Source organism: Coturnix japonica, chromosome 5 (assembly GCF_054131305.1).
Source record: "Coturnix japonica strain WE chromosome 5, WE-NBRP24, whole genome shotgun sequence".
Classification (NCBI taxonomy): Eukaryota; Metazoa; Chordata; class Aves; order Galliformes; family Phasianidae; genus Coturnix; species Coturnix japonica.
The window spans coordinates 51,994,319-52,204,017 of record NC_140667.1 but is presented as its reverse complement, the minus strand read 5'-3'; the positions used below and the strand labels follow the sequence as shown (position 1 = coordinate 52,204,017).

General features: G+C 43.9%; 8 protein-coding genes and 2 long non-coding RNA genes across 23 annotated transcripts; 2 read left to right on the top strand and 8 right to left on the bottom strand.

The window, feature by feature from the left end:
• Nucleotides 1–5,087: 5,087 nt before the first annotated feature.
• Nucleotides 5,088–101,392, bottom strand: RTN1 (reticulon 1). 5 transcript variants are annotated; one of them, XM_085549622.1, is made up of 9 exons: nucleotides 101,356–101,392; nucleotides 41,756–42,499; nucleotides 39,494–40,276; nucleotides 8,405–8,612; nucleotides 7,594–7,732; nucleotides 6,943–7,012; nucleotides 6,516–6,562; nucleotides 6,374–6,432; nucleotides 5,088–5,895 (listed from the first exon to the last, which is right to left on the bottom strand). In XM_085549622.1, exons 1-9 carry the CDS (start codon nucleotides 101,375–101,377, stop codon nucleotides 5,853–5,855), a joined length of 2,115 nt encoding a protein of 704 aa, XP_085405748.1. In that variant the 5' UTR covers nucleotides 101,378–101,392; the 3' UTR covers nucleotides 5,088–5,852. The 5 variants fall into 5 exon arrangements, with proteins under 5 accessions (XP_085405748.1, XP_015721269.2, XP_085405749.1 ...); XM_015865783.3 differs by lacking the exon at nucleotides 101,356–101,392 and adding an exon at nucleotides 90,437–91,230; XM_085549623.1 differs by lacking the exon at nucleotides 101,356–101,392 and adding an exon at nucleotides 89,538–89,612.
• Nucleotides 101,393–101,498: 106 nt separating this feature from the next.
• Nucleotides 101,499–105,760, bottom strand: LOC146760829 (uncharacterized). Its single transcript, XR_014946835.1, has 3 exons — nucleotides 105,638–105,760; nucleotides 105,300–105,384; nucleotides 101,499–101,616 (listed from the first exon to the last, which is right to left on the bottom strand). It is a non-coding gene; the product is annotated as an uncharacterized LOC146760829 (long non-coding RNA).
• Nucleotides 105,761–107,807: 2,047 nt separating this feature from the next.
• On the top strand, nucleotides 107,808–138,837 carry LRRC9 (leucine rich repeat containing 9). 4 transcript variants are annotated; one of them, XM_032444737.2, is made up of 32 exons: nucleotides 107,808–108,397; nucleotides 108,612–108,695; nucleotides 109,896–110,114; nucleotides 110,675–110,815; nucleotides 111,392–111,455; nucleotides 112,009–112,079; nucleotides 112,533–112,715; nucleotides 113,203–113,358; nucleotides 114,235–114,431; nucleotides 115,514–115,645; nucleotides 116,695–116,871; nucleotides 119,213–119,330; nucleotides 120,482–120,617; nucleotides 121,363–121,509; nucleotides 122,266–122,387; nucleotides 123,020–123,226; nucleotides 123,962–124,081; nucleotides 125,138–125,329; nucleotides 126,816–126,941; nucleotides 127,881–128,015; nucleotides 129,646–129,823; nucleotides 130,237–130,457; nucleotides 131,171–131,293; nucleotides 131,795–131,925; nucleotides 132,404–132,512; nucleotides 132,845–132,984; nucleotides 133,387–133,520; nucleotides 133,707–133,924; nucleotides 134,132–134,200; nucleotides 135,794–135,886; nucleotides 137,994–138,168; nucleotides 138,662–138,837. In XM_032444737.2, exons 2-32 carry the CDS (start codon nucleotides 108,642–108,644, stop codon nucleotides 138,835–138,837), a joined length of 4,464 nt encoding a protein of 1,487 aa, XP_032300628.1. In that variant the 5' UTR covers nucleotides 107,808–108,397; nucleotides 108,612–108,641. The 4 variants fall into 4 exon arrangements, with proteins under 4 accessions (XP_032300628.1, XP_085405742.1, XP_085405741.1 ...); XM_085549616.1 differs by lacking the exons at nucleotides 107,808–108,397; nucleotides 108,612–108,695 and adding an exon at nucleotides 108,847–109,024 and having other exon boundaries at nucleotides 122,266–122,369; XM_085549615.1 differs by lacking the exons at nucleotides 107,808–108,397; nucleotides 108,612–108,695 and adding an exon at nucleotides 108,847–109,024 and having other exon boundaries at nucleotides 137,994–138,153.
• On the bottom strand, nucleotides 110,858–164,557 carry LOC107315413 (uncharacterized). 4 transcript variants are annotated; one of them, XR_004307303.2, is made up of 5 exons: nucleotides 164,209–164,557; nucleotides 153,485–153,626; nucleotides 133,591–133,837; nucleotides 130,262–130,341; nucleotides 110,874–111,619 (listed from the first exon to the last, which is right to left on the bottom strand). It is a non-coding gene; the product is annotated as an uncharacterized LOC107315413 (long non-coding RNA). The 4 variants fall into 4 exon arrangements; XR_014946832.1 differs by having other exon boundaries at nucleotides 110,858–111,619; nucleotides 130,262–133,837; XR_014946833.1 differs by lacking the exon at nucleotides 110,874–111,619 and having other exon boundaries at nucleotides 130,243–130,341.
• Nucleotides 164,558–164,569: 12 nt separating this feature from the next.
• On the top strand, nucleotides 164,570–178,103 carry PCNX4 (pecanex 4). 4 transcript variants are annotated; one of them, XM_085549617.1, is made up of 12 exons: nucleotides 164,570–164,697; nucleotides 166,001–166,139; nucleotides 166,468–167,194; nucleotides 168,075–168,254; nucleotides 168,346–168,860; nucleotides 169,637–169,737; nucleotides 169,881–170,003; nucleotides 170,267–170,630; nucleotides 173,303–173,406; nucleotides 173,823–174,859; nucleotides 175,475–175,661; nucleotides 176,081–178,103. In XM_085549617.1, exons 3-12 carry the CDS (start codon nucleotides 166,506–166,508, stop codon nucleotides 176,330–176,332), a joined length of 3,552 nt encoding a protein of 1,183 aa, XP_085405743.1. In that variant the 5' UTR covers nucleotides 164,570–164,697; nucleotides 166,001–166,139; nucleotides 166,468–166,505; the 3' UTR covers nucleotides 176,333–178,103. The 4 variants fall into 4 exon arrangements, with proteins under 4 accessions (XP_085405743.1, XP_015721250.1, XP_085405747.1 ...); XM_015865764.3 differs by lacking the exon at nucleotides 166,001–166,139; XM_085549621.1 differs by lacking the exon at nucleotides 168,346–168,860.
• Nucleotides 178,104–180,055: 1,952 nt separating this feature from the next.
• On the bottom strand, nucleotides 180,056–196,019 carry DHRS7 (dehydrogenase/reductase 7). Its single transcript, XM_015865768.3, has 7 exons — nucleotides 195,877–196,019; nucleotides 192,070–192,222; nucleotides 186,891–186,997; nucleotides 186,380–186,619; nucleotides 182,628–182,750; nucleotides 180,968–181,183; nucleotides 180,056–180,266 (listed from the first exon to the last, which is right to left on the bottom strand). Exons 1-7 carry the CDS (start codon nucleotides 196,010–196,012, stop codon nucleotides 180,231–180,233), a joined length of 1,011 nt encoding a protein of 336 aa, XP_015721254.1. The 5' UTR covers nucleotides 196,013–196,019; the 3' UTR covers nucleotides 180,056–180,230.
• Nucleotides 196,020–198,252: 2,233 nt separating this feature from the next.
• On the bottom strand, nucleotides 198,253–202,224 carry LOC146760828 (inositol 1,4,5-trisphosphate receptor-interacting protein-like 1). Its single transcript, XM_085547837.1, has one exon. The coding sequence runs from the start codon at nucleotides 202,222–202,224 to the stop codon at nucleotides 200,605–200,607; it is 1,620 nt and encodes a 539-aa protein (XP_085403963.1). The 3' UTR covers nucleotides 198,253–200,604.
• On the bottom strand, nucleotides 198,260–199,306 carry LOC107315389 (inositol 1,4,5-trisphosphate receptor-interacting protein-like 1). Its single transcript, XM_015865715.3, has one exon. The coding sequence runs from the start codon at nucleotides 199,304–199,306 to the stop codon at nucleotides 198,260–198,262; it is 1,047 nt and encodes a 348-aa protein (XP_015721201.3).
• Nucleotides 202,225–202,676: 452 nt separating the features above from the next.
• LOC146760827 (inositol 1,4,5-trisphosphate receptor-interacting protein-like 1) lies at nucleotides 202,677–205,013 on the bottom strand. The gene has a single exon (XM_085549613.1). It carries the CDS (start codon nucleotides 204,714–204,716, stop codon nucleotides 203,097–203,099), a length of 1,620 nt encoding a protein of 539 aa, XP_085405739.1. The 5' UTR covers nucleotides 204,717–205,013; the 3' UTR covers nucleotides 202,677–203,096.
• A 270-nt stretch (nucleotides 205,014–205,283) lies between these two features.
• On the bottom strand, nucleotides 205,284–207,450 carry LOC146760826 (inositol 1,4,5-trisphosphate receptor-interacting protein-like 1). Its single transcript, XM_085549614.1, has one exon. It carries the CDS (start codon nucleotides 207,297–207,299, stop codon nucleotides 205,680–205,682), a length of 1,620 nt encoding a protein of 539 aa, XP_085405740.1. The 5' UTR covers nucleotides 207,300–207,450; the 3' UTR covers nucleotides 205,284–205,679.
• Between the last annotated feature and the right edge of the window lie 2,249 nt (nucleotides 207,451–209,699).

The following is a 209,699-nucleotide window of genomic DNA, read 5'->3' as shown; positions in this document are numbered from 1 at the left end:
GTGTAGATTCCTTATTTGCATTTCTGAGCCTGCAGTTTACACCTGAGTTATATTTTGAAGCTTTCCCATGCAGCTGTGCCAGCGAACATCTATCTTTTAAATGCAATCACTTGTGTTGGCCTTATCACCTTAGAAATGGGGGCTCTAAGAACAAACACGTTTCTATTCAAAATTTATGATAAAGTTATGGTTGAATGTGGGAATATCAAGTAGAACTACTGATTCGTCCCTGGAGGTGCTCAAGAACTGAGATGTGGCACTGAAGGATGTGGTTCAGTGGGCAAAATTGGTGGTAGGTGGATGCTTCGATTAAATGATCTTAGAGATCTTTTACGTTATCAAAGATCCTGTGATTCTATTCTATGATTCTTTGATTCTTTCTAAACGATCTGAGCTCAAAGAAATAAATAATCAGCAGGACAACATCATTCTTTAATTACCTACAAAATACAACAGTATCTGGGTGAGCTTAGTGGCCCCTAGACTAGTAGAACTCCCATCTATAGACTTGGGCTTCTAGAGGACCTATGCTATCTGGCTTAATAAGAAGCCATCTGTGGTTTATGATTGCTAGTTGCAAGATAAGGCCTCATGAGAAAGAAAGGAAGGGCCTTCTTTGTCTGGAAATCATTTGTAGTCTTAGGGCAGGAATCAGGCTTCAATGAACCTACTGGTTCCAGAGAGTAGGCAGTTTGGTACATGGCCAGCAGTTGAAATTCAGGCAATTCTGGGCCAAGTACACACATTGATTACTTTAATGCCAAAGCCCTGGGGGCAAGTTTTCAATGTTCTTAGTGAATTTAGCCCATGAACTGGAAATTATACTTGAGGAAAAGCTAGAAATTAATTTCTTTTCAGGCAATTATGCACTTCTAGATATTATTTTAGCCATTGTTTCTGTTTGGTTGGTATTAGTCCAGTAAGACTTTATCTGCAGATGTTGCAGATAAACTCCTAATAAAGACTGGGGGGCTAAACATGGACATAAAAAGCAAAAGAGTGAGCAAAGGATAGGTCATAAGCTAGGATGGTTTTACAACTGCAGCTGGGTATTTAAACTACAAGATACTTTGATTTCTAGCCCTAGACTTCTAGGAACTTATTGCTGCCTGGTGTTGGAAATAAATTCAGCTCTTGTGTTGAATGGAGAAAGTCAAATCCATGAGCAGCTCTTTGGTAAGAGGAGCCAGACAATGCAGCACCAACTTGCAAAAGCTACCAGGTCTGAATAAGCAGAATAAGGGTAGTGCTGAAGAATTACTACTTCACCTATTCTCAACCAAGGCCGTGTCCTTGCACTTGTGATGCAAAGCACCACCCCATTTTTATTGGGCTTCAATGCTACTGAGGTCCATCCACATGGAATCCCATTTTTCTCCTCTGATACTTCACTACTTTTAATCTTTACCAATGCTCATTAGCAGCCTTTGCATCTAGGGTATTTTATTTGTTTTTCAGTCATTTCAGTTGAAACATTGCCCATATTTGGGAAACTTCACTGCTGATCTCTGTAAATCTGAGTTGCCATCAGCTCCAGAAAATCTTAAACTGTTCTATTAATCATCATTTAATTTAGTTTGCTCATAATCTCTTGCACGGCACCATATCAGAGACTCCTGGCACAAAGCTATAGTACACTCTCTGTTTATTTCTTTAACATAACGTGGGTTACAACAGCTGGGCTCAGAGTCCACAGCATTGCACTGTAGGGAAGGAAGATTTACTCAGGTCTCTTGTGACTGGGGAGCTGTGGGAGTACCTCTGGCTAAATGGCAGTAGGAACAATATTTTCTTCTCATTTGCACTATTGATACAGTATGTGAGTCATAGACTTGTGATTGCTGCTGCCAAGGTGGGCGAGGTAAAACACTTGAGACGACGGGAGAATCTTGGTTGTATCCTGATGTCAGTATGTAAATGAACATGGATCTGGAAGTGTCCAGAAGTGACCCTACTGCCATCATGAAAACCTGAAGTGCAATTCTTGATAGTTTTGATTTCCTCAGTTCATGGCAGATCTGTATTTCAACTGCAAAAGCTGACAGAGCTGTGGACGTGCCTTCCCCAACTGGCATCAGTGGAATTAGGAGGAATGAAAGTGGGCCTCACGTCTAACTTGGCAAGCAAAGGATATTTTGCATGAAGACATCTGCTGTTCAAGTCGCTCACTGCCTGCCATGTTCCTCTTCATTTTCCTCTTCCTATTTCTTCCCCTTTCCTCCTCACGTCTCCTTCCCCTTTATCAGTAAAAATCACATCTATAATACATAAGCATTTTTGGATTGTTATGGAGTACTTGACATCACTTTGGCTAAATTACAGGGCTGTAAAAAGAATAAAAACATAACTAATCTCCACTTTACATCTCCCTCATAAAGGAAAATATGTGCAGAATGGCCTTACAGTGAGCAGCGATTAGCTTCACTGGTCTGAATTATTTCGCAGCTTAAACAAAGAGAGCCGTGAGGCTGCATAAATTGCAGCCTTGAGGGTGAATCACTTTGATATTCAGTGAACACAAGAAATGAGTCTGAGCTGCTATTTCAGCTGCAGACAGGAGGGTAAAGCACTATAAGTATGTTAGAGAGGCTTCATCTTTTCGCGGCTGTGGACCTGCAGTTCTTTCCTGTCCTCTTATTTTCATGGTCTCCTACATCCCCAAGCATTTGGGCTGAGGCAGAGCAGGAATGAAAGGGACAGTGAACTGATGGGCACTGCAGAAATGAGCACATCTCCATCAGTGGGGGTTTGCCCGAGTGTTATCAGGTCTGCCTGCCCACAAAGCCTCAGTATTTTCCCCTGTCCTGGTGCAGGGCAGGGTTTTGCCCTCTCTCCTGTAAAGGTGCTGAGCAGCAAGAGAGCCCAGTAGAAAGAGGCTGCTCCCCTACTTTGTGAGGCATTGCAGCTATTGACTCTTACCAGCAAACATCTCTCCCTTACCCGAATGCCATATGTCCCACAGTAGCAGCCGGTCTCACCAGCTCCCTCCATGCCAGCAGCCTTGCTCCACTCATTCCCTCCTTCCCAGGAAGCTCATTTGCACAATTACTGATGAAGCAGCTTTTCATTCTCTGCCTGAGAAAAGACAGCATTAAGAAGAGACACAGAGCACTTGCTGTTTGCAAAGCTGCCCTGGGTAAATACAGGAGCTTGCCACACATTTCCCTGTGCCCGTATGGAGAAGGAAAAGCTTACAGGCTTAGAGCCGACCTGCTTGTAACCTGCTAGGATGGGGATGGGAGCCAGCTGCCATCTGAACGTGTGCAGGGAGATGGCAAAAGCTGTGGGGAAGAAGACAGCCTGGGTTTATCTGGATTAGCTGCTCACAAAATACTGTACCTTTCTTCTCTCCTCCAAATCGCAGGGCTTTCCTGGCACTAATGTGTTTAGGATCTTAGTCCAACTAGATTAATATTAAAGAGCACAGGAGGCATAAAAGAGATCAGCAGCAGCTCAGAGGTAAATACATAGCCTAGAGGAAGAGTAAAATACTGCTGGAGCACTGAGAAGCAGGGGTGGTGCTGCATGGAGCCTGGGGTTGGACTTGGTTATCTCTGTGGTCCCCTTCCAACTTGGGATATTCTGCAATTCCATGACTGTAAAGACAAGATCATTTCCATTCTGTGTGAAACCACCAACGGAGTATTCATTTCGAGGTACACAGACAGGCATTCAGGTGATGTAAAGCACCAAAAGAGCACTTCTGTAGCTATTAAACACCTCCTTCATAGGCAGGAACGTAGGAGAAAAAGCTGCTGGAAGATGCAGGTGAAAGCTTCACGAGCCTTCACTCCAAACCTGCAGCAGGGCCTCTGTCACTGCAAGCTGGACCGTGCAGCAGGGGGCTGCTAACAAGGATTATTGCAGCTCCAGGCACGCTGGCTTTTTGCATACTTAGAACTCCAAGTCCTGCTGCCATCCCAGCCAGGTGAGAGTGGCTGTGGGCAGCTCCAGCACGGAACACCTGAAATCCAGTGTCCTTTAAATTGTTCCTACCCACAGCATGAACCCTTCCCATGTTGCCCACATGCAGACTGATGGTGTCACATACATTGAAAGCTGAGGGGCTTCAAGGAAGCTTGTGTGCTGGTTTAGAAAGTCCCAGTGTGGGATGAGAGGAAAGTGAAGTGTGGGTGGGAGAGGTGGCTTGCAGGGGTACAGTTGGGTTGATAGGGACTGTAGATAAGGGCGATGCTGGACGGGACAAGAATGTGGGTCTTGGGCTTTCTTGGTTTGGGGTTTTAAGAATATTTGGTCTCTATTTATCTTATTTCCAAACTTACAGAAGCTGTAGCCTTTAAGTCCTGCTTAGAGTTCAGTGCTACAAGTTCAATGCCTTTAGGTGTAATTATGCTGTTGGTGCCTGGAGAGAACATGGTTGTTGGACCAGTGGGATGGGACAGTAAATGTGGTCATCATCAATGTTACTCTCCTGAGAAACACAAGACATGCACTGGCCATTTGAATGAGCTTGTAGGAAAGCCTGAGGGGCAGCTAAAGCTGGGTGCAAGTGTTGAATTGTAACAGCTGGCTGCAAAGCACACGTGCTGAAATAAACATATTCCACTGGACCAAAAAGCAGCACAAGTCACACGGAGGAGTTTGGTTTTGTCACTGAGAAAAGATGTTTGTGTCTCTATGCAGGTGACAATTAAAAATGCTCCGGTATTTTTAAATGAGAGCAGAGTAGAATATTTAAATAGAAACCTTAAAGGAAAATAACAGTAGCTGAGAGCCATCCCAAGAAATGAATGGCCCAGTTTCCTGCCATCTCCTCCCATAAGTTTGTGTTATACATTTGTACGCAGGCAGCCACCACTGCGGCCTGACCTAGGACAGACATCACCGTGTCCATGTGTAGGAGATGAAGATGAATTAAGTGAACAAATCAAAGGAGAGATTTCAATTCAAGAAGTTCAGAGAAGGGTTTAAGGACCCAGAGAGACTGCCGGGCAGGTTACATACTGCAGGTGGTTGTGTGGGACAGCACAAGTGAAGCACGTGTGGATCACAAGGGAAGGGGGAGGGGATGTATCTGTCCAGGTTGCAAACGTCACATTGATTCCAATGGCAATGAGAGGGAGGGCTTTGTACATTTAGTAACATTTATTTCTGCATTCGGTATCAAGTACATAAGTGCAAATATTCAGAGTCCATAATTAAGTCCATTAGGAACTACAGAGAATGTAATACAAATTGTAATAAATTGAACAAGCTGGAACTTTCCAGTTGCCATACATGTAAATCAGCCTGTCAATCCCTTATGACAAAAGTACTGGGTTTTGTTTTCGTGGGTTTCTTTTTGGAGTTATACAAAACTGATTACCATAAGTACCGATTACTGCTCATTTTACTTGTGCTGGAAAACACTAAAACATCAGTCTACAATTCTATATAGTTAATAAAGATGAATCCAACCAGCAACCCAGTGACGTAGAAGCAATTTTAACTATTGCATCAGTGCGCTAAGCAGGAAAGCCCCTAGCCACATGTAACATTGAAAGTTATAGAAGCAATGCCAATAGAAGAAGGAAAAACACTAAAAAAAAAAGATCAAATAAAAAAGTTCAATATTATTTAGGCGCTCACCATCATGCACTTTATAAGCAACACAAAAAACCACATCTAGTACACTTTTCTCTTTGCTATACTTTAGTGCTTGACACAAGTGATTGCAAGTATTCTAAGTGCAGAAGCAGCAGGGGAGAAGCACTGCTTCCGAGTTTCATGTTTCTAATATCATGGTGTTGAGAAAAAAAAGAAGGATAAATTTGCAGTGTAAGAACAGAGCTGTTTCACTCCAGATTCCCCCGTTATTCATTACTGTAGTCGATGGATTCTCGCTGTCTGCTTTACTCTGCCTTTCTCTTAGCACCTGGGATTTTAGCCTGAATCCTAGAAATAAAGAAAAAGAATTGCATGTTCAGGCAGTAGCTCCATTCCAGCAGATCCTCAGCTGGTGTCTTAGCAAGGGGTAATTGTGATCAGTGTGTTGTGGGGATGGGCGGACTACAGTCCAACAAGAAATAGAGGTGATTCCTGCCCGTGCTCTCCTACAGGCCCCACACTAAACGTCCTGGTTGTCTATGGTTATATAACCACAAGACATGCTCAGTGATATTCTCCTGCCCTTTGTTATCCTACCATGAGTTATTGTGTACTGGAAGTCAGGAATTAAGCTTAAACAAAAAAAATATTAAGTACAGACTTTTAGTGCTGTGTTTTCAGAACCACAGAACTACTGGCTGGAAATGTCTCTGTCATCTGGGTAGGGCATCACTGATGGGGGATGTTGTCCCTGGGAACACCCAGCTCTCAGCCACCCCAGAATACCACAACCGCACAGCAAGGTTAAGTGTGCTGCTGAACTCACTTTGCCACAACAGTGTTTATGTGGGTCCGCACAAGTCCCAAGTATTGATCAATCTGTGCCTGCAAAGACCAAGAGGAGACAAAGTCAGTGGGGCATCAACAAGGCAGAACCAGACAGGCATGGCAGAGCTGCACAGACTTACCTGATACTTGTCATATACAACAGGGAGAGTAAACATAGACACCACAGCTGAGGAGAGAAAGAGCACAGTGTTAAATTCCTGCTGATCAGATTCCTCCAGAGAAGAGACCTACTTCAAACAGCGACAAGCGTGTATCGTGCCACTCGGTCAGCTGATCCACCAAGCGATCTTTGCATGAAAAATGAACTTTGCTCAAATCTCCCAAATATGGGTTTGCCCAGAGCTCTGGGCATAGCTGCTGCAAAGCTGTAAAACACACGTTGGTTCTAGCAGTATGGATGATGGAATGGGAATAATGAACAAGACACCAAGAGATTGGTGCTTTAACTATGGAGAAGGCACAGTGAGGAGAGGCTGTTTTGCCTAAGTAGAAATCACCAGGGAATTGATATTAAAAATAGATTTGAAAAGAAATGATGATTTTTACCCATTATCAGAAGAGTCAGGCCATTGAAGAGGGCTCCCACGTAAGTCAGCAGCCACATTAGTACTGCAAACTAAATGAAAAACAGATCGTTACATCATCTCCAGTGTCAGCTAAGAAGAAACGAGTTCACTTAAGTAGCTAATATAATGGCACATTAGCCTTTTTTAATGTGTATTAGGACTTGTTAAGTAAGGCACATCAGGAACTAGGTACTTTTTCTGGGTCTATAAAACCATTTTCCTTTCTGCATTTTACTGCTCTCACACTCCTAGCTGAACTTTCATGCATATTTCGGGCTTAATTGCATTCATTTAGGACCCTGCGTTGAGCACGGTGCAGGTAGATTTCTGCATCCAGTTATTTTGTGGCAAGGACACAGAGAGCACAACAAGAGATGCTTCCAGACCTGCAGGAGCTAAGCTGGTCCTCATCTTTTCAAACTCCTGTATTGTGGATAAACAACTGCAACTGCAGATTGCCTAACTAAGCTACTGGAAGTAAGCAGATTGGAAATCAAATAGCAAAGCAACTTTGATATCTGGAGCTACACAAAACTCGGTTTTATAAGGACAGTGTCGACATGGGAAACAGCACTTTGAAATGTAAATTGGTCCTCTAGAGAGGGGTTAAAAATATTTGAAGCAATCCTACTTTTAAAGAATCCACAAGGTCCTGGACGAGAAAGAGTCTCCTCAGCTCTTTGACTGTGCTGTTGACGTATAGCTGGAGACAGTCTGTGTATTTCTGAATCTGGTCCTGTGAGAGATTCATTTCCATATCCAAGTAGGCTCTGCCAGAAACACAGGGCAGTTAGAAACCCAGCAAGGCTCACCACCGTGCACGCTCGTGCCTATCTCCCCATCACCCCCTCTTCCCCAGCCCTCGCTTATCTGTAGCAGGAGCTTTCACTGTGTGCTGGGAAGCCACATCAGTTCCCTATATTGGTTCATGGGCTTGTTGGCACAGCAGAGAATGAAGCATCCCTCATCAGCTGGAACAAACAGCCCAGGCCTTCAGTAGAGAGGGGAGAGCTTAAAAGCACCAGCCCCAGAGGTGATGCACTGCCCTGCCACAGCCCGGCAGTGTTGGAGAGAAGACACCAATATCCCCTCTACACCCAGCAGAGTGCGCCCAGAAGTGACACTCTTCCTGCATGTTGAAGCACTGTGCCATCATTATTTATGGTGAAACCCCTTTTCTGCATCTGCTTCTAAATTCCATGATCTCTAGACTTGCAGGAAAAAAATGTCCATGTCTCGGAGGACAATTGCTTTCACAAACTTTTATTTCCCCCCAGCCCCCTAGAATCTGAGCCAATATGAATCTTGAGACTCTGGACAATGGAAAGCCCTGTTATGAGCAAGAATTTTATAGAGCTGCAGCTGAAAGAAATGTGACTTTCCACTAGGAATGGATCTCCAACGAGACACCTGATCCCCGGCCATGACCGCAACACACTCACTTGAAGGGATGGCCCTCGTCAGTCTTCTGCACAGCCTGTAGGACTGATTTGTAGATTCTGAAGCTAATGGTGGCCGAGAGGCCGGCGAGGGCCAGGTAGGCCACAACACTGACGACGCTGAACTGGGTCAGGGAGAAGAGCAGCAACAGGAGGCTGCCAAACACGATCCCTGTCTGCTTGATGTCGCGCCAGTACAACAGGTTGATAGCTGGGGAGAGAAGAACAGCATGTTAATGGCAGGAGCTGGGAGGGCATCAAGACCAATGCCATGCTTGGGGCCTTCACTGGAGGATGATGGGCAAACGTCATCAGGAATTTCCTTGGCTGAAAGCAGCTCAGTGGCTTCAGATGTGGAGGAAAGGAGAACCAATGACCTAGCTGGAATACTTGCATTTTATGTGGCTTTGCAGAGAAAGGTTAGGGAAAAAAGATGATGAAAGTTCCTATTTTACATTGAAACTCTGGGTTATTATATTTTTGGTCATTAGTCCAAATGCTAATGATGTGTTTCCACTTCTGGATCAAAACGCCTTCAACTTTTGGCTGTTGAAAACAAATGAGAAAATCTGGGGTTAGCCACAATAAACCAATATTCTATTCAACTATGCAAAGTTTTGACAATATCCTTTTGTTACTTCTGAACTAACAAAACTCCTGGTTTTGCCACTGCTTAATGAGTACACGGGTAGGAAACCATTCACTTACATGGGTAGGAAACAAACAGAACCTGCAAATGCAGAGTAATTCCTCTTGCTATTACAAATCTGATCATCTCAGAACTATTAAAAAAAAAAACACAACAAAAACCTTTCTTTTTCTCTCCTTGCCTGACTCCCTTTCCAGCCAAAGGACAGGCTGATGGCAATCTAAACAAAGCAGCTCTGATTTCACACGCTGTCCTCATGAACAGCTTGAGCACAACACAAGCCAAGCAGATTTCTTAGATGCTGCTTGTCAAACAATTTGAACAAAGAGTAAATTCTGGGAAAATGCAATCTGTCCAAAGAAAATTCACAAACACAAAAAGAAACCATATTAATCCAACATAGTAGTTCTTATCATCTCATCTCAAAACACTGTGAGTCACCGCTGCATGTTTCCCTTGAGTCAATGAGCCATTACTCATTACTATTACACACATTAGCGTTGCTTTTCAAAGTAATGGGCTTGAGTGCAAAATTGCTATTGGATTATTGAATGCAACATTCCCATCCTACTATCATCTCCGTCAACATACACAGCATAATGACTCATATTTCTAAGTGCCAGCACTGAGCACCGGACCTGTGACTGGAAGTGTGTATGATGAGATCCAAGGACTGCATCAAGGGACCAGGGAACTCAGTGGCACATGCTGAGTGTGAGCATGTAAACTGGGAACCTGGCAGAGGCTCTCCAGTTGTACGGCCACGTCTTCTCCCTGCAGGAACCCCAGTGCATGGACTGATGGATACTCTAAAGATGTACTTACAGCATAGGACATGCACTCCCATCAGGGAGGCTGGTAGCAGACACAGCTGTGTCCACGCAGCTGGAACTCCACAGGCTGCTTGCAGTGTCTCAGAGGTGGAATGTGCATCTTGCAATGCATCCTTACAAAATGGCATCCAGAAGGTAAGTTTGAGGTGTTTACCGCTTTTCATTCTCTTTTTCAGTGAAGGCACTGCAAAATTCTGCAGCACAGCACAGGACCTGGTGTGCTTTTACCAGTGAGCATTTGGACAGGCTGCATTATTCACAGCTCCATCCTTTTTCTGCTTAAAAATGGGTCTGTCAATGGACACTTTTGGGAATTTATGTAAATCTCAGTTTCTGAGATACTTCAATTCTGTGTTATAAACTATCTTGATATTAAATGGATAGGTAAGCTGGCTAAGGGTGCTGTAAGCGGATTATCACCTGCAGATGAAACAAAAAGGCCACGTACCAGTGACAAATATTACCTAGGAGGTAGGCAGTAGACAGGCAAACAATTGAGAGCTGAGTAAAAAGCACAGCAGCCCATTTCTGTGGAGTTCCCTGGATTCATACTGATAGCTGATAAGATGCAAAAGCAGCAGCTCCTTCTTTCTATGACATCCTGCCTCAATTCCTGCAAGACAGAAGGTGGCTGCATAGATGTTGATTTGCCAAACTGCCTTCTGACTCCTCTCAACAAGGAAGATGCTGAATGGCTGGAGAGAGATTTGTTTTTGTGAGCATCTCCTGCAAACTTCCCCTCAGTGAGATGGCTGTGGTGTTTATTAAGGTGTATCAGGTAAGGGAAGCCTTGCCACAGCCATGAGATGGAGAGAGACCAAATGACACAGTTCTGGGGCTGTGTGCATGCGTGAGAAAGGAGATGAGAGGCAGCTGGCCTCTTTCACCAGCCAAATGAGACCTGGGAGGGAGGGATCCTGTGTCTTTTAGACTTGACACAAATACTCCATATGTGCACGGAGAAAATATGTGCCAGCTTTGAGGTGGAAAATCTGAGCAAGGCAGGTGGAGGTCCTTGCATGGTGCCCATGTTCAACAGCCATCACTCCGGTCTCTAAAGGAATACACAGGGAGTGCTGTACGGAGATGAACCTCATGGCTCGCTCCAGCACCTGCTGGCCCCATCACTTTACTGCTCTTCCTGCACACACCAGGCTCAGACCAGCATCCCCAGCACACATGAACACAGTGATCACAAGCTGAGGTAAAACTGTACACCTGACATCACCATTAGATGCTTTGGTCAGGTCTCAGTGTAAAATCACACCATAGGATCCTGGTGCAGACAAGAGTCCTGCAAGACCTGGGCTTGTTGTAGGCTGTGTGGGCACATGTGATACTGCCGAGACCCACGACAATGGCATGATTCTGAGCAACGCATGCTGAATATGCATGAAGCAGAAGGCTGGTGCCACGTGAGCCTGTTGCTATGTGATGTGCATGCAGCCGGACAGCAAGTCAATCTGTCTGGCTGAGGAACATATATTTGTGAGTGCTGAAATGTTAATTTCAGAGCATTGACGTTTTTCAGAGAGAATTTGCAAACACGGTTCTGGAGAACAGGCACTGAAATCTGCCTCAGTTTCATTCAAAACCTTCTGTGTTGAAAACCCCAACTCTTAAGTCCTGACCATGCCCATTAACATGCAGCAGCAGTTCAGCTGCAGCTTTTCATGATCTCCCTTCGGCCTCCTGGAAGGAGCAAGCAGAGTCCCTCCCTCAGTCACTTTGTGGCCTTTCCAGTACGGCGCAGCAGAGCTCTGGCTCAGCTGTGGAGTTATAAAAGGGCTCTGGGTGTTGCCAGAACACTCTCAGTCTCCAAAGACTTTCTATTTATTATGGGGGACTTGCCAGCAATCTCTAAGAAAGCAGCATTGCAGACTGCTGCAGGTCACTGTACTGTTTCTAAAGAGTTTTTTTTCTGCAGAAGCACATTTGATGAGCTATTTATCTGAAGGAGTTGCCTGTCTGTATTTTTTAACTCACAACAGGAACTTGTAAAATTCTACTCCAGTAGCATGAATTGGAAAGAAAAAGCTTCCAGCGGTGCCAAGCACTCGGCTACAAATCATAGTGTAATTTCATCTTATTAACTAGATATGAGTTCTTTGTTTGGGGCCATCCACCAGACTGATGATGTACAAAGGTACAGTCTCTGATTTAAGAATTACCTGTCAATACCAGCAGTCAGGAAGTACCAATATTTGCAAGGTAAATTAAAAGTAACCTCCCAAATATGAATAACAGCAACAGCATGCAATGACAGCAAGGAACTGCTCCTGAGCACAGAGCCTGGAAGCTCACTCAGCTCACACCTGGACTTTCAGCTGAAAATGTATCTGCTCCTTTGGCATCACAAAAGCCAGAAGGCAAACCTGGGGCTGGAAAGAGCAGCACAAGAGGGTGAAAAGCTCAAGATGGTTGAGGTGGACCAAGAAGTGATGCTCCTGGTTCCCTTTTCCTAAAGTCCAGGTGGAAATCATGAGAACTGAGCTCTGGTAGTTTCTCATAGAATCACAGAATCACAAGGTTGGAAAGGACCTACAAGACCAACCGTCCTCCCATTACCATAGTTGCAACAAACCACTAAACCATATCTCGTAGCATGACTGTATTTCCATTCCATGCCTTTAAGCAAGCATTTTAATATGAAAATTAATGAAGATCAGCTGTGCACAGTCTGATCCATTCACACCTTCCACAGGTTCTCTCCTGATAATTGCAAGGTTTCCCTCTGCTGCAACAACAGTATGAAAAATGAGCATCCATCAAGCAGAATTTAGTTAGCACAAAAAATGTGCACAGAAACCTTGTGTGCAGCCTTCAGATGAGAGCCATGGACCTTGAGGATCAAATAAAGGTTGTATGTTTTCAGCATACTAATAAACTCGTGGACGTGATCAAGCTGCCCTCCCAACAGTGGAGGTCCTATTGGGCCTCTTTAGGATGTGAAATCAATGGGTTGTAGAGCTTCATTCCTTGTGTAATATTAGTATTAATGAGAACTGAGAAAAAGTCTTTTATTTTGTATACAGCTCAATACAATAGAGACTTCATAATACATTTCCCAGGCCTAGTGGCAGTGAAAGGCTTAGGAAATCCAATTTAAGAAGGGAAGTCTTGTTTATAGCATTGCTGCAACAATATCTGTCAACAAATATGACTACTAGAGATGAGTCCTCAAAGAGAAGTAAATACTGCTTGTGCTCAAACAAATGCCACTTCTCAGTTTTAACCACAGGCTGTGGGGACATGATTTCCTCCTTCTCTCCAGGGGAGGATCCATAGCCTTTGCTCCCCTTCCCACAGCAGATCTGATTAAAACAGAATACAGATGGATGTAGCATTTAGTGAGCAGTTTGGTGCCTTTAGAAGACTGCTGTGATCAACAGCAGAGCCAAGGCAGAGCATTTGTGTTGTTTTAACAAGGCATCTCTCCTTGTTCTTCAGCTCCAGCCTTGAGGGTTCTCTCCATACTTATCCCTGCTGTACACATCTAGTCCATGACATTCCTGTCCTCAGTATAACTTCACGTCTTTATCATCTCTCTCAGCTCCAATGCTCAACCTGAACCCTGAACCCTAAAGAGAAGAAACCTGGAGCAGGAATAGAACCAGGGAAAAAGATTCGGAATGCTCCTCAGCCCACCTCCTCCATCTGCAACATCAGGACTTCATTATGTGAGCTCAATAAGGACTGATAGCTTTATGTAAGACACCAGTCTGGGCTTGGGTAGACAGAAGCACAACAGGGCTGACAATAAAGAAATTGGCCCTTCAGCCTCCTGTGGTTGTTGCTATTTTTTGTTGTTATTATTATTCTCACATGAGAGCTGAAACCAATATTTGATCTAAAGGTAAAAAAAAAAAAGCATCTTTCCACACATCCCCCTACTCATCAAACCTCATTGCTCTCTGCTTTTACCAGCTTCTATGAAGGTGCTGTTGTTCTTATCTTAAGAAAGCAGAGAACAAAGGGACCAAGCAAAGTCCCCAGGTGCAGTCCCTGTATACACACGAAGCTATGGAAATGTATAGACTGTTCTGAGATGCTCCTGGACCAAACTAACAGACCCAGACCCTTCCTAACTCTATCCAAACACCTGAAAGTCTGCAGACATTCAAAATTAAGGCTCAGATCTATTTTAGTTATGAGAATGTGACACGGAGAGGCTACCCCTTTGATATCAAAACAGCCCCTTCAAACTCAGTTAATTTTCTCAGAGATCTGATGAAAGTCCTCCATTGTTGCCTATTGCCACATCATCACCCTCTTGCTGGAGATTAAATTACACCATAAAGAATATCTTGATCTTAATTTGGGGGAATTTGTTCTTTGTTCTGTTAATATATATTTATATATATTGTTTATCTGTTCTCAAAAGTATAAAAGAAAGAGATTTACATTCAGATATGAAGCAGGAGATGTACAGAGCATGTTTTGGTAGAGCTATTGAAATCTCCCTTTTGATACCACCTGGATCACTATGTTTGTTGAGAAAGCTGGCAACCCAGCAGTATGAAGCTCATGCCTAAGACAGCTTGTCCTCTGATTTAAACTCTTGATCTTGCAGCCCTATTGCCATCAACAGGGATGTGCCTGAAGAAGGATTGATTGGATTTATGAAGCAGCAACAAGAAATGAAAGCAAATCTGGAAGTGGAAAAATATCTTGACAAATCTAATTTCACAGGAAATCAGCTGCAAAATCAGGATGCAAATTCTCCATCAATTAGTAGAGTTACTTGAAGATATTAGCTAAAGAAGTTACATCAGATGATGACTTTGTTCCAGGATTTTGGCTTTAACAAGGTCCAATGTTAAACCAGCATCTGGGGCAGATCTGTAGCTGTTGCAAAGGTGGAGAGCTCATCAGTAACTCCAGTTCCAGTGGAGTTGTGGCAGCTGGAAAGATTTGATGAAATCTGCACTCCAATTCCACTTTAGTTTATAGTGAACAGGCATTTTACTTATGTCCAGCTGGGAGCTTGCATGCAGAAGAAGCAGCGACATGGGGACCAGTGTGCTACCACCAAGGAGCCCAACAGGCTGAGGTGCCAAGACCTCTCTAACCCACAGAAACCTGTGCAGAGAGGTGTGAGGATGAGCCCCCAGCATGGACTCATGCTCCAGCCACCAGCATGCCCAGTTGGAGATCTTTCTCCACACACTCGTGCATTATGGATGGCTCAATCCCAGCCAATCCAACGCACCACCTACCCATGACAATACTTTGCAAGAAGCAGGTGCCTAGTGGGGTTGATGTGTTGATGTGATCTCTGAAGGCTCTATCAGGATCCACCATTGACACAAGCATGACCAGCAGGATGGGTGGGTAAAACTCATTGCAGTATTTCTAAATGTGATTAGCAGCAGTCCTCTAAAGGAAAGGAACAGTACGTAGATTCAGTGGGGCAAAGCCAAAGCGTCACCAAGCACCCCTGCAGCTCCTCCACAGCCTTGATAAATTTTACATTAATTTAAAGCTCTGTAAGGGCAAGCTAATGATAGAACTGATTGACATTTTATTAATTAAAACTAAAGTTATCCTCAGCATTTCATTTCCATAATTTCAGTAAAAATATGCTCAGAATTTACTGAGGTCTGTGACTGCATCTGTTCTGTTCGCAGCCATATTCCAGAGTTTTCAGGAGGAGCCATAATTCCGTGCAGAACGAACTTGGCAAAATTATACAACCCCAGATTTTCATGAAACTGATATTCTGGGTTGAGACGGAGGGGGGACGTGAATAATAGATACCAGGAGAATCGTCGAATCAATCTTTAGCCTTCATTCCTCTGAATTTTAAATTGCTTTTATTTTATCTGAGAGCGATCAAAGAATTTTGCTGGCAGAAATAATGCTCCATGCTTCATGTTTTCCTGCAGGATCCCTTCTAAAGCAGAGAGCACCAACCGAGAACAAGAAAGATGTGCAGATGATGTGGCAACCTAGGCAAGTGATTTATTTCAGCTGCGTCAATTTTGTTCCGACCCTTTTTGTCTCAGAGCAGCACGGGTCGTGTTGTGCCATTTCATTTTCTGCCCCTTGATTTCGAAAAGGAAAGCACAGAAACAGAGAAAGCCTGCAGTTGTTACCCATGATTAATTATTAATTGAACAACAGCAGCGTGCCTTTTGTTGTTACCCCCTTTTTTTTAACTTTATGAATAAATATTCTTTCTTTTTATTTTTTTTTTTCCTAATTAAAAAGGGTTAAAAATTCAGCTGCCTCTAAATACAGGTGGTTCAACAACCTGACTCAGCACATCAGCATTTTTAGGAATATCAGCAGAATCTGAGCACAAGGATGCTCGCACTTAAATCTCATATGGAAAGACTCAGGTTTAGGTGGGGCTCTCCCATAAGAGCCGAATGGATCAAACAATCCTATAGAAAAGCCTGGGTTAAGGAATGGAAAGCCCTAACTGCTGCAGGCTGGCACTGAACAGGTGCATCTGTTTACTTCCCAGATTCCTGCTGAAAAAAACCCCTCACACCACGATACAATTAGGTGCCGGATTAAGATTGCAGAAATAGCCCTGAAAACCAGCGTCTGTATGTCTGTCTGCCTCCTCCTGCCCTCCCCAAAAGCACTTCAGGATGGACTCCTGGCTCCTGTTACATGCAGCTCCCTTCACAGAGCTCTGTCTGCCAGCATCCCGGTCCCTTTAACAAGATGATGCTCTAATCTCTCTGCCAGGACCCCGCTGTGAGCACCATGTACGCTCTATTCAATGTAAACAAGCACCTAAAAATTAAAAACCACATTCAATCCGCATGTGCCCTCCCTGCCCGCAGGACTGCCACATGCTTTTCTCCCTATGTGCCCAGCTGGTAGCCTCACAGAGGCTTTGCCTTTAGCAAAACAAAGGCTGGATGCTGGCTGGGAAGGGTGAAACCAACAAAAAATGGCTGCAGAGCCGGCCGAGGCGCCCCAGAAGGTGCCAGCCCCACCCAGCGTAGGCACCAAACCCGCTCCATATCACTGAAAATCAGCCCCAAATGAAGATGCTATTGTTCCCCTACACATACCCCCACAATATTTTCCCCCAAATGGCTCAGCGGGGTGCTGGGAAGCTCAATAAAACACACAAAAACAGCAAGAAACACAAAAAACAAGAACTGCCGCCGGAGCTGCGTTTTCTTTGTGCCGACACTCAGCTCAGCCCTGGCCATGGGTGTGCCCAGGGCAGGATGCACCCAGCACACATCACCGCCACCTCCAGCCCCACTTTCTCTGGTCAGCACGGATTCCCCATCGCCCGGCTCTCCTACAGCCCCCATGGGGAAGAAATCATGCTGGGATGAGGATGATCTGCTAAGGGATGCTTGGGAATGGGCTGGGAGGCAGGATGAAGGTGCTGCATCCCGGGTGCTCACAGGGCGAGGCAGCTGGAGATGGGAGAAACGCATTCAAACAGCACAATGAAAGGTTCTTCCTTCCTTTCTTAACGTAACCCCCAAATAAAAGCTTTGCAGGAAGGGAGATAAAAAAGCATGCAAAGGCCCGCAGGTGAACAATGCGAAAATGGACGGATCCTGCCTTTACCATGCAGTCCTTCTAGCATGCAACACTCGAACAGACATAATACCCTGACATTTCCAGTTGCTCCAAAGACAGTCCATCTTGGTGGAGTCGGCACTGGCTTGCATCTCGGCGTGTGGAGGGGTGGCCGGTGCTGCGTTCGGAGGCGCTGCGTTAGCACTCAGGCATTCCCGAGCATGGGTGGGTTATGGGGTATCGCGCCCGTCTCCCTGCTCAGCTCCGGACTGATGCTGTAAGCAGCACGGGAGGAGGGGGGAGGGCATATTGTACGCGCTGCAGTCTCCACTGCAGCAAATCAGCAGTGTGATGTGGTTGCCCTAGGGAGCAGGCTCCTTTCAAAAGGGGATGCGGTCCCCTTTCAAATCAAAAGCTTTTGCGCTCGGCGGCTCCGAGCCACTGAAATGGTTAAAGCAACCTGATGGCAAAAGAAATAAAAGCAAATTTGGGGCGGGTGGAGACGGGGAGCACTGTTTCCTATGTGGCTGCATGGTTGTGACTACCCGTGTTCCAGAAATTTCTTGACAGTGATGAAATTGGGTGTCTTATTGGGGGTTTTGGGGCTGAGAGACAAATTTCCCTATCCACCCCCAGACGCTGATGCCTCCCTCCCCTCTGTGTGCCCAGGTGAGGTCTTGGAGCAGGCAGGGGAAAACCAAGGGCAGGATCTGGTCCCTTCACAGCAATCCCCTTCCCCCCCTCAGCCCCCATCAAAACTATTCTAGAAACAGCAAAAAACAGCAGAGCACCCACACCCCTCCCACCAACCCCTGCTGCTCCCTTGCTGGTGTGTGCAGGTCCAAGTGCTACCTCCTCACTGCCCATAATGCTGCACACACCGTGTAGGACAGCAGGTTTATGAGATAATTTGTGAAAAAGCTCCCAGCAGTAACTCAGTGCACCAATGGCTGGATTGCAACACCAGCCCAGGGACCAAGCTGCCTCAGTTTCCTCCCTGCAGTGATGTCATAGCAAGCCATGGCCACATGGTACATGGAAAATACTAAATGAAGTGCCTTGCCTTCACCCAGTCTTTTTCAGGTTTTATTATGCTTAAAAACCTTGCCCAAAATCCACCTCTCAGCTGTATCACCTTCCAGATCATGATTGCTTATTAAATATTTTTCCTTTAGCCATTTTATATTGAGTGCTCTTCTTCTTTTTTTCCTTTTTTCTTTTTTTTTTTTTAACATGAAAACAGACAGCAGCACATAGACAGCAGGTCATACACACATCAGCACAGGGAAATGAATCTGAACCTCTCTGCTTTTTTGGCTCCAAAAGCTCAAGTCTTTAACGCCCGAGTTAACAGATCTCCCCAGCTGGCAGTAGTAGGTCACTCATCCCTCCCTCAGGTAACTCATCTCACAGAAGAAAGCCAGAATTTACAGAGTGGTTCACCACAGTCAGATCTCAGCCTTTACCTAAAAAGCTCTGCTGGGGTTACATGGCCAGCAGCTATTGTTTGTGCTTTTAAATCATCACTGAAATCCACAAACAGACTTGTCCTCAGCTTACATCCAGTATCTGCAGTGCCCTAACAGAAATAATTAACCAATAGGTGTAGAACTGGCTTTAACTGCCATTGCATACAGTAATGTTCAATAATGTACAAGCCTTGATTTTGTGTACTTCCTGCCTTAGAAAAGAAGGAACAACTTGGCAAAGGATGGTATCTCACCATGGCCTGGTTGGTGTAGACCCCTTCCAAAAGCAGAAAATACCTCTCTGGTTGCTTTTAGCCCTGCACACTGAGTGCAGCTCTGCACCAACACGTTACATGAGCTATTTACAAGCAATTTACATAAAAGATCAGACATAGGAAATTCCCAAATCCTGCAGTCCCTGAAAACAGCCCAAGAGACCTCACATAGCACATCACATCAGCACCATCAGCAACACAGCAATGAGAAGACAGAATCTCACTGTACCCCACGGTTCTCCATTAGCTATAATAATTTGCCCTGGACAGCAGAGAGGTCCATGTGCACTTAACATTCTGTTCTCATGACAATCTCCACGGGCAGAGACTTTCCTCACCCCAAAATTCAGGTCCCCACCTCCTTGCCCAGGCCACCAAAATAAACCACATCCTCAGTTTTCCTGCTTCAATTTCTGCCTCCTTTTGGAAAAGCATCCCTTCAGAGCTGTTGTATGTAGCTGGACTGCTCCACATCATGAACACCAATGTTACACTGTACATGTGTCAACCCAGGCATGAACATCAAGCTTAACAAAATGGCAATGGCTAAAATAGCAATTGATTAAAAAAGCATTTCTACAATGAGAATTTAAATTATGTATCCAAGAATGTGAGCCAGCATTAGGACTAAGCAGCTGCCCATCAATAGCCTGAGGGTGAGGACTATTTTCTTGCAGCAGAATGAAACCAGGGCCACTGACTGTTTGTGGAGCAGAGCAGAGTGGAAGGCACAAATAACATGGCCCTGCCTGGATCTACAACAGGTGAGAGGTCCACATGCCAAGTGGGTTCAGCAGCATTTGCCTATTACGTAGCTCTGCTGGAGACAAGTTGATGATATGTCTAAGTCCATCATAGCTCAGAAGCACCTGCAATGTTCTTCCATGGGAAGGATCAGGTACAACCCCAAACTGCAGGGCTGTCCCTAAGCACCCTGCTGGACACACAGGGGTGGAAACCAGCATTGGTTTCAAAGAACAGTTCATGATGACACATTCAAAGATAGAGCTAAAATTATCACCGGTTCTGCTCTAAGTGCAGTGACTTTGAAGACACTTCGGACTGATTCTGTTCTGCAGAACAGAGCTCTGCATCACCCCACATCAACGCAGCGCAGGACACATTGAGGGCAGCCAGATCTGCAGCGTGGTGCTGTGAGATCCCAACACTTGGCACTTAGGGGAACAATAGCATTAAGGGAGATCACTGCCTGTTGGGCTTTTTTTTTTCCTTAGCTCATTTGTTCTTAGCATTAGCAACAAAAATAGAGGGGATGCTATTTTAAAAGTCGCATTAATATGTCTTGAAGCTCTCAAGAGCAATGGGGATTTTTTGCCGGAGTACTCCAAGCCAAGGGCAGCCAGCAATTACATTTTAGTGATGAGTCTGTCAATAGCATGGCATGGGCCAGATCCTGGCTCTGCTGTCTTGCATTCATTCTTGCTCAACACATTTCTGGGTTGCAGAATTGCTCAGAGGCAGCACAGAGGAAAAGGGCAGGAGCTGAGAGTTATATCTCGAGTTGGAAGGGACCCATAAGGATCACTGAGATGCTGACAGCTATTGAAGGTCCACTGCTATTCACAGTCTAGGAGCCTTAGACAGCTTTGTCCTTGCATCTCATGCCCAAGGCTCTGATGCTTTCTCTTAGGACATGTAATGCAGCAATTAATTTCCTTTTTTTTCTCAGTTCTCCATATCACAAAAGAAATCAGTACACAGGTAAAAAAGGCAACATGGAATCTGAGCTGCTGATCTACTGTCCCTCAGTGAGTAGATTCCATTCACTGACCATTCCAGGGATGCTCTGCAGGAGCTGGCTGACTGACGTGGGAGGCAGCACGTCTGACATGTATGAATCAGTTGCACTTTTCTCCTGGCTCATCAGAAGTGGATAATTTCTCTAGGTTATTTAATGATGTTTTTGAACCACAAGCATCATAAGAACGAAGGCTCTATTCCTGCCACTGACCTAGAAAAGTCTTCATTTCTTTCCAGAGGGGTTACATTTTTCAAGTGCTTGAAACTTGACAATGAAGCATTTCTCTCCTTTTGGGGAGGCAGTTTTATGCCTTCGCTTTAAGCCTTGACTATGAAGCTGATGAGCCCCTAGAACTACAGCTGACCTGTATTCCCCCATTGGAGCAGTTTCATCCACCACTCACAAACTACCCCTGCTCCCAAGCCTGCTGCCTGTAAGCCCGTGCTTCTAAATTTGTCTCCCTTACAGCACTGCTGGTGCTGCAGCTGGCATTATTAATTCCATGTCATTAATTGATTGTCTTAATGGACTGGAAGACAAAAGAAAAGACAGTTCTGAGACCACAGCGTTGGCTGGGCCTCAGGAGATCAGTGTTCAACCCCCATGTCTGCCACAGGCTTCCTGTGTGACCTCGGGAATCCTCTCTCTTGGGTCTCTGGGTCCATTTAAATTTGGGGCAGCATTTGCTTTTTAAGCTTTCTTTCTGCAACACCTGGCACAGCATCTGTTCTCTAGCAAAGGAACCGCATGCATTTTTGTAAACAAGTTGCAGACAAGTGTTACTGCTATTTTTTGGACCAACGGAGGTCAAGCATGGTTGTGAAGACTAGCTTGGATTGCACTGCTTGTGGAAATGGTGAAATCCTGCCTGGTGCTGGGTAGAGGTGAAAGGAGCAGAGAAGCCTTCAGCCAAGCATGCTCAGGAGACAAGGGGAGGACACACTTGTAGCAAATTCTTGAAGCAAGGTCTGACTGAGCTGCAGGTCCTTTACCCTATGGGTGCCATTCCAAAAGCTCCACTGGTACTTCCAAAGCTTAACTGTCTCCAAATTTCAAGTTACGTGCTCTCACACAGGGGACACAATTCCCTTCCCTTAGGCTCAACCTCTGCCCTGTCCTAAGGGTCTCTCCATCGCCATTTAAAGGTGAAATGGTGCTGTGTCAGGCTCAGGGCTGTATGGCATGGTCATACTCCCCACAGAGCTGGGGCTGGTGACAGAGGGGTGGCCATGGCACAGCTCATCCATTTGACTCTCCCCCAGGGAATCAGGCCTGGGATGCTCTATCCAAGTGCAAATACAACTACAGACTGTGCAAACACAACTACAAATAAAACCAACAACCTGAGGTCAGAGATTCAGCCTCTAAATCAGGCTGGCATCCTTGCAGGCACCCAGGGGTGCTGGTGAATGGGTTTGCAGAGTTTCTGTTGGCTCCTGTTGCCAATGTCCCTCCTGTGAACCTGACCCTGGTCAGTAGGTAAAGGTATAGACTGGCACATCTCAAATCCTCACATGTTCCCCTAAAAAAGCCATTTTCTTTGGGGAAAGGAATCATCCGGGCATTAGAGACAAAGGTGTGCAGCTGCTGTGGCCATGCAAGCACCAGCTCAACCAACACATCATTGTCATGGCAACCCCAGCTTTCCCTGGAAAACAGCAGCAGACCACGATACGCTGCTGGGTGCATTCTCATCACTGCAGCTTGTCCCCCAGCCCTGCTGCTGCCCACTCTGTGGATGTGACCACCTGTGTACCAGATGGCACCCTGCAGAGGAGAGGGAGGGATGGTGCTCACCCAGCTGCTGCTGCTGCTCAAAACCATCATCAGGATGGAGGGATAAAAGGAGGGGGGGGGGGGAGGTCAGCTGTTAATACAGAATAACACTTGGCTGAGGCTGCAGAGGATTAGGAGGTGGGTCACGGGGCCAAAGGCTGATGAATGACATATGCAGAAGTGTGCTAGGGAAAAAAAGAAAAAGAGAGCGAAGAGAGAGGATGCAAAATACAGAGAGGTATGACAGGAATTGTCAGTGTAAAGCTGTGGGATGAGACAAGCACTGAGAGAACATGGCGGGGCTCTGGTAAGAGTCAGTAGAGCAATGGCTGAAGAAATATTCTGCCAGTGAAGCAGCCCTCTGATTTTCAGATGCTGCTCCAGGCCTCCAGGGTAACCAGAAGAATTAGATCAGGAAATGATGTGCCAGAAGTGCTGTCTAGAAAGTGGTCAGATTTGTGTTTGCTGGGGAAAAGCACAGGGAAAATGGCTTTATGGGACAATTTAGGATATCATCTGGAAGAGCAGCTACAGAGGAAAGTATGGCTGAGTACTGGGGTGCTGGCCCTGCCCCATACATCCCCCATATGGGGCACAGGGTCAGCAGATCCCATAAGCAAGGTGAAATAAGCTTCTAGCAGCACATCAGCAAAACAGACAAAGAAAAATCACACCCTGGAACCAGCTCACGAGGGACTTAGCATCAGTCATCCCTAAAACCAGGTATTTTGTACACAGTGGTGTGAAATGAGGAAAAAGGGAAGGAAGAAATGCAGAGCCCAGCTAAATCCCTTGAACTTGTGGAAGTGGGCTCCTTTCAGAAAAACAGGCTCCATCTCTGAGTACTTGAATAACGCACATCCTCAGCCCCTCAGCACACAATGAGAAAGCCTTGATGTGGATGCTGACGCCGAGTATATGAAGAAAGACAATTTCATTTTCTATTCTCAAGGCCGAAAGATTAAAGATAGATCAGCAAAAACTATTTCATATTTAGAAAACGCAACTAAAAGGGTTTAGGAACAGAGATTAGCTTGATGATACTCTTTAACATCTTAAGCAATATTTTCCTGATTGCTTCTGCAGAGGAAAGATAACCCTCTGAGTGTGAATATGCAACAGGAACTATAGATTGAATCTGAATATATTTAAGAGCAAAATGGAATTATTTTCCCTTCTGTATCAATTAAAATGTAATAAGGAAAAAACTGAGGAATTCCAAAAGGAAGCAGCAACAAAGGACTGGGTGAGCATTGCATCTCCAGATGAGACAGTTAGCACCACATACTCCTTCCTCCTTGTCAATGAACATCTCATTCTGAACTAAAACATTTGGACCGAATTCACAATAAATTCAAGAAAACCACAAACTTTGTACATTCAAGGAAAGAAAAGCAAATCCCAAACTCAAGTGCTTGGTTTTGGATGAGCCTCGTCTATCACAGCAGGGTGGATATGGTCTGATGCTGCTGAGGCTTCACTTTGTAAGGAGCAGCTGTTTCCTTTTCCAAAAGACTTGCTTTTCAGTTGTTTTATTTTCCTTTCCCTCCCCCCCCCTCCAGGTAGTCTGACACTCAAAGTGATCAAAGATCCCTGCAAACCGCAGCTTCTGAGTTCCAGATAAATATAGACATGCTGTTCTGCATCTGCTTGTTTTTCCCAGGTTGCAAACCTGCAGTCGAGACCTACTTATTTGGGAGGGAGGCATGCAGAAAGCAAGGCAAGGCACAACACACAGGGACAGGTTGCTCACAGGGAGGCAGAGAGGACAATGGAAATGCCCACAACCAAACACTCATAACACCCCCAAGGCCACAGCAACACACAGAGGAACAACCCTGAGCCCTCCATGGGTAGGGCAGGAAGATCCCAACCCATCCCAAGACACGCATGCCCATATAACAGAATATATTTTGGCTTCCCAATTAGCTGGGAAGTAAAAGCAGCCATTATTTTGCACATCTGAAGTGCCAGAATCCTTCTGTCACATTTCTCTGATGCTAAATAATTCATGAAAGGCTCTGATTAGTGGGAATCTCGCAGAACCAGCCGGCAGCACATGGTGACGTTTATTTGTACCTCCTGACATCTGAGGGTGGGGTTTTGTTAACAGGCCAAGGATGGATGGGTTTCCTGCAGCTCAGAGGGGAGTTGTCCTGTGCCACTGCCTCAAGCACTGACTGTCTGCCATGCAGACTTGTGTAAGCCCCTGCCCTTTCCCCATTCCTCTCTTATTTTGCCCTCAAATTGCGAATAATCTGTTTTTCACTATGACTCACGGAGGGAAGAGGCTGCCCAGTACGTGAACAGAGGTATCAGGTGAGTCATTTGGGTCCCTCTGAGGTGCTTAAGTGCAGAGAACAGCATGATCTCCACCTCTTGAGGGGGGGAAAGGAAGGTAATGCAAAGGAATTACATCTTATAACCTTGCCCATAAGAACACCTGCTTCAAACCCACCCTCTCCACTCTCTTCCAAGCACCTGAGCAGAAAAGCAGCAAGTCCATATGCACAGGAAGATGGTTCTAACCCCGGCAATACCACCAGCCTAGCACCTCTGAAAGTTATCCCTCCAAAGGTGGCTTCTCCTTGCCTAGAGCTCGATACAAACAAGAGATCCGTTACTCCCTGCAAGGAAAAGCAAACAACTTGGAAATCATCTGCTTTAAGCCTGATTCTGTCTCATCCAACATGTGTTTCCATGGAAGCAGAGGATGGAGCGGGCAGCCTGTGGCTGCAAATCACTGTTATTTCGCTGCTCCCTGTCTGAAGAGACAAATGGATCATTAAAAATGAAAGCAAATCAAAATTCAAAAAAGCACTTTTGAGAGTAAATAGGTGATATTTAGTGCTACAATGGTGCTTTTGGGGTCTGGGGTTCAAGTGCATTCCAGCCAAACAAAGCTGAGCTTTGTCTTGTTCTCAGAGGGAAAGGAGTATGTGCTGAATAAAATGATTTTTGTTCTTTTGTTGATCACATCGGTGTAGTGATTGTGTGAGCCCAGAGAATGGCAGCACAGCACACAAAAGGAGTTATATAAATGGATTATAAAGATGTTTTCAACATGGTTTGGAGGAGTGTATTGCAGAGAGAGCCCAAAATGAGGATGCTTTAGGAAGGAACAGTTTATACCTGCTGATGCAGAGCTGCTTCAGAGCACAGGACTAAGTCTCCTGAAGCCGTCACTCTGTTAGTCTCATCAGCATGGTCACTGAGCAGAAACCATTGGCCACTGAGTATGTGACTACAGCCACAAACACAAAGTCTTCTGCTCTTAGCTAGCATCCCTAGGCATAACTGCATTCAGACGAAACACACAATTCCTAACAGCTGACAAGCACACTGCAAACATGTCTTCTTGCTTCTGAGCTAGGCACCTTTCACTGGGAGCAATTATCATGCATCCTCAAGTATGGAGCTGAACCTTGCCTATGAGCTGTCTGTTACCACAGTGTTGCAGATCTGACTACTTGCCTTCTACCAACTCCAGGGAGATTTTCCTCCACCCCACTCTGGGTAATGGGTTTGGAGCTGCTCTGTGTAGCTGCCTGAATACTGTGATCAATGCTGCACTGAATGCTGATACCTGTGGCCCAATGACAGCTTTATGTGGATCTGTTACCTAAGTATAATAGATGGCTTCTAGAACACACAGAACTGTTAAGAATGAGCTAAATCAGCTCAAGTCTGTTGGATTCTACCTCCAAACAGGGAAATATGTGAGATGAAGATAAATCTATCAGGGAAAATGAAGTGCTTTACCTTGGCCCAGACTAACCCTATTTCAAGAGCCCACAAAGGCTCCAGATAACTGTATAAGCAATTGCTGATGAGAAAATGGCAGTACCACTAGAGGTCTCATTTTTGCCTTTTCTAGCCTTGAAATTTATTGCTAGAAGCAGGTTTCAAGCCAGCAGAGCCAGCCAGGGCAGGACCCCACTAACTCTGCTCTACATGGGCTGGCACTAAGCACCCACATCCCATCTGCAGGAAGCAGTAGGGGCCATTTTTCACCTTTGATCAGTGCTTGCTTTCCGGCCACCAGAACTAGCTGGTGGTAGCATGCTGTGTCACCCTGGGGATCCAGAATTTATTAATATATTTAAATACAGATGTCTAATTATAGCACTGATTGATTTCTACACTGAGTAAGACACTGAGCATCCACTTGGCTCGATGGCCCAAAGGTAAAAGACTCCTGCATCTCATCCCCAAATATGTGTCCACAAAGATGAATCTCTTCCAGTTTTACACATAACTCAGCAAAGGAATTGCAGAGCACCTGAATTACTGGACCAAACAGGAACGAACTGAAAGGCAAGAGGGCAAAGTGCTGCAGATGAGCCTGGAAGATATCAGGAAAGCATTCCCCTCTAGGCAATGCAAGAGATTGATTCATAAAGTCACAGAGCAGCACAAGCCAGACAGGAGACAGCTGAAACACATTAGAAACTGGCTGAGGGAGAAAGCTGTCAATAAAATCAAACAGGGTGGCAAAGGGAGAAGGCAGGAGGATGGAGACTCACAGGGCAGTTACTGCTGGTGCTTTCCTCATGCTGCGTATCAATGACCTTGAGACTGATGCCATTATCTAACAATGCCAAATTGTAGGAGGCACAGAACAAATTAATTACAAATGGGAGATTAGGCTTACAGTCTGATAAGCAGCACATGGAGTTCAATGAAGAGAAGTTTTAATGAGATTAAGTGACAAAGCCATCACTTAGAAGGAAGCATTAAACAGACTAAAGACAAGGAGATGGAACTGAGGGTGAAGCCAGTAAACAGTTAAAATCATCTGTGTTATTAAAAAGCAGAGTAAAGAAGGCCTGTAGCTCTCAAACAGGAATGGGGATGACAGTGGGTGTGTAGGCACAGCCACAGCGACTCTTCCCCTGGATGTTTCACACACTCTGGCTGTTCTGGTCTTGGGGAGAAGCGATGGAGCAGAGCAAGGGAAGCCCAGCAGCCATTTGGGACCAGCACAAGGAGCAAAGTATTGGCTAGCTTGGTAGAACTGCAGCCAGTTACAGCCTAAGGGATGGCCCAGGTGGTTACAGGAGTCACTGCAGTTCCTGCAAGGATGGCAGCAGGTTGGGACTTGATGGACCAGACTGTAGGCCTGGCCTGCTTGCAGAGAAAGTGCAGAAGGATGTCAGGTGGTAGCAACCAAGGAAAGAAACAGGTCAGCAGACAATATTTCAGACCAAGAAGGGCATATCTTAAATAATAATAGCTACTGCAAATGATGAATAATTAAAACAGACCATTTGGTCCTCCAGCCCTTACGTACTTCCGCTCCTCTAACATACAGCAGAAGCAGCATTTTTAGCACACAGCAGGAGGAATCATCTGCTGACATGGGATGGCTGTGCTTCATCTCCAGCCAGAGCTATTGTGTCCTAAGTGAAAAGGAGAATGGGCAACATCAAAGGCAGGGCTGACCTCAGCCAGCACAAAATGGTGTAGTTTCCTGGTTTTGTGCCTTAAACAATCCTCCTTAGACCAAAATTTATTCTGTAGACTCTCCTAGGAGAGGATCATACTGCACATGTCCATCTTGGCCAACACAAGATCCTGATTGCGGCTCCAGACACTACAACTGGAATAAACAAAAATCAGCAGAGACCTTTCTCTCTCCTTATGAAGCTAGAACGAGATCTGTGTGTCTTAGGAAAGGTGTCTAGCACTATAGCCTTCCACAGTCACCTGCTATTCCTCTGACTTCACTTGCAACGCAGATTAACCAAATGTAGATCACTGTGTGCTCTCCAACACGCAATTCCAGCAAATATTTACATCCTCTCCCTTCCTATATTGGATTGACAAAATGATAGACAATGGATACCTCAGCATTTTAGAGACCTTTCAGTTTGGTCAGCAAAAGTGAAATCCTGCAGGATTTTCCACAGCTGAGAGCATGTTGTATCTACCCTTCCTGGAAAGGATCCAATTATCATAATTAAATCCTGCTTAAAAACAGCAACAAACAAACCACACACCCAAACCGTGGCAGATCCTTATGCAGTGATTCCATTTTTCCAGTCTCCTGATGGGGATCAACTACAATGAGCTAACAAAGATGCCTCTCCCAGTCTCTGGGGAGAAACAGCCATAAGAAGGGACACTGAAAACTGGGACTCTCCAGCTAACTAGAAGGGCACAGCACACATCAGATGCTCTGGAGGCTTCACAGAGACATAGATCTTACCTTGGGAGTCATATTTATCCTTGGAAAACACAAACCTTGGTATTTTAGAAAGAAGATGCTTTCTATGTGCTTCCTTGTTTTCAGCTCTAGGAGTTGGACTTTGTGATCCTTATGGGTCCCTTCCAACTTGGGATAATTTATGAGTCTATATTTTATACTTCTCTTTTTCCCAGCCAGTGCTGGTAGGGACAAACTGATAACTAACTCAGCCTGGGTCAGCCACAGAGACCTGCTGTCAACACTGATTTTCTGCATTTACTGGAAGTGGATGTGAGGGTCTTACCTGCAGAATTCTACAGATATCTAATACCTACATTTGCACGCATACATATGTATATGCATGTCTGATTTAGATCTGTTAACTGCAGATTTCAACTCCACTCGTGCCCACAGGGCAAAATAAAGCCTCCATCTGAATATCTCCTGACTTGCAGCAGAAAATCTCAGTTGCTGGAATTTCCAAATCAGAACAACAACAGGAGTGAAGCCAAGTGCACTGAATATTTTCTTCGGGAGTACCCAGGAGAGCTCAGCTATATGTAGCAGAACCATTTGCATGGTGATTCAAGGAAGATTTCTATGTCTTAGCAGCCAGAGAAACAGCAGGGAAAAATTCTGCTCTTCAAGCAGGGCTCAAGTTTCTGCATAGCCCCACTTCTGAGCTCACCATTAGCACACTGATCTTTTCTGCTTCCCCGTGGAAGCACCAGGTGTGGGTCAGATGGTTTTTGCTCACTCCAGACACTCCTGTTAGCTGCTATTGTGAGTTGTAGGGCAATAAATAAGAAGGATGGACACTAAGAAGGATGGACGCTAGGTTGGATGGGGCACTGGAACCTCATCTAGTGCTTGATCTAGTGGCTGGCAACCCTATCCACAGCACAGGGACTGGAAATGGAGGATCCTTAAGGTCCCTTCCAAGCCATTCTGCGACTCTAAGAGATTTCATCTGCAGAGGAAGCACAGAGAAAAGATGTTGAAAAAATTCATAGTTGATTTTTAACCAGGAGGACAGGAAGCGCTGAAAGCAACTCTTTCAAACAGGACAAAGGGAGATGGCACATTCTTTGGAGAGATGTGACTGACAGGATGCACAGTAAAAGAAGGCAATGACAGTACCTTCTACTGCAGTACAAGCACTATGAGCAATAGAAGATGATAAAAAAGAAAAATTAGCTCACCCCCTTCTGATGACCAGTGACAACTCAAGAGGAGGACAATCTCTACCTAAAGAAACACTCTCCCCTTGGCTGCTAACCCTTAAATGAGAGGGGGGGGGGGGGGGGCGGATCCAGAGTCCACCCCCTCTGATCACACAGCTGCACTGATTGCACCTGAGCTCCCTGGGTAAGCTGAATGTTCTCAGCTGGTACTTGACCATAAGTTCAGGTTGTGACCTGGCCATTCTGTTGCACAGGAATTAACTGTTCAGAATTTGTGGTTCTACATGCTGCATTGCAGATCAGTGCCTCTGGCCTTGGACAGCTGTGGTCCTGGATAGCTGCATGCTGACTATTCCCCATTCACTGCTACTCCCTTCAAAGGAAAAGATTCCCTGGAAGAAAAGGTCACAAATCAAGCTAACAAAGGCCCCCAGGCATCACCAAAGTCACACCAGAATTCATGGCCAACATGATCACTCTCCCTTATAAAGGGCAGGCAGCAACCCAGAACTTAGGAGTTGGGATCCCAGGCCAGATTCTCCATGCAACCTGTGACGCTCATGCATTTGGTTGACATGTCATCTGACATTTTCTCTTCGGCACCTTCATTTGCTTCCCTTTGCAGTGTTACTTTGGCCAGCCAGATTTATGAATAATTCAGCACCGCTAAGCACAAAGTTGCTCTTCAGCTTTTTTCTTCTTTTAAGCTTCATTCCAGCATAATCTCCCCTTCACTGCTTCTGGAGGAGTAAAATCTACAAGTAGAAAGCACATTGCCACAGCTACATGGACGTACATCTGTATACATGGGAAATTATCCATTTGATAGTAATGGTGTGCTACTCAAAACTCTTCCTACCTTGCTGCCCCTGCTCGTTGCCACTTGGAATGATGGGGACACCCACTAATTTCTTACCGGCATCTAGCAGATGTAAAGGTCATCAACCAGGCTATAGAGATGGTCTTGCAAACAAGGACTCAGAAATAAAGTGGGGCTGTTTCCCAGTTCTGTGGCATATACCTGGTGCTGCTGCACTGAAATCAATTCATCTCACTCAACAAATCCATTAATAACATAATAAATTAGTCAACCACAATCCCTTTTTCAATAGCTTTCCCAAGCAAAGGGGCTTTAAGATGAGTGTGCATGTATTTCAGCAGCTATCTGTAAAATGAGGATGTTATCATCTCCTTTCTTGCTTTGTCTAGAAATCTGTTTCACTGCCCCTCACTGCCAATCTGCAGCTCTAAGAAAAGCAATGTTCTAAATATGGCCCAAACCTGTAGGCATGCTGCTCCTAATAGTGCTATTGCTGGGACTGAACCATCTTTCCTTCCCAAAAATTGCAGCACTCAGACCCTTTCCCTGAGAGGAGCAAGGGCTGTTTCTCTGGAACACTAAACATTATTGCCCACGCAATTCTGACCTAATTTGTCTGAGCAATTACTGTGTCTGGGAGCACCAGGCAGCACAGTCAGCACATAACATCCAGCTGCAATAACTGCCTGTACAAATAAAGTGTACAGGTGACTGCTTGTTTCAGAAAGCACAATTACTACTATAGCTTTGATTAAATTTTATTCTTTACAGCTCCCTGGCTGGAGAAAACCTTGTTCTTTTGTGTGAGGTTACACACGGGTGTGCTCTTCCTGCAGCAGCAAAGCTCCAGTGCAGGCATCTGAAACAAGCAGTGAATGCATCCCTTTCTATTTGGAAGTGACTTGCATATCCTGGAAAAGCTTCTGCACTTAACCTAAGCAGTGAGCATAGCTGCTCTTGTTTCAATGGTACATTAGCTGACAAAGTAATCTTCAGAAATGGTGGCTATTAATCTCTGCTGGCTTTTCTATGAGCTCTCATGCCCCGCTCTCTTCCAGCTGCCCAGATGCAGGCTGTGTTCGGCGGATGCTATCAGCATTTCATCAGGACTTATGCAGTATCTCCCTCTGCATCTGTAAGGAGGGGTCTCTATCCCCCAGAATAACAGGAAACACTGTCTGTGCGATGCCTGCCTCTGATGACAGCGCTGCGCTGAGTGTGGCTGCTTAGAAATGAGCTGCTGTGAAAACAGTGCCTCTGGGACTGCCAGACTCTAGATTCTGATCTCACACTGCTGCGGATCCCAACTAACTCCACATGAGGCAGAGGTTTATAGCAGCCAGGCTGTGGGTACTATCAGACCTCGGAAACTTGCAGCTGTTCTTTTCCTTAAATTCTGCTTCCTCATTGCACCTGCTAGTCAGAAGATAAGAAGCCATTTCAAATGATTCCATATTGCTCTTTTATATGAAATGTGAAGCCCCAGCAGTGTCTACATCCAGCCAGATGATGCAGCAACACCAAGAGCTGTTTCCCTGACAAATTATTCTTTAGGATGCAGTTTGGAAGGGGACAGTCTTTACTGATATTCCTACTTTATCTGGTAATCTGGATGACCTAATGCAAAATCCATATTGCAGGTTAAATGTATTGTCTTGGAAGCCTTCTTCCTCTGAGACATGGCTTTTTGCAAAGGTAATACTGCTTATCTGTATCCCTTTTGTTCTTCTCAAGTTACCCAAGCTCTAAGGACTCCTGAGGTCACCTCTCAGCACTTTGCACTGACATGAACTGAGCTGTGGATTATGTCCATGTGACCCGTGAAACAGATTGCACTTCTTTTCCAGAGATTGTAGAGATATACAGGAAAGCATCACAGAATCACAGAACAGCTTCAGTTGGAAGGAACTTCAAGAGATCACTGATGCCATGTAAAATAACAAGGCACCAGATAGGAAATAAATGACAATCTTTGTTGTCATTTTCAGAGCTGATTTAAGCAACATTAGCATCGCCAAGTGTCCCCACCACAGGTAGGCCTGCCTCTGTCAGACCTGTGGTCAGTCAGCTTAATGCCATCCAAAGTGACCTGTTCTCATGTAGCACTATATTTTTCCATAATTATTTCTATTCCTCACACACAAATGAAGTGCTGTAAAAGCAAAACACCAAAATGATGTATCACTGCTACAGTTCCCATGTAACCACTGAGCCACTGAGAGATGGAGGGAAAAGAGAGGAAAGCTGGGATGTGTCTCTGCAAAAAAAGAGTGCATTCCTGGCCTGGTTAAAAGATGAGAGTTAGGAAAAAAATCACTGCAATAATAAACAAAATAATATAATAAACAAAACAAAGTGGTAATCAAGATCAGGTTAAGAGTCAACAGAAATGCCATATGCTGTTTCTCTGGGGGACAAATCAAACATTTTGAATCACTGGATCACTGAGTATCTCCTATGCAGTCCTAATTCATGTGACCACAACAGCTTCCCAAGAAAATAAAATCCCTGTTTCAGTTGATATTGTTATCACATCCCAATCAGAAATGTACTCTCAGAAGGATTAACAGCAGTAAAATCAATATCCAGCTACAGCTTCTATTCTCAGTGAAGGAGAGCTTCCATCACATGCACCCCTTCCAGAACTTCAGTACAGTCAAACACTTTAATTTTAACTTCATTCTAACTGCCAGCTGAATAACAACATCTGGGGAAATCCTTACTAGGCCTAATATCTGAAGAATTACAGGATTAAGCCTGAAACAAGCAAAACATTGCTGTACCAAGACATCTGGGGAACTGTCACTGTGATCAGATCCTCAGTGCTACAGTCACAACAAACAAGCAACTTGGCCTTAAAAACATCACATCACCTCATCTGAAAGCTGAATCATTGTTGATGCCAAGAGACACAGAAAGGGGCAACATGTCAAGATCTGAGCTTACAAAATTTGCTTCAGCTGTGGTCAACTCTGCACTTGAGCTTTGCTCATAGGAATGGAAAATCACCTGCGAGCAGGGTTATTGTCTCCTTGCAGCCTTTACCAGGAGCAGGACTGAGCCATCCTTGGGTGCTTGGCTTGGCATGGCGTGGACACAGACTTGGACAAGGATACAAGCAGAGCAAGCCATGAACTTGTGCCTGCAGACAAAGAAGTCTATGCTTGTTAAACATCTTTACCCTTTGGATCTGCTCTTGGTGGGTTCCTCTATGTATACAGACACCCAGCAACTCTCCGCTTTTGGCTTAGATATTGCCATCCATGTCTTTGATACCGAAATGCTTCATGCAACAATTAAGCACCTGTGCACAGACATACAGAATCACAGAATCACAAGTATAAGTAGCTCTTTTTCATATTTTTTTATTGCTCAGGAGGTAATCTTGTAATCTTGGCCTGGCAAGACACATTTCTAAACACAATCCTGTGCCGTAGCTACTGGAGAGCTCTGTTCGAGCACTTTGTCTTTCAGTGACTCTTTAGAGGCAGTCTTCAACAGAAGCTATATGGAAACAGAAGGATGAGGTCTACAAAGTTTTATAGCTCTCTATTTAGCTCACAGACGAATAGTGGAGTGGATGGCAGTCCCAGGAGAAGATGTATGATCCGCTTACATTAAACTGCATTTAATTTTAAAAGCACCTCTGAGCATCCAGCCACTGTGTTTAAGCTTTGACACTCATTATAAGATTGGCCTTACCCAATATACAGGGAGCACAGCCAAAAGTTGGGGAGAGAACAGATGCCAGAGATGCAATGGCTTAAAATGCTCAAGATATGGATGACAAAGGTTGAGACCTGAAGGATATGAGATTTACTGAGACGTTTCAAAGGTCAAGCTGCAGTGTACATGCATTGTGCTGAAAGTGAGAGGACACTGTTGCCCTTGGTGGTTACTGATCCCAGGTACTGCTCAAGCAAACCATCATTACAGGAGAGTAGAGAAACTCCTCTGTTCTTTGCTTGGCTCGGACTCTCCCCAGGGATCAGCCATCTCCTTTAACTGACTTTTGGCAAAAAAGGGCCAAGAGAACAACAAAATGGCTCCCAAGGCTCAAAGACATGACTGGAGAGATAAACCCTAAGAAGCTGGAATTGTTTAGCCTGAAGTAAAGAAGGATGAAGAAGGAATGACAGCTGTTTTCAGCAGATGCCTGGGAGCAGGTGGAGCATCTGCCAACAGAGCCCTCTCCAAATGCGCCGCAAGCATCTGCCAGGAGCTCCAATGCTGATCTGGGCTGAGGGCCAGACAGGCCTCAGTGAAGCCCCTGCATGAAGCTGTGTGCCATGGTATCTCCACTCTACCCCACACTGCATCATGCTGAGAGCTCCTGGAGCCCAGGCAGTGTCCCAGGACCAACCTAAATTCATAGATCTCATCTAATCCCAAATATCTGCCTTTGCCTGGAAGGGCTGATAGACAAGACCCTGAGCAACGTGACCAAGCTGCTTCAAGCAAGAGACCAGAGTAGAGACCTCACAGTGCCCTTCCCACCTAAATTATGTTATGTAGGAAGCAAGAGCAAACAGGTTCACCAATGTAACCCAAGATTTTGAGGCAAAGCCAGACCTGGATTCATGCCTTCACCTCTCCAGGTGGTTTTACATGTGAAAATGCTCTGGCTCAAAGGCAGGACACCCCTCTTTCCATACCTTTTCCAAGTGGGGACTTTGCAAAGGATGCAAAGCTATCAGAGTCCCATCTGAAGCAAACTCTAACAGGCAAAACAGATGGGCTGGAGTGTGGAGGCACTTACAGCAGATGGCACTACAATATTAAACTAACATTACCGTATGCTTAAACTGCGGCCTGGATTGCTGCTGATTGCAGAGCTAGCCTAGTGAAGCAGGCAGATGAGAAACAAGACTCATATTACTAAATCACCCTACCAAGCATCCCCTTCCCATAGGAAAATGCCTCACCAGCAACTCTCAACAGCAGAGATGTGCTAACACAATGCAGACTACATCCTGATGAAACAAAAACCATTCACAATAACTTGAGGACTCTCGCAGATCTCTGCTGGGAAACAATCTGTTAAGAAACTGCCAAACCAGCTCCTCTGCAGCAAGAAGCAGGGGTGGACACAGAGATTAAGGGGAAAAAAAACCATGTGGCTTTGTGTGTATCCACAGTGGGACAGCTCCAGACAACAGAGAGTCCACCCTTGCAGGTGACTAACCAGATGAACATTACAGTGGTCCTTCAAAAGGCAGAGAAATCAGGATGCGCAGGGTGGCACCAAATGCAGTGCAGAAGACAGCATTTTAGACACTGAATTTTATCAGACTGTTTCTTGGCTGAGGTCCTTGCATGGAGCCTGAGTCCTACCAGCTGTGCCATCTAGTGCGTGGGCCGCAGCATGACAGCAGCCCCAGGCTGGAGTCCCCCTTTTCCTGCAATAAATTGCCACAAAATGAGAAAGGAAAATAAATGAAGAGCATCCACACTCTTTGCTCTGGCTACTAGATAACACAAATACATCTATATAACCTTCCTTCTCTGTGTTTGAATATTTAAAATAAAAATGGAACTGAGCTGGCAACCTCCTCCCCCCAAAACTACACCCAGAAGAGCCCCAAATCCTGATGGAATGAGCTGTGTCCAGCAGTGCATCATTTCTGACTATGCAAAAAAGCAAGTGAGTCTGACTAGCAGCAAACAGCATTGGATAGCTTTGCTATTACAGCCTGAGATACTCAGCTCCAGTAAAAAGGAGGTAGGAAGTCACTGCCCATTTTTGTTATTGCCACTGGATGGCAACAGACGTTAAGCAGAGATGCTGAGTTACCACTGCGCAAACCTCACATCCATTTGCTGTTCTCTGCCTTGATGGAATTACAGTATCACAATGCAAAACTGTTCAAACTTAGACATGAACCTGGTGTCAGACTACTTCTAAATTTCACATAGCTGGCTGTGAGCTGGCCAAAGGCAACTGAAATACCTAAAATTGGGCATCAAAAGCACAGCTATGTGAGTCGAACAGCTTCACTTGATCCACCGATTTTCCATAAAGGTTCAGAAATGCTGAGCGTGCACTGACTTGAGCTCAGGTGGGACTTTGCGACGGCCACGGCAAGGTCAGTTCCCACATGGATTCCATGTACATTACGAAGATCATTCTGTCTTACTGATGGTGTGTGGTGGTGGACCAGCACTACCAAGGTGACATGTAACAAGGAGGTAACAAACTCTGCAAAGTTTTCTCTTCTGTTTAAACAGTCTATATGTTGGTATCCCCTTTATGATAGACACTTATAACTAAGATAATTCTCTTAATGATTTGGATGACATCATTTTGCTGAACTTCCATTGAGTGGCACTATGCCATACCCTTCTGTTCTTACCACTAGGCTGAATGTGGTCCATGCCAAACGCCTGGCATGTGAACCCAGGTTGGCATACAGCACATATTTAATGGCTCTGTTGAAAAGCTCTGCCGAGACCTCAAGTCAAGGGCAACCACTGTCCCCTTGGATGCGCTCTGCCTTGCCATTTTCTGCCAGCCAATCCCACCTCAAGATCATGCTGCCTGGGGAGAAACAAGGGGAATGCGCTGGTTGCACCAGGCCATTTAATGTGCCCCTTCAGTTCACATCTGAAAAACAGCTTAAGTGTTTCATGTGAATTCATGTCAGTCAGTGAGGGGGTAAATTCTTCTTTCCCAGGTCAGAAGAGTCCTATACTCTATATTCAACCCATAAATGTAACTGGTGCCCAGACATAGCAAATACCCATGATAGGAAGGCAGAGTAAACTGGACACCACTACTATTCACTTTTAACACCTTGAGCCCACCTCTCCCTACCCTGAAACCTGCTTTAAAAAATAACTCAAGATTTAGCAATAATCTTCTTGGCGCTACATTCTGTTTTTGTTCTCTTTGTCTCTGGCACTGGAGCATCTTAAGGGGGAAAAGCAGAAACTGAAATACAGTACTTGTGCATCACCAAGCAGTAATTAGCTGTCTCATACCTGACCTGGAGGAAACCTTCCTGCCACTGCAGACCTATGGGAATGTAGATAAGAAACATGAACATGCTGTGATACAGGTAGAAAGTCATGCACACAGGGATCTTCCATGACTGCCATGTGGGAATGAGCCCCTGCTATCATCAGCTTAAACAATAGCAGAAAGCAGAGGGAAAAGTTAGGCCAAAGGACTCCAGATAAGATCAAGAGAAACTAAATTTGTGCTGTATGTAGTTGCACTGAGTTTAGCAGAGCTACAGCCAGATGAAGTTTAGAATTTTGGATTTTGTGTTGGGTTATACTATGAGTTCAAAGACACTTGTATAGCCTGGAAGAAAATAATCTCTCTGAGGAAACAGACCTGCTCTAAAGATGGGTTGCAAGGAAGCGTGAGGGATTTTCCAGGAAAGCTAATCTGTTGACAACGGTGCATGTCCCTGCAAGTTGTATTGGGGCCTGAAAACTCAAAATCACAGTACAGTGAAATTAGCTGCCCTTCCAGTATTGCCCAGGTACTTCCCAAATCTAAGATCTTGAGTTGTCTGCCTAGTTGCAACTTCAGCATTTAATGTGGTTGCAGGAATCAGCAACCTTGCAGGAGCCAAACCCAACCTACATACTGCAGGAAGGCTGTGCAAGGGAAATTCAATCAGCTCTGCAGTTTTGAGAGCTTGGGCAGGGCCTGGGCAAGGCCTTGAAAAAGGGGAATTTGAGAATGGGGAGAGAAAAGACAGAGCTCACCCACCTGTATAAGAACTAAGAGAGACGTGGTGTGATGTTGTGTGCTCTGAGATCTGGCAGGAAAACATACTAAGGAGTAATAATGACGTTTGTTATTCAGCCTATTAATACTATTAACTCATTACCTCTAAGAATATCAGTATTAACATATCTAATTGCACTGCAGATCTTGCAGTAGGCTCCTCAGCACATTGCACATGTTCAGGCTGCTTCCTTACATATTTGCATGCTTGGGTTCACAGTGCTGGATAAATCAGATATTGCGTGCCACAAATGTACCTGACACATCTCCAGGCTATCATGTGGTCAGTGGTCTGCACAAAGATGGACAGACAAAAAAGATGCTCACTGAGCAGCAGAGGTGGGGATTGCCTGAACTCTATCCAGCTTTTTGTAGGGAAGCAGCAGCTCTCTGTATGCCAGCCTCTGCCAGGGGCACAGCAGGCTTGAGCAACCCAAATGTTCCTTTCTACTGCAAATTTGGGGACATCTGCTTTGTCATGGGCATACCCAGCTCTGAGCTGTGGTTACCCAGTGCTAGTAGCATCCCCTGGTCAACAATGCAAACATCTCCCCTGCAAGGAGCAGATGCTTCCCTCTCCTCCCCCTTCCCAGTTAAATAGTCATAGGACAAGAGGTAATGGCACTAAGCTGTGTCAGGGAAGGTTCAGGCTGGATATTAGGAAAAGTTTCTTCTCAGAAAGAGTGGTAATGTATTAGAAGGCTGCCTAGGGATGTGGTGGAGTCAATGTCCCTGAAGGTGTTCAAGAAAAGAGGAGATGTGGTACTGAGAGACATGGTCAGTGGGCGTGGTGGGAAAGGATAGGGGTTGGACTTGGTGATCTTAAAGGTCTCTTCCAACCTATAATTCTCAGTAGCATTGCAAAAATCAACAGAAACATATACAATTACCTTTCTGCTTATTTAAAAACGGCAGCAGAGGCAAAGCCAAGGGGCTTCTTTTCCCAGAGTCCTTGGAAGACACTTTACTTTGGTTAACAACAGTTTCTTCAATGGGTTTCTTCAGGATTATTCTTTCCTTCAGCTCCTCGGTACTGACAGCAGATGTTGGAGGCTCAGAGCTTACTTTTGGGGCAACAAAGGAGCATTTCAGGTAGAATGCAGAGTCCTCCAGGTTCTCCCTGTTCATCCTGCTCTCTGTTGTTTTACTAGCTTCATAGTCCAAGGCGCTGGCACGTGAGCTGTTCTCTTCCTTGATAATGTCCATCACCATAGGCTTCATGAGAGGGGAGTCCTGCTCCCTCTTCGGGCTCTCTTCAGAGGCCGACGAGGCATCACAGGATTCAATTATGAGCTCGCTATCAAGCTCAGCCTCTCGCTCCTCGCGCAGGATGCTGTACTGGATGGACGGGGAGGCAGGTGAGGGAGGGGGCCCTCCGATGTGGCTGAAGGTCATGTAGTTGGAGTGCAGCACCTCCTCGGCAGCCAATGGGTCCTCTGAGACCAGTTCAATCTCTGAGTCCCCAGACTCAGCGCTGCTGGCTTCATTATCCATGGGTGAGGGGACAGCCGGGTGCCCAGGTTTTATCTTCTGCTCTTGTTTCTCTGCAGAAACAGCTGCTGACTGCTGCACCTCAGAGGTCTCAAAGGAGAAACCTTTTGATTCCTTGATGGCACTGATGAGCTCATCCTCTGACAGGCTGCCTTTGCCCTGTGATTCTGAGCCTGACGGTTCTGTGCACAGAAAGAAAGGGAGAAAAAAAAAAAGAAAAAAAATTAATAAAAAGTGGTATTTTGTCTGCTTAGGCAACAAACAATATATTTGACACTAGCATAGAACCCTTCAGAAGAGTTGGTAACACAGGCAGAAAGTCATCTCATCTGGAGTGACTGACAGTAATCAAAGCTTGTCCTCATAGGTTATTTCCTATTTCATAAAAGGAGTATCACTATCATCAGTTAGCAAGGGAAAAGCTGAGGCACAAAGGTGATGGTGATCTGAGCTTGGTAAAGGGGAGTCCTCTGTAGCCACAAGCAGCTGGTACAAGGCTCAGCCAGTACAAGGCTCAGCCAGTACAAGGCTCAGCCACACACTGTTCACCTGCTGCAATGAGATTCGGTTACCCAGTGCCATTCAGTCCTTTCACAGCTGCCAAGGATGGCATAAATAATAATTAGTGCCTGAAGTTCTTAACTACCTCTTAGTGCAAAAAGTGTAAATCGATAAAAGCTGCTGCAGATGTAGTGTGTGATATCACTCAGTCAAACAAAAGAAGAAAAATGGGATGCTTTAAAGCTAATTTCTTTCCTAAAGCTTCTAACTAACGAAGGCTGTTAGAGTCAATGAGGGCTCCTTTTTCTTCTGTTTTGAAGGTGCACAAAAGCATGCACAGCTCTGGAAGAGTTTCACTCTGTGTCAGCAAGGGTGGAAGTCCCAAACTGCCATTTTATGGGAGTTCCTCTGGACTTTGACATGCTCCTAGGATTCATCTAAGGAATGAACGTTCTGGCACGAGGACTCTCATTTTCAATTAACAGGGTATCGATCCAGGATGCTGATATTTAATTTCAAGTTTCAAAGTTCTGTTTCCTGACAGAGGACCTCATTTCTTTTTAAATGCTACACTGCTTCCATGTTTTAACGGTGAACAGCAGTTGTATAATATAGGAAATGAGGAACAGACATCATACAGTGCTGCAGTAATCAGATGATAGGAAAACGTGAGGGATTTGGTGCCTGCCACCCCACAGTAGAAGCCAAGCAATCAGCAGCCTTTCTCAGAAATTGGCCCTTTGTCCCCCCGTAAATGAGATGACAGCATTTCCCTCATCAGCATTTTTCCAAGTGCAGCACTTTCACCTGAAAACAGTGCTCATTTTTAACTGTTCAACCCAATGCTCTGCGAGGGCAAAAAGGCATTAAAAAGCCATTAAAATCTAACAAAATAACCCAGCCCTTCACAGCACCCTGGTCCCGCATCCCTCTGGGCAGTGTGGTCAGCTGGGATCACCAAGAAACCCCAAAATCACTGACAATGCACCTGATGGCATCCTGCTGACCACCAGCAATGTGAAAAGCTACAAGAGCAGAGCAGAAACACCTCCACCATGAAGGCCTGTTACCATCAGTGATACCACAGTGATTCCACAAATGCAGAGCTAACAGTGCAACCTCTCTCTGAACAGCAAAAAAGGTGATGGTGACAGCATTACCTGTGCCAGAGGATGGGGGTGTGACAGAGCCTGGGCTGTCATCTTCTGGCTCTGACACTGTCACTGTGGGTACCACCTCAGGGTTCGGCTTCAGACCAGATGTGGGCTGTGTAGGACTTGCCTCTTTGCTGGGGGCCTCTCTGGCACCAGGGGTCTCGGTGAGTGTGATCTTGATGGGGTCTGTCACCACAGAGGTGTTGTGCTGGTCTCTAAACCTTTTGTCTTCAAGTGGGTCTTGCTCTTTGGGAGCTTTTATGGACTCTGAAGCCGTTGTCCTCTGAGGTTCAGCAGCATGGCCGGATCCGATGGGTGTTCCTCGGTACTCATCAATAAGGTCTGGGCTCTCATCTTCCGAATCTGGATTGTGTTTTTCTTGGTACTTTATTTCTTCTGGTCTACTTATGTCCATGTATTTATAACCTTCCACTTTCATGGGATCTGCTAAGGTTTTGTCAACCTCAGCAGACTCTGCAGGTGTCATCTCAATTCCCGAATCCAAGCTAAACAAGCCACGGGACTCAAACCCAGTCACATCTTGAACGGGATGCCCCAGTGCATTAAAGCCTTCCGTGCTGCCTGAGCAGGGAATGGGGCTGTTCTCCTGCTGGTAAATGCCTGTGAAGTAGGTGCTGTCCCGGGGAGTGGTGTAGTGGACATCCGAGATCAGAGAGGTGTAGAAGGAGCTGTCAGCTCCATTGGCTGAGCTGGAGCCATAGTCAAAGAGGTGTGATGAGGCCGTGACACCTACAGCAAATGCACAAAACAGCACTGTGAGAAGACAAGTACCAGCATGTGTCAGCCTTTGTGAAAGAAAAAACTTCTGGGAGTTGTAGTTCATTCTACTCTTCTGAGACCAAGAGACCAGAAATACTGACAATCCATAGAAATGCAGTCATAACTCTTTAACTCCCAGTAGACTACATGATGCTATGATAAGGAAAACTGATCAAAAATCATCAAACCACGACACATGGACAGAAAATCACACCACATTCATCACCTACATTGCACTGCAGCATAAAAGCAGTGAAACCTTTACACACATCCCTGCATCATTCCCATGTACTGCCTTTGATTTCCTTATCGTGCTTTAAGTTCCTGGGGATGTGGCTAAATGAATTATAAAAGGTAGCTACTCTGCAGCATCACAAGAGAGCATAGTTCAGCAACTGAACTGCAAGATTCCTTCAGTGGAAGCTGGAGGAGAGGAGAAAAGTGTTCATAGTGTCTGCTGGATCAGGACATGAAGGAATAAAGTTGATGCCTATAGGATCCGCTGCCTGTTAGTGTTAACTGCTTACATGCTGGTGCACACAGCACTGGAGAGGCCAGCTGGCTTTCTCCAACCTCTGTTCATTACTCTGCAAGAGATACACACTGCTCCACGTGTGCAGTGTCCTGGGCTACCGATCACAAGGCAAACTAAAGGGACATTGCTGCAGCTGCAATGTCAGAAGCTGTAAGGTATCCATGGAAATGCCCCTGAGCTGCTTGCAGTTACTTTCTGCTTTGCACATACACAACAATACCACCTTAAAGAACAGTCAGAATTACTCTTGACCAATTGCCATGAGGTATATGCAGCTTGTATAGCAAGCTGTGAACAATATATTTATCCACTCAGCACTCCTAAGCATCCAACCACAGGCTTTGTTTTACCACACAGCCTGGCTGGATTTCACACGCACAGCCCTGCACAAAGGCAGACCACCAGCTCCCTTGTGCATGTATTGCTCACTGCATGCAGCACACAATTTCTCTTCCCCAGACTGGAATGGGATGCTTGCTCCTTCACAAAGGGAAACCTGGTAGCAAAGAGAAAAAGCATCCTGAAAGTGCTCTGCCTGGTAAGTGAATTCACTAGCAAAAAATCCCACTATATCGAGTGGCCACGGATCAGCTCAGGATGGCGGTGCAGCCTTTGCTGCTTTGGGTGCTCACAAAAAATGCTGCAGCAGCAACAAGCAGAAACCACAAGAGCTGACTTAGAATGGACTCATTGATCACGAGCCTGCTCTTTTTTCTTTGCAGTGTTTTCGCAGATAATGGTGAAATGGTACATAAGTTTCTCCTTGGAGTCCAGGTGCACACGAGCAGGCAGTGTTTGCAGCAGCAGGACAGAGGGATCCTAACTCACAAGGCAACTGCAGAACCAAAAGCTCAAAGACAGCTGAAATTGCTTAATTACTGAGATTTAATGCAACTCTGTATTTCCACAAAGAATGAATGAAAGCCATTGCTAAAAGTGCCTCTTAGTGGACAAACATGAATGCGTTGATATTAGGCTGGCTATTAAAGACATGGAAACCTGTAGAAGCTGAGCCGATTTTTGCTGAAGAATGGCACATTCAGAGCCTGGTGATTAAGCAATGTCTTCCCTAATTTTAAGTTGGTTTAGTTCAATATCCGTGGGAAGGAGAAGCCTTGAATAGCTCTGGTAATGGATGGCAGGATCAGCTCTGAAGTTACCCTTCTTACAAAGGCTTTTTTAAAAACTGGATGTCTCTCAAATGTGCCCAAAAACCTGCCTGCCAGTTCAGGTAAAGCCAAGCCATTCAGTGCTGGGAGCTTGTAACACGAACCCTCGGGAAATCACTGCACTTCCTGCAACCACGGGAGAAGTAATGGGTCTGATTCCAGCATTCTGAGCACAGCTGAGGGCTCACTAAGTCAAATGCAATTTCATCAACTGTAAAGAATTTCCCTTTCTTTTTTTTTTTTTTGGAAAACGATTGCTTTGTTTCCTTAGAATAAGTAACTGAGCGTTCCAGAGATCCTTCCCTGCAGCGCTGGAGTTTAGCAACTGACACAGCACAGTAACTTAGAAACGATGGGTTCGTGCAGAATAACTCTTAGTTTAAGACAAGCAGCTGAAGACCAGCTTGGATCAATGAAAGCTGCAGTGCTCCAGCACATTGGAAGAGAAGCTGGGATTATATTAGTTGAGGAGTTGAAGTGAGGATAACAGACAAGAAAAAGAGCTTATTTAAATGAAAATGATGGTTTTTTTCCCCAAGTTTGAGTATGAGTATGCTCAATCTTCTTCAAATTGATCACTTCAGAATATGGTGTTCACTTAACTGGAGTCATGTGAATAAGTTACATGCTAACCTGCTTGTCTTAACCCTCACATACAGCTCTGGTGACCTTGCGAGGCACGGACAGATGGATGCAGAAGGACTGTAGAAGCTGCAAAGATTTCCAGACATCCTTGGCTGGTAATGCTCCCAGCAGGAGTGAAGGCAGCTTGCAGAAGGGGCAGACATCTCCCAGCCTCATGCCAAATCATCCAAAACCTTGAAACCAGCTGCGCATAATCACATAATTGTTTGAGTTGGAAGGGACCTTTAAAGGCCATCTGGTCCAACACCCCTGCAATGAACAAGGACATCTACAGCTATGCCAGATTGCTCAAAGTCCTGTCCAGCCTGATAATGAATGTCATGGGTACCCCAGGGATATCTGAATGCACTACTTGGGAGCCACACTCCCAATTTCACCAGGCCCTTCTCCCTGAACTTCTAACACAAGACTTCTAACCCAGTGTCCAGGCAAACCGCACAACTGCTTGAACACTCGAGTGAAAATTTAAATAGCGAGTGAAACCCAAACTTCTGAGAGCTCTATCTACCTGCCAGTGCAGCATTACCATGCTGTGCTGATTTAACTCCACTAAGTCAGATCTTAGACTCTCCTGGATCAGCCTCTCTCAGTAGCCAAAGCCAGCTGTCAGCCCTGAGCTATCCTAGCTCCAGATGTTGTAGGTCTGATGCACCGGGCTGTCCTGCATCCAGATGCTGCATATTTGATGCACAGAGCAGCAGGCTGTTTGCAACGCAGCTTCTCTGAGCCTGCAGCCCTCGCAGCCAGCTGCCAGCAGATGGTGCTCTTTCTGTTAGCTCAGGATATTCAAAGCCAGATCATAGGCTAGCAACTTCTCCTCCAACTCTTCCTAATGTTGTCTGCAGGAAGAATACAGCTCTGCAGGGCACAGCATTTGCAAACAGGAATGGCCAGCCTCTCAAAGTCATTCTGGGACTCATTTGCACAATAGATGCTAAAGAAACCCCTGTGTGTGCCAGAAGGATACTCACTCCTGTTCTATTTCCCTTGTTTCAATGTATGGGTCCTGAATGTGCTATGGAAACTCATAGGCAGCAAGAGGGCTGCTTGCACTGTCTCGAACAAATTAGTGATAAGCTTTGATGCATGTAAAACCCTTCCTATGAGTCAGTTTACAGAGGATTTGAGATCCTGCAGCCTCTAGCCCCAGTGCCATCATCCATCATCCCAGCCAACAGTTCCAAGCCTCCCCTCTGTGCTGGGACCCCAGTTCCCAGAAAGCTTTTGCTGCTGAGCATGAGCAACCTTTACTGACTCACCACCCACTAAGCACAGTGGCTGGGGATGATGGCAAGTTGCTTTCAGGATCCTACCCCTGGAGCCTCCAGCATTTTGAAGAGCATTGGTCTGGGGGATGCCCAGTTGAGATGTTCCCCTCCACTGCCACCATCAGGTCCCCACTGTATAGAAACATGGTCCTGCTGCACAGCTTCCCCAGATCCTGCCCTGGGGATCCTCTGGCTGCCCCAGCAGATCTCTGACTTCTGAAAAGAACAGGGGAGCGAGGATCAGGCCCTGGCTCAGCTGCTGAGTGCTACAGCCCTGTCTGTGGGAAGAACACGTAGGAAAAACATTGATGAGCTCTTAATAACATTAAACAGATCCTGGGGAATGCAGGACATGCTGTGCTGCAGCCCCATCATCCTGGCAGGCCATTAAGAGTATATTTTGTTGCTGTGGATTCTGCACTGCAGCAGCAAGCATCTCCCTGTCAGCACTGCTCCAAAAAAAAAACACAAGAGCTCATCTCTCACATGTTGGTGAATTGCTGCTGTAGGTGCCCCAGTGCACCCCAGACCAAGCCAAGCCCAACATTAGTGCTGAGGAGCAGGGCTTGGTTTGGTGATGCTGAATATCCTTAGTCCCCAAAAGCATCCCCAGAGCACACTGGGTCTGATGGGTGCCCGAAAACCAACAGGCAGGCATACACTGTGAACTCACAGTGAGTGAGTCAGCAGTTCCCATCCCCATCTGCTTCTCTGCTTCAGAGAGTTCCAATTTGACCGGGCAGCAAAACCCAGTGTCAGGTCCATGATAACCTTGCCCTGTAATCTGGGCAGCGTGAAATATCACAGACTCCAAAAGATGAACTTTCAGGGTAGCATAAAAACAATTAAAAACTTACATAAAGTTTCAAATGCTCCTGCAATGAGTACAGCTGCAGCAGATCTCCATCAGCAGCAGAAAAGAATACAAACATCACTTTTTAATTTTTAAGAAAAACCAGTTTCGGGGAAATAAAAAGTGAGTTGCTGTGGCGGTATCAGCAAGTGTAATGTGATGGTCAGTAGGGTTCAGTGATACTGAAGTACTACTTAAAACACTATCAAATGTGCTTTGCTAAGGTTCATTAAGCCCCATTTATGAAAATATCCATTCTCATTTCACCAGACTCACATTTCCCCTGGAAGGATCAAACTCTACTGAGTTCAACAGATAAATCTTCCAAGCCCTAAATGAGATAGCACCTAAATCACACTTTCCAAATGATGTGAAATGAAGCCCAACTCTGTTTCAAGCCCTTCCCACAGGAGTTGCTCAAAATCTGCATGTGTTTGGCTAAGTCCCTTTTCTCTTCAGATTCTCAGATATTTAAATTCCGCTTCAAACATGACTGAGAAACTCAAGCTGTTCAATGCTTGCATCCCCAACCTGCAACATCACAGTCATAGAATCATAGAATATCCTGAGTTGGAAGGGAACTGTATGGATCATCATATCCAACTCCTGGCTCCTCACAGGGCTACCCAAAAACCAGAGCAGTTGTTGGCTCCCCAAGCCTGGTCCAGGCTGTCCTTCAATATCCCTGCAGAATCCTCCTTGCCCTGGCCAGCTTCCTCTCTGCTTTGAGCCCCCCTGTACCCCACGCTCCACCTTGGCCAGCTCCTGGACACCCACAAACTCAGTTTCCCTTGCTTGCTGCAAAGCAATCTGCAGTGCTGTGGCTGCAGGTTGAGACTCAGCCTGGAAAAGGGAGAAATATCAACTCTGTCTGCTTTTGACACCCTGATAAAACTGGGACAGAAATTGTTGCCCTACAGCTCCAGGCTCTTTCATGTGTGGGAAGGGCTTGATGGCAAGGAGGTAAGATCTGCTGCTGGAGAAGGAATGGTGCTGAAATGTCAGTCCTGAAGGAAGAGGGATACACACATCTTGAGGACTGCTATAATTCAGCTATTAAAAATAAATAAAAAAGAAAAGGAAGAGAGGATTAGCTTGCACTTGAGCTTGGCTCGCTGTGCCCCAGGCCTGGAGCACCCCAGCAGTATGAATCCTACAGTGAGATAGGGAGACAACTGCAGCAACATTCAGCTGAAATCACTGAGGGCTCTCAAGGGGAAAATTAATTTAGTGACAAAGCAGAATACCTACAGTGATGAGTCAGGTGCAGAAATTCAGGGAGAAATCCAGCTGCCAGCCACTGAGGGCTGGGGCAGGGCAGGAACAACTCCACAAAGGCAGTACCTACATGAAGAAGCAATGGAAGGGCTGTGGACTCTGAATCAAAGGGCTGCTTAATAGGAAGCTTTCTTCAGCCTCCAGCTAAAGTGATTCCTGCACCCTTTGTTTGTGGAAGACCAAAGAAGATGGCAGCTGCTGGCGACAATGGACCTTCTATTTGCTATAACCAAGGTACATTCTGAGTGTATAATTGTATGGTTGGAGAATGTCATTCTTTTACAGGGCCCTAGGAACCAGCACATAGAATGATGGGATGGCTCATGTTGGAAGAGATTTCAAAGATCATCAAGCTCCAACCCCCTGGTGCCAATCACTATTACAGGCTGCCCAAGGCCCCATTCAACCTGGCCCTGAATACCTTCAGGGATGCGTCATCCACGCAGAGATAATGTGGTACTGGCCATGGTACAACTTATGATCAAGTCTAACGCCCAAGGAAAAGAAGGGAAATTCATGTCAGAAGACGTGAAAGCATGAGGTTGATGGAGGCAAAGAGCTGAAGCCCCAGAATCCCCATCTTTGGCTTTCCACCCAAAGTTTTCTGATTGCAACTTGACCTATGCCAATATGGGAGGACCAGTATGTTTTGGTGGATCCTGGTTTTGGCAATGACACAATGACAGAAGTGTTAGGAGAAAAGACACAGTATAGTTTCAAGTAGGACACAGAATATATAACATCAAGGAGTGAAGACATATGAGCAGCTTCAGATTGCAGAGGTTCTGCTGAGGCAGGTAAGGCAGCAGGATCTGATCCAAGCACTAATGTGGTTTCCTTGTACATTAAGTGATTCCCCTCTATTTCTAGAAGGTGAGGGCACTGAGAGTGCATCTCAAAGTCAATCAAAGAGTTTTCAAAGCATACTAAAAGTTAAAGCTCTCACAATAGCGCAGAATATGGGACAGAGCCACCGTAGTCATAAATCAGCATCAACCTGCTGGCTCCAGCTCTTGCTTAACGAGGATCGGGCCAGATGTGCTATAACTAATGCTATGAATGTCCTTGTCTTCAAGGTCTATTCTTTATTTACCTGCCACCACATCTCTTCTCCTACAAATGATGAGTTTATGCCAAGTAGAGGCAGGAGAACTGTTCCCCAGACATCTCAGTTCCCTGAAGGACATTTTCAGAGACTCATTCCACCCGCTGTTCTACTTCAGGAGCAGCAGATACAGCTACAAACCCCTCCATCTCTTAATTGTGGATACATGACACCTGGAGACATCAAAAATATTTGCTCACCCAGGAGAACAGCCAGGAAGCTTGAAGTTTGTACATAAGCAGAGGTGTTATTGGGAGCACTGTGAAATGGGACTGAACACATCCTTGAAGGCTGAGGTCAAGATCCTTCTCCTTCTTTATGTGACAGCTTCATCTCTTTTGCAAAGTCATGTCTGTGCTGTCTGCAAGGACAGCCAGCTCCCTGCAGTCAGGGTTAGCAGCTAAATCACAGACTTCTGCAGATTTAAAGAGTGGAGGCTGCACAAGTGAAAGCTCCTGACCTGGAGTAGTTTCCTGTGCAGAGAAGATTTCAGATCCTGTTGTATTTGAGGGGTTAAGAGAAGCTACACTAAAAAATCTTGGATACTACAAGTCTAGGTGTTCCTGCATGGGGACCAACTTCTTACATGGTTTGATAGTGATAGAATAAAGGGGAATGGCTTTAAACTAGAAGAGGGAAAACTGATGTTAGATGTTAGGAAGAAATTCTTTACTCAGAGAGTGATGAGGCCCTGGGCACAGGCTGCCCAGAGAGCTGTGGGTGAGCCAGTACAGATGAGTTCCTGGGCAGCCTAACCTGCTGGGGGGCAAACAGACCACAGCAGAGTGTTGACAGCAGAGTGTTGAAGCTCAATAAACTTTAAGGTCCATTTTAATCATAGAATGGTCTGGGTTGAAAAGGACCACAATGATCACCCAGTCCCAACCCCATGCTACGTGCAGGGTCACCAACCAGCAGCCCAGGCTGCCCAGAGACACATCCAGCCTGGCCTTGAATGCCTGCAGGGATGGGGCATCCACAGCCTCCTTGGGCAACCTGTTCCAGTGCGTCATCACCCTCTGTGTGGAAAACTTCCTCCTAACATCTAAACTAAACCTTCCCTGTCTCAGTTCCAACCTAAGCCATTCTGTGATTCTATGACACAGGATGGATATGTGAACCACAGTGGTTCTCCTGCTGTAGTAGCAGCTGCTTTTGGAAGACAATTACATGAGATGCACAGCTATCATAAAGAAGGGCCTTTTCACTCTAGTAGATACACCTGGTAAAACGATTCATCTGAGAAGAAAGCAGCTTTTATATCAAATGCTGGACAGGACAGCTCTGCAGATATTGCTGATTCATCTGCAGATTTGTGTCAAAGTTACAAGCAGTGATAAAGAGAAATAGCTGCTACAGTAAGAAGCTGCTGCTTCTTTTTTTCCCCTCCTCTTGCTGTGTTTTCAAAGAGATAGAAGGGGAAAGCCAGAAGACTTCAGGGCAAATGAAGCACTATGCATCTTCTGGGAAAAGCCCATTCTGAGAGTCTACCACAGCGAGTGAGCCAAAGGGCATCTGGAAGAGAAGCACATGATCACCAGCTAAGATTCTGCTGTAGGTGGTGCTAAAAGAATTTCTATTGACCTTGCCCACAAGCTTGGTGTTAAGAAGCAATGGAAAAGCAGTGATTGTGGGATAGTTCACTTTCCATTGCATTCTCTGCACTCATTCCTCTCAAGTCAACTCATAACACATATATGGAAAGCTGGTGTCAAATAGACGAAGTGTTAATGAGGGAATCGATGCACAGAGGAGGAAAGAGGCAGCCCAGGAACAGATGGCAAAATAAAATAAGAGCTGATGGACTAATGGGGCAACATAAAGGAGAGAAGGTCCCACACAGGGATTGGTGGGGCAAGAAGAGATTCCCATTCCTTGTCCATAGCTTGTCCTCTGGCACACAACATACAATCATTAAGGTTGGAAGACCACTAAGATCATCTAGTTCAACCACCAACCTATGAGTGACCACAGGCTGGGTTATTTTGTGGTTTTCTTCATTATGGGAAAGCACAGAGGATACTGAGAACCTGCAGGTAAGAAGAAAAAAAAAAAAGCTGGTGACATAAGAACTTGGGGGCAGGACCCTTGGGATCTATCTGGAGGAGGGAATAAAGGAGATATATGTACATTGTACAGAATGGGGGAAGGGATGGGTAGAGCAAGATTAAGCTATAAATACTCTCCAGGTACCAGCACGAAGTGAAGAGAGGGAATTAGTCACAGTCTTAGGGGATGGGAAAGAACCAATGGCTTGAACATGAGACATAAAAATCAAGCTATGTGTTAAGGTGTGTTTCTTGGCAGAGAGGAGCAGGGATGGATGGATGTCAGTGGGAGCACATACAGCTCTGCCCTGCCAGCAGGTCCCCAGCACTGCTGCTACCAAGGTCTGTCTCTTGCACAGCAGCACTTCAGTTGAAAGCTGACTAAATAAGAGACTTCAGTTTGGCAAGGGAGAAAATTACAGGGAAGTCATTCTGCTTGGAACCAAGCTGTAACAGAGTTGTTTTTGTTTGTTTGTTTTAATGATTTTTATATTTTTTTTCAGTGAAACAAGAAAACAAACCAATAAAAATCACCCTAGGTCAAATCAATGTAATCTGACCTGAAGCTACATGTCATAGATCCAGTTTACATCACACCCACTTTGAACACCAAACAGAAGAACTGTGGACTGGGGAACCTGATGAAAGCGCACGCAAAACAGTGCACACAGGGGGATGCTGTGGGGTGCTGACATCCTCCCCACCTACCACCAGCTAGACATTATAGGCTGCAGCTCTCCTCAGAGCCAGCAGAGAAGCAGCTCTTTGCTTTCCCTTTAGCTTCTTCCCAAGTCCAGCCATTTAGATGCACACCTCAAGCAACCCAAGTTCGCAGGCAGCCCTAAATCACGCTCAGAGCTCTTTTAGCTCCCAGCATTTTGGATTTGAGCCCATTCAATTATTCACCACCCCATATAGTTGCTATAGTAACACTGTATTGAGTATTATTAGAAATCACTGTCCCCGGATCCCATATATTAGAAGATGCACAGCAGGGGTGAGCCATCTTCTCTTGCTTTCCATTCCCCTGCTCCCAACACCAGCTGATCTAGGCAACTTCCTTCCCATCGCACTGAGCTGTGGGGTGCAAAAGGCAGCATGCACCCCACTTCTAGGTTACCCATATTAAATTGTTTACATATCTACAAATGAATGAAGGAAATGTGCTCCAATTTAAATACAGGCAATGGGTAATTTTATTAGCCCAAGCAAACAAGGAAAATCTGTGACTTTCCACTGTTGTCCACAAGAATTTGCAGTATGACCTTGCAGAAATTAAAGCTAAAATAGACCTTTTCTGAATGTTTCGCATGCAGTAACAAGAACCATCAACACTTCTGCCATTAAAGATCAGAACGGTGCACATTCCTTAGAGAACATGAAATTAATCATTATGGAGCTGAGGATGGACGAAGAGGACTGCAGTGAGGAAGAAGGCTGTACTTCACTCTGGGACACAAGTCACCATCACCACATTTTTCCATTAAACTCCAGAGTACAGAGACAAAATACAACACCACGACCTTTTATAAACATCTTTTTATCCAATTGCCATAAGCCTCAGGTGCATCTTCTCCTGCTCCAAGGCCAGCAGGACAGCCACACAGCCACCAGTGGGATGTAACATTAAAAGGGTTTCTGAGGGTTGCACAGCTCCCAGCTTGATCCGAAATAGTCCAAAGACAATGAATAGTGTTTTGTTCCTTTCCAAATTGGAAGGAGAATAGATGAGGCTAGTCTGGGACAAGAAACTGCATGGATAGTATTTCCAATTATCTACTTATACCACTGCTGGCTCAGCTTTTACTTACCCTGAGGGCTTTTCACACTGTTCGGCAGTGTGAAAGGGCCTTCAGGTGGATAAATATTCAGGTCTGTCACTAAGGCATTCACAGCATATGGGCAGACTCTTCATTTTCATGGTTTTTACCCACTTAAATATATCAGCTGGAGGCTTGAGGACTCAATGCCTACTTCAGATCAAGACAAGCATAAATAGAAATCACAATGAGATTTCTGGCTAGGCTGGCACCCCAGAACAGGCCCTCACCTTTGAGGGGATCAGACCCCAATCCCTTCCTGTCCATTTCTGGGCCTCCCCAGGTGAAGTCAACCAAGTTCTTCAAAGAGGAAAGCAGAAATGTCTTTTCCATTCTAACCATGGGACATTACCTGGATGTAACATTCTGCCCCCCAGCATAGTTTACTCAGTCTCTCCATCTTTCAGCTTGCTCTCATGTAGGTTTGGGTCATCCCTGCATCAGGCAGCTAAACTACAGCACAGCATCCCTGGTACAGACTATAGTTTGTGGTGAAACAGCCAAGAAGGGAAGCAGAAAGGAGCTGAGAGAAGAACACAGAGCTAAGAACTGAGGAGAGGAACCAGGACAGAGGGAAAAGGCAGAACCATGTGGGAGCAGGGTGGAAAGGGCAAAGATGTGGTGGGATAAGCAGAGCAGAATGAGAACTAAGAGTGATGCAAAGGAAGGAAAACAAAAAACAATGGGAACAAAGGATGAGAAAGGCAGAGAAAGAAGCATAGGTGGGGAAGGCAAGCTTTAAGAGTGCTCAGAGAGAGAAGCATACCCTGTCTGTATGTAGTCTGAATGTTACTACATTTAATCTGCATTTCCCTCATTCATATTTATCCATCATGCGCTTCTGGGTTACTATTCTTAAGCATCCATAAAACCACATGAAGAGCCTTCGGAGGAAGGGCCAGGCACTTCCCAGGCACAAAGAAAACCTCCTTTTAGATTAAATACAAAAAGGCTACCAGAGCAAACCCACTGAATAAATAACTCTGCTCCTGTGGAGGAAGTTACGGTGAGCAGCTATTCACAGATGTGTGCACAGACCCCAAAAGAGAGAATGTTTAAAAATTAACAAGGATGTGGTAGCCTCAAACCCTGCACAGCTGCAGGCACTTTACCTGGGATGGAGAGGAAGCTTTTCCAGTCCGGACCAGCAAAGAGCAGAAGGGGCAACACAGAAGCAAAAGGCAGAGGAACAACCTGGTCCACAGCCTCATGCCAGCATCATCTGAATATGTTTACCCACACCTCCGTCCCTCCCTTTGGCTGCCATGTTTTACTGATGGCATGTCATGTAGCCCTGTTTGTCTGAAAGCATATGAAGTATATCTTTATAAATTGGCACAGGGGGCTTCATTTTCCTGAGAGGTGAAGACTTCTATCCATCTGCAATCTGACCTCACCCAACTGGCTTTCACAGCAGCTGGACTGACAAGGATGCATCCTCCTAAGAGTCCTGACACAAAAAATGTCAGTCATGTGCACCGATGTCTGAGTGCCTGAATAGCTGATACTCATTAAAGTGACATAAGGCTCCCAAATCCCTTCACTGCTCTATCAGAAGAAGGAGATTCTTGCTTAAGAAAAGGTTTCTCAAGTCAGCCCTCTTCATTCCCAAAGCCTCCGGAATCAGAGCTCAGAGTCTGACTGCAGCAGAGATGCTTTAATGAAGTCACCAGGCTGGGCTGTGTGCCATTGCCAAAGAAGCGCACCAGAGGCTCACAGAGATTTCAGGAGTTAGAATGTCATCTAATTCAAGCTGAACTCCAATTCAGTAGCAAGGTCTCTGTTGCAGAAATTCAAACATTCTGCCTTGATACCACACCTGCAAGAGAAACCTGGGTATCTCAGACGAGGCTTGCTGTCAGCCCTGGGAATAGCTGAGGGTCTCTTGAAAATTAATCTATTTCCTGCCTTGGTTCAGCAGGAGACCAGAGTGCCCCACCTTGCTGGAAAGGAATAGCAGCCTGCTCAGTGGGGTCAATGAAAGCAGGGAAAAGGGTTTTCAGATGTGTAAGATGAGGTTTGCACTGAAAAAGGTGGCATGCCATAAGCTCTTGCTTTCTCTGGCCCCACTGTGACATACATCTCCATGGCCTAAGCTAAACCTTGCTTCTCAGCTTCACTTGGTGGGGTCACCAAATGCCAAATTTCCAGGAGCCTCCTACATTTCCAACCTACATTTATCTGTCACCTACCTGTATCTGTTAATTCTTCTGTCAGCATTGCTCTCTGACCTTTGAAAGCATTTATAGGAAGCAATCACTCCCTTGCAGCTCACATTTAGTGAGGCAGACAAATGACTGACTCCTCAGGAAAGCTCTCAGACAGCCTGGGATGCCTGGTGCCACACTCAGGGAAGCGTCTTCTCCTTTCTGATTTCTTCCTTCGAAACAGCATTACAGTGTTTAGAATACATGATGCCACACTCATGCACTTCAACGCAAGGCAGACTAATTGTATCATTATTTCATTTGGCAGGGAGTGTGTGAAAATACAATTACAGCAGTAGGTTAATTTTTGTGCCTGGAGTTAAATCTAGCTGGCAACCAGCTGCTAATGGTGATCCCCGGGGGTCAGCATTGGACCCATCTCCATTGAATATCTTCCTTGATGATCGGGATGAAGAAATTGAATGCATCCACCATAAGTTTTGGGTAGGAAGGCCCCATAAGAGGGATCTAGATAGGTCAGATCAACAAGCCCAGGCCAATTGTAAAGCCTTTAACGAGACCAAGCATTGGATCCTGCACTTTGGCGACAGCATTCTCTACAGATTCGGGACAGAATGGCTGAAAAGGTGTGTGGAAGAAAAGGACCTGAAGGTATTGGTCAATGTGCGGTTGAACATGAGACATGTCCAGGTGGCCAGCAAGGCCAATGTTACCCTGGCTTGTACTGGAAGAAGTGCAGCCAGCAGAAGCAGAGAGATCATAAACCCGCCACACTCAGCCCACCTGAGGCCATACCTCAAGTACTTAGTTCAGTTTCATGCCACATGGAAGAATCAAAACCCCAAAGCACATCTACATCTGTGTATGCACAGCCCTTTCTCTCCCAAGCTGGAGCAATGAACTCTCATCCTCTGAAGTTTCTGGAGCCTCATTTCTGGATGATGACCACCACACTCAGTGCCCTTGCCCAGACCTTGCCCTGCTGTACAGAAATGGGAAGCTTCATGCAAGCCAACATGCTCATACTGAATTTTAGCCAGAGCATCCAGAGCCATCTGTTAAAGATTAGAGACACAATGGAGCAGAGCATTAATAAATGATCTGCAGTTCCTACCCTCCTCCACTTTGCAACATCAGGGAAATTATTCCCAACAACAGAATGCACTTTTCAGCAACAAATAATGATAAAGATTTGGTTCAGAATTAAGCACACAACAAGAGTTTAATGCAGAATCTGAACACCATCCTATCTCACGGGACTACAGCATGAAAAATTATATAGCTTCATCTTTTTATTATATTAACTCAATTCTTCAGCTGTTTAGAGTGCTCCTGTATATCCTTTCTAAATTAAGTTTGGTTTTCTATACCTGCAGCTATAGTTACCCTGAGTGTTTTCCTGTGTATTCCATCATGAAGACTCTGATTAGGTTCATTTGTCATAAAAGAAAAAAACCACCACGCTGCCATGAATGATAAAGAAGCACAGTGTACTGCAGAGACTTGCAGTGGAGCTCACTTTTCTCAGTGCTCAGATGCTGCAGAGGGTTTCTGAGTTGCTCATGTTTGAGATTAGAAGCTTCCTAATAAAGAAATCTGCCTAATAAGTGATGTGGCAAAGCTGCGAGCCTAATTTTCAGGGAAAGGGTCCAACAACCCCAGCATCACAACCCCAAGTGTGCAGAGGAGCTCCCCTTTGTGTTGGCGTTTCCACCTTTCTAAACTTCATCTGCTCTGTACTGACTGCTTCTACAGAGCACTTAGGTCTTGCTCTTAAGGGCATATTAAACATTAAAGAAAGAAGGAGCCAGAACACAAGCCTGCACTTCATTAGAACATTAGTGTTGTGACCCACTAGATCTTTACTCTCTACAAATCATCCCTACCCAATCTTTTCTTTGTCTGTTCCTAGCCATCCTAAAGACCCTCTCATACTCAGATTATCTCAGCCTCTGACTGTTTCTTCACCCAGCAATCCTCAATAAAAGCGTTTCCCCCTGAGTTTTCACTTCCCTTTTGTTCCAGAGATCACTGAATTTTGTTCTCCATGGACCTCAACACTCCAAGGCATTTATGGGTCTGTGCTGACCTCCACCTCTGGCAAAAAGCTTGCAGAAACAGCCCATTACAGAGCTGATAGAAGCTGAGAAACCATCTATGCAACCACTACAAAGCTTGAGAAATCTGCCTCCAGATCCAAGGCAACCCTTCTTTTCTTTGAAGAGGAACAGAAAGATGTAGTGGATGTGGTGGTGAGAGGCTGACAGTTGGACTAGACGGCCTTAGTGATCTTTACCAATCTGAATGACTGCATAATTCTATAAGGCTGTGATAAGGATAACCTGAAAAGATTCAGAGTAAGCTCAGACCTGCTCCATAGCTTGCCAGAGCACTCCCTCCATTTGGCTGTAAGCTAATCCTGTGATGCTCACTTTGTTCACAAGCATCACCACCATATTTGCTTCATTCCTTCGTCTCTTCCGCTTTTTGTGTTTCACAGCAGCTCAAATTCAGCCTCTCCATTCCCAAAAGACTTTGGCTGATTCACTTCCTCATCCTTCCAAGATACCCAGTTGAGCTTTAGTTAGCAGCTGCTCAATACATTCCCAGTAATGCAATATTTTCTCCTCCAGCCATAATGACAGCAAGATGCAAACACATCCTGCTTCCCTTCCTAAAAGCATCACCTCCACTCTCTAGATCCCATCTGACACATCCTTTCCAGCATGCTGATTGACAAGGTTTTCCTCTCCCTCTCTCAGAGCCAATTGCTCTAATTACATGCTGTCTGCTGTGACTGAGCAGCTGTAAATAAAGTAGTCACAGCACTGTCTCATTCACACCACCCTCCAAAGCAACCTTTGCAGCCTTTGCTTGCAGTGGTCCACTGTTTAATTTTAGATAAATTTTAGCTAAAATGACTTTTAAGGAGATCACAGTTTTGCAAGGACTCACCTATTTGAGACCTAGCAGAAAAGTCACTGAATCCAGATGGAGAAGCTTCCATTTAACTAAAGCTTTCATCAGGTCACCTCCATCCCCTACAGGATCAAATCAGGGCAGAAATTAATAGGTTTCTACAGGAATGATCCTCAAAATGGATCAAAGACATCCTAGCTACAGGACCCTCTGGGATGATCTGTGCAGCCCACAGGCAGGCAGGCAGCCTGTGCTCGACATTGGGAAGTTTTCCCATGGACATTATTAAAGGAGGCACCACTTGTGAGCAACAGCAAGGCACTGTTCTTTCAATTCAGCTTGGGAAGATCTGCACTGGATCAGTGTTGCATCCCTGCTCAATGCAGGGCAGAAGCATCCTTATCAGCCAACAATGGGCTTTGTCTGAATAACAAAACTAGCAAATACATTTGCAGGTGTCATTAAGTCCCTGGTAACACCAGTGAGAAAGTTAGAGGGTACACTCGATCCCGCTGTCTAGCTCTACAAGGCAGTGGTGCAGGACTGAGTCCCCTTTTCCTAAGCTCACTTATATAGGGAGGACTTTCTGCAGCCACAGAGCAAGGACTGTAGGGGGGTTGCATCTATTCTAAGGCTTCAGAAAGGCAAGGTTTAATATTAAAAGAATTCTTATAGTGCTTTGCTCTTTTATTGAGACAAATCAACAAAGAGCAATTCTTTGAGCTTGGCCCACAAGTCATTAGAACAGTTTTTTCCTCCAGAAAGGAAAGCTCTGTCATATTAGCTTAAAAGTGGGAGTGAATGGGCTCATGCAGACATCCAAGGCAGCAGCCTTACTGCAGTACAGGCCACGTAACCCACTAACCTGATCTAGGACAATGGAATAATATCAGCTCTTACGCAGTCATTTACATCAGATCTAAGGAAACTTAAACAGTGTTTGTGTCTGTGTTCACAACCAGAGAGAACAGAAAGAAAGCAATTGCTGAAGGTAGCTTTGGAACAGCAGGTTTCGATCTGTAGCATTCTACAATGGGAAACACCATTCAAAAGCTGCTGGAATTCAACAGAGCCGTTACACAGACTTCAAGGGGCTTTGCAGCAGAATGCTTCTCACTGCCTAGCTTTTACTACAGTGGCTTTGCAACACAGACTGAGCCTTATGTGCTCCAATTGCTATATGCATCCTCATATATTTAAGAGGGTAAAATGACCCATTGCCGGCCATTCCTTATGGTGTCCCTGCAGCAATTCTCCAGTGCCATACATCCAGCTGTGAGTGGTGAGAAGGACCTTGCAAAAGGCCAATTTGCAAAGAGCCTCATGAAGGTTCAGGGTTCATCAGTACTGCATGCAGTGTATTGCTCAAACCATTCAAACAAGGCCATCTGCAAGGCTGGCAGGGGAGACTGAGCCACATCTACTGTGGGCAGAGCTTCCAGCAATGCTGGTGCAAGGTGACATGCAGAAAACCCAGCATGGGAGCAGTGGAAGCTCATCATGGTGCACTTCCTTGCTGATGACAGGGCCCTGGGCAGCCTGATCTAGTAAAGGTGTATGTTTGGTGGCCCTGCTAGGCAGGGGGGTTGGAACTACATGATCCTTGAGGTCCCTTCCAACCCGGGTAATTCTGTGATTCTGTGATTAGGACTATAGCAAAGCAAAACCTACGTCCTGGTGCTCATCACTTTAGCTAAACCATACTCTATGAAGGCTCAATTCTGATGTCACCGGAACAAGGACAGCATCCAACAGAGGAAGCTGCAACAGTAAAAAAGAAAGTGGGCAGGAAAGCCAGCAGAATCTGTAGCCAGCCAGTCAGACTGCACCCTTGGAAGTGGAGACACGGCTACACTGCCCGCTCCAAAAATCACTTCATACATCTTTAATGGCTTATAAATAAACCAGCATGAGAACAGAACTGAAATACGGCTCCAGTGCCTCACAGGCCTGTCTGAAGCACTGCTTTCACTCAACTTCACGCTTGTCATCTCAGTAGCAAATTCAGACCCATGGCTTCCAGTCAGTGAGTGCAAGACCTCCAGAGCTACCACCACAGCACTGACCCACCTGGAAATGCCACCTGCCCCCAAGAAGAGGGATGTGAGGAGCACAGCTTTGCTCCCCATTGCATTTCTATTAAGATATCTCATTTAAGGACATGAAGAGTAAACAGGACATGAATTAAGTGCTTTCACCAGACCGATGCCAAGAATAAATTAAAAAGTACAGTACTGTAAATGAGTAATACACAGCATTTCAACTGAAGCTAAGTCCATATTCTGATGAATAAAATAGTAAGCTAAAAATGTCTAATCCTTAAATCAATACAAAATTCACTCCCTGGTACTACTGCATAAACTACAACTCCTTGGCTGAATCTTAAATATTACATGAAAGCGAATGGGAAATTCAGTTTCACTGAGAACACTCTTCCCTTTATCAAGCTTCGCTTTCACAAGCGCTGGGATTGGGACCTAAGAACAGCTGAGTATGGCAAGGTGCAACTCAGAGCAAGGGGTTTGCCTGGTCACCCTCTAGAACAAGCTTGCTACAACCAGCATCATCCTTCCCCACCATTTCCGGGGCTTTGGCTTAAACCCAGGACAAGTTTGTGCATCACTTTGGACAAAGGAACCATTAGGTCACCAGGTGCATTTATACTGGCCTTCAAATCTGGCTCTGGAACAATCTCACAGCATGTTTTTTCAGCAGGTTTGAACCACTAAGCAGTCAACTCTTGGAAAGCCATGAACTTCTGACCAAGAGAAGCAATTTAGAGGAAAGTCATCCAAAACAAAGAGACCCTTCACAATTATGCCTGGTTTGTCAAGTAGCTGCCCATCTCCTGGGCAAAAAAAACTCTTATTTACATCCATCATTCCCTCTCATCACCCAGGACACAGCACTAAATAATACAAGGACAGATCCACTGCACGGAGCATACAGTCAGTAAAATGGAAATTGCACAGATGAAGTTTGAACTGAAGCAGCAGTGTTTGCTACCCATAAATATAAACATCCACCAACACACAGACAACACTGCTCTGTTGGCTTCTGCAGCATTATTGAAGAGCACCCAAAACACCTGGAGGGATAAATTCCAGTTCACTTTCATGGCTTTGCTGTGAACAGATTTTTTCTTGTAATTAATAAGTAGAAATGTCTCTTGGTCCCCAAACACCCAAATAAGGAAACAGAAGCAACAAGGAGAGAACAATATTCCTTGCACCTTAAAGGAGAAATTGAAGACACAGTAATTTGTTTTCTCCATTGTCTGTAAATAGACCTTCAATTACATTTAACTACTGAGCTCAGATGAGATGAGTATAACTTCTGACAGAACAGTAACCTGGGTTAGAAACATGTTTGCACGCACATCTCTCAGGTAGTCCACAGCTACAAGCTCCCATTAACAGCCAGCATTTCCTCTTACAACCGTGCCCATGAAAACAGTGCTTCTTCCAGGCACGTCCCCAGCTAGGAGCAACCACAGAGCAAAGCCTTAAAATAGACACAAATGTAGGACACATTCTATTTCCCAAGGCAAACCAGGCGCAAAATACCATGACCAATATTAAAATACATAGACACATAGTAAACTGAAAGGAAGAGAAGCAGGTTGAAGACACCAGAGGCAAAACAAGACCTGGTGCAGGCACTGCTCACCAGCACAAGGGCACACTCAGGACACAGAGGGACACACCATGCAAAGCTCCTCCCAAGTAAGGGAAAACTCTTCCCTGATCTCCTATAGTATCCCCAGAGGGAGCCAAGTGTGGTGCTCCCACTCTGGTGCTAATTAGATAAAGCTCAGCTAATTAGCAAAAGCTGATGCTCAAGTCAAAGGGGAGCCCAGAGGGCTGCAGAAGAGGAAATCCTGGTATCTCTGCAGACTGATGAGTGCTGCTGATTTGAGCAGTTACACTGTTTCTGTACCTGTTTAAATTACTTAGGTTAGCCTGATGGAGGAACTAGGAAGCAGCTAGGACATATGGTTACGACTGCTGCAGCATCACCTCATGTAGCTATGGAGGTACAGGACCATGCCTAGAAAGCCCTCAAGGCTGGACAGCAGTTGTACAAGTCCTTCTGTGTGCTTTGTCTCAAAATCATTCTGTTCAAGTGGTATAATGCCAGTCTGCATCAACGCTAGAATGTTAACATCTAGGGAAGCCAATCTGACTAAATACCATGCTGCTCTAATGAGCAATTTTTCTGTATTCACCAGCAGTAAGACTGTTGTTGAAATGCAGTTCTCCATAATTAGCACCCACTCATCATGCCACCGTGAGCTGGTGTCTGAAGGCAAAAATAAGAAGGGAAGCCTGAAAGTTGGAAGTGCTCTTTGGGTGATATCTGTATTAGGGATAAAGGTGCTCTATAGCTCCTTTTAGCATAGAGAAAGGAGAAGGGTGGGGGAAGAATTAAAGGTACCTTACAAAGGAGAGGGAGATCCTCAGTAGAGTACACACTAGGTTGAAAAAACTGCAGCTATCCCTTGAAAGATGTGTCTATAGACAGCTGTAATGTCTATGTACGTCCTCTGTTGTCAGCTGGGTTTCCCCTCTGAGCCAAGAGATCCCCCTGGCTGGATGGAAGAGGCTTTGCAGAGTGTGTTGCCTCCAGCCCTGCCCTGTCCTTGCTGACCCACATTAGCCTTTCATGCCCTCCCTGCCTTCTGTCACCAAATAAATGTACAGAAAATTGAAGCCTAAATCATCATCATTTATTTTTCCAGTATTTTAAGAGTTTTTCTTCTTTCTTTCTTGAGACTTTCAAAAACAGCAGCTACAACGTGATAGAACAATTTGTGGGCCAGGAAGCATATATTCAACAGTTTAGACATCCTTTCCCCCAAATCCCTGACTAATTAACTACTAAAAAGCTCAGGCTGAGAGAAACTATTATGAAACCAAATTACATGTTGCAAATTACTTAGGGAGAAAAAAATGGATCTAAGATGCTCTTTATGCTTTCCAAATTTTTAGCTTTGAAACTTCAGTGCACTATAAGTGGTGTGGGGAAATAACAAGCTTTGCAGTCAGACATTTACAGGTATCAAGGGAACAGCTCCTTCTCATAAGTGCAGAAGGCAGCACAACTTTGCAGGGCTTGGGCCAGCCCAGAGTCCTGTTTTTACTACCACAAGCCAGGTGGTAAAGGGACAAGGATGTTTGCTAAAGTATTTGGTTATCAGCACAAATCCACAGATGATGCACTGAAAACATCAGCTAGCTATTTTTGGTGGCTTTGGCACTTGTCCTATTAAATATCTTCATCCGATGCCATGCAATCTCAAAAGCAGCCCTCTCTGAAGCCTACCAAACCAGTGGTGGCTCAGATAGGCGCACACTGCCCAGCTCCCAGCATGTGCTTTGATAAGATGTGAGCTTACAGAAGCCATGAGTACCAACTGACAGATGATACGGCAGGACATGCTACATCCAATCTCCAATTAGGCCCTGATCTCCAACATGCCAACACCAGATGAGTCACCATCTGTACAGGAGGGAAAAGAGTGGCTTTGGGTAATGACATTAAATATTTTCCAAATAAAATCTTGCTGTGTTGCAGGCTAATCCCACTTTCCCTGATAAATTCCTGAGAAGATCTCAGTCCTCCTGGCCTTAAGCTGTGCCCAGGGTGGTTCATGCTGGGTATTAGGAAAAATTTCCTCTGCAAAAGAGCGGCCAAATAATAGAACAAGCTGCTTAGGGCAGTGGTGGAGTCACCATTCCTGGAGATGTTCAAGAACCACAGAGATGCGGCACTGACGGACATGGTTTAGTGGACGTGGTGGGGATGGGTTGATGGTTGCACCAGATGATCTGAAAGGTCTTTTCCAACCTTTATCATACTATGATTCTATGATTCTGCTCCTACTAGAAATCCTCTTCTGAAGGTCGACATTATAAAATAGACAGAGGGGTGAAAGACCACCAAAAATCAAATCACCTTCTTGCTTTCCTTCTCTACCCACATCCAAAAATACAAAAAACCAAGATCTAACATATGACTTCCTTCCTATGAGAAGTCATGGAGGGAGGTAGAGGAGAAGAAAGGTCTGGGCAAGGCACTGATGGCATGGCCAACCCTGCGGCCAGCACTGAGACATGTGTGATCACCTGCACCCAAAAGAAGCCATATAGGAAGGGTGAGACATTGCATGTTTCTGCCTCTCTCCCTTTCTGAAGTTGTCTTGTGTTTGAAACCAATGTCCTTGAGTGCCTCCACTGTGCAATCATGTTTTGGCCTGCTTTTCTCCTTACTCATGTCTCTCATTTAGCAGGCATTGTGCTAGTACATTCATAAGATGTATTTATAACTCTGTTAATGTATACATCAGACTATGCACAATGCCACCATTCAACTGGCATTTTTTATTTTTATTTTTTATAATGCTGTCTCTTAGTATTTTGCTGGATCTTCTGCTATGTTGCCACAATCCCTGACTTCCAAGAAAACATACCTGTGGGGCTATGGAAGATGCACACAACTCTCCTAGCAGGACTAAGAAAAGCCTAGGGACTGCCAAAATACTGTCCTTTCCTTTACTAAAGAAAAATAGGAGGAAAAGGCTTCTTGTGAGTCTGCTTCTAGTAGGCATTTGAACACAAGCAGGCTCCAGATTTGAGAAATCATGAAAAAGAATTACTTCCCAGGAATGCAACAGCACCTCTCAGTTGTAACATTCACTCTCTGCATTTGCTGAGCTGGAGGAGTTGGTCCTTTATTCTGGTCGGCAGGAACTTTGTGCCCTGAAGTTGCAAATCCTCATTCTGAATGCCCAAGATGCTGGAGTCAGGCCCCTGGCAAACAGAAGGAGACACGAGGAGGCATTTGTGCCTGGGAGCATGTCTGTTTTCCCTGTCAATATTAGCTGGTCGATTATAAGTTGTTATCTTTACTTACCAGTTCTGCCTCATGTGTCCTCAGGCCAGCACAGCTGTAATGCTGCTATGACTCTGGCAAATAGCTCTGACAGCCAAGTTTGTACACATGAGGTGTTAATAATGACATCAAGATTGTGCTGGAGGGGAAGGAAGAATAAAAGCATTTCCTCATCTGCGCATGATTTTTCAGCCCTCACTGAACTCGCTGTAAAACATCACAGGATGCTGTTCTGATTGTGTCAGCAGACCTTCACCAGTCTTTGGTCTGACTGAAACTCACACATCACTTACAGAATCATGGAATCATTAAGGTTGGGGCAGACCACTAAGATCATTTAGCCCATCAACCCCTCACCACCACGTTCACTAGCCATGTCCCCATCTCTTTCCCAACAAGGGGGTTTTCAGCCCATTTTTCTTCCACACTGTGTCTTCATTTGCTAAATAAAACTGATCAAAAAATCTTTCCTTTCCTTTCTTTCCTCCTTTCCTTTCCTTTCCTTTCCTTTCCTTTCCTTTCCTTTCCTTTCCTTTCCTTTCCTTTCCTTTCCTTTCCTTTCCTTTCCTTTCCTTTCCTTTCCTTTCCTTTCCTTTCCTTTCCTTTCCTTTCCTTTCCTTTCCTTTCCTTTCCTTTCCTTTCCTTTCCTTTTCTCTTCAAATTTTAGCTACTGAACAACTAAAATCCTTTTCTTATTCAGCTTCCAAATGCCAGCAAATCCCTACAACGTACCACGTGCAACCTAAGCTGATAGAGGCAGAGTTGGCCATATGGGAAAAGAGATCACGGCATAGACCTGCCCGTGGGGAACTCATGGAATCTGGAGAATAAAAACAAAACTTATTTTTTAGAAGACAAATATCCATCACTCCCCATCACTGTTCTCACACCATGATGCAATGTCTGTGATGAGGACCAGAAGCTGTATGCAGAAGCAAAGAACATCCAGTGTACCAAGCAAAGAGCACAGAAACCTAAAAATAAATGCACCATCCTGAGAACAAGAAATCTGGATCCTCTTAGGAGAGAGGCAAGAGCAGTGTTTACTGCAAAGCAATAGTGGTGATTGCAAATGAAAATGTAAGTGTGTGAATCTGAAAAAGCAACAGACTGCAGGAGCAACATGAGTGCGTGGGATGCAACACAGCATTAGCTATATCTGCTCCAGTTTTTTTTTAAGGATACGGAAAGAAGTGAGTTAGTAATGCCAAGGGAACTGAGCACTCTTAAGATTTGTCACTACAAGGAATGTTCCTGGCTTGAATGTTAGAAAGAAAGAAACAATCATAACATGAATTCATTTATCCTTCAAGTCAGTAGCTGCCATTCTCCATCAACTACTCTTGGTGAATGTCTTTTGATCAGCCTGGAAAGACTTGTCCATGTCCTAAAAAGCAAAGTGGCAACTCAATGGTGTCTTATACTCCTATATGCCGAATGCTGAGCAAACTATGGTCTTGACTCAAAGACAAGAGTCAGACACCAGAGGAGAAATGGGGAACTCAAAGAAGCCATGCCAGTGTAATTGGGACCCTTTGCTATTTCAGTTGTCTGCACCGTAGAGGAAGGATCAGGATCTTTCTTACTGTGTTTCTGTTGTAAGCTCAACTATGCCTTGACTTTGACTGATGTTATACTCTCGTTATGATAATAATAAGACAGAAATCTTCTGAACAAGCTCACCTGGCATCTGTGTCTTTCTGAGGTGCAGACAAAAGAATCAAGCATTGCCTTGATGGAAACCTGTTAGCAATTGATTAGCTTCTGAGGGGGCCACATCACCCATGCTGGATGGATTGCTTTTAACCAGATATTGAACAGCCACGGCCCCCACAGGGGATGTCCTCCCACTGTTTGCAATGGAACCTACAAAAGGCTTGAACTTTTGACAAGCAGGGAATTTCACAAGAGTTCCCAAACGGCACGTGTACATTTTTAATCCGGATCTCCTTTACTATCTTTCAGAATAAACTATCCAGACACGTGGGCCTATTTGTTGTCCCCCAGTTCTTCTTTCTATAAATAAGTGCATGCTGTCACTGAACACTTAATACTCTCTCCCCCATGGAGCTATGGCAAATTGTTAGTTGGGAATACGTACACTATTCATTAGCTGCTGTGGAACAGAACAATTAACTCACATGGTGTCATCTCCTTCAACTGATAATGAGAATAACCAGCAGCAGATTATGAATAACAAACATCTCTATTGCAGGGCCTGTCCCTGCATAAATGAAGAGAAGCTCTGCTCTCTTACTAGCAAACAAGGATGGTCCACCCAGCACTCAGCTGGAACTCAATGAAACAGATAAAAGAAACATAAAGGCTTCTATTGCCATTTCTCTCAAATATGCACATGCACAGAAACACACAAAGTCATTTCCAAGGTGACACCCACAGAGTGAGTTTGATGATGCAGAAGCACCTTAAGGTAAAATCTTTAAGCACAAGTTCTGCAGGATGCCATATGAGATAAGCTAATGTTTCTTCTGACATAAATCCATGAAGGAGCACTTCCTTCCACAACTAACTTTCCATCCACAAAATACACTTCTTCTTTAGCTCCATCTTCTTTTTTCCCAGCTACTGTGATATGGAAGAGGCCATAAGCATTTTATCTTTGCTGCATCCTCAGCCCCCACGGTCATGGGTAGAAACTCACTGTGTGTTTTCATCCATCCTGGACACTGTAACTCACCAGGAAGGTGATTCTGAGCCAAGGCAAAGTACATTAATGCATTAGGGCATCTCAGTAGTAGACCTGCCACAGCACATTGGTTATGGCCTTCTCAGTAATAGTCATAGAACCATTAAGGTTGGAAAACGCCACTAAGATCACCCAGCCCAACCCCAACCCACCCCCACCATGCCCAATGACCATGTCCCTCAGTGCCACATCTCCACAGTTCGTGAACACCTCCAGAGATGGTGACCACCATGTCACTGAGCTGCCTATTCCAATGCATTGCTGCTCTCTCCAAGAAAATTTTTTTCCTAATATCCAACCTAAGAGGTTGATTCAAATCTATTCGCTTTGTTCTTAAGAAAGAACACTGTTTTACTTTATCATAACATCAGCAGTCATCAAGACAACAGATGTCAGTATGTCATTGTCCACCTACAGCATAGAGTGAGCTGTCTGTTTTACAGCAGATCAGTCCCACTTATGACATCAGCCCAGCCCAAGAGCTGCAGGCATCACTGCTGCATCCTGATGCTCTGTGGCCCCAGCTCAGCCCCTGACTGACAGAGCAGTGAGAAGAGCGCCCGAAGGACACCTCAAAGTGTGCTGGGAAGCAGCAGGGTGCTGGTGACATCTGTGACTCATTCAGGCTGCACTCACAGCTCGTGGCAGCATTACCACGTACTAAAAGTGCATGACACGTCTCAGACATCAAAGGCTATTTTTCATGTTCACATTGAACTTTAGGGGAAGTTACAGATATTTAAAGGCTTATGCGGACTTGACTGTGTTCCTTTGACACCAAAAGGAGTGACAGGTCATTACCAAAAGCAGGATTTGGATGCCATGTTGCTGGGAGATGCTCTGAAGACACTGTACGAGAAAACACATATAGCAAAGGAGAGCGCTGCTCTGGGCAGGGCAGTCAGGCATGTTCTGATGACAAAAGTAATTCCACCAGGTACCCTCTCAAACTCCCTTTGTGGGCTTAACCTGGTCAAAAGTCCCACTTTAGACTCACAACCTTGGAGCCAAAAATATATATGTGGCATTGATGTGCCTTAGTGCAGTGTAAATCCTGACCTAACTTTTGAAAACTGTGTAGAGACACAACCAGACCAACAAAGCAATATGTGAGACAGCCCTGATCATCTTGTGCATGAGGAGCATAGAGGTATTTTAGATGAGGGAAGAAGTGTCTCAGGTGGCTCCCGGTGCAGGTCTACAGCTTGGCCTGTTTAGAGCTCTCCCACTGTTTGAAGGAATTGTGCTGTTTCTCTAATGCACAGTCATAGCTGAGTTGTATTGCTCCTCAGGCAGCCAGCACTGAACTCCACAGCAGTGGAACAGACAAACAGCCTTTTTGGTTATTCTGCTTGCTTTGGTATCAGTGGCAGTGAGTGTTTATCTGAACACACACTCCAGACAAATCTGACTCCCCCAGTGCCATGGCAGAGCTGTTGTCACAACCTGAAGGCTTATGTCTATCGAATCCCCTGGTTCCCTTCAGACCACATTTCCAGGTGAGAAAGGACACTCAGCTCAGCATTCAGATGAGCTCTACCCTCTGAGCCAGCTCTGCTACAGCAGCTCCCATCCCTGGGGATCTTGCCCTAATTCTGCCCTAACTGCTGAGAGCTGAATGGTGTCTGGGGTCAGGTGGAGAGAACAGCCGGGAGGTTTGGCTGGATTGCTCTGCCCTGTGTGGCAAAAGGCAAGGGAGCAAGGAACCCTGCTTTCTATTCCTGGCTGTATCCCCAAGGCAGGGATGTGCAGATGCTGCCTGCCTACTTCACCAGCAGGATCGCATGCAATTTCATTCCTTACTGCTTTGTAAACAAAGCACTTTGGTGGAAGGACCAACTTTAGCCAGGATTTGCCATTCTTTCTTGGGCATAAATCTTCCACTTCAAATAACAAGTGCATCTTTAAAAGAGCTCCAGTAGGAGGCTTTAAGATGACTCAATAATGTATTTTGAAAAGAACTCGTGAATCGCGTGTGCCTCGGAGCTATTTATACGCTACCTGCCAGGGAGATGCACAGACGAATGAGCCAGCACGGAACATCCTATTCAAGAGACAGTTTCTTAGGATTTCAAGTTAAGAAAAAAAAACCAAAACAACCCTCACATATTTGTGTAAGGGTTCTGGTTTGAGGGGCTCTGCTCACTGGACAGAAACTCAACCTCCTTTCTCTATGTGCTGCTGATGAGAAGCTCTTCCCTCTGCCCGAGGATGTCACTACCAACACAGTTTTGAATGCAAAACATTCCAACAATGTGTTATTGCAGCAATATTATCTGCATTATGGCAGTCGAGAGTAACTAGGCTGCAAAAACCAGGAAAATGCTATGCACGTAACTGGTTTGTGACCCATAGTTGCTCTTTCACTGGATGGACAGCAATAAACAGAAGTGAAAACCCAGCATGCTTCATTGCACTCCCCTTCAGGCAAAGGCACCATTTGGAGGGCCATGGTCTCTGGCAGTCACTTCGTTCATCACCAAATAAATTCAGGAGTTGCTCTGTGGATGGAGAGCTGGTTTTACAGAGTGCTAAGATCACCAAGTCCAAAAGCCAGTCCACCCCCACCGTGCCCACTAAGCCATGTCCCTCAGTGCCACATCTCCATGGTCAGTTCCTGAATACCTCCAAGGATGGTGAATCCATCTCCTTCCTGGGCAGACTGTGCCAATGTCTAATCACTCTTCCCGAGAAAAAAGAATTCCTAATATCCAACCTGACTCCTGTGCTAAGCTCAGGTAATTCCACTGCTTCTATCAGCACCAGCATTAACACAAGGCATACCTCCAGATCCCTTTCTGGGTGGCCCTGACAGCATGGATTCCCAATTAACAGTTTGGTCTCTGCCCAGTAAACAAATCAGGGGGTTCTTCCACACATGCACTGTTGGCACAGAGCAGGGATTAATTTCCTGCCGATGGCAATGCAGAAAGCAGCCTGGCACTAAGCATTAGCGTGTAACTGAGGTTTCTGTGCAGCATGGCAAAGGGGAAGGGAAAGGCACTTTGCATGGGCAACAAAGGACCTTATGGAGATGTGCTTTCCTCTGTTTTTAGGTGTTTCCTTTACACTGGCTGTTCAATAGTTTGTGCGGTTTAAGGTGCTGTTTGTCTCTCTTTGCCCAAGCAGGTTTTATCAATCAGCAGCACTGCTAACTTGCATGCTCCCAAACCAGCAATTATTTGTGTGAGAGCTCTTTGCAACCTACCTAACACGCACAGGGAAACGATGGTTAGTACTCACTCCATGGGCAGCTGCAGAGACCTCTGGTCTAGGGCTGAGCAAGCTGAGGAGCACTCATCCACCTACACAGAGCAAAAACCATTTCCTTGATGTCTAAGTGGCAGGAGCTGCTAACTACATATTTCAGCTATTTATGGAAACTCTCAGCCTGCACAGGGCCAGGCTCTGCCACCTGCAAAGGCTCAGGGTGCAGTGAAGAGTGCGGAGGAGAGCAGTGCCAGCACCACAAAGCTGCAATGAAAGTGCCATCACAACAGGAGTCGTGGTCAAAATGCACAGTGCACAACACAACACAACACAAGACATACTTCCACTGATGCCTTTTTTTAGTACAGCAGCCCAGTTTGTTGCAAGTGGCAGAGGATCTGGCAGAACTGCTGCTGGAAAATGTAATTCTTCCATTAAAAACAATGGGGAGGAAAATTCCTCCCCTTGTTTCATGATCAGCTCTTCTGATATGGACCTTCATGGGGTCCTATTCTCCTATAAATCCCCGCTCCGTGCAAACTATACAATGGGCATGTTTTAAAGCCATCAGGTTTATAAGCCCGTGGGGACACATCCCTTCCTATCTACACCCCATTACACTGAATGGCAGGAAACCAGCCCAAAGGACAATGAAAAACAGGAGCTCTAACATTGTTTCCCTTTAAAAAGGTATTCCAAAAATTTCCTTAAGAGCAGCTTCCCATTAACTTTACAGGAGCAGCTCACAGGGAATACATGTTAGCAGACAACAGCTTTTTTCCTTCTAAGCACAAAAAAAACGCAATCTGATGAAATGGAAATTGTCTTGGGAAGCCTGTCCCCCCTTCCTCCAGGGGTTTCTAGCCTCCCTTTTTCTTCTATGTCTCTGCATGTGATTTCAACAGCCTGAGATCAAACAATTTCCAATTTCTGAGCAAGAAATATCTGGAGATTTGAGCTTCTACGGGCAAACAACAAGAAAAATATTGTGGAAAATGTCAACACAAAGTTAGAACAAACACAGCGCGTCTTTCAAACCCTGCCAGGAGCTCTCCCACTATGGGCAGGGAACATACTCTATTGCTCTTTCTACCAGGATGTTTTTGATGCTTATAGCAACAGCTGGGCCAGTGACTCCATGCATGCTACGAGGTGTGGCCATGCACTGACCTGTACCTCTCCTTGGCTCTGTGTAAGAGCAGGAGCAGGGCAGAGGGTCAGGGACATCCCTCCCCAAGATGCAGTGGGCTTCTGCTCCCATATTAAGCACGATCCCCTGCACAATTCAGTATCTAGAATCATGGAATGATCACAGAATGGCTGAGGTTGCAAGGGATCTTAAGGATTATGTAGGTCTAACCTCCTGATGTGGGCTGCTCACCCCTCACCAGCTCAGGCTGCCCAGGGCACCATCCAGCCTGGCCTTGGGTACCTCCAGCAATAGGGCACCCACAGCTCCCTGGGCAGCCTGTCCCACACAAACCATGCCTCTGGTGCACAGCAATCCCAACATCCTGCACAACAGCATGTGCTATCAGTTGAATCCACTCCCACAGGAGAAACAGCATTGCATGGCATGATCTGGGTGGGATATCTTATCACTCAGGTAAGAAAGCATAGCACAATGTTCCTGAATTCCCAGGTTTCCTGCATGGAGCTTTACTTGTTTATAAGAACTGAGAATCAAGCCTGTGGACGGTGGCTACTTTTTCATCCTGGTACACACCCTCTCCACCACTGCCTGATCCACATCTCTTCAGGGTATCTTGTTCACTCTCTTTGTCCCATCTGCTTTATGGAAGGAGTTCTCCTCTGTATAACCCTGGCCTGTCATAGTGGGTAATGATGCTCCTTGTGCTATTCCCCAGGAGACAGACGGAAAGGAGTGAAGAGGGAGGCTTGTCAGACACGCTGCATGGTGTCAGAAGGGGCTGGGTGTGATGTGCTGGTGGAGGACAAGAGGGCTGTCTGGCACCTGAGCTCTGCCAGCTGCAGTTCATCATTGAGTGCACAGAGTGCTACAGGAGCAAATGAAGTGGTCTCCAGTTGATGCATAGGAAACAGTGAAAATCAAGCCTGATGAAGGGACAGACAGACCCTAGGCACAAAAACAGAACTGCAGGATTGCAAGTAAGACAAGCTTGGATGCTCAGAATGACTTGTGAGCATCACATCTCCTTGGAAATGGGCTGGATACAAAACTACATATTAACTCCTACAGTAACAGAGCACAGTGCTGGGGGCTTTATTTTCCTCATAAAGTTCTAAACAAAGAACATCCTGACTTTAAGCAAAGCACTTAGAACAGGGTGAACATTCCACAATGCATCCGCCTAATTTTACATATTCTTCCTCCCAGCTGGTGAGGATCTCAGCCAGAGCAGCTGATGGCCTTCACATTTTATCCTTGCTGGAATAATCCTGGTTTCATAACGAAGGGATATATCAGACAAGTTTCTCAATTTGCAGATTAGAGAAAGGTCAACCCCAGCTTAATCTGCTGCTGTGACAGGTCAGTAGACAAAGTAACTCATAAACAGTATGAAATTAATAACAGCATTCCACATGTTGTGCATGCAGGCTTCCCTGCCTGTATGCCAAAGGAAATAGAAAGGGGGGACTAAAAGCATTCAAAGCAATGCCGAATAAATTCCTGGAAAAATCAAAGTAGGAATGTAGGAGGGAAAAGCCAACAGATGTACCGATGTACCCTTCCCAAGGACAGGCTACAGAGCACAGAAGGTTTCTGGTGCCTCCTGAGGGGTAGTACATGGCCAACGTGAACTCCAAGAACCAGAGAAGAGACCTCAGGGAGCAACCTTGATAGGAAAGCTCAAATAAACAATATTAATGTCTCAATGGAGTGAGGGTCTGGGGCTGACACCCACATCACCCACATGCTGGGGTAGCAGAGACGTGACTCATTTCTTGGTCTTACTGAAGTTCCAGAAGAGAAACAACCAAAGATGTATCTATGCACAAACAGTGGTTCTAAATATCTGTGGTGACTATTTCTGCTTTATTTAAACCCTCTTTCAAAACATGTTTGGGGATTAACGATAGGCTTCATACTCTGCTCAGAATTCAAATATAGGTTTTGTTTCCACTCCACCCAAAGTTTCTGTCATTAGAAAATGCTCAATTTTATGCAGGCAAACGCCACAGCATATGATGCTTAGGGCAGACTGTGTTAGGTTACATAGGAAATTAAGGCTCAGGAGCACAGCTTGACTTCTGGACAACTGTACTCATGCTACAGAGCAGGACTGTATGTCTTGTAGTGTCTAATAAACCAGCAGCAAAGCATTGCAGTGGTTCCTGCCATGCTTTCATCCCCAGGTCCTATACTTTTATGCAGTTCCTATTATTGACCTACAGTCTCCCGTGCAGTCCTCCATAATGAGACCTACTAAGAAGTCTTCCCTTTTTCTCCAAGCCTTCTTCAGCCCAGCTGCTGTCACAAGCTGAAGGCTGGCTGCCTTCTCAGATGTCGTCATCCTTTGCAAAGTGGATGGTGGAAAATGTCCTGCTTGTCCTTGGGACACATCTGCATTGCCCAGGAACACACTGCATCATCATCGCAGGGAAAGACAGCCAGCACTGCGCCATTCCCACACTGCACATTTGGGGGCCCACACCCCTGTGAAGATCCCCCCACATAAGCAGCTTCCAGCTCAGATAAATAACGCTGCTTTTCATCTCGCTTCTGTCTTGCTAAAATGTTGTAACAACCCCACAGTGAGCAGAACTGCAGGAGAAGTGCGCAATGCCCATGGAAATTAAGCTGAAAAAAAGCAACAAGGCAACCCACAGCAGGAGAGACACGGCACCCCCGAGGACTTGGAGCAAACCACTGTACAACTGAAGGAACCCTTGGAGAAGGCAGATAAGCTGCCAGGCACCTTTTCCCCTGGAGAAATCAAGCTTTCCCAAGTGTTAATGGAGTTTTCCATCCATGAGCTGATGGCACAGCATGTGGGAAAACACTTTTCCCACTATTGCCTTTCTCCTGTTACCAACGCGCATCCATGCAGAATGGTGCTAGCAGAATGCCAACTAGATATCTTGACAAGCAGTTATACTGGAGGATAAAGAAAAGAGGGAAAAAGATGGGACAAATCCTAATTTTAGAGGTGCAGATAGCTCTCAACTCATTAGAACTCAGCACGGAGGACAGCTGCCCCACTGCAGGTTAATCTGCAAAAATACACATATTAAAAATCCATTAATTCAGCCTGTAGACCACTAAGAGAGGTGAGACCTTCCCAGCAGAGCTATAAGGCACCCAGCTGAGCCTGAGAAGCAACACAAGCCTTTCCTTAGTGCTGTACTGCCTGGAATGCCAGCAACTTACTTTTAAAATAGCCCTAATTATCTTATATTTATAACAGGAGAAGAGGTGGAAGTGGTCCGGAATAGTAGATAGTAGCAAAGCAGAGAAAAAAGTGAAATGAAATGAAAAATACCCATTGCTTAACATCAGTTCAATGGAACACCTATGAGTGTTTTTATAAGTTTAAAACTATTGATTTGTGAAAGAAAACTCAAACATCAGGCAGAAACCACCTAACATTGCTAACTGTACTTTTTCAAGGTTATATCAATGTGTATATCAATATGTCAATGGATATATTCTCTTACAAATGTGGAAAACAGTGTTACCCCAAAGCCACATAACAAAGACATAGGGAGCTGTTCAAGTAAATGAACTTCATCTTGGGCTTATCATAGTGGTTGATGAGGGAAAGTGAACATTTGCAGTCGCAACGATTTCATAATGACATGTTTGGCACAGACCAACATTCATCCTTTTCCTCTCCTTTGCTCACTTCTATTACTCTCAGCCTCTCCCCAGCCTGCAATATCAAACCAGGTCCCAACTATGTGGCAATCTTAGCAATTTCATCCTGTTATCAGCTCAGCAAGACTTTGCTACACCACAATTTTCACATCAAGGGTGCCTGGAGTTTGATCCTGTACAAAAAATCCTTTCTGGAGTAGAGCTGGAGCATTCTCAGATGCCACCAACTGGAGGAGGAGTTGGGCGTTCCCAGCACTTCAGCATCTCAGGCTATTTGGGTTGAGTCAGCAAAACGCCAAGCATCAGGCTTATTTTAAGCATTCACAGAGTGCTATTTGAGACCTTATTTTCCTCCTCACATCGAGACTGAGATCTGTAAATATTGGCAAACATGAAAATTGGGTCTTCATACTCTACCCCAAAAAAATACTAGTCCTATCAAAGAGCCAAAAGCCATCTGGCACTGCTCCTTCCAGATGTTCTCCTAAACACTCTCTTTTTTTTCCCCCATCAAATGTGTGCTATCTGCATGCTCAATAGGCTGCCACAATCCTTTTTCTCACATCAATGTTCAGCTTCAGATGAGCTTCCAGGCCCATTATTTCTTTCCTTTTTTTTTATGACTTAATAGGTCAGTGAGTGGATCTATTCAACACACAGCATTGTGTTTTCAGGAGTATTGTGTATCATGAAAGAATCTGCCTTTCATGATGCTTGTGGCTCAAGGGGTTGATGCTGGTTTGGCAAAAGCATTTGAAAGCTTGTTAATAATTTAAATAAACACAAAGGCTGCGGGATTCTGGAAATATCTGTGCCACCAAGATGAGTGTACAAAATGTATTTAAATTGGAAAATAATCACCAACAATTGGTGGAATCTCTGCCAGGACAGAAGATAAGTGTGCTATACCAGCGGAGTCACTACCCAAACAGACAAAGCAGATAAACTCTCACATTTGAACCACATTAGAAAAACTCTTCAACCACAGGGATGGAGTAGGTGGGGTACCTTGGATTGCTGCAGCTGTAGTGGCCTTTGTGGTGTGAAAAATGGGGATTAATTCTCAACCCGACTGCTTGCTGACTGTGTTTTACATCAGCAGCAACCTTCACTGCTGAACAAAAGGAAGATCACGTATGTCATGTTCTGTATTCATGAAGTGTAGCTTAAAATTAATTGAAAACATCTTTCAGAGGAGGCTCTTCTGAACTTTGTTGTAACCAAATTCTTTAATTAGATCTTCAGGAAAGAAAGGCTTTTTTTCCCCCAAATATGAAAAATGTTTCAGTGAGCAACTCATAACAAGCACTGTACCACAAACGGCAAAACTATCGGTGTCTTTACAAGCTGATGTTTGGTGGACCTTGCCATCTCACATTAAAGCTGCATACAGAAAAAGACCCAGAGTCTGGCAGAGGATGTGATGCTGGAGTGGCTGTATTACAGCCACAACACCCACTATTGCACTGAGAAAATTATGGCCACTCTTAACATCCAGGAGAAGCCTAAACATGGAAGGAACACAAACCCCCGACCTGTAGCCTATAACAGGCCTAGGAAAGTAACTGGTCTTTCCAGAAGCTGACTTCAATTAATAGCATCTCCACAACCGAACATGTACAAAGCAGCCACTCAGTTTTGACTCAGAAGTGAATTTTAGTCTTATCTTCCTAATTTTGGTACAGAGAGGATTATACAAGTATTAATCAGTGGATATTATCCACATTTAAATGACTTTATACTACTTAAATCCATTCCTCATTTTTCTTCTTTTTAGCAAAGAAAGGTCTGCCAAGGCCAATGAAAAACGTGTGTGTATCAGCACCAAGAGAAAATAAGGACCGAAATTGGCACAATCATGTATAAAAGATGTGTTTGCTCATTCTTCCAATCAAGAATCCTCATTAAATAATCATGTGGCTCATGTAAGAGGCTACAATTACACGGTACAGCTCACTTTTCAAATATTCATGATCAGGCCACGGAGCCCAAACATAAATGGAACCACACACTTCCAGATTTGGTGAGCAAGTCGCTCTGAGGAGATGCTGCTTCCTTACAGGTATTAACACCGTTGGGAAGAGGTGCCACATTTCTCACATCTGCTTTCACTGACTGTTTCCTCATCATTAGAAGGGGCTGGGTAACTTTCATTTAAGGAAGTGGCTGGGAAAAGTCATTTTCAGTATAACTGAACTTTGTTTCTGTTTTTGTCAAATTAAAATTCTTTCCAAGCAAATGTTGGGGTTTATTTTGGAAAACACTGAAAGTAACAGTCAAATATTTCACACTTTGGTATTTTTTTCTCTGTTGCCACTGTTCCCATATTCACCATTTCTTCAGAGGGCAGCGGTGGCTCCAGCACATGACAGCACAGCTCCTTTCATACTTGTAGAGCGTTGAGAGTGACTTTATATTGCCCACAACTGCCCAGTGCTGCCATCTCCTTCATCAGATGCTCCATCCGCCATTAGAGCATACTCTAATGGGCTTATCTGGCTTTTGTTGCCAGGCATTCTAAAAAGCAGTTCAATACGTCGGGTCCCAGGACTAACCAAGGAGCCCCACCAGCAGCTCTTGTGCTTCCTGTGCATTTTCCTTCCAATCAATCTCTCTGCTCTGTAGGTAACAACCAGTGTGCCATGACTGCACTGCCCAGCTCCACCTCAGCCAACAGATTCCTGCATAGCACAGGGTTCTGCATTTCACTGTAATCCCATCACAGAACAATGGGCATCTTATTGAACTAAGCCATCAGGCTTGACACACAGTCCGCATTTACAAATCAGTGATTCATCCTTCATATTTTCCATCTACCTTCATGTATTTGACAATACTAATCAGATCAAATTAATGTGCTGTATCTTTTCCCATTCTTGCTTCCTTGGATGCAGGCACTACGCTACTAATTTCCAACTATCGCTGCATGCCTCACTCTCTACAGCTTCTCCCCACCAAGCTTACGTTTATTAAAAATCTTTGTTACTACTATTTCAAGCCAAAAATTGCTCAGCTTATCCAACCTAAAACACTGATTGCTACATTTGTCTGCAGGAGTCGCTTCACTCCCCAAGGAAAGCAGGGCTAAAAACTACTTTTACAGCAAAAAAGAAAAGCATCAAAAGGCACCAAAATACAGAAATATCAGCAGGTCCCATTTTCTGAGACTCGTGGCTGGTGTGCACCTGAATGACACTACCAAGATCCACCATTGGCCCAGGCATCACTTCCTACAACACCTGTGACCCTCAGCACCCCCAGTCCTCATATCTGTGGTTTCCCATTCTGTGTTTATCCTACTGTGAAGGCCTGTGTGTCAACATGACATTGTGCCTGCTGAACTTCTTCATATTTAATCAGCCCCTTTATACAACTAGCAAAGACCACACCAAGTCTTTGTGGGCTTTTTGTAGTTTTCCAGTGCAAGCTGTAGCTGTGGGGAGAAGCCAGCCAGTTTCCAAGCATTTGGTGAGTGAGACCAGGTCCTGCTGCAACACAGCACTTGACTGGGTGGGACTGTACAAACTTCTCATCAAATCCCCATTAAATAATAGGGATTCAATGCCTTTCCAGTTGAGTAAAGGAAATAACAGGAAAAGTAAAATTAATTCAAAAGTTTTTGTTATTTTCTAAAGGAAATTATGCTAATAGGTCCAAGCAAACAATGGGGTGTGTATTAGGGTGGGGTGGCCAGGAAAGTCTCCAGAGCTCATGAATGAGGGAGAAGTAGAGCAGAAGGCAGAAGGCACCTGCTGAGTTTCTAAGCTTTACTCCTCACTGATGCAAGCATCACACTACCTAATTTCCTCCACAAACCTCAAGTCTGAAAGTAGTTTGGATTTCTTCCTCTTGACATTTCTTTTTCTCTCCGTTCTAATTTCCTCTCCCCTCCCCAATCCTCCTGTTCGATTTATACAATTCTGTCCTTACGCTCACACTGACTTCCAGCACTGCTCATTTCTTCTTGTTCACCCCAAGCACCAGGAGCAAATATCCCTTCCCCTTTTAACTTTCTGCTGGATGAAGTCATAAACCAACTCCTCTAAAACGTCTTCTCATGAACTGTGTGTAGTACAGCAGAGAGACCTCAAACCACTGATGGAAAATGGGGCTGGAATTGGTTGAAAAATTCTGCAGCAGTTGGTTGTGGCTTTGTTCTTGTGTGTTTGCTTTTCTTCCTAAAAACGCTCATTAAAACATAGAGCACAACAAAGATGAGGAAGCATTTGTCTTTGCAACACCACATGGTAGGTCGGGAATGGATCCTGATGGCACTGGCTTTCCTTCCATTGCTTGGCACCAGCATGCAAGTCACGCTTTTAAGCAAGTAAGGGAAGAAGCACTTTGAATCTGAGGACACTGGGCAGCTGCTGGGCTGGTGGATGCTGATGGCATCGTATCTTCTGCACCATATGGTGGCAAAGACATGTGGCATAAAGAGAGAAGAACCTGCATGGTGGTGGGGTCACCGTCCCTGGGGGTGTTGAAGAACTGTGAAGACATAGCACTGATGGACATGACTTAGTGGGAATGGAGAGGGTGATTTGGAGTTGGACTTGAAGATCTTAGAGGTCTTTTCTGACTGATTCTATGATTACATGATTACAGTTCAGCAGCCATTAGATGGGCTGGGCCAGAAGGCGACTTCTCTGTCACCAGCAAGAGACAACCAAAAGCACACTCCTGTTAAGAGCATTAAATAGGTCCTAATAAATCCCAGTTGGTGCAGCATTTGCTCTCAGATTTAACTGGCATTTTCAAGCTGAGAGTAAAGTGTGTCAGTGCTGCTGCTTTTCAGACAGTGATGGCGAAGAATAAGTCATAAATTCAAGGCTGAAATTAAACATACTGACTGTTCTTGTTTGTGTGTTTCCTGACATTAGCTGAAGTGGAGTTATTGAAAAACAAATTCTGTCCTGTGGGAAAATTTCATATTATTTTCAATTTTCTTTTCATCTCAAATGAAGGGGAAACAGCAAACCTTTCTGTGGGAAAGAAAGCTCCAGAGGAAAAATGTCTGGAACAGTTGAAACACGTTGCTTCAGCTAATTTAGCAGCATCGGTATAGGGAGCAAATAATGCATGGCACTTACAGGATTCCCTCTGTGCTGTTCAGCGGGAAGGATGAATGCCTTTGCAAAACATAAGAAACCTTAACATGAATTTAAAAGGCAGGAAAAAAAAAAAATACCTTCATGCAACTAAGTAAAAATAGCTGCCCTACATTTTTTAGGAGACAGGAATGACTTTTTGGAGCCTCAGCCTGAGTGGCCCCACAAACCGAGTCACTGACGGTGAAGCAGGACCCCTGTGGAACAACCTGGCACTGCCTGAGGCTCAGCACACCCACAGCTACTTCAGGTGGAGCTGATGGGATCTACCTGTAAGACTGTTCTCTCCACCATGCATCAGTTTTCCCATTTGCAAATCAGCAGTAAAGATATTCACCTCTTCACACCTCCCCAGGATGGGGAACACTAGCTCAGGCTTCCGCCTGTCTGTGCTTTCACCGTCTCCTGGAAAGCAAAGGATGATGTTGGCAGAGAGAAAGCAAACAGAAACACAGACATTCTGAAGCAGAGCTCCAAGTACTACAGTCCTGCTAAACTCTTAGTTTCAGTAAATACTACAGACCCAAGCGGGTTACAGTGAGGGTAAGCTGAAAACCAGCTCCTGAATAAGTATTGGAAGATGTATCATTTCCATTTCCAAAATGCTGCTGATATGCTGAAAAATCCCTTTGCAACCCATCCAGAACAGCTGGAACTCTGCTAGAATCACACCCTCCCTGTGAAATTTTTTTTGCCCATCAGCACACTCTGCGGCATGCTGCTTTTCCCTTCCCTTGGTGGTGATGGAAGCACTGTGAGCACCGCCCGGCTGTGCTGACGCCTCATGGGAACTGGTCATGGATGATCACAGAAAAGTTGGAAGAAATGCCTCAAATCCTCCTTGCTGAAGCTCAGGCTCTGACCAATAGAGCAGAGGGACTGCGGGCATTCAGTGCTGGCAACTGCAGGCAATTATCTGGAGGCTGAGATGGAAAGAAATGTAACGTATTTCATGCGGATGTCAGAATAATGGAACAAACAGTAGAGAAGGAGCGACTAAAGCCATATTTCTGGGATCAGCGCTGTGTAGAAACAGCTCGAGATTCATCCTGTGCAGACAGCATTAGAAATTATTCTGATGACAAAGGGAAAAGAAAGGAAGCTATTCTGTGCATTTTCCTGTTCTTCTGGGTGCAATCAGCACACATCTTCAGCGCTGCCATTAGCATTCCTCCACCAAAGACATTTCAGCAAAGCACAGCTCAGATTTTCAAAGACGATGTTGGAAAGATTCCCAGATTATATATTTTCCTCTTTAATTTATACCTCTGAGGATAACACTCATCAAGGAGGCAGTGAAAGTGGTGAGGCATCCTCAGACCCAGCTTGATTTATTACCAGTGGGTGCATTATTCTCACTTGGAAAACGATGCTAAGATCCCAAGCTTCCAGGAAAACACCCCTGTTTGCTGGTGGGTTATCAAATATGAGCTGACAATGTACTTGCACAGCAGAAATGCATAAGTGCCTTGCACACTATGATTCACCTGCACAAAATGCAGTATGCTATGAAGTAGGTTAGAAGAATGATGCAACAGGAAAAAGTCCAAACTCCAAAAGCTCCAACTGGGAAGTATTCTGCTTGCACGTGTAATTCAGCCCCTCCATCCTCAGGCCACTTTTGAATAGTATGGATGCACAGAAATGGACAACCATGTTACAGAGCATGTAACTAGTTGGATATTACAAATGCCATCTTCACGGCCTGGCAGATCTACTAAATATTACAGGGATTATGCATGGTCTGCTTAGCAAGCTGAAAGTAAAAAACAGATTGCACACACTTCACACAGCGTAAATCCCCACGCCTGTCTCCTTAGCTCTGACCTGAACTTCTGCAACACAGCAAATGAATTACAGAGGCCAATGTCGGAGAGACATCGAAGAACAAAAGATCCCAAAACAGCAACTGGCTCTGACACTGACAGCTAATCAGAACATCCTCTGTAATCCGTAGTGTTAATTTGTAAGGTAGGAAAAGAAAAAAGCGCCTAACGCAGCAATTCTGAAGTAGAGCAGAGAATTCTTCAAGGCAGAATTAGTCCATTTAAAATATAATATAGGTTTATTTGGAGTAACCACCCTGCTATAAAACCAAAGACAAGATACATTTCTGAGCCCTGCTGGTAGCTGTATCGTGTCAAACACAAACAGCTGTATGTACAAACAGTATGTACCCACACTGAATGCACATCAAACTTTTTAAATAGAGAATCAGCTGCCACCTCCTGAAGATCCACTCCACGCTGTTTATTGATATAAAAATCCTATCTCATCTGTTTTAGTGAGATGCAATTTGCCAGCCATTTTGATACAATGGCTTCTGATAAGTGAAAACGATAAACAGAGCTACTGCATGGAGGCTCCATATCCTGTTTCTTTCACAAACAACATGTTCAGAAGAGATTGACTCCTCTGGGACTTCTCCCAGCTCTCACACATCTCCTTGGAGCTTTTCCTGCAGGCAAAACAACCCTCCTGCAAATTAATCCCAGTCTGAGAATCATGGATTATTTGGGTCGGCATAACCTGGAAGAGCCGAGAAATCAACTATCAGAGGAAAAAATGATGAGCAAAATTGGGATCTCCATTTCTGTAACTTTTGTAAAAGAACTGGAGAGCACATGTTCCTTGTATTGCTGTAAGTCTGTGCTATGTCTGGTTACAGTGTGCATCCCACAGCTACACCTGCACAGAGAGGTACAGCCAATGTGCACGCTGCATTTCCAGCGCATTGTGCTAAACCTCATTGCTGAAGTCAACAGGAATGACGACACTGTGATACTCAAAGCTTTTCCTACATGAGCAGAAAGTGCATCTCTTTAGCCTCTGAATTAAGGACATGCAGGGAAAGGCGTAATTAAGGCTTATGGAAATTCAGTCCTCCCCTCACACATTAGTAGTGAGATAAGAGACAATATCCATAAGGCCTCACCAATCTCTCCCATGCCACACAAAGGGTGCTGCTAAGCAGAGAGGAGCTGATACGAGGTGCTGTGCTACATCTGCATGCCTTGGGTTTTCATTTCTTATCCCAGCTACGGTGCTGTTAACCCCTGTTGTAAAAAACACTTTCCTTATACCCAATCTAAATCTCCCCTCTTTTAGTTTGAAACCACTTACCCATGTCCTGTCACAGCAGACCCTCCTAAAGAGTCTGTCACCGAGACATCAACCCACATTTGCATGGAAAAAATTCCTATGGGTCAAGAGAAAGAAACACAAGACTCCCAGCAGCTGGCACTGGGAAGGCTCCCTGCCTGACAAGGCTGTCCCTTACATTTGTTTTTTACTGGCTGTGATTAACAAGCACTTCAAAGCTCCTGACAATAAATCAGATGCAGTTCATAAATTCAGCACTGCTGAAAAACCGAATGTAACTCATGTCCTGAGTGGCACAGCAAAGCCTGCAGCTGGCATAGCTCAGCAGACCTTCAGAGCCCCCTGGCACACAAAGCACCCCTCAATGTGCAGCCTCCTGGGCTCCATCCTAAGCAATACCCAGGGAAACTCCTTGCTGTGGCAACACATCCAGGCTGGGATTCATAGAATAGGATTGTAGAACCTTAAGAGTCACAGAGTCACCACTATAAGAAGGAGATGCTGGGAAAGCTGTAGCTGTCAGAGGCAGGAGTGTCAAAATAGTCTCTGAAGAACCAGTTACCTTGTCTTATAAGGGTTTTAAGTTCTTCCTTTAAACAAGGACTGAGATGTGCAATTATTACTATTTCAAGTTTGCTTTTGCAGGTGAATGCCAAACATTTTCTCAGTGCTGAAGATGTGCATTTTCTCAGAGCACTGACCATAAAGCAGACGTGACTTCAGAACCACGAATACTGAACGCAGATTCTGCTCCTTGGTGCTGAATCATGCACAGTCTACTGCAGCACATTACCCCCCTTAAACTGGAGAACTAATTATAAATAATGCTTCATTACTTGAAGCTACAGTTTGCTAAGACAGGCTAAAAACAAAGAAAGCCCAGAAATTTTCAGGCAGCCCTAATCTGACAGTAAGAACAGAATATGAGAAATAGAGAAGGAAATAAATGCCATATTAAGAAGGAAAAGGCTCTGTGTGTGCTTGGTCCATTCTGGAGGTATGACTGCTCAGAAGGGAAAGTGAGGCAAACTCTTATGATATCAATTTAAAAACTCTGTCCCCTGTTAATGATGTGAAACCACAACTCCTCAGCTATTTCAGCAACTTTGCGGTAAAACATGTGCACAAAGTCATTAGGTCTCAGGGCCTGATACAGAGCCACATGAGTCCTGAGCATCATGGGGTCAGTCCAGTCCACATCTTGGGCCAGTGTCCCTCCATGGGACACACTGTGAATAAAGGATGGGCAGATTTGTGGGATCTGCCTAACTCTTTGAAGAGTGCCGAGCCAAAGGCAGCATAACCCAAAGGGATGGCATGGAACTGCATCAGGGAAGGGTCAGGCCAGGTGTTAGGAAAAGGTTCTGCACCACAGGGTGATGACATGGAACATGCTCCCAAGGGCCCCAAGCTGCCAGAGTTCAAGGAACATTATGCCATTGAGACCCTGTGCCATGCAGCCCAGGGAAGGCACAACATGCAAAACGCAGCTGGAACATCCACAGCCTCCCCGTTGCTGCTCTTCTCCTCCCCAGCCTCTCCTCCTCTGTCCTTGCCTATAAATAAAACGTTTCATTACCCAGCGAAAAAGAATAAAAGAAAGCAGGTGAGTCACCCTCCCTGGTGTTACTTCTCTCTTTCATCTGCCTCATCCTCTTCCTCAACACATTTGCAGCTCTGAAGTCAAACAGGGATGGAGTCACCTACATCCCTGTAGGGATTTCAAGCCTGGAGATCTTATGCTCCTCCAATTGCACTTTTCAGACCCAGATGCAGAGCCCAAGAGGATCTCTCACTCCTGCTTCACCAAGGTGGTATTTCAATAAGAATTTCTTCTAGATGACTGACTGTGAGCTGTGACGAAATGGACACACTGTCAAACTTTATGAGAAGGGCAGGAAGAGTCCAAGAAGAGACCCACAGTGTTTCTGTCTCTCTGCAAGGTATTACTTCCACTCACGCAACACCAGGGGCCACTCAGAGACTTCCACCGAACGATCTCCATCACTCTCATTCCAGCATCATTTCAGTCCAGGGAGGAGAGTAAAAAAGAAATTCAATGATCTGAAACAGGAAGGACTAAAATTTCCAACATAAAATTGTCATGGATATATATCCTTCCACAGTGAGATTAAACCTGTCTTCAGCTGGCTAAATCACAGCAAGACTGCCTGGAAGTTGGGAACAGATTTGTGAACAACTCCTCAGGCTCCCCTGCAGCAAATGCTTAGGTCAGTGAATCCACCCTATGAAAACTCTGTCTACAGCAACTTTAAAAACAGAATCACAGAATCACAGAATTACCCGGGTTGGAAGGGACCTCAAGGATCATGTAGTTCCAACCCCCCTGCCTAGCAGGGCCACCAAACATACTTTACTAGATCAGGTTGCCCAGGGCCCCGTCCAAAAAACAACAGGTTCTCATGGATCTCAGCCTGTACAGTGCACACAGCCTTGTATGGTACATTCCCCTGGATGTCTGGCAGGGCAGATCTTGGAGGGCAATACTTGGGAGGCCAGGAAGGCAAAGAAGGTAGCAAAAGCAACCTGCTCAGCATTTGGTTGTGCTCTGACATACCCCAACAGCAACACTGCCTAACCACAAAATGCAGATCTCATGCTCACACCCCATCTGTGGCTTCTCCAAGCAGGAGGAATGGGACACGATGGCCAGGAAAGTCCTGACCACTGTGCCAGGCTGAAGGCAAAGAGCATCCCTGTGTGAGTAACAGCAAGCAGGGTCCACTGGCAGCTCCCAACCTCAGCTACACAGATGAAGCGACTGCCACCACAGCCTGGAAATCATCCCATGGATTAACTCATAGACTCACATAGTCATAGAATCATTAAGATTGGAAAAGACCTCTAAGATCACCAAAATCCAGCTGTCAACCCACCCTCACCATGCCCACTGCCCATGCCCCTCTGTGCCACATCTCCACAGTCCTTGGATATCTCAAGGGACAGAGAATCCCCCACTACCCTGCACCTGCACCATGGAGGCAGAGTCCCTTCTTACCTTTTGACATCTCTCCGAAGGAAACCACGTTAACTTATTTATTTATTCTGGGAAATGCCTGGCAGCCTGTGTCATATTTTTGGAAGTAATGCTTTTCAAGGAATTTTAATCACTGTTGATGTATAAAAATAAATAACAGAATCTGTGACCAGATGGTGTGTTGGGTGATATGGGGCTCTTCTTCATCAACACAAAACAGCTCCCAGGCCTTGCAAGAGCTGCCTGCAAGCTCCTCTCACCCTAAACCAAATTCATCTTCAGGAAGGAGCAATTTGAAAGAGTGGAATATTGTCAGCAAAATCTAGAGGCCAAGTGTAAAAGCAGGAGGAACTCTGCTTTGCCCATACCCAGAATATACTGGAGTCAATCTTTACTGCTGGAGGAGAAGCAGCTGTGAGATCTGCAGCTCCTTATCACCCCAGCTTTGCTTGAGAAATCTCTGAGCTTTCCACTCTTTGTGGGAAATATTCTTCAGTAATTCCAATCACTGCAGATTTTGGTTGATCCAGAGAACACGCAGTGAAACCCATTGCTTTTCATCGTTCAGAAACCACTCACAAGGTTTTGACACAAAGCCAGCTTGGCTCAAGGCTGGGCCTAAGGCCAGCTTGAAAATATTCCCGAACCTTTCAACAATCCCTGGCTGGTTTTCAAACTTAAAACAAAAGCCCAGGTCGGGGAAAGTTTGCAAATGTTTAGGTTGTGTAAGAAAATCTCTGAACATCTTGTGATAAATTCCCATCATCTGTTCTCATGCTGGGAGAATCTCCCAGTCTCCATATCCTTCTCTTGCTTCACAGAGCTTAACAGTGGTCTTTACAAAAAGGGTTTGTCTGAGAGCTGGAGAGAAAGATATAGGATGTGTTGGGAGTTGTTTGGAAAGCAAACAGGCCAGGTTGGCTCTTGTTTGGATGCCTTATTCCTTGCCTGAATTGTCCCCAGGTGCTCCATTATGTAGCAAGAGTTCTAACTTTATAGCACTTTATGGAGCCAGGTATCCTTAATAGGTTCATGGCTACATTTAGGAACATGCAGCAGTCCCCTCTAAGCAGCAGAATTACAGAGTTTTCTGAAATCCTTCCCAGCTTCCCTTTCAGACATCCCTTTCAGATGTTCAGCAATATGACAGAACTCTTACTCAGCAACTTGAGAACATTTAGTCACACAGAGAATCGTGAAATGCTGCACTTCTCCCTGTGTAGGTAATGTAGAACAGAAATGTAGGCACTGCAGCCACAAATAGAGACTGCAGGCACAGAGATCCACTGATTGGGCTGCTGCTGTGTCTGGCACACGTACACACTTACACACACGCACAAACACACATAGCAGATACCTATTAAACAGGGAAAACAAAAGGAAAGATACGTAAAACACATTCCTGCTCTCAAGATGTTGCTAATCACACTGACTGCCAGCAAACATCAGGAAAGGTCTGCATTGCTCACTTCATCTCTACCTTGCCACCATTTGACAAATGCTAACAAATAGATGCAAAGTCCCTTTGCAGATAATTACTAAAGCAGGCTTTTTTTTCCCCTCTTTTTCTTTTTTCCTTTTCCCTCATCTTTATCTTCCTTTTTCCTTTTTTTTCCTTTCTCTTCTTTTTCTTTTATCCTACCGTTCTTTCTATTCTGTACTCTCTAAGCCTGAATCTACAAATAAGACTAAGAAGCTTCCATTAAATGTTAACAGGTATTCAATCTACTGGGACTTACACTATTTCAGAGATCAGCCTTTTTTTGTTCTGTATGCTGAGATTCAGCATGGCCATATTTTTATCCATCAGTGAGCAACAAAAGCTCACGTGATCTCTTCCTCCTTCCTCGTGTCGTTGCACCATTGAGCAGCCCAACCTCAGGACCCCATGCACATGACTCGTGCCCCGAGCAACCTTATAATACCATCTGCCTCCCTTGCCAGCAAGAAGTCACGTTCCACGACCTCCGGCTCAGATCAGTGAACGAGCAGCACATCAGCAGATTTTCTGCCTGCCCAAAGCTACAAAACAGCTACAAAACAGCAAAACATTTCCCACAGCAGCCAATGGGAATTAGATCCCATTTTACTACTGAACTCGGTAGCATTAAGCAGACAGAAAAGCAGCAGGGAAACATCCATGTCGAGAGAGCACACATGCACAGATGCACAATCACATCCTGATAGAAACACACAGATGAGTACGAGCAGAATAATACAGCCACGCTGTCTCTTGATTATTCTGGCCAGCTACTCTTTGTGCTGATTAACTGAAGGGGATTAGGAAGGACTCTGCCCAAAAACGCAGTTCCTAATGCTCCTGCAGCTATTGCATAACGAGACCATTTCCCGTCCCAAGCCCTGACCCTCAACTTACTCGACACAAGTTTAACGCTGTCAGGTTGTATAATGGAAACACCTGCTTCCCAGTGAAGAGAAATCTAGATGGGATCCACCAGGTTCCCAAGGGCTGGGTTGTTATTTAAGTTCCCAGGTGGGCAGTAGAGGGAAAGTGGGCAAGTATCACCAAGAAGGAAATAGAGCCGCTTTCCCCAAAGCATTTATATCAGGACGTACTGGAAGCCAAAGCCCTCTGAGCCTCATTAATCCACGCACACTTGCTGTTGGCACACCCACTGGAGAAACGAACCCCAAACCAAGGGAAATCAAATACATCTCCAAAGTAAATTAAAAAATATATGAACCCACACAGCCTGGCTCAACTAAACGCACCTTAAGTTAGGTACACCCTAAAACAGCAATCCAAAAGTCTGTGGTTACAATGCTATCTCCAAAAGCATGCAGAAAAGATAACAGCACTTCAGAACAGTCACTCCATTAAAATCTGAGTGCTGAAATAACATCACGGGGCCATGCAGGAATTTCAGGTGCGTAAGGAATACGTGAAGTGACCCCTTTGCCATCTATCACTCTGGATGTGTACAGGTGTAAGACAAACGAGGACGGAGCCCCACCAAGTTGAACTGCAACCCAGTGCCTTCCTACATCCGACTGAGAACCGGACTGCCTTTGCCCAGCAAATCGTAAAAAGCTTTGGGGAACTTGGCTGGGTCCTGCGTCCCCCTCCCCCACCACAGCAGATAATAATTTGCAGAGGCCGCGATTGCTCGCTCTTTTCTATGCGCTCGCTAACTCGCTAGCGATGTTTTCAAGCAGCAGGGCTGGGCGAGGAGCAGGGGGAGGGACGGGGACAGAGGCAGGGGATGCTGCTGCCGCCAGGCCCCTTTGTTGAGCATCATACCCCTCGCCTCTTACCTGGGGATGCAGTCGCCATAGCGACGGGCGGGTGCTCCCTGGCGGAGCCGAACTCCGGCTGCTCCCGCTGCTGAGCCCCGTCTCCATCCCGCAGCGCAGCGCCGGCCGCGCACTGCTCCGCCCCGGCCGCAGCCCAGCGCTCCGCGGTGCCGGCCAGCAGCAGGTCCTGGGGGTCCGGCGGGGCTGACATGCTGCTGCCAGGCGGCCGCTGGCTCCGGCTCTCGGGCTGCGGCGGGAGCCACCGAAAGTGGCCGCCGAGGGCTGGGCTGCTGCGCGGCCGCGCTGGGTCTGGCCGGCTGCAGGACTCGGAGCCGCCGCTGCCGTCGCTCGTATCTCCACTAGCGCGTATTACGCAGGTGAAAATGGCTTGTTCAGTTGGAGCCTTCCAGCCCTTGCGTCACCCTGTGGCTGGCATATCACAGGGCAGGAATCTGCCAGCCTGGCTGCTGCTCTCCCCCACTTAACCGCTTCGGCAGGGGAGGCACGGACAGCGCGCCGGGGGAACACGGACCCTTCCAGGCAAGCGCATCCCCCGCCTCTAAATCTCTTCCCGCGACAGAGTCCCGCACAGCGCGCTACAACAGCGCAGCACCGTGGGGATGGCACTGGTTTCCCTTCCACCTCCAGGGCAAAGAGCCCCACGGCCACGCGCATCCCACGAGCTCCCAACTGCCCCCGATCTCCACCGGCAGAGCAGGAGGAGCCACAGTCCGCCGCTGAGCGCTCGGCTTTGTGCGGTTGGCTCCGCGCTGCAGGGAGACGATCACAGCTTCCTGCATGTAAATGACACTTGTCAGAATAAACTCCCAGCAGGTGTCTGCATGCCTTGCTTATTCTTTCTTTCTTTCTTTATTGTATTTTCATTCTTACTGATTCTAATAAGCAAGCTGTGCTAGCAGAGGTGGTGCAGGGAACCCCTGCAATTAAGGAGAGATTGGTAAGAAATGCAGAAGGGATCTGTGCCACTAGTCAGGTGCACTGGGAACCAGCACCATGCTGTCATTTTACAGAGCAAACAAAGTCCGGTCTATTGTGACAGGACACGGTGGGTGCTTTCAAACCAAAAGAGTGCAGACTGAGGTTGGATATAAGGAACAGGATTTTTGTGCTAAGGGCAGTGAGGCACAGGTTGCCCAGAGAGGCAGTGAGTGCATCATTGCTGGGACAGCCAGATTCAGACTGAAGGGGCTCTGAGCACCTGGCGGAGCTGTGGATGTCCCTGTTGATTGCGGGGGAGTGGGACCAGCTGGACTTTAATGGTCCCTTCCCACACAAACAATTCTGTAATTCAGCCAGGTGGTATCAGACCATTCCTGCACTGCACAGAGCTCTGGCACTGACAGGTCAAAAAATAGATGGAATTTTGTAAATGGGATTTCAGGATCTGACTCTTACAATGTGAAGAGTCAAGCTGTGAGGTGGGGAGCTGTTGCTCCAGCCATACAACTTCAATTAGACCAGCTCTTGCAGCAACAGACCTGTTGTGTTCATGTCCCAGCATCCCCAGCCACGCTTCAGATCCTCTCCAGCTTCAGGAAGCCACAATTGCACCTGGATTTGGAAACTTAAGTCACTTTTACTCTATCCGTGTGAAGGGGGAGGAAATTTAGGGTAAGCTCGTACTGCCAGATGAAGAGCCTTAGAAGCAGCCTCCATCTTCTTTATTACCTTCTCAAAGAATCTCAAGGAATCAGAATTGTGTTAGAATAAACCTTTATGGGCCATCTGGTCCAACCCCCCTGCAATGAACAAGGACACCTACAGCTTCCTCAGGCACTGAGAGCCCTGTCCAGCTTGACTTTGGATGTCCCCAGGAATGGGGCATCCACCACCTCTCTGGGCAACCTGTGCTGGTGTTTCACCAACCCTTATTATAAACAACTTTCTCCTTGTATCCAAACTAAACCTCCTGACTCCAGTCCAGGATCTATTTCTGGGAGCCGTCCTGCTGCTGCTTGAATCAGTGCTATTCGGTGCCAGCTCCCCTGTGCCCTCCACAGATGGGCTCCTCAGCCTTTGGGGAGGCTGGGAACCAAAGCACTGAGGTTCCAGCGTGAGCAACGTGCTGAGCATCAGCCATACCACACAAGCCAGGTGACTGCTGTGACTTCAGACAAACTCTGTGGTCTCAAGCTCTAAGTAGCAAGCATAGTTGTAAGTAATAAGGTGCTACTGTAGGCAGGGCTGCGTGGTATAGTTCTAGTGTGGAGCTACTGAAGACTAAGATCAGTTCAATTTGGCTTCAGAAAGGGAAATCACAATGTTACTGTGATATTGCCCTTAAAACAAAACACAACACAACCAACCAACCCCACCTCTGAAGCAGCCGTAAACTGAGTTTATTGTCTCTGAGCTGCCCTGATAGCACTGGTGGGACAGCTTGTCCCAGCACACCATTGCCAATTGCACCTGTTCACACAAGGTCTCTCCAGGCTCTGCCTGCCCTGGAAACTTATGGAATGGGTATTTCTCTCTCATTTTGAGCTCCCTAGTCCAATGAGTTACTGAAAAGTGACAACTTCAAACCTACTTGTCTTGGTCTGCTTTATGTGCTATTTCTAGATCAGCGATTATTATATAGGTCACTTTACTTTTCAGGGCAGCATATGTCTTACCACTACATGCAGCACCATCTGGGCTACAAGAAGAAAACTGCTCCAAACCCCTTGGCTGAAATATGGCTATCCAGAGGGTAAAGGCAATCAGCAAATTTCCTCCTGAGCCACTGCCTCATTAAAGCACTTACAGAAGGATGCAACATAGCATAGTCTGCCAAATTCAGTTTTACTTTGAGTTAGTTCCTGGTAATCACAGAATGCCATGGGTTGGAAAGGGCCTCAAAGATCCAATTCCCCCGCTATGGGCAGGGTTGCCCACCACAAAACCCATCCTCTAAAATCACCTGAGCTAGAAAATGCACCTTTGATGACAGTTTCAATTTTTTAATGCAACAGATGACAAGATAGACAAAGATTCACTGTTGCCTGTGTTCCTGCAGTACTCAGCAATACCTTTAGTGACTTCACCAGACTGATTTCCATGCAGCTTCCCAAACCCCTCATTAGGAGCACTGATTCACCTGGAACCCCCATGCACAGCATTTATCATTACCAACACCTTCATGGAACAGCAATGAAAAACATGCCCCACCACCGTGCTCAAGCTACCTCACATGCACAGGCTTATTGGAGTTTCTCTATTTGTTTGCATTAAGATAAGACTGTGTTTGCTGCTCTTTAGTAGCATGATTTTAGTCATCACGTTCTTACTGCCAAATTCCACAACTAAAGCTCACCACTTGAGCAACAGGGATACATTTAACTAATTCATTGGTTCTCCTTTGACATACACCCTATCGTGCCTGTTATATTGTCTGGTTATGATTCTGCCAAGATTCTGGTGATATTATTAATAATATTAATGATATGCAGCACGTATACAAAATTTCTTGTTGTGAAGCTTAATGTATGTTCTTGTTCAGACTCTCTGGTTTTCCTTTGTGTTCATCCCTTCCTGGGGTGCTTTGATGCTTTCTGTGGGAGTTGGCAGTGGACTGGAGAGCTCAGGAGAAGCACTGAGCCCTGACTGTGTTGCTGTGTGAGTGATCTGTGGCCATAAAGGTCTCCTGATAAGCCAGCATCACTAGAGCTGTGCACACACACTCAGAATGATTCATTGCTATGGACCAAAAAGGTTATCATGGTGTGCAGGCTGCCACCATGAACACAGTATTGCTATAGGAGGAGATACGGAGGGAAGAGTGTGGACACCATGCTCTGCTTATTGAAGAGAGGTGGGGACAAGTAGGAAAAAGCACATGAATAAATCAGAAAGTGGCTCCTGCTTCAGGGATCCCAACTGTAGTGCAACCCAGGACTTCATTTCACCAATTCACGTACAGCCCCACAGGTGACTTGCAACAGTCCTAAGCAATATGATCAGCTCTGCTCAACACCACATAACACTGGGTGGGAACCTACAAGTCCAATTTTAGATCCTGGATTTAAAAAACTCTGGGCTCCCACTGACTGTTCCACATGTGGTACATAAATTTCCAATGACAAAGTTCTGCTTTGCCAGGATAAATGAAAAAGAAACGAACAGGAACAACTGAACAGACATTCTGCAAGCTTGATTGATCCATTCTGCATGCCTGAACTCAGCCCAGCTCAGGATGCCTTGTGTAAGGTTAAGTCACTGCAGATTTCAAAGAGCTGTGTTTTTTAAGATCTCCCAGGAAGATCGATTGCGTGCTTAACACAAGTGTGAGTTAAGTAACACTCAGCACAAATGAACAAAGCCGATTCCTTTCTGTTTCCAATGAATTTACAAAAGCTCCTGGTCGTTTGTTTTGTACTGTGTTGAAAAATGACATGCACGGGGCTCATCTATGTCTGCTCACTGATACTGAATTCTCTTGCTCTTCCCTTTCAACATTATATCTCTCTTTGAATATATGAAGTCTGCAAACACATACACACAAATTGCTTTTCTTTCCATTACAGCCCTTTGTGTTATGGGACCAATGTATGTTGCTTGGCCAAAGTGACTTTAAACCTTGAGGGGATTTTCGGTCTCAGATGTAACATTACCACGATAGAGTATAGGACCTGGCAGGGTATATCAACTGATGCAGTAACAGGAAATATCATCTCCCCTTCCTTGAGGATTCTTCTTGAGGATTTAGAATAAATGAAACAAAAGAAGTTTCTGAAATGAATAAGAGGGGGAAAAAAGATAAATAAGACAATTTCCTTCTACTCCATATAAAAGATTCTGGCACTGCAGCACCTGACGTATGGTTTTAAATTCAACACATCTGCACTGCAGACTGCCCAGATTTCAGGCATGTTCTACACCCTGTCCTCCAAACAGACACAGCACTAGGAATATACAACAACGCTGTCCTGGCCAGCATGCATGGATTGCCCTCCCCAGCATACAGTCCTGTCCTACAAGAGACAGAGAGCTATTGGGACTACCAACATAAGGCTGGAAATCACAAGATGATGCTTTCAGGATGAGGACAGACTTCTGCTGGGCAAGCCAACCTACTGAAGACTGCCATTACAAAGAGGGAAATGTCCTGAAAGAAAAAGCTGAGCTGCAGCAATAGCATTCTCCATCACAAAGGTCACCTGTCAGGCTTCAGTGCACCAAGCAGCCCTTGCACAGTGCCCCGTGGATCTTTTGTCTTCACACCTTCTCCATCTCTGCAAGCTCTGGAAACAAGGCAGGACCAGGCAGCATCTTCAGGGATCTTTTCACATGCTCCTACCATTGCTACAAAGGCCAGTGATTCAGGCTCATTTGGAAACAGCAGCCTCCTAAGATCTTCAAATTATCACCCACATCACCACAGCACTCCTGAGACCAACCACACAGGCTCATATCTCTGCTTTGCTTTGTAACCTGGATTAAGCTCCTGCTTCAGCCAGTGGGTGTTAGATGTTAGATGTTAGATGCAGTTTGGCTCTTGAAAGCACAAACATCCCAGTGCCAGCAAGGCAGCAGCAAATCTGGTTAAGCCCAGGAAAGACAAATGCGCATACTGATATAACACTATCATCCTTTCTGAACAAAGTGCTGCACACAGTATGCTCCCACCTGTAATGGACAACTGCAGAGATGAGACAGGTACGTAGCCCAAATCTGCAGCTGGACAGAGCCATTTATTACCACATGCTGTGAAATGAGGAGATGGCTTCAGCTGGACTTCTAGTGAGTGCACTGTCAAAAATACCAGACTGAACAGCAGCATTTTTAGTGCACATTGTTCAAAGCTCTTGGTTTTCAGCAGACAGTTCATTCCTCTGATGTCTGCCTGGCTATAGCTGTACACAGCAGTATGTAAACGCCTGCCTGGCCCTTTAATTCCCACACCATGCAAGAGCTTTCAGCATTTCTAGCCCTCTGGCTGTAATGAAATGTGATTAAAGGTGGTGCCTTCCCCTGGTAAGCCTGACTGACTGCTCTGTCCTTCATCTCCACATCAAGAGCCACTGGGAGCAGTAAGAATTACCTCTGTTTCACCAAAAAGAGAATTGTACAGAGAAATCCATTGGCATGAGTTTAAACAGCAATGCTGCTGGCCATATAAGCAGGCACAAGTCATGTGCGCATAACAGAGAGGAGAAAACCCAGCAGAGGACTAACAAAGCCCATCTCCCCTTTCTTCCCACCTCCAACCTCTTTGCAGGGAAGGAGAGCTGAGCAGAGTAGACGGGTGAGTGGGAGGGGGAGCTCTGCATATGCAAGATACATTCAGTAGTGCCCTAGTTTCAGCATGGCTTGGTAGATGAGTTGCCATCCAAGGGCTGTCTGAAAGGCTCTGCTCTCACCTCTAGAACACACACGTAATGAAATGATTCCCTGTCCTGGAGGACACTGGACAAAGAGTCTGATTTGGAATCTGTGAACTTCAGTAGTGAGATTTTTTGGAAGTACATCCCAATGCAGCATCAGGATCTTTGCATGCTCTCGCAAGTTTTGTTCCCAAGCATCTTCACAGCATGTCTCTTTCTGCAGCGCTCATCCCACATCATGGGATCCCAGGCCAGTGTTCTTAAAAGAAGTAGCACTAGAATTTGTCCTGTAGATTTCCAGCTGCACGGAGCAGGGCTGCCTTAGCAGAGCACTTATTGCAGAAAAAACTGCCCAGGATAACACTGATGGGTCTGATGCTATTTCATGTCACTGTTAATGGCCCAGCTGAAAGGGGAGTGACAGACAAGATAACTTGCGAGTTCTGAACAGATTGTATGGTGGCCCAAACTTCATGTGCACAACGATTTTGGTATGAGACAGCAAAAGTAAAGCAAAAATAAAAACACCCGTGTATTTGCTTTTAGGAGAAGCTAAAGAAAGTGAAGCGAAGGTCTTTAGACCATTAGGTCTATCCAGGAACTGCACCCATCACAGAACATTTAGATTTGCACCAAAAAGGTTCAGCCAGTGATCGGGGAAGCAGGAACAGTTTTTTTCATGAATTCTCGTTCCCTTGCATTACATCAGAAGCTATTTGTGCAGAGTGCTCTGTGCATTTACACAGCTCTGCAGCAGGTCCATTAGAGGTTAGCGTTTGAGTCCTGATTTATGCTGATGCAGCGCATGCATTTATCTGACTGCATGTTGATAATGTACTGTCTGAAAGTCTCCGGAAACTCACAGGGGCTAAAGATAACACTTTGCATGCTGGAGGATACAGAAATGGCCAGATATGCTTTCACTTAGGATTTAGAACAGCATGGAGGGTATCACAGAGTCAACTGAAAGGATAAAAAAAAAACCTGAAACCACTTTTAAAACACCAGAGATTTCACGTTCAAGTGTATCTGACAGGCGCATCCATCATCCCTAAAACCCAGAACTACTGCAATATGCAGATATTGATGTAACTGCAGTGAAAGGGAACACATTCTTAATAGACAGAATGATTTGTGCCCAGAGATAACCTCCAAACAATTGTCATCAGTTAGTCAACAGTAAAACTTTATAATATTTGCAATGTCAATATCTAAGCCACCAGTTCACAGAGAAGTAAGATGCTAATAGATAGACCAAGGCTAATGTAAGAAGTCTGAGGACAGCTATGATCAAACAGAACACTGAAGTAACTGCCTCAGTGAAACACTGATGGCTGGGTCTTACATTCAAGAGCATCATTGTCTGGGCTTCCACTTTTTTATAGCACAGACCTAATTTTCTTGCTTTGTATACAAATGAGAACCATGAACATATTCACAGCAGCCACTGGGGCCAATGCATAAATCAGAATCATGCCCAGAACTCCTCATTACTCTTTTAAACATTTCTTATGAGGAGTTATCTGAGCCAAATGTTGTTACCCTGTTCACCCGTGGGCTCATTCCCTGAGCATGGCTGCCCTGACTGAAAACAGACAGCAAATGATGAACATGTTTATCTGCTCCTTTGAGCTGGTTCCACCTGCCTAAACGTTAGGTATTACATTACTGCAATTAGGCCTTAATCCTGAATTTAGCCCTCTGCTGGCTGCTGCCCACACACCTCACTGCTGATATGAGAGCTGCAGCACCCTGTGGCTCAGGGATAAATACAGTGTTGAGGTGTTTGGGCACTAGAGATCCAGACGGCTGAGTCAGGCAGAGACTGTATTCTCTGTATGAAGCCAATAGACAGCTATTCTGAGGCCTTTAATGTAATTTTTATTTAAGCATATGAAATTAAACTCCTGTTAGGAAAAGTGTTGTAGAGCCTGATTCTATTTTACATTTGTAATTAATCCCATCAACTTCAAATAAGCTGTTTTCCTATGATATTTGCAGGGCTGGGATTTGTTTTTGCATCTAATTGATATATCATTTAGCACTTGATATCAGTACTTCAAAGGGAACATTATTGCTTTACATTTCAAAATCACTTTGTAGTTCATTCTACATTCTGGATACCTCAGCACTGAAATTGGACACAACGACCTGCAAATTCTTACCAATCCTTCTCATTTGTGGCTTTGTTTTGAGAATGAAATGTTTGTAGTCAACACAAACCTACATTCCCATGTAATCCCAGGCAGGATTAATCCCCAATATAAGCGACCCCTTAAACCTTTAATTTTATTCTCAGCATTCTGCAATGGAGTGGGTAGAGAAGTCTTATGTGTTTTTACGAACTCGTAGCATGCAAAAATCAAGACCCAGACTGGAAGAGGGGCTCCAATGGCTTCCCATGAACAATCCAGTCCCACTGAATAACACCAATGTTCTGCCAAAACCCTGAAATCATGACCAGGGCCCTCTGCTGGATTAGGCAAAAACGCATCCTTCCCCAAAATGCTGAGATGAATCACGGAAGAGTCAGTAACACACATCAGCATACAAAAACACAACGGTGGCCAAAGCTGTAAAGAGAACTACAGGTTCCCACTCACCTCTGTGATTACAAAGTGCATTTCGCCACTCACAAGCAACATTACAAGGAGTTTCCCAGAATAGCTCATAAAGGATCTGCCCTCATTGTGCTCAAACAGAAAAAAAACCATGTCCCATTCATTGTAATTTCCTTATCTGAATTCTAATCAGCTCTTTACAGACAAACACAGTAAAGAAATAGATAAGAAAACAAAAACCTGTGTATGAGCCAGTGAAGGATGTTGGAAGAGGAAAAGAGCTTTTGCCCTTTGCACAGTTCAGGGAGTAAGGAAGAAAAATTCAGCCAAGTAAAACTAGCTGAATACTTTCTATGCTTTAGATTTGGAAGTGTTACCAACCCTTCCTAAGGATCACCAGCCCTTCTAGTGGTGGAAGGACTGCATGTTCCCCTCACCCTATCATCTATCACCAGCAGCAGGTGCTTTCTGAGTTCTGGGATCTCAATCAATACAGCAAATAGGAAATAAATTGCTCCACAGCACCACTCCCAACTAAATTAACCTGAAAGGCACAATTGATTCTTCTCTTTAAAATACACAGTTCTTGTGAAATTTCTAAAGAGTCTTCTGAAAAATGTCAGGGACTGAGGGGTGGGGGAAGTTGAGGGACGACTTTGGGGCCCTCCAGGCAGGAATGTAAAATGACATGAACACATAATAGATGACCATTCGCTTCAATACAGACCTCACAATTTAAAAGGTGAAGAGATCTCTTGAGGTTTGCCCTGTGGAAGCAGGGAGGACTCATTTGTGATTTCTTTTTCTCCAGCTTCTCAGAACTTTCTAAGCACCCTGTACCTGCAGCTATTCCCTACCTTAATTGCCTTTGTGCTCACTTACAAAACACTTCAGAAGAATCAATACAAGATTTTTCATCATCCTGAAACTCTGCTTTCAGGTGGAACATATTGCTGGCAGAGCTTCATCCAGCTCTGGTATTCTCAGTACTGAAAACAATATCAAGTCAGTTCACAAAAAGGGAATGTGAGAACTCATTTTTAACCTTCATTATTCAAACATCAGTCCTGAACAGAGCCCAGAATATCAATAGTTTTAGCAATTTGGTACTGGAGAATAACAGCTTGAAATCTGTTTTCTAAGTGCACACAGCAAGATCCTAAACATCCCCCACCGCCTGTTTGTTGTAAAAAGAAATGTCAATATCAAATGTGTAGATAAGAAGATCAGCAATGAAACGACAGTGACACACACAGGAATAATTCTTAAAAATGTAAGGATTCACAACTATGACTTGAAACCAGAAAACTCATTCAGAGGGCTTATATTCCCAAACATATGTGCCTTTACTACAGTTATTTTCCACTAGAAAATAAATTAAGTTAGAATTCACATCATCATCTTACAGTAAAGACCTATCCCATAACCTATTGGTATATTAATGACACTAAAACATGGATGTAGCCTGGTGCACGATACACTGCAAAGGATGCAGTCTGCTATTTCAAAGACACACTGAAGTTCAGCACCAGTGGTTGTTTTGTAAGAGGAAAATACTTTGACCCACTCTTCTATCATAGTGTATCTTCCATGTTTTCAGTGGTGAAAGTGGAGGATGGAACAGTGTTCCAGCAGCACTTAACAAAAAACCCCCACTATTCTTGCCATTTGCACAATAGGTTTCTCCATGTCCCTGAGAAAGAGGAAAGGATCATGGAGCATTTCTAACACCCAAAGTGAAACACAAGCTTAGATAACAGCTTAATATCTAATAGTCATCTTCAGAGAAAAAGAAGTAAGGTGATTAAAGACAATAGTAAAATTAGAAGAAAATGTTATAGTTTACACTGAACAATGCTTTTACCTAAAGTCTGAGCTTTTCAATACTGACTGGCATGATTTGCGCCTTAATTATATGAATTCTGTTGAAGCCAACTGGTTTTGTAATCTGAGGTTTTCGAGACATTTTGAACCATCTGACTGGAAACATCCACCCTGAAGCTCCTCCTGAAACTTTGCAGTATTTTGTCAAGAATGCAGATCTTACTCATACCTGCAATGTGGAAACCTGACATGACTTGCCTTCAAGGTGAGGAGGCAGGAGCTGCCACCACTTGCAGTCACTTGTTTCTCCCTTTTCAGCACCTGATGAAGAGAATTCATCTTCCTGGGCTTCATTTCTTCCTCACTGGACTCCAGGGTTTGAACATTCAGAGTCTTGTCACACCACTTCTGATGAAGACAGATCTGCTCCCGACACTTGTCACCATAAGGCACAGCATGAAAGTACCCAGGTTACTGATTCAGCTTTAACCTGGACAACCCAAATAATTAATCATCCATTAGTACTTTTGAGTAAATATCACATAACCATTTCTGGATGTTTCTCAAGGAAGCACTTTTTCTCCTTTTGCCCTTCAAATGTTTATGTTCTCAAACTAATTTTCATCTTATATTATAAAATTGCTTGAAATACAAAGATACAACTAACTCCTTGGCTTTCCAGGCACGGTTCTTTTCTGCTTCAGGCAACAATATCACATAAACTACACAATGTCACTTTAAAACACAGTGCTCTGTTCCTCTCACTTCTACTGGAAAACTGTTCCAAAACTTCACTCCTTTTAGGGCTAAACAAATTATTCTAACTTCAAACCTACATTTATTCATGGACAGTTTACATCCATTTGCTCTTGTGCCAACAGTGTACTTCAGCTTAAACAACTTCTCTCCCTCCCTGGTGTTTTCTTTGCTGAGATATTCATAGCTGCCCATAAGTCGCTCCCTGTTTTCATCTAGATGCAGCTCTGAAGATCATCCAGTTTGTTTTGCTCTTATTTACAGTTTCCTGAAACCAGCTGCCATATTCTAGACAAGCTTTTACTATGTTTCATGAATTAATGCCTCCGCATACACAGATCAAATCAACCATCCTGGGTTCCATTTCAATGCTATTTCATTTTCGTGTTGTACTTCACTTTATCCTCTTGTTTTCAATATACCCAATAACATTTTAGCTCCCACGGAACACGAATGTGGGGAGGAGGAGGGAGGTCCCAGCTGTATCAGCTTACAAAAGAGGAGCTCATTTTTTACACTAATTTCCAGATTTCATTCCCCAGTTGCTCATTTTGTCCCCAGTTGGTGTTTGAATCCTGTCCCAGAGCTGCATCATTTACACTTTATAGAGACGCCTTGAAGTGTCCTTTTGGATAATAGAAATTCATTCATGAAGAACAGCTCCAGCAGGGTTTATTTTTCAAATTTCCTCAACTCACTGATTATTGCCACTGCGTCCTACCACTGCCTTTCCAAGAGCACATCACCACTAAGCAGGACTGTAAGTCTGGTTTATTATGTCCCAGATCACTGCCCACGTTTGCCCAGCACTGCATGCAAAATATTTTCAAAACAGTGTCAGGGAAAACAAACTCTACATCTCAGGTACCCCCAGGAGATAATAAAGGTCTCCCCATTTCACCAGCATGGAGACACAAGAGGTGTGTGAACTGTCCAACACTCCCAAGATGCAGAAGGGATTGTGAAGGCTCTGATCAGCCTGGAGCCAAGTCACGTGTCTTACCTAATATGACTGTTCTGTTATCAAAACAAAGACAGATAAAGCGAAAGCGAAGGGAAAGGAAAAATAAAGTAACAATAATAAAAAGCCAGAGTAAAGTCACAGGATTGTTCAGGATCCTGCCTGAGCGCATCTAGCTGCAGAGTATGAAGGTACACACAGAGAAACCAGGAGCAAAAATCACCTCCTTCCATAGGGATTGGAAATGCCCTGCCTTCCTTCCACAGTATATCCCTGCAAACTGCCTGTAATCTGTTCTGAAAGACCTCCCTGGTCTGATATTGAAACTGCATCTTTCTAACAGCCTTTCCTGGAGGTATATCCATAAATTTGTCTAATCACATTTTTAATCCATTTATGTTTCCAGCATTCAAGACATTCTGTGGCAACAAGATCCACAATTTAATTATAGGCTGCTTGAAGAAATTCTTCCTTTTGTTTGTTCTGTACCTGCCTGATGATTTCATGATACACTTTAGAGCCTGTATAGCAAGGAATAATGGCTATTGCTCCCTATTACTAGTTGTCCAGAGAGGCTGAGGATGCTCCATCCCTGCAGGCATTCAAGGCCAGGCTGGATGCGGCTCTGGGCAGCCTGGTCTGCTGGTTGGCAGCCTTGCACATTAGCAGGGGGTTGGAACTGGATGGTTCCTTTTCAACCCAGGCCATTCTATGATCCCATTTACAACTTAATGCCACTTGTGATGTTCCACACCTCTGCAATTTAGTCATCTGTTTCCCAAGGTGAGCTCTTTATTCTCTACTTCTAGGAAAAGACCAAACTGCTTGTACGATGTAGGAACACAATCTGCTGTTGCAGTACAATATCCTGTCTAGAAACATTAGAAACCACAAGGTGGTTTGTCTTTTATTGTTCCCAAACATGAAACTGATCTTTTCATTGAATTATCCACAATGACTCCAAGGTATTTTCCCTGAGATGCGATAACTAATTCACTGCAATAGTCACGGCTATTTCTCCTCAACAGGATGCAGTTATCTTTAGAGATCAGTTCCCCAAACACTGTCAGATCTCCTGTGCAATTTACTGCAGTCAGCTTTTATTTTTACTAACCTAATCCTGCACCATTTGCAAACTCATTAATGCCATTCTTCACCCTCTTTTTTATTTATCTATGTTTTTAGTATGTCAAGTAGCACATATCCAGCATAGATGGAAGGGGAATACTGGAACATTCCTCCTCCTTTTGTGGTGGAACCTGAGCAGGAAGTAAAGGCAACAGGCTCTAAAAGTACACAATCATCCTTGGAATCCAACTGCAACCCCAGACTAAGAACTATGCTGTATAAACCCAAACACAAGAAGAAGCTGTTGCTTTGTTTTCTTTTAAACATAAGACTTTTTATTTGTTTCCCAAAAAACATTTTGTTTTCTTCCTTTGAAGTATGAACTGGACAAGAAGTAATTAAATCCTTGCTTTTTCTCATGCTTTTCTCCTGTTGCTGCAGACCTTCCCAGATTCCTACTATTCTGTTCTCCCTCCATTAACCATACCATACAACCACTGCTGTTCTCCACCACTCTGGTACAACGTTCTTGTCCAGGACTCTCACTAAACATGCTCTGTTATCCTCTCAGTCCCATACTGAAGTTTGTGTTTAAGCCAATTATCGATCCATTTAATAAGTTCTGTGCAAATGTTACATGTTGCTTGTATTTATGTATTATGAACTAGATTTTTTTTACCCTTCTTTAATTCTTTCTTGCCATGCCTATACAGTGACATTCCACAGTGAGAACCCAGCATGTCTGTTTAACCCCAGTACACAGCTAAGCACCACAAAGCTGCTCACTCAGTTTCCTCTACAGCAGGATGGGGTGAAGAGAATCAGAAGGGGAAAGCTTAGAAAATTTATGGTTTGAAATGAAGGTTGTTTAATAAGAAAGAGGGGTAAGCAATTCAAAACAGAGCTGGTCATCACCAGCCAACCAATGCCCAGCCCGTCCCCAGGCAGAGAGCGCCCACCCAGCTAACTGCCCCAGTTTGATTGTTCATACTGACAGAGCCAGCACGGCTTCACCAAGGGCAAGTCCTGCCTGAGCAACCTCGTGGCCTCCTGTGATGCTGTAACTGCAGCAGTGGACAAAGAGCCACCAATATAATGCATCTGAACTTCAGTAAGGCCATTGGCAGGGTCCCACGTAACACTCTTCTCTCTAAATCATAAATGTATGGGTTTGATGGGTGAAACATCCAATGGATGCAGAACTGGTTGCAAAATCATACCCAATGTCTTAAGGTCCAGGTGGAGCTCAGTGACAAGCAGTGCCCCTCAGGGGTCTGCACTGGGATCAATGCTGGGGCAGTGACCCCAACAAAAAGTCAGCATGTATCCACTACTGCACAGTGCTATTTTTGTTTGGATAAAGCAAGTGTGCCAGGACCATGACTCACCAGGCAGCAGCTATTTTGTAGATCAACCCTGAGCTCACTTCTTCGGTTAGCATAACATCCTATCCAGAGCTGGCTGCAGAAGTCACTGCAATAATAAAACATTCTGTAAACAATGTCTTACCTCCTGTTTGCTCCTGATGAAGTTTTACCGAGCTTTTATTTTTTCACTTCCCTGCAGGAGACTTTCAACAGCTATCCCCGACTCTAAGACATCAAAATAACTGCTTTCTTTCCTGTCCTTTACTGACCTAAGAAATAAGCTTGCCTTGTATGACAGGGAAACTTCATACAAATGCACAGCACCCATCAGAGCCCGCTCCTCAGTTTTCATGACCTACCTTAAAAAGCACTGAGAAAATGTGGTGGTGCAAAAACATGGTCATACTTGAGACAACGTGCTTTTATCCCATTTGCTCCTGCAGGTCAGACTGTGACTAGCCCGGGACGCACACTCCCCAGGTAACGCCTATTTCTGACAGTGCCAAAAGCAATTGCACTTCCCTCCTTGTCACATTCGTGCTCATGGTTCACAGCACTGATGCAAACACAGTGACTGCATCACAAGTGTCGTGTCAGAGCCTCAATGCCTTTTTCAGGCTTGTTACAACAACATTTTTCTGGCCCCAGCAGCAATCACAGCTCTGCACTGCGAGGTGGAGACATCAATGTCACTAGCTTCATGTTTCAAAGTAATGTCAGTGCATATCCTACTAACCTACCTGCCTCCCATTACAGCTGGAAGGGTGACACTGTATATCCCAATGGCTTAACTAGGATTCCATCATTTTTAACACTTTAAAGCACAAAGCCAAGTCTTATACCAGGATATTTAGATTGCTAAAATAATGGATCATATACAAAAAACCAACACCAAACTGTCTCATTTATCTGAGCTGATACTCACAGCTAATTAGAGTGTGTACAAGTCCTCAGAGATAAGGTACAGCTTATATTTTAGAAATAGGCTCTCTATTTTAAATGCCTATATGTAGTTTATCATCACTGCCTCTTGGCACTTAATATTTGATCTAAATATGTTTGCAGGGTACTGGAAGCACTTTGATTAATAAATGACAGACGGAAGTCAGAAATACACCATTAATACAAAGCAGAAGCAACCAAAAAGCTGCACGTAGATTGCAAACAGTATTTTGTAAGGACAGAGACCTTTCCACAAACAAATGTAAAAATCACTTTCAGCAGCTCCAGTGAATTCAAGTCACCACCACCCTACAAGAACACCAGATGAAGGCACGGGCAGAAACCTATATCCATATATCCAGTGTATATCCATAATATACACTGATCCATAAGAACACGATGAATATCAGCTCCAAAAGTTCCTGTGGCGGTCAGCAAAACTACAAGGATAATTCCCAAAGTAAATTTACAGCAGCAAGGCCCAATCAGCCATTAAACACTTGCTTTGATTATGCTGTGAAATGATATTGAAGGGCTTTAGCAGAATTGGAGCAGAATGTGCCACGGTGGAAGGTGAAGGCTAACACACTTGAAATGATTAATTCAGACCCTTCAGATTGGAAGAGGAATCTAACAACTGCTGCCAGACCATCTAAAGGACTCTATATGCAAATATGTGTTTTAATATCTTTATGCAATGAATGCAGCGTTATCTAGTTCTTAATGAGCTGAGTTCATGATTAATAATGGAACACTGCCCTGCATGTCTGCTGCAGTTGAAGAGATTAGGGATATCACTTACACACCTCCAGCTCCAGCAGGTCACCCTGAGGTGATTCGGTCACTTAGAAAGGACAAAAGATGCTGTACTAAAATGCTGATTCTCTGTCATTATTCTCTTCTGGTAAGAGAGGAGCATCTTCCAGTAAAGCAGAAATCTCTGCACCCAAATTAGATCACTTGGCTTTCCTCAATGCCAATAATGAGTCATTCACTTACACTCTCCAAAATGAAAGCCGCTGCCATTTGCTACTGATAATAGCAATGAATACCTGGATTTGGATGCAGTGCCCAGTTTTGCTGCTTCACCATTCGATCGCTATTTAAAAAACACTACAGAGATCACAAAATGGTAACAACTGGCCTGGATCCTCAGCTCAGTTACTGATGGCTGCCTCTGGGTGCTGTGCCAATGGGGAAGAACAGCAGCCATTTGGTTGGCATTGGAAGAACAGCACCACAGGGTCTGTCTGCAGGACCCAGTGTGAAGGGAATAGGACGCACTCCCTTAAGTAACACTGCAGTTTCTCTGGAGAAAGTGGATGACAGCGTTGTTTGTTTCTTTGGAACAGAAAAGTGTGTAGTTTTCACAGCGTTACCAGCCGCTTTTTCATGTAAAGCTGTTCCGTGACACTTGTTACAGCACGTTCATTTTGAAGAGCTTACTTAGGACACAGATTTGTCTCCTTACAGACTTCTGCTCGACGGGAACTGCATCCCCTGCAGGCAGGGAAGCCCCAAACCTTACAGCAGCATCCTTTATAATGCAGTAATAAAGGGAAAGTGTCCCATACGTGGCATTGGGGCGCCACCTGCCGGCAAGGAGAGGAAAAACATTGCGCCATTTTCTTCCCCTCTGCTAAATAAGGCGAGGAACACGAATTCAGCTGTGCCACAGCCCCTCCAACCCGCAGTAACTCGCCCCTTCGCTCCGTTTCACGACGGATCCCGTTTTCTGCTGGGAACTCCTACCACAGGGAAGCGCTCGGGCAGCTTCGTGTCGTGCTTTTAACACTTTGTTCTTACACTGATTGAACGAATGGCTCAATGAGCGCAGTTCTTTCAGTCAGAGGGGCACGTTCTGCATCACACCCACGTTTCTAATCCATTTTAACAAGTCATTTCCAGCCGGTCCGTACAACCGGTGTCTCTGGTGATACTGGCGCTGAGCATCGCACCCTGAGGCAACCAAGATGGCGGAGCGGAGCCCGCCTTCCTGTCGCTCCCCCGCCTCCCAATGGCTGCTGGGCAACGCGGTCTCCATGGCGTCGCGGTGATGGCGGGAAGCGCTGTGGGGTGTGTGGAGCCGGCGCTCCACAAGTGATGGCGGCAGCGCTGCGCCCTCAGCAGGCGGCTGGGAGAAACACTGCGCTTCATAAGGCTGCTCTGGGGCTGCTGTGAGTCCCTCTGCTGCTTAATTTGAGTTCTAATAATTCTAATGTATCTGGGGTGCGTTAGAAATACACATTCTGGCATGTAACCTTCTGGGAATTTAGATTAATTCATTATTAATGTTATTTTATAAACTTCTTGGAAATCCTGTGCCTCTATGAACTACGTGGGTATCCACACAGCTAATAATATTCCTATATTTTTTTATTTTTTCTTAAGCAATCACCATCACTGCAGGAAACTCAATTAATGATGCAGAGCGATAATGAAAACCAGAAACCTGAATGGATAATTAAAGAGTTGGTGAGATATTTCTTCCTTTTTGTTGTTTTGTTATTATATATTTCTTTTTCATTATTATTATTTTCCTCTCTACTTCTGTAATGATCGGTATTCTTGCTGGAACACACAGTTTTGCTTCTCTAGAGATGCTATTGTGGCATAGCCTCCATTCCGGAATGCCCCAATGGGGTACATTCTAGTAAGAGCTTGTGGTGATCTGAACATTTCGTAACTGTGGTAAAAACATGAATATTCAAGACACAAAAATAAGAACCTCACAGGATTGTAGGGGTTGGATGGGCCCAACCTCCTCTCTTAAGAAGGCTGTCTTCAAAGAACTTACTTTTCAGGTACATTTCCTTACTTCTTGAGAAGTGCTATATGCTATACAGGAATATTTTTATACAGAAAGAGAAATAATCTTGTTATATACACCTCATCAAAAAATCTGGTAGTTTTGACTTAAGTTATGCATCTTTGTAGATCATCATGAGCAGAGTCAGCCAATACATTAAGATATTAGGAACTTTATCCAACGTGAGCTGGTTAGAATCTTAAAATGAGGTCGCAGTCCACATTCACTTCAAGTGTCTAAAGGTCTACGTATGCTCATCACAGCCAGTGGAAATAAGGGTGGAATTCATCTGCATAGGTGCAGCCATTTAGTGTCATTTTATCTGCATTAAGTCTCCTGACTAACGTGAGAATAAGACTTTCACATGTAGACATCTACACACGCCTTAACCTCAAACCAAATCTCATCTGTAATGAAATTGCATATAAACTTCTTACTTTTTTGGCTAAAAACTTGTGTTATTACATTTACAACCACTTCAGAAGTGGAAAGCTACAAAACTGATAAAGGTACCACCCATTTACCTGTATGTGAGTGTATGAGGATATATGCTATCTTATGGATTTCTGGATTTTAATCTTCACTAAAATTAGCACACTTGAAAATTACTTTGTCTTAAAATGAAGGTGCGTATTGAGGTTAGATAAGAAGAACTCACAAAATACTTTGAAGACTTGTGAACAGAAGAAAGCTATTTAAACGTTTCATAATGAATGTGGTCCAACCTGCAAACACATTTTGATGTGTGGGAAGCTTTAGGAGAACTGATGCTAAGCAGTGCTGTAACATCAGTAAGACCTTGTGCTTCATAACTTATCTTTTGCTCTGTGGATATAAAGAGAATAATGGTTGCATTTCATTTCCAGTGCATATGTAATGGATTGTCTTATGAGAACATTGATGAAGAGGGACCGCAAACAACAGCGCTGGAGATGTTTTTCTCAGGTTACCCCAGAATTGTAGGCATGAGATACTTCCCCAATCTAACCACTCTCACTCTTGTTGGGCAATGCATTAAAAACATTACAGGCCTGAACCACTGCCTGTTGCTCAGGGAGCTGTGGATTGCTGAGTGTTGCTTAGTGGTAAGTTTACTATCCATCTTCTTTCTAGCCAACTTTAACCAATTTCCAGTCCTTTGCAATCACTGTAAGTTTGTTTCACTCCTGTTTGTTCAAGGCAGAGCAAACAAAACTCCTTTTAAAAGGGGTTTGGATCTGGCACTTTGAATTTAAGCATGAAAAAATCACATTTTAGGTGCAGATCAAATTACTTATTTTGAAATAATTGTTAATTATCTGTTAAATATTTCTATTTAGTTATATTTAATAACCTTCAGTTGGATTTATTCTTTTGGAATGATACCGTTTTAAACCATAGTAGCTACATTGTAACCTGTTCCATGTTACAATAAACATCTCCATGAAAATAATACTGTATGTAAAGTCACATAATTATCATGAGCCATTGTATCTGCTACTACTCTTTCTTTGTTGGGTTAATGGAAATCTTCCTAAATTAGTGTAATTGTTCTCAAAGGGTGTGGTTTCTAATAGTTCAGAACTACCTGGCAATGCTCTGTGATGTACTGACAGAAAGAGTGACGCTTTATTGGGTGCTGCAAATGCATCTTCTTCTGTTTTAGAGAATAAGTGGTCTACACAAATGTGTCCATTTAGAAAGGCTTTACCTTTACTGCAATGAAATTTCCAAGATTGAAAATCTGGAAGCCCTAACAAAGCTGCATGTACTTTGGTTGAATAATAACCAGATCAAAACTATAGAGGTGAGTCTGCTCTTTTTGTTGTAGTTTCTTGTCTCCTCATTTGTCCAATGCATGGCATATTAATAGTTTGAAATCTGTGTCTTCAAGTAAAGCTGACAGAGAACGTGTACAGGTAGACGTTATCATTTGTTAGTGAGTACACTACAAATATTAGTGGCACCTCTCTGCAAAGAACCACGGTGTCATCATGAAGACAAATGATTGACATCAATGATTCAGTTCCTTTAATGTCCCAAGGCCAAGACATGGGCTGCAGCCAAAAGCTAATGAGTACTCATGGCACGAGGCATGATCTGTTCAGCTTTTCATACACAGCTGTGAATCTAAGGCTGGAGGACCGCATTTATTTCCATTGCAGTATCATTTACAAAGGCTTTCCAAGCTCTTTCCCTCTGGGCAAAGTGCAACTCTCTTTCCATGTCAAAAGAAAGCTGTAGTTTACAACAGAGGCTAACATTGTTTAGACTCCAGTCAAATTTATTTTTACATTTGAATGATCTGCCTCTTAGCCTCCAGGCTCTTCAGCATTTGCAGTGCTATATTAGATTAAAACTGTATTGTTTAAAACATTCACAGGGCTTACATACTCTGCAGAATCTGCAAGAGGTCAACTTTGCTGGAAACTTAATAACAAAAATAGGTAAGTGTGGTTTGATCTTCCTCTCATTCTAATAGAGACATTCTTACCAACTTGCATGGTTTAGAGTTATATCCAACATTCAGTCCTGATCATCCTGAAGTCCGTGTTAAAAATCCCTATAGTTCATATTCATTTGAACTTAGGTCCCTTCTGTTGCTGCAACCCTATCAAAGAAGACAGAAAACAGGCATCAGTGTTGTTTATGTATTTTTCACGGCTTTTAGTATTAAAAAGGCGTCTAGTTTAAATCAAATCTGCTTGGTTGTAAATAGCAATGTAAGTCATTTCTGCATTTCTAAATATATATAGGAGAATGTATAAGTTTTTCTTCATTTATCTTTATCAGCATTAAACCAAATTCCAAATGCTTCTTCCTCTCTTTGGGTTGAAATGGAAAATAATGTAACAGGTGTATGTGATTTCTTTGTGTTAAACAAACCCACAAAAGTGCTTATTTCATTATGTAACTGAACTAGTCCCAGGGATGAAAATGTAGATATTCGATTAGACAACTAAATTTTCTTGATTGTGGTTTGTATTTCTTTAATTTTAGGAAGTTGCTTTGACTTCAATACAAAAATTGAAAAGATAAACCTGTCTGATAACAATTTATCTTCCTTCAAGGTATGTTCACACTTCATCATTTTGTTTGTTTTTAAACGATGGTTGGAGAGAGCTGACTTTTCTGTGTGATATTAAAGGCTCAATAACACAAGTGGGAATTGAGAATGTTATATTACCCATAATGACCTTTTCCTGGTCACTTTGTACTTCAGACGTATGGTTATAGATTTGTTTTTTCCCCAAATCCATGAAACCCCTAGAAAAAAACAATTCCCAACTGTATGTGAACCTTGAAAGCTCTGTAAAATTGCACGAGGCCTTCCTCATTAATACTGCTGTGTCTGTGCTCCTTTTCTTCTGCCGTCCCTTTTCCTAGTGCATTCTTAGTTGTATATACACACTCTTAGTCATTAATGCCCCACCTGATCTTTGTACTAAACTGTACTGAAACACCCATTTCTTAAATAAGGTCTAGTGCTATGTTGTCATTATAGCTTTTTCCTTGTTTCTCAGGAACTCACTAATTTGTCAAGACTACCTAATTTAAAAGATTTGGCCCTAAATGATCCTCTGTATGGACCCAACCCTGTTTGCCTGCTTTCTAATTATGCCGTCCATGTGCTGTATCACATACCACAGCTTCAAAGGTTGGACACAGATGATGTTTCCCAAAAGCAAACCAAGAGTCTGGCAGAGGTAATTCAGTCTTTGTGAATGGCTTTTTAACTGACATTTTTCTGTCATCTCTTGAGTTTCAGCTAAGGGGAGTGCTTTATCTTACTGCTCAGTACTGGATTATGTTGTCAAAATCTTGAGTTTTGGCTTAGTCTTAACATTTCTGGACTGATATTGTGTTAAAATAAGTTATTTTGTCTCATAGAAATTTGAATGTATGCAATTTGCTATGGGGAAAAAACGGCCATCTTGCAACTGAGGTACTTTCAAATGTCTTTCTATCCAAGTAGAGCATCTTTAAATCACAGAAAATAAGGTTCCATGCTTAAGAGTACACAAAAAACTGTGACCAGGTTCCACCCCTCAGTGAAGGAAGTGCTGTCATGTATTTGGGTGTGCAATACACTGTGTGAATATACATCCTTTTGCTTTGGTAAATGTTACTGGGGGAACAATGCTTGTAACACGAGAAGAAGAATGAATAACCTCCTTGTTTTAATTTTTAAAGACTACAGTTATGAAAAAAATAACGTACTATCGCATGCGTGTAAAAAGTGTTCAGAGGCAGCTCCATGACAAGCTCGAGGAGCTAAAAGACAAGAAAAGCAGACTGCAGAGTTTGCCAGAAAGTAAAATGAAGTTGTTCAGCTGCAACATTAAACAAGTAAGTTGAAATAGCCTGAAACATGAGCAGAGATGGATTGTATAAAACAAGTATCGGTGACTGTTGAGAGGAATTATTTTGTTTATATTTTACTTTTCCTGATTGAATCAATTAAAAGAGCATCTTAATGTAAATAAATAAAGTCAGAGTTTCACATCCTTAAACTTGTGTTGTTCGAAACTTCCAGTTTTGTTTTCACCATTAAGGTTATATTCATTATTTATTAAATAAAGTATTTCATGAAAGTGCATCAACTTGCACTAATCTTTGTAATCTGGGAGTTTGTTTCTGCCTGCAAGGTAGTCCTTTTTCAGAGCAGCCGACAACAAAGTGTTTGGGACACTTTGCAAGGGATCCATTTCTAAGTTCAGTTCTTCTAGGTTAACAATAATGTAAATGTGGTGTCTAACCTTAAGTGAGTACCTTAGCCAGTGCTTTTCTAGATGGACCAGACTCAAGATAGAAGTGCAGCCCAGCACAGTGGACTAGGTAGGATACACACTTAACGTGGTAAACTGAATTTCGAGTTCCTGTTTTTATTCATCCAGTCCAGAAGTTCACAAAGCATGTTCCAGATTCCTAGATTATTACAGTTATTGCCTATTCTAGTAGATACAGTTGATATAGAACCAGGATGCAAAAGAGAAATGTGTGCATCAACTCAAACTAAAGCTGTCCCTTTGGCCAAGTAATTTCTTTTCTACTCACTAATCAAGAGTTCATATTTATTGCAATAGTTTTCTGATTTGATGTTGTGAGAGACATATTTTAGTACACATCTGGAGTGTTTCTGTGTTGAGAAAACTGACGATAGTTTTCATACCATGCTTTAACTTAATCTCCTGCCTCACACTCATGATATGTCACTTTTATTAGCTGGAACATGAACTGGACAAGATGGAAATGCTGGATAAAAAAACAAATAGTGAATCCCGAAGGAGAAGGAATCCAGCAACTGAAAATTCAGCTCATGATAATGAAGATGCAGAAAAGGCATCCCTTAAAAAGGCATTTGTACGAAAAATAAATGCCATGAAGGAAAGAATAACATTCTGGAACAGAAAACTGGATGAGTATGTTTAGCAGATTCTTTAGGAAAAGAAATGTAATGTTTTAAATATTAATATTTGGATATAGTTGGTGGTGCTGGTTAGGAAGTTAACAACAGGAATATGTATCTATACTGGACCAGAGCTTGTAAAAATTTCTGGGCCTTTAAACAGTTGGCAGTTCTAGCAAAATGCTGTGGGGTTTATTTTCTTGTAGGTTTTTTCCGCTTGTAATCCCAATGTGATTTTAATTATTTCCTTCTCTTGTCATTGTAGTTTCCGGCTTAGTGCTTCATGTGTCAGGTTGCTCTAAAGTCAATGACCATCAGGTCTCTCACAGTAGGGGTGTGTGGAGAGTGTCAGTGGTCCCCTGGGCATAGTGTTAAATGCCGTCATGGATCTGAAGCTCACTCTACACAGTCTTCATGAAGGAGGAATCAGATGACTCTCCTTTGAAGAGCAGAAAGCTGTCTGTTCTCTCTGTGCTGTTTTGCAGGATACTTAAGGCATTCTGTGCTCTTTGGTGTGGCCAGTTCTTTCTTTGTTTTTGTGTATAAGACCAGTAAAGAATGTTCCTATTGGCAAGAATAGTACAGAGTCTATAGAGCATCGAGCTCTGGAAGAATAATTTAGATCTTGCATTTGGGTAGAAATAATATATTGAGATAGCAGAGCTTAGACGCTCCCTTATAAAGATGGAGAGACTTGACTGTGAGAATGGAGCAATCTCTGGAGTGGGAGAGCTTATACTATGAAATATATTGCCTTTACTTACACAGATTTCAGTCCAGTGTCTCCCACTGAACCTAAGCCCATCATCTTTTTGTTAGTACTGCAATTTGGACTGATGTCATTACGAACAATGAAGAGTAAATTAAGAATTCACCCTGAAAGAGGTAATTCCCATAAAATGACCTCACAATGTAACTGATGAATCGTGGTGTTATGGTCAGCACAGGACCTTACCATCCACAGTTGCAATGTCACCACTGTTAGACTTTTTTTTCTTGATAATTGGTAGTTCTAGGAAGCTCTGTCTTACAATACTAATTTAGGCACATTCTTAGTATGTTATTCCAGATAAACTTTTTGTATCTTTTTTGCAGAATTGAAAAAGAATACCAGATGGAAATGAAGAAGAAGAAGAAGAGTTTTAACTTGTTACTCCAATTCTTGTTTTTGGAACTGGAGACAGTGGGAAACATTCACTTAGAAGAAGGTTTCCCACATAATCCCTGGTAAGCTTCTTAGTATACTCTAAAATAGAATCTTTTCATTCAAAGTTAATCATTTTTAATAAAATGAGGATCTGGATTGTTCTGTAGCTTTACTGTTCCAGTTACGCTGCATTTGTGGACAGCTAATTCCCTCATCTTCTCTCAGTGGTGGACTGGACCGAAGCTTTGACTCCACAGAGAATAATATTTTTAAGAAGAAAAAATGACCAAGTTACCCAATTACTTTATAACGACAGTGACACTAATATTTATACCAAGTTCCTAGAGATTTCTATTGTGAAGGCACATGAGAAGGTGCTTACATAATCTGTGTATGAGTAACCTTGAGACTCTGAGGAGAGATTCAAATTTAGGTTGGCAGTATTTCAAGGGCTATTTTCTGCTTGAGTACTCCAAGCTTGTCCACCTCAGGTCTGCCTTCCTACTGTGCTCAGGGATGTTTGTTAGAGCTGCAGGTAGCCCTGAACCTACACATTCAATCTGAGGTAGTTCATCAATAGCGTTCTACTTATTTTTAGCATTACTTTCTCAAGCCAAGGATCTTTTGGTTTAAAAATATTAATAATTTTTATATTTTTTTTGCTTAGAAATTAACAAACTGCTCTTGTAGGGAGTACCACAGGGGATAGATGGTAGAACAGAACTCTGAGCTCCAGTCCCAAGACTCCCAGCTAGGCAGTGGACCACCTCTTCTTTCATGAGTGTTAGACTGTGCTCACTTCATGCATAGCTTCACTTATCAGCGTAGAACTGCTAATCTGTGTAATGAAGTAAGATTGAAACAGATTGTAAATACAAGAATGCAAGTAGAGAAGAACACAGTGAATCACCTTTGATGTTTGGTGCTCAACTCTGAATGCAGCATTTGAATAAAATTAGGTAAATTTCTTCATCTCCATTGGAGAGAATGAAGTTGTAACAAAATGAATCAGGCCAGATGTATTTATTGCTTGTGATTTTCTTTTGAAAAGGGAACAGAATAAAATAATGTGGGTTGCACTGAAGAAGAAAATATTAACACTGTTCCTTCTGTGTATTTCCACATGCAGGTTTAGTTCTTGTTGTAATCTAATTCAATCAAGATTTTGTAGCAGGGATTTCAGAGCGTATGATATCATTGGAGTGAAAATAAACCGTGCATTTAGAGTGCACAATGAAGTTCTAAGGCTGAAATTTGAAGAGAAGCTCCAAACGTTTCTGGAAGAAGAAAACTTCAGTGTAGCAGAGTAAGTGCATAAGTTTTAAGTGCTATTTAGTGTAGCTCTGCCGTGTGAACAAATTAACATCTGTGATTTCAAAGTATAAAAGGACTTTGCAAAGCATCAAAAAATATAGCACTATGAAGAAGTTTTCTTCACATAAAGACCTTAAAGATCATTTAGTTGCAACCTCCCTGTCATGAGCAGGGATTCCTCCCAGCAGAGCAGCCCACCCAAAGACACATCGAACTGCCTGCAGCACTTCCAGGGACAAGCACAAACAGCTTCTCTGGGCAGCCTGTGCCATTGCCTCACCACCCTTACAATGAGAATTTTTTCCTATCTAAAGTTGGAAGCCCTTATCTCTTATCACTACACGTCCTTGTAAAAAGTCTTTCTCCAGCATTCTTGTAGAACCCCTTTATTGGGGGGCTAGAAAGGCTGCTATAAGGTCTCCACAGAGCCTTGTCCGAGCTGAACACCTTGGCTCTCTCACTCTCCATAGAAGTGTTTCCACTCTCTGATCATCTTCATGGACTCCTCTGGAGTGACTCCAACTGGCCCATGTTCTTATGTTGTGGAAGTGCTGACAGGGTCCCATGAGAGAAAAGTAGAGGGGAAGAATAATCTCCTCCAACCTGCTGGTCACACAGTACTAGAAAATACTAGACATGAGATGTGCCTCAGATTGACAATGTTAGAATCTGTCTTAATTTATCTATTCCTAATGTGGCTGTGAAATCACATTAGATGTTGTTATGAATGGCCAGGTTCCTGAAAGATGAAAGGAGCAGTAGATGAACAATGCAAAGCAAAGCCCACTTGGATGCATCTGTGTTTCATTTGTACTGCAGGAGAGCATTTGGATATGTCAGGGCTGTCACAAGGTTGATTTGTATCCATGCAGATTAGCCCAGTTTTTATGCAAGAGTTGATCTTGGAATTTATGTCACTGTGCTCACTTATTTCACTGCCTTTCACAAATCAGTCTGAAACTTACAATGCAAACATGGCTTTCATAATAAGCACTGATAGTTACCTGCTCAAAACTGCATCGTCAGTGTCCTAGGATGCATGGCTGTCCACTTGTAGCTATGAGTCAGAACAACTGCTTGCATCCATTCTTTTCTTTGCAATGCTGAGAAATGTGCTGACTTGATGTGTCACCATACTTTTGAATGTTCCAATTTTACCACTCTTTATACACTGTTCATCTTTTTTTTTTTTCAATAAGAGCCTGTTCCAATTGATCCCAGGCAATTTATGCATCTTCCCAAGGAATCAGCCCATGCTTTTTCTCAACACTGTTCTTAAATTGAAAGCTTACAGTTTACTGCTCGTTTTGGTAAAGATGGGGGAAGGGGAGGGCAGTGAAGTCAGGAAACAAAGGAATAATTAGCAACAGTTATGTAGTATTTGCTGCTGTTAACACAGATTGTGTTACTTTCTTTCTTCTCCTGCTATAACTACCTTCCTGGTAGAGATCTTCAGCAAATTAAAGACTTCTTTTCTTACAGCAGCATTGTGTTTTAACCCCTGCACGCAGCCTCTCGCTTGTTCTTCTCAAGTGGGAGGAGGGTGAGAATCAGAAAAGTAGAAGTGTGAGAACTCACGGGTTGAGATAAAGGCAGTTTTCTATGTAAAGCAAAAGATGAACACACATGCAAAGTGAAAGAAGGAATTCATTTGCTACTAACTCATCAGCAGGCAAATGTTCAGCTGCATCCAGGAAAGGAGGACTCACCATGTGTAGCACTTTCTCTGGAAGACAAATGCCATCATTCCATGTCCCCCACTTCTTTGCCCCAATTTTTACTGCTAAGCTTGACTCCATATGGTATGAGGTATCCCTTCTATCAGTCTGGGTTGCCTGTTCTGGCTGTGTTTCCTCACAGCTTCTCATGTATCCCCTGCCTGCTTACTGGCAGGGAAGCACAAGAAGCAGAGAAGTCCCTGGCTCTGTGTAAGTACTTTTCAGCAACTACTGAAAACGTTGGTGCGTCATCACTACAATTTTCTTCAAAAACCCAAAGCACAGCACCACACCAGCCCTTCTCTATGAAGAAAAGTAACTCCATCCCAGCCAAAACCATCACAGGGGGCAAAGAAATAGGTACATTTCTTTAAGTATAATAAAGGAAATGGAGGCTAATTCTGCCAGTTATAAAGAATCAGGAAAGACAATTTTCTCTTGTAAGTGATTTTGAGATTACAGTGAATATTATAGAACTTGCATTAATTATAGTCTGCTATCTTATAAATGTTGTCTAAATGTGTATAAATTTTCTCTGGTTAGAGTAGCTATGCTTGTATTTTGTAACTGCATAATGAAAACCTGAAGCCTTTCCCTGTGTCTTTTCTTCTTAAGAAACTACAAAGAGAAGATGGAGTATCTCTTTTATGTATTTAATCCTGAGTTGTCAGTTAAGGAAAAGCAGCTGCTTCAGATACTGGAGGATGGCTTTCATGACGTGGAAATGCATGTGGTATGCTATGAAACGGACAGAGGAATGCTATAAGTAAAGGATGCAAAGGGAGTAGTCAGAAAAGTGCTGCTCTCTTCTCCCCTCTTCTTTCATCAGTTTTCTATTCATTCGTGTTTCCTGTTTCTTCCCTGTCCTTATCATATTTCTTCATTTTACTCCTGCTTCATTCTTCACATCTTTATGCCATCTGTGGCAAAGCCATGATTAGCACTTTCTCATTTTTCCTCACCATCTTCTTGTCCTTTCCTTGCCCTTTCTCTTGCTGTTGCACATCATCTCTTCTCACTCACCACTTCTCATTTGTGCTCGTTAGTTTGCCAGTACAGTTGCAGGACTAGCCTGAAGGTCTCCACAGTCACTGCTGCAGCACCTCTGTTAGCTGCCTGTGGTGATGCACATACACTCATTTACCTTAGAATTTTCATTTCTATGTGTTTCAACACCAAATTATTTTGTTCTTCCTTCCTACCAGGGCTGTTATAAATCATATCAGGGATTTTCAGTTCTTTCCATTTCAGTAATGCATCATCCTGTATCCTGGTTTGCAAGCTTTGTCCTAAAACTAAATCACCGCCTCTTTTGTCCTCAAACACACAAAGATTAAGATTAGTATTTTCTCTATTTCCAGCTACTTAACCCTAACTATTGGTCCCTGCTGGCATGGATCCTAGTTGTGAGCCCAATCATAAAGCCTTGAATCTGTCAGTCCTGTCCCAATAACCCCTTTCAGCACTAGACTGAAAAAATAGCCAGACAAGTGTAATACATTATTTCATGATGAGTAAGAAATAATGATCAGAAGAAGCTTTTTCACAGGCTGACAGAAAGGCTGAGGTTGGAAGGGACCTTATTATCATTTGTATTATATTAGTCTACAAAGGCTGCACTGAGACTCTTACTTGTGGCTCTGTGTGTGTAAGCATAGGGGAGGACAGGCTCTGCACATAAAACTAATGATCGGATCTTGTCTGTTTCTCTCATTCTGTTAAAATAACACCATAAACCATTTTCTTACTCTTTATTCTTCACTTTTCCTGCCTGGCATCTCTTACTGTAATTCATGTGTATATTTTCATGCTGCTTCAATTTGTTTACATTTCTATGGGATGGACTAAGTCAAAGATACTTGGGCCTCGCTTTAATCTTTGCAGCAGCCTGAGAGGAGTGAAGCTGTTCTTCTTTGTAACAGCCTGAGCATATGTGAGTGTCCCAGAATAGAGTTTCTGACAGAGCAAGCCAAGGCTGAAGGCGAAAACAGGAGTGATCCTGAGGAGTCATTCAGGCGCGGTAATTAACAGCTTGGAGGGATGTAAAACTGATGTTGGGTGGCTTGTATAATTGCAGTATTTTGTGTTATAGGTCCAAGGCCATGAGTTGGTATATTTAACCTTGAAATGAACTCTGAAACTTTGTGGAGATCTGTGCCAGTGGCATTTCTGCATATTAGGAAGCTCCACAAAGGACTTGGCCTACAACGGGTAATTCACAGACAGGAGTTTGAGGACTCCATGGGAAATGTTCTCATCTGAGAAATAATTATCTATATCTAATCTGTTCATGATCCAGCAGCTCTAAGAAAGGGCAGAGTGAAGAAAGGCACAAACACATCGGGTTAATTTGGCAGTCGTGCAGTGTGACTGTCATTTCAGTGGCTTGGGAATGAACAAATTTCAAGCAAGTCTGAAAAAATATATATATATATATTAGTCTCAAAGATAATCAACCATTTACAAGTTTTGTAGAATTACAGCTAAACATAGGTTAGCTTGCCTCACAGGTTCTACTGCTCATTAAACCTCTTGTAATTCAGATTTCACTTACTTTGAATAATAGCCAGTTAGAAAAGTTGTATTTCAATGCATTCTTGTTTTTTTGCCAAAGTATATGTATGTCATGAAAAACATAGATGTTTATCTTATTAGACCATTCATCTACCAGCCAAAGCAGTCATTCTTATTACATTAAGCACCATAGCTTTATTATCCCATTCCCACTCCCTAAGCTAGAAGCATTGTCTTCTCTCCACACTTAGGGACAGTGATAATTGCAAAAGTTTTCCTTGGCCACAGTGTTCCATTTTGTCCAATGTATCCCATCTGTCAAGTCAATTACCCAGAAGCTAATTCAGTATTCAGGCCATGGAAATGCCTAGAAAGGGATTCGTCTCCTTCAGAAGATGGTATGTATCAGTAGGTATTTGTTAGCATAAATTTAAGGCTAAAGTAACATTTGCTTTCTAAACTCAACTTCCACTTTTAGTACTGTCAGAAGATCCCTTTTTGAATAAATATTTGTGCTAGTTTAGTCCACAGAGTGGAAGTGAGCTGTGCCACACTGATTTTAGCCATTAATCCACAATGAGAGTAGCCTACTTCTGAGAAATACAGTGTTACGAGTAGTGAGCTTAGATAGTATTGTATGATATGCATCCTCTCAGTGGTAAGTTCCACTTTACCCTTCCTTTTCAAGAGAACACAAACTGGGGACTAAGGAATAATTTTACCTCTTCTGTTTGATATGCCCTGTAAACATTCAGGTGCTTAAAGGGAGCAGCATCTGTCCCTTTATAGAGGAATTGGGTTTGCTTCTGATTTTTTATAATGGAAGAAAAAGAAAGATCATTAAGAGGATGATCACACCATGCAGTAATGAAGGAGTTTTGGACAGTGCAGCAACAGAAGCATTGTGGGAGAGCAGTGTGTCATCTCCAGATCTAAGTTAGTGATCTTCATGGGGGAATTTGGCACATGCTCATTCTGCATGAGCAATTAGATAGCCAGTTTAAAGCCTTTTATGAGTCTGTATGGCAAAGGAAGTCTAATAGCAGGAAGGAATAAATCTGAAGTATCTTCATGGATTGAGATATCTTTGACTTATTAACATTCTAAAGTGACTGCTTAAGAACAATGTATTTTTCCAATTTCCTCCTCTTTAGAAATGTGGGCTTCTTTGGAGCAGAGAAATCGTGACAGCAATGGATGGCAGTGTGAGTGGTTTGTGTTTGACCACGACCTGGTCCTGCCAGAATACATCGCTGAGGTTGAGTACATTACATTGGTATGAACTTTGTTTTTCCTGGGGTGATACTAGAGTTTTGGGAGACCAGAAAGGAGATATATCTCATTTTCCTGATATCCTTAACAAGTTTTCCTCAAGTAAGAACTGCTTCTGTTCATTTTTACATATAACCCCTACAGGGCTGCTCTTTCACTCATTTAGCTTCATAACTTGCTGCTAGGGTGAAATGGGTCGTTTCAGACTCTGAGCTACTCAGTGTGTCTGTAGAAACAAAAGAGTATGAATAAGAGTTTGTGAAGATGTTCAGCTCTGGGGAAAGGAAGGAGTAGAGCAGAACTCGCTGATGTGTCAGGTCTGCCTGGAACCAGGTTCAGCTGCAGGCTGCTCTATCGTGATTCTTTGACTTTCAGTGCATATTTGAACCTCTTTCGGCTCTAACCAGAGATATATGATACATGATGACCTACATAAAAATCATCAAGTAGTGCCATGAGACAACTCTAAATCTAATTTCTAGCAGATCTGTGTCACTGAAAGATGTTTTCCTAACTTGATAGCTATGAATTCCCTTGTCAAACTTCTCTGGTTTGATGCTGATTGTTAGATTTATTACTTAAGTAAAAAGCAGACAGCTTACAAATCTTAGATGCCTTTTTTATATATCTACATAGGTCAAAGACAAGTCTCTGTTTTCGACATGCAATGTAATTATGGAAGGGAGAAAGAGAAGCACAGAACTTGTTCTGTCTGATGATTTGCAACGTGATGATGAAGTTTTGAAGATGGAGCCAACAGTAGAAGTGAGGCCTAAGATTACATGTTTAGATGAAGAAAATATACTTGCAGTAGCTATGGCCAATATCTGCAGTCAGCTACGGGTGAGGTAGTCACATTTTCAGTAGAATAAATGCATTATGTAATAGGGACCTAAACCAAAGGCAGTAAATCAAAAATCAGTGTTTCCATTTGAGCCCAATTCTGATGTTTTATTTGTTATCAGTAGAACTTGTGTTCCTCTGCCCATCAGTTTCATGTAATGCGAACAACTGTTGCTTCCTACTTTATAAAGAACAATGCTAAATATCTGATGCTTCCAATTATGAAATAGTTTCCAAACTGTCCCATTTTTAACCCCAGTTTGAGAGCTGATGTAACTTTCTTTACCTGCAGGTTATATCCTCAAGCCCATTTTTAGGATTTTTAAAACACACTTTCTTTTCTAAAACTTGTTTAGAGATGATACTAAGAAAAAGGAGAGCAGCAGTCCTGATTTTGTGCTACCAAATGCCAACTGTACAGTGACATTTATTGCAATGTAATAGCAGCAACTGTCCTCTTAATTTGCCGTCTCCTAAGGGTCTACATTTAGTGTCTGCTTGGCCTCACTCTTCCTATTCTGCTCTTTAAGAACTGAGGAATAAAAGGTTCCTTAATGTCCAAAGCATATCCATGACACCTTGCATTCACCTTTTACAGTCTTATCATGATTTATCAATAGGATAGCATTTATATTTGCACACCAATAGCTGAAGCTTTATATTTTTTAAGGCAGCTATGGAGAATTTGACTGCAAGTCTGATAAAATCATAATTTCTGATGTACTTTTGGCCTAGGTTTTGAATTTGCATGGAAACAGACTGAACAAGCTGCAGAACATCTCTAAAGTTAAAACACTTCAGAAGCTTATCATCAGCTTTAATGACTTTACTTCTTTAAATGACATTTATGACTTGGTGAGAAATTCAGGTTTTTTTCAACTTCTTTTGTTTTTTTAAGAAGAAAAATGCTTTTACTGGCATTAATATTCTTGCATTGTGGGGTGGGCTCACAAGACAGGATTGAGGGAAGAAGTGTACATCACAAAAGAATGGGGACTAACCTAGGATCATGGATGCTGTGATACTGTTAGCAGCCAGCAGTGTTCTCCAATCTGAATCATAGTATTACAGCAGCATCACTTGATCACACATCTGTCCTTCATAGTGGCCATTTTGGTTTAATAAGTAGTAACACTGAGTGCAGTACCTGAATTCTCCCCCTGGCTTTGCCACTGGGCTACTTGATGATTTGTCATATTGTTTTTCTCCTTCTTCATTCCTAATAAGTCAAGTGAAATAATTACAAAAACTATCAAAGTAAAAGTGATTAGCAAGAACCACAACTAAATGGTCTCTGAGCAAGGTGGTGAGGAAGGTATTCATTTTCAGCCTTAGAATGCCACTCAGCACGTGGCTGCTTTTGTAGTCTTTAGACTGGAATAACTAAACACACTTAAGTCCTAACCAGGACCTCTGGGCTTTCCCATCTTACCAATGTGGGATCAGGAATCCAGTTCCCAGGTTACATTCAGGCCACGTAGGAGGATCCTGATATGAATGCCAGATTTACTCCCTCCCTTTCAAAAACTTCCTGGCTGTCAGTGTGCAGACATAACGTGCCTATTGTGGCTCTGGGCAACCTGGTCTAGTGGTTGGCAGCCCTGCATATGGCAGGGTGGGCTGAAATTAGATGATCATTATGGTCCTTTTCAACCCAGGCCATTCTATGATTCTATTATATGATTCTATGCCAAAGTAAGGCGTGCCAGGTAATGGTTTCTCTGTAGTCTTGACCGGAACATGGCTGGAACATACTAGACTTCCCACAACAGGGACAATACAGAACAAGAGAAATCCTGGACCTTGGATCTAATTAATTCTATTTGAAGATTCAGTGTATCAGATTACTTTCACCAGAGTTTACTTTGCAATACTTTTGGCAACACAATGATCTTCTGCATTGTTTTGCAGCCCAACCTGGAGTATTTTGATGCAAGCCATAACTATGTGATCACTCTTGAGGGCATCGGAGGCTTAAGCAAACTGCAATTCTTTGACCTGAGCTGGAATCAGCTGAAAAAGTCCAAGGAAGTTATAAACATCTTATGTAAACATACTCCCAATTTACAAAGCCTGGACATCAGACACAACCCATGGTATAAGGTAGATATCAGTGCCTGAAGTTCCCAGGAAAGCATTCTAACCTGGTCCACGGTTATATCATAAAGGCTTAAAATTTGGTCCTGCACCTTATGGATTCCAAGGTCTTTCCAGTGTAAGAAGTTTTGTGATCATTTTATGGCATCTTTGTTCTCACAAAGCCTTCACTTTTTTCTGTGGTCACATCCTGACCAAGTGCTAGTAAGTAATCTGAGGTACAGTTAGTGTCTCTGTCACTGTGTGTATCTCTCAGCAGCAGCACAGCTGTGCTGGCTGGAGCTTTGGAGAGAAAGCAAATACTCAGCCCTTTTACTGACACTTGTACATTGATATTGCCCAATCAGCTTCTGAAACAAATGTTTCTCTCTCTATTTCTTTTGAATCAGTGCATTTTAACATTATTTAAAGGGCTCAGTCAGAATCAACTCAGTTAAACTTTGCGCATTTGAGGCACTGAACAACACTTGGTCTTTTATTTAATGATCATGTAAATACTAAGTTTAATATTTTGTAATTCAAATTCAGGCAAACAGATACTTTCTGAGTAGAAAACCTCTCTTAAATACTTTGAATAGCAAACCAACAGGAAACAAAACTCCATTCAGGCACCCACTGGTCCCCTTAAGCTTCACTGGTGCTTTTCACTACTTGTTAAAATATAAAAAGGAGAGCTACCAGTTCCAGGCTGTGCTTCTTTGTTGTGATTAATTAAGTTTTTATCAGATTAAATTTTAATTTTGCTAAATTTTTTTGCCATCAACTTTGTGTCAATGTGGTAAATCTTGTGTATGACACAAACCTGCTTCGACATCCAACCACAATGTTTAGTTAGTTCGGTTCAGAGCAAAGCAGAAAATCCTTGTTACCTTTCAGAGGATGCATCCTACCAGGCAGCTCATCAATGACTGCATATGGCTTATTTAGTGGTCAGAATACATTGATATAACATCCACAAATACATTGTTATTCATCTCGTGATAAATGTGTTTTTCATGTCTTGTTTTAAACTAGTGGGCAGTCTAACATAGTCCCTATTTGCAGGATACATCTGGTTGATGTCTCAAGGCTCCAGTGACGCTTCCAAATCCCTTAAGTATCACTCACATGTCCTCTGAAGCTTTTTTGCCTTTGTCATATTTCTAGCTCATAAATGGAACTCCTAAAACATAACATGAATACTGATGCAGCTCATATACTATTGAGTGTTGTAAGATTAGCAACACTCTGAGCAAGTCATGTGACTCCAGACCAGTTTATTTCCATCAGGATAGTTAAAATTGGCCCAAAGGTAACTTGTGTCGTGTGCTTCTAGCAAACTACATTAGCAGGGGTGATGTGGTGGCTCTGCTGAAGATCACTGTGGAGCTCTAGCTCTCAACATCCCTGAGCTGACAGTAAAATAAGCAGAAAAGAAATGTAAGTCTCTTCCTGGTATGTACTGGTATTTAAAAAAAGACAGAAGAAAAGTATCCGTTTTTGTCTCCTCAAGCCCACCTCCATACGGCTAAGTGTCATTGGCCAACTAAAGAATCTCACTAACCTGGATGGAGTCCTCATTACTGATGAAGAAGCTACAGAAGCCTCACACTATATTGCAGGATCAAAGATAACCCAGGTACAATATTCTGTTCTGTTCTAACTTAGAGTGAGTGCTACTGAAAGGGAAAGCCATGTGAATAGTTCTACAGCTGTATCTGATGTGGAAGGTGATGTTTTAAAGAGCACTTGGTGCTCTTTAACATCGTACTTTTGTTGTTACTGTTGCTGTTTTTTCTGAGGGTGGATGTTTTATCTTTGCTTTTATCATCAGATCTTAAAGTACTTAACAGATATAGGTCTTTCAAATATCTCTGTTGCTACCAAGAATTTTGTTTTGTCATGGTGCTGGAAACAAGCACCTTCGATTCCTACTGAATTCAGGATGCAAGAAAATTGCAGTGTTTGCCAAATGGGAACAGAGGAGAGGAAAATAGCTGGTTAATGGTACTATATATTTCTTTTAAATATTCCTTGCTTTAAGGTCTTTTCAGTGGGTAAATTTTCAGAGTACTTTACAACAGGTGTGAAGCACATCCTCCCAACCCCTGAACACAAGAGCTCTGGACTATATTCCAAAGCACCCCTGAAGCTTAGGCTGAGCTTAAGTAACACAGACCATGAGCTACATTGGAACTCAGTATCATGCTGACACAATGTTTATCTGATGAGAGCGCAGTGACAGTGCTACTGTCTGCTCATAATGAAAGCTAAGTAAGATCTTTCTGCAAAGAAATGGACAGATCTCTTCCCAGAAAACAATCTGTAAGATTAACACAAAAGGTTTTAATGAGGTCTCCCTTCTCTGCTCTGAAGCACGTAAGTACTGAAAACTTTGAAAATGTGATATATAAGACCTATAGGAGCATTCCAAACCACTAAACTCATTAGACCTATGATGGATTATGTCTTCCTTACATGAACAGAAAATTTGTATGCCCTTTAGTGTATGCTGGTGTACTGTATACAGTATAATTTATTACGTACTCAATAAAATATTTTGTTCTTTTTCCTCTAGGCATCACTGTTGGAATATTCAAGGATTGATGAAGAAAAGCCCGCAGTTCTCAGTGTATTTTCTTGTGCTACAATTCTGTCTCAAATCAGCAAGAACAGGGTGGATTTACAGATGCATCATAACTGGTATTCAATGGTAAGGCTGATACTGTTTAATACACTTACATCAACACTTAGATTAATCTGTGTAATTGTTTTCATTTCTTATTTTTGCTTAAATATTTTACGCTGATTAAAATATATTACAGAAACCTTACAAGTCTAACAAGTGTTTACTTTGTTTCTGATTATAGCCACCTCCAGACATCTCACAGGAGGTTCCAGATGTCCTGAAGAGGGCATTTCAGTCACAGTTTTTGCAGTGCAATTTTCTTTTTAGCATTAATAGATTTTTAAGACCAAGGAGTGACTTTATGCAAAAAGCAGGCCAAGAACAAAGCATAATCTGGTAATTTCTGTATCCAGATCATTATGATCTCTCTGAGCTACAGCAAGACTTATGTAAAGCCATTCAGATTAGGGTTAATTTCACCTAACATTTGTTGGCTGCAGCACAGATAACCATATTTGAAAGCTAGTGGTAAGGCTAATGGATGGGTGTAGAGGTAGCACAATCACACTAGGCTTTTTCCCTTAGGAAACTGAGCTAACAGGCAGCCACAAGAGTCAGAGGAGAAAGATCCAAGGTCATCCTGACCTGTTGTGACCCATCAGTTGAAATCAGTTGAAATCCCACACAGTATGAAAGGTTAAAAGCTCCTCTGTCAGTTCAATTTGTTAATACAAGGTAGAATAGCTAGAGGAAAGCACAGATCTGTTGATAAGCATAGCATTTCATTCTGTGTGCACTAAGGAGCTCACAATTACTGAAACTGCCAGGAAAGTTACTGTGTTATCACATGTCATGTATCTTTTGTGACATCGGAGAGGAAGGATTCATAGAGGGTAAAACACAGATTGTGAAAAAGAAAATAATGTAGCCCAAAATGTTCTGTTCTCATTAACAACGTAACTAATTACACCGAACGTGTCAGGTTTTATTTACAGTACTGGATATTTTGGGTCCCTGCAACACTATCTGATTTTTTAAAATTGGGGCTCTATGGCTGTTTTGTTTCTTCATTGCACAATGATTTGCAATCATTGATCATCAGTATCATCAGAGAGGAGGGGAGTCATAATCATACAAGCAGGTTATGGATGGCCCTGATAACCCGGTCTGCAGGAACCTTGATGCCATGCCTGAAGTCAGCACCCATTTAATTAAGTCCTTTGATAGCAAAATAGGTATTTCCTACATAGATTTACTTTTTTCTATCCAAGACTACTTCAAGCAAATTAATGAAGGTATTAATCAAGGATGGAAAGAAAGAGACTACTTTGTATAGGAAGAGCATGAAGTACTATGAAGTTAGGATAAAAGCTGTGATTCAGGACTCAGTATCTGCTAGACTATATATCCAGGTTTAAATATCAATCCCCTGGAGTTATGCTGAAATCCTGCTTCCATTACAGGCCTGGCTGAGAACAAGTACCTCTAAAACAGACTAGAGACTAAAATAATGTTATGGAGTCCTTGATTTTGAGGGAGAATTGTATTGCAGATGAACAGTTCTTTCACATCACGAGGAAGTGTCACATCTAATAAATTGTCATAGATATCGGTAGGAAACGTTCACATTGAAACTGGGCACAGAATAAATAGGTGGAATTAAATTGATTGACTGCTTGGTTTCTTTCAGTTCTAATAAGAAGTTTTATTGCAGATCACTGTCTTAAATCTGGATGACCAACATCTCTGCAAAATTTCCAACTTGGAACAACTGGAGCACTTGAGATGGGCATCATTTAGCAACAACAATCTCACACAAGTTGAAGGACTGGAGTCTTGTCTTAACCTTGAAGAACTCACTTTAGATGACAACTGCATTTCAACACTTGATGGTACTATATTTACCATGGTAGTGGTAATGCAGGCTTTTAAGCCTACTGAGGCTTAGACTCAATAGAAATGCTCATAGTGAAATATTATGGAGGGTGAGTTTTTATTTGCTGGGTGCTGTGTGAGCTTTTCAAGTCCTGAAAAACCCGATGTCTGGTTGCTGAGCGTATATTTAGTTGAACTGAAGTTAGGGATTGAAGCAGAGCAGTAACATTACAGTAAAACAAGTTGTAGTGTGGTGTTCTTTTTTATCTGGCATATTTACCTGCATTTAATTGATATAACGGTCATGATATCGTCACAGTTGGACCTATTCACACAAAGTATGTCCCTTGTAACTTGTTTTACCATCTGTATCCGCCACCTTTTTCTGTTGCACCGATCTCTACTAAGTACATCTTGTTTGTTTTTCAAGGAATTTCAAAGCTCACCAAACTCACCAGACTCAGTGTGAATAACAACCATCTGACCAGCCTCAAAAGACACGTCTTTGAGAATCTGCCTCATCTTCATTACATTTCTGTTGAGAACAACAGGATCGCGTCTTTAGTTGGTTTAAAGAAAACATACGCTCTAATAGAATTATACATAAGTAATAACTGTATTTCTATGAGCCAAGAGATATATCATTTAAAGGTAAATATGAATTTACTATTTCAGAGGTTAATTTGGTTTTTAACAGGTTAGAGATACAGTATTTTGCTGCTTAGAACTGAGAAGTTGTACTTCAGAGCATAATTCAAGGTTCCACCGTTGAGTGCTGCATTCATCTAGCTTTGCAGTTGGACCTAAAGCAATAAGAGCCCCACAGTACTCTTTCTTGATGAGTACACTCTGTCTTAGAAGGAGGTACTAAACCCTCTGCTTAGACTGGGGTCAAAAACATTCTGCAGTTAAATGTCACATAAACTGCCTAGGCCTCAAGGCTTATAAACCATGGAATAATTTTGTATGTCAGTAACAACCAACCACACATGCAGCAGTTACAGTTCATTTCAGGTACCATATGGATGACAAATTTTGTTGGCTGTTTTCAGGCACTAAGTAGTGAGAGCCTGAGACCCTGCTTCTTATTTATGTTAAGACTCTTAAAACTTTGTGAGAAGACAAAGGCTTTTGGTTAATATAGTTTCCACTTGCTTTGAGAGTTTATTTGTAGATTAGGCAGCGCAAAATGCTTTTAATCTAAATGAAAATATCTGGACTCTCTTGAATGATCAGTTGGTTTTGACTCTTGCAGATGACACCTGAAGAGACAGCTGAAAACTATCAGAGAGAGAGTAGCCTGAAAGCACCTATCCATGGCTATTTAAAAGTAATACTAACGAGATTTGTTTCGTTCTTCTCAGGGTTTAACTAAGCTGATAATTCTGGACATGAGTGGAAACAGAATAGTCTGGAAACAAGATAACTACAGACTGTTTGTATTATTCCATCTTCCCTTTCTCCAAGCTTTAGATGGCATCTCTGTAGTAAGTCACACTGTATGCAGACTATTACTAGACTTTGTTAGAATCATTCTTTTATAAATCAAGTTCCAGGTGACTGGACTTACTGACATCACATGTGTCATCTTTTCAGGTACTCAGCAATGCTCCTTTGTTTGTTTCTGTCTATTTTTAGTCATTTTGAGATAGAAATTGTTTTTTCTTTTCTTTTTGTAGAAGTACCTACCATTATAGTGTCCTAACTCAAGCACATTGCTTAAGATCCAGGGACTTTAAATATAACTGTGGAGCATCAGCATGATCAGCTCCAATCATAAAATCAGTGTATATTATTTAAAATTATGAACCAGCTGAGAGAAGGCAAACCAGACCAGTCTGTTGTGTAAGAAAAATGGTCACATTTTTAAGGCAAAATGACACCTTTTAAGTTACTTCAATTGCAAATGTTTTTGTGTTTCTTAAATTACTATATAGTTTTAGATTTGCATTAATTATAGCAGACTTCACTTGAAATGCATTTAACAGGAACCTCCAGAAGGAGAATGTGCAAAAGATTTGTTTGGAGGCAAACTCACCTCTGACATGATTGCAGATAGGCTGGGACAGTCAGACTTCACAGAAATGCAAGAATTAAACTGGGCAAACTCTAACATAAGGTGCGGTGATCTTCAGAATTGTGCTGTTTGTTAACAGTAGCATCCAATATTGCAGTTAGAATGTGAAAATCTCAGATTAGAACTTGTATTTAACAAATGTGCAAACTGATAATTCCCTTCTGTCAGCCTAAGGCTAAGTGGGGAACAGAACACTCCATCTGAGCAACGGCAGCTCCAGCACTTTTTGAAAGCAATGAAAACAGCCTAAATGGTGTGGAGCTGGTATTCCAGTAATGAGCTGCACAGGCAAAAGGAGCCTGTGCTTTTGGTGTCTGAGTCAAGTCAATTCCTTCCTAATGGGGAAAGAAAACTGTGGATTTATTTTAGATTAGATTGTTTATTTCATTGGAGCACGTTACCTTTCTTACTAAAAAGCCAGCATGTTCGGTATCTGTTCATGCTATATACATCACTTATATCTTATTTTCTGATTTTACCTGTACTCTAAATTCACTATTATATTTTTTACTTAATTCAGAGCTGTAGAGCTGGTGCCAGCAGATCAGTTTAGAAATGTCCACAGCGTGAATCTACAGAACAACAACCTCACATCTTTCAGTGGGTTAATCTTCCTTCCTAATGTCAAGGTGAGTTCATGACAGTCTTTTCCTATTTTTAGAAAAAACAATAAGCTAATTTCCTTAGATTGAAAATACATCCTTAATCTCATTCAATATGCTGCTCATGGTTCTGTAACAGCAATCAATTGGCAAAAAGCTGACAATGACCACTGTTTCAAGCATACACTATTTTTTCACTAAACTGATCCTGTAAAATCAGTGACTTGCACCAGACATTTTTAAGGACTCCAAACTGACCAATTTTGTTTCAAAAATATCAAATTTCTGAGTTAGAAAAATGTAATTTGCAGGTTTACTATTGTCTTCATTCATTTGATTAACTGTGTTTCCTTTGTAAGGTGTTATGTCTGAATTACAACCACATTGAATCAATACTGCCCAGACAAAAAACAGCAAACGAGTTAACAAACAGGCAGCAACTGCATCGAAAGGTGATCTCTAGTGGTTATGGACAACAGGAATATACCAAAGGAGGAAGGTACCAGAAGCTGTTAAAACATGACTGTGTCTCATTTTTAGTCCACTGAGAAAAGAAGACGAGTCTTCAACCAGTAGCTGGGAGATCCTTGCTGTTCTACTTTGGGTGTTCTATTGTGTTGTTGTGGATTTTGTTTTGTCTTTGTATTCATTTGGCATCATCTAGATGGCTTTTCTGTCCTAAATTCTTTGGGCACAAGTTGTTAGGCCAGTTCTTCACCAAACTAACAACATCAGTCTTCTGTCACCTGTCCTTTTGGTCCAGTCACAAAGACAATGAGGCACAACTCGACATTTATTACCTTAGATTTATTACCTAAACACTGCAGTCATTGTTCAGATGGGAAAAGCTAACATTAATTTTTCTCCAAGGAAAACCATCTCATTTAATTTCTTGGTTTAGGGATGCAGAAGAAGAAAATCTGCCTCCAATAATGCAGAGTTTGGAAGTTCTTCATCTGGGCCATAACGGTATCACTGACATGGCCTACCTACAGCTTAGCAGGCTGAAAAACCTGAAGTTTCTATTTTTGCAGGGTAAGTGATGATAATTTTTCTTTACATTAATTTGTGAGTTTTACAGTACAGCCCTCGTGTCCAGTCTTACCTGCATGTTGAATTTGTGGTGCTCTTCTCTGGTCCTAACTTTCATTCTTACCATGGCTGTGAGTTCCCTCAGCTACTGAGCAAGAAAATTTCACACATTTACTCTTGGTGTGTTAGGAAATTTTATCAGCCAAATTGAAGGACTTGAAGGTCTCCAGTTTCTGCAGGAGTTGGTGCTGGACCATAACCGCATTAAAAGAATTCCACAAGGCTCTCTTGCTGGACTGAGTGCTCTTCAGACTCTTCATCTAGAGAAAAACCAAATACGAGAACTGAATGGTTTAAAACCCTTGGCAAAATTACAGAAACTCTTTCTTCAGTTCAACAGAATTCGGGTACAGTATGTTTTTGTTATTGCTGTACATTCAATGGACTAAATGCTGTTGACTACATTCAGACATAAATCCCACCTTCTTCTATGGATTTGCCTCAGTAAAATTACCTGGATTTTTCCCCAAATATCTACAGAGGCTGCAACACTTCTGAGAACTCCTGACATAACAGTGTTTTAACTTCTAAACTTTGTGTTAACTTTTGGACAGGAAGTATCTGAACTAGAAAAACTTCAAGCTATTCCTAATCTCAGGGTGCTCTCGCTGCATGGAAATCCAGTGAGTATGATGGTTGTCACTGATACATAATGCAGATTTGTATTTCACCTTGAACACTATTTACCCTCTATAATCATTGAAACTACTTCCATTTCTTTTTCTGTAAAGAGATCGTTCTACTACTATTCTGTGAAGAAAGGTCATAGAATGTTAAAGGATCTCTGAAAGTTTAGATTTTGTTTTTAAAATCGCCCCATCTCAATCTTTTTTGCTGTCCTGCACATCACCACTTGAAAAAGTCCTGACAAGAAGTTTGAGGTTTCTTGTTTTCCAGACGTGCTTCTGTTCTTTGATGCAGAACTGTTGGTTTGCCTTTTTTTTTTTCTCTCTGAAAGCAAACGACTACAACACAGTAAAGGAAACTCCAGCCTTTCTGATGTTGTGAATACGTAGCTGTGGGACAGAAGCCAGATAACACTGTCACACAGCAGAAAAGGCTTCATTTCCAAAGTACATCTCAGTGGGGCCAAATGAAGAAAGTCAGTAGGATCTCAGCTTGATGTATTGAGCACTGCTGAGCTTTACAGTAGCGCCAAACATGAATGGAAACAAAAATACATTTTTCATTGTCAGTTTGAGAACAAATGTGACTTTCTTCAGTTCTTCGACTTCAGATGAAAATACAAGTGAAAGTGCCTGTATTTGTAAATAGGCTCTTGAAGATTAGACTGAATGCTCAAGTTCTAAATGCTTAAGTATTTTTTACCATAAATCTGCACTTTGTAGACTAAAGCAACAACTTGAAACACATGGGAGAGTGAAGGTGAGGGTGTATGTTGGAGAATAACACACACAGTGCAGCCATGGATTCAATTTTCAGTGGACAACCTTCAAAGGGTTGTACAGAGTAATAAATTAACTGGTTTCTGCAATGGGTGAAAAGGTAGGAGCAAATCGAGCAAACTGACTGTCGCCCAGTAATGGCCAGGATAGTCATATTCTTCCAAGGAAAAAACCCAAACAAATTTCACTTGGGAAGTTGCTGTTTCAGAGTCTGCTTTTTACAATCTGAGGTCTTGACTTCCCCCTAATGGAGACAGAAGTGGTGGTCTCAGCTCTCTTCTGTATAATGTGGCATTAAGGAGAAGTACATCACAAGGTAGCAGTAGCAGTATCTGCCACCGTGGTCCATGCTTCAGACAGCATATCACCTTTTCTTTCCAATAACCTTTTTTATTAAAATAGAAAGCTATTGCTAGCACTGTCTGTCTCCAGCACAGCCTGCATCTCAATGCCTCTTCTTGTGTAAAGCTGCTTCGCAGTAACTTATTTACAGGGAGTGCAGAGCACTTGAATTCTTGTATGTTCTGAAGGCTATGATAGTTGCTGCAGTCCTGGCTAATATGATGGCAAAGGTACAAACATTCCCCCAGGGCACAACTTTGTCAGTGTAGTCATTCATGGTCTCCTGAAGTTGAAAACCATTGCTCAGAGATGTATGGATGTTTACACCCAGTTTGGATTCTGTTTCCAGGAGAGTAACATTGTTATGAGGTTTCGCTCAGACACTTAGTAACGTTGCTGAGGTGCCATCAGATTGTCTTATTGGATGAGGACCCCAGTTCTGAGTTGAATTATATTTTCTTTATGCAGGTTCATCTCAAGAAGAACTACCGTTCATTGCTTTTCATCCAGATGCCAGCACTGCAGGTGTTGGATGGAACTTCAGTAAACACAGAAGAGAAGGTAAAAGCTGAGTACCAGCACTTAGCAAGTTTATAGTAAATGTTACCTACATTCTTAGGACAATATTCACATCACTTACTGTCCTGCAGATCTTGCCCTAAAAATGCCACTGACTGTGAAACCAATAGAAGGCTTGACAGCAGTTGGGCATCTGCTGCGACCATTGTCACACTGACCAGTGTTATTACTCATTATTTCCTTGTGCTCACCCATCTGTCAGTCTGTCTGCACTCATTGGGTGTGCCTCATCTCCTTTTACAATACAAACACACTGGAACAGAGATTTTTAGCAGGGTTCACTGTTAGGTTGCCTAAACATGATAATAACAACAGCAAGGAGTCAGAGAGGAGGCCAGCTCAGCACGTGTCTCCTACAGACAGAAGGTTCATTGTCTCTGTGGGTCTCTTTATCACTACAGCTCTGCTCACTGAAAGAGTTTGTTGTCACCACAACTGATCTGTGGTTTCTATATCACAGCATGGAATTTCTCTAGAGATTTGTTGGATGAACAAATCTCCTTCCTCGCAGCTCAAAAAACTGCAGTATTCATTTTAACCATCCTTTTCCACAGAAGAGTCAACAGTGAGGAATGAGATCTGGAGTCTGTACCCACTCTGTTGTGCAGGGCAGTTCTCTCCACGTATCCCTTTCATACTTACATAGCACGGAAACAATTCTTGTACACATATGAAACACAACTACTAAGGATGCTGAGAAGCTTCAGTAAGACTGGATTTACTCTCATCACCCTGGCCAGCTTTTCCTCAGAGCTCTCTGCACAGTTATGTATAGACAGAAGAGCTGCCAATACAAAAGTATTCCACTGCAAGTATCTTCTTCAGTTCTTTACTGCCATAATACTCTCATCACACACAACCACATCTATCCTTTATTTAGTTCTTGTCGGAAATTTCTTGGCTTAAATACATCCTTGTATCAATAGAATCTTTTAGCATGATATTGCTTTAGAGGTACGAATGGAGTAAAAGCTATTACTTGATAGTGAGATTAGTCACATCTTCACTGTTTTGCCATATCCCAGCCTTAGCATTGCTAGTAGGTCACTGCTGAAACCAGGAAGGTTAAAATCCCTGTGCATGGTTCTGTCTGAAAACGTCACCAGTCAGAGTTGTGCTACCACAGATCTTTGAATGCTTATATTTACATCTTTGCTTGGAGTCTCGGGACCATTGTAACTGCTTGTCCCAGAGAAGCACATTTTCCCACTTACTGCCACAATGCTGACACACAAGAGTTCAAAGCACTTTTGGATTGAGTAATTTCATGTGTAAATGTTTTATTTCAAAACTGACCTGTACTTTTATTCCATGGATATCACTCAAATAAAAACATGGCAGAATAAGCAAAGCAATAGGGGCAATGTAAAGCCTATCTTTAGAGAAATCTCTGTTTTATGTTTAGGTTCAGTGAAGATGTTATATCTCATTAGCTGCAACAGAACTGAGCCATTTTCTCATTAGATCATTCAAGTGGAACAACACAAAAGATTTTTCATGTTTGTCAGTTGCATTTTAGTTGTGCTTTTTAAAGTGCTTGTTAGAAAGCAAGAATTGAAACCGTATGGTGTTGTTTAAGCTTAGAAAGTGCTTTTGATCTTAAGCTTCAAAAGAGATTTTCCCAGCAGAAACACCAGCACTTTGTTTAGTGCTATTTGAGGTAGACACCAGAACACTCTGTACATAATATTATTTTTTCTTTTCAAGCTATTGATTAAATCTCCTTTTAAAACGTTCACTGCTGAATTACAGACAATTTGCAGAAGGCATCATTTGCTGTTGTCACTCTGGTGCACACAGTCCCATCAAAATTAACACACTGGCACAGACTGGCATACAACTTTAAATCAGTTGCTACTAGAATTGGTGACCACAAAGCGAGAATTGTGAACTACTGAATATTTATAAGTGCCATATAGAACCTTCCAAAGGTAATTTTTTTATCTGTTGCCTGTGCCCTGCAATTGGTTTAAATCTGAACATGTGTTATTTTCCATCTTAGTAAAAACAATTTCAGGGCTTGATAGGTTTCTACTGTAAAGACCAAACTAATTAATCATTTAACCTCTCTTTTCTTCTACTGATGGAGGATTTCCGAGTTGCCAACTCCACAAAGAACTCTGGATTTCCCACGCTGCCAGACAGCTCCACAACCCGCACTCCGTTCAGGGTATCGACAGTGGATCTGAATGAAAGCATCAACCGTTTATTTGATACATTTGGTCATAAAGTTGAAGAGCCTCTACTGAGTAAGTCAAATAAAAGTAAGCATCAGCAAATAGGGATACTCGTTTCCCTTTTGTGAACCTCTAATGCGGTTATACTTCCTTATACTACAGATTATATGGCCCGTGTAGAGCACTTTTAGCATGGATACTTTTACCTTTCCTGAGAATCTTGCAAATTTCTCCAGGTTTCTGCAATCTGAGAGTTTCTAATAACATTCCCAAAACTGGGAGAACTTGTGTTTTTTGGAGTACTGCATCTTTGTTGGGTGTTCTTCACATTGCTAATGTGAATGGATCTTTAGATTCAGCCTGAATCACTGTTGGAAGAATTGGCCTTCCAGCACTTCCAAATGATTTGATGTTATTGCTTTTAATTCATTAACCAATTTCAGCCTGTAAATGAGTTTCAACTATGGTAGGAAATGAATGTCTCACTGATCTGCTTGGGAAAATGACGGGCAGAAGAATGAGTGCCATTCTTGATGACTGATAGCACAGTGAGAATATCCATGTGCATTTTGTTTTACAGGTACACCTACAAATCCACTGATTGCAACACACAATTTTCGCAGCAGCCATGGAGAAAGAGCTTTTAGACAAGCCAAAGGAGCAACAACTCATCTTAGAAGCGCTTCGGTGCCTCGCGGTGTTACTTCGCAAACCAGCCAACTGCATAAGAACAACAGAGACAATGCGGGCAGGTGAAAACTCTCACCAACTCTAAACACAGTATATTTTTCTTTCCTTTCTTAAGAGAGGGTTAGGGCCAAAGTCCCTCTCTTCCTCTGTCATTTGACCGATGTGAAGATAATAAAACTTTTTGCTACAAATGCTGCCAAGCATTTTTTTCTCTGATTCCAGATCCACCAAAAATGAGTTTCATCTCTTTCTTCTGATAGAACTTGCAATGCGTCTATGAAAACATCCTAGGAAACAATTAAAAGTGTTGGAGTTAAAACAATGACCATTAAATGGAGCCAGCTGTTTGATGAAAATAACTTGTATCCACCAAATCCCTGTTGAATCCTGTTCTGTCATGAGCTCAGAACCTCATTTTGTTTTGTATTTCTGTTGCCCAGTTTTGTTTAGTAATTGAGAATATTAAGTATGGAAGCAGAAGTGCAAGAGTGAAGCTGTTACTGTGGTTAATTCTGTCTAATCACTGTTATGTAAACAGCAGAATCTTGCTATTACTTGCTGCCACCTGATGAAATGAGACAGGTGAGTTACACCAGCATTTCTTACTATGTCAGACATTTATCCACTATAGGAAAGTGGGCAGCTCTGGCACTAAGATATTTCTATCTTGATGATGAATATTTGCTTCCTGAAGAGATCCCATGGAAGTCAGCTGTGTAAATGAGTGAGGTGACAATTCATGTAATCAGTATGGGAGCTGGTTGGTTTGGGTTTGTTTGGTTTTGTTGTTTTTTGGGTGTTTTTTTTTTTTTTGCAATATTAGTCTCAAATGAGCATTTTTCTTAGGCATACTTAATATATTTTTGTACTAAAAACTATGATACAAGCCCTGTTTCTTCTTGCAAGAAAAACAACTCATTAGCTATATTTTGCCATTGAGAGAGCTAGTTAAGGGCTTGTTCCCAGAGATTGGTTTCTGGATGGGCACAGACACAACAGGAGTAGGTTCCAAAGGAAAATGTATTTCCAGTGAGCAATATGACCAAACCTCTAGAGGGAAACACCTTAAATAAACTTGATTTAATCATGTAGTGCTGTGCTGACTCAGGTGTTACAGATGAGAAAGCAGGCCAGAGGAAATAATATTACTCACAATGGCTGTTCTATACAATGCAAATCTCCCCTTAGCCTCGTTTGAAGCTGGCCTCTCCATATAACCATATTCTACATTAAATGTGTACAATCTGGGATCCTTCTGCAGGCACTTCTCTTTGCACTTCTCAGATAGATAGGGTACATGAAATGCTGTAGCTGTGTTTCCATTTCTTCACATGCCGTTCCTTGCTCCATTCCTTTTTCTCTCAGCATGTTGTAACATTGCAGAACTATGCATAGAGCCTGAGTGGTTCCAATTTAACCTTTACTTCTTAGGAAATCCAGCATGCTAAAATGAGAAGAACACAGCAAAGGTGCCCAGACATAATAAATGTTTGCCTCTGATGAAGCAACACTGCTCATGTCATCTCAGATTAGGTGAAATGCTGCTTTAGAACAGGTCGGGCCTTTTCCCACCTTTTTCACCTTTCCCCTCATGGCATCACTTCAGGCAGAGCTGAAGCTGTTCAAGTATCATAACAGGACTCTTTACCTTGTTGTGGTTAGATTTCCTTGAAATATTGATCTTCCTTGTATTTTTTAACTTTATAATGCATAGCTAGAGGATATCTGTAGCTTCTCTTAGCATTTCACATAGCGAAGTTACTGACGTTTGTTTAACTTCTATTTTAATTTTATATTTTTTAAATTGGTAAATCTTGCATACAACCCTAAGCTAAAAATTGAATGGGAATTTTGTCATGCGATACTTTCCTTCAGTTCTGTTACACAGGGTCTGTCTTCAGTCAGCATTTATTTATCTTCCTAACATCAGGAAAGACTCACTGATACATCAAAGCAGGATGACTACAGTAATTATTTAAGCTATAATTATAGTTGCTTTGCTTCACCAGAAAAAGTGCAAAATTCTGATGAACTCACACTTCTCTTCCTTACTCCATGGTCAGACAGTTCCTTTGTACAGTGATGTGAGTTCAGCTTTGACTGTATATCCGTGCAGGTAGGAAGGTCCTTATTTTTCCCCTGAAGAAAAAAGTTGTTGTTTTAAGGTTCTTCCATCTCTTTTTGCAGAGTTCTTTCAAATTCAGCCCACTGCTGTGAGTGATAAGAAGACAGACACTGTTATCTCATGGGCCCTTTCAGCTCCCCAGCATTAGGTCAGTGTTGTTTTATGTCACCACCACTGGAACAGGGTTAAAAGCTTTCTCCATATGCATAGAAATCAACAAGATTTAGAAATACTTTTACAGTAATGGGAAGTACTGACTTACACAGTAGAATTTTGGATCTGTATTTAGAGGTTGCTCTCTGAGTTACTTCAGCCGAGTTCTGGTTGAGTGTAAGAAAACTGTTCTCATGGGAGCGCAGCTAAAATGGCCATAGAGGTCAATAATAACCAAGAAAATGTGAGAAGTTAGAGGAAATTCTTTTCTTCATTATTATTACACAGACTCGAGTGGTGCTGCAGGAGTGGCATTTTGTATTTCCATTTTAAGGCTGTGATTGTGAATGTATAATGAATGACACAGAATGGCAATTAAGTAATGAAGTCATTTAGTTCACTGAAGCAAACAATTAAACACATGTAGGATATGTGGATCCTGTGGGACTCGGGGATCCCTTTGTCTTGCCCTGTTATAACTCAGCCCGTATAAATCAGGATTCCATTTTCTGGATCCAGGTGCCAAGAAGTCTGAATTCAGCAGCATTCCTTCAGGTTTGCAGTGGAATAATGGGGCACAGTCTGTTCTCTCCATCTTTACTATGCAGTACTTTTGTCTTCCAAGAGCTTCATGATCCTAATTCCTGCTCAGATTTACACTACTGGAAAAACAGCATGGATTACATTATAACAAATCTTCTCCAAAAGGTGGGAAACTCAAAAACAACCCGAACAGTACGTATCAGATCAAGGATTGTGCTGGCAGATTTACTGTGCATCATTTTGTCTCACTGTTAATCACACGTCAGTGGTTCGGAGGAGCAGTTGCTGCTAATGATGCTTCCAGGTACAGGGCAGGCAGCAGAGTGAAGGCTGTTAACAGCCTGTGGACTCTCAGGTTGTGGTTGGATGCCCTGTCTGGCTGCTGCTTTCTTTGTCTCGTGTGTGGCTTGCAGGACAGCCACAAGGTGTCTTTGTTGTACCGTTGATTTTCTAGACCAGGGCTCCAGTACTCAGCGCAACAGAGACTCTCACTTGGTTTGGATTATGGCAGATTTGCACCTGAATTAGCCCAAGCTGTAGGTCCTATCCTTGCATTTAACGAGGAGATAATAAATTACCTGTGGTGTTGCAGAACTCAGCGGGGGCCTGCGAGGGCAGCACAGACACTGAGTCAGATACTTGTTCTCTGCTAGATTTGGAGCTCTCACTTCTTGGGAAATAGATCTGGGAGCAACTGGTTTATTTGTAGTGCAAACAGTTTGCACCACCTTGCATCTCCATTTAAAAGCACTTGACGGATTTCCTCTTTGCAAATGTATATGTATATCCTTTTTGAGTAACAGTACATTTGGAGATGCCAAAGCAACAGAACTGTAGAGGGCACTCATGCTACAAAACCTGAAGAAGAGATGTCTCTGCATGGGAGAAATCCGGGCTGGAGCAGCGAGAAATGTTTTAATGTTTATACTTTGTCTCCCCAAACTGTAGCATTTGATTGCATTTTGTTTGCTTTTGATCCATGCTCCTTTGCATGCAAAGATCTCTAGTTACAGCATAGGGTGCCAAAGGGGATGCGGCAGGAGATAAAAGCTTTGAGACTTCAGTCCAGTATCTGTGCATCTATAGCTTTAAAGATTCTTTTCTCTGGTTTTCTGGTGTAAAACTCAAGGTTATTCTGAGGTTCTCTCAAGGATGCTGGAGTACACGGAATGATGGAGGCCCTTCTCACCCCCACTGACAAGTTCTGTTCCTGACAAGCAGCTCCACCACAGCCTTTGCTGCGAGAGACATTAGTGGGGCATGGCCATGCTCACCAGGGCAGATCCAGACATAAGTGGTCACACAGCCCACAGACAGTTCAGCAGGAAGGCTATAATTAGGTTGCTGACAAGAAAAGGGATAAACCTTCCAAGTAAAATCCCAGACGAGGATTTAAGAGCTCTCGGTAGTGACACGCTCAGTTCTTTGCATGGATGTGCCCAGGATTGTCAGCATTTACTTGTCAGTCTCTTCTGTGGGAAGAATCCAGTACAGAAGAAAGAAAGCCTTCCTGGAGCATCTCTGATGAGTCTCACTCCCATGATGGGAACAGATTGCTTCTGCAAGCACCTTTAGTCAGTTTGTCCCAACCAGCTGTAGCAGTGCTGCAGCAGAGCACTTTTGATTCCATATTTGCATTGAAAGCAATGGCACAAATTTTCCTGATACAAAGATGCAGGAGTGGCCCTTAGTCCTTTTCTGACCCTCAAGTCTAAAGAACAGTGAAGGTTCTGCCACAGAAACACCATTTGCATCCAGGCTGGTTGCAAGTATTCCCTGTAAAATACAAAATGAAAGCTTGGAGCTTGAAGAACAATCTGCTGCAGAGACCTCACTTCTGCAACAGTCCCCTGGGCAGCACTGCAACTGCAGGAGTCTTTGTCTACTGCCTTCTTATTTAATTTTGTATAAAGTTCACCAAAAAAGCAAATAAAACTTCAAATCTCCCCATCTGTATATGAATGCAGACAGTTAAGAAGTGATGCTACTGCACCATTTCAATAGCTATTGTCTGCTGAGTGTCATACTTTCCATCTACCATTTAATTCTTCTAAATGGATGTTGCTCTTCTTCCCATTATGGATCTCCATCGCTTCTATGAAACATTATTTGCATAAAAGGAACTAAATAATTGATAGAGGACGTGAGCAAAAGCTAGCACACATCTTGGTGGGGGTTTGCTGGTAATCCCAGTGAGTCTCACACGTAGCTCATAGCTTGTTTAATGGGATGGAAGCTGACAGGGTTTTCTTGTACCTCTGCTACAGAACTCATAGCTTCTGAATGACCTCCTTGTACTCAGCTACTTTTCTTGTTGATCTCGCTGCTCTTTTCCTCCATTAGCGGGAGAATTCTTCAAGGAAGTGATACAGTATGCTACGACTTGTGTTCACATGCACCATGAAATGCTGCTGCATCTGAGGGCTGCTGGCTTTATTCTGTTGCTTTAAAAAACAGAGTAAAAAGGAAGACAAACTGTGAACGGATACTCCTATTAAGGGCAAAGTCTACAAGCAGCTTTCATTTACATGTTCATTTGATATTGAATTCAAACCTGAGTTTGACCTTGGGGTTAGAGCCGTGGGTTTTTTCCCATGTTAAGACTTCTGTTGGTAGAAATGTATTAAAGCTGTAAGGTAAGACTTATACTGAACATCCTCTGCACTTCAGGCATCTCTGGTCAGTGAGATGACTGTCAGAGTGAACGTGTTCCTGGAAGGAGAATGAGCTGTGGAAGCAATAGATCTTCAAATTAAAGAAATGATCTAAGACTACATTAAAGCTGATCAATTATTCCTTTACGTCTTTATGAATTTCTGAAGTTTGCACTCTTTAATGACAAGCAGCAGTATTAGGAGAGTCTGGAAACAGCTGGGCTGTTTTGCTTGCTGAGGGAGCCATCTCAGCTGCCCTGACAAGCAAGCTGCCATTTTCAATGTGATCACTCCTGATTCTGAAGCAGTCGTTTTGCTCTTCACTTTGTGAAAATCCCTCTTGGCATTTCTCTTTTCAAAGTCAGATGTATTTCCATATGTCCATAAAAGTTTCCCTGACGATTCAGTGTGCTTTTTGGAGTGTCTTATTCCTGCTGGCTGATGTGTGAAATGAGGCTGCTTTGTTTATTAAGTGCACGTGACATAATGTAAAACATACTTAATATCCTCAACCACCGCACAGATGTTTTTGTGCCTAAAGGAGACTCCAAGTTCTGCTGATCTAATCAGCCTTTTGTTCTCTCCCATTTGGAAAGCCATTTCTTAAGGACTCCTAGTGCACAAATGTTATTCTTAGGAATAAACAGTTTTCAGCCTTCACCGAAGAGGAGTGCTTGAAAATCAAAATTACTCCATAAGAATTAATTCTGCCACGTTCCCTCTTTGGAGCTGCATGACAAAAACCCACCGCGGGGCATGTTTTGTTCCTGCCTCGATATTTTATTCCTCAGCGTGTTTTACACAAGCTGTCTCCATTCCCATAAAATTAAGTAGCAAACAAATATATATCGGTAGCACTTTTAAATTTCAGTTCTTATTCCTTTCCATCAATTTGGCTGAAAACAGGTATTTGCAAACACTGGTAGCCTAATTTCTTATGGCCTTTCATTTTTTATGAAGTGTTTTCAAAAGACTTCAATCAACCTTAATGGTGCGTTTTTAGTTAAGGAAACAGAATGGAGAGAAGTCAATTTAAGCTCCCCAATGAACAAGTGTGTACAGAAAAAAAGGCATAAATGGGTTTAGAAAACAGAGCCAGTACAAGTAAAATGCAGCGAGCAGAGCGCTCGGGGAAGCCAAGATATAATGGAAAGAGTAAAATACTGCAGAGCTTTTTAAACTATATACAATTGGAACAATGGGCTGGACCCAGACATCTATGTTAAACTGTTAGAAGATAGGTGAAAAGCAAGCTGCAATTCTGTAACCGGGGCCAGAGAATACTAGAATGGAAGAGCTTAAAGCTGAAGCAAATGAACGTGGGGTAGTTTAGCTTGATAGGAATCAAGTAAAAATTGGTATATTTCACTGTTTAATTTACCACGTGAGGAACCATCTTCTGGCTTTCTGTATTAAAGGACTATTAGTACCAGCCGCCTTAATGAAGCTCCTTCTATGCCACCTGTGAAATAATAATATCTTGTTTTTGCACATCTATTTTTGCCAAAATACCTTAAAAGCATTGGCTAATTAAGTAACACGGCCACTGTGAGAACAGGCCATGCAGCTACAAAATGTATACCGCAGCAATACACCTGGGAGACTATTACACAGTGATTGTTTAATTGCCTCCCGTTACTTAAACACGGCATTAATAATACACACGATACATTGTTCCGAAGCATCTCAACCTCTCTGGTAAAAGGGTAAGTGCATCAATATTACAAATCCAGAGACTAAAATAATCACCCCTGTTACACCAGTGCTCTCAGTTGTCTGGGCCCAACCACCTCTGAATCTACCGTGCAGTGCACCAGCAGTGATCATGGCTCGCACGGCAGCGTATCGGTTATGCTTTGCTTTTATGCGTGCTTACAGTCGAGTGCAATTGTTTTTAATGCCTGCCTTACAATGTGATTCAATCCATTTGGGTGGCTTAATGCAAAGATTTCATAACGTACACAGCGACGAGCAGCGCTAAGGCAATGGACATAGTACTCATTATTCTTTTAACGGGAATGTCAACAAGAAGAGGAATTAGAGAGGAAATCGCTGTAACTCCAAAAGAACATCTGACTAACCACTACAGATGACATGTTTTTTCCCTTTTTATCCTCTTCACAATCCATAAAGGAGGATTTTTCCAAAACAATTAATTTGGTTGCCAAACCCTTCTTAATTCTAAGGAGATTTAAAACTCATCTACTTGGAGTCTGTCTCATGGAGCTAGACCCACAACCGGATTACAAGCTATTCCGTCATATGGCTGTTGTTAGCCCAGTTGCTGCTATGTGGTACATAATTGGACCATTAAGGGAAAAAAAGAAAAAGAAAAAGAAAGAAAGAAAAAGAAAGGACAAAAAAGAAGGGAAAAAAGAAAAAAAAGCATATAAACCCCTCGATCTTTACTAAGCCCAATGGCTCTTCCAGCATTTCTTTATTCACGTTACTTTCTCCACAAAATAAAAGCCCAGCAGCCTGAGAGAAAAAGGATTTCCTACAGCTTCTTCCAAGTAACCCTGATATACAACCTGCACTACAAACATTAACCTCTGAAACAAACCAATCAGCATCATGTGCTTCAATCCCACGGTAAAACTGAGGTTTAGGTTTGAAAAACGCCTCATCTTTGTGTCTGGTGTTGGAGAGCATCTGGCAAATTTCCACTTAGCAGGAATCCTGGTTTGCAGCACAAACAGTGTTAATTCTTTTAATTATTGCATGTGTGTTTTGTTTTGTTTCTTTAGAGAGAATCAGTGACCTTAAACAAGCCAAGGAAGACTTAAACCCAGATTCACCCCTTTGTAAAATCACTGGCTTAGAGCTGGGGTCATGGTAATGTTTTGTTTCTCTCTGCTGTGGTGCACAATGGTTGGCTCTTGATCTTTGCAAGCTGAGATGAGACCAACAGTTAGATAATGTCTGCTCTTATAGCCGGCCTCAGACCTGTGATGTTCCAAATCAGACACACCTTGTGAATGCAACAAAGCCACCATCTGGGCGCTGTGCATGTTACCTATAGCAGAAGATGGAAGCTGTGTACTGAAGTCTTGTCCTAGAACAGCTCCAGAAGCATTTGGTTCAGGTAGTTTAGAGGTGCTGCTGCAGTACTCAGGTGAGGGTCTCACCTTAAACTATAAACCCACTGTTTGGCTGGCAGCCTCATACCCTTCATATTCTTTGAACGTAATCGTTTTATTTAATGTACTGTAGGCATATAATAGGTATTAAGCTTGTAAGCATAATCTGTGGAAGCCCATAAAGTGCAGCTGCATGCCGATCTATCTCAGCACTAAACTAACAAGTGCTGGCAGCCTCTGGGAGAAGAACAACAAGTGCACTAACAGAAACATATTTTTTCTGTATGAACCTTAGATAAGTAAATAAATCTGTAACATGCAAGTACTTATTGAAGGTTATGGCTTGACATGCAGATTAGGCTGACTAGTAGAAGAGAGAACATCGTGGCCAGGATAAAGTATCTGCCTGGGAAGACACTGTTGATTTTGCCAATAGAAGGGATGAAATGTTGTAAGACAAAGGGTTGCTTCTGTATGTGAGGACCAACCATTCAAACTCCCTGCCCCATTTCTTTATGGGGTTGAACGAACTCCCTGCCCCGTTTCTATGTGGGATTTAATGACTTAATTTTACTGACTGAATTTCAGCATGCCAAGAAATAAACTGCTTAAAGCTAAATAGTTACATTTGGAAAATATCTCTTCAAATATTTTCTTCAGGAACAAAACACATTTGAACTATACTTTCCCCTTTGAGTTTCAGTTTTCCAGCTTGCAGTAAGGCAGACGTCCAAGCTCATCCTGTAAAGATTACCCTCATGCCAGGAAAGGAGCTGTTTCACAGTGCCCCTACTTGACTATGATCCTCTCTGGAGGAAAAAAGTCAAGTGTGAGCTTTGATAAATTCCAACTTCTGAATCCGTAGTGAGATTTGTTCTCCCCAGCTCTATTGAGAAGCTTTGGCACTCCTGCTGCTGCTCTCTTTGCTATGTACAGGATCTTTTTTGCACTAACACAGAATAGCAAAGGGGAAATCCATTACCATTCTTCATTCTCACTCTCTCCAGCAGAGATTAAGTCACAAAACTCCCATTGATTTTACCAAGAGCAGCATTTGCTATTAAGTATATTTCTCCTAAAGCTGTTTTATGCAACAGTTTAGGACTCAATTTTGCCATCATTAGCTGAGTGCTGCAAGGAAGTCCCACTGAAATGGATGAAGTTCCTGCTAGGAAGTCCATTGTGAGTCTTGGAACCAGGTTGGGAGCGGGACAGGTGGCATTCAGAATTTCTCTTTTCTGTTGTTCCATGTATGACTGATGGTTTAGATGGACTCGATTCCTGACACTCCACTGTGTTGCTGGGTGTGTTACAATTTACAAGTGACTTCCTTCCCAAACCCGTCTTAGTTTCAAGAAGATTATTTGCCCTGAAGTCCCCAGAGACCAACAAGGCATCACTTTTTTTTCAGAGATTGAGGTCACTTACCCATTGGACAGAAGGGAGCGAGCACCAGCTCATCACTGCAACCACAATCTCTCATTAATTATTATATTGAGAAAAGTAAAAGTTACATCTTTCATCAGAAAATAATTGATTTAGTTTCCTGTTTTATGACAAATCAGAGCAGTGATTAGAGCTGTGAAAGCTCAGTGTGCTCCTGTCTTCACAAAAACGACTGCCAAAGTGAGGCAACTTGACTGCTGCAGAACACTTCACCTTTTTGTACTGAAATCTTTCCATGCTTACTGGAAAGCTTTTGAGAAAGTATTTCCCAAGGGGTGTGTGTGCTAGGGACCTGTGTAGAGATAGGGCTGTAATTATGCAGGTGTCTACGTCTAATTACATTACTTCCAAAATTCCCTATTTGAATTCTTTCAATTTTTTATGGGCTGTTTTTAGCTTGCCTTTGTTTTCTGCTGTTTTGGTACTGCGCCGTCTTTCTAAGATTCTTCATCAGATGAAGATTTAAAAGGAAACAGATGCACAGCACAGTTTCTCTGCTGTGCAGGGAAACAACATGAAATCTGCAGCTTCCCTAAACTACCCCAGTACTTATTCCAGCATTCAGGCTCTGTCAGTCTTCTTCAGGGGCAGTAATAACATTATAATGGGACTGGGAGACAAAACTGCCAAAGTCTTTCCAAGACAATCTTCTGGGCTCATCAGCATAGACAATCATTCTTTTCACTTGTGGAGTAATAGGAAGATTTTAAGCAATATCTTTTGATTTGAGTTGGACCTGAAAAATGACATAGCTGGGGGCCTTATTTTAAATGCAACGAGACTGAAATGTAAAGTGCAATTTCCCATGCAGTCTGTGGAGAGAATGAGGCACTTGTCCCAGTTCTCTTAATTGTCTCTGATTGCTGTTTGTGTAGCACAGTCACTTCCTCGTCTTCAAAATCACCTTCAAGGGCTCCAACATTTTTCACTTCACTGTTTTAAATCAGGAAGGGCTAAACACTCACCCATTCAGCCATTATGGCTCTTTTATGTTATTTACGTGGTTTATGCTGTTAGGCTTTAAAATTTTGTTTATTTAATTGGCTTTAACAAGTACTTAAGTAACAGTTTTGAGGACACATCAGTGGGACTCGGCACACGTTGATTAAGGTGTGCTTAACCTGGCAGTTAATATTTGGTACCATTTTCCCAGCAGCCGTTACTGCTATGGAAGAAGTGCTAATTTTCCAAAAATGGTTACAGCTCCATTATTATGTTGGTTCTTTATTCATGTGGCTTCATTATTTTGTTGGCGCTGCTCTGTGAGAGATGAAGTAGTGCTATTATTTCTACTCCCAACTCCTTTCAGTCCCCTGCAATCATTTAGGCACATGTGTGACATTACTCAGACAAGCAATTCCGTCTGCCTTCAATGAGGCTGGGTGTATGAATACACCCTGTAAAACAGCTGCCCACCTTCATATGTCAGCACTGCATTTCCTGGCATACACTTGGGGACATGAAGATGAAAAGTAAAAATCATCGATCCAACAAATCTTCTTTGTTTAAGTTTTCACTTAGAAGGGAAGTTCTGCCAGTTAGGAGCTGCTGGTTTTATGGGGAACCCAAAGGGAGTGAAGATGAGTAGAAATTTCCAAGATGGATACAGATAAATGGAGATCAGGGAGGCTGCTTTGGTCTCTATAAGTAGAAAGGTCTGTGCTTAGGTCTGTGGCTGGAATATCAGAAACTGGTACTCCAAAGTTACTCAAGGCTGCAGGGGTCCAACTTGGTTTTACAACAAATTATGCATGGATGTCAGCAGGAGCTGGAGATAAACTGCTCATTTTGTGCATATCTACATGAAAGGAACTCTCAAGAGAGACCCGCAAGGTCTTGGTGAGAAAACAAGTGGAAACATTTTGAGCATGGCAGTAAACATTTATAATTGAAATCACCAAAAGTGTATTTTGGTTAGAAGTCACCTTTCCTTAGATGAGCGGGCAGCATCGAGGGCAGGGAAAGGTACAAGGGCTGGAAGGAATGTGGCTGTGACACCAGGCTGCTTTCACACATGACAGGACTGGACCTCTGTGGACTCAGCTCCGAAGATACCTTGACACCACGAGAGAGTATCCAGGTTAGACCTACCGCCTCCTTTATTTCCTCCCTGGTTGCCAAGACGATACCACCAATCATCATAACTCTACTGGCTTCTAGTGGAGATACTTCTAAATTACTGCCTTGTACAATGTCATGCTCACCCAGAGGGCTCCCATGGCCATTTATTGAGTAGCCTCTAAATCCCTAGCAGTGCAGATGCAAATGAAAGGCAGGACTGTGGACAGGATTTGTCTTTCTTTTACCTTTCTTCATTGGAGAAATAAAAATTTAACTTGTTGAAATGCACGCTCTTATTTTTCACAACTTTATAATTATTCGAATACCATTGCAACACTGTCTGCTCAAGGATCTGAATGCACTGTACACGCATCCTGACTGAAGGAGCTAACAACAGGGCAAGAGACCATGGTTGCGCAGTGACTAACAGACCACGGGCAAGGGAACAATCAAGTGAGCCAGGTTAGTGTGTGTTTGGGGGGCTCAGAACACCTGCACTTTCATCTTAAAGAAAATCAGACTCTGTCAGTATTAAAGACAGTGGCAGTTTCAGACCACATAAGCAACTTTTTTTCTAACAAAAAGAAAATTAATGCCACACAAAATGTGAGTTTTCTTTATAGCACCGAGTGTAGCAATGGGGAAAGGGAATAAAGGATGTTCTTAAAATGAGCTTTTGCTTCAAGTAGAGCATTTGAAATTATAAGTACTGACTATTTCTCATACTTTACCCATAATAACACATTAAAGGGTTTCTTAGCAGTACTTGTGACAATGGGAATAAGTCAGGGTTAACTTGGCAGAAACCCCAAACCACACTTTAGCTGGTCCCCATTGTAACAGTGAACAAAGGTTTTATTAACATCTTACCCCTTGTTGGGCCCAAGAGTTCTTTTCCACACAACAGGAGATTTGAGTCAATTTACAGCTCTGCGGAGGGGTTTTATGCTATCAGATTCAGCAAGTCATCCAGCATGTGTTTACATTTATTTCCCACCACCCCCAGCAAAATTTATCCATGACAAGTAGGCACTTTTTTTTTTTTTCTTTTAAAGAAAATAATGTTTTTAAAGCATATCCATGTTGGGCACAAAATCAATGGATGAAAAACCTTCCAGTCTCCAAAACCAAGCTGCACATAAAGGATGGGACAGAGGAGGTGCTGTAGTTCGTACTTGTCTGCCTTCTATAGTAAAAACAGAAGAAAATCAGAAGAAAAAAAAAAAACCTTCAGGAAATGTTGTTCCCCGGGTACTTCTGAAGGGCACAGCTGTCTTGCTATGAGCAGGAAGAAAAGGTGTCAAGCCACTTGCTAAGGTGCAGCATTCATCAGCCCACTTTGCTGCACCTAATTTGTGTGAGCCGCCTCCTCAGGCTGCCACAGCCTCCACTGCCTCCTGGTTCTGAAGGCAAGGTCATCTCAAGCCTCTGTGGTTATTGGGCCTGAAGGGAGCAACTGAAACAAAGAGATTTTGGCCCAGTGAACATAACAGACTTCCTGGTTATTGCTGCTGTTGGGATGATTAGGTGTGGCAGGAGGTCTGAAAGGACTTGAACAAAATACAGCAAAATAATACAACAAAATACCTCCTATGTCTAACGTATATCAGATGGGAGTAACCCAGAATGACTCAGAAGGGTCCCGTGAAAAGGTGACAGCAGAGTGGACACAGTGAGGTGGGATTTATCCCACTCAGCAGAAAGGCAGCTTACCAATAAAACAGCAAGCACACATAGTATACCCAACTGTCAAACAGTGTCCCCCAGCATTCAGCTTCCCCCCTCAGTCCAAAACAAGCATCATTCGTTCAATGACTCTAAAGGACTCTATCATGGCACTGATAATCCACACTACCTGTGGGATTTAAGATGAGGCCGTTGGAAAGGAGAATCTGCTGTCACATGGCAAAAACTGTTTCCAACCCAGTCATTGCTGTTAGCAGGAAGCCTGCAGCTTGCAGTCCTTCACAGAACAGTGGTGACTGCTCCCCTCTGCTCGGCTTCCCCCAGCTAGGAGGGTCAGGCACACCATGCAAGGACTACCCCACAAGCACAGTGCCCTCTATTTAACTTGAAGCCAGGGGCTGGCCTTCCTAATATGCCGAGGTTTTTGATCCCCTTATTACCCAAACATATCCAAGAGTTCAAGGGAAATGAGCACATTGTGGGGAATGCATCCCTTCCCTCAAGGAAGCAGGCAGCCTTTAGCTTTACAGTAATCTGCTCTCACACAGGGGAAAAACACCTTTTTGGCCTCAGGGTACTGCAAAGAAACATCCCCTGTGCTTTTTGGGTCCTTCTTTATGTTGGCATTCACAGAAAAGTTGGAGGCAAAGTGATCAGTGTGCGCTTTTAAATGGAATCCAAAACCCACCGACTTTGCGTGGAGTTACGGCAATGTTTTTTTTTTTCCAAAGCAGACTGATATCTCAGCTTCTTCACCAAGGGCCGTGCTTCCAGTTAATATCCCTGCTGCTCTAATGTCGCGAATGGAACGAGCTGCTCTCCTACCTCGAGGGGGCACCACGAGACAGTTGAAAAAAGGAACGGAAGCAAACTGGCTTTACCTCAGGCCCCAAATATTCCTGTCATGAGGATGTTCAATTACAGTAATTAGCAATAATCACATAAGCAACAGGAGCTTCCCTTACCTCCCTTCACCCCTCCAAAGAAAAGAGTCTGCTTCATTAAAACCTCCGCTTCCTCCTTAATCCTGCAGCCTCGTTCCTGGGCGTTTCTTTCAGCAACAGGAGGACCTGGATCCTTACTTCTGCTGCCTGACACAGGGTCAGCCTGGGAGAGAAAAAAGTGTTCATTGTGAGTCACCTGCCTTCAGAATCGAAAATTAAAAGGGGATGGATGTCTTAAATGCTAACGGATGGTACTCAACAAGCTGAAGCCTATCGCTGGTGTGACTGCTGCTATGTTTTTGTAACAACCCTGACCTACTTAGAATAAATGAGCTGTCTACGAAGCTGGATTTGTTGGGGTTTTTTTTCTTTCAATAATTATGCCTTCCCTCCTCCCACCCAATATTCAATAAATTTACCCAGACAGAACCTAATTTGCAGGAGGAAAACTAAAGTCAGAAGATATACTGAAGGTCAGATGAAACCACATTTGTTCAAAGACCATTTTTCATTCCTGGAAGCACTTCAGCCCCAACACAAGTCCGTTCTCCCTCCCTCGCTCTGCACTGATGCTTCCCAGCAATGAGACACAGGGCACTGCTGGCAGCAAGGCAAGATCAGGGGCACAAAGAAATTACAGACCAAACAAATATGTTTAAGAAGTAAGTCCACATTTACCTTGTGAATTTACCTATGCTAAAACATACTGGTTGCGTTTAAGCAAAGAAAGGGGACCAAGGAGTTTTGGATGAGTTTCTCAGTACAGGTGAGAGAAGAGACCTGGGTGCTCCTGACCTCCAAACAAAGGCTGTCTCCAGCACAAAGGCATTTTTAGTAGTGAGTCCCCAGAAACCAGGATTACGTCCCAAAGTCTGTGCTCTGTCTGAGCCTTCCACTACACACCGGAAATTGCAGATCTAAGGAAGAGCCTCAAGTAAGAAATCTTCACAGACAAGAGTCAATCCATGCTGAGCATCTGGATGGCTCCCTGTGACACCTATTGCAGGGAGGCTGCTTTAGCAGGAGGGCTGGACTTGATGATCTCGAGGTCCCTTCCAACCCCTGCAATTCTGTGAATCAGTGCAACGTGGATGGCAAACATAAAGGAAGGGAGCAGCAGTCCCATCTATCAGTCCGCTCCATGAGGATATAAATCTCAACCCAGAACAAGAGGTAAAATGAGAAAGGCAAATTCAGAATTCTGGATATTCAGGACATCTGGCAATCTAATGGAGATTCCAGACTGTGGCATTTCATAGCAGCATTTCCCTGTATTTTATACAATCAGGAAACAGCACAGATGCTCTGCTTTCCCACCGTAGGTGAGCTGAGGACAGAATCGGTGAGGCCTTGTTGGAAAGAACCCTGAGGAAAAAGCATATCACACAGAGGAAACTATGAATTTCAGCTGGATAAATATAAAGAAAATAAGTGATTCATTCATAACCAAGAGGCTTCAGTCTATACACATTTATTTTTGGGCAGGATTCCTGTTGTTTAAGCAGAAATGTCATAAATATAAAATGTGTATGACTCAGATAATTTATCTAACACAGAGAATTAAATACCCTTCCTTCCTTCTTCTGCATAAACTTACAAAGACTTTATGAACTGCTTTAGTTTTCATTTCAGATTCATTGAGAGATCAGGATGATGACATGGTGTTATAGAGGACCATGAGGCCATAAAGGATAAGTAATGATGTGTGGATTTGGTGGGAACTCGAGGTAATTAAATCTGTATCCCTTCAACTCTATACTGAGAGGTTCTTTGTAAAGACTTACAGCAGGCAAACAGCAACTTCATAAAGTCCAACAAAGAGAATTGCAAAGCCCTGATAAAGGATGGTCACAAGTCCTAGAACAGGGTGGGAGCTGGAAAGCAGTTCTGCAGGAACTCCCATGGGAGACCTGGAGGGCAATAACCTGAGCATAAGCCAGCAATGAGCCCTTACAGCAAAAGCTACATTAGGAAGAGCATCTCCAGCAGCCAAGGGAGGTCATCCTTCTCTCCTCCGCAATAGTGAGGTCACATCTGGGCTTCTTGGTTCAGTCTTGGGCTCCTCTGTACAATGGAGTGTTGCATTAGGCGTGCACGAACACTCGGGATGTAACGCGATAGGCCCTCCCCTGCTCGGTTATGCATATGTAGAAGGAGTTATGCATATGTAGAAGGGGTGTAGACGAAGTAGATAGCGGCTTATTTAAACCGCTAACACACACAATAAAACGCCATTTAGCTATTCACCATATTGGTGTGAACGTGTAGTTAAATGGGCCCCGGCTGGAGGAGGCCGGATTCGCGGAGGCTTAACCCTTGAATCCTGGCGTGAAAGGGACCACTGGTAACAAGTGGTGCCCCGTGTGAGGACGTTAGGATTCAAGGCGTTGGACATCCTCTGCATGCCCGTCGGATTGAGAGAGTCTGTGAGGTCGGCGGCAGGCTACCGGCGGTAGGACCGTGGTTTCGGGGCCGAGCGAACTTCTTCGTCTCGGATCGACTATGGAGCAAGTCGTAAAGGTATTGCTTCAATTTTGTAAAGACCATGGTGGCAAGCGTGTTCCTTCTAAGAAGGACATCGCGGCCATTATTAGATGCGTAGAAAAGGAGAGAGAGCTTTCCTCTCCTTGGGAGATTTTGGACCACAATAAGTGGGACTCTTTAACTTTTTCGCTCTGTGAACGCACAATGAATGAGCAGAAAGATGCTGAGCTCAAAACGTGGGGGTTGGTGCTTGGGGTGCTGAAAACGGCTTGGAAAGAAGGGAAGACTGATGCTCAGCTCCGGGCTGCTTTGGGAATTGGGTCGGGAGGCTTTTTCTCTTGCAGATGTGAGGATTTGAAAGACAAAGACAATGTGGAGCGCGACATCCCGACCGCAGCCATCACTCCGGCTGAACAACAACCAGATGGCCCTGTGCAGCAGCATTCCACACATTCCACATCCTTATCTCTTGACCAGCAGAAGCCTTCCTCGGAGGCCCCATCACGGTATCCAAAGCAACCTGCGTTCCTTCGCCCATCCTTGGGGGTGGGGAAGGGGAGTGAGCAGGGGCGAGAGGATGGGTCCCTTCCTCGAGATGGGATGGGTTGTGGGTGTGGCTCCGCCCCGGGGGGCTGGGTGGATAGGCGTAACCAAGATAGAAGCCAATCCACATCAGCGGGGGCGGAGGCGGAGGCGTTCCTAGTCATCATAACCCTTCCCCAAGAGGGTGGGCTGTTCGTCCGCCTCTACCTGGGAGGAGGGGGAAGGGAGAAGAAGAGCGACCAAGTCACGGATTGGTCAAAGATAAGGGAGGCATTCCTTCTTGTCGTTAATTGGGGGTCCGGTCAGGGGGCCCTGGGCTCGAGTGGAGTCTCTGAAGCTGAAACAAGACCAGCGGATAAGAGAGCCACGGCAGTCGGAGTCGGTTAAACTGCTGTTAACAACTTTGAGAAGTCCTTTTTCATCTATGCTTTTGTTTGTTGTGGTTGTGGATTGTGATTGATATCAGTCCTTGGATGTGTTAAAACTACATAATTTGGTTATGGCTTGAAGATTGGTGGTTTAAGTAACTTGTAACGTATCTTGGAATTTGGAAAGTTTTGTGTGTGCACCTCTTGGGGAAGTGAGAAAGTAATTTTTTGATGTTTGTGCTTCTCCAAGAAGTTTATTGCTTTTGAAAAACCTAGAAATGTTTGCAGACCTTTTTTCAGGTCATCCTGGATTTCTGGTACTTCCTTCACAGTGATAATCATTCCTTTCTTTCACCTCTTTTTGTCAAACTGATTATGATTCACATGTAACTCCTCCATAGTGTTTCCAAATGAAATGAGCCAAGGGACCTATCTAATATCTGTTAGTTGTGGTTACAAAAGAAATCTATCATAAAGACCTTTGTACTTGTTTTTCAGTGTCAGTTCCAGCCCAATGGTATCAGTGGACAATAATCACCCTTAAAACTATGCTACTTAAGCAAAAAAAAAGAGGGAATAGAGATGGCACTTCCAGCAGGAAGGCTTGCTAAAATGACATATGTATCGAACTTTTAAATCAAGGATGTGATGATGGGCAACAACCTGTAGCCCTCACTTCATTTCAGTTAACAAGGAAAGAGTGAAAAGTCATGGAAAAAATATGATAATATTAAAGAATTTGGAATCAGGTTAATGGGAAGGCCCATTCCTGCTGATAACTTGGAGGAGAGCAAGAATGCTTAGGATAAACTGTATTGGTTATTGTCACTGTCTTTGTGATTGTTAAATGCAAATGGTATATGAAAATCTTAATGTTATAGGGATGTGTAAACATGAATGCTATATGGAAGTGGAATTATTAATGTTATGTGCAACTGTAATTGAGGGTACGAATAGTGGAATTGTGAAAAACAAAAAACAGGAAAAGGGCTACAGAAGAACAGTGAGTTAAAATATCGAATGTGACCTGCTCTAGCCAGAGAAGTTTAAGTGCCAGAAAGAGAACGCAAACCCCCGCACTGCCCCCCCTCACTGCCTACCCCCCTCCTCCGCTGCTTGTGAAAGTAAACAAATCGTTACTTCCGAATGGGGACAAAAGCAAAACATTGGGAGTGCAACTGCCCCTAGTTTAGTGTGAATCACTACCCCTGCTGGGACCCGAATTACAGACAAAGTAAGTGATAATTTGGTGTGGGTAGTAGAGGCCCGAGACAGGGATAAGAATGCAGCACCAATTGCATTCAGAGTAACACAGACAGCTCAGCTGATTGAGCTTTGGTCATACATGAACCCATGGTCTCTTGCCACTCACTCCAAACCGCCTCAGTTTTGGTGGGTTTTGCCAATGGCCTATATAGTATCTGCTCACACCCATGCCAGGTGCACAAGCTAGATATCCCGTGATCATGCCAAGATGGTCTGTCTGGCAGGAATTGTTACAATCTTTCGGTTTTCTTCCTCTATGTCTGCAGAGCTGTTTGCACCTCTGAAGGTCTCTTGCTAGTGCCAGCAAGAATGTCTTCATTTTCTCCCAATAATATACTCATTTAGGGAACTAGGGTAGAGGACTTGGACAAATTTGTTGATGGAGCTTGGAAATTGTATGGAGGGGGAATTGTGGTGGTGGAGTTGGGAGGAACGGTGGCAGCTGTACTAGAGCAGGACCTGAAGATCCCAGGATGAGTTTTGCCCCCAGTGGGCTGAATGCAACGTGCACACAGCAGTGCAAAGATATTTGTTTTCTGACAGTTACAGGTGCATCTCACTCTATACTGCATCAAGAATTATTACCCATAGATGATTTTTGTAACTATAGTAGGAGTAGGTCAACAAGAAAAGCTTACCAATTAAATAAAACAAAAAGAAGAAAGTTAAGGGTAAAACAAGTAACAATAGGAATAAGTAACTATAGCTGTAAATAACTTCCTCTGAGTAGTCTGTATTGTAGAGAGATCTAATATAGTGGTTTGTTAGCAAGAATTAAAACAGGAGAGAATCTGAGATGGGTGAGAAAGGCAAAGTGCACTTTGAAGCAGGGGATGCCCTGCAGGCACTGCCTATCACATTCACCACTATTGTGTTCCTTCTCTCTCCTTTTGGTGGTTTAGCACCTCATAGTTGTCGATAAGTAATAATACATTAGCTTAGAAATTTCCATTTATAGAATTGTCTAAAATGAATGCTTGAATGAGTGTGTATATGTCAACTCAAAAAATTATGACCTTACATGTAACCTTATGTTTAGTGCATTGTCAGTCAAGGTTTTGATTGAGTGATGATTATGTTAATATTTAAGTCCCCTGCAGCTCAGCGACACTGGGCCACTGCCATCGTGGTCCTTGGTGTGCCGCGACATATCAAGACAGACAATGGCTCGTGCTTCATCTCGCGATCTACTCAAGAATGGCTTGAGCATTGGGGAATATCGCACTCGACAGGAATCCCTGGGAATTCCCAGGGGCAAGCAATTGTGGAAAGGGCCAACTGACTCCTGAAGGACAAGATACATGTCCTTGGGGAGGGGGAAGGTCACAGAGGTAGGATTCCAGTAGCCCAGCAGGCGAAGTATTGGCGCAGCACATTATGCAATCAATCATTTTGAACGAAGAGGTTATGCCACAGTAAAGTATAGAGAATAAGGAAAAATTTTATGGGTCCTGTCAAGAAGAATAAAACCTGATGTAGTCATCACCCAAAAGGGCGGTCTGGGAGAAACGGAAAACTAATCGAAAGCTGAGAACTTTTCTTTCAGGCATACTGTTTTACAGAATAGAGCTGCAATAGATTTCCTGCTGCTGACTCAAGGGCACAAGTGCAAGGACTTTGAGGGGTTGCTTACAACTTACGATGGAAAGAGTGCTTAATGAGAGAATGGAGTTCCAGCGGATATACAAGAAGCTTTGCGCAGAAGGATGAGCTGTATAATATAACCAAAGATGCCTTGGACATACTGTTTAGAACACCACTAACATTGTTAGACATTGCACCACTTATCTCTGCATGTTTTGTAACCTGTATACCTCACTTTATAGTTAATATGTAACAAAGTTTAAATTGTATAAGGACTAACACTTTTATATATTAGGATTAGGATCGGCGCTTGCGTTGTAACGGGGTATGGTTTTGTTAAGCATGGGGGGGGGGAGATGTTGCATTAGGCGTGCACGAACACTCGGGATGTAACGCGATAGGCCCTCCCCTGCTCGGTTATGCATATGTAGAAGGAGTTATGCATATGTAGAAGGGGTGTAGACGAAGTAGATAGCGGCTTATTTAAACCGCTAACACACACAATAAAACGCCATTTAGCTATTCACCATATTGGTGTGAACGTGTAGTTAAATGGGCCCCGGCTGGAGGAGGCCGGATTCGCGGAGGCTTAACCCTTGAATCCTGGCGTGAAAGGGACCACTGGTAACAATGGAGGCAGAAGGGGTTGGAGCATCTGTTGTAAGAGGACAGACTGACAGAGCTGAGCCTGCTGAGCCCGGAGAAGTTCAGGAGTATCTTACCAACACTGATGGGGAAGAGAAAGGAAACTGAGCCTGACTCTTCTAGGTGGCACTCAGTGAGCAGACAATGGACAGTGAAATACAGGAAACTCTATTTAAACATAAAAAGAAAAAAAAGAAAAAAAACAGCAACCACAAAAGCAACAAACAAACCCAAACAACCCGCACTGGAATTGGTTATGCACTGTCAGTCCCTGGAGATACTCAAAACTCAAAGCCCAGTCAGACACAGCCCTGAGTAATCCACCCCAGCTGATCCTGCTTTGAGCAGCACTTGGACTAGATTACCCCAAAGCTCTCTCCAACCTGAACACTCCTGTGGTTGTGTGACCTCCCAGGTTATGGATGTATTCTATGACAGGAAGAGCAGCAAGCTGTATCAACAAACTTTGCCACTGAAAGAGTTAGATTAGTTGCTAGAATCACAGCAGCCAGCTGGAGAGAAAGTGAGTTTCTGTACAAAGGCCTGCCAGTGTAAACTATTGTTCCAGAACTTGATCTCTATCTGTGGGTTTTCTTAATGTGCCGCAAGAACATGGGCATCATTAGGCACCATATTAGCACCCCGATGAGAGCTGCATGGCTGGCAAGGAGAGGGGCTGGCTGCCCCAGCCTGAAGGCAGCGTTTAGCTGAGCTTCTCTATAAAAACATACAAACCCTGTGCATGGGATGCAAAAATGGGAGAGAAATAAGGAAAGGCTGCTCCTTCCCTTCCATCTCCTGGTTAAATCGAGACTGAGCTCACTTTTTAAATCAGTCTCACAAGTAGGGCAGGTCTGCCTCATTATTTACTGAGCATTTGCACTTGAAAACACTATACTAAAGTACACTGACTGCAACCCAGAGCCCAGCTTTAGGCCTAACAGTCTGGTCTGTTACATCAGAGGAATCTATTTTAGCTGGAATATTGTTTAGGTTTTAGAGCCCTCTTCTATCTAGGTGACATGAAACGTTAGAAGCTAGAGCTAGATAATCACCAATTACATCTTTTATAAAACTGCCCATTTTTAATCAAGGCCAATTTCATTATTTAGATAGACCCGTTTGGGAACAAAATTAGTTTCTATGCTGGCTTCATTTTTCATCTTGGAATCCATTACGTCCGTGAATGCTGAGCTATAGTTTATTTCTAATCCTGCTGGTGTTTTTGCTGTGTGCACAATAAATTAACCTATAAGAAAGGATGTCCTGTGCATCTTGTTACTGCTTCAGCAGTTTTCACTTCAGTCCGCATTACTCTTCACTGTCTTCTTTCTCGCACGGTTCTGCACATCAGCTCGCTATAATTGCCATCATCCAAATTGCAAATTCAGCCTGTTTGTTTCTCACATCCAAAACAGGAGCACAAGAATATAGGTTGGGTAAGCTGAGCATAACTGCGGTTTGACAGAACAATGTCACTGGATCCAAATCTAGCAAAGTTTGTAAGCATAAACTTAATTTAAAACACACTGGGATTGTCTTTGGAAGAACACTTTTAATATTAAGGCTTCGGTAGTAATTCTTATGTTTAAATTATGCACAAGCCAAAGAACTTAACTAGACAGAGGAATGACCTCCAATACTAAGCGCAAACCTCCTCGTCTTTCAGAACCAAATGAATTCTCTTATTATCCTCACACTGCAGTGCACTCCTTAGACTCAGATTTTGACTGAAGATTTAAAACAGATAATAGAAATGTGACGCATACACTAAGTGAAATTTCAGATATACGGCTTTTTCACTTTCAAAAGCAGCTTCACTGGAAGTAGTTCACTCTTAGTAAATTACCTCTGACAAGTCCGAATCTCACCCATAAGCCACTCAAATACTACAGCTTCTGCTCAGAGGAATATCTAAAAACTCACCGTGCCCGGTCCTTGACAAAGAACAAGAATTAGATTCAAACTGAAAAGAGGTGATGCTGGGAGAGGCTGACATTCAAAAAGGGTAGGAGGATAAAAGAGAGAGAAAAATGACAGACCCAGTCTGCACCATTACTAAAATTAGATCATTTCTTTTGTTCTCCTGAACCTTCTGCTCTATTTGCCAGGAATCATATTAGCAACAGAAACTGTGAGAATCTGTCCGACCTTATTAGAGAAGCTGGGCACAAAGAAATTATGAAAATCCTTTTTAAATGTACTTGTACGTACAAAGGAAAAATGGAGAGTTTTTGAAAGATAAGATCAAAACCCATGTCGGGGTTTTTGCATATTGTGTCCATAACTGGACATCAAACTAACAAAGCTTAATTAACAGTACTTAATTAACAGTACTGAGCACAAGCAAGGAGCAGGACTTTACCATCTGCATCAATATTGATACAGCTTTTCTGCTCCAGACAGGGTTAAACATAGGCATCCTCACAAACCTCTCCTCCAAAACATTCATCCAAGGTCCAAACATTGCCACCTGTGAGAGCTCCAAAGCACCCCAACTCATTCCCACCCCCTCACTGTGATCCTAGCAGAGATGAAATTAATGACTTGCTGTTAGCACGGTGAAGCATGGGAGGGGTGGATATCATCAGCCTCTAACCATTAGGCTAAAAAGGTATTTGTTCATGTAAAGTGGGAGATTCCTCTGCAGGCCTAAAGGTCTGTATCAATATAGGAGCAGCTGACGGTGTATACAAATCATGCACTCCTCAGTACTATGGGAATTTCACAAGTCTCCACAGTGAGATCCCAGTGATGATGACAGTGAGATCATCAGTGATGATGGAGGCAATCAGAACCCAGGCCCTCATATGTTGGGGGTGTGAAGGTGACCATTCTTGACTGGGTGAAGTGCACTCACTGGCTTGCATGCAGATGATACAGATTCAGTCCTACTACAAGCGCTACAACTTGTCCTGAAGCTCCAAGAGCAAGATGCAGTGTGCTGCTGCAGTGACATGCCTTGCACACGGTCTGCCTCCATTCATAACCACATCTACGTGGCCGTGGACTGTGGGATAAATGACAACTGTGACGCCCTCATGGCCACAGGACTCTTACACTCTGTCAAACCACAGACACGGAACATCCCACAGTCAATCCTGGGTTGTCACTTACGATTTTAGCAGTACACACATTTGCAATCTGTAGTTCTTTTTCCGTCCCCTTCTCCTCAGATCAGTGACAGATTCTCAAAGCACAGCAATCGGAAGAGACTTCCAAGACAAATGAGTAGCTGACTGAAAGTTAATACTTGACTTGATAAAACTCACCACATGGATGACTGTTACACTGGCTATACTACTTCAGAAATGCAACTAAAAGCCCTTGGCCCTGGGGGAACGTAGATATCTTTCACACAGAACTATTATAAACTTTTTTTTGTAAAGTAGGTGGTTTATTTTTAAAGGGATAAACTCATCCAGAAAGAAGCAAACTCCCAATATTCCATGGCTTCCTGCCAGCCGAAGGTCACACTGTCTGAAGGAATTACTTCCAAGGGAGCCATGATAAACTAGTTGTGGATAACATACATCCAGCATACACAGCTTCTTAAGAAAGTAAACATAGAAAGTATAACCTGTATCGGCTAGTATATAAATGTAACAGTAACCTGTAACAGTTTGCAAGTTTTATTTTATCTGACCAAGAAAGCTCCTCTAACTCTAAGAGAAATAGGTTAATATGTTCTCATTTGCAGTAATTAGATTGGAGTTTTCACTGACTCTATTTTTTATTTACACTTCCGTAAGAGAAAAATCACTGGAAATGAGGACAGGCAAGAATCCCTCTTTCTCTAAGTTTTGAAGCACAAGCCGCAGAGCTTGTCTTTAAATAAAGCTTTTGTCTGCTTACCACTGAAAGTGCCGGAGGATTTACGTATTTCAGTATTTCAATAGGATTGCAAAAGACGCATTTCAAGGGCAAGGTGTGAATAACCCTGAAGTCTGAGATGCTGGAGAAACCAAGCAGCCTGAGATGAGCATCATCCTACCCACTGTGCTCCGCTGTCACCTGCACTATGGACCTCCATCAGAAAGAAACACCGTAAATGTCAATCGGTGCAATTGTTTCAAAGAATTTATAACGTGAATATTAAGGTGGACAGCTCGGCCGCTTCCCTCAGGCGGCAAAATGGCGGCGGTGCTTGTGAGGAGCAGCCGTTATCCAGCACCGCCCCCGGCGGGGAGGAGCGCCGAGCTGCGGCCTGCGCCGTGCCCGCCCCTGAGGGAAGCGGCGTGTTGGGGTGCGGGGCAGCGCTCTGCCGTCCTCCTTCCTCCTCCTCCTGCCGCAAGCTCGGCCCCGTCCCCCTTCTCCTTGAGCCGCTCGGAGCCCGGGCCTGAGGTAGGTGCCGCCTCGCGGAGGCTGTTAGCACGGCTGTATCCCGCCGGGCCCGGGATGAAGAGCGGGGGGCGGCCATCCCGAGTGCCTCAGCCCGCTCCTCGGCCCCTCCGGCGTTACACACTGCGGGGAGGCGATGGGGGCAGCTTTATTTCTGCTCCCTGCAGGTGAGGCTGGTTGGTGCCGGAGGCAGCTCGGAGGTGCTCGGAGGAGCTGATCCGTCTGCTCGTTCCCAGCTGCGGCCTGATGGCGATGGGGGAAAAGCTCCCACCGCTCCAATGCCAGCGGGCTGCCATTGAGCTGCGCCTTTACCCGCAAGAATACAGGGATTTTAGCACAGGTGCACATGGGTATGGACATCCCCTGCACCTCCATGCGTGGTGCCTTTGTGGGCCTCGTGGAGGGGATACTGGGGGTAGAACACTTTGAGCGGTGTGGTGGTGGTACAGCCCTCGTATCGCTCATGTTACAATGGTCTCCACGTCGCTTCAGTCCCTGCCGGGGATGACCAACTGTTGTCCGCAGATTGTTTGGGTAACCAGGCGAGTTGTCAGCGCTGGGCCAGGCCTGTATGTTAGGAATGTGTGCTGGAGCCAGGTCCTGTAAACACTTGCTGCTGTGTGGAGCCCTGTTGCTAAGGGCTCTGTGCAGAAATAACCAGACAGGTCTGAGCACCTTATGGAAGTCCAGAGGTGTTACCTGACCGTGTGGAGCCGGCAGGATCCCTGATGGTGTCCCTGCCGTGTTTCTTGAGCTTAAGTCATGAGCTTTGTAAATAAACTCACTTCCTTTTCTGGCTCCTCTTAGGTTTTGGAGGATGGCCAAGTGGAACTATATTGTTTATGTGCGTAGATTCTGTGTCTCACACACAAAGATGTCTATTGTTTACACTGAAACTGTAAGAGGGATGTTTTGTTAACATTTGGTTGGCAATACATACCAACGCAACGCGAACGAAGGCTTGAAACAAAAATAGCCCTTTTTACAGTGAGCTGAACATCACAGCTGCCAAAAAAACACAGTTTTTAAAGGAAAATGATGCACCTTTTGGTTCTGTGTTTGTTTGAAAGCTCATCTTCTGTCCTTTACATACATATAAATCTGCTGTATTTAACTTTGGAGCTACTTAGTTTTGTGTGTGCAAATAGTCCCCGGTGTTGGTGGAGGGTGGTTGAAGAAAGCCTGCAGGGCCCTGTGTTTCACTGGGGTGTGTATTGGGGTGGTGTTCCCTGAAAGCAAGCTTCTGGTTGAGCTAATGCATAGGAATGGCCTTTAGAATCTCTCATTTGCACTGTTTCTAACTTAGTTTCAGAATGATGGGTAACTACCTCTGCACTTATGTGACTATTTGCCCAAATCAGACTCTTCTGTTTGTCCGTGGAGATCTCTGACAGGATTCACTGAAACTGGAGCTCCATAGCAAGATGTGATTGGAACTAGCCCAGGTGAAAAATAAATCTGTTATAGGCAGACGTTGCCGTGTGGGGACGAGTGGTTTTCTCGTTTCCCAGTAACAGGTTAGATCATCTGCTGGCTAAAGCTTTGAATTGTTAACATGTTCTTTAACTCAGAAATGGTCTTATGGATGTTCTTGTGTTTGCTGCCCAGTTGTATTCTAGTAGCAGGATCTCTGGGTGCATTAGGACAATTTCTGGTACAAACACATCAAAATTCCACTGGAATTTGCTACATGAAAACAGGACAAAAGAACTCCCTGTCTCAGTTCTGTGTAAGATTCAGTAACGTTTCCTCCTTCTTTCTGCTCTCTTACAGGAAAAATGATATTCATCCAGCATTCCTGAGTATTAAGAATGGGTCCAGATGTACCGCTGCTCAACGATTACAAGCAGGAGTTCTTCTTGAAGCGCTTTCCACAGACTGTGCTGGGAGGTCCCCGCTTTAAACTGGGCTATTGTGCCCCTCCTTACATATATGTGAATCAGATCATTCTTTTCTTGATGCCATGGGTGTTGGGAGGAGTAGGAACACTTCTGTACCAATTAGACGTTGTGAAAGACTATTATACTGCTGCACTTTCAGGAGGACTGATGTTTGTCACTGCGCTTATTCTTCAGATGGCAAATCTATATGCAAAACAGAAAACAGTGACGGTAGAAAGAATGCAAATCCAGAATGCTCTAACAGATGAAGATGAGTTTGAATTTTCCAGCTGCGTAGGTTCAGAGACAGTAAAATTTATTATTCCTGGCAAGAAGTATATTATCAACACTGTATTCCATTCGTTTCTGGCAGGGGTATTGTGCGGGCTGGGAACTTGGTATTTGCTGCCAAACAGAATAACCTTGCTATATAACAACATTGGAGGAACTGTTATGATCTTTGTGTTTGGATGGGTGACTGTATGTATAGCAGAGTATTCATTAATTGTAAATACAGCTGCCGAGACTGCTACTTTCCAAGCACTGGATACCTACGAAATCACTGCTCTGATGAGACCTTTCTATATTTTTATCTTTATTGCAGTGGATCTTGCACACAGGTAAACCGAACACAGCATTTTGCTAATTAAAGCAGTAGTTATTTTATATGTATTTTTATGAGAAAGGTGCAATTATTCTTCTGAGGGAAATTAATCAACTGTAGGATGTCCAAAAGAAGGCAGTGTATGTCAGATTTTGATGCTCTACACTTTGTGTAATGGGATGTTCTTAAATTGCTGCAGTTTGTCATGTAAACTAGAAAGACCCTGAGCAGCTTCTAACTTAGGAACAGGTAAAATTGCCTTCTGCAGTGTCCGTTTGCTTATGGTTGCACTTCATGCAGTCTTTCTCCTTGTCAAGCAACAATGATTTCACTTAGTCAGAAAATGTGTTCATGTGACAGAGGTGCTTCAATGTGTTATTGAAAAAAAACATGTTTGATTTTGATTTTATTAGTTTTGCACTTGAAGATGTAGTTTACCCCCGGTTGCTTTTTCAGTTGTAATGTAGTAATTACGCACATGTTCTTGGACCCCAAATAGTTCCCTCTAAACTCATGAACAGAAAATTCAGGTGTTCTTTAAATTCCTGAGAACATTCTTTTGAGGCATGTGTATTTATTTACTAGGAGAAACAGAGCAGTCCAGTATCTTAGCAGTCCACCTGTAAGTCAGTTTGCTTGCTGATCAACTGTATATGGCCTAGAATGTATGTCGACTTCTAATACTGATCTTTGTGATTTTACGGAAGGGTTTAAATACTTTTATGTACAAAATTACATTATTACAATCTTACAGTTTTCAAAGATGGCAGTTGAGGTCTTATAGATTGAACACGTCGTGTTTGTGCTTCTGGATCGACTGTACTGTCAGCAAAAAGCCCTTCCCCGTATCAGCTCTATTTTCCTTCTCAAAAGTCAAACACGTTTCTTCTTTCCAGGTTTGCTGTCAACGTACCCATTCTAGAGCAGGCAAACCAGGTTTTGCACGTCGTATTTCTTTGTCTGCCGTTCTTGTGGGCAATGGGAATTCTGCCCCCGCTCGACGCACTTTTTCTATGGGGAATGGAACAACTGTTGGAGTTTGGACTAGGAGGTTCACCTATGTCAAGTAACACAAAGTAAATTTTGTTTATATAATGATAAAATATAGCGATATTGTTTATAACCTTTTTCTTTTCAAGCAAATCTTTTTTATTTTCTCCTTCACAGGTTGTTAGTAATGTTTCTCATTTCTGCTGGAACAGCAATAGCATCGTATTTCATTCCCAGCACTCTCGGTGTGATCCTCTTCATGACTGGATTTGGGTTCATACTGAGTCTTAACCTAAGCGAGATTGGTTTTGCCTTCAAACACACCCTGAGCAGCCGTTTAGCCTCCAGCAAATCTAAAGCTATGCATAGTGGTCTTAGAATGCAGCTTGGGTGGAGGGAGTTGATTTTTTATTTGACCGTACTGACCCTTGCTCTCACAGAAGCTGGCCTGCTGCATCAGTTTGCAGGCTTCTCATCGTTTTCCAAGGCCAGTCCCCAGGCTGTAGTGAGTTACATTCTGCTCCTATTACTTGTAACTATGTGGATTCTTAGAGAGATTCAGAGAGTGTACTTGTTTGGAACCTTCCGAAACCCCTTTTATCCCAAGGATATCAGGACTGTGACTGTATTCATGGAGAAGCAAAGAAGGCTAATGAAAGTTGGTGTTGTCAGGAGGATTTTACTAACACTAGGTAGGAATACACACTATCTGTTGTTTGTTAGATGATGATTATAGGAAGATTGAAACAACACTAGAATTATTGTATGTGCGAGACTGTGAATGAACTGAGAAAAACCAAGTAGCTGGAATTATTTGTTGTTCTTGCTGAACTGTACATTGAGGCAATTCGGGTTCAGAATATTTGCTTTGGTTACCAATTTATTTGTTTTCTAAGGGGTAAACTTTAAAATTTGAGATTATTAAAAGTCCAGCTCAAGAAGTAAGGCCTCCTAGAGGATTGTAGTTATAACTCAGTATTCACTTAATAATAATAATAATAAAGGCTTTTCTTGATTTATTTGTTTTTTTCTTGAGTGTTTGGAGTCTAAAGTGACTTGAGTGTCTTCAGGTGAACTGAATTTGTTAGCAAACAGAGCAGTCCCCTTTCTGGTGGGGTTAGGGACAATTGGTTTATTTTGAGGGAGCCAAAATTTGACCTAAATTCCTTTAATTTCATAAGAAGTTCCAGTCTGGGGGAGCGGATTGACCTAGGAATATTCCCTTCTCCTCAGGGAAACAAAGAAAGTAACAATGAGTGAAAAACAAGCACTGATGTAAATGTTTGCATTACCATTAGTGCAAACGTGTTGCTTGATGTCTTGGAAGCGTATTACTAAGAGGAGCTTGCCATAATGAAAGAAGGAGTTCTCTTCTTACACTGAGACTTTATTCTGCAGTAATACTGCTTACCTCTGTAAACTTTATGTTTTTGAAAGGAAATCAGTCGTTCTTTTGTTTCCATTTCAGTGTCTCCGTTTGCTATGATAGCATTCCTGTCACTTGACCGATCGCTGCAAAACCTTCATTCTGTGTCTGTCTCCATTGGATTCACAAGAATATTTAGAATGGTAATTTGAACTTTAATTACATTAGCCTAAGAAATTCTCTTTAGCTTTATTTAAGATGACTCGGAAGAAATATTCCAGGTCAAGAAAGCAGAGGAAAAATAAGCACACTTTTTAAATGTACTTTTAATGTGTCTGTGTTTTAGGTATGGCAGAATACAGAAAATGCCCTACTGGACATCGTGGTTGTGTCGATAGTGCAAATGTTGGTGTTCAATCCAGACCTATGGTGGAACAGGAGCCTTGATACAGGAATCAGACTATTGCTGGTAATTATGATAATGTGTATTTTAATGTGCATTTAGTTGTAGTCTAAACTCTATTTCCTCTCCCTCCCCTATTAGAAATGTACAGAGTCCAGGATCCAGCAGGGACTAAAAAGCTACATACTGAGACATGAGCTGCAATAAAAGTCAATGATAATCACCCTTCATTTTCTTAAAATTAGTCCCAATAAGTTGGTTTTAGCAGTGCTGAATGTAGCGTGTCAGAAAATACAAATAAACACATGCATGTTGTGTGTGTCTTGCAGGTTGGTATCCTACGGGATCGACTGCTTCAGTTTGCCTCAAAGCTGCAGTTTGCTGTAGCCATCCTTTTGACATCATGGACAGAGAAAAAACAACGCCGTAAATCTGCAGCCACCTTAATCACGCTGAATGTGGTTTTCTTCCCAATCCTGCTGATCTTCATTGCCATCTCTGCACTCCTTTCTTCTCCGCTGCTGCCTCTCTTCACACTACCAGTCTTTCTGATTGGGTTTCCCAGGCCAATCCGAAGCTGGCCAGGACCGGTGGGTGCTGCAGCATGTGTTTGCTCTGACACGGTGTACTACCAGCAGATGGTTCCAAGTCTGGCTCTTGCTCTGCAGTCTGCATTAGCAGCCGGTAGCCTAGGTAGGTATGGCAGCTACACCCTGATGGAATGTAATTAATACTTTGAGAAATGTGATTGTGCTGGAACACAGCAAAATCAGCATCTGGTTGATAATGCTTTTGAAGTGATTAGGTTAAATCCTGATACCCAGAGGTTTTTCACTGAGGAAGAAGTGATTACTTCCCATCCTTGTGCCACTCTACTTCTTAGAAGTATTTCCTTAAGGGATTCTCTTTGTTGCCTTTAAAATAAGCAAATAAGCAGAAACAAAGAGGCAGTGAAGCAGTATCAGTCTTGATCTTTCTGTAGTGAACAAAAAAGATGGCACACATTCATCCCACTTATATAGAGACAGCAAATAGAGTTCTCTTGACAGTGGAGAGAAGGAGGTGTCACGCTGCTCTTTGTGTTTGTGTATGTGCATGTCTTTCTCTTCATCAGTCCCATTATTTGGGGGCTAGAAGGTGGTTCTACTAATTTGGTTATGGTAATGAAGTAGGATGAATATGGATGGAATGTCTGTAAGGTGTATGGTGCCACCTAATAGCGTTAGCAGTTGAGACCAGAACCAGCTGATGAAACTTAATGTCATATCATGTAGGGTTGTAACAACACAACATGATGAACATGGTGATGGGTATTTCATAGGCTTATGTAAATAAAAAGGAAGAAATGCTGCTTTTTTCCCAGCTGGAGGCAGAATAACTTGAACTTGCAAGCTCATTTTCTAGACGAGCAGTCTTTGTATAGTAAAAATAATCAAAAGCTCGTTGCCCTTTGACGAAAGACAAACATCTACATAAGCCTCTTAGAAAATGGCTTGCAACTAGAAAAGTTGGACTGGTATTTAGATAGAGTGGAACTTAATCACTCTGTTGTGAAGACTGAATACAACTGCTTTACTGGGAAATATTTACTGCAGTTTTCATACTATTAGAGAGATGTTTTTTAAAAAAATAATAACAGAAGGGAAACTATTTTCCCTCTAAGGAAGAGAGACATTTCATTGTCCAGTCCATCAGCTCTGTGTGCATATTCCATATTTCTCTCTGGCCATTGTGACTTTGGTGGCACACATACCTCAGGTTAAATAATTAAAAACACTAGTCTTGATGGAAAAAGTGTCTTCTCTTTAATGGGAGAATCTGTGAACGAATGTCTTCAAGCAAGAAAAAAGGTTGTGTTCTCCGATGAGTTAAAATATGAAGATGTTCCACTTTGTGTGTCTCTATTTTAATTTAAAGCCATACTTTTTTCTATGTAAAGAAGTTTTAGTAGCTTTAACAGCTAGTACGAAAAATATTAAAGTCTTTGCAAAATGTTAGCAAGAAAATGCACTTCATTAGCTCACTGGGATAGAAAAGGTTACTTAAATTTTAACTGCAGCTTAATGGTTGGTTTCACTGATTCCATCTTACAACGTTCTAAAACTGAAATTCTCTATGGCAGTGAGTGATCACTTGGATGTGAGAGCTGAAGCAAGTCATAAATTGCTGCAAAGGTACCTCATCAGGCTTCCAAACTGCATCAGAGTGTGAGGAGTTGGCAGTGGTCGTAACTTAGATACGTGATAACCAGCAGTTGGTAGGAAGTTTGGCATTGCCTCTCCTACTGAAATAGGTTCGTAGAGAGAAACAATACATTTGTCTTAGGGCATAAGATCTCTGTAATTTTTATAGTGATCAGCACTTTGTGAGATTTTTTGAGCATTATTGACTTTGATCCGTGATCTGATGTTGTTCAGAACTTAATTTGCAAATTTCACTTCATTTTTTTGTGATTTCTTTTGGTGATGTCAAATTTATGACATCCCATTTTTCTTTTCCTTTTCTTGCTCATTAAACCTCATGCAGTTGGTGATTGCCCCACTCACCGCTTTGTTCACATTGCACTGCAAATATTCTCTGCCCTCAAGGGAATCAACAGCTGCTCCCAACCTGAGCAGAATGATTTAAATCCTGTGTTTTGTCTCCTGAATAATATAGTTTTTAATCACTGTAATGCAGGCAAATTAATTCAGGAACTGGTAGTATAGGTACTGACTTACACTGAACTAGAATTTTCTTGTTCCCTTAACTTTGTACTCCACAGTAAGCAGCGCCACTGAGGTACCCATATACGAGGTGGTGATTCTTCACTGTATTCAACAGTCTCAATAATTTTATATCTCCTTGTGACATTGATGGAAACTGTGCACTTGTAAATGCAGCTAAATCATAGAATCACAGAATCACAAGGTTGGAAAGGACCGACAAGATCATCTAGTCCAGCCGTCCTCTCATTACCATAGCTACAGCAAACCACTAAACCTCATCTTGTAGCTCTTCAACCAGACTCATCCAGAAGGTGATCTTCAATCACAAAAGACTAAGAAGGGAATTGATGGTGGGGTTGCTTAACCCTGGTACAGTGTGAATATTGTGGTCATGCAGTTCTGTCAGGCTTTCACAATTTTCCACAGCTTTTCAAAGACAGCAGCACAACTTCTAGACCAAGTTTTGCAGCTGACTCCTTTAAGGTTCTAGGGTACTAATTAGCCAGTTATAATTAATTTTTATGTTGATGCTTTGTGTATGCAATTGAGTTCCTTAGCTGGCATGTGGAAGAGGCTTTCACTGATAGAATGCTATGGTAATACTATGCTATGGAATGCTATGGTTAGTTTGGGTTTTTTCTTTTTCTTCTTGTTTAGGTCTCTCTCTACCTGGATCGCATTACTTGTGCCGTTTTCAGGATAGGCTAATGTGGATATTGGTGCTGGAAAAAGGCTTCACTTACTGTGGTGTTAATATTAAGGTAAGTGCATGCTGAGGATTTACTTCTGAATGTTCTGGAATCATGCAGAGATTTTGCTGTATTGCTGTTGAACAATGTAACTACCTGATGTTACAGTCAATTGTTTAAGATGAGAGTTCCATCTGTATTAACCAGTCTTGCAGCTGACATGCCAAGCAGGTGTAAAATTATCTATTTTCTGTCTTGTAACATTTTTATTAGCTGATAGAGATTTGCATTAGGCAAATTCTTGGCTTTTTCTAAAGCCACTTATCTGTGCCTAACAGTGTAGCAAGTGTCTGGTTAGATTTGTAGGTATCTCCCCTCTGGAAATACTGATAATGGAGCACATCTTCATTTGTTGGGAAAAATACTGTTGTAAGAAAACAGGATATGGACTGGTAAAGACTAAAAGCAGATTGTTTTCATTCCTGTAGGGACTGGAGCTGCAGGAAACATCTTGTCATGCTGCTGAAGCTCACAGGGTGGATGAGATCTTTGAAACGGCCTTTGAACATCAGGAGCAAGCAAAGATTCTCTCTCTCAATCACCATTTTGGACACATTTTGACTCCTTGTACTGTTCTACCTGTGAGACTGTATTCTGATGCCAGAAATGTGTTATCTGGAATAATCGACTCCCATGAGAATTTAAAGCATCTAAAAGATGATTTCATTAAAGTGCTTGTATGGATGCTTGTCCAGTATTGTTATAAAAAGTCAAAATCGTGGGAAACTCTGGGCAGTGCAGACAGGAACAAGAAAGGACCATTTGCAGGAAAGCAGCACAGTGGTGCGGTAGGAGCACCCAGACCCCCAAGGGATGAAGAAAGCTTTAGCATTGATACAGTAGAGGACTGGACTGATGATAGTGATATTTTTGATCTCGAACCCAGGGGCAGAATGAGAGACAGAAAAGAACCTCGGCATTTGGGAATGACACCAAAAGTGCATCTGTCTATTCCAGGGTCTGTAGATACACAAAGCCAAGGTGTCCTGCAGGAAATGTTGCCAGAAGATAAATTACACAGAGCTGTTGTGCTTGGGCTTCCTGCCGTAGACAAAGGAAAACAGCAGGAAGTTTTACCACAGGTTGAGTTTAGTTGCTCTTACTCAGAGCTACTGAGCATCCCTGAAGAATGGAGAACGGCCCCATTGCCTCCTTCCAAAGTCCATGAAATGAGGGAGAAGTTTCCAGAAGAATGGTACCATTTCATTCTGAGTCAGCTGGATTTTTTTCACCTGAAAGACAAGCCTTCCAATTTACTTGATGACCTTATGAAAGATAAGGCTTTACAAGACTTATACGTCCATGGTGTATTATCGTGTTGCTTTGGTCTGTTTGGACTGGATAACACGGTGCCTGCCCCCAGCCACGTGTTCAGAGCGTACACTGGTGGTATCCCTTGGTCTGTAGGCTTGGACTGGCTGACTGGCAAACCAGAGCTGTTCCAACTTGCATTAAAAGCATTCAGGTAAGTGCAGAACACTCTCTCAGATTTGAAAAATGACATAGGGAGTGTTCAAGAAACGTTTGGATGTGGTGTTGAGGAATATGATTTAGCCGGGAAGTATTGGTAATGGTTGGACTAGATGATCTTCTAAGTCTTTTCCAACCTTGATAATTCTGTGATTCTGGAGTACTGAACTTTGAAAGGTTTGCAAAGAGTAGTTCATTTTAAATCCATCTCATTTACAGGCATTTGTAGCTTCTTTCTATGTAAATATTGCCTGTGTCCCAAGGCCACAAAGCCTGTTGTATGGAGTTTCCTTCTTTATGCATTTCCTGCTTGCAGCTGCCTCCAACACTCAAAATTCAACCCACTTTCTCTGTCCACGCCGCCTGGGAGAATTGCGATGGAGTGAAATGTTTGGCACTTTCTATTAGCAGGCAGGTAACAGTGTTTGAGGTGAATGGAAGATGTTTCAGCTAATGTGCTTTATGTCTGGCTGAGCTAAAAGCATCTGCCCACTAACTGAGAGTTACTCAGCTGTCAAGAAGTAACTGACAACATTAGTACTGCCTGAGAGGCTTTCTTCCTCCCCTCCTTTGCAGCAGTACTTACTGTATGTCTTTCTGTGCCTTTCAGATACACTTTTAAGCTCATGGTTGACAAAGCAAGCCTGGGTCCAGTTGAGAACTTCAAGGAGCTCATTAACTATTTGGAAGAATACGAAAATGACTGGTACATCGGGCTGGTGTCAGATCTCGAGTGGCAGCAAGCAGTTCTCCAAGAAAAGCCATACCTTTTCTCTTTGGGGCATGATCGAAACATGGTAAGAAGAATCACTAGCAAGCAATGTCAAAGCTTGGTTTTCTCTTCCACTGCCTTTTGGTTTGTGTGGAGTTTTGTTTTGTTTGTATGTGTTGTGTGTGTGCTTTTTGGTTCTTTATTTTTTGTTCTGTTCCAAAACATGAAGGCTGTGCCGCCAAATTGTATTAGACAGGAGCTGACATCACCGTTGTTGAAAATAGCAAGGCATTGTTCTGCAGATGCTGTGATATTCAGTGGTTGTGTTCCGGAATGGAAGAGTTGAATCAAGGAGATGAGTTGATGCACTTTGCCATTTTAGAGAGCCAGTGCTCATAGCAGGAATGTCCCAGTGCTTCAGAGCCTCAATCAGTGCTTTGTAACTGAGGTGCCTGTGTGACTCCTTGCAGAAAATAATGAACGTTTTGATGTTTGTTTTTGAAGGGAATTTACACGGGGCGAGTCCTCACTCTCCAGGAACTGTTAGTGCAAGTGGGAAAGCTCAATGATGAAGCTGTCCGAGGTCAGTGGGCAAATCTGTCCTGGGAGCTGCTGTATGCCACGAACGATGATGAAGAACGCTACAGCATCCAGGCACACCCAGTTCTGCTGAGGAACCTCACTGTGCAAGCTGCAGACCCACCTCTTGGCTATCCTGTTTATTCTTCTGAGCTTCTGCATCTGCCTTTGTTCTAGGCTGTCTGTAGCACTTCTTTGTTGTTATTATTTTCTATTTTCCATTTGCCTGTTGGGAAAGATGCCCATGCTACATTTATACACTAGAAGTAAGACTGAGAATCGCGCTGGGTGGCAGTGCCAACCCAGTGTACGTGATTTGCACAGAAGTGGTGCTAGCCAGAACCTTCAGCAGGCAGGGAGTTCTGTTTTCTTGCTGCTGGAGCATTTGAGACACCGTTGCCAGTGTGGCTGACAAGCCAGGAGATGCTGAAATTCTCTTCTCCAGGTTAGAGAAGAGCAGCAGGATTCTGATCATTAGCGATGTTTGGTGCATTCTTATCTTCGTTGGACAGGTGACTTGCACTGACAGGTTACAGCTCCCTGCAGAACCGTCAACCACAGAGTTGGTAACCAAAATGTATATATGACTATTTATATGATTTATTATTATTTTTTTTTTAATTCTGGCCATTTTATATTGGACTGAGTTCAGTTTTAGTATTTGTTATAATATATGACTTCGGGTGATCTTCCTTAGTTGTAGTAAGTTATCTGATGTGCTTTCATGAAGTTCTAAGGGAGGATTTTTACCAATGTACATGTTGTGGGGGGCAAAGACATTGACAGAGAACAGTTTGCATCCTGACACATTAATAACCCGTATGGCCTGCAGGAGAAAGTGGGCATGTGTGGTTGGGAGACAGCTGGAATTTAAGTCCAAATACGTTCATTTTATTTCCTTCTTCCAGTACCCAGCTGTATAAACTGTTGTGTGTAACCCATGCCCCCATCATTAAGCAGTCTTCCACAAATGCAGTCAGTGCTGTCTTTGGCAGATCATTATGGATTTTTTCTTTATTTTTATTTAATTTTTTACCTTAGCAGAGCTGAGGTACTTTGGTACCCAGTACTTTTGGTACTTTGGTACCCAGTACTTTAGGTACTTTGCAATTGGCAATTGTTTTGTATTATTACAGGTCTCCTTTAAAACAGGCCTAGGTCATCTCTCCAGTGCTCAGTTTATCCTGGTCCTTACCACCAGTCATTAGAACATAAATGCATTTTCTCTGTAGGTCTGTAGTTACAGTGTTCGTTGTTGCTGGTTGAGCAGGATTAAATGCTTGTCTTTAAGCTGTAGAATCGATATAAAGCATGTCTGCTCTGTGACTGGTGTGGTGCTGGTATAGAGAACCCTGTCCTGCATAACTTGGAGCCACATGTATCACTTCTACTCCTCTCCTTTAAGATGTTTTCCTGTTGGATGCAATTTGTCACAGGATTGTGCGCTACTGACGTGGTTATGAACTACGTGTTTTCACCAGTGAAGTACGCAAACCCTGTAATGGAACTCATAAGTGGTACCAGAACACCCACCAAACCCCAGAGTTACAACCCTCTGACAGTACACTATGAAATTCACACAGTATTCATGGAGTCCTGGTGTGCTGCAGGAGCATCAACAGCAAAGTGCTGATGGTAACTACACAAATCCTTGCTTGCCTTGTACCTGGAAGCACAGAGTGGTGGACACAGACCTGCTGGGGGCTTTTACAGAGCACCTACTTCAGCTACCGGTCAAGGACCATGAATGGCAAATGTTTTATCCAACTTAAAACATTTCACACCAGTTGCAAAGGTTGGGATTGTTGGGTTGTTTTCTTTCTTATGTCTAATTTAAACCTCCCTGCCTCCATGTGTGCCTCCTACTGACTTACCTTCACACATTTAATTCTTTTGTTTTCTACTTTGTTTTCTGTAAACAGAATAAACTTGTTGAGAAAAGACTGAAGAGAGCTGCAGTTGTTTTCTCTTGCTTTCCCTGGTTCTCTCCATCTGGTACCCAGCCTTATTGAAAAGCATTGCTGGTAACTGGTATTACTGGCCCCGGTGTTCCAGCAGCGATCTCAATTGGTACCAGATGGAGGAACAGAATTAGTTCTGTGCAGAATTCCTGTTTATGGACAGACTCCAGTGCTCTGTAACATCCTGTCCCCTGCTACCGCAGGCAGCATGTCCTGCAGCCCCTCATTCATGAACATACACCGATCCAATTCACACGTTGCAGTTTGTTGTGTGACAGCATCACACTGATTCTCGGTAACCATTTTCTGTAGCCCTCTTCAGAATCTATTTTTTGGCAGAACTGCTGGTTAAAGCCTCTTGGCTGCACTGCAGGTTGATGCAGCTGAGTGCCTCTGTTACGTGTGGTGCTCTCTGTGTGCATGTTTGTTTTGGAGCATTTCTTTGATGTATGAGGAATTTACAGCACCTTCAAGCCAGGTTTGTCTGCAGCTCAAAGCACACATGCTACTACTCATCTGTCTGAGGGATGATGTGGGATGCAGCATCTGGTTGCCATGTGACCCCTGAGAACTGCTCTACCTTTCTAACCTGGTGTGCTTCAGCTTGGCTGTAAACTCTTACTATCACCTTCTTGCTTTACAGATTGCAGTGTTCAGCACACAAAGGGAAGCATAAGATGCTCCTGATGTGGCCTTGAAAAAAGAATAGCGAATGAGATCAGCTTCAATGTAACGAAAGTTCAGAGCTCATTAGAGGATTTTTACCCCTTCTGATCTAAGCAGGATTTTTTTAGCTCTCATACAAAAACATGAAGTCCCAGATACAGCCTGTCTCATTTCTGTTACTATGATGCAACAGGAACCAGCTTAAGGGAACGAAATGAACCTTCTGTTCTTTCAGAGCCGTGTGAGACTTGCTTGTCATTTGATCAGTCATTCTTGTTCTAGATGGTAGACTCCTTCTGTATTAAACATCATGTGAAAAATGGCGCTTGTGATTCTGCTCCACTTGGAAAGTTTCAGCACTGTCTGAATGGGTCACTCTTTTACTAGTTTTATTTACTATTGCTCAATTATACATATGAAGTAAGATTATTATTTTTTTTACCTGGAGAGTGTGTAGCTTCAGATATATCCAAACATGACTGAGGACCTGAGCACCAAGTTGTAAGCACGGGGAAATTACCACCGTGAAGGTATTTCTAGTTAACAGCTGAACAGAATGTTCATTCCGTTGTAGAAGTTTTAGAACAGCAGCCCCCAGTTCTCCACTGCTGATGCTGGGATTTGCTTCTGTGTTGTATGAAGGTGCCTGCTATTGGCAGGGCTGGGAGCTTTGTCTCATGCTTGAGTCACCTCCAATGCAACGCCTGCCCTAATTCAGCTCTGACACAAGCGCTGTTGTCTTGGCTGTAAGCAACCTGATGTAACGAGTTAATGTTGTGCCCGTGCTTGTAGCTACATGCTGTTCTGCTACAGCAACTCTTTCCCTTGCTCTTCATTTCATGTACCAGCCTTAGAGTAAAGCTGGGTGCCTGCTATGACAGAGGTTACAGTTGTATCATCACTCTTTCTTCCTTCCCCACTGCCCCATTTTCAGACTTCACACACCAACCAGAAGCCTGAGGTCTGTGGGCTCTGCACTTGTCCCTGGAGTCCTGAAGACAAAGTACTTCTAAATGCTGATGAAATCTCATCTCCTTTTCCCAAAGGAACAATTCTCAAACACTGACCGTGCTTCCTTTAACCTCAAGCTTCTACCTGCATTTTTCTTCTGCTAACAGCCCATTAAGAGTAAAAGTGAAGGAAATGGAATCCTGTGGGTATATAATTCATAGCCTGCTCACAAAGTATTTGCTGGTGTCATAGCAGCAGAAAAACAAAACAGTGTTCGCCCTCTGTCTTAATTGCTGTGAGTTGAAACATTTTTTAAACCAGGTGTATTTAAAAACTTTATTTAGCCAAGTGCGTATACAGCTTAATAGATTTGCCAAGTTATATGATGGCAAAGGTACAAGAGATAAAAAAAGTTCTCCTTTGCAGCCATGCAGTACGATGGGAATGTTTCCTTCTCAGCCTTAGCACAAGTACAGCAGGAGTTTGTACGTTTCTCCTTATTTCTTCTTTCTTGAATAAGAGGCATCAGCATCCTGGAGTGAGAATACATTGTCAGCATTTCCCCTCCTTGTATTGTATTGGTGTCCCTCACCCTCACTATTACTTTGCCTGATCCAGCCTGTGACTATGGGCACCTGCAACTTAAAGCTTCCCACCTTTGCAATGTATGTGCCAACATTAGTGTTCCATTTCCTGATATTGAAGCCATCTACCAAGTAATGCTGCAAGATCAAAACACTGCGTTGTATGTCCATCTTCTGGGAACTGAATGAAAGGGAAGAGACCTGCTGCAGAGCTGCACTGCTTAATGTGCTTCAGGGAGGTGCTCCGATTGTACGTCTGATAGAAAAACTAGATGGAACCCACAGAGAGTCTGTCAACAGTCTTAATTTCAAACTGCATTAAATAAGTCTTGCTGGCAACTTACAGCTCAGCCCTGTGTTGCTGCTGAGTGTGAACTCGTGGCCTGCGTGACAAAGATCAGAGGGAAGAGCCCTGGCACTACAAGATGTACCGACGTGACTGCTCTGCGATGTGACGGTGCTGCGGTAATTCTAGACTACTGGGCATGCAGCTTTGAAGCCGATCCTGGCATCAGCTGCCAGGGAAGTGAGAAGGAGGAAAAGAAACGGATCCAAAATTGCAAACCCAGCATTCCTGCAGCTAAAGAGTCTGTCAGCAGAGTAAAAAAAAAAAAAAAAGCAACACGTGGGGGAGAGAGGAATAAACTTACCACTCCGCTCTTAAAGTTCTGTATTCTCCTCTTGCCCATTCTGTTCATCAGCCACCAGGCCCAGGTGGGCGCGTACTGCCAGAGGTAGCAGACTGCCAGGTAGGGGTGGTCGCTGATCCAGGCCTCCTTCAGGTCGTTGGCTGTGCTCACCAGCGTCAGCCGGACACAGCGCTCCGTTGGCATCTTGTGGGACTGGTCACCGCTGTTCTCTATTGACTAGAGGGGAAAGAGAGGGCAGGAATTAAAACTGGACTTGTGGTTGTGGCTGACAGAGAGAGAGAAAGGGCCAGGCTCTGTGTAGCAGACATGCTCCTCATTTCTGCACTGTGCAAATGAGGAATAACCCATCTCTCCCTGCTAATCCACTGGCTTTCTGTGTAGGAATACTTACCGCCTTCCTTTAGATTAAATAAAGTACCTTTTTAATTAGTGCCACCATTGATAGTTCAAAGAAGGTTAAAAATGCCTCAAAAATCTATTCTGCTTTGGCATGAAATTACACTGAAGGAGACACATCAGGACAAATTACCCCTTCTGCAGCTGAGGGCTCTGAGAAATGCAAACTTTCCTGTTCCCAGCTGCCCACCCCATTATACATTACAAGTTAATCTGTAATCAAATTAGTACAAGGACATGTCCCCCATTAACTTAAAACTTCCTGCCAGTTCTGCCCTGAGTGCAGTTATCTCAAGAGAAGAGCAATAGGCTTCTTCAGTGGCAGTGATGTTTTGTTTGATGTCTTCTCCGCAGGTATCCCATAGTGAAAATAAGCTGCAGCTCTGTGAATTCATACACGTCTCACTACAGCAGTCATGGAGCTCTATCACTCTGTTCTTCTGTTTCCCAGAGCAAAAGCAATTCTGGCTTAGACTCGGCCTCCTTCCTAGGTCCTCTGCCCCACTGAAATCTAAAGAATTTGTTTTGCAAGATACCCAGATTGCTGGAAAAGTACATCTTTTCTTTCATTAAAGTATGCAGTTTTGCAAGCCAAAATTCCTTTCAGAACTTGATTTAAACAATGAGGGAACTTTTTCCCCCCCTTCTTACTTGTGGGTTATCTTATCCTGAGCTTTGAATCAACCGAATTTATGACACTACCAATATAAATCATAGCGACAATTTCTGCCAGCTATTTTGTGAGACAGCCTTTATTAAAAACAACCGAGCAATTGGGAGGTTTGGCTTTTTGTCCTTCAACAACCACTAACAAGAAAAGAATGCACGCCTCGCAGCAGCTGACCCCAGCGGCTTTGCCAACACTTGCACCAGAGTCAGCCAAACAGAGGACGTTGTAAGTAGGGCCAACAAAAAGCTACCTGTGCTGAAACAACGCTGCTCTGCACTGTTGCAATGGTGTCCAGAAATTGAGGCCTTTTCCCCACAGCTGCAGCAGGGCAGCTGCATGGGTAATTTACAAGGCGTGGATTGGGTACGTTGGAAGAGAGAAAGCATAACAACTCTCCAGCTTTATTCTCATTTGATATGGATCTGATAGCACAAAGCATTATGTGACAACACATGGCCTTTGCATTAACCAAAGAAAGGAAGAAGAAGGAGGTCGGTGTTTGCTTGGGGAAGCAAAAGAAGAGAAAATCACAAAAGGATCATTTTCACCTGTAGCTAAAGTTGGATTTACCATAATAGAATTTCCAGTCCTTACCTTGTCAAGTTTCTCCGTGAAGACATTCTGTATAATCTTAGACTGCACAGGTCCTGGGCATATGTTGATAATGCTTATCTCAGGGTAGTCCGTCAGCTCCGTCCGAAGAGAGTTAAAAAAGCCCTGGAAGAAAAGACTGTCGTGTGACTACAGTTTAAAACCTATTTCTGTAATATCCTACTATTCTGACATCCAATGGCTACTCTAAAGTTTGAGCTGACAGAGCTTGACGGGGAGCACCCAGGTAGACATAAAGCTGATTTCAGCTCAGGGATGCACAAAGTTATGCTGCAATTACAGAAGCTACAAGAAATTCTTCAAGCTAAAAGAATACAATTTTTCTTAACCTCTGTAGCAGTTCATGCTTAGACAGCTGCTATCATGGGGACCATGACCCTTCAGGAAGGTGCCGCCTACCCAAGTTGCTGGTCAAGCACTACTAAGCCAGGGTTTAACAGATAACATAACTACCTCTTATCTTCCATCTCCCCGTATTTATTCAAACACACAGTTTCATGTCACAACAGGGACAGAGGGCTAAAACAGGCTGATAAACATGTCCCACTGCAGTATTAATTTATAATTTGCAGTCCCATCCAGCTTGGGAAGAGGGCTGTCTCACCTGAGCTCTTATCCAAAATGCACTGTAGGACAAACATCAATCAGATGTCCTCCTTTGGTGACACCAAACACAACAACTGAGGCCATACACTAAGGCCAGGCGATGAGTTGCACATCCATGCACGCTCACAACCAAAAACCTTCCATATGCTCTGACTTCCCAGTCACTGGGGGCTGATTTCAGCTCACAGATCGCATGTAGGCTCTGCAGCTACACTCCTTTTTAACTTATAAGCAACTGCAGACCCCACATTAGATCTTAAAAGCAAGTTACCTAAGCTGTGTACTTCTGGAGGACTAATTCTAACATTAAAGATGTTTATATGTCTGGAAATCTGCTTCTGGGCAGATCTGGAAGCCTCTCAGATCTGCCTAGTGTTCAGATGACTGATTAAAAACCTGGGCTCTCCGCTGGAGCGCTCTTCCATCCCTACGCACACCTTCAGCCATAGCACCAACACTGCTGGCTGGGCTTCACCCACTGCCCAGGGCTGATGCTGCAGCCCTCAGCTGTGCTTTCCACATCCTCTCCTATCCCAGAGGGATCCTGGAGACTCTTATCTCAGCAGAGCACCTAAATCCTTAATTGGCGCAGTTCTATCACAGAAGCTGTGCTGCCAGCCACGTTAAGTAGAAAGTAACATGCCAAAGAACACTGAACCTTAAGGGGAGAAGGTGGCAGTGTGTCAAATTGGTAAAGACAGCCAGCTCAATCACGAGTGCTTTGTATGCTATTTACTGCAGCAATGACTACAGGCCTGGGCTCTCATACAAAGACACCCTAAGCAGTAAGCTGTGCAGTTACAGTCTCTGCCACACGCAGTCGTTGGTTCCTCCATCAATACTGAATTGCAGGAGCAGCAATTAGAGCTCTTCCAACCCTCACTCTCTTACCACTCAGTGGGGATTCAGGAGCGGGACGCTGGGGGGCTCCAGGGATACAAATTCTACCCAAAAACAGGCACAACCCAGAGGTCAGCTCTGCAGGGAATTTCAGACAGCTTCCCGCAGAGGGCTCTGGCACACACCCTCACACTGCTGCTTCCCTCCAAGCATTTTACAAAGGGAGATTATTGCCTTGAACAAATTGCAAGGTAACAAAAGCTGAGCATTGGTCCAGTGAGCTGGAGTTATCCTTCAAGATCCTGTCTAGACATCAGCCGAGCTGCTGAGGGCTAACTTCCTCCATTCTTCCTTGTTCTAAAGAGTTCCAGCTGGCATGAACCAAGGTGTGCTTGTTTATCTATGTAATAGGTGTCAGACAGGGGCATATATTTAACAACTGCTGGAGAAAATGCAATCTACAGTTCAACAAGACACCAGGCTGATATGTGCTGGATAAACACAACATGAAAAGCATCACTCTATGCTTGGTGTTATTTTTTCCCAGCTCCTCTCTAGTCATTTCCTCTCGGTCATCAGAGATGGGTATCTTTGCTAAGTGTCACTCTGACAGACCTCCTTTATCTGAGCTGTATTGGTGAAGTTTGATATTTCAAAAGAGCTTTTATTGCTTTGGGGGGCTCGTGCCCACATCTACCTGTAGCTCTAGTCTGGTAAGAGACTCTCAGGCTGCATTTGATTTCAAAATCTATATTGCAAACCACCTGCAATTAGTATTTGAAGGACTATTGCAGAAGAAACAAGAGAAGATGTCTGGGGTCTGGCCTGTTTATTGAGCAGAGGTCAAAATACCAAAGATATAAGCAGTAAAGTTACATTGTTTTTAACTAATCCAGACACTTTAGTTAGCTATTTCCTTTTAATCTTCTTCCACATCCTCGGTCTCCACATGAAATTCAAAGTTTTGAGACTTTTTAAAGCACCACATGATTTCCCTACAACTAACTAGCTGTGCTTATTCCAACAGCACCGCAGCCAAAAGACCATTCAAGTGAAAGAACATCTTCACATAATGGAGCATAAATGAATGGAGTCCATGCTCATGCACATTGTGTTCTTCTAATTTAAATCTACCAGACCTAAGTCTAGGCTGGCCTCTAATGGGCAATTTCATTGCTGGCACCGAAACTAAGAGTAGCAGCTCTCTCCCTGTCATTAACTGAAAGTTTTCTATAAGCAGAGACCTGTTGCTGTCTTCTACGTCCTCATTCTTACAAGTCCCTCCTGGCTTTGCAATATCAGCCACTTGTTCCATGTCTGCTGTTGGTGGTCAAACTGTCCAAAAGATACTGATCCAATGGGCTGAGCAGAGTTCTGTGCTCTGCTCGTGTGCACAAACCCAGCAGGGAGCAGGAACGTGCCAGCTTTTTGTTATTAAAATCATCTCCAAGTACAGCTGAACTTTGGCTTTCTGAGATCAAAGCGTACATTAGCAGGAAGTCAAACAGTGGTGAAAGACAAATATGTCTAAATAAATTTGCTAGTTAAACAAACGATTCCGCAATGATAGAGGCAGCCTCTTTTCCCTGCAGACATTTTTCTCAGCTCTTCTATGTTTTTCTGCATGAATGAAATGGCTTTCAGAAATCTTTCCAAGCAAAACTGAAAATTCACTGTTACGCAGAAGAGAGTAGGACCTCCTCCCTAAGACACTACGAGCTGCCAGTTCTTCACAGCACAGAAAGACTCAAAGCTATAGGGAAGATTATTTCAGATCTTTCCAAGATCAGGGATTGCCCTTTCTCTTGTTAGTCTGCTTTACCCACCACTGCTCTCACTTCAATGTCCTCAAGATTTCCTATAGTCCTTCTATAGTTTCCCCTCCCTGACTGAGCTGAGTCTCCAAGCACGATGCCCCCGTTCTTGCACCACACTCCAAGATACGTGCACACAGACTTTGCTCAGCTCAGCACCTTTCGCACACAGTGAGTGTGATGGGTCAGGAGGAGAGGAGGAGAAACACGGCAAACCCTTCTCCCACATTATCCACAGCTGCGGGTGCAGTTCAGAAGAACTGGTGTAAACTTCTGTGTGGTGAGCTTCTGTGTGGGCTTTTAGCAAAAAAAACAGATTCTCTAGCAATGAACTTCCAGTGCTGTTAGCTGAAGAAGGGCTTGAAGTCCCCTGGAAGAGTATTTTAGAGTCTATGCATCTAGAAACTAGAGAAGGAGTCCTCCCACTGGCCTTTCACACAACAAGACTTTATTAAAGGTCAGAATGCGACTTACCTGCAGAGCATGTTTGCTGGCACAGTACCCTGAGGCAAGAGGAGCACCCATGATCCCCATCACGCTGCTCACAGTCACGATCTTTCCCCTTCTCCTTTGGATCATGTGATTCAGAACATGTTTTGTCAAAGAGATTGTGCCTAGGTAGTTCAGTTCTATTATGGCGCTGAAGACATCCAGGTTTGTATCCACAAACAGTGAGCGTTGAGAACGTCCACCATTGTTGACTAAAACATCAATCTTGGGAAAGATAAAGTGATAAATAAATACAAGATGTTTTTTTTTAACATTTCTCCTTCCTCAGGCAATTGCTAGTTGACCGTTTCCTTCCTTCCCTCCCACCTCCCCAGGACACCACTCCTTCATATTGAGGACCGGCTTTACGCTTACAGTGTTCAATAATGAAACTTCAGCAAGATGTGAATGTAAGCATCAGTAAATGAAGTGAAATACAGACATACGTGCAGGGATAGGAGAGGAGGGGAATTTCAGCCCCAGGAACATTCCTCACCTTGCCAAAATGCTTCAGGACACTGTTGGTGGCAGCTTCGTGGGAGCTTCTGTCAGTCAAGTCAAGACGCAGAACCAGGATATCTTTATCATTCAAGTTGCTGATCTCTAAAAACAACCACAAAGTAAATGGGAACCAGTATCGCTGCTAATACAACAACTGCAAGAAGTGTGTTTTAAAAGCCATTTTCAATAAAATGACACCAAGAAACGTAACGTTATGATGGAAATCGAATGCTTTCTTTGCTTTCATTTTGGTCTCCATATAGAATCCATTTATAATCCGTTCCTATCAAGTCTTTTTCTTATCATTGTGTTTTTGGCTGTAAAAAACTTAGATTTGTGTATCACAATATAAACAGTGCAACTCTCCAAATAAATTGCAATGGTTGGAAGCAACACATTATACAATTATTATTGGCAGCCTTGACATCTTCCTTGTGTGTAAACTTCAACCATGTCTGCCCCCTGTAACAGGAACAGTATAGTTGAGGCCAAAGCCACAACCTCAATACATGAGCTGGTTTACTGTAAAGGGAAGAAGGAGAATGATCCTTGTGAGTCCCTTCTAACCTGGGGTATTCTCTAAGAAGCTTTCTGTTTAACTGAGAGTCTTCAAAGCACCCACCTCCTGGAATAAAAGTCACTTGTCATCAAGTCATTATGCTGAGTGTTTCCTCCACTGCCTCTTCAGAACAACTGACCTTTTCCATAGAAAGCATTTGCAGAGCAGTGATGTGCTACCCTGGGGCTTGGGGGCATTTGACTCACAAAAATAAAATCTTCAGTGTTAATCTTCCATTTTAAAACTAGATATTTTAAAGAATTACTTTATTTATACCGGTTTAATAGTGGTATTTTTGTTTCTAAATTGATTCCCAGCCACAATTACATACACCTTTTCCCCTTTAACTGCTGTGCTCTTTAAACACAGTTTTTCACTATTACTTGCATATATAGGTCAGGTTGAACTTTGTCTCTACAGTGCTGAACAGAGGAGGTGACTGAAATCCATAGCTTGCCTCTATTCAAAGGTCACTAGTATTTAGGCAACTGGATATAATATACCATTTCTTTGGTTTAAAGCTACCGTACTGTAGTGTACAGCCCTCTCCAAGACCTCTCCTCTCCCCTCCATGAATTCTTCTTTCATTATAGACAGCAATAAAACCCTAGTGGGTTAAACTACACCTCTGCCTCACACTCCCACAAGCAGATCCACACAAGCAAAGACTATCAAGATAGGAGAGGTGCACCATCCCTGTAGCCTATGGAGAGGGCAAGAGAGCTGGGACTGTTTAGTTTGGAGAATGCATCAGGGAGACTTCACTGCAGCCTTCCAGTACCTAAAGGGGCTGCAGGAAGCTGGGGAACAACTCTTCATCAGGGAGCATAGCAACAGGACGAGGGGGAATGGTGTTAAACTAAAGGAGCACAGATAAAGATTAAGCATTAGGATGAAATTCTTCATGATGAAAGTGGTGAAGCACTGCAACAGTCTGCCCAGAGAAGCTCCAACACTGGCAGCGCTCACGTCCAGGCTGGATGGGGTTTTGAGCCCGTTTCTCCTTTTAAGGGTTTTTGAGAGAAAATAAATTCCAGTAGTTCTGGTGAAATTCAACTTGTTGTAGTGAATGCTGCAGGAAAACACAAAGGCCACTTACAAAAATCCTTCCAGTTACACAAATTGTTTTCCTCCTGCAGAGGTGCAATGAAGCGTGGAGCTGGTATGTGCATGACAACAGGTATTACCTGTAACCTTTACACAACTTTCCTTCTCCCTCTTACCTTCAGCTTTTATGTAGTGTAGAATGCATAAACATATCATAGGGTGGTGTCTGAATTTTGAACAAGATAATGTGCTTTGTTCTGACATTAATATGTCAATTATCTGGTTAAGTTACTGCTATGCATAGCACCTACTGCAGGCATGTTAAAGCCTATTAAAAGCTCCAATTATGCCATATAATTTAGCCAAATTCAAGCTGATGCTACGCACTGCAACTCAATCTTAACCCATCTCATGGTACTTAAGCATTACAGGACACCCTTGAACTCAATTACAGAAAGAAAATACATAGGAGATAGAAGCAGGCACAGGCTGCCCTGAGGGTCTGGTTTACACAGCATTTTGGTAGCAAGGGAGCTGCAGGGGCAGCCTCAGCCTCTGGAAGTAGAATCCAGCAGTTAGTTAAGTGGGAGCTGTTTGATCATAGCCAGCTCCAGCTGGCTCCACAAGCAACCTGCTGCTGGCCAGGGCTGAGCCATAAGCAACGCTGGTTCTACCTCTGGAAGACCAGATTTAGGACAAGAAAAAACTGCTTTGCAGCTGGAAGAGTGAGAAAATGAGAAACAGCCCCGTGAGCACCAAGGTCAGGGCAGGAGCACAGAAGATACTCCAGGTGTGGAGCATAGCTCCCTGCAGCCCAGGAGAGGCCTGTGGTGGAACACACTGTCCCCCAGCAGCCCATGAGCACAGTGTGGAGCACATCTCCACCAGCAGCCACAGAGGAGCCCATGGTACAGCAATGGATATGGCCTGGAGGAAATGGCAGCCTATAGAGCCCCCACAGGAACAGCCTCAGGCTAGAACTGCAGCCCATGAAGGAGTCCATCCAAGCATGCAGAGATGGAATCAGGAAGGCTCTAACTCAGATGCAGTCAAAGCTGGTGAGAAAAGCAAGAGGCAAAAAGAACTTCTACAGGTATAGCAGCAACAAAAGGAAGACCAAAAGACAGTGAGATCATCACTCAGTATAGAGATGGGAAAGAAGTGATAATGGACACAGGAACACAAGAGGCTCATGTCATCTTTTCTGCCTGAATTTTACTGGCAAGATCTGTCCAGTCTCCCACACTCCTGAGGCAAGAATCTGGAGGAAAGACTACCAGCAACAAAGGAAGACCAAGCTAGGGACAAATCTGAGATACCAACAGGTTGATGATACCTGCATCCAAAAGCTACAAGAACCAACTAGTATCACTGCAGTGGTACTGAGCTTTAGAGGTCAATGAGTGGGGGAAAAAAAAAACCAAACATCATGGGACCTAGCCTCAATCCTTGAGAAAATTATATGGCAATTCCTCCTAAAACCACCTCTAAACATACAAAAGACAAGGAGTCTGCTAACTGTCAACATAGATATACCATGGATGTAGACTGCACGACAATGTAATTGCCTTTTGTGATGACACAGCTGGCTCTATGGACAGGGGGAGAGCAGCAGATGTTTTATATCTTGACTAAATCGCTTTCAGTGTTGCCTTCCATAGCAACCTTATAGCAACAATAGAGAAATGAGAGGTCTAAATGAGTTACACTTAATACACTGTAAATGAACACCAGGCTGGAACAACCAACCACTCGAAGTCAAACTCTGGTGATCAGTTCTAAGAGGTACCTCTCTATGGACAATATCCTTCAGTATCTTCTTCATTAACAACCCAGATGATGGAATGAAATATGGGTTTTCAGCAAATTTTGAGATAACATCAAGTTTAAAGGAGCACTTGTTATGCTGGAGGGTAGGACTGCCTTTCAGAGGCAACTTAACAAGCTGTAATAATAGACTGACAAACCTCATTAAGCTCAACAAAATCAAATGAAAAATTCTGCACCTGGGACTGAATAGTGTTACACAGCACTGCAAACCAACATCCAAATGGTTGGGTATTGGATCTCCAAACAAAACTCAAGATCTTGATGAAAAGCCAACTGCAAGTTAAATGTAAGCCAGAAACAAATACTACTGGGCTACAAATAAAGACTGAGAAACTGCAGCACAGGGCCAGCAAGATGGCAATAGGAGCTAGCACACATTATAGTTAAGGAAAGGGACGGAAGGTTGAGTTTAGAGAGAAGGTAAGAGTGCAAGGGGGCTTCTTACTGAGGAGTTTCATGTATTCCTACCAACCCTACCATGTAGCATGTGAATTGTTGCCATTATTACCACTTCACCACATGGATCCCCCTTGCTTCCTTTTAAATATATCTACTGAAGTGACAGCTTTCTTGAGGCATCAGAAAATGGAAATAAGGAGTAGTGCACTTCAGAGAGATCGCTGTCAGATTTTCAGAGCAGAAGTGCCTAATATTTGTTCCTCACAATACACAGGAGATACTCTTTTCTGCATCACGATCAGCCCATCCACGTGAATGAGTAGACTACAATCAGAGAACTGTGAATGGAACTGGCTGTCAGCTCCAGTGTATTAGAAATTATGGTAGCAATGCTGGAATATTGCAAAATTTGTGCCAAGTGAGTATTGTATGCAAGTTTGTCAGGACCTATAGAACCAATATGAGGCTGAAGGTGCCAGTTCCTTGGATCACATTATTACTGGTGACAAGATGTGGTATCACCACTTCAAGCCAGAGGCAAAACAGCAGTCCATGGAGATAGGAAAGGGTGATCCTTCTGAATTTCCCCAAATTCAGACAAACCATCAAATCCAGCCAGTACATAATCACACTGGTTAAGCTGAAGGCTCAAACCTTCAGAGTTAAGACAGGGAAGATGACATCCTTTCTCCTGCAACACAATAATGCCAGGCCACACACCAGTTTGAAGACTGTGAAGCATATTGCCAGTCTTGCCTGGACTGTCCTACCACACCCACCATATAGTTCAGATCTGGCAACTTCCAACTTCTGTCTGTCTGTGTTGATGAAAGACAGACTGCAAGGGTAACGTGCACTCCCAATGCCATCACAGCAGCTGTGAAATGAGGAGTCACCTCAGATTTGTACAAGCACAGCATACAGGTTCATTACTGACAAAAATGCAGAGATAATGGTAGTGACTATGTCAGAAAATAGCATTTTGTAACTGAGAACCTGCTCTATCAAATAGTGTTATTGTGCTTTTTGCATATGTTGTATTTTCCGTGGAAGCAATTAGGAGGCATTACTTGTGAAGTGACTTTTGCAGAATGATACCCCTTCACATGTTTCTTTCCTTCCCCACTGTATTTAATTTAGAAACTTGTAACACGGAATTAATAATGAGATCTTGACTTAACACCAGTTCTTGAAGGCACTCATACCACATGCCTGAGTTATGCATACAGATCACTTTCATCACAAAATTTATTCCCATGCTTGTGGGTTACTACTTCTGTAGCAACTCCAGCACAGAAAGAGTGGAACTGGCCACATGAAGCAAGAACTTAATACTTACGAAGGCATTTCTTCTTCACTCTTTCCAGCTCATCCTCTCTTCTTGCTGAGATAGCAAGCAAAGCTCCTATCTTTGATAGCTGGTAAGCCAATTCTTCTCCAATTCCACTTGAAGCTCCTGTCACCCAGACAACCTTGCCACGCAGCTCATTTTCTGTCAAAAGAACCAGGACAGAAGTTCACACACTGCTAATGCTAGAATAAACATATAAATCACCGCAGAGATACAATCTGATACTGTTTGTAAGACCTGTGCTCAACTTTATTGGCTGTTACAAAATCTTGTCTTCTTTATTTTTTAGTCACACGTAGTTGTGAAATTGTTCAAAGCTCTTCTACTGTCACCTGAACTTTGTTCCAAGGTTAATCTGAACAAACATGGATTATCTACCTGATGGGAGGTATTTGATTGCTCTTCTGCTGGATACAATTTCCACAGACCTGATCAAAATGAGGTTGAAAAAGGGGAATTCTTGGAAAGGATAGAAAACTGTTACTATATTGCAAATCCAAACAAAGGGCTGAGCAAACATTTCCTAATAAACGTCCTACCTCAAAAATGTTCCTGAAGAATTGCTTAAAGAAACAAGTTCTCTGATCAGAGAAGGCTGATAAGAACAAACCAAATGGTGTTCATCCACCTTGTTTTGCATCTGATGCAGGTTAATTCTTGCACTGGTCAGAGTACATTACACTGAATTCCTAAAGTGTAAGCTCACATTTTCATCTCCTGCGTGCTCACAGTTCTTGCCCAGGTACGTTTGTTAAACCTCGCTCCTCTTACAGCCTGTTCCCCCTTGTTTGCAGTCATTCCCTCACCCCCATTCCAAGATACACCTGCAACTTGTGAAAAAGTTTAGCATTCCAAGGATATATCCAAAAGCATAAAATAAAATAGATAGATCAAAACCAACCACTTCATTCTAGAATGTGGTTAAAGCGCTAATCTGAAAGCACCCTCAGCACATGTTGACTAAAACTTGCATATTTTTCAAGATCAGCCTTAGTGAAAATCTGACTCAAGTACACAGGGCTGCTGAGCAGAGCTCTCCCTTCTACTTACCAGATACATACAGAGTATTCAAACAGTTTCTAGCCAACCAAGAAGGATTTCACATCACAATTCCAACAGCAGAACCAAATTCACTTCCTGAGACTTAAAGCCTATTCGATTCTCAAAATAGCCAGAACAGCACTTTGCAGCTCAGTGAACCTTAACCACTCCCTCAGTTAAGCAAAAACTTGTTTTTACTAAAACAAATGACTACGACAACTTTTACTTCCTGCCTCAGGATCAGTTCCTGCTTCTCTCCGCACTAAACTGTCTCAAACTCCTACTCTCAGAGTCTTCATGATGAAAATCCCATGAAGAGATGAGCACCAAAACTTTCTTCCCATCTGAACGGAAGAGCAAGAGCATTCAAGACTATCAGAGCTCAACTTGGGTTTGCAGTACTGGCAATGAACATTACTTTTCCATTCCTCTTTTTGCCCTTTAAGCTGACTGCATGTTAGCCAAAGAATAAGTCTTTTTGTTTAAAACAATTACTTTTCCAAAGTAGAGATGTATTCTAAGGCTATGAACGTGGGAAGTGGAAAGATGTCACTGAAGTTGTAGGAATAACTTTAATTAATAATTGCATCAGAAGGCTGCTGCCACTTGTGCTTATTTACACACTCTTCCTACAGTTTCATTTCAATATGTATTCAATATTTATTCTTTTCAATACATATACATTTCAAGAAACACAGCAGTTGATCACAGATAACTTTTTTTTGTTGGCCAAAACCCTGCGGAAACAAGTATTATATGAAGAGAAGAGCACATGGATATGCCTTCATCCCTGTTTATTACACTCATCTCCTTTTGCTACTGAAAACAAATTCACTTTTTCCTATCACAGTTCCCCTGCTCTCAGCTCCTCCTGGGCAGCTTCACTGAAGTTATTCAGGATCTTGGTCTGTGGACAGAATAATTAACAGAGATAAGGAGAGTTTTCCACTGATTTCTCAGTGCTGATAGTTGCCAAGCACTGGAGTTAATGTAATTTAAGATCGAGCTCATGAGCTGCATCAAAACCTGGATGGTTCTGGAATAAATGTCCTGCGGATACTGCAAATAGGCTTAAAAATTAACCGTGCCAAATTGAAAAATAAAAGGAGATCATGCTTTTACTAACCTTTAACTACTGTGTTACAAGGCATAACAAACAAGAGGTTGAACAAAGTAGTACCACATGTCTTACAAGTCATGCTTCTGTTGTTCAGCTCTATTTGGAAGGTTTTTCATCGTTTTAAAGCTCCTACCACACAAAGTTGCCACTTTATTTCATTCAAGAGAACATTTGGGGTGGAGAAGTTCTAAGCAGAACATTCCCCATGCCCATAAAGAATCACACCACAATCACATCCAACTTTGGGGATTCTGTGATTCTATGAATATATCCACCTGAGAGCCCCTAGATCTTCATATGCATCACACATAGACCCTCACAACAAGTCCTCTGCAAGACAGTTTGTATTTGGGGAGACCTCTCATGTTTCTCTGCCCTGAGTCTTCCCATGAACTCTGCAAAGACCATACATACAGATGAGATTTTTTAATGCAGTTTTCTTATAGCAAGGGAATTACCTGCTGGACTTCATATAAACTTTATATACATGAAAAGTTACAGAAGGTTGCACACATATTTAGTGTTCTTAGAGCTGTATGTTACTTGTCCACACTTCCCTGTTCTGCTCGCCACTATACAGACTTTTACAGCAAGCTTCCACAGAAAGCAGAAGACGGAATTGCCTCAATGAATTTTGGGCCCAAACCAACAGTCTCAGCACTCAAACCCAACTCTGCAGGGAAATGACCCTCAGACTCAAATCTTCATCCCTCCATTCCCCCAGACTCATTTTCTTGATGCTGCTTCTCCCTGCCTCAGCCCACCATCCAGTTTCATTCCTCACACAGGACAGCTTACCATGTTTTCTGTCCCATTAACTTTCAGACCAGCTTCTCCATCCCACCAGTCAATGCAAGAGGATGCTGTACAGTGACTGACAGCTCTGGCTCTATTTTGGCTCAACTATCCAAATCCATAACTCACAAAATTGGGCTGCTGGCTAAGCTAACATGAAATACTGCAAAATTTGTGGCTCATCCGATCAAAAACCTCTGTTAAAGCAAGTAAGAATTTAAGTTTTTACAGATCTTTAGTTGTCTAGAAGTGGGCGGAACTACAGATAGATAAGAATGCATCGCAAGAGTTGAAAATCCTGTCTGATGGCTTTATGGAGTCTTCATACCCACGGGTAACAAAGGCTGCTCCTTACTTCCACAGGAGCCCTTTATACAGCAGCCAGGACCCAAAGCAGCATCGCATCCCCTGTCCTTATGGGCCCTCCTTTGCTGCAGCCTCCTGAGCAAACTTGCTCGCTCAGCAGAACTGTTTGTTACCCCAGAACCGGACGTATGACCGGAAAAAGATACAAAACAATAGTTTCGAGGCAAGCCCAGTCACCGCAAAGTTACTTCAGATTACTGCTTTATTCAACAGGTCCCTCAAGGGAGGTGCATGCGAAGGGCACCGCACAGCCTGTGGATAAAGGGCTGACAATTCAGTTTTTAGGGGGATTTATGTCGTTCTTCAGACAAACCCGTGGGGCGGTGGGGGTCCGGTTCACGGCACTGAAGTAACTTCAGCCACAAACCCAGAGGAAACCTCGCACCCTCACGCACCGCCGCGCCCCTTCCCCTCACGGAAACCCACCCGGGATCACCACCACCGTTACCACCACCACCAGGCGGTGGCTTTACCTGGCTTCTTCCCCTTCCACTCCGCCCACAGCACCGTCAGGTCTCCATCGGCGCGCAGCCAGCGCAGCAGCTGCACCAACAAGAAGAGCAGGACGCCGCCCGCCAGCAGCGCGCACAGCCCGCAGCCCCACGACATGGCCGACACCGACACCGACACCGCCCGCCTTTATCAAGGCCTCGGTCAGGCTGGAGCCGCCCCTGCTGCCCGCAGCCAGCGCCGGCCTCCCGCTCCCCGCCTCTCGCCTCCCTTTCCACCCACTTTCCCCGCCGGGTTGCGGTGGGCGGCTCCGCTCCGCTCTCCCCCGGGACGTTGGGGCCGGTTGGTAACGGCTGCGAGTTCGACACAGTCAAGGCTACGGCGATAAGAGTTTGTGGGGCAGAGGCCACGCATGTGACGGGGGTGAAGGCTGCTTTCTGCATTTCTGACCCCAGCGTGAAGTGCCCTCGAGCAGAGCAGGGCTTGTAAACACACATCATCAGGATCTCTGTGCACAGAGAGCAAAACACAGAGCTCACCATGACGAGAGTCTGGAACAGGTTGCCCAGGGAGGTTGTGGATGCCCCGTCCTTGGAGGTGTTCAAGGCCAGGTTGGACGGGGCCCTGGGCAACCTGATCTAGTAAAGGTGTATGTTTGGTGGCCCTGCCAGGCAGGGGGGTTGGAACTACATGATCCTTGAGGTCCCTTCCAACCCGGGTCATTCTGTGTGATTCTGTGTGTGTAGAGTCCCAGGGGACACCACCGTCCCTTTGCTCCTCAGGCGACCCGGGGGCTCCATGTCATGCTTTACAGGAGACAGCAGCACAAAGTGAAGCAGTGAGGCCATCCCCATCCGCATCTGGCAAGTGGTGTCACCTGTCTGGATAGTGAAAGAGATGGGTTTGAAGGCTGGACTGTTATTAGGTGGATAAAGAATTTGGCTGGAAGGTTGCAGCCAGATGGCTGTGATCAAAGGCCAGTCATGATTGGTGTCTTACTGAGGTCTGTGTTGAGACTGGTGCTCTTCCAGCACTTTTGTCAATGACAAAGACTGAGGGATCGAATGCACTACCAGCAAGTTACTGATGAAACCAAGCTGAGCAGTGCAGCTGATAGATCAGAAGGAGGGGATGCCACCCAGAGGAGCATAGACAGGCTTGCAAAGTGGGAACACAGGAGCCTAATGAGGTTCAACAAGGCCAAGTACAAGGTACTACTCTTGGATAGGGGCAATTCCAGCTGTGGGTACAGGCTGGGAGAACAACTCCTTGTGAGCAGCCCTGCCAAGAACAGTGTGAAGGTTCTGGTGGAAGAGAATCATAGAATGGCCTGGGTTGCAAAGGCCCACAGTGCTCATGCAGTCCCAACCCCCTGCTATGTGCAGGGTCACCAGCCACCAGACCAGGCTGCCCAGAGCCACATCCAGCCTGGCCTTAAAGTAGCCCAGGAAATTGAGCTACTGCAGCCAAGATTAACTGCACAGACCTCAGTATGTCTGTAAAGCCTGTGTGCAGTTGGCTGCTGAGCATAGGACACTTGCAGTACATCTGCTAGTTCTCTGGTATGTGGCACGTGTGGGGTGCTGTTGTGGCCATTTTGAGGCAAAACAAGCTTTTGCAAAAGTAAGGATGGGCCATATATTTTAAATTTTATATACTGCTGGTATAGAAGGTTCTTGGAGGGCATCTCAATTTTAACATAACTTGCAAAGATTGTTGAGAAGTTGAGAAGGAGTCTGCTCAGTTTCCACACTAGGAAAGAACTGGCAGCATTCTGATGTATGGCTGCAAGCAGGAAGAAGCCTGGACACTCATTTGTTCAAGCAAACCATTTATTTATAGTTTTTGTAGAGAAAAATGCTCCCAGAGCAAACAGATGCTCTCAGAGAGGCCAGGTGTTCTCTGTGTGGATGGTTTGAGGAGTCTCTGTTTCAATTGTCCATAGAATCATATCACAGAATCATAGAATGGCCTGGGTAGAAAAGAACCACAACCTGCTGTGTGCAGGGTTGCCAACCAGCAGAACAGGCTGCCCATCCTGGCCTTGAATGCCTGCAGGGATGGGGCATCCGCAGCCTCCTTGGGCAACCTGTTCCCTTTGTTAATGCAGCCCAGAACACAGTTGGCCTTCCAGGCTGCAAGCACACACTGCTGGCTCATGTCCAGCTTCTTGTCCACCAGGACTCCCAAGTCCTTCTCCGCAGGGCTGCTCTCAAGCAGCCTCTTTGTCTTGTATGTGCCTTAACATAGCTTCAAGGAAGATCTGCTCCATGCAGCACTCTCTTCATCGCCATGGGGTCCAGCTGTCCCAGTGTAGAGAAAACATTTGGGAGCAATTCCCACTGCCTGCTGAGAGGAGTCTTCTCCATGTCCAGAGTGCTCATCTGTAAGACAAGTGGGTGTCTCTTATTTCCCATAGATCAGCAGGCTTGTGAGCCGATCTTGCAGCTCCCCCAACTCCTGCAGGACCTGCTCATGTCTGTCTGGATCCTGCACCAGGCGCTGGAAGAGGTTGAGCGGTTGGGACACTCGGAATTCCTCTGGCAAGATAATCTTCACAGGCACGTCCTCATTTCCTACAAGGAAATGGTTCAGACGTTTCTCCTCCATGCAGCAGCGCAGGTAGCACAAGATGTCATCCATCCGCTGCAGGAAATAGATCCCATGCCAGCTTTCCAAAGGGATGGCAGTCAGGAGGTGCATGAGCACGGTCTTCAGTTCATAGATAGAGAAGGTGTGGCCAGTCAGTATCTGGCCACACACTTGCATACATCTGAAGTGGAAACTGTCATCCTCATGGTCGGCTATATGCTGCCAGAACTTCGCCTCTGCCACAGCACAACTCTGTGGCCAGGTTGTGCTGGGAATACTAGGAGCCTCTGTCTCCTCGCTCAGAAAAATGTTGGTACTGTCTTGCTGCACATCAAACACTACCTTAATGATGAAGATGCGTTTGAAGATATCTGTAAGATGAAGCCTGCAGGAGCACCTGGACAGCACCGCATTCATGCTGCATGTTGCTGACTCAGGCATGCATTTCCAGGCATTTTCAATCAGCACCTGGAACCAGTGGGCTGTCTTCTCCGCATCTAGGTAGGAGTCAGTACAGAGTTCGTGTAGGAGGCTGGAGTGCTGATTTCCCAGCTGTTTCTTGGCGGTGCAGAGGAAGAACTGCATACCCATCTGCTGCTCCCTCCCGCATGTGCATTTCAGATCTACACGGATACGGGAGTTCCTTGCTGGCAGCTCCCCTGTGATGCACAGATCCAGGTGGAAAACATGCCCACAGGGGGCTGACAGGGGCACAAGCAGGCAGTAGATGGGTTCGTTCTCAGGGGGGGACCAGTCTTCATAGGTACTGCCCACCCCGATGGGGTGCTCTGGCACCGGATATAAAGTATCTGACACAAGATGCTGGCAGAAATTGATGAGGTCACTCAACAGCGACAGCATGTGTTCAGGGTTTCTTAGATGTCTTTGAATTGGCCAGAGTGTATCTGGAAAGAAAAGTGATTCCTCAATCTCCTGTTCCACCTACTCCGTCTCCCGCTGCACCTGCTGTTGCTCTTCCTCACTGATGGAGCTCTCATCATCTCTGTCTTCAGCCACCAGGAACTTTTTATGGATCTTCCACATGAACAAAAAGAGAAGAATAATAGGAACAGCCCAAATTTTCCAATAAGACAGTGCAGTGAACAGCAGGGCTCGAATGCCTATCCTGCTCTGCCCCAGATTCTCTACGTGTTGCCACTGCAGTGTCATCTGCGCTCACAGAAACACCTCACGCTCACACATGCGTTCAAGCGTTTCTGCATCCAACTCCTCATTAACACCTTGCACTCTCTGCACCAACCAGGTGAAGACAAGACCCAAAGTCATGATCTGGAAGAGATGAGAGAGGGGAGGTCAGTGGGGCTGGGTGGGAGCTCGCGCACGGCTGGGGGAGCGGGGCCAGGAGCCGCAGCCCCTGGGGTCAGGTAGGAGCGGGGCAAAGGGAGCTGGGAGGCAGCGGGGGCTGAGGCCGCTGTTTGTGCCCGGCCCAGCACAGCCTTCCCCCTGCTGCTGCACTCACCGCTGGCCCAGGCCAAAGTGGAGCAGCGCTGCCCGCTGCTGGCCTCGATGCCAGCCCTGCATTGTGATGCACTGTGTCATCACAGACGCCCCATCCCCAACCTTTGGCTCCATTCTTCAGCCCCCCCTCAGCTGCCCTGGGCCTCCATGGTCGCGACATCGGCCCTGTTCCGAGGCACGTGGCCGGACTCAGCTCCCAGGGAGTGAGCGATCTCTGTGTGCACCATCTCTGCCAAACCCCATGAGATCTCACTAGGAACCGCAGCCGCTGCTGTTGATCCAGAAGCTGATGCATTGGTTTCACCAAAAGAAGGGCACTTATACTGCTGTTTTTCTTTGTTTGTTTTTTAAAGTTTATTAAATTTTATTAGAACATATACATCGATGGAATATATTTTTTTTTTTCTGATCTACATTAATTGTATTTTCAGTGTGGCCGAAGACAGTTCCTCTTCACTCCATGTGGCCCCGGCATCTAAAAGGCTGGACTAACATGGCATACGCAGAAATGCCGGTGGCTACATGGATACGGATGTCGCTGCTCAGTCTTCTGGCTGCTAGGATAGATGTCTTCGTGGTCTTGCAATACTCCAAAGGCTGCCTTAAGTAAGCAGCTTCTTTTGAAATCCATCAGACGTAGCCTGCTGTAGCTGCTCGTCTGTGGAACAAGTGGGTGTCTCTTATTTCCCATAGATCAGCAGGCTTGCGAGCCGATCTTGCAGCTCCTCCACATCCTGCAGCGCCTGTTCATGTCTGTCCGGATCCTGCACCAGGTGCTGGAAGAGGTTGAGCGGTTGGGATGCTCGGAATTCCTGCGGCAAGATAATCTCCGCAGGCACGTCCTCATTTCCTATGAAGAAATGATTCAGGCGTTTCTCCTCCACGCAGCAGCGCAGGTAGCGCACGATGTCATCCACCCGCAGCAGGAAATACCTCCCTTTCCAGCTCTCCAAAGGGATGGCAGTCAGGAGGTGCATGAGCACGGTCTTCATTTCATAGGGATAAAAGTGGAGGCCAACCCGGATATAGGCAGCCACTTGCATGTATCGGACATAGAAATTGTACTCCTCGGCATGGGCAGCGATGTGCTGGAAGAACTTCACCTCTGCCACCGCACAAGTCTGTGGCCAGGTCGTGCTGGGAACACGACCAACCTGTATCTCCTGGCTGTTTAGAAAGATGTCTGTATTGTCCTGCTGGACGCCAAACAGAATGTTGACAAGGTTCTCTCTTTTGTTCCGATCTGTCACAGTCAGCCTGCAGGAGCGCCTGCGCGCCTCCACATAAAGTCTGCATGGTTTTGGCAAACGCATGCGTTCCCAGGCATCTTTGATCACTGCCTCGAACCAGAAGACTGTCTTCTCCGTATCTAGGTAGGAGTCAGTACAGAGTTCATGTAGGAGGCTGGAGCGCTGATTTCCCAGCTGTTTCTTGGCGGTGTGGAGGAAGCACTGCATACCCATCTCCTGCTCCCTCCCGCACGTGCATTCCAGATCTACACGGATACGGGAGTTCCTTGCTGGCAGCTCCCCTGGGGTGCCCAGATCCAGGTGGAAAACGTGCCCACGGGGAGCCTTCAATGGCACAAGCAGGCAGTAGACGGGTACGTTCTCAGGGGGGGACCAGTCTTCATAGGTACTGCCCACCCCGATGGGGTGCTCTGGCACCGGATAGAAAGTATCTACCAAGAGGCCTTTGCAGATATTGATGAGGCCACTGAACAGCAAGTGCATCTGTCTGCAGTTGCTTTGATGGCTTTCAACTGGCCAGAGCAAATCAGCAAAGAAAAGATCCTCCTTTTCCACTTCCTCTTGCTTCTCCTCCTGCTCCTGCTGCTTCTCCTCACTGATGGGGCTCTCCTCATCACTGATGTCTTCAGTTCTCTGGAACTTTTTATAGATCTTCCACATGAACCAGAGAAAAAGGAAGAGAATGCAAAGAACACTGCAAACCTTCCAGTAAGGCAACACAGAGAAGAGCAAGGCTTGAATATCCACCCTGCTCTTCTCCAGGTTCCTCTCTTCTAATTGCAGAGGCTTTTCTTTCTGCTCTCGCAGAAACACCTCACGCATGCGTTCAAGAAGGCTGTAAACCTTCCAGTAAGGCAACACAGAGGAGAGGAAGGCACGAATGCCCATCCATCTCTGCCCCACGTTCTCTACGTGCTGCCACTGCAGTGTCATCTGCTCTTGCAGAAACACCGCACGCTCACGCATGCGTTCAAGCGTTTCTGCATCCAACTCATCACCAACGAAAGACACTCTCTGCACCAACCAGGTGAAGACAAGACCCAAAGTCATGATCTGGAAGAGATGAGAGAGGGGAGGTCAGTGGGGCTGGGTGGGAGCTCGCGCACGGCTGGGGGAGCGGGGCCAGGAGCCGCAGCCCCTGGGGTCAGGTAGGAGCGGGGCAAAGGGAGCTGGGAGGCAGCGGGGGCTGAGGCCGCTGTTTGTGCCCGGCCCAGCACAGCCTTCCCCCTGCTGCTGCACTCACCGCTGGCCCAGGCCAAAGTGGAGCAGCGCTGCCCGCTGCTGGCCTCGATGCCAGCCCTGCATTGTGATGCACTGTGTCATCACAGACGCCCCATCCCCAACCTTTGGCTCCATTCTTCAGCCCCCCCTCAGCTGCCCTGGGCCTCCATGGTCGCGACATCGGCCCTGTTCCGAGGCACGTGGCCGGACTCAGCTCCCAGGGAGTGAGCGATCTCTGTGTGCACCATCTCTGCCAAACCCCATGAGATCTCACTAGGAACCGCAGCCGCTGCTGTTGATCCAGAAGCTGATGCATTGGTTTCACCAAAAGAAGGGCACTTATACTGCTGTTTTTCTTTGTTTGTTTTTTAAAGTTTATTAAATTTTATTAGAACATATACATCGATGGAATATATTTTTTTTTTTCTGATCTACATTAATTGTATTTTCAGTGTGGCCGAAGACAGTTCCTCTTCACTCCATGTGGCCCCGGCATCTAAAAGGCTGGACTAACATGGCATACGCAGAAATGCCGGTGGCTACATGGATACGGATGTCGCTGCTCAGTCTTCTGGCTGCTAGGATAGATGTCTTCGTGGTCTTGCAATACTCCAAAGGCTGCCTTAAGTAAGCAGCTTCTTTTGAAATCCATCAGACGTAGCCTGCTGTAGCTGCTCGTCTGTGGAACAAGTGGGTGTCTCTTATTTCCCATAGATCAGCAGGCTTGCGAGCCGATCTTGCAGCTCCTCCACATCCTGCAGCGCCTGTTCATGTCTGTCCGGATCCTGCACCAGGTGCTGGAAGAGGTTGAGCGGTTGGGATGCTCGGAATTCCTGCGGCAAGATAATCTCCGCAGGCACGTCCTCATTTCCTATGAAGAAATGATTCAGGCGTTTCTCCTCCACGCAGCAGCGCAGGTAGCGCACGATGTCATCCACCCGCAGCAGGAAATACCTCCCTTTCCAGCTCTCCAAAGGGATGGCAGTCAGGAGGTGCATGAGCACGGTCTTCATTTCATAGGGATAAAAGTGGAGGCCAACCCGGATATAGGCAGCCACTTGCATGTATCGGACATAGAAATTGTACTCCTCGGCATGGGCAGCGATGTGCTGGAAGAACTTCACCTCTGCCACCGCACAAGTCTGTGGCCAGGTCGTGCTGGGAACACGACCAACCTGTATCTCCTGGCTGTTTAGAAAGATGTCTGTATTGTCCTGCTGGACGCCAAACAGAATGTTGACAAGGTTCTCTCTTTTGTTCCGATCTGTCACAGTCAGCCTGCAGGAGCGCCTGCGCGCCTCCACATAAAGTCTGCATGGTTTTGGCAAACGCATGCGTTCCCAGGCATCTTTGATCACTGCCTCGAACCAGAAGACTGTCTTCTCCGTATCTAGGTAGGAGTCAGTACAGAGTTCATGTAGGAGGCTGGAGCGCTGATTTCCCAGCTGTTTCTTGGCGGTGTGGAGGAAGCACTGCATACCCATCTCCTGCTCCCTCCCGCACGTGCATTCCAGATCTACACGGATACGGGAGTTCCTTGCTGGCAGCTCCCCTGGGGTGCCCAGATCCAGGTGGAAAACGTGCCCACGGGGAGCCTTCAATGGCACAAGCAGGCAGTAGACGGGTACGTTCTCAGGGGGGGACCAGTCTTCATAGGTACTGCCCACCCCGATGGGGTGCTCTGGCACCGGATAGAAAGTATCTACCAAGAGGCCTTTGCAGATATTGATGAGGCCACTGAACAGCAAGTGCATCTGTCTGCAGTTGCTTTGATGGCTTTCAACTGGCCAGAGCAAATCAGCAAAGAAAAGATCCTCCTTTTCCACTTCCTCTTGCTTCTCCTCCTGCTCCTGCTGCTTCTCCTCACTGATGGGGCTCTCCTCATCACTGATGTCTTCAGTTCTCTGGAACTTTTTATAGATCTTCCACATGAACCAGAGAAAAAGGAAGAGAATGCAAAGAACACTGCAAACCTTCCAGTAAGGCAACACAGAGAAGAGCAAGGCTTGAATATCCACCCTGCTCTTCTCCAGGTTCCTCTCTTCTAATTGCAGAGGCTTTTCTTTCTGCTCTCGCAGAAACACCTCACGCATGCGTTCAAGAAGGCTGTAAACCTTCCAGTAAGGCAACACAGAGGAGAGGAAGGCACGAATGCCCATCCATCTCTGCCCCACGTTCTCTACGTGCTGCCACTGCAGTGTCATCTGCTCTTGCAGAAACACCGCACGCTCACGCATGCGTTCAAGCGTTTCTGCATCCAACTCATCACCAACGAAAGACACTCTCTGCGCCAACAAGGCGAAGAAAAACGCCAAAGCCATGATCTGGAAGAGATGAGAGAGGGGAGGTCAGTGGGGCTGGGTGGGAGCTCGCGCACGGCTGGGGGAGCGGGGCCAGGAGCCGCAGCCCCTGGGGTCAGGTAGGAGCGGGGCCGAGGGAGCTGGGAGGCAGCGGGGGCTGAGGCCAGAGCTGCTGCTGACTGCCCAGAGAGCCGCTCACAGGCTGCCCTGAGCGCTCGCTGCCGGCACTGCAGGCTCCCAAACCCCTCGCGGGCCGCTGTTCGCGCCCGGCCCAGCACAGCCTTCCCCCTGCTGCTGCACTCACCGCTGGCCCAGGCCAAAGTGGAGCAGCGCTGCCCGCTGCTGGCCTCGATGCCAGCCCTGCATTGTGATGCACTGTGTCATCACAGACGCCCCATCCCCAACCTTTGGCTCCATTCTTCAGCCCCCCCTCAGCTGCCCTGGGCCTCCATGGTCGCGACATCGGCCCTGTTCCGAGGCACGTGGCCGGACTCAGCTCCCAGGGAGTGAGCGATCTCTGTGTGCACCATCTCTGCCAAACCCCGTGGGATCTCACTAGGAACCGCAGCCGCTGCTGTTGATCCAGAAGCTGATGCATTGGTTTCACCAAAAGAAGGGCACTTATACTGCTGTTTTTCTTTGTTTGTTTTTTAAAGTTTATTAAATTTTATTAGAACATATACATCGATGGAATATATTTTTTTTTTTTCTGATCTACATTAATTGTATTTTCAGTGTGGCCGAAGACAGTTCCTCTTCACTCCATGTGGCCCCGGCATCTAAAAGGCTGGACTAACATGGCATACGCAGAAATGCCGGTGGCTACATGGATACGGATGTCGCTGCTCAGTCTTCTGGCTGCTAGGATAGATGTCTTCGTGGTCTTGCAATACTCCAAAGGCTGCCTTAAGTAAGCAGCTTCTTTTGAAATCCATCAGACGTAGCCTGCTGTAGCTGCTCGTCTGTGGAACAAGTGGGTGTCTCTTATTTCCCATAGATCAGCAGGCTTGTGAGCCGATCTTGCAGCTCCTCCACATCCTGCAGCGCCTGTTCATGTCTGTCCGGATCCTGCACCAGGTGCTGGAAGAGGTTGAGCGGTTGGGATGCTCGGAATTCCTGCGGCAAGATAATCTCCGCAGGCACGTCCTCATTTCCTATGAAGAAATGATTCAGGCGTTTCTCCTCCACGCAGCAGCGCAGGTAGCGCACGATGTCATCCACCCGCAGCAGGAAATACCTCCCTTTCCAGCTCTCCAAAGGGATGGCAGTCAGGAGGTGCATGAGCACGGTCTTCATTTCATAGGGATAAAAGTGGAGGCCAACCCGGATATAGGCAGCCACTTGCATGTATCGGACATAGAAATTGTACTCCTCGGCACGGGCAGCGATGTGCTGGAAGAACTTCACCTCTGCCACCGCACAAGTCTGTGGCCAGGTCGTGCTGGGAACACGACCAACCTGTATCTCCTGGCTGTTTAGAAAGATGTCTGTATTGTCCTGCTGGACGCCAAACAGAATGTTGACAAGGTTCTCTCTTTTGTTCCGATCTGTCACAGTCAGCCTGCAGGAGCGCCTGCGCGCCTCCACATAAAGTCTGCATGGTTTTGGCAAACGCATGCGTTCCCAGGCATCTTTGATCACTGCCTCGAACCAGAAGACTGTCTTCTCCGTATCTAGGTAGGAGTCAGTACAGAGTTCATGTAGGAGGCTGGAGCGCTGATTTCCCAGCTGTTTCTTGGCGGTGTGGAGGAAGCACTGCATACCCATCTCCTGCTCCCTCCCGCACGTGCATTCCAGATCTACACGGATACGGGAGTTCCTTGCTGGCAGCTCCCCTGGGGTGCCCAGATCCAGGTGGAAAACGTGCCCACGGGGAGCCTTCAATGGCACAAGCAGGCAGTAGACGGGTACGTTCTCAGGGGGGGACCAGTCTTCATAGGTACTGCCCACCCCGATGGGGTGCTCTGGCACCGGATAGAAAGTATCTACCAAGAGGCCTTTGCAGATATTGATGAGGCCACTGAACAGCAAGTGCATCTGTCTGCAGTTGCTTTGATGGCTTTCAACTGGCCAGAGCAAATCAGCAAAGAAAAGATCCTCCTTTTCCACTTCCTCTTGCTTCTCCTCCTGCTCCTGCTGCTTCTCCTCACTGATGGGGCTCTCCTCATCACTGATGTCTTCAGTTCTCTGGAACTTTTTATAGATCTTCCACATGAACCAGAGAAAAAGGAAGAGAATGCAAAGAACACTGCAAACCTTCCAGTAAGGCAACACAGAGAAGAGCAAGGCTTGAATATCCACCCTGCTCTTCTCCAGGTTCCTCTCTTCTAATTGCAGAGGCTTTTCTTTCTGCTCTCGCAGAAACACCTCACGCATGCGTTCAAGAAGGCTGTAAACCTTCCAGTAAGGCAACACAGAGGAGAGGAAGGCACGAATGCCCATCCATCTCTGCCCCACGTTCTCTACGTGCTGCCACTGCAGTGTCATCTGCTCTTGCAGAAACACCGCACGCTCACGCATGCGTTCAAGCGTTTCTGCATCCAACTCATCACCAACGAAAGACACTCTCTGCGCCAACAAGGCGAAGAAAAACGCCAAAGCCATGATCTGGAAGAGATGAGAGAGGGGAGGTCAGTGGGGCTGGGTGGGAGCTCGCGCACGGCTGGGGGAGCGGGGCCAGGAGCCGCAGCCCCTGGGGTCAGGTAGGAGCGGGGCCGAGGGAGCTGGGAGGCAGCGGGGGCTGAGGCCAGAGCTGCTGCTGACTGCCCAGAGAGCCGCTCACAGGCTGCCCTGAGCGCTCGCTGCCGGCACTGCAGGCTCCCAAACCCCTCGCGGGCCGCTGTTCGCGCCCGGCCCAGCACAGCCTTCCCCCTGCTGCTGCACTCACCGCTGGCCCAGGCCAAAGTGGAGCAGCGCTGCCCGCTGCTGGCGTCGATGTCAGCCCCGCATTGTGACGCACTGTGCCGTCACAGACGCCCCATCCCCACCCTTCGGCCCCCCTCAGCTCAAAATGTTATCTATGATTCCTGTCAACAATCTGCATCTTGCCCAGCCACAACATTTCTTCTCAGCATCAAAACAATAGGCAAAGGATTAATGGGAGTCCCGGGCTGCCAACTTCCAGTCTTACCTTGAAGACCAGGAGTGTTTTGTCTTTCCTTTCTGGAAGTACACCTTTGAGTACTGCTAGTAACACACGCTCTTTTGCTCTTTGTGTTGCTTCAGAACCAGCAACTTCTTAGAGAAAAGTTGCATGACATCTCTACATCACTAGAACAGGTGTAAAGAGGCCCCACCATACAATAAACTACCAGGAAATGAAAAGTAATAGGCCCTGTTCACTGAGAGACTGGAAGGAAATAACATCCATCTTTTCTTCTTTCTCCTTAATTTTACTTATTCCTTCCATCTGCTTCATTTCAGTTGGTTTAATTTATGTTTTATGTGGAAAACATACATCCATTCAAAACGTGAAATTCTGAAGGCAGTTCTGAATAGGTCACCTTGAACTACTGGGTCTTTCACTCATTTTTAAAACAAAAATGTAAACTGTTGATACTGTCTTCATGCATTTCAGTTCAGTACCTCCTATTCACAAGCAATAAACTAGAGAAATCTTTTTTTTTTTTGCCTGTAACAGGTATGGTTATGTCAAGGCACGAGCTCTGCACTGACCCATGACCATCATGGCTCACAGTTTGCTCAGCCCATGCACATTCTCCCAAACTTTGTCTAAGGGGCAGCAGCTACAGACACCAGCTGGGTCCAGCCCAATGACCTCAAGACCAGAAAGTCAAAAGGTTGTTCTACTTTGTAGCAGACACAGCACAGATGGTTACAGAAGTCTTTGTAACTATTTATTTAAGCAAATCCGACCTTAAACTGATGAAACTGTTGATCATTTGTTCCTTTTCTCCCTACACCTCATTGGTTTCTCCCTCAGAAATAAAAATATGTAGCAAACAAAACATCTGAGAACAAGGAGTGTTGGAAAAATACAAAATAGTCATATAAAAAATACACAATAGCAATAAGAACAAACAGGAAACATCTACAGATGAAAGTAGATGACTCCTGGTTATTGGTCACTGACTTTTGGTGTCATCCATACTGAGAAGGAGTATCTCAATATAAGAAAACAGAGGCATTTTCTACACTCTGCCCAGTGTGTCGCTTTTGTTTGAAGCTACAAAACAATGCAGTGATCCCAGTTCCCTGCAATGACACTTGGCCCTTCCCTTCTTCCAAACTGCAAATCCATGGCTTTTCAATTAAATTATGAACTGCTTGGTTTTTGATTGTTTGAGAAGTGCTTGGTGTGCTTGTACTAACACCTGTATCAACGATATCTGCTAAACAGAACATCTGCCTTCAGACAAAGAGCTCCTGCACATTGGGTTGCTATCAATGCCCTAACTGGATATCTGAATGCGACTTCAGTGTTCCAGATGTGTTATGCAGGTTCTTTGCATAACAGTGAATTTTACTCAGAGGTTTAAGATCAGGACTGACTGCCTCAGCTATGCTCATTCTTTTAGACCACATGCTTTGAATTCCTGCTTACTGACATTAAAAGTACTTTTACTCAGAGAAATAAAAAGAGAAATCCAGGAAAACTCCAATCTCTTCTCCAAGAGATGAGCTATTTATATGATGATTTGTTTAGTATGGTGGGACATTAATGGAACTCAGAGTCCTTACATTGTATTATCCATTTACTATTCTTAAAATACTTCACTGAGGGTTGTGACTGAATCGCCTGTGTTTACACAAATACCAAAAACACAGAACATGTTCAGGTTAATTGAAAAACATTATATCTTTTGATAATGCTATTTTGCTTTGTTTTAACTTGAGAGATGGTAGGAGGAAACAAACATGGTGTCCAGAAGGGGTAGACTCTGCAGAGCTCAGTCTCTCTGAGCAGTCTGCTGTAGTCAGCAGAAGCAAACTCTGTTGTGGGTGCCCAGGGAGCATAAAGGAAGAACCTGCTCTGAGTCCTGC

What these genes read in the sequence shown, in the direction of transcription:
- LOC146760828 (XM_085547837.1), bottom strand. Translation starts at nt 202,224, where the DNA reads ATGACTTTGGGTCTTGTCTTCACCTGGTTGGTGCAGAGAGTGTCTTTC.
- RTN1 (XM_015865783.3), bottom strand. Translation starts at nt 90,626, where the DNA reads ATGTCAGCCCCGCCGGACCCCCAGGACCTGCTGCTGGCCGGCACCGCG. An exon ending in CCTGACTCTTCTGATAATGG is followed by an intron (nt 6,563 to 6,942) that starts GTAAAAATCATC and finishes TTCTCTCCTCAG; the next exon opens with CTGTGGTGTCTATGTTTACT. An exon ending in TTGTATATGACAAGTATCAG is followed by an intron (nt 6,433 to 6,515) that starts GTAAGTCTGTGC and finishes TGGTCTTTGCAG; the next exon opens with GCACAGATTGATCAATACTT.
- LOC146760827 (XM_085549613.1), bottom strand. Translation starts at nt 204,716, where the DNA reads ATGGCTTTGGCGTTTTTCTTCGCCTTGTTGGCGCAGAGAGTGTCTTTC.
- PCNX4 (XM_015865764.3), top strand. Translation starts at nt 166,506, where the DNA reads ATGGGTCCAGATGTACCGCTGCTCAACGATTACAAGCAGGAGTTCTTC. An exon ending in CCTATGTCAAGTAACACAAA is followed by an intron (nt 168,255 to 168,345) that starts GTAAATTTTGTT and finishes TCTCCTTCACAG; the next exon opens with GTTGTTAGTAATGTTTCTCA. An exon ending in TCACAAGAATATTTAGAATG is followed by an intron (nt 169,738 to 169,880) that starts GTAATTTGAACT and finishes TCTGTGTTTTAG; the next exon opens with GTATGGCAGAATACAGAAAA.
- LRRC9 (XM_015865758.3), top strand. Translation starts at nt 108,920, where the DNA reads ATGAATATTCAAGACACAAAAATAAGAACCTCACAGGATTGTAGGGGT. An exon ending in AAGAGATATATCATTTAAAG is followed by an intron (nt 130,458 to 131,170) that starts GTAAATATGAAT and finishes CGTTCTTCTCAG; the next exon opens with GGTTTAACTAAGCTGATAAT. An exon ending in GAATATACCAAAGGAGGAAG is followed by an intron (nt 132,985 to 133,386) that starts GTACCAGAAGCT and finishes TTCTTGGTTTAG; the next exon opens with GGATGCAGAAGAAGAAAATC.
- DHRS7 (XM_015865768.3), bottom strand. Translation starts at nt 196,012, where the DNA reads ATGTCGTGGGGCTGCGGGCTGTGCGCGCTGCTGGCGGGCGGCGTCCTG. An exon ending in GTGGAAGGGGAAGAAGCCAG is followed by an intron (nt 192,223 to 195,876) that starts GTAAAGCCACCG and finishes TTCTTTTGACAG; the next exon opens with AAAATGAGCTGCGTGGCAAG. An exon ending in TCCTGAAGCATTTTGGCAAG is followed by an intron (nt 186,620 to 186,890) that starts GTGAGGAATGTT and finishes ATCTTTCCCAAG; the next exon opens with ATTGATGTTTTAGTCAACAA.
- LOC107315389 (XM_015865715.3), bottom strand. Translation starts at nt 199,306, where the DNA reads ATGCTGTCGCTGTTGAGTGACCTCATCAATTTCTGCCAGCATCTTGTG.
- LOC146760826 (XM_085549614.1), bottom strand. Translation starts at nt 207,299, where the DNA reads ATGGCTTTGGCGTTTTTCTTCGCCTTGTTGGCGCAGAGAGTGTCTTTC.